The following is a 228,609-nucleotide window of genomic DNA, read 5'->3' on the forward strand; positions in this document are numbered from 1 at the left end:
GTCAGAGTGACTTTTATACAATGGAAATCTCTATCTGGTCTCCAATTTTCCATTCTGTCACTTTTGGTTGGTCATATTGCAAACACATCAGTCTTCAAGTTACATAAATTTGAATGATTCAACTGCATTTATTAATTCCCGTTGATCCAATAATCCCATTTCTAGGAATCTACTTTGAATAAATCATCTACTGTTTCAACTTTGAGGAAACTTATTTTAGTCATGCTTTTCCAGAGAAACAGAACCAACGGTATATAAATAGATGCTCAAGGAGAGATTTGAGACCAGTAATTTGTGCAATAATGGAGACTTGTAAGTTCCACCGTGTTGAAGCACGGGTCAGAAATTGGGGATCAACCTAAAGACCTAAAAAGCAACACAGCCAGCCACTAGCTCTTACCTCAACCTCAGTCTGAAATGGCGATCCTGCCTCGTGGAATCGCAGAATGAGACTGTGTCTGAGAGCTGCCTCACCCCATTTTATTTTCCTCTCTAGGGCTGGGATCAAAGGCATGCACTGCCCGATTTCTATGGCAACTAGTGTGGCTATTGGGATTAAAGATGCATGTCATTGTGGCTACTGAGATTATACGTATGTGTTACCGTAACCTGGTCTGTAAGGCTGACCAGTGGGACTGTTTTACTCTCAGAACTTCAGACAGTCTTTATTTATTAAAATACAATTGAAATGCTACTACACCATGAGTCATTAATAAGCCAGAGACCCAGGAAAGCTAATGATGAATCAACGGTTTTGTATTCAGTCTGATTCTAAAGACCAAAGAACCAAGACTTGACATTCTAGGGCAGAAGACAAGTGTCCTAGCTCCAGAAGGAAAAAAAACTCATACTCCCCCTGCCTTCTATACTGTCTGTACCTCCTTGGCATACCGGAACAAATGCTTTACATGGTGAGAATACAAATCTTTATTCATTAGGCAAAGACCAGTCCTCTTCAGATTCACCCAACAAACAAGCCCAAAAGGAAAGTATAACCCACTATCAGGGCAGCCCTCAGGCCAGGCAAGTTGATACACAATACCAACTTTCACAATGCTTATTACATCATTATTGCTAAAATTAGCAAATCATAAACAACCCAAATACATACCATTGATAATAGCAGAGTTACTAAAGCTAGTGTTTTCAAATTCCAATTAAATGATGAGAGAGATTGTAGCTGGGATTTTGGAATTTCTTGTTTCCTTTTACTCGTCTACTCTTTTGCTCTTTTGGGGGGCCCACCACCCAGCTCCCAAATAAATACATATGGAGACTTATACTTTCTTATGAATGCCTGGCCTTAGCTTGGCTTGATTCTAGCCAGCTTTTCTTAAATTATCCCATCTACCATTTGCCTCCAGGCTTTTGTCTTTTTCTGTATAACTTTCTTTACTTCTTACTCTGTGGCTTGCCGTGTGAGCGTGTAGTTGGCCCCTTCTTTCCTTACTCCTCGATCTTCTCCTCCCAGATCTCTCCTCCTATTTATACTCTCTGCCTGCTAGTCTTGCTTCTCCTTTTTTTCTACCTTGTTATTGGCAGTTCAACTTTTTACTAGACCAATCAGGTGTCATAGACAGGCAAAGTAACACAGCTTCACAGAGTTAAACAAATGCAACATAAAAGAATGCAACACATCCTTGCATCATTAAGCAAACACTCCACAGCATAAACCAATGTGACACATCTTAAATTAATATTCCACAACAGCAGATCTAAAGTTTTATATAGGCAGTACTCAATTTGTGTCAGCTCTAATTATGATCTTTTGACTTTACGGAGATGTGTAAATGATACACATTCAGGAGAAAATGTTTTCAAATCATGATATTTTCCTACCCTTGTGATATGGTCAGATACTCACTCGAGATATTGGGCAGCGGCAGTCAGTCACAGCTTCTACCTGCCCCATGCAATTATGAAGGAAAGCAAGGACTACTCTAGAGAATGCTATACTACTAAGCTTGGATGCTCAGTAAACTAGAGGCATTAAATATGTTTGTCTTACAAAATTTTCAACTTGGATAGGGGTGTGAGAACATAATTCTACTGCAAGTCAAAAAGAATCACAAAGAAAGGTCCGAGATTTATTTAAAATTCTTGCTTTATCCGAATGATACTTGCTTTATCCTAATGATACATATTCAAATATTAAGTCAATCAAGCTACCAACAGTATTATCTCTACATTATTAGTTTTTAAATGCTTTAAAACAACTAGATACTATTTTAATGGAAATGTATATTTTATAATTAACATATTTCCCTATTGCTATCAATTAGGTGTTACTTTTGCCTTAATAAAAATAAATAAATGCAAATATATTGATAGACAATGTGTAATTGTTAATTAAAATATATACGAATAAATACATTTATAATTCTGATTTTTCAGTGAGTCAGACTCCTACCCCATAGTATTGGTAAAGGTTTTGCCATATTGGCCATAGAATATGCAGACAATGGAACCAGTAAACTAGGAAGTTCTTTTCTGCTCTGTTCTGAGCAGACGCATGTATTGCCTGCCACCACCGCATTTCTACCCCAAAGAAGACGGCCTCCAGATCCAAATGACCTCCATCTAAAAGTCTTCATTTTTTTCTTTTTTTCTATTTTTTTGGGGGGAGGGGTGTTTTTGAACCTCACTGTTTAGCCCTGTACCTTAATGTTCTTGCCTCTGCCTTCTGAGTATTGAGATTGTAGGTAAGAGCCACCATAATTAGCTTTGTTGAAAATTACCCAAACCTCCAAAAGCCCATTTTTATGTGGAAAGTAAATAAAAACAGAGATGATAGATAGCTAATTTTAAGAAGTAAAAATTTGTATTTGTTAATTGAACAATTAAAAATAAACATAATATGCCCAATTACATATATATACAACACATTTAAAAAACAACCCTATTTTTAAAAACAGAATGAAAAAGACTTCCTTGCAGGCCACATTTTTCAAACCTACTTGCTAGATCCTGGAATGCGTATGCTCCTAAAACAGCCACTGACTTCAAATGCTCTGACCATAAATCTTGTGTGTTTATTCTGGGTTCCTGAGGGCGAAGGTCAGGCCTATTTATATGCCAGGGCATTGTAGTGACAGAATAAATCTTTACCCATAAAGGTAGTGACTTCTACAGAGCCCAACTCCACTCAGACTCCTTTCAGCTTTTTCTGAGTTTAAAATGCACACAGCACAGTGCGGGGAATTTTCAACTCCAAAAGTGAGAGAGATGCTCACACTTGCCAAACGTGACCGAGTCCTTCAGTGACCACACAGCTCCCTGTGCACAACTGTTACCACATACTTGTAGGATAGGCTAAGCTTGTCTTCACCTTCCCACCTCTTGGAAGGGCTGGATCTTATTCTGGAAAGGAGAAAGTCTGGAAGGGACAGGCTGGCTTGAATTCAAATTCCAGTCCTTCCACTGATGAACTAACTGTACAAGCAGAAGGAATGAATGTGGCCTCAGCCTCCAGTTCCCTATAGAACATGGAAACATGGTGGTAACTGGGGAGATACTGATGATGTCACAGTCCCCAGGGTCCCTCTGTCTTACACAACTGTCCTTCCACTGTCCAGCCTCACTTTCTGGGATAGTCCTTCGCTCTCTGTTACTTTAAAAATTATCTAATAAGTAAATGAAAGCAGAAAACAAGACATCTCATAGATAAAGCCTTGTGCTTAACACCCACAAGGATTTTGAAAAAGCTTCCAAATTGCTAAACATCTTGATGGATCCCTAGTCAACGTGATTCTGAGAAACACTACTGATTAAATCCTCCCTGGGTAACACAGTTTAGCTGAAGAGATTTCAGTGAGAAAGAAACCAGCTTAATAAACCACCCAGACAAACTTGGGTTCTCCAGGATTCTGCTTTATGAAAAAATACTCCCCTTGGACTATTTTGAGAAGAATTTCCTCATTCCCAAAGGTCTGATTCTTAAGTGAAGACCTCTTTGTCACAGTCTTCACACAGCCTAAGGCACAGTGGGCCCCTCTCAGGGATTCTGTGGACTCTAAGTCTGGCACAGGCTGAAAATCATACTGACTTATGGAGAAACTGAATCTAGTTTTATTGTATGTTGAATATGTTTCTTTAAAGTTCTGTCTATTGGAACTTTGATGTCCAGGTTCATATGCTACTTGTACTTGGCAGCATTTGTAAGTAGGGTTCCTTGACGTCATAAGCCTGGGTGCTCTGGCGGCTTTATAAGAAAGAGTCCTACCCTATGACCTTGTTCTGTCTCGCCATGTAAGGTCCCCTACCTTCTTAGGATTTATCGGAACAGGCCTCAGCAAATATCAGCATCATGCCGTTTGACTTCCCAGCCACCAGAACAATGGCCTAAAGAAACGGTTTTGTACCTGTGTTGCTTAGCTAGAGTGACAGAAAAATGCATCAAGTCAAATGCCCAAGCATGGGCAGCATCTTTCAGCTTACAAGACATCTTAAAACATAGCCATTTGTGCAGGGGCGTCAGTTCCAGGACCGCGAAGGATTCCAGTGTCTGTAGATGCTCAAGTCCTCCATAAATACGGTAAGCTACCTTCCTACTCAAACTGTTGCCATCTTGGTGACCTTCCTGTAGCCGAGTGCCAAACCCTTTACTTTTCTTCATGGCCTGATGAACAGAACATGGTGAAAATTTTGCATATAACCCATGAAATCTTCCAGGACACTTTAACTCATATTATTATTCATATGGTATAATAAATGAATGACCATACCGGCATCATGACTGGACATTGGTCACATTCAAAAGCTGCACAATCAAGCTACAGGAAATAGAGCCTACTAATGTTTTAAATAAACATGATTTTCTTGAGCCGCATTCACGGCTATCCTGGGATGCATACAGCTGGGCTATAACAGCAAGAAAAATAGTCTGTACATTTTCAGTACCGATAATTTTTCCCAAGTAATTTTTGAACTAGAATAATAACTTCCTTGACGAGAGCCATAAGGCATCTCAGCCACACAGTTTTAGACAAGGGAGCAGATTCATTCTTATTTGTGTTTTGCTTCCAGGACTCATTCCGTTTCTTGTACAAATGGGGCAAAAATCACCTTTGATCTCACAATTCAGTCCTTCGGGTCCTAGGAAAGCGGCACTCATAACTTAGTCCTGGTGGAAACAAGGGCAGTTTGTTTAACCTGAAGACTCCTGCATCAGGAAACTGCCACAGGAGGGCTTAAGGTCTTCAGTCTCCTTCATCCTTCCCTTCATCAGGCACCAGAGCAAGTTCAGATCGCCGTTTCCAGGGCAACTGTCAGAGCCATACAGGACAGGCCTGGGATGTGTTATATGGCCAGACCAAGCAAAGATGGAAAGACCCTGGGTGACAGTGACACCAACTGCTGTTAACGCCTCCCCTTGCTCTTGTATCCTTTCTTTCCCTCCAGGCCATCCACGCATCCTCCTGATTTCCTTTCTGGATGCTGCCCCTCCTAAATATCTTTGACCTGCACTTAGTCGACTCCACCTGTTTGTAGAGATGGATAGAGCGCCAACTGTATATCATTTCATTCAAACATTACTTGTTTCTCCCCTGAAGAAGAGATTTGCCCTTTCTAAGTCCTGACTTTTTCTTTTTCTTTTTTGCTGTCTCCTATTTTCAAATGTTGGCCAGAATCCAAGTGTACTTTTTCTGATGCTTTGGGCTTCCTCACTCTTTCTCTGAAGCCCAACCCCCTGCCATGCAGTTGCAGGTAACACTGACTGACCACAGGTTCTTTCTTCTGCCAGCTGTGCAGATTTACAACTTGCCCGCCCTGGCTTATTTCCTTTAAGCTCCAATAAAACTGTCCTTGAGCTTCAAAATAAAGAAACAACAGGCTTAGGTGACCGCCAAGCTGCTGACTCCTTTTATAGATTATGAGCGTTGGGCTCAGGGAAATGATCATCTTCTTTGAGTCCCTCAGGCAGGAAGTCCAGAGCTGAAACTCTGGGCAGACCAGAGAATGCTAAACGTCAAAGCCCGAAGGAAAAAAAGAGTCAAGGTGGGAAGAAGTAGAGACAGGAAAAGGAAAGGCTGGACATTCTGAGGTGAGTGGGCCATTTCACTAAGGCATTTCCTGTCTGCACGTCTGTCTACTTCAGGGTCTGTGTTTTACCGAAGACACCACTTTCCCAAAGAGACCAATAGAACCAAAAAGCAAAAGTTAGGACTTCAGAACTCAGGAGCTACCAAGGTCCTACCACATGTGAGGTCCAGAGGTAGTTTCTGGGGTCCTTGGGAGCAGGGGGTTCTACCTGCACAACCATCAACACTTCTAATCCACTACTAATGCCAAGCAATTCAAAGCCCTGCCCTCCCTCCCCTTACAGCCATTACCTCTAGCTCCTTTCAGCCTGTACCAGTGGATACCAAAGGTGCATGCACTATCAGCCAAGATACTATGGACCATGTTCAAGACCTAGTGTCAAAATGAAATGTTCTCAGGCCAGGTGATGGCTCAGTTTGTAAAACACTGGCCACGCACTTATGAGGATCTCTATTCAAATCCCCAGAGCCCACGTAAAAGTCTGGCATGGTAGCACGCTCATCTGAAATCCCAGCATTCCGGCAGAAGGATGGGAGGCAGAGACTGGAGAATCCCTGGGAGCACAAAGGTCAGCCATTGTGAGGTGGAAAGTAAGAACCAAAACTGGAGGCTGTCTTCTGACCACCACACATACATCATGGCACATGTATACTCTCGTGCTCATGCAGGAGAACATGCACACATGCATACACACACACACACACACATATAAAAATAAATGTCACAAGTCCTGCCTCCTCCTAAAAGCCAAGAGAAGAGGAGGAAAAAGAACGAGATGGTAGCCAACAAGCTGCGCCAACTTTGCAAGGTGGTGGTGCATGCCTTTAATCCCAGAACTCTGGATCAGAACCAGGTGGATCTCTGAATTTGAGGCCAATCTGGTTTACAGAGTGAGCGCTAGGGCAGCAAGGGCTACACAGAGAAGCCCCATCTCAAAAAAATCAAAAGAGAAAAAAAGAAAAGAAGAGAAAAAGGAGGAGAAAAGAAGCAACACTGATTTCTTGTGAGCTGGAATTACTTTTCCCTTTCAGGCTCAAGGACAGGTTCAGGATTCATTTCAGCTCTTCTTACTCACAGCTCAATGATGTCATCTTCTGGAGCTTTAAGTAAACAGGGCTCTGACAGTCAGGAGTCATAAATCTGAAGCTGCCTTGCCTGCCTTGCCTCTCTGGAGGACTCTCACCTGCTAGCATAAATGATAATAAATGTAATGAAGATAAAATGCATCGCATACATGGAAACCCTGACGAACGTGATGCCTCTGGAAACAAGATCGCGCTGCTTGCATTGCTGTTCTTGGGTGATTGCCTAGAAACTTTCCATTCCTGAGAGAAGAGATTTTCCAATAAATGTCTTCTTTCTCTTGATGTGAAAGCAGAACACTTTCATTTTCTCCTTGTTTTTTAAACAAGAAACTTTTGAATTTCTTTCCAAAGAAGTTGGGTTTGTTTAGGGCAGTTGGAAAAGTGTGTAGGTTATTGTTAGCATGGCTGAGGATTATATATTTAGGACGTGGGGAGCAATTCTTTGGCTTAACAAGGCAGTTTCCTACCTGATAATAAAGTGGTTTTTTTCACAAGAGAGGTAAGTGGATGTCTATATTAATCAAAACATATTCAAAGTTAACAATGAGGAAAAGTTATTAGATATGAGTTCCTCTTTTTCCACTAAATCTGAAGAAATCTACTATGTGAAATTTCTGTCACCTCCCCACATTCTAACTGTATTTGTTACTTTTCCCATGGCTATGACAAACCATTTGTCAAAAGCAAGTTAAGGAAGGAGAGACTTGTCATGCCTCATAAGCTGAAGGTGTTTTCCATCAAGAGGGGAAGGCATGTGGGAGGAGCATAAAGCAGTTGGACAGGCTGTGTTCAGAATCCAGAAGCAGAAAGAGAAGAAGGTTGGTGTTCAGCTTGTTTTTTCTTTCTAATCGATTTCAGGATTCAGCCCATGCAATACTTTTGCCCACACTCAACGTGGATCTGCCTTTCTAGAAACACCTTCATGAACCCAACCTCAACAGATACACCAGAATATTTGTTTCTATGGGGACTTAAACTAGTCAATCCATCAATGAAGATTAATCATTGCAATTCTACCCCTTGTTGGCTTGCCACCCAAACATGTCACTTTAAATCAAACATTCTATTCTCCAGCCCTCCAAGTCTCATTTTTATTATATGATATAAACTGAATTTAGTTGTACTTTAACATACTTATAATATGTAAAAGTTTCAACCCTGTTCTAAGACTCAAGAGAATCTGTTATGAGTCCTTATAAGTACAAAAGGCAGGTTGCATAGCTCCAAAATACAATGCCACAAAATAAGCAATACTATTCCAAATGGGAGGAAGAGATACATAGAGAAAAGACCAGAACAAAGTAAGATTCATACCCCAAAAGGCAAACATCAAACCCTGTAGCACCTGGGGCTTGTGATAGAATCACCTGGGTGACAGTGGCCTTGTGCCACCTTGACCCTCTACATATGTGACCTTTCTTCCATGCCTGCAGTGTTCCTCAACAGACTCCTCATGGTTCTGTCATCTTCAACATCCTGTAGTGTCCTCCATTTCAACTTAGGGATGCTCAGGGACTCGTTGCAGAGAATTGTACCCTGCAACATATTGCCTGACTTCGACAGGTTGACTCAAGCCTCCATAACCCCCACAACCCCCATACTCTTGTATGTTTTATGCAGAATCACAATTCTGCTGTTTCAGATTCTTCTGTCAGTCTGGGATGTAGGAACCTCAGTCCCAGCAGCCTCTTGGAGCTGACCATAGTGAAACCCTTTCCTCCAGTGGCATTCCACAGCAGGGCTTCTGCTTTCAGCTGAATTTGTATTTTCACAAGCCGGAGCCTTCGCTGTAGAGGGTTTTGCTTTCAAAGCACCTTTCCCATTATCTCCCCTTGTGATGCTGATCTGTCTACCAGTTGCAAGTGCTTTCTCCACATCCCCCCCCCCATCCACAACATTAAACTTGCTCACACTCTTCTCTTTGTCGCATTTCAAATTCCCAAATCTTTCTGTTCTCTCTCACTGTAAATCTCAATAAGAGCAGTGAGCAGTCATCATTCCACTGTTTAAATGCTATCCTGTCTTGACATTTCCCCCACTAAACAAATTAGCTCATTGCCTCCTTCTTATCCTCAGGACATGGGCAGAATGGAGCCTGATTTCTTGCCAGGTTATAACACATATGGCCTCTAGCTCCATTCCTGAGAGAGCCCTAGCTCCACACTCAAACCTCACGAGCCAGAATGTTAGAACTTCTCTCAGTATTCCCTCCCTCCAACCTGCCTCCAGAACTGTCCAATAAGCTCTACCTATAGCATTCCAAGAGTTGTGAATCCAGAGCCTCCAAATTCTCCCATATTTCTTCCACAAACATGTTCCCAAAAGCTGCTAAAACACTCAGTTTTACCACAGAAATAGCCCCTCCTTAGGACCTACCAATCTCCCATATGGTTACTTTTCCTGTAGCATTGACAAATATCTGATGGAAGCAACCCAAGGGAAGAAAGGCCTATTTGGCTCATAGATTGATGGTAGAGCCCATCACAGCTGGGAAGGTATGGGGCTGGAGTGGAAGGCTGATGGTAGCCCATCACAGCTGGGAAGGTATGGGGCCGGAGTGGAAGGCTGATGGTAGCCCATCACAGCTGGGAAGGTATGGGGCCGGAGTGGAAGGCTGATGGTAGCCCATCACAGCTGGGAAGGTATGGGGCCGGAGTGGAAGGCTGATGGTAGCCCATCACAGCTGGGAAGGTATGGGGCAGGAGTGGAAGGCTGATGGTAGAGCCCATCACAGCTGGGAAGGTATGGGGCCGGAGTGGAAGGCTGATGGTAGCCCATCACAGCTGGGAAGGTATGGGGCCGGAGTGGAAGGCTGATGGTAGCCCATCACAGCTGGGAAGGTATGGGGCCGGAATGGAAGGCTGATGGTAGAGCCCATCACAGCTGGGAAGGTATGGGGCCGGAGTGGAAGGCTGATTGATGGCAGCCCATCACAGCTGGGAAGGTATGGGGCCGGAGTGGAAGGCTGATGGTAGCCCATCACAGCTGGGAAGGTATGGGGCCGGAGTGGAAGGCTGATGGTAGCCCATCACAGCTGGGAAGGTATGGGGCCGGAGTGGAAGGCTGATGGTAGCCCATCACAGCTGGGAAGGTATGGGGCCGGAGTGGAAGGCTGATTGATGGCAGCCCATCACAGCTGGGAAGGTATGGGGCCGGAGTGGAAGGCTGATTGATGGCAGCCCATCACAGCTGGGAAGGTATGGGGCCGGAGTGGAAGGCTGATGGTAGCCCATCACAGCTGGGAAGGTATGGGGCCGGAGTGGAAGGCTGATGGTAGCCCATCACAGCTGGGAAGGTATGGGGCAGGAGTGGAAGGCTGATGGTAGCCCATCACAGCTGGGAAGGTATGGGGCCAGAGTGGAAGGCATCTGGCCATGCCGCATTTGTACTCGGGAAACACAAAGAGTGGAATGCCAGCACTCAGCTTGCTTACTACTTTTTGTTCATTCCCAGGACCCTTGTTCATAGGACAGCGCCGCCCGCTTTCTAGATGGATCTTCCCGCCATAATTAAACCTTTCTGTTTACTCACACTCTCGTGGATATTCCCAAAGGTGAGTTTTCATGAATACTTCCAATCTAGGCAAGTTGAGAATGCACATGCACACACACACACAGAAGCCCACAAGGATACAAATCTTTACAGTATTCCATGTTGTCAGTCTTGATACACAACAAAGTCTTGATACACAACAAAGTCTTAAAGACTTTGTCGGCTATTGTTGGGTGTTTGCACAGTAAATATCATACTAACCCACATTTCACATATAGAAGAAACTCAATATTGAATGAAAAATGAAATAAAAAGAAAGAACATGACTGGTCTCGGACTTTGGCACCAGATGAATGAAAAGAAGAGGAGGAGGAAGACCAACCCAATGTAGGCAGCGCCACCCCTGGGAAGATGGATGACCTTGGTTGGTATTAGAAACCAAGGTGGTGGGGGGCAAACCACAGAGCCCAAAACACCCAACAGCTTTCTCCCCTTGCTCCTGCCTCAGCTCCTGCTTGAGTTTTTTCCCTGATGTCCCTCCCTGATGGACTGTGATCAGGACCTGGAAGTCAGATAATACCTTTCTTCCCCAGGCTGCTTTTCGCTATGATTATCACTGCAACCAAGAAACAAATTTGGACATATACCTATTTCCTTTCTTTTTCAATCTGGCTCTGCCTTGAGCTGCCTTCCTCTCAAAGATTCCATTTCTTAGACTTCCTTGCCTAGTGGCTTTGTATTGACTGAGCCAGTAAGGGACCCAGAGGAGTTTGCAGAGTAATAGAGAAGTATAGGATACCCCTCCAACACACACACACACACACACACACACACACACACACACGGACCACAGCTTTTCCTGTGTCTGTGATGATCTACATCTTAGATGGCCTCCCTAGTGCGTAGAGCCTGAGACAAACACAAATCCTAGTCATGTATTTGGAAGGTGATCCCAAGGCAAGGGGACTTGGGATGGTCAGACAGGAGGGATGGAAATGCAAATAGAAGGATGAAATTGAGCCGCTGGAGAGTGGCTCAGAGGTTAAGTGCACTTGCTAGTCTTCCGGAAGCCTTGAGTTCAGTTCCCAGCATCCATATTACTCAACTCCCAGTGGTCTGTAACTCCAGCTTCAGAGGATCTAGGGTCTCTGGCCTCTTCAGTCACCTGCACTCAATGCACACATATATTCATACTTTAAAATCATAAAAGTTAACTTTAAAAAAATAAAATAATTGAGCTGTCATAGCGGTTCATACCTAAATCCTAGGACTTGGGAGGTGGAGGCAAGACAGTTGTCCGCGTTCAGGCCAGTCTACACTACATATCATAATTCTCTCTCAATGAAACAAACAAAAATGTCATTGTGATCCCAGCTGAGAGCAGCTAGCATTTACCAATGGGGAAATCTCTAAGGAATTATAGAGTGTCTCTCGAAGTTTCCACACGAAAGACCGAGGACAGCATTTTTTTCCACCCACTCCGACACCTAACCCTGGCCGCCTGGCTGCCTTGGGGGCACTGGCTCTCCCCACGTTCCTGGCTGTACTTCTGGCTGCCTTCCTGGCAGCGTTAGAAGCAGAGCAGGTGCGGCTTCTGAGGAGGCTGGAGAAATAAATCAGAAAGACACTTGTCTCCCTGTAGGTGGAAAGCTGTCAGGGTGAGGCTGCAGCTGCAGATGGAACCAGCGGGGGCACATGGGGAGGGGACAGAGACACAGCAGCCATCAGTGAGCATGGCAAGCCATGGTTCTCACTGGGTTCTCTCCCTCTTATAGCTTCTGGGCCGTCCAGAAGTCCATTTGGCCTTTAAGTTTAGATGTTTCCTTCTCTACTGCTCTCTGCCCAGTGGAGTCCCTGTGGGAGCCCTTGGCTCTGGCTGGGGAGAGAGCTCTTGACCTCTACAAAGAATTCCTTCATTAAACTTGATCCAGTCCAGCCAAGTAGCTGGAATTCTGTTTTCCCACTGTGACCTTGACAGATATTGATGGTTCTGGCTGCAAAATAAGCTTGCTGTGTTGTGCGGCAGTCTCAGTAAAGACTGGTAAAGGCGATAAAGGCACGACGTGCATCTGAGGCAGACACAAGCGAGCATTTAAGAGTACTTGCTCACAGAGCCCTGTTAGAGACACCAAGCCGTACTTACTGATCCTTAACACAAGATCTCCACTGGATACACGTCCTATCATGAGCCTCCAAAAACTTCGTGCCACACCCCCAAATCTCATCCACTCTGGCCTTGCATTCTCAGTAACGACAGAAACAGGAGCAGAAGGACTGTGGGCATGGCCCAATGCCATGTTCATCCTTGGGTCATATTTTTCTCAAATCTTGTCCTCTGCAAATGTAAACAGGCATTACGTTTACTGAGTAAATCTCCATTTCCAGTACTGCTATGGTTCTACAATTTATCAGTAATACCATATAAGTTACAGAAGCAGCAACCGGAAGGCAAGTTTGCAATACCTACAGATTTACCATTTTCTTGTTCTTTTATCAGATGCATTTAACTTTAAAATTATGTGTATGCGTATCTGTGTGAGGTCAGAAGACAATGTTGAATCTGTCAGGGTTACAGGCTGTTGTGGACTGCCTGACATGGATGCTGGGAACTGAACTCAGGTCCTCTGCCAAAGCAGAAAGTGTTCTTAACTTATGAGCCCCGTCTTCAGCCTGTCTTTGCATTTTATATAAAGCCAACTTGGGAGAATGGGAATCAGCCTACCTCCCATTCTTTTGTGGACATAATTGAGCGTTAGACCTTCTCTGATATCCTGAAATAAGTAAAATAGCAGTCCTATAGTCACAGAACAATAGACTAGTAGGTGCCAAATGAGCTCGTGGTGCCCTCTGTGCAGTCCAGGAGGGTGTGAGGCCACAGCTGACGGCATTCAACCACCATTTTCAGGTCATCAGCTAGAAGCTAAAGACATCCCTTGCAAGGGTCAGAAGAGCGATTGCTTTGCTGAGAAATGTTGACATACTTTACTTCCTGCCCCATGGAGAAAAATAAAGGGTGGGGGTTCCTCTTATATAGCTTTATAACCAGAGGGGAGGCGGGTGTGGGGAGGACGGAAGAGGGAGAGAAAGAAAGAGAGGGGAGAGAGGGAAAGGAAGGACAGGAGGGAGAAAGGGAGTGGCAGTTAGGGGAAGGGAAAGAAAAAAGATAGGTGGGGAGAGAGGAAGGAAGAGAGAGAGAGACTTTATAAAGCCTTGAACTCTGTCTCCAGATGATTACAGCATCCTGGTTTCTCATAAGTCAAGGGACATCAGTACTAAAATGTGATTCCACCTCAGTCCACTTGCTCCCTTTCTGGGTGTAATGGAATGCATGTGATCCATAAAAGACATTTTAATGCCATGACCCTCAGAAGCCATGAATGTGACCTTACTTGAAGAAAATGGTATTTGCAGAGATAGTGAAGTTAAGTGTGGTAACTTGTCTGGGTGGCCATAAATCTCACTATAATCATGTTTATAAGAGATACGCAGAGTAGACACCGGAAGGAGAGAAGCCATGTGCAGACAGAAACACAGACAGACTAAAGTTGATGCAGCAACAAACTCAGGCTGGAGCCAAGGGAAGCTGGAAAAAGCAGAGGAGAATTCTCCCCTAATTCCTTTTAAAGGATGAAAGCCCTGGTGGTGTCTTGACTTCAGAATCTCCCTTGGTGAAACATTCCCTTCTAGAGGGAAGGGTGAGGCAGATAAGACTCAAAAGGAAGATGACTTAGTGGTTAAAAGCCCGGCTTCTCTTTCAGAGGACCTAGATTCAATTCCCAGGACCCACATGATGGCTCCCAACCATCTCATCTGTAACTCCAGTTCCCGGGGCTCTGGTACCTTCTTTTGGCCTTCATGGGCACTTCATGTATGTGGTACATAGACATGCATGCAAGCAAACATAAAATAAAAAGAACCAATTCTAAAACAAACACACAAAACAGAGACTGAGCACAATCAGGGACTGGCTCTGAAACACAAATACTGGGTTTATTTAGGAGCCAACCAATGATATAGGGGGACAATTCCAAGTCTTGATTGCAGTAATGACCCAGGAAGAAACAGTAATCAGAAAGTGCTTCAAACATCTGGATTCAGGCAATCTCGTGGACGCCGTCCTCAGGCTGAGCACCTGTTCTCCTCTCGCTGCCATGGAGGACGGGGAAACAGAGCCATGGCCCTAAATGGGATCCCTTATGGCAGGCTTAGTTGTCCCTCCCCTGCCAGGTTTGAAAGCTCTTTGCTCTTTTCTGATTGGTCCTATTCTATACCTCTTTTTCTTGCACACACATAATCAGCCAATCACAGTCCACTGAACATTTGGATTTCAGAATATAAATGCTTTGCTTGTCAGTCTAGTTCTCTCCCAAAGGGAGTCCAGCCTCCTAAAGGCTCCTGACTCTGAACATAGCCTGGATCCCAGATGCTCAAACTTTCTTGAGAGGAAAAAGGTTGTAGATTTCAGAGTCTGTATCCTAAGGAGATCTGACTCTCAGTGGGCTTCAGGCTCTGGCCAGGGTCTTGGCCCCCAGATGTGTGTTGGAGAAAAAAAGACTGCTCCTGGGACTCACCAGGGATAGACCCCCACTGGTGAAAGACTGGTCCCCACTGCTCCTGCTCCAGAGAGCGCTTTCCTTGCATCAAGACCCGCCATTCCTGCCTTGGCTCTTGAGCTCATTAGAGACAGAAGACCCACCACCCCTGCTTCCCCTATCGATGACCTGTTATTTACAGGCTTAATCACTCCATTCTTTCAGGAATGACAAGATAAGAACCTGCTTGATGACGGGAGATTGACTATCTCAACGCATCTTCAGAATTGTAAGACAAAGTCTGAGCCAACAAATCTGTTGTAAGCTGTCATGGCTGCCACACGGTAGTAATATCATGGGGTAGGTAAAACTATTCTACGCTTAGTGAAATTTAAAGCTTGGATCCCAGGCTGGATTTTACCTTTTATCATCTAAACTTTCCTGGAGCACTTATGAGCAGAGTCTGAGATCTCCTCCTGGAGGGAAGAATGCACCAGCCATGTTTCTGTGAAGGCTAAGAAAGAATTCAGTTGTGTTTTGTTTTGTTTTTCTCTCTACCCTGTAAAGTTATGCTCAATGAATAAACTGCTTTCACTTACTTCAATGAACAAGAGAAAATGCCTTCATAAGATTGGCTTGTATGCAAATCAGTATGCCATTTTCTTAATTGATGATGATTGATGTGGGAGGGCCCAGCCCACTATGCATTAGGGTCACCGTTGAGAAGGTAGCCCTGGGTTGTGCTATAAAGCAAGCTGAGTGAGCCATGGAGAACAAACCAGCAAGCAACTGTGGAATATTCCTTTACACTGGGTGAATATATGTCACTATGATTGGTTTAATAAAGAAGCCCGCTGGCCAATAGCTGAACAGAATAGTGTTAGGTGGGAGAGTCAAACTGAGAATTCTGTGGGAAAGAAGGGCAGAGTCTGAGGAGTTGCAAGCAGATGAAGAGAGAAGCAAGATGGGCATACTGTACTGAGAAAAGGTACAAAATCAGGTGGCAAGGGGTGGATAATAAATATGGGCTGATTGAAATGTAAGAGCTAGCTAGTAATAAGTCTGAGCTATTGGCTGAGCATTTGTAATTAATATTAAGTCTCCATGTTGGTTATTTGGGAACTGATGGGCAGGAAAGAAAAGTCTGCCTACACACAGCATTTCTCTAGGGCCTCTGTTTCAGTTCCTGCCTCCAGGTTCCTGCCTGGGTTCCTGCCCTGACATCCTTTCATGATGAACTGTAAAGTTAAATAGGCCTTTTCTTCCCCAAGTTTGCTTTTGACTGTGGTGTTTATCACAAAACAAACTGGAATAGCACTCTTCCTCACGGAGCTGTGTGTGGTGCATAGTGAACACCAGGGAACTGAGCTTAATCGAGTAGTTTTTGACTCTGCCCAAACCTATAAGACCTGGAGATAAGAAACCCTGGCCAACCCTCTCTTCAGAATGGCTGGACCATCCGTGAAAGCTTTTGAGACCCCATCTACTCCAAGCAGTTTCAAAGCTGGGTAGCAGTCGCCTTCTCTTCCTACTCCACTATAATATCTCATCCTTAGGAAAACATAAAGGAAACACTGTGCTTATTCTTCCATCACTCTGCTCAAATAAAATAAGACCCGTCTGTGTGTCTCTCCAGGAACCATCTGGTGGTGGTGGGGGGGAAGATGTGCAAATAGACAGCTCCCTAAGAGAGTTGGAAAAGGACCTTCTAAATGAAGTGAGTTTTCATGTAGATGCTACCTCGGCAGTGGCTTGGAATGTCCAGTTGAGCAGGGAAGAGAATTCCAGCAATACAGAGAAGGAACAATATAGGGCTATATAATTACTGCATTCTGCCAAAAGGAGATGCCTGAGGGATTGGCTGCATGAGGATTGACCCTAGGCAATAAAGCCAGCCTGGAGACCACATCCTGGCCACAAAGCATCCCATACAGTCAAAACAAAACTTGATTCAAATTCTTCTTCTTTCCAAGAGGATGTTGGTCCTGGGTGTGTCATGCCATTGTATCCGATGTCCTTATGTTGGCTAAGAATCACCAAATTTCCAAAACCTTGCATGACTCTTCCCTAGACAAGCTTGGATACTGCATTGGGTGTTTCTGTCTAACGATGTCTCCTGTCCCACAACCGTAGTCTACTCTTTCAGGTGCTCCTCTGGAGTCCAGAGTAGGTAACCTTTACACGGTCTATATGTACCTCCTTGTCCTGCAGGACAGTGTTCCAGAACCTGAGGGGCTGGGTGGAGTGTGCAGGTAAGATTCCTCCTCCCAGCTGTTCTCCGCAGGTCCTGCTTGCTTCCCTAGACAGAGTTTGTACTTTGGAGTGTTTAGCCTCGAGGACCTCATCCTAAGCCAGAAGGGTTCCCCCAGAGGAAATGCAAGTGTTTCTCATGGCTGCCTGCCATCGTTTCCAGCAGGAAAAGGGAGCGGTTCTCCTTGGCAACGCCAGGGTAGCCGCCCAGCTGGCCCTTCAGGACCCGTGCTCTCATTTCCCAGCTGCAGGGGGTGTTAGCTGCTGACTGCTAATAGATGAGTCCCTCTTCAGGAATTACCTTCTGCCAAAGGCTACACCCTTTCCTCTGGTATCTTGTCTACAAAGATCAACCTATGCTGGGCACAGGCTTCAACATCTTTACCTCGACTGGGTCAACTCTGCTGAGCCTCCCCCACTCTGGAGCTCCCGTGAGAACAGCTGAGGCCCCTGCTGCAGCTATTTCATGTCTTACCTTCTCCCGTTGCTCAGTCTTCCAAAATTGGTCTGCAAAGCATTTTTCCAGTTACCTCGGGTGCAAAGCTTAGCCGCGGTATCTGTTTCTTCAGCTTCGGCCTCTGCCAATGGAGCCAGCACAGAATAACTAGGATGAGATCTGTCCTCGTGGCCACACCACGAGGAGATTTCATTACTCCCCAGTGAGCGCTTAGCTCCTCGGATGGGTGGAGCGTCTTTGGGCAGCTGAAGACAAAGGGCTAGACTCGGAGTTTGATGGAGTTAGCATGCATCTGGCTGCAGTGACAACTGCCATGTCCAGCTACCGGTAGCTTAAGAAACAAAGCGGTTGGGACAAAGGTGATGGTTTAGTAGGTAATGCGCTTGCTGTACACACATGAGAACATGATTTCAGGTCTCCAGCATCCACATAAAAGCTGGATGTGTGGGCACATGCGTATAATACCAGCGTTTAGAGAAAAGGCAGGGGAATCCAGGGGGGTTGGTCAGTCAGTTAAGCCAGTCAATGAACTGCAGGTTTAATGAGAAACCCCGTCACCAAAAATAAAGGTGAAGAGCATGAAGGAAGACTATGATGTCAACCTCTGACTTCCACATCTGCCCTCACACACACATGCATGCACAGAGGGTCTGGAGAGATAGAGCCACAGTTGAGTGTACTTGCTGTTCTTCCAGACTTGAGTTTGGTCCCCAGTACTCACTTTGGACAGTTCATAATCTCCTATAACTTCAGCCCCAGGAAATCTTATGCCCTTTCCCAGCCTCTGTGGGTACCTGCATTCACATACACACATACACACACACACACACATACGCGTGCGCGCACACACACACACACACACTCTCTCTCTCTAAAATAAGAAATTCTTTTTTTAAAAGAGCACATCCAAATATTGGTAATGAGGTGATCTAACACACCTAAGCAGGTATTGTAATGAGGTGACCTCACACACCTAAGCAGGTCTTGGTACTCAGGTTTGCTGAGGACCCCAGTATTGATCACAGATGCAGGCTGTAGACCACACAGTGGTGTGATGGCTGTTTTACTTTAAAGTAATCTTAATTTTATTTCTTTAAAACTAATCAAGCAACTAAGAAACAGGATTCCCTTTCTCCTTTTCTTTTGTGAGAAAGCAAAATCTTCACAAATTACTTCAAACTGACTTGGTCTACTTCTAATTGGCCACAGTTAGCCACATGGTTAACACTAAACCAACCATCGGTAAAGGGAATTAGAATGGTACACTAGACTAAGGCCAGTCTCCTCTAACCCTCCCTACCGTCTGAGCAGGAACCAGGACTTTCTTTGTGCTTGTACACCTAAAGAGAAGCTATGACCATCCATGGCTTCTCTTCAAGTAAGTTTTATGTAAACTTCACACCTTTCCAATATCAAAGCTCCAATGTTTAACCTAAACAGTTTCCAATGAACTATTAGAAAATTTATTCTTTTTTTAAATAATTACTTTTGTGCATTTGAGTGTTTTGCCTGCGTACATATCTGGGTAAGGTGTGGGTGCACTGCCCATGGAGGATGTAGATCTCTTGTAACTGACTTACTGCCACTTGGGTGCTAGAAATTGAGCCTGGGTCCTCTGGAAGAGCAGCCAGTGTTCATAACCACTGAACCAGAAAATGTATTCTTTATTCTCTCATTCCAAAGTAATGCTTGGGTCATACAGAAGAAGTAGACTTCCTTTACCAAAACAAAGCTATTCTAATCATTGAAAGAATTCTCTCCAAGTTAAAACATATGTACCAGAGTTCATCATCTGGCTTTGGAAATTTGTGCAGTATTAGTTATTCTCTTACTATTGTTTCTAGTTTTTGTGTCTATGGCCTATTTAAGTATAAGATTTTGCTACTACAAGATCAATAATGTAGACTCCAACTCTTGCTTCCCTTGTTTCAATTAGATATAGTTGATCTATATATACACTCATTTAAAAGTGTATATATGCACTATAAAATACATGCTATCCATTCTGGTAAGTTTGTTAAGATAATATAAGATCTTATCTTCCATCATATATATTCTTTCCCAGTCCACCCTGAGTCTATGCATATCCTCTATGGCCTCAAAGTCAAACTTCTTTAAAAAAAATCAATGTAAGAGAGTCACATATACGCTTAGCATCATTAATTGCAGTTTTAGGCATCCTTACCCCAAAGCAATGAATTTCAAAACTAACATAGACCTTAAAGAACGTTCTGGAAAATGTTAAATTTTTGTTGTTGCTGCTGTTGTATATTTATGGGTCTTTTTGGTGTGTGTGTGTGTGTGTGTGTGTGTGTGTGTGTGTGTGTGTGTGTTTGTGTTTGCATATAGTGGGGATGAGGTTATGTAGAATCCCTAGGCTAATGTTGGCATCTCCTTGAATCCTGTCTATCTTATTCACTGAGGCAGGGTGTCTCACTTGAATCCAGAACTCGCCAGTTTGGCTAGTCTAGCTAGCTTGCTTGCTCCCCAATCCCTGGATCTGGTATTAGAGATGGGCTACAATGAATCCCCAACAGGCATGGTTGTTGGGGATCTGAACTCTGGTCCTTACATTTGTATAGGAAGGACTGTCCTCTGGGAACCTGTTCTAAAATTTTTAACTATGCTGCAATCTGTCAGGCTTTCTCCTATGCCCCCTTTCTGGGCAACTTAACTCTTGATTTTACCTTAGTCTTCTCCATATTTTTTATAAGTATGCCTCATGCTCCTAAAGTCCACCAGTCTACTGTTCATTAACTTCACTGCTTTCACTGAGATTGGCCAGGCATGAACTCCTGGTAGCTGTCTCTTTACTAATCAGATGGGAACTCTGGCTACTTCTGGAAGGATAATCAACCACCCATGGTATAATTCCAAAGAGGACTATTCCCATTATCCTATATAAAAGTACTCTCTTTTGTTTGTTTAGAAGATAATGCTTACATGTGCCTGCCTACACACACAGCTTCTGTCTGCTATTTGTAACATTATCTTAAGTATTACATGTTTTATTCTTGATTGCTCTGACCACCAGGGCTCTTTTTCTTCCTTCTATTAAGTTTGTTTGTTCCTCGGTTAAGGTGGTCTTATCTGGTAATCTGCTTTTATTTTTCAGTTATTTGAGGAGAGTTTTGGTTATTTTAGACAGCTATAACAAGTTGTCATAGGCAGGGGGCTTAACCAACACATTTCCATTTATTTACACTGTGTGAATATATGTTGCTATACTTGGTTTAATCTATCTCTGCCCCTTGAAGTCACAGAGGTCAATCTACCTCTGCCTCCCAAGTGTTGGGATTAAATGCATGTGCCACCACCGCTCAAAAACAAATCAGAAAGCAGAAAACGTTGGAGGTAAGTGCCATAATAAGGCACTTGTGCCAGGCTCTTGGTTCAATCCTTAGGACTGTGAGGGGGACAAAAGAAAGAAAGAAATGTGCCTTAGAGGTGGTCAAGGGGCAGAGAGCGAGAGCAGTGCCGTGGGAGTTTGTTGTTGTTGTTGTTGTTGTTGATTTTTCGAGACAGGGTTTCTCCGTAGCTTTTTGGTTCCTGTCCTGAAACTAGCTCTTGTAGACCAGGCTGGCCTCGAACTCATAGAGATCTGCCTGCCTCTGCCTCCCAAGTGTTGGGATTAAAGGCGTGCGCCACCACCGCCCTGCGGGAGTTTGTTTTTGATGCAGTCTCATTAACTTGCTAGGTAGGCTTGAACTTGACATCCTTTTACATCCTCTAAAGTAGCTGGGGTTCCAGTGCTATGTCTCCAAAACAGACATCTGGGATTTTTTTCTCTCTTTCCCTCTCTCTCTCTCTCTCTCTCTCTCTCTCTCTCTCTATATATATATATATATATATATATATATATATATATATATATATAATTTTTTTTTCATTAAATTTCAGTAAGGCTAAGAAATTCAGAAACCTGTAGCCTCTTCTGCAACCTAGCACCTAACTAGTGTCAGGAAAACGCTTTCTTAAATGGTCATTTGATCCACGACTCTGCCCTTAAGCATGAAGCAATTTGAAATTATTCTCATTTGTTGTTCCAGGATTAAGTCAGATTCTTGAGGTGGAGTTGCCTTCTCTCCACTGCCTGACCGAGTAAAGAGAGGCCAAAGGCAGTGCATGGCTCCCCCTCACAGACTGCAAGATGGGCGGAGATGAGATGTTCAAATAGCAGTCCTCTGGAACTATTTTTACTTATCAAAAGATAATGGGCCCTGAGATGCTCAGTTCTCTTAATCTGAGTAGGTTGGCTTTCTATGCGGTCTAATCAGAAAAAAGGGAAATGAGCTAATGCAATACTAAGCCACCCAAAGCCTCAGATTCTTAGGTTTCTGACTCATCTCGTCATACTTTCCTTCACCTCACCAGAAGGCAACAAACAGAGAAAGAGAGGGCACCCTGGGTTCTTGGGGTTGCCACAGAAAAGTACCATGCACTTGGTATCTTATAAGAAACAGAAGGTGACTCACTTATACTTCTAGAGCATGAGTCAAGATGTCAGCAGGGCTGGCTCCCTCTGGGGAGCTGAGGGAGAATCGGTTCTCTTTTGTGGTTTGCCGGCAAGTCTCAGCTTTCCCAAACATCACTCCCAATCCCTGCCCCCATTTTTTTTATGGCCTTCTCTCTGTGTCCAAATTCCCATCCCATCACAATGCACGTCTGATTAGGGCTCACCCTAATACAGTAGGATCCGGTATGTCTCCATCTCAACCTATTACATCAGCCAGGGCCATTTCCCAATAGACCATATTTCTCTCCGATGTTCTGGGTGGGTATGAGCCAAAGAGTGCATTGCCCAGGCCAGTCCAGAAGAGGCAGTGTAGAGCACTCCAGAAGCCACCTTCGTCCTCACCTTCTGTGTATGTCTCGAATGTACAAGACAGCCCAGACTCACACCTCTGTGTGCCTGTCATGGCCCTGCTTCTCACCTGTGTGAGCTTCTTTCCTAGATTTGCTTCTGTTTTCCTGCTTACCAAACAAAGACAATGCTAGCTCTAACTTCAAAGACTTAGGACCATCATGGGCATTAATCAACACGGAGTTTTTGGAGCCGTTCCTGGCACATGATTTTGTGTTCAATAAATAATTACCAGCTGCTTGTATTTTCTAAATACCTTTTGTTCACAGGAGGCACCTGAGGCATTTGGGACAAAAATGGCATATTCAAAGTTCTGACTCCAAAGATCTAACTGGGGAGACTTTAACAAAGTAAGTGGCAATACAAACTTGCTGCTGTTCATGCTGCGGGGTGAGTGCCCTTCTGGTAATTTCATGGTGGTAATTAAAAAGGTTGACAGTTGGTGTACTGACAATCCTCTAGGGATAGATGAAGGTGTTTCCACAAGGAGCAATCATTTTGGCATTTGTATGGAAGTCACAATTTAATGACAGCCTGCCCACACAAACACACACAATACACACTCCTTAAATTGTCTCAATTTTCCAGGTGCCCTCAGGGAACAAGTAGTACCAGTATCATTTTCAAACTGTGGGGATATGAGACCCAAAGAGGAGAAAAAGAGATTATTCCTGAGTCATCCAACATATCCCAGATGCAAGTCTAGCTCTCTTTGTGACATGCTAAAACACTGGGAAGAAACACCATACGTTTCCAAGAGAGCTGTACCTCTTGACAGTGACAGCAAATGGATGAATATGGTTCTATGCCTCTGCTTTCATGACCTCTTGGGTTTTCAAAGCAGTTTGGAGGGCTGGGGAGATGGCTCAGTAGGTAAGGGCACTTGCTATGCACGCATGAATACCTGTGCTTGAAGCCCTAGAACCCAAGTGAGAATTCAGGCTGCTTGTGTCTGCAGCCTAGAACTAGGGAACAGAGAAAGACAGATCCTGGGAACTTGCTGACTCATTCTAACAAGCTTCCAGTTCAAGAAAAAACTTGTCTCAAAGAAATAAAGTAGAAAACCATAGGGGAATGTAGTAATATGAGTGGCGGGCCCAGCACCCCGGCCGCCTGGCTAGCTTATGCCCCGAAATAATTACATGGACACTGTATTCTTTTAATCACTGCTTGGCGCATTTCTGTCTAGCCTCTTCTTGGCTAACTCTCGCACCTGGACTAGCCCATTTCTAATATTCTATGTAGCACAGCTAGGTGCACTTACGGGGAAGATTCTAGCCTACGTCCATCCTGGGTCGGAGCTTCATCGCGTGTGTCCGCCCAGGAGCCGGGAGCATGGTGTCTCTGCTCCAGAGAGCAGGGCTGTCCGTCTGAACTCACTTCCTCTTCTTCCCAGCATTCTGTTCTGTTTACTCCACCCACCTATGTTCTAAGCTATGAGCCCAAGCAGTTTGTTTATTACTTAACCAATGAAATCAACAGATTGATATATGACACTCCCACATCAGGGGAAGACATCCAACATCTTCTCCTGGTATCTGTATGAGTGCATGTGCCATACACATAACACACACGCACACACACCACACACAGCATACCACACACACACACACGCCATACCACATACACACCATACCACACACACACACACACACATGCACACCACACCACACACCCACCACAGGATTGGTATCTGCCACCAAATGGCTCCCACAGACCATTTGGAAGAACAAAAAGCAGATGTTTTTGTAACAAGAGGTAGTTGCAGATATCTTGAAGTAAGATTTAGTCACATCACTACTTTAACATAATTGGTAGGCCTGTTTTTAGAATGTCACTGTTTAATTGTGAAAAATCACATGTATTGCTACATTATACATTCATTTGTAAGCAATTTGATAGTGCTCCTGGATATAATTGCAGTCTGATTTGTAACCATGTGCATTTACTTTATGGATCCCCAAACGTTATTCCAAGATAAAGTCTTTTGGAGCCACCAGGCTGGTAGAAATCATAGCATAAATCAGGACTCTGTCATATCACTTGAGGCAGGACTAAGGCCCTTCCTCCCTATCTAGGTTGAGCAAGCATCCCTCTATAGGTAATAAGCTCCAAAGAGATCATGGCTAATCTTTATCCACCTGATTGGATTAAGAGATGTGAGGGCATTAGCAAGGCATGCCTTGGGTTGCATTTGTGAGGTCATTTCCAGCAACTAAGAGAAGACCCCCCCTGGATGTGTGCAGCACCGTCTCATGGGCTGGGAACTTGATCTGGATAAAAAGGTTAAAAGTGGGGGAGGAGGGAGATGGAAGCAACAAAGGATGCCAGCATTCCCTGCTCTCTGCTTGTGTCTGCTGGGATGGGAGGAGTCTTCAGGCACATGCCCCTATAGCAGTGAGCTCCACTATGCCTCGGGCACTGTGCTGAGCTTTCCCTCTTAAACTAGAAGTCAGAAACAAATGCTTCTCTGAAGTTTCTTCTGTTAGTAATTTGTCATTGCAATGAGAAAAGTGACAAACACGTTTTCCTAAAATGTAAGTGAATGTGTATGCACTTTATGATGGTCCTTGGGAAATATGGCCGTTCACAGTGGTGTCTGAATCTTAACACGGGGTCCCAAAAGTACCAACACCACCAGCTAAGTACAAAAGAAAGATGCTCTGAGGGAGGGGCAGGAGCAGTGGGTTTATTTGAGGGCAGCAGTCAGCTCCTGCTCCCCAAGCCCTGTGAACCAGCCTCTGCTGTGCTGGGAAGCCTGCGTCCACTAAAACCAGCCACAGTTTTTTCCTCTCATTCCTTAATTCCTTAATTGGCCACATAAATGCATCATCCTGGAGCCTTTTCAATTAGCTTTCAGCATGAGTTCACTGGACCACAAGGTTTTCAAAATCACACCTTATCAAACCAAAGAGTTTAATGCAGCAGAAGAAAGAAAGAAAGAAAGAAAGAAAGAAAGAAAGAAAGAAAGAAAGAAAGAAAGAAAGGAAGGAAGGAAGGAAGGAAGGAAGGAAGGAAAACAGGCAAGAAAGGGAAGAGAGAGAGACAAGAAAGAAAGGAAGGAAGAAGAAAGAAAGAAAGAAAGAAAGAAAGAAAGAGAGAAAGAAAGAAAGAAAAATGGCCTTTGTGTTCAAAGAGCACTGGCTCATCAAGAGGGCATATTTGGCTCATAGGGCTGTAATTTAATTCCTTAAATCTTGCTTCCTGCTTTGTCTTTTGCTTTTCCCCTTCTCTCTTTTCTCTATACCCTTCACTGGCTCTCTCTGAAATCCCAATTTAGAGATTTTTCTGGTAAGAAATTCCATTGGTAGGGTTTATTCTCCACTTAAGAAAAGAACTGAACTTCTAAGGGAGGTCTAGAACCAGACTTGGGGGACTCTAATCATGACTTTTGCTATCTTAATCCTTAGTTTGACTCAGAATGAGACTCAAGAGATTGTTTTAGATATTGGAGGGGTCCATGAAGAAGACATCCTCAGTTACTCGCTAATACATAAACCACACAATCTCTCCCTAGAAATGGGCTCCAATATTCGGCTAACAGCAATCAAAAATATTTGGGAGGAAACACCTCTATACGGGATGTGAATAGACTTTCCATTTTCCCATAAGCAATGCTGTATAGTGTTTGTCTATGTTAGACATACTGTAAGTAAGCTAAAGGTGACTTGAAGTATGCATGCCCTGCATAAATCACGCGATTGTTATGCCATTTTATGTGAGAGTCATGAGGATCCATGGATTTTGTTATTCATAGTGGGTCCTGGAACCAACTCTTCATGGTTTCTGCCAGTTTACCAGTAGGTAGGGGCAGCCCCTAGTTTGTTAAAAAAAAAAAACAACAACAACAAACAAACAAACAAAAAACCCAGCAGCCTGTGGCTCCTATAAACCCAGAGAGCTGGCCCAGGGTGTGCTCTACAAAGACTGGGTTTCTTCTGCTTAGCCTGAGAAACTGACTGAAAACAGAGCAAGGCCTGAAGGAAATTGAGGACAGATGCTCCACTATCCAAGATCTGTCTGCTCAGCTGCCTCCTCCTCCGAGTCCCTGGACCAGAGAAACAGCCGCCAGGCATTCCCCGGAGATAACTTCAGACAATTTTCATCTCTTGGAAATGGGCCTGGTACTCTGGTTGGAATTTAGTGTAAACGGGATGGTGTGTCACGCATCTCTGAGCTCCCATAAAACAGATAGTCTTATTTCTCTTTTTTCAGGGACCCTTCTAGTCCCCACTCTTCCTCCCAAAGTTCCCAAACACATGAACCCCAGTGTTGCATGCTCATTTTTGAGATCATATTAGTGAAATATAGTAAATAAAAATTTGAAAGGTAAAACTCATAATATACTAAAAGTGATACATATAATTTGTGACCTAGATCCTCTACATACGTATTACAGTTCTGTAATTTGATTTTCATGGGGAACTCCTAGCTGTGAGAGCAAGGGCTGTCTCTCTGACTCTGTTGCCTGCTGGATTACTTCATCTAACCTTGGTGGAGGAAGGGGTGCCTGGTCTCACTGTAGCTTGATATTCTATGGCTGCTGATACTTATGGGATGCTGCCTGTATCTGAAGACAAACAGTGGAGGAGGCATGGATGGGGTCAGGGGATATAGGGGAAGACTAGGAGGAGGGGATGCTTTGGTATGTAATAACAAGAAAATAAAAAAAAAAAACAACTCAGAGGGAACAAGGTTTTGTAAAGGAGACAATACATGGCCTTGAAAGATGAGCCGATTTGACTCAAGGAGACAAGGGAGGATGCGGGAGGCTTTGAGGACTACGGGAAAGCTTGTTGAGAGAAGAACGGGAAGTACCCTTGCCCAGAACCTGAGCAGCTCTGGGAAACTTCTGAAATCACTGTAGTCTGACCTTGATCGTGAGGCAAAGTCTAAACCAAAGTGACTGGAATAAGAACACAGGGCAAAGACTATGGTGCTGTTTGTTAGTGTGGCCGGAGTGATATATCCATCTGCGACAATGTGTTCTCAGCCACAGCACCCCTGCCTGTGGCCCAGAGCCAACCTCCTTTCTATCTCAGAGCCCCATCACCATATAACAGTGTCCAAAGTCATGTCCAATTAATGCCCGTCACTGCCGCCTCTCTAGTTCAGGACCCAGTCTCTTCTGCGTCTCTGAACAGCCCATGCCTGCCCCACCTCCACACTTTTGTCTCATTACCGTGTATTCTGCACACAGCTGCACGAATCTGCATGAACTTTACACAGTTCACTTCCCTGCCTAAAGTCCTCCAAGGCTTCCCACAGCATCCGTTTAGTTCCTCCTCGACCAGAGCCAGAAGGTCCTCCTTGACCTGCCCCAGCCCTTTCCTCTACCCCAAGCCGTTCTAGAGATGATGAAAGCTCACAGTGAGTCTGGAAAGGACTCACTACGCACCACGGAGTCTGTCGGAATGTGGTCCTGGAATGAAGTCGTGTGAGATTTCTGAATGCTTGTGAGAAAACTCCAAGAAACCAAAATAAGAGAGTCTTGCGACCTCAGATTCTTAAAAAACAAAAGCAAACAAACAAAAAACCAAAAATCAAAAGCAACAAAAAATGGAATTATTCTAGTATTATGTTTGGGTTATGACTCTCCCAGGTATATTAACTAAGAGTGAGTGTCCTTCAGATTATTCTTTACAGCTGGCTCATTCTCCCCATGAGTAGCCCTACAACTTATAGACCCCTCCCACCGTGCTGAAGAAGCTGAGACAAAGAGGGCTGACGTCAGTGGCAGAACTGAGATGGGACCCCGGGTTCCCCCGTTGGGCTGTACCTCTAGCTTTCAGATATGGTTTGAGTGTCCCCCGATTGGCTCGTGTGTTGGAATCTAATTTTGAATGTGAAGCATTAGGATGTTGAATAATCTATCACAGACTTGTCTCTCCGATGGGTTAGCTAATCCCAAGGGACCAACCCTAAACACACACACATACACACACACATTTATATACATCACACTAATAATTAAAGTTAAGAAACTAACGGTAAGTTGTGAGGACACAGGAAGAGCTGGTTGGAGGGGAGAGAGTGAAGAGTAGAAATTACGTAAACAGAGTATTCGTGTATGAAATTCTAAAAAAAATTGAAAAAAGAAGTTGGAAACATTATTCATATTTAATGTTTACAGATGGGACTTTTGGGAGGTGATATGGATTAGATAGTGTTATCAGGGTGAGCTTACCATGTCTAAAGTATTGGTGATTTTATTAAAAAAGGAGAGCAGTTAACGTGTGTGTGTGTGTGTGTGTGTGTGTGTGTGTGTGTGTGTGTGTGTGCTGGAGAGAGAGAGAGAGAGAGAGAGAGAGAGAGAGAGAGAGAGAGAGAAAGAGAGAGAGAGAGAGAGAGAGAGAGAGAGAGAGAGAGAGATTCTCTGTCTTTTTCTCTTCTTCTTCATCTTTTTCAACGAATAAATCCAGCTTTAAGGATTCCATTACACAAATGAAAAACTAACTCTCCCAACTTCCTCGTCTTCTGCACCTGGGGCAGTGCTGGCCGAGATTCAGCAGATGATGCGGAAGCTGCTCGGGCTGGGCTGTCCATAGGAAAGCAGATGTTCATGCAGACCCATGCTGCACCACTGAGAACTGTTATAAATTCATACAGACACAGAGAACAATGTGAAAGTGGGCCAGCGAGTGGTTAACAGTAGTCTCTGTACAGAGAAGGGCAGTACTTTCTGCTGTACTTTTTCTTGCATGTGTGCAAGTAAACAGTCCATATATAATAGCAACAGAATAGTTCTTTGTCCAAATGCCACCTTTCATATGAAGCTCCTTCACTCCCACATCCACACACTCATCCTTACTTTTTAGTCCCACCTTGTTATCATCATGGATTATAGCTCTGTGGGCATCACCTAGTTATTTTAGTGACTTTTCTGCCTCCCGGGGCTGTGCTTCAGATAAAGTTTCAACACTCCCCGAAGGTTCATATGATGGAGGTTTAGCCTCTAGTGTGGCCTTGTTGAGGTGGGGAACGAGTAAGAAGTGGGTTCTAATGAGAGATAATTAGGGCCCAGATAATTAGGTGCACCCTCATAAATGGATGTGTGGTGTCTCAAGGGGTTGAGTCAGGTTTCCTGTGGCTAGATTAGCCCTCTGGAGAGTGGGCTGATGGGAGCCAGGCTACTCCGTGCCTTGTCCTCTTCTGCTTCCTATATTGTGACATAGTCAGGAAGCTCTGGCCAGAATTCCAGTGCCTTCTCGTCACCAGAATCATGAGCTAAATAATAATAATAAATCATGAGCTAAATAAACATCTTTGTAAGTTCTCTGCCTAGCCAGACGCAATGGAACATGCCTGTAATACTTGCATTGGTAAGGTTGAAGGGGGCGAGTCATTACTTCAAGGCAAACTTGAAGTCATTACTTCAAGGCAAACTTGGGCTACAGATCTCTAAAAGGAATCATCCAGAGTTGCTGTAGCAACACAAAGGACCAAGATAACTCTCTAAAGTATGAATATGAAGATTCTTGTCTGTTGTGCTCACTACTACGTTCCTAGACCCTAATAATGAATAAAAGAATGAATTGGAAGATTTTTTCTATAGTTCACCATAGGCCACTTCTTTACCTGACACAGGTCCAGACTGGAGGCCGGCACAGCTATGAGTCCCAGGTTCCTTCCAGTTCTTATCTCAGCCCCATGCCCTCCGTGCCAAAGGACTGTTGCCAGTGGGAAGACAGCCTTAGTCCAACACTCTGCACTGTTACCTGTTCTTGTCTTTGTGTGTATCGGTTTGCATTCTTGAGAAATTTCATTCATAACCAGTTTCATGTTAAATCTGCCCACTTCTGTCTGTCAACATGGTCCAGTTCTGTCTTCCTGGCCACACAGAACAGCCGTTTGGGCAGTGTAAAGAAAGCCAGGTGCTAACTCCTTTCAGACCAGTAGTTGACATTCAGAAATCTAATCCTTGGCCCCAAGCTTCCACTGTACAAATTCTATAGCTCTTCAACAGCCTTAGGAGGCAAAGGCAGTCCACACAGACTCAGAGGCAGACACAGCTGGGATTCCCTTATTGCAAAAGAACATGAGAGTATCTCTAATCCCAGCCTAGCAGACAACTGAATTCTGTGAAATAAAGGCGGGGGGGGGGGGGAACCTAGAGAAATCACACTCAAAACCATTTGGCAAAATGATATTATTGCTGTGTCTATGACTGTTTCTCATTTGACTTCTTAAACCATTAAAACATTGATATAAAAACATCAAAGAAAGCCCTGACATTTCAATTGTCATCACAGCCTCCTTCTAGTTCCTGAGTGTGAGTGCACAGCCTCTCAGATTTTACTGCCATTCTGCAAGCATGGACTTGCATTCTGTGATTAAAAACTCTTTTGAGGAAAAAGAGTGCTTTTGAAGCCTCCTCACTATAGTTTTAGAAGAATAGGTGGATAAAAGAGAATTTTGAAACTCAAGTGCTCAAATTCATCTTGACTTCATCATCAAATCATTGGAGGGTCTAAAAGAGTTTTTGTTTGGGTGAGTTCTATGTATCAGTATTTATTAACATACATTGAAATTGAAAATTTAAAAATATTTATGTATTCATTAAAATAAAAAGGGTATTGGGCTGGAGAGATGGTCCAGCTGTTAAGAGCACTGGCTACTCTTCCAGAGGACTTGGCTTCGATTCCCAGCACTGACCTAGCAACTCATAACCGTCTGTAACTCTACTTCCAGGGGACCTGACACGTTTTCAGGCATGCATGTGGTACACAGACGCACATGCGAGCAAAGCATCCAGACACATAAAATAAAACGAAAATATAAATAAATAAATGAAATGAAAGAGGTTCTGTAACAGGTTATCATAACAGTTTCATGAAGAAAGAACATATTTTCACAATGAAAGAACACTAAAGGACAGTACTGAAATTATTTTGCATTTTTGCAAGTTCTTTAAAGTTTAACCTAACAAAAGACATCTGGAATCTCATCTCTGCTTCTGCATTTAATTTGCTGTAAGATTTTGCTTTGGTTGAAGTATTTGAGGGAAATCTAGTCAAACACTATAATAGCAGTCAGGCTTCCATAGTCCCAACTCCCACATCTGCAGAGTCACCCAAGCAAAGAGTAAAAGGAGTTTTAAAAAAATGTGCCGGTATTAAACATGTGAGGACCTCCCCCATTCCTGTCATTATTCCTTAAACAGCACATGATAACGACCATTTATGTGATGCTTACATCACGTCAGGTATTGCGAACAATCCAGAGGTGATTTGAAGTACACGAGAGAATATATGTAAATTGCACAGCATTTTCCATGGAGCACTTAGGCATCTGCGCATTCTGCTATGCTCTGGGGATCCTCCATGAATAGGAGGTGGGGGTGGGGTGCTATCTGTAACCGAAAAAGGGAGGGATGCTTTCGTATACGTTTTCTCAGATGATTGACAACGGTCTCCTTTGTTACTCTCTAAAACATGACACCAGAGGGACTTTGGCTAAAGAGCAGTTACTGAGATGCAACTCTGCAGAAAGGCACACGCTTGTCATGCTCAGGACCTTCAGTTCATGCCCCTGCATCAAAAAATCCCCTTTTATTAATTATAGTTCCTAAATGACATCAATGAACTTCTTCGCTGGTACAATAAATGCTTCTAAACTACCTCACACTTGGAACAGATTCTTTTGGCACATTGTATATTGGTCATTTGGCACTGAATTGCAAACGCAGTTGATGATTTGTACTTCTTATTGTACAATATCAAAATATGCGTGCTTATAGCCTGGGCAAGTTAATCAGCAAAGTCTTTTTTTTTTTTCCGAGACAGGGTTTCTCTGTGGTTTTGGAGCATGTCCTGGAACTAGCTCTTGTAGACCAGGCTGGTCTCGAACTCACAGAAATCCGCCTGCCTCTGCCTCCCAAGTGCTGGGATTAAAGGCGTGCGCCACCACCGCCCAGCTTCAGCAAAGTCTTTTAAGTGTTGGGGAACTCATAGGTTCATAAGGAAAACACAGACTTTTTTTTTCCAAGAAATTATTTTTGTGCTAAGAAGTTTGAATCTTAGGCTGGTCTCCAGTTCAACAATAGAGCACTAGATAGCAAGTTTGAGGCTGGGATTTCATCTCCAGCACTGCAAAAAGACAGAAAAATACATTTTATCATGGCAACAAACATTACCACTTGTTTTCTTTCAATGCCATGTTCTTCACAGCTTGGTCCTGAAAACCTGACAAGCAGCGAAGAGAAAATAAAAGACAGATCCATGTTCACAGGAAAGCCAGGGTGAGGTGGTTACTGAAGGGCCACCAACTATCAGAGCACAGACCAAGGAGTTAGCTCATCTCAGTAGGGGGTCTCTGTGGGTGAGCAGGTTCAGGCTGCAAACACCAGGGAGGAAGAAGATGCAGCTGAGTTTTAGGGCACACAGGTCAATCATTCACAAACACTGCACTTGTGCCCAAAGAAGCCTTTGTCTTTCCAAACCTTAGGGAAGAAGCTTTGCCAATTGCCTATGGGCACTGGTTCTTGTCACGGCTGTATACATGTCAACAATACACACTCATTCTGGATTTCATCTGCTCCTTACACATTCACTGAGCACTTCCTGGGCACTCTATTCTGTGCTTGAAGTGACAGACTGATTTTATTCTGGTTTTGTAAGATCCCTGCCAAATATTTCAATCTGAATAACCATAGACAGTCAGTCACTTGTCAAACAAAAATAGGTTCTACGAAAAATGTGGTAGGTTCGGCTTGTTACTCAAATGAACATGATTTTGTTCCTTATAAGAGCCCATATACCTGGTTTGAAACACAAATGCTAAATGCTAACTTGCTAAGCTAGCTATGTGAACTTGACATAAACTATAGTCATGAGGGGAGGGAATCTCAGCTGAGAAATTGGTCCCATAAGATCTGTCTGTAGGCAAGCCCACAGGGAATTTTCTTAATTAGTGAAGTGAGAGGGATTAGCCCATCGTATTGTGGGTGGTGTCATTCCTGACCTTATGGTTTTGGTGCTGTAAGGAAGCAGGCTGCTCAAGACAAGAGAAGCAAGCCAATAAGCAGCACCCCTCCATGGCCCGTGCATCAGCTCCTGCCTAGGTAAGTTATATAAACCCTCTCATTCCCAAGCTGCTTTTTGTCATGGTGTTTCATCACAGCGATAGTAACCCTGACTAGGATATTCGCCATCTTATTACATGAACTGATAATCAAATGAGCTGGTAAACTAGCTTTTTAATAAAGCCATATGAACATGTTTAAACACCAAACTATATCAAAGCATAAAAAAACACTGCCTTGGTTACGTCAGTATGCCAGATTTTACCCACAGTTAATCTACACCACAGAGTAAGAAATGCAAATAACATCATAAGATTAAAACAATTTGACCTTGAAAAAAACCTTCCTAATGAGTCCTAGAAATCCCCCAAGGATTCCTGCAGATCACAGTTTGAAACCCAGAACTCTGGAGAAGTATGGAGATTGACTGCCTCGACAGATACTTGACTTGTGGCTTTAACCAATGGAGCCATGAACTGGACAGGTACGAGTCATAGGAGGTTGTACTGCTGTACCTGCTAACCATTTCTCTGCTAATCCTCCAAGGCCACTGTTTCCTGGATCACAGCTCTTCCCTAATCCTCAAAGACTTGCTAATCTGAGAGTGAGAAGATGCATATAAAAATACCCCAGGAAAAAATCTTCTTCAGGCTTGGCCAGAGCTGCCTAAACCACTTCCTCCTTCCCCTGGATTGAACTCTGCTTCTAGCTGGGCAGTTCCATGGCAGAGAATTCTCACACCTACTTGGAGCCAAAAAATATGGGCAAGAGGTGTTTACTCTTTTCTTTTTCCCTTGTATCACAATGCATCTTTGACGGCTTTGTCCAAAAATATACTCTAAACAAAAGTAGGTAAGCTTTTATCACTGTGTGGGGAGAGGCAGTCATAAGAGCGTGATGTGTTCTTGGATCCTTGTATGCTTCTAACAATCCGCAATTACGAGTAACGCAATAATACACGTCTGCAAATATGGAGGTTTACACCGCTGGAATTTCTTCTAAAGCCCAATGCCTCTACTTCTTGGATTCAGCCAGTTTACACCTGACCGCCGGCAGGAAACACATTTCTGCGGCATAGTTTGGTTGGGTACCAGAGAAACTCATGATCTGTAGGCACCACAACCTTCACTCTCACAGAGGGCTCCTCTGTCTTCACAGCAAATGTTAGGAATGAGAATGGTACTTAGGGGATGTGCGAGGAGAGCCAAGGTGATGTTGAAGGGGCAGGATCCAGAAAGCAGGAAGTAAATCACCAGATGTAAATGGTTCTGAGCATATGTGTGAATCTGATTCTATGATGATGAAGTGGGCAGAGTCTAAATACTTGATGTGAAGAAGGAATGTAGGAAATTATCCCACAAACAAAGAGTCTGGGATTGTGGTTAACAAATGTGGATTTTGGATCCGCTATATTTATTTTCCGGTTGTATAAGTACATGTATGGCCTTGGGAAAGTGACCAAGATTCTCTGAGCTTTGGTCTTGTCACAGAAACAGAAAGTATGCATGTTATCGTTAATAGAGGTGTGTGTGTGTTTAGCCAGCACAGAAGCCCAGCTGCTGCAAGAGAGGAAAGGAGAAGGCAAATACCTGTAACCTCAGCACTTGAGGAGTGGAGGCAAGATCAGGGCTTCAAAGCCAGCCTCGGCTACATAGTGAGGTCAAGGTCAAGGCTAGCTGGTACTACATGAGATTCTATACCACAATGACCCAAAAATCAAGGCGGGGGGGAGGGAGACAAATAATCAAGATACATATTTTTGTCCAATCCCTATCATTGCAATATTCCCCCAGCCCCCACACCATTGTGAGATTTTAGGTGTATCCCTTGACAAAAGAGAAAAAAAAAGAAAAAAATACCCTCACCATTTCTCTTCAGGTAGCATGCTCTACAAAAATCCCTCTCTTTCCGGGGTTCATTAACCTTTCCTTCCCTGCCCCTCTGGCTGCCTTCTGCCAACCACGCTGTTCTCTGCACAGTCCCTTACAACTGCTCTGCTCGTCCCCCACACTTGGATAAGTAAGCTCAGTAACCAAATCCTGCTCAAATCTCCCTGCCTTTAGTGTGTTACCTGATCCACAAGGGACTGCACAAATACAATGTCCTCTGCTTGAACTTTAGGGAAGTATGCTCCCCAAGCCCTGCAACTTCTAAGTGACTTCAGCCCATAAGGACTTGCTACTACACATACCCTTGCCCCAGGTGCCTCCTCTGGCTACACTTTCTACTTGCTAACTGGATCCTATGGGCTTCAATAGCCAACCCCTCCCAGTGTTTCTTCTGGGCCTGACCGTCAGTTACTCCCATCAAAGATGTCTGGGTTCTCATGGCCACCACCATCAGGATAACCAAAGCCTTCAATCACATTTCTTTTGGTGTAAATATTTAGAATAGCTTTCAAGTCCCAGTTGAATGTTGACTGATATTAAGCCTGAGTTTTTCCTACTGTAAAATAAAGCTAGTGAGCAATACCTATCTCCAACAAGTAGCATGAGAAAGAAATAATAGTGTTCTCCAATAGAGTATATAAGAATTAATGAATAAAATAAAAAAAAAACTGGTGGACTTGGCTTCTTGTAGCAGCTTATTTTTTTCTTTTTTGTTACCCACCAGCTCCCAAATCATTTGTACAGGGACTTGTTGTTACTTATGGAGCTCAGCCTTTTCTTGGCTCTCATTTTAATCTGTTTCTCATTATCCATATTTAACCTCGGGGCTTTTTTATTCCTTCCTCCATCCCTTCCTTCCTCCCTCTTTTTCTTCCTTCCTTCCTTCCTTCCTTCCTTTCTTTTCTTTTCTTTTCTTCTTTTTTTCTTTTTCTTTTTTTTTTTTTACTGTATCTCCTGTCTGTCTGTCTGGTGGCTCCCTGGCTTCTGGCTCTGGGTATGTCCCTCTCTTTCTCTTCTCTCTTTTTCCTAGATTTCTAGATTCCTCCAATATTTTTTCTCTGCCTGTCAGCACCTCCCCCCCCCCATCGATCTTCTGCCTCTTTGTTTAGGCAGACAAGGTGAAACAAATGCAACACATCTTTATGTCATCAAACAGGTGAAGCACAAACAAATGTAACACATTCTTACATCATTAACAAAGGCAGCAGAAACAAAAGTAACACACCTTTACACCGTTAAAGTAATGTTCCACAGCATAAGCAAATGTAACATCTTTTTACACAGTTAAATATTCCACAATAGCCCCTGCTTGTCTTTCAGCTTTATTTCTCACCTTTTTCTCATAGAGACACCTAGCACTACAGAATTTCCAGTTTCTTGAAGTCTTCCTAGGTTCCCCTACAAATTTTGGGATGATGTATTTTATTTTATAAAACTTCTCTGCAGCTGACATGACATACATGTTCAGTGTGTGTGTGCATATATATGGAAGAAGAGAATGCGGCAAGGGATGGGGGAAAGAAGTGAGAGAGTATTGGGGTGTGCATAGTAAGGAACATAACATTCAGGGATCCTGTGAAAATGTGAGCAGAGTGTAAAGGCACAGACAGCAGGCACCCAGGAGGCAGGGATAAGAGATCTATGTAGAAAACAATTCCAGGCTCTTCAATAGGAGGCTATAAGGGGGGGGGGGGCATGAGACTGAGATATGTCTCCAGTCTGACTTTGTAGTCGTGTCCTTCTGACATAGCAGGTGGCTCCACCACCCAGCACTCAAAGTAAGATAAGCCAGTGGTGGCATCAAGCTGGAGTGAGGAGCCAGGTGAGTCTAACAGAGACACGATGTCATGGAGCACAGGTGAGTCTAACAGAGACACGATGTCACGGAGCACAGGTGAGTCTAACAGAGACACGATGTCACGGAGCACAGGTGAGTCTAACAGAGACACGATGTCACGGAGCACAGGTGAGTCTAACAGAGACACGATGTCATGGAGCGAGCGCTGAGCAAGTTTCTCGAGTCAGTGCTGCTGAAGCTCAAAAGCCTTCAGTGCACATCGCAGTGTGTTTTGCGTTTTGCTGGCTATAATACCAACCCAATCCATCACCTAACTTCTCTCTCTTTGGTTCTGCATGGCATCTTAGCCCCAGGGAGCAGAACGCTCAGGCTGAGTGTCTCACGGGAGAGAGGCGGGTTCCTGCCCTACCCTGCAAATCTGGTAAGGACCAGTGGGAAAAGGCTCATGTTTCTGTTGTTGAAATGGAATGTACAAACAGGGGATGTGATTCATGTCTGTAGACACATAGTATTCCCGACAGCTGATCAGGAAATGCCATTTTGTGTCTGGTAAAGCCTCTTCAAAAGTTTGATGGAGACTTGATTGGAGCAGATGTTTTCAAGTTAGGGCTTAGTATCTCTTCAAGGACTCAGTCTATACTCCCACTATGTTCTGAGAAAACCTTCATGTCCTCCTCTCCCTCTGCTGTCTCTCTGTGTCTCTGTCTCACTCCTTTTCCTTTTACACACGGGGGGGGGGGAGAGAAGAGGGAGAGAGGGAGAGGGAGAGAGAGAGAGAGAGAGAGAGAGAGAGAGAGAGAGAGAGAGAGAGAGAGAGAGAATTTATTTGGAAAACAGCTTCAGACAGCATGAGGCATGCTTTAGACTGGAATATGCTGTTTGTTTGCCAGGCAGAATGAGCTTCTCTTAATTTATAGGCAATAAAGATAATTCAAAATATTTAAAAGGACAAATAAATCCAACTCTCAATTTGTGCTCAATAAATAGGGGAAGGCCAGGGAGGAGGGCAAACATCTACAAATTAAATATATTTACAGCCTGACTGTGGCCTCTCCCAAAGGAAATGAAAGCTGACCTGACGATCAGAGAGGGATTTTATTTATCTGATCATTTGTGTGCTTATTTGCTTTGCAGAGACGCACCTAAATTTTCTGTCTAGATGCCAGAGAGTTACTAGATCATAATAGGAACTATGTACCGCTTACGGATAACTGGTAATTGGAAGGTCTTCTGGAAATGATCCCTTAGACATTTTAACAGAAATTAAAGTGCATATTTGAATGAAAACCTGCCATTTCTTTGCCTAGAGCAACCGTAAGTGTAAACACTTCTGAGGGTCAGGGCAGAGCAGGACTTCTGCGCAGTGAGTAAATAGTGGCTGACGGGTTGATTAATACCGACGTATTTTACATTCCTCAAGATTTAACACGGTGATAAATTTGACTTGTTTAGACTTTTTCTTCAGTCTACCAATTTTGAGGCATGCCTCACACACACTTTGGGGATGCAAGGAGCCTCCCTTTGCCCTCCCTGACTCTTCTAACCATCAACCCTGAAGTCACACACAGCTAAGGAGTGGCAGAAGTGGGGTCTAAGGTTTGTCTGACAGACCAGAAAGGAATTCTAGAAGCTTTTTGTATTGGTAGACATCCCACTCCTCAGGAAGAAGAAGAAGAAGAAGAAGAAGAAGAAGAAGAAGAAGAAGAAGAAGAAGAAGAAGAAGAAGAAGAAGAAGAAGAAGAAGAAGAAGAAGAAGAAGAAGAAAAGTAGAAACAAACTTTGTTTCTCTAATCTGAAGGGTCATAGTCACATCATTTATCTACGTAGATCCAGAAACCCACGCACAGACAGCTTCTCCATCTGTCAGTCCTGCTTCCGGTACTGAGCACGATCAAGGTCGTGACTAGTGGGCTCATCTGGTCGCTTTCTTCTGTGACAGTGCTTGTTACTCAACGTTTGGGCATCTTAATAGCCATCTGGGGGGCTTCCCTTCCTCCTAAGGCAGAACTTGCCTCATACTCCCATTTGATCCCCATCACTACGAGTCTTTTAGCTACCGCACTGACTTCCGTCCCCTTGTGACTTTTATGAAGTCCTTGTTCTTGCTCGGCCCTCTTTGCTCTAGCTGCTAGGACACCCTCTGAAGTAAGCTCCTGTTCTCACTTACACTGGCTGGGCTTGCTACTGTTTTCCTTCTCCATTCACAGATATCCTAGTGTCTCCATGAACATCCCTCTCTTGGACAACCTCATTCTCACTGAAAACCTGCTTCTCTTTAAGCCTCTTCTTGTGACTTCCCAGTCTTGCTGTTTTCTAAGTTCCCCCAACACAGTCAACTGTGCCGCTCAGTTTTTAGCAACTGACTCAGTACAGTTGTGAATCGTCCCAAACGGGTCTATTTGTATGATTCATGTCTTCCACTGTAAGATAAGCCTTCTAAAGTCAGAAAGCTTATTTTTGGCTTCCATTTGTTCTGTAACTAGAGAAAAAGTCTAGGAGAGAATATATGATTCAAGGAGGATTTGGTGACACGGTTGTGAGTTACAGAGGCCTTTGGGGCCAGCCCAGCCCCTTATTGAGCTATGGTGATTAAATAAGTTACTTCATGAAAATCTCCAAGCAAAATAGGCACAAAGTAAGCCTCCTGCTACATACAGGGTGGGTCAAACTTTGGAGTCTCAGTCTTCTTGCCTGCCAAATGGAGGGGATTAATTTTGACAGAGTAGCTATAAAAATTAAATGCCAAAAATATGTAAAACCTCTTACATACTGTTTTTTTGGTTGGTTGGTTTGGATTTTTTTCTTTGTTTGTTTGTTTGTTTTGAGACAGGGTTTCTCTATGTAGCTTTGGTGCCTGTCCTGGAACTAGTTCTTATAGACCAGTCTGGCTTCGAACTCACAGAGATCTGCTTGCCTCTCCCTCCCGAGTTCTGGGATTAAAGGCATGTGCCACCACTGCCCAGCTCTTATATACTGTTTTACTAATGACTAGATCCAATAGATTGCAACATTTTTCTTATTAATGAACTCTGGCAAAAGAATGAGGCAGGATTCAATTCTGTAAATGCAGAGAGGAAGAACAGACCTATCATCTGCTCAGCTTGAGTGGTGTGGTGTTGAGCTATCTGGAGGAAGTTTACTTTATCAGGGGAAGAAAGCCTGAATAGATAGAAGCAGCATATAATGGCTCAACTCTGGGTCCAACAGAGACCCTATTGTGAAGGTTGTTGTCACCTGAGAACAATGGCCCAGAAATGGGAGTCAGGCCTGTCTCCTCAGTATGATCGTCCAAGTAAAAGCATAAGGAATGGACCTGCCAATCCTGTGGCAGCCAGCATATGAAGAGGCTCAGAGAACTCTAGGTAACATATTGCTAACAGACTTGCTTTCTTACCACATGATTGTTTGCCTTGTTCTGAGAGAGTCACAGAGTAATTGCCCTATGGGGCAACTACCATTATCAAGTGGTCCAGTCTCTGCCTGATCCTCCAGACCCATCCTCTGCCCTTCTGTGGTCTACTTCACACCATGGCTGTTAGGGATGGCTGCAGCTCTCCTTCCTTATACTGGATTCCAGAAGGATTAAGCCATGGGTAAGGGAGGGCTACCAGCAGGAAATACCAGCTTCCTAGAATAGGAAGACCAGCATCCGGGCTGGGAAAGAGCAGTAGTATTGTGCCCCCCACAGAAAGACACAGATAGCTATCTCTGGCACTCCCACTCCTTCACAGACAAATCCATCATTATCCTCCATTCTAGAAATGTCCCGTGAGCCTGGGAGCAGTACTGGCTGTTTTAAGTCACAGTTCTGGTGTGTGCTGGTGCTCGTTGGTGTCCCCTGTTCTGCCCATAGCGGTCACAGTTTCTTTATTAGAGCCTCTTTAACCTAAAGATACAACTGCTGGGATCTGTACTGTTGTGATTTTACAGACAACAGCCCTGGACCCCAGCAGAGGCGGCTCACCAAGAAAATGGAGTGGGGCTGGGTCTCAAAGCAGACGTGCAAGCATTCTGGGGGTGCTGAGCTTTGCTTTTATTCTGCCAATGCAGATTTTAGGGATAACCAAGATGGGATCCAGAGAACTCCAGGAATGTAATTGTGTGCTTTCATACCTGCCTGGCGACCTCCACAGGCCCTTGTGGCTAATGCTCATTCCTGCAGGCCCAGGATGTAGTAACTCTGCCGATGTCTTCCTTCTGTGTAAGGAAAAGTGCAAACCCAGGCCAGTGAGAAGGCTCAGAAGGAGGCTCTTGCTGTGCCAACCTGATAAGCTGAGTTCTGGTCATCTCACACAGTAGAAAAGGAGAGAACTAGCTCCTGACAATTGTACTCTGATCTGTACACACACACACACACTCCTCCCTCCCTCCCTCTCTCCCTCCCTCTCTTCCTCCCTCTCTCTCTCTCTCTCTCTCTCAAATAATTTTAAAAACAAAAGCTATAGTGGATAAAGAGATGGTTCAGCAGGTAAGGCTGCTCTTCTGGAGTACCAAGGTCATTCCAAGTACCCACAGAGGAGCTCACAACCATCTTTAGCCCTAGTTCTATGGGGTCCTTCTTCTGGCCTCCATTGGCACCAGGCACACATGCACTGCACAGATATCCATGCAGACATAAGCCCAGGCATGTAATTAATAAATATTAATTCTTAAAAATTGTTTTCAAAAAGAAGAAAGTACAAAACCTTTCAAATAGCGTCCATGTGGAGTCACTTCTGCTTGGCACAGTTCAGACTCCCAGTCAGATCCCAGGAGCTTGAGAACAAATGGGAAAAGGAAGCACGCCAGACATTTTAGGCCTATTGCACCGAGATAGCGCATGTGGTCATTTCCTGTTTCTTGTGGTCTCTTTTTTTCTCCTTGTAAGGAAGAGGCTAAACCACAAAGTTCCTCATAAATTTAGGATGTGGAGGTATGAGTCTTTTGCTCTGTGTCTGGGGTAGCGTTCCTTGATTGGTAGAAAGAGCACATGAGTGTGAGTACACACGATTGTCCTTCACATACCTGCCATGTCTTTTTGATAGCCAAGAGGCTCTTCACATCATCACGTTTTCCTCCTCCAATCAGGAAAGCCACAGGCAGGTAGGCACCCACTGACTCTCCCACAGAGATTAATACTCAATTCAGAACTTGGCTGTAAACAAAACCAAACTTAAAAGAACAAAACCAACACTTGACCATAAGACTTTTACAGCTTGGAATGGTTTTTATTACTATTATTATTAACAGTCCCGATACATAGCCCAAGCTTGTCTCAAGCTTTCAATCCTTCTTCCTCAGCATCCTGAGTGCTGGGATTATCAGCAATGTTTCACCATTCAGTTTGGTGTTTGGATCCTTTTCCTTTGTGCCCATCAGAATTCCTTGTTCTTATGAGAGACTTCTTTCATTCCTATGCAATCCTTAAGGTCTGAGTTGTGCAGCCTGGGTTTATTCTGGTTTAATCACTCTCTGGGCTTGGGTTTTGCCATGAGCTGATCCTGGGAAAAGTCTTTGGGAACAAGCAGCTCATTTGAGAGGTTGTGGTAGGAAGAACCGATAAGGAGATGGGGACGTGATACAGTAGAGGTACCAGTCAGCATGGCATGCCCTGAGAAGCAGCCCAGCACATGGTGTTCAAGATTCTGCTCCTCAGCATCCACAGGAAAGCGATAGAAAACATTCATCCAAAGCCTGCCACCAAAGGAATGTGGAAGCCCTTGCTTATCTATCAGCTTTCTCTTTCCTTAGGCTGATGGCTGCTCCCTAGTGTGGGAATGCTCTAGAGTTGGAGTACTTTCTCCTTGCACACAAATGTCCTCCGGCGACTGTCGCTAAGGAAAGGAAAGTAAGGACTAGTGCCTGCACGAGACTGGAGGGAGCCGAGAGGATACAGGAAGAACTGTCACTACGGTCTGCCCTTTGCACACTTGGATGCACTCCTGCAATGTCCCATCACCTTCTTTACCATCTAGTCAGGTTTTCAAAAGAAAATAAATATTTATAAAAGGCAGGTGTAATCTAAATGTGCCTCCCACGAAGAAAAAATGAAACAAAAAACACATGCTGGAAGCATTCTTTCGAGAGAAATGTGATTAGGGGTGGGGCCAATGTATTGTGAGACTTCTTAGCCTCATGCTGTGTGAGCTGATTCTCATCACAAATTTCCTTTGACACCTCTATCTCTATCTATACCTGTATCTATTCCTATATATCTAGATATGTCTTTGTCTTTGGAGAACTCTAGTTCTTAAATTGCCAAAGACAACTCTATGCGTGTTCTTTTCTAGAGACAATGGTGAAAGGCTCCCAATCCAACGCTTACAGATTGACAAAACTTTTGCTTTTAAATTAAATTAGATTGAATTTTTGAAGAGTCATTTTTCCCATTCTCAGACTGATGATCCTTTTGTTCCAGCCTCCTGGGTAGCTAATATTATAGGCATGTACCTCAGTGACTGGGTAATAATTTCTTCTAATATAAACTTATCAGCATTAAAACCCCATTTACCTAGAATTCACAACTGGAGGGTCAGTGATACAGTTCACTGTAAAACTGGAGGAAAGACAAGGAAGAATCAGGGAGTGGGATAGAAGTGCTGGGGCCTCAGTTTTGATGTCCTCCAAAGACAAACACGATTATATAGCTCAAGAAGAGAGGACAGGTGGACTTTTCCTTCACTTCTGTGTTCTTTTTATTCCAAGACAATTCCCACACACACTACCATGGACAGTCGCCTTAACTAAGCCTGCTGATTCTAGCACTGTCTTCTTCTGGAAGCACCCTTGGAGAGACATACAGAAACGGGCTTTCCAATTGACTGCCACTTAGCCCAGTCAGGCTTGCATGCAACATGAACCATCACAGAACCAATTTCTTGCTGCCATTCTGATCCCTAACCAAGTCTTGCAAACCTCTTGTCTCTTCTTCAGTCACATACTCCTGTCTCTATCCAAATGCCCATCTCCTTGCTCTGGTAGCTGACTCTGATCTATATACATACTCTGTGCTTGGTGTGGTACCTGGAAACCTCTTGTGTCACCTTCTATTGCCAGTTCTCTCTGGAGACACCAACTTTGCCCTATGATTTGGACTTGAATATTCTGGTTCCTTTCATGCCCAAGTTCTTCTACTTTTGCCCAATAAACTCTTCTTCTTTTGCCTGATCCCCAACAGTTGAACAAGAATTTTTCTGTTACATAAAAAAAGAAAACTGTGTCCACACATTGAGACAATGGGGATGTTCTATTGGGAACTCACCAAGGCCAGCTGGCCTGGGTCTGAAAAAGCCTGGGATAAAACCGGACTCTCTGAACGTAGCGGACAATGAGGACTACTGAGAACTCAAGAACAATGGCAATGGGTTTCTGATCCTACTGCACGCACTGGCTTTGTGGGAGCCTAGGCAGTTTGGATGCTCAACTTACTAGACCTGGATGGAGGTGGGGGTTCCTTGGACTTCCCACAGGCCAGGGAACCCTGATTGCTTTTCGGGCTGGGGGGAGACTTAATTGGGGGAGGGGGAGGGAAATGGGAGGCGGTGGCGGGGAAGAGACAGAAATCTTTAATAAATAAATAAATTAAAAAAAAAGAAAACTGTGTAATTTCACCAGTAAACATTGACTACAGAGCAATTTCTAAGAAGAAGGGGGAGGAGGAGGAGGTGGTGGAGGAAGAGGAGGGAAGAAGAAGAGGAAGAGGAAGAGAAAGAAGAAGAAGAAGAAGAAGAAGAAGAAGAAGAAGAAGAAGAAGAAGAAGAAGAAGAAGAAAAAGAAGAAGAAGAAGAAGAAGAAGTCAACAATTAAAAGAAGAGAATGGGGATAGGGTAGTTGGTAATGTCACAAACAGCTGTAACCACAACCACCAAGATTTGGTTCATCACTTACCATATTAACATACCACACAAAGGGAAACCATACCTCAGGCTAACTAAAATATAAAATCGCAGTAAAAACTCATTAGCTTGAAATCTATTATGAATCAAGAAACCATAGAATTCAATGCAGAGAGCATGAGCCTAGGCTAGTGGCACATACTACTGGCAAAGCAATATTTGTTGAACTAAAGGGGAGTGCTTATTTAACATCTTCAATCAAGATTTATTGATAACATATTCTTAACAGGATAACTTCCTAGGACTCACTTTCTCTATTAAAGAATGCAGCACCTCTGTGGGGTCCCTTTCAGGTCTATAAAGTTCTCTTCCATGAACTGGGTTAAAGTTCATTTTTGCACTATCCATGGAAAAGATAGCTCCTTCAGTCACGTGCTCAAAATGTCTCTCTGCTAGAGACTGCTTTCTTGACAGTTCTATATAAAATAACGTCTCTGGCCCTCTCCTGTGGCTTTCTGTCCCCATCTACTATAGCACTCTGGTGGATTTATTCCTTATCTGTCTTCATTGGCCTCCTAATCCAAGGGTCCTGGTACCTGAAGGTAGGAGCTGCCACAGCTGTGTCTCTTAGCATCTCACACAACACTGGCCTCGCAGGAGAGGCTCAGTGTGTAGCTGCTGACTAACACGTGACTTAAACAACCTATAAGGAATGCAAACTTGAAAAGAATGTGGATGCTGTTTACAAAAGTAAGCTTTTACATCTCTGGACCTCATTTCAGAGCTCATTGCTCTAAAAGTAATACAGCTGACTCTATCCCTCCCCCCATTTCCCCTCTTAAACCCAACTCCCCTGGGCAATGCTTTGCCATCCTGGTCCTAATTATTCTTCATTGTGTAGGTAATCCTACAACACACATTTCTAATAAGTTGTGTTTGTAAAATTCAGTTTTGTTTGCTCAGGCTGGCTTTCTCTAATTACAGTGCTGCAGACAATGGCCACTTGGTAGTAGAAGGTTTATTGTCGCCTGCCACGCTGCTACCCCACAGGAAGACTTGGTTTTTTTTTTCTGCACTATTTTATTTTATTATTATTTTTTTAATTTATTTATTTATTAAGGATTTCTGCCTCCTCCCCGCAACCGCCTCCCATTTCCCTCCCCCTCCCCCGATCAAGTCACCCTCCCTCATCTGCTCAAAGAGCAATCAGGGTTCCCTGACCTGTGGGAAGTCCAAGGACCGCCCACCTCTATCCAGGTCTCCTAAGGTGAGCATCCAAACTGCCTAGGCTCCCCCAAAGCCAGTACGTGCAGTAGGATCAAAAACCCACTGCGATTGTTCTTGAGTTCTCAGTATTCCTCATTGTCCTCTATGTTCAGCTAGTCCGGATTTATCCCATGCTTTTTCAGACCCAGGCCAGCTGGCCTTGGTGAGTTCCCGATAGAACATCCCCATTGTCTCAGTGTGTGGGTGCGCCCCTCGCGGTCCTGAGTTCCTTGCTCGTGCTCCGTCTCCTTCTGCTCCTGATTTGGACCTTGAGATTTCTGTCCCGTGTTCCTCTGTCTCTGTCTCCTTTCATCGCCTGATGAAGGTTAATATTCATGAGGATACCTATGTGTTTGTCTTTGGATTCACCTTCTTACTTAGCTTCTCTAGGAACATGCATTATAAGCCCAATGTCCTTTATTTATGGCTAGAAACCAAATATGAGTGAGTACATCCCATGTTCCTCTTTTTGGGTCTGGCTTACCTCACTCAGGATAGTGTTTTCTATTTCCATCCATTTGTATGCAAAATTCAAGAAGTCCTTGTTTTTTACTGCTGAGTAATACTCTAATATGTATATATTCCATACTTTCTTCATCCATTCTTCCGTTGAAGGGCATCTAGGTTGTTTCCAGGTTCTGGCTATTACAAACAATGCTGCCATGAACATAGTTGAGCATATACTTTTGTTGTATGATAGGGTCTCTCTTGGGTATATTCCCAAGAGTGGTATTGCTGGGTCCAGGGGTAGGTTGATCCCGAATTTCCTGAGAAACCGAAACACTGCTTTCCAGAGTGGTTGCACAAGTTTGCATTCCCACCAGCAATGAAGACTTGTTTTAGAACACAGCACTGTCTTCTGTTCTGTAATGCGACATTCCAAGTTTGAGTCCTGGCTTTGCAACGTTAGTTGTCTGGTTTGGGGCATGTTATTTAATCTCTCCATGCTGCCATTTCAGCACCTGTAAAATATAGATCATGATTATTAAAGTTGTTTTCCTCCTCCTACTCCCTGTCATCTTCCATGCAGCTCTGTGTTGGAAGTTGACTCAGACCTCAGAGCCTTGGAAACCATGCAAATGGTGGAATTAGAAAACAATCTCCTGAGTGAGGTGACCCAAATCCAAAAGGATGACTATGGTTTGTACTCACTCATAAGTGGATACTAGCTATAAACAAAGGATATTGAGCCTATAGTTCATGATCCTAGAGAATATAGATCCAACTGGAAAGTCGAAATAGACAAGATTGCCTGACAAAATTAAGAGCATGGGGGTGGAGAGAGAAGGAAGGGTGGAAGGGAAAAAGGAGGGGAGAAGGGGGTGGTGAGGAAAATGTGAGGGAACAGGATAGTGGATATGGAGGAAGGACAGAGATGAGAACAAGAAAAGAGATATCTTGATTGAGGGCACCATTATAGGGTAGCAAGAAACCTGGCTCTAGAGAAATTCCCAGGAATCTACAAGGATGACCCCAGCTAAGACCTTAAGCAATAGAGGAGAGGGGGCCTGATCTTGACTTGCCCTATAGTCAGACTGATGAATATCTTAAATATCACTATAGAACCTTCATCCGGCAATTGATGAAAACAGAGGCAGAGACTTAGCAGAGCACTGGACTGAGCTCCCAAAGTCCAGTTAAAGAGCAGGAGGAATGAGAATATGAAAAAGTCAAGACCACGATGTATTCACCCACTGAAACAGTCTACCTGAGCTAATGGGAACTCACCAACTCTAGCCGGACTGGGAAGGAACAAGCATAGGACCAAACTAGTCCCTCTGAATGTGGTTGACAGTTGTATGGCAGGGGCAGACTGAGGAGCCACTGGTAGTGGCACCAGGATTTATCTCTACTGCATGTACTGGCTTTTGGGGAACATATTCTCTTTGGATGGATACCTTGCTCAGCCTAGATATAGTAGGAAGGGCCTTGGACCTTCCCCCAAAGTAATGTGCCTTACCCTCTCTGAGGATTGGATGAAGGTAGGGTGGGAGGGTGTGTGGAGGGAATGGGAAAACGAGAGGGAGTGGGAACTTGGATTGGTATGTATAATGAAAAAAGATAGATTGTTCTCTTTTAAAAATAATAAATATAATAAAGTAAAAAAGAAAGGGAAACTCCTGAGAAGAAGTTAAGTCTGCAGAGACTAATGAGAACTGTAGTTCTATGGAGAAGTTGGAACATTGCAGCATCACAACCTGTTGTCTTATCTTGGGCTAGCTCTAGCCCTCCGGAGCAGCCATTCCTCTGTGTCAAAGCCAGCATCCTATGACTAATAAATAGATGAAGAAGACCTTTTAGAATCTACTAATTTAGCAGACTCCACATTCCGCAACCCCGAAGCGAAGACTGTCGACACGCAGCGTCTGGGGTCTGTAGAAAAGCTGCCCCATCTCGTTGTAACCACCTCTCTGATGCGCCCACCAGTGTATTTTCAACTTGCCTGGATTTTATGACCTTCTTTGCTCTGTAAAACTATAAAAACTTAGGAAAGCTGTTTCCACACCGGAATGTGGAACTTAGGATCACCTAAATCTATGTTTCTGGGCCACGGTCGTCCCTCAAAATGGCTGCAGAATAGACCCTCTCTTACTCACATTAAGATGAGAGCTGTGACAAGAGCCACAGCCTGCTGCCTGGGGTCTGGTGATGCTAAACAACCACCACTACCGCTGGCTTTTGTGTTCTTTAGTCAACCGTCTCAAAATCTTCAGTTTTGAACCCAGAAATCTGGCAGCCCAGTCTGTACTGAGCTCCACAAATGGTACAGCCTGCCCAGCAGAAAATCTTCAGTTTCTTTTCCAAATCCCAGATAATACTCCTTACTCTATAAACAGACGATGTCTTATTGCATCCTTCTGATTAGTCCTTATTATGTGAAGGAACCCGAGGTCGCTAAAAGACAGCAGGCAGTGTGGCAACTCATTTAGGCAGCAGTTATCTGGTGACGGCTCCTGTGTGTGAGGAGCAGGGCCAATAACTCCTTGAACCCAAATGTCCTGGTTTGCCGCTCCCAAATGAGCTGATCAGCATGTGACAGAGTTGGAGTTGACCTTGCTGTGAACTGTTCGGTCTCATCTGTGGTATCTGAGTCTTGGGGGGAAAATGAGTTTCATATTTCATCACAGCACTGTGACTTGGATTTGGACGGTGAATCACCCGAATTCGACTGGGTGAACAAGCGATGAATGTTCTCCAATTTGGATTTCAAAGTCAAGGAACAGCACGCCAGTTTTCATCTGACTGGAAGAACAATGCTTCAGCTTTCCAGCGCCCCAGGTCTGCACTCCGGAAAACGCAAAGTGCCCGGCTCTGTGGCCTCGTCAGGGTAGAGTTTAACACCCACGGAGTGCTTTGCCCGTAGTGTGTGGAAAGAGTGAAAACAACACAGATTAGAGATTCGGCCATTTAAGGAAAAAAAGGAGTTGGCCAAGGATGAAGGAAAGCAGAAGTGCTTCCCTTCCCTCACAGCCTGATTTTAGCCCAGAAGAAGATGTCTCCCAGACAGCAGGAAGGAAGAGCATCAAGCCATGTGTGCTTGTATATCCGTCTGGAACTCTCCCATGTTTCTCTGAAATCAATTGTGAACAAGTGGGGCAGAATTTAGGAGCCTGGTTACTTCTTGTGACTCATCAAATCGGGGGCTTCTCTCACACACATTAACAGACATACACACAGAAAAGCCAATAAACTCACCATTGTAAAGCTAAGATATTTCTAAGACTCAGGGAAGAAAGAGAAGTAGGGCAGATGTGGGGGCAGAGAAGGAGGTAACAAAGGTAGTGATTTGTACAAATAGTTGTAAAAATAAAAAGGCTAGTGTTTGTGCTTGTTGATTACAGGGCTCCAGGGTTGCTTTGGCATCTGCTTTTGGTCACTGCTTGACTCGGGGTTAGACTCATTATGAGTCTAGGCTGGAGCAAAAACAAGGGAAACGTGGTAATCTTTGTAAGTTCCAGGAAGCTGAGCTGAAACTGGTAGGCATCACCTTTTCTACTTGACTCTCACTGTGTAGACCAGGCTGGCCTTGAACTCCCAGAGATCTGGCTGCTTCTGCCTTCTAAGTGCTGGAATTAAAGGTGTCAGCCACCACACATAGCTTCCCATTCATGCTGCTTTTGATGTTTTCATAAAACTGAACAAACAACTTGTTTGAGGAAAGGAAACAGACACAGAATGTGCTCTGTTCTGCACTTCAAATCTCTTAGAGCGTAAAAAACAAACACACAAATCATTTAGAGTGTTCTGTCTATGGGGTAGGCCGAGGATATCCTGAAGCAAACTCATAACATTGCTTAACATAACTTTGGGGTCTAGATGGTAGGAGAAAAATAAATGACCCAAACACAAGTCATAGGGCATAGCCTTGGGAAACCCCAGAGACAGACAGGGTGGAGTGTTCACATGAACCAAAGGTCAATGGCGAGTCATACGCAGCCTCTTCAACCAAGGAGATAGCCAAGTGATGTTTCTTAGAATTTTCTGACTTCGGTCTTGGGTTTCTAAGATCTACAATGCAAGGTAGGTGTGGCTACCTTATATGACAATGAACCACATGATAATAAAAAGTGCTGTGCAAATCTGTGGAGTGGGTATTGGCCTATTAGGATTCATGTGTCTGTTATTTAAAAACATCCATTTGTTACTATTGATTCAGATTTGTCGTACAGACTAGAGTACTCCACACAGACTAGAGTGCTCCACATGAAGACCGGAGTGCTCCACCCTGGGTCAGAGGCCATGGATACCAAGTCTCCATTGCTGTAGGAGGCGCTTGCCCTTGTGATCTCCGTGTTTGTTTTCAATGGTCCTCACCTTTACAGTTTTTCCTTTTCCCTCCGAAGAGCAGAGATCCTGTGAGAATCCAGGTTAGTGTTCGGCCCATTTGGAAGGCAGGGAAAAGGAAGGCTTTGCCAGCATGCCACCCCTTTCTCGTCTTCTCTCTCTCTCATCACCTTCCTTTCTAATGATATCTACCCTCTTTAGACTCTTTTCTGTTTTCCAGGTTCTCCTTCCAGTCTCTTCTCTATTTGGTATTGTTATCACATTCCATGCAGATGCTATAGATTAAACTGAATACTAATGTCAGGTAAATATTTATATTTTGTATTTTCTGATAAATTTCATGTTTTAACAATGTGAATATTTCTGTGTATTTTGGAGCCACTTCCCTTTGTTGACATTCTGTGGTATATATCTTGATTTTTCTAATTATTTCTGAATTGCAGGGTGCTAGAGCATTAAGCTTCTAGGTATACCGGAAGGAACTTACATTCCCTATCACCACCATCACAGCCACAGCATCTATTACATTTTTAAGAATTGTAAGAGAAACAATTGGAACAATTGGAAGTTTAAAGAAGTGAAGTTGTGTTGAAAAGTCTGTAAAAGCTTTTACCTAGAACAGCAGTTCTCTGCTTGTAGGTCGTGACCCCTTTGGGGTTAAATGGCCCTTTTCCAATGGTTGCCTAAGACCATCAGAAGACACAGTTGTTTACATTACAATTCAAAACAGTAGTAAAATCACAGTTATGAAGTAGCAATGAAAATAATTTTGTGATTGGGTATCATCATAACTTGAGGAACTATATTAAGGGTTACAGCATTAGGAAGAGAACCACTGACCTAGACCAAACTCAAATGGATCTTTAAAAATATGTGGAATCCTATTAGGACAAGAAGAAAGAGGATTTCAGCTAAAAAAATTTTTTTTAAGTTAGGGAAGAGCTGGAAATGTGTGAAGAGTAATAAAAGATCAGAAAGCAGGCTGGAGTAGTGATGTCTACCGAAGCTAATGGAGGGAAGAGGATGCCTTCTGTGATGCCCACGTGTCCTTTTACATTCCCTTGGTCTAGACAATTTTGAACAAAGTTTCAAAAGCATCACACTCCTATAAGCCAAAGGAAGTGAGGTAAGTTAAAAACACAGAGATCCAAGGTCCTGGAGGGGAAGATTGACATCAGATCTCTCAAGCCCTGGACCAAGGCATGAAAAGTTTCGCTGGTCTTGATCCCTCCATTCCTTACCAACCATAGGTTTTTTCTCCTTGGCTTCTCTTCGCCTGCCTCATCCTTTCCTCTCTATAAAACAGATTTTATTGTGTGTGTAACCACACAAAGCAACACACCCTTCATTGCACACACCCCTTTCTTCAGTTCAAATGGCCAACAGAAGCCACCAGCACTTTGGCTTCTATGAGCATCAAATAACAAGTCTACCTTAGAGGAAATAGCATATTCTAAGCCAAATATGAATGACTATATCCAAGAATCTGGTTTCAAGTCACCACCAAGGCCATGCTCCACCGTGGAAAAGATAACCTGAACTAAAGAAACACCCTAGTTAATGTCCACGGGGATATCACATGCATGGGCTGCAATAAACAGAGGAAGTGTCTAATGTAGGAGTCACACATTCTCAGCTTTAGGGTTGGTAGAGGTTAGAAACACATGAAGCTTAGTCACCCATTCCAGCTTTTAACTAGAAGTCCAGTGGAGGTTAGGTCAGATGCAGAGGTTGATTGAAACTGTCTATGAAAGGGAACCAAAGATACCACTAGATGACTCTCATTTTGGTGTTAATATCCCCCTTCCATAATCTCGGTGCTCAACTCACCTTAGTCTTTAGGCTCTAAGACATAGATATGGCTTCCTTAGAAACCTTAGTTCACACTTTTAATGCCAGTCCCCCCCCCCAATAATCTGACAGCCTAGTACATTGACTGATGTGCTATGGCATGGAGCAAAACAACTTCTGGGCCCACCTCCCAGACGTCATACTTCTCTGAGGAAGAATACAGAATTGCAGGCGTGTCAAGCACTAAACTTTTGTAGCTTCAAAGCCAAACAAATGTTTAGGGGTTGGGGAGAAGATAATGAAAGTTTATGATCTTAGTATCAATAAGATGCAAAATAAGCCAGAATGGACGATCTTAGAGACAAGAAGACCAAAAGCAGCTTTTTGAGTATAAGCTTTGAAAGCTAGAAATGATGTGGCCATGGTTAACCTGACCACTGGTTTGTAAAAAAAAATAAAAAAATTAAAAAATTGGCTTAAGGCGGGGCGGGAGGCGAGTTGCGCTGGTCTCCCCCGGCGTCTGGAAGCGGGCACCAGGAGGGAAGATGGTTTACATCTCGAATGGACAAGTGTTGGACAGCCGGAATCAGTCCCCCTGGAGGTTGTCTTTTATAACAGATTTCTTCTGGGGAATAGCAGAATTTGTGGGTTTGTTTTTTTTTTCAAAACTCTGCTTCAGCAAGATGTGAAGAAGAGAGGAGGCTATGGAAGCTCGTCTGGCTCCAGATACGATGATGGAAGGGGGCCACCAGGAAACCCTCCACGAAGAAGAATGGGTCGAATCAATCATCTTCAAGGCCCCAGCCCTCCTCCAATGGGTGGTGGATGAGGAAGGTAAACGTCTGCTCTAAGAAGCAGACAACTAGACACACGTGTGTGTAGAAGGAAGCCACCACGAGAAGAGCAGCTCATGCAGGACAAGATGGTGTGTGTCTAAAACAAGGACTGTTCTGTGTCCTCACAGATGAATGAGGTCATGCTGGGAATTCCCTCTGCAGGATCTGGCCTGACTGATATGCAGTTCTATAAATGTACATGTTTGTCTCCGTATCTTTTTGTATAGTTTACTAAAGTGTTAATATAGTTTTAATAAGTAAATATTTTTAGGTTGCTAAACTTGATTCCTCATCTTTATATGATTAAACCCAGAATCTCTGATCTGGAAGAAAAAAAAATTGGCTTAAGAAAAATCACTGTTAATCAGAAACATTTCTTAATTGTAGTTCAGAACCAAGCCTGAGTTGTTTCATACTATGTGCTACTTATATTTTGCTAGCCTATCCCTTTTTGCCCAGTGGCTGCCCAACTCCCTGATTTGAAGTTAGAGTTTGGATAACCTAAATTAGTACCAGAAAATCCATACAACTAGGTAGATGTCATGCGAGCTTACTCTGATTACTACACAGGGCATTATAAATTCTCATTCCCTGAAGCTAGGCAAAATTTATTTTCTCATCTGTTGTTAATAAATTTGATTGGTTAGCTGAGGTCGGGGATGTTGTCTAAATTTATGAATTGGACTGTCAGATTCGCTCTGTCCCTTGATCACAGACCATACCCTCGAAAGACTCTGTCCTTAGGACCAAGTATGTGACCTACCCTGGTCTGAGAGCAAAATGCAAATTCTGCCACTTTTCCAACACCTCCTGCTCCCTCCTGTTTCTAAGAAGACCTGCCTCTCACCAAGCATGTGATCCTCCAGAGTCCTCTGTGAGGGTATAGTCATCCCAGTACTCAAGCAGCTGATGCAGGAGGATCGAAAGTTGACTCAGCCTGGGATACCAAATAAAAACAAAAGGCACAGGAAACTACAATGAAGTGAATTATGCCGTTGTGAATATCACAAAGGTCAAAGATAAGACAGTGAATCACTTTTCTAGGGCCGTCGTAGCCAAATATTACAGACTGGGTAGCTTACCCAACAGAAATTTATTCTCCCAGCCCTGGAGATCAAAAATCATGGTTTTTGACAGGCTTAGATGCTTCCTCCTCCTCCTCCTCCTCTTTCTTCTTCTCCGTCTTCTCAACCTTCCTTTTCCTTCTCCTTCTGAGTGCTTTGTCCACATGTACATTTGCATTCCAGAAGAGGGCATCAGATCCTGTTACAGATGGTCATGAGCCACCCTGTAGGTGCTGGAAATTGAACTCAGGGCCTCTGGGAGAGCAGCAGAGCAGTGAGTGCTCTTAACCTTTGAGCCATCTCTCCATCCCCAGGCTTAGTTTCTTTGAGACTTGACTCCTACTGTGTGTACCTGCAACTTTTTTTTGTATGATGACTGTGTGTGTGTGTGTGTGTTAACACGCATGCAATAACATTTTCCTCTCATTAAAAGAATCAATGTAGATTAGCATTCACTCATGAGACTCATGATGAGTCACATGACCTTATCATTAAGTTAATGACCTCCTTTTAGGCATTATCTCCAAATAAAACCATCTTTCAAAGATATTCTGGCTTAGAATTTCAACATGTGAGTGAAGAGAGAGACACAACTAAGTACTTAGAGGGAGCTCTCTAATACAAAGGCTAAATATATACCCTATTGCTTTGTACAACAAATACAAGCTAACAAAAAAAAAATTCAGCTTAACTCAAAACCACATGCATGAATGACTTTAAATTTCCCTTGGTTATAAGTTTCCCAAGTTCTAAACCTGTTATTTGTTCCTAAAAATTATGAGACTCCTAAAATATTCAAGACACTATGCTAAATTTGCTAGAAAATTACTCTTGAACCAAATACGATTTTCTTTTGGCATCTGTTAGTCCAGACCTCTGATGCTGTGCCAGTTCTCTCGCTCCCAGACTTAAAGGCAGGGCTCATGCCTCTCCAGAGAGCACCTCCGGGGGCAAGGAAGACAAATGGACCCTAAACTTCAGCCTGCACTGTTGAACTCGGTTTCTCCTGGAGTGGGAAGACTTTTGAAGTCCCACAATCCATCACATCCACTCACATCACAGTGAGGAAATGAGAGCTCAGAAACAAACCCAAGTGAGAGCGGAGAAGCTTGAACAAGACATACCTGGCCTAGAGAACTGCTAGCGTTTGTCAAATTATTGTTTTGTACCTCAGTTTCCTCCTTTGTAAAATAGTAATAGGAATTCTCCATCTCACAGAGCTTCCTAAGAATTACGTAGCTTGTCTTTGTTAGGGTTTTTATTGCTGTGAAGAGACACTATAATCACAGCAATTCTTATGAAGGAAAACATTTAATTGAGGGCAGCTCGCTTATAATTTCAAAGGTTCAGTCCATTATCATCATGGTGGAGAGCATGGCAGCGTGCATGCAGGCGTGGTGCTGGGACTAAGAGTTCTACATCTTGATCAGAAGGCAACAGGATGATAACTGAGACACTGGGCAGTATCCTGAGCATAGGAAATCTCCAAGTTTGCCCCACAGTGACACACTTCCTCCAACAAGGTCATACCTACTCTAACAAGGCCATACCTCCTAATAGTGTCATTTTCGCTGAGATTATGGGGACCAATTACATTCAAACCACTACATAGCTATTTCTACTGAGTGGAAACATTTCCTCCTAGATGAAAAAGGGAGGCTTAGAAGACTTCGAAGTAAATGAAATGCCAGCTTCAGGAAGCTCATGAAACTTACAAGACTCAAAAGGCTCTCCCCAATGTGATATAAGTGGTACCAATTGCTGAGAGAGGACACTGGCAGTCTCAACTGCCTAAAAGTTAGGCAAGGGAGCCAGGGATACAGCTTTCATGGGTCCTCACACATGCCGGGGTTGACTTTTTAGTGAGCTAGCTGCCTTTGAGCTAATCATGCATCTATAAGTAGCCCCTTCTCTGTAGTCCTATAAATAACTCCAATAAACCCATTGGCTCTCGAAGCTAAGCATGGCTGGAATACTTTCTTTGGTCTGTCTTTGGTACCCTGTCTGGAATGAAAGGTTATAAAACAGGAGGGTGAAAAATGAAAATAGATACACGGTAGAGTACATTGTGAATCCCAGACACTAGATAAAGGTCAAGTATATTTATGACCGTATTGGGGGTGATAAAAGAGACTCCCTATTGAGTTGATTCTCCCTCTGGCTCTTGGGGATTCAGATGCAAGCCAGACCCTCATTTGTCAATAAAGCCCTAGAAAGACCTTTTCACTTGAAGTGGGATTTGAGCTAGATGGCTTATAAAATTCTTTCTTCATGCTGTCTATGATCCCTTAAGAGCCAAGAAAACCATTTGATTTATGGCACTTTCTTAGATAGCATTTAATCTATTTTGCCTTACAATATGCCCTCAAGAGCAACTCTGGAGGTATTGTTTCTGCTTTGGCATGCTAAAATTGCACCTCTTCATTCACCCATTCACTCATTCATTCATTAGTTCACTCTGTATAATTGCAATGAGCTTATAAAGTATGTTTGGTTATGCGGTAGGCAAAATAAAAAACAAATATAAATGAACACAAGCTTCATCCTCAGGGAGCTTGTGGTTCATCAGCAGAGGCACACGGAGACATCAAGTAAACGTGTACACAGGAGTGCTTTGGTAAAGAAAAGAATGGAAGCATGGAGCAAGTAGTGGGGCAGTTATGGCTCCACCTTTGTGTTCAGTGACAACATTCTGAAGATAACAAAAGCAAACCTGAGTTTTAAAAGCTAGATCTACTGTTCCATATGGATAAGGGGATAAGGTATTGTGGACAGAGGTAACAGAACAGTCAAGGAATCAGGGCCAAAACAAACCCTGCATGCTAATGACCAGTTTTGCTATACTGAGAGATTGAGATTTGAGGATTATATTGCATGAAATGAAAGGCCACAATCAGACTTTACTTTCAGACTTTGTGCTTACTTAATCCACAGAGCTGCCTACTTTGTTCAATCAGCCTAGCCTGGAGCTCTTCCCTGCCTCCTTCTAGTCTTTAGAGAGAGGGGGGGTGGAGAAAGAGGGGGGGGCAGCTGTGATCCATCAGATGTGAACATCTTTCTTACAGCTCAAGCGATATCTAGATCAGGTCACTCTCATGAGAAACTTTGACTCCACAAGACGGTGACAAGATCACACATAAAACATAACGCCCTTAGCATTCCTGATTTATAAATCAGCCTTCATACTCAATGTGACTTCATCCCAGGACATGACCAGCTTTCTTGGTGACACGTTCTGCAGGTTTACATGTTGGTAAAAATAGAAATTTGATAAATCATCAATCATGCTAATTTTATGCCTGATAATTTCTAAACCAGTTGGACAAACGTACCCCCTCCCCAAGACTCTTAGCTAAGCCTAAACTAGCTCACTTGGGATGATTTCATGGGCTAGTCCACGTCTAATTTCTAGATTAAGGGATGAGTTCAACAAGGATGGTCCTGGGCAATGGCTGAGTCAGCTACACACCTTCTCAGCTTTCCTAGTTAGGGGAAGAGGAGAGCTACATACATGTTATCACATCACAGTGGTGGGAAGAGGAGAGCTACATACATGTTATCACATCACAGTGGTGGGAAGAGGAGAGCTACATACATGTTATCACATCACAGTTACGGGAAGAGGAGAGCTACATACATGTTATCACATCATAGTTACAGGAAGAGGAGAGCTACATGTTATTACCTCAGATTTGCCTGTGATTGAGCTTTAAGCCATCCTGCCACAAAATGCCAACCACTAAGAGAGGATTACTTAATGAAGCCACAGTAGATGAAAAAAACACAAGACTATTACTCTCTATATCTAAGCAGCATACATCTCCAAATATACTTATCTACGAGTGCTTTAAAAAGGCATAATTTAAAAAGTAAAGTGGGTTTCAAAATTGGAAATGCCCCTAGCCTAATTTAACAGAATGTAGCAAGATATTTTTTTTCCTCTTCTTCAAATTGGCAGGTTAGATGTATTAAATTTTGCGTGAAATTTCTCAGTTTGCAAACAAAAGCATTAAAATAGTGTTTCTGCGAGAGTTGAATCTAAGCCAATTAATGAAAAGTGAGGAAATGACTCATCGGAGAGCATGAGATACTCCACATTTTAGAATTTATATTATCCTCTCCCACACTTGCTCAAGAATGGACTTGAGCAAAATCTCTAACGGCACACACTGCTTCCCTCCCATGCACACGCCTGAGCCAACAGGATGAAACAGAGCAGCGCTGAAGACGCAGGAGCAGAATTAATTCATCCCGTGCAAGCCACATTTTAGAACCAACCATTCCCTGCACTAGAGCCTTTATTTATTTATTTTTTTATTTATTTTCAAATTCTTGTGCCCCGCTAGTAAGAGAGGCTCTTGGAGTCTGAGCTTAATAAGGTCTAACATGTTTTGGGTTTTGATTAGCAAGCTGAGGGCTAGTAATTTCCCCTTGAACAAGGAACGTGGATTTCAGTTCGGAACATCGTAAGAAACAGAAGCAGGGAGGGAGGAAGGGAGGCGAGGCCAGTGATAAAAGTTTCTCCATTGCATTTACCAAAGAAATGCTGCGAACTCAGAGCACCAAATCCCAAGCCTACATGTCCTGCTTGTGCTCCAGACAGGCCATAAAGCTGCTCGTTAAGCAGCCTTTCCAATGAAAAGGCTGGGAATTCTATCAAGATAGGCAGTGTTCTGGGATAGGCTATTCGCAGAGAGAGAGCAGGTCCTTTCTTAATCATGAGAAGGAAAGGCTTCTTTTCACCTTGATCATGCATCAAACCTCGATTGAATGTGACAGGCATGGAGAGAAACTAGATTATTGGGAGGAAAATGAAAGTAATGATGACTTGGACGGAAAATAAAAAGGCAGAGGAAAAACTAAACAAAAAATCACAAATGTGGAAGGGAATGTGTTGGAGTTGTTACAAAAACAAAAACAAAAAAAAAAACCCAACAACCAAAAAATTCTGAGCAAGTTCAGGCAACTAAGTTTATAGTCAGGGTGTTGAACAAGAAAACGGGCAAGTGGGAGCGAAAGGAAAAGAAGGGGTAGGCACAGGAGTCTAGCATATGGCATGTACTATTTATGCATGAGAGATGGCTCATCAATCTTTAATGCATTTTTAAAAGAATGAGCCATTGTACCAGGGGAATTCTAAGGCTGCCCACTGGAGAGATTGTATAATCCGTTGCATTTTTATGTAGGAAAATAAACAAACCGCAGACCCAACCACTAGTCACCAAACACGACTGCCTGCTGCTCACTGGGGAAGAGCTCTTCTTGACATTAGACTGTGTTCCTGGAACATTGCCTCTCAGCCACAGGGGAAATCTATCTGCAAAGGTTGCCCTAGGTCACACATCCACTCACAAGAAAGCCTGTCTGAGGTGGACAGCAATTCATTAAGATTTTGATATTGCTCTGTTTGTAGTACTTCCATCGCCCAGTACAGATCTTTGCTTACTGCAAACACAAATCTGAAAACTCCTTTGCTTGACAGGGCCTCTAAATTCCAGCTACACTTTGGGAGGATGTGTCTCTCGTTCTCTCTATTGATTTTTGTCCAGAAGCACAGATGCTTGCCTGCCTTATGGAGGATTACACATGGATTCCCCAAAGAGAAAACTGATATGCAGATGGACTTGAAGATTCTGAGGCTCGGGGTCTGGGAGATGGAAGAGATTTGAGCTGAGATTTTTTTTTATATTATTGAAGTTAAAAGCTAAGAGCTCATTTTTGTTGTCAGACATAGTATTCAGCCTCTGCTTGTCTAGGTGATAAGAATGAAGACTCTCAAGGACTGGTGAGCAGGGTGGGTACAGAATGCATATAAGCCAATAATTATAACTCATTGAGTAAGGAGCAGAAAGAGGTCTTGTTTTTCTTTTTCAAATTACAGGATGTGGTTTTAGTGTAATTTTTATAAATGCTGATTCAGCACCATGTGAACTTGCTGTTCTATGTAACCATAAGATGCAATTATAGGCAAATAGAATGTTTAGACAACTTGGTGGTGATCTCTCTAGGGTAATTTGCACTCTCACGGTGCTTGCCCAGACTCCAAATCCGGAGAAAGAAACATCATTTATACCCTCATCCTGGTGACCCTTTGCACTTGTGCAAATTCCATGGAAGTCGGGGAAGAGCTACCTTTAGGCATGAGCGAACTCCGACCTCTCACCCATCTACAAGCTCAGACTGGCTCTCACTCTAAGGATGCTACCCAACCCCTGAGAGCCTCCTGACGGGAACGGAACTTGAAACAGCAGCTCTGGGAGGTGACTGAACAAGTACCTCCCAGTGTTTCAGATCCTTAACTCAGAAAACCTCCTTCTGGGGCTGCAGACATGGTTCCATGAGTAGAATGCTTGCTTACTATGGACAAAACTCTGGGTTCAGCCCCTAGCACCACATAGACCAAGAACGGGAATATAAGTCCATAATGCTGTATAAGCTGCCTGAGAAGTTGAGGCAGGAGGATGGGACGTTCATGTTCAAGACCTGCTGTGATACATATAACCCTGTCCAAATGTTTTTTAAATAAAAAAAATCTCACTTCTATGAAATCCTTCAAAAGCAGTTATCACGGGCAGATAGAAGCAGAAGTGGGTTCCTGGGCGTATTTATCATAGCAATTGTTTGCCAGGGACTAGAGATGAGAATCATCCTAGCTATCAAACCACAAAGGTTAGTTTATCTACTATAAATGTGGTTCCAGTTGTGTGGTACATTTTGTGTGGTACAATAGAGATTGGAGTTAGGTAGGGTAGGACGTGCCTATGATCTCTACCCTCAGAAAGCTGAGGAAGGACTCAGGAGGTTGAGGCTAGCCTGTCTGAAAACAGACGAATAAATTAAAATAAAAAGAGAGAATAGAAAATATAGTCTCATTTTATTTCCTTTATGGGGAATGGGTTGTGCATGTGGGGGGCGGCGGGGGTAAATGTGTGCATGCAATATGAACATGAAAATAGGTACAATATTAATTATGAACTTCTCTAGTGATTTGGACTATGAGTGATGTTTTTAAATTTTCCATTTTTCACTAATAAAATTTGGAGGTTTGTTTGTTGTTTGTTTTGGTTTTGGTTGTTTGATTTTTCAAGACAGGATTTCATTAATGTAGTCCTGGCTGTCCTGGAACTCACTCTGTAGACCAGGCTGGCCTTGAACTCACAGAGATCCACCTGCCTCAGCCTCCCAAGGCCTGGGATTAAAGGCATGCACTACCACCATCCAACCTGAGTTTTTAATTACTATAAATGTATAATAATTAAAAGGGCAAAAATCTGTAGACTAAGAATGATTTTTTTTTAAATGGGGGTGAGAAAATTTTTTTGAAAAATCCAAAGCTTGTATTTTGATGGTTGCATACAGAACCTGTTTCTTATCTGCGGCTGCTGGTACACTGCTAAGTAAGTAGGTGAGGTGGCTTTGTAGGGAACGAATCCCAGATGAAAGATTCGGATTACACTCCTGGGGACATTCCATATGGCCCTGGAATTGGGGTAGGGTAACAGGCCTGTGTCTCGCTGTCTTACAGCAAAATCCCTTTGCCAGCGAATGGACAACATGACTGTCCTTTCTGTAGACTGGGTCCCCTGTGCCCCACCTCCCATCATCCTTCAAGTCTCTTGGGTCCCAGCCTCATGGTCTGTAAGCTTGTGTCAACGCATCTGTTCCTAGCCATTTGGAGGAGACCCACAATCTGGCAGCTCTATTAGGCCAGCTCAGAGCTCTTAGGTTAATACCCAATCCCTCAGTCTAGTGTCCTAAGACTCTCTGCAGGACTAGCTGTAGAATGTTCCAGGCATAACTTTCCTCTTCAAACTTGCTGGATTTCAACACTGCAAAGACAGAGTATCAGGCCATCAAGGCTTCCCGATCACTACGCCCCTTGTGACTATGCGGGCTGCCCTCATGGAGCTGTGCAAGTCTCTAACTACCAAGTGAGAGCAAATCCATGTGCTCTGGACCTTGAGAAAGAAGTGGAGAAAGTTGCAGGACTTTATTTAAGGGCCCTAGAGATTATAATTCAGGAAACAGATTCATGTGTCTCTAAATCCGTGTTCCAAAGAAGGTGGGCACTTCTACTAAGGACACAGGATTGACTTGTTACCAGGCAGTGATTCCTTGTTGGAGAAACTTGTGTTAGAGAACAGGGCCATGCTGTTAGCTAGGTGTATACAGTGTAAGGCCCATAGCCTCACGTTCTTGATGGGCAACTCAAGTCTCCGGGTGCAGTGTAAACATATGTTCTAGATGCCATGGTCAAAGAGTAAAGGTCACCAAAGTTTGATTTCTCAGGCAGCAGCAGGCACAGTCCTGCTTCTAATACCGTCAGGCTCCCCTGGGAAAGGCCCTTCCAGTGGTATTTCCATCACGGTTTTTTTTTTTAACTTTTCACAAGAGGCCCTTTAAAGTAGAGCCAAGATGAGAGGCTTACAGAACTCTTCCTACCAGCCCATGAGCAAATTCTATATTACTGTGTTGTCAAGACAACCACATTATTCCATACTCTCTCTATGTCAGAGAGGAGAGGAAGGAAGGGAGAGAAAGAAAGGGGTGTGTGGTGTGTGTGTGTGGGGGGGGTAATAACCCAGACAAGGGGAAGAAGGATAACGCTACAGCTATTGCATCAGCCGCCTTTTCTCCTTGGCGAGGCCAACTGTGGGTTTCACACACCTTTGAAATAAAGCAGCTTCCCATGTTGAGCTGCTTTTTAATCCAAGGAAAGGATTTCATGGGGCGACCCATTAACAGAACAAATAGAAACCTGCTACCTAGAGTTGGGTGGCAAGGGGAGCTCCCACGTGATTGTGTAATTAGCACTTTCGCTTCCTTCCACTTCAACCATTCAGAAGCCGGTGGGAAAGGCTCTCCAAACAGAGGCAAAGACAAAGGGAGGCTGCAGTGGGAAACCTGGCCAGCAGCAGGTTTGGAGCCCATTGCTCCTGGGGCTGGGAGGTCTGGGACAAGTCTCCCAGTTGCTTGGTATTGCCAGCAGAGATAAGAAGAAAGTAAAATGGAAAACTCCGTAAGGTTTTATCCATGGAAGTATTAGTTAGCTATTGCCCTGAGTAATAATCCCTGGGATGGATCTGCGGCAGGGGAAGCAGCCAGTCACTAAATATACACTCTGCTTGTTTTGAAGGAAATAGCTCTCTTTCCTGTATGTAAGTGCGCACGGTACATTAGTACAAAATGTTTCTTAAAAGAAAAATGGAAAATGCCCAACCAAAGGTAAGGCTTTTTTCTCAGAATTTAGGCGAGTCTAGTAGTCCTAGAAAGATCATCATAGTAAACTAGGGGAAACGCTTCCTGTCTGTAGTTGTAACTCGTTTATTTCAAGTGGTGTTGTGTGTTTCAAACTGCTCTGAAACACAAGGTTCTGGACATGGCTTTGAAGTATGACTTAGTTTAAACTTTGTTCAATTTTCTCGAATGTCTTTTTCAACTTCACTCAATGTCTATGTAGAATATATTCGCGTGTCGTTATAGATCCTCAGGGGAAATACTAAAGAAGGGAGCTCAGTGCCATCGTCAACATTTTGAAACCCGGAAGGTGAACAGTCAAATCTGCCTGTGCTGAGGCTACCCAGGTCAATGGCAACATACAGAGCCTCTGCTTTGGCCAGAGCTGACGGCATCTGCAGTGAGATGTTGGTTATCCAACTGATTGCACATGCACCCTTAGATTAAGGGAACCCACAAGGGAACAATAGGATTTGTGTGAAGAAAACCTCAGAAACTATTATTCTAAACAAAAAAACAACCTGTCCACTAAAAGCATGTCCACGAAGAAGCCTTTTAATGACTGTGTCATAATGGGTTGTGAGACCTCGTTAGGAAGATGTGTGTGACCCTGATTCAGAATTGTTTTCATCTCTCAGGCCCGAATGTGGTCCAGTAGGACACAGGTTAGGACACTCTCTAAACTGGCTCCCTTCTCTGAAAAGTGAAGATCCCTTCTCTGAAAACTCCACAGCCTCAAATTGTACTCAAGGCCAGCAATTCAGATGAGCTTTGTAATGTTTAAACACTAGGTATATAGTGTTGGTGAGGAAGGAAAGGAGTCTTAACATTTAGTGCCTGACATAGCACCATATGAAAGAATTTTGAGCCAATATATGTGTATTGTTTCTAGCTGAGAAAATTTCATAAGACATTTAGAAAAATTAATTGGGTCATCCAGTCCTCCATTAAAAACATACTCCTGCCAGGAGAGAAAAACTGAGCTCTACCAGATGAAATCAATTTGAATTCCTCTCCTAGCAAACTATAGTGCTAGAACATTGTGTGTTTTAGAAGTAAATATTAGAGAAACATTTTTTGAAATTCTAAGTTAACCTAATAACCTGCTTTAAAGAAGGAAACGAGAAGCCATAGTGAGGGTATTGAACTTGATCCATACTTGGAGTCAGTCATCTGAAGAAAAAGAAAAAGGAGAAGAGAAGGAGGAAGACAAAGAGGAAGAGGACAAGAGAAGTAAAGAAAAAAGGGAAAAGAGAGCTCCAAAATAGCTGCCGCTGCTGGTGACTTGGCTAATCATGTCAGGCTCAGAGAAAGGCACTCAACCAGGGCGATGCGGTGTTCCATTGTTCTCCATTTCCGATTAACATTTGGGAGTCCTCGCAGTGTATCAGGCCCCACTGAGACCACACTCCTCCTGAGCCAACTGGAACATGCTTGCAAAGGGAGATTTTACAGAATGAAGCCTGAAATGGTGAGGAAGGAGGAGGCAGTACTGCTCCAAAGGCATGGGCTCAGATTGGATTCTAAAGCTGGGGGAACATGCTGTGAAAGACAGAACGGCAATATTATAGGACATTCAATCACTCAACAAATGCTTATTCAGTTCCCATTCTGTTCCCCTTTGAAACAGGACTGACCAAACACAAGTCCCCATTCTCTCACACTTAGGTTCTGTTAGAGGACACAGAACAGAAACACAAGGAAAATCAACCAGCAAATGGCTGGGAGAGCACCAACTGGCAGGGACCAGAGAATGTAGTTAGAGTGACCAGCAGGCATTTGTCACATACGATGGGGTGTGTAGTCTGGAAAGGATAGCCAAGGAGGCAGGTAACCCTGGAGCTGAGACCTAAGGATGAAATTGAAGGAGCCAGGGAATGAATGGTACTCCAGGCAGATAAAACAGCAAGTTCCCAAGGCTTTGATGGAGAGGAGGCGTAGAGCTTGGCATGTTCAGAAAAGATGGAGGATATGCTGCTAGCTGGGGCCCAGTGAGAAAGGAAGAGCTGATGGGCAATGACCTTGCAGCTGTTAGTTAGTGACCAGATCTTCTGGGAATTTGTATTTGATTTCTGAGCATAACTGTGAGCCACTTAAAAAGTCTGAAAATCCACTTTTGGTGTGCAAAGACTGCTGAGTTTTGATGATGATCTCAGAGAAGAGGGGAAATAGAGACTGGTTAGAAGTTTCCTAAAATAGAGCAGAAAATGAAAGGGAAGAGTTGAATTCTTTAGGCGTAGCCACAGAGCCCTGGAAATCCACTCTATATAGAAGCCGTCATTCTAACTAGACCCTCATGGACCGCACGCTGGCCTCAAACTTGATGTCGTTTTGGGCCACCTTGAATTTCTGATCCTTGTACCTCCACTTCTAGACCGCTGGGATTGTAGTATATCACAACACCCAGTTTTATGGGGGCCTGTGGATCCACAATTCTAGGTCCATATATTGTTGCCTTCTTACAGCAACAAAGTAACGTATGAAAAGCAGTATCTTTTTACAGAGACGGGTTGTATCAAGCCCCAGCATTGACAAGTGGTCACACAGAAGGAGTTGCAAGATAATGAGGATGGCTAAGGACCAGCTCTTCCCTGAACGTAGTTAACGAAATTTCTAGAAGCACTGCTCAGAAAGAGGCAGGCGCAACCTCCTCATTCTTGCAGCCATCCTCTTTGAAGTTATGGATGGAAACTATTAAAGCTAAGGAAATGACTGAAATAGTTTTCCCCGGTCATGAAACTGTATCAGCACAAAAGCTCCAAGAATGTCCAGCAGCCTCAAAGCTTACCAGGGTGGTTAGTGAGCCTGAGCCCGCTAGCTTTTCACACATCCGTGAGGATAACTCTTTAAATTGAACTTCTCACTGAGAACAGAAATGAAACATTCCGGCTTGTCACTGATCTCTTAAAAAATCTGGAGCCTGACTGCCTTTTGTAGTCTGGATTCATATAAAATAGTTCCACGGGGCCAGAGAGTCTTTGTTTGCTCCATGTCTGGTTGTAATTGTTTCGTTCTTGGGGTTTCTTAGCCACAAAGTCTCCCTGGACCAGAAAGTCACCAGAAACTTGGTTTTGCCTTTTGAAGTAGGGGAGCTGTCCCTCTGCCTACCTCCACCAAAACCACAGGGCAATAGACACAAGCAGCTGGACCAGACCCCAGTTTCTAACCTTTACTCTGTCTCCTGATATCCCAGCATGCACGACTTCAAACCCAGGAAATCTTGATTGTAATGGCTTGGATTTTTGCTGTCTGTTTATTTAATTGATAACAATAACTGGTATTTCCTACTTTAACTTTGCTATTTTAAACGCTGGAAGGTAGAGGACTGTGTGGAGATTTGATTTTTGTAAAAAATGAAAATGTCAGAGGTAACTTTTATTTATTTATTTTGAAGCTCTGAAAATAAACAGAGAGAAATAAGATCTCTCCACCCCGACCCCACGAAGTGCAGTAAGAACTACAATCTGGAAGAGAATGTTTTTCTCATTTAAGAAAAGCACGCACATTCTGGTGTTAACAGTGGCTGGTGTCAGATACCAGAAACTCGACTTCCTCTCTTGACCTCACAGGGTTCATGGACCACCTACAGCTTCAGGAAGTTGGCTCCTTGCCCAAAGCAATGCTGTGAAATGGGAAAGAAAGGAGCCCAAGTGGGGAGAGTGGAAGCCGGTGGTGACCCAGGCTCTCCTCACAATTTAACTAGCTCCCAAATTCCCAAAGCAGAGCCTTGAATAAAGTCAGGGAGCGACATAAATAGCACCATTCTAGAGACTCAAGAGACATTCACTCTCACACACACAGTCCTTGGCAAAACACCAGGATGCCACACACGCACAGGATGGGATGGGAACACGGGGAAGAGTATGTAGTCCAGCTCAGAGGAAGAGAGGGAAGAAGGTTACAAGAAATTTCTAGAAGGTGATAGCTCTCTGAGCCAAGTTCTTTTCTATAACCGTGACTCCTGCGGCTCCCTGCGTCGGAGAGGTACTTTCATGTTCACGTTGTAACAGCTCTGAAAGTTGGATTCAGCTATAAACCAGGGAGATTTGGGATGGGTCTGGGGTCAGGTGACTTCCCTAAAGAGGATGTCATTAAGAGTTATGGAACAATGTTGTGTATCCTGTCATCAGCTCATTGAAAGGCAAACATTACACCTGCGGCGTTTAATTGAAGTTTCAAATGTTTTAGGCAAAATTCCCTGTGGTTTGGTGTCAACAGCAAAAGGTTACTATCTACAGAGGAGAGCTTAAGAATGGAGTAAAAATATTTGCATTGGACACTAAGAAAAGAGCTACTTATCACTAGAGAAATGGCCTGAATGCTCCATGTTTTTCACAAAGTGTGTTTTTGCTGGACTCAAGATACCCACAACTCAATGAATCTGAGTTACATATAGTTACTAGGATACTCACAATAATCATAATCATTGCCTACCACACATTATTGCAGATCAATGAAAGAGAAGTTTACAGTAACAGAGGAATAGGTTCAGGAAGTATCAGACTAGACAAGGCTGGTCCTACCAACTGCCTGCGAGATCTGATATTGCCTTTACAAACCTGTATATCATTTTCTCTCTTTTCAGGTGGTAGTCAATGATGCCTTAACGTAATGGACATATTTGGTCACAAGGAACAGAACCCCCCTCACTTTAGCTTCAACTAAAGACAGTGGATTCTAGAGCCAGTGCCTGGAAACCCGCTCACAAAGGAGAATGCCAATGCATGGCTGCCTTCAGTGACATCACAGTCACGGAGACCCTCCTGTCATGGGAGCATTTTTACACTTTAGAAACTGGCAAATCCTACGAATCAGGATTTTATTTGCTTTTTGTGAACTGATTTAAGAGCACACTACTGCCGCAGGGGGATCCGTGGGTTGCACTGGACTCTCATGGAGATATGCTAAGGTTTGGAGCCAGGTAATGTACAGTTATGAGAATCAAAGCTACCTTCCTTCACGGCCTTTTCCCAGTCTCTCTGGGGCTGCACGCTCCCATATCTCTACTTGGATCCGCACATCTCATCATTCCCCTCGTTGTGGAGAATCAGAAGCATGGCTGAAACAAGTTTTTCCTAGGACTCCGGCTAGAGTGAGGTCTTGAGAAGGGAAGGATGGGGCTGAGGAGAAATGATGCGTGCCTGGAATTGATTCTTCAAAGGAAATGGCCGGGGCTAAAGAATAAGGTTGGAAGGGTGTTTAAAGCAATGAGTACTTGCAGGTACAGAGTCACTGATGGTTCCTAAAGTGGACACAGTTGGGAGATAAGAGGCCACAAAAAGAAGTAAGATGAGATGTGGAACCTTGCGCATCTTATTGGGACGCAGCTTCTATTCTGCACCCACAGGATTAAAAACCAGAAACATGAAAGCTGGTAGACTTGTGGTCTACATGGGCCTCAGTAAGATGTCCCAAGGCAGCCTGAAGCATTAGTTTATGGATGAGAACTGTCTGCTCCAGGGCTCGGGTGTATCCCATATCATCCCAAAGAAGAGGTAACTAACACTCATCCTCTCTCTACTCAAAGGGTAATAGGGGAGGCAGATGATATTATCAATGTGAAACATTTTAGGAACAACCCGTAGTTCCAGGATGAGAGACTTACTCATCTGTAAAATGAGGGGTTACATTAGATGGATCTAATGTCCTACAACTCTGTTATTATCCTCATTATCTGATGACCATGCTAAAATTGCAGGGTTTATGAACCCGAAGCACCCTCCCCTCCCCTCCCCTCATCGTGTAAAGCACTTAGGCTGGGTATGTCACCTCCAGAGTGACACCAATAACCAGAAAGTTATGCAGCGATGTGAACTGTTTGGATCTGAGTAAGAAAAGGAAATTGACTTTGTAAACTAGAAGTAGAAACAAACCCTTTAGAAAGAAGAAAGGCTTGCTTTCTGTGCATCACATGTAAATGTGTAACCAGACCCCTCAATTAGTAAATGCTCTGGTTTTTTTAATGTTGCATATTATGCTAAAACCAAAATACCAAATGATTTAACAGTGGTTTTCAAAACCCGAAGATAAAACAGGGAGGTTTCGAATCGTGAGGTTTAAACTCTCTTTTTTTTTCTTTTTTCATTCCTAAATTGCCCTTTAGCCACAGTATTTCATGTTTGGCAAGGCTCTCATGTTTTAGAAAGGGAAATAAGTAAAATAAAACACTCTTCATAGAAGTGGGTTCATCAAAGGTGGTATCGTTAATGGATGGTTATAGATTGAAGCTCTTGCTGGTACAAAAAGCTCTTCATAGATCAGGCACTCAGCCAAGGACCTGGCCAAGTGCCCTGGCCAGCTTTCTTGCTTACATTTAGATCTCAAAGAACTCCCAATGAGATGTTCCCCTTGGTCCAGGGTGGAGATGGTCCTCTAAGGCTCAGATGGATACGAGTTGGCTTGCTCAGGATCTCACAGCCAGCCAATGGCAGCTCTGGGATCCAAGGCACAGAGCTTGGCTCTAGTCTTCATCCTTGTTATTGCTTCATAGCGGCTTATCTCAGACTGCCGAATATGATTTCCTAAAGACTGCTTTTCCAGCGTTCAAGATAACCCTGTCACCCATATAAATGCGGAGGGAATGTTGGCAGAATTCGAAGCTCTGTGGTCTGAATTTGCAGCCGCTGAGGAGTGGTCACAACAAGCCTTGTCACTTATTCTGGGTGGAACTGGAGACAATCTTGTTGAGAGACGTGGGTCAGAACCAGGGGAGCACTTAGAAGCATTTCCCCATGTGCAGATTGTAAATGAGGAAAAAGGGAGGAGGAGAAAAAGGGGAAGGGACAAGGGTAGAGAGAGGAAGGAGAGGAAAACATACAGAACAGGAGGAGGGGGCTCCTAGAGAAAAGGGAGAGGGCTTCCGGGAGGGGTGAGAAGCCAGGAGGAGATAGCAATGGAGGGGGTGAGCTTGATCAGTGTTTTATAGGCATGAATAAACTGTCACAATGGAAGTCATTACTCCATCCAATTAACGGGTGTTGTTGTGGTTTGGGTGTGAAATGTCTCTTGTTGCCTTATGTGTTCTAAACACTTGGTCCCCAGATGGTGACTTTATTTCAGAAAGCTATAGAACCTTTAAGAAGTGGAGACTAGATGGAGGGGGTGGATCACTGGGGTCAGGCCTTGGGATTTTCCAGCCCAAGTTTCCTTCCAAGTCTAGCCTCTGCTACTTCAGTGTTACCTCTCCCACCCTCAAGACTGTGTCTTTTCCTCCTTTTCTTTTTTGTTATTCATTTATCATGTATGTGCTAATACATGTTACAGTATATATGTGTCTGCTATGTTATGTTGAGAACAGAGGTCAATTTTAGGTGTCTTCCTCAATCTCTCCCCATCTTACTCTTTGAGACCGTCTTTCACGGTGCCTGGAGCTCACTTATTTGGCTAGACTGGCTGGCTCACAAACCATAAAGATCTAGCTGCCTTGGCCTCCCCAGCAGTGGCATTGCTGCCATGCCCTGCTTTTCATGGGTGCTGAGGATATAAGCTAAGGCCCTCATTCTAGGCAGCAGGAACTTTAACACCTGGCTCATCCGTCTCCCTAGTCCAGATAGCAAAAAAAAAAAAAAAAAAAAAAAAAAAGGACTTTCTTAGGTTGCTTTATTTTGTCAAAGCCTTGACAAAAGTAGCTGATCCATGCTCTAATAAAATAAAGAATAAGTAAATGCCTTCTTCAACATTTGTAGCAGATACAAACACAGCAGCCATGTTTTCTGGAAGGCACTGCCAGAAACATCAAAGGCGTCGTGTCTCAGGAAGGGGCTGAGTTTCAAAAAGCCTTTTGCCCCATATCTAAATGGGAGGCTTCCTCACCCTTTTTAACAAGGACTTGAAAGAGGAAAGGAAGTCTCTGCCCAAACCTGGCTGCCTCCCTAACGGTTGAACAAAATCAAAATAGCAATTGCAGCTGTTTCTGCCTATATTTAAAATGATAAAACTCATGGGAAGACAGACGCTGGGGAAAAGATTCTAGCCACATTTCTGAGCAATGCTCCCCAGTTCAGCTCCCTGCCCCCCCCCCACAAGACTTTAAACAGACTTCCAAAAGACATGCAAAGAAAACCTTTCTTACACAGTATTAGATTCTTTCCTTTGGTTACTCATGAGTTTTAGTGAGGTACAAAAGATCGTGTGGGAGGAAGGCAACGGACCACCTCAGTTATGCACTCTATTTCAAGCATAGCAATCAAGCGGTGTGCATTTATTAAGCATTTACTAAATGCCTCGCTGTGTGGACTAAAAACTACCCAGGGGAGTGAGATATTAACAGCTATTTGGGGACTAAACTTGGGGGAGGGGGAGAAAAGGCAAGCAAGATGCCTAACTAAAATACAGCAAGTAACATTGCGTAAGAGTAAGAGAACACAAAATAGTCAGTGATTGTAAAGCTCTCCTGTCAGGCTCCTTTCTGGGGGTGCTTTAACCTGTAAGTGCAGAAACACCCTTTCTCCAGTCCTTTTCACCCATCTGATACAGTAGGCAGGCTCTCCTGCATTTCTGGCTAGGAACCGAGAACCCAAAAACTGGGCTCTCCCCTTCCGGTGACTACATAAGTACCCTCACAGCCCTGTATTCTTCGCCTCCCCAGGAACAGAACAGAGACTGGGGTGAGTAGCCGTCACACTGCTGAATGAATTGTCTCAGTGCACAGCAGCTGAACTTCACTCAGCCTATAATGTGGCTGCCACCATGTTGCTGCATTCAAAATCTGTTTCTTCCAAATGTGAGGAAAGACGTTCAGATGGTATCAATGGGGATTTGGGTGTACAAAGGAGTGTTGACAATTATCTCTGTCCTGTTAATCTAGGTGACCCTGGGAACCTCAGTTGAAAGGTCACTTGTGGGTGCCACTTAAAACTCTGTTCTCATTTCACCTCCCACAGCAAGACTTATTGTCACTCTTCAGCTAGGCAGGGTACGGATGGGCAATCCTCCCACAGTGTTCGAATGTTGTGGAAACTTTAAATGCATTGGTTAGGAAGGGGAAATACCAGGTAACTGGCTGTGGTGACACACAGGCTGAGACAGGAGAATCATGACTTCCAGGATGGTCTGGATAAATAGGGAAAAGTGCTGGGGAGATGGCTCAGTACGTGTCTTTGTCAGGGTTTCTATTGCTGTGGCCAAACACCATGGCCAAAAAGCATTGGGGAGAAAAGGGTTTACTTGGCTTACAGTTCAGCATTGCTGTTCATCCCTGACAGAAGTCAGGACAGGAACTCAAACAGGGCAGGAACCTGGGGGCAGGAGCTGATGCAGAGGCCATGGAGGAGTGCTGCTTATTGACTTGCTCCTCGTGGCTTGCTCAGCCTGCTTTCTTATAGAACCCAGGACCACCAGCCCAGGAATGGCACCACCCCCACAGAGGGCTGGGCCCTCCCCCATTGATCACTAGTTAAGAAAATACCTTACAGCCGGATCTTATTTTCCCAATGGAGGCTCCTTCCTCTCTGATGACTCTAGCTTGTGCCAAGTTGACATAAAATCAGCCAGGACAGTCAGAAAGTGCTTACCAGGGAAGTGAGAGGACCTGAGTCTGGATGCCCAGAACTAATGTAAAAAACCAGGTGCAGCACCCTAATCCTAGCCCCAGGGATGCAATGGATTCTTGGGGGTTTCTGGCCAGCCAAGACAGCTAAATCCACCAACTCCAGGCTCAGGCTAAGGTGGATAGTGATGTGCATCTGAGCATAGTCAAGCAAGAATGACTGGAGCTGGAGAGATAGCTCAGAGCTTAAGAGGCCTGGCTGTTTTTTTCTGAGGACCCAGTACCCACATGACACCAGCTGTAACTCAGGGGTCCAAAAATCTTTCATGGGCACTGCACACATGTGGTACAGAGACATACATGCAGACAAAATCCATACATACATATATGTATTGTATTGAAATATATATATATATATATATATATATATATATATATGCAAATCTTTAAAAAAGAATAAAGAGCTCTTTCCTGAATCCCATGACCTGAAGTATTTTGAGAATCCATGGTTCCAAGTACCATTCAGTTCCCTTTGTTTGGTTTAGAAGGAAAGCAGTGAAATTTGAGACCGGCTGTAATAGCCTACCAGCCACATTACAAAATTTAACTTTCAAATCCATCAATACCAAATAGTCTAGCAAGTCATACCAAAATAACACAAATCGTACTGAGTGCGACAGAACTTCCTACATTGCTCTGCCTTTGCCTAGAGCTCTCGAGGCCTCAGACAGCTTCTTCCTGTGTTTGCCTGTAGCAGAGATGTTCTGCCTTCCTTCATACAATGGCAGCATGCCTCTGGTGCACAGCCTAGGAAATAGTTTTCTCCTCAAGTTTTCCTATCTGGATTGCAGAACTGTCTGGCTTGGTCTTTCAACATCTTACCCAACACTCTTTTGGGAAAGAGTACAGATCCCAGAGCCAGAAGAGTCAACTTTTGGGTCATGAGTATTATAAAGAACAGAGTTGTGGTATAGCCAGGGGGAAATCCAGCTTCTGCTCGTGTGGAACGCTCGCCAGGGATACACGAGGAAGGAATTCTTTGGAAAGAAAGGTGGGAGGTACCACTTAATGGTTTCACTCCAGCCCAAGGCTGACCTTAGCTATGCTCAGGCAGTCAGCGTGACTGGCCATTTCTGGTGCCGTATAGCATGTGGGTTTCCTAGCAGTCAGAGTTTTTGGGTCTGCTTGACCATATGACATCAGTTCTATAGGAAGAAAAGATGAATTTGGTTGTTTGTTTTAAAACTAGGTTTTGCCATGTAGCCCAGGCTGGTCTCAATCTTGTCTCAGCTTTCTGAGCACTTCGATTTCCAGGCATGCAGCATCACACCCAATCAGAAACTGAATATCTAGTGCCCCCTCTCCCAAACGAACCTTTATATTGGTACTGGGGAGAAGGCATGTACAGAAGAAAGACTGTCTTAGCTACAGCAAACCAGAAACAACAAAATGCCACAGACTGGGAACCTAAACACCAGGTACCAATATTTGTACAGCTTTAAAGGCTGGAAATCGAAGAACAAGGTACAGCAAGATTGGTTTCCTTTGAGGTCCACCCATTTGACTTGCATACAGTTGCTATCTTGCCACCTCTTCACATAATCATGTTTTTGTACCTCTTATTAAAAACACCAGATTGGAATAAGGCATACTCAAATCGCCTCCTTTTACCTTATCGCTTTTAAGTCCCTAATCCCTGCAAATTTACATTCTGAAGTACCGAGGTACACAGAATTTGAGTTGGAGAAGAAGTATTCTATCCATAATATAAACTCCCCAGCACATCCTTAAGCAACTGAAACTCCTCATTCTGTTCCCAAATCAACAGAGTATCAGATATGACTACCCTCCAACAGATCCTTGCTAATACCGTTTATACACATAACTACATGTGACCTCGATGTGTTGTTCAAATAAACAGGAAAGAAAGAAAAGGAAAAGAGAGGTGGCAAAAGAATGACTGGAGTATAGGCATTAAGTCGATAGTGTCATCCAGCTCTTTCTTTCTAGGGACCGGAGCAATATAAAGAATTTTAATGCTGCTGTAGGCATCATACAGTGGTGGTTCAGAACAGTCTAATTTTTTACTGTGGAAATCTGTGTAACAGAGGCAGGTATAAAGGATTCTATGAAGAAACCAAAATGAATATTATTTCATCCTATATTCTTCTGAAAATATCTTTAAGTTGCTCTTAATCTTGGAAGATAGTTTAGCAGGGTATACAATTCTAGGGTAAATTATTTTCTCTCAATACTATGAGTCATACCTTTAGATTCTAGATTCTCTTACTTTTATTGCAAAGGTAAGTATTTGTTTTTTCTTTATTTGCCATCTTTTTCTCTGTGTCTTCTAATTAAGTCTATGAACTTAATCTTTTAAAGTTTCAGCAGAACATTAGAAACTCATTTAATTTTTGCTTGATTTCTAATGTATTTCTCTACCAATCTGAGAAATCATATTCTTGACAAATTCTGAATATTCATGTTTTTCATGATAACATTGAATATTGCCTTTACTTTCTTCTGTCTATTCTTCTAGAATTCCAATTTCAAGTGTTTTGAATATTTTTCATTCATGTCAATTAGCCTCAATTTCATGGCTTCCATACCTTCATCTCTGTGTAGAGCATTAGAAAACAAATCGGAAACCTTTCCTTGCAATTTGCCAAATGATTTGTCAGATTGTGTGCTATAATAGAATACCAGGGATGCGCAATTAGCGTGGATTTTAGTTTTCATAGTTTTGGATGCTGGGAAGTTCACAATCAAGGTGAGCATTATCTGAAAAAAGCAATCGTTTCGTGTGCTCAGGTCACAGAAGACAGAGGACCCCTGAAGAGGGCAAACTCTGAACCCTCGTATGGTAGGAGAGGTAGATGCCACTTCTGTATTTCCTTTTCATAGCAGTACTGTGGCCAGTTCATAAGGGTGGAGCCGTCATCACCTGTGTACCTTCCATTCTGCTTGAACATCACCATTTTAGGATTTAAGTTTCCATTTTAAGAAGTTTGGAGAATATGTTGCGACATATTAGTTCTCTCATTATCTATGAAAATCAGTTGTTTAATTCATACATTATGGTTTATACTTTAATTGCTATATTCAACATTTATAGAAATTAACTCTAGTTCTTTTAAAAATAATTTTTTATTCTTGATGGTCCTTTGTTCGTTTCTTATGTTTTTCTGACAGTCCACAAATATTTTATTGATATTCCCTTTAAAGTCTATATCAATAGAAGACACTGTGCCCAGATCCGAATGCTGCCCTCCAGTGTTTCCGCTGATCCTAATTTAGGGCAGTGTGTTTTCTCATGCACTTAAAGTTTTATGTTGATTGTTTCTGAAAGATTCCTCTTAAGGAAAGGATCAGAATTCCCAAAGCCTGGCTGAAGAATATCCTCACACATGCTAAAGACTGTGGTGTACTTTGAATAAAATTTACTTTTTTATAAGATATTTTTTCTACCCAAGGCTTCCAAGACCACAGAAGTATCTGCACTAGATCCTGCCAAGGTCAGGTTTAGGATTACAAACTGTCAGAAAACTCCCGTATTTTTGTTTTCATTCCTTTCACCAGTACCCGAGAAAATCACATTTCTTTCTTGACTTCATTTTGGCAGAGAATGATTTTTTTTTCCTTAACCCGTTTTTGTCTGAGGATGTGGGTGGGTGTTTGAGGTCCTGGGTTTTCTCCTTTGCCGAGAATGAAGCTCCGAAGATCCACAGGGGACCACAGGCTGCCCATATTTCAGGACCCGGCGTCACTTTGGGTGCTGTGTTTTCACCTTGTGAGTCTCACTTAAGATCTGACTACCAAAAACATTAACAAAGGCAAAGACAGAAGTGTAAACTTGTCAAAAGGGAATATCTCGGCTCAGGGGAAAAACACACGGGTGTGATCACCTGTGAACCATGAATTTTTTTTGTTTTAGAATTTTACATACTTTATTTAACGAGAGTGAGAGTGAGATACGCCAGAGACAGCAAATGGTTTTTAGGAGATGGAGGGTAAGATGGTTCAAAAGACCGCTGGACTGTCTGCGTAGATAACAGATTGTTAGTGATTCTCTGTGGAGCCAGAATAAAGGGCACTGGTGGGATGTAGGTCTGTCCAGAGGTACCAGCAGACCTCAGTGCTTCCTGTGATACAAGTTTAACCCACAGAAATTGGGGGAAGGAAACAGGGGTCATTGTTTTCTTCCTTGGGGTTGAGACACAGACTTTAAGAAAACAAGAGACTTCAGAGAAAGTCTCTTGCAACATCTACTGCCCTCCACATTCCTTCAATTTAAAATAATCCACATTCCAGGATGTCGTATTTGGGAATGATGGTCCTGGAATCCCTCACTTTATAGTAACAGATAAGTCAATATCCAGTCTTCTTGTTTTCCTATTAATGGAATTCCAAGTTTCTATAGTGTGTGATATTCCAAAGTAAAAACTCTTTATTTTCATTCTTTCCTTTTAGTGGTGTGTGTTCATAGGTTGCTGTTCACCCAACAAAAGATAACTGGTGAAGCTTCACCCCCTTTCTTTTTTAAAAGTTAATTTCAGAATAATTATTCTTTGAAAATTTCATGACACATACAAGGAATCTTGATTATATTGACCCCTTGATTATATTTAAAGCCACTTCTCACTTTCCATAATATCATCCAACATGTGCCCTTCCCACTTTAATGACCTTCTTTTAAAAATTTATGTGGATGAATGTTTTGCCTACATGTATAGATGTACATCACATGGCATGTACCCTAGGAGGCCAAAAGCAGGCATTGGGTTCCATAGAACTGGAGGTAGAAAAGGTGATAGGCTACCCTGAAGGTACCAGAAATTGAACCCAAGTCCTCTGAGAGAGCAGCCAGTGCTCCTAACTGCAAAGCAATCTCTCTTACCCCACATCCCCATTTGTCCCCTCAATAACTCACTAAGTCAGTCCAGTTAGTGCTACCTCTATGAGTCCCATAGGCTCATATATCTGAATGCTTAACTATCAGGGAGTGGTATTGATTAGAAGGATTAGGGGGTGTGGCCTTGTTGGAAGACATGACATATGTCACTGGGGTGGGCTTACTCCCTTCCTGTTGCCTGAAGATATGAATGTAGAACTCTCAGCTACTTCTCCAGCACCATGTCTACCTGCATGGTTCCATACTCCCAACCATGATAATAGATTAAACTTCTGAAACTGCAAGCAAATCCCAATTAAATGCTTTCTTCTATAAACGTTGCCATGGTCGTAGTGTCTTTTCACAGAAATAGAACACTGACTAAGACAGGTATTAAAGATGTATTCAGCTGGAGGGTCATATGTCGCTTTTGCTAGGAGTAAGGGAAATGACTCCTTTTGGCAGGCAGAAACTGGCTTCATACATTCCTGAGGAATGCTGCTTTTTAATCTAACCATGAAGAATCAATCTGTAGTCCAGGTTGAACTTATTCCTGGGTATTTGAGCTGCCTTTTGGAGTCCGGAGACCTGGAGTTTCCTTGGGACCTGACAATAACTAGCTTGGAAGCTGTATCGCTTGGTGGGCAGTTCTCAGTGCTGGCTGCACAGAGGAATAAAGGAAGTTGAGGAAGAGTTTAGTGACACTCTACAGTGCTGTAAGACTTCAGTGGAACAACATGCATGCCTTTCAACAGCATGACTGGCCAGTCCTGTGACCTTGCAAAGCCATAGAATGCCATTGAAGAACTAGAGAGCAATACGAAGTCACTAGCTGCCTTCTTTTGTTGACTTTTTAAACCTTAGAGATGCCTAATATTTAGTCATCTAGCCTTCATAGCTTAACATTAGTCTCCAGATAAACTAGGCATAGATACAGTAACAGGAGAAAAGAACAGGGCTCATTAGCATGGAGAAACAGATGGCAGGAGACATGCAAGATACAAAGGGTTGCTTGACAGACCCTTGAAGCTTACTTATAAAGACAAATGGTTAAGGGCTTGGCCACCCGGAAAAGGTTGTGGAGGAGCTGTACAGAGAGAGAGCTTGCAGTGCAGAGGAAGTGTTGAAGTGTCCCAGGAAAGGGGGGGGGGAGCTTGTCACCTCTGACTAGACCAGGTGTCAGGGTCCAGCTCTCTTCTTTCTGTGAAATGATGGTTCTTAGAAAGGAGGGCACCAGGGGAGAGCCAGTACCCACTGGTTATTACTAACAGAGATTTCCTTTATAGATGTGAATTTCTTATATGAAGAGGGTAGCTTCTTGGGATAATTGCTGTGTTTTGAGAGGTCTGTAAATTTTCTGAATTAATAACCAACTGGAAGAATTCCAGAGACATACATTAGGATGAGGTAGTTGACTCTCCCACAGTACGATTGATTATCTTCATGCTATCGCTCCACGTGGGATGGAGTTCCTTAAGGACCAAAAATTATCTCATATTTCCTTGTGAATTTAATGTTGTAGCTTACATTTAGTGGATAAACTTTCTTTATAAGATCTAGTGAATAGTATCCTAAAAGCTGCAGCCTAGTGACAGCAGATTCTCTATATGCTCTATATGTGCTCTCTCCTCTCCCCTAACTTTTATGACTCTTTGATGCTTCTCTATATCACTGATAATGGTATCATTTCACTTTCATTCTGTACCAGGCAGAGAACACTTGCTTCCTTTGAGTTAACTGTTTTCTGTCCAAAATGAACAATGGGAAGCCAAGAAAGATGAAGCGATTTAACATAGATTTTAAGCATAGATGTCACTTAGTAAGTCTTAAATTTACTGCCTGAGCATATCAGCTTTGTGTGCTTAAGAAATATTCATTTTCCAATTTTATTTCATGTTTCAAAGCAAAAAGACGGCGAAGCTTAGTGCCCACCATGATTCTGACAGCAGCTCTGAGATGGGAGAGCATCCTCCTTCCGTCACCTTCAAAGGACTTTTAGGACCGGGTGTCTGCATACGGCCTCCCTGCTTTTCCTGGCCTTCCACAGAACTCACCTCACACACTCAATAGCTTCTCCCAAGCACCCTTCTAGTTTTTAGTCAGTTTCTATCTGGAGCAAGCATTCAGGAGAGAATACCCAGACTCTGGGTGGGACAGATTCTAGGCCCGGGAGGGAGAACCAGGAAGGGGAGGAATGTTCCCATAATTTATATTTGCTCATTATGAGCACATCAACTTGGAAGTAAGTGGAGAGCCCTCTTAAGACACACAGTTTAAATAAAAATGTTTAAAATACTTCCCAGAAGGCCACAAAGCAAACATGAAACCCCCTCAGAGCTCCACCTCCCTCCCTGTCCCTGAGCCCTGGGTCTCTGGGTGAGAGGTTCCTGGCCTTACTCGGTGCCAGCTTCCTTTGTTTTGCCATTCTTTTCAGAGGGCCTCCCAAATTCTCTTCCTTGTTACACAATTCAAGGGACCTACTACCCCCTGGTGACCAATAACTACCCAGATATCTTTGCCCCAGAACCTTCCCTGTCCCCACTTACTGTTTTACTATTGTTGACAATTCATCTTCTTGCCTTTTGTGTTCTTGAGGTTCTAGGAATCTGGGGGAGTCTTGCTTCCCCCTTCCTGCTTTGCTGGTTTCCACTGGCCTTCCTTTTGCCAACTCTTTTTAGCTCTGTTGCAGGAACATTGGCGACAGACCTCTCTGGTCTGTCTTCCACCCCTCTTTCCTCTTCTGGAATGACAAAGACACCCAGAACATGTTGCCAGCCATCTTCATATTCTGCAACTGAAACCAGAAGTCTAGAATGAGAAATTACAGGGGTCTTGCACGAGAGGCCAGGACAAGCTTTAACTTAGAGAATTCCCATCCTGACTCTGACAACCCTCTTCCAGGTGTATGGGTGGAGAGCTGAGGAATTTGCACGAAGGCAAAGTAAACAGAGAGTGTGGAATTGGGTTGAATATTTTCCCAGCAGGGCAGCCAAGTGCCCTAAGCAGGAACAGTCTGCCATGTCTGTTCACCCACAGCAGGAAGGTGAGTTTCAAAAACACGGAGGAGCGTCTGCTGCATGAGATTACTGAGCATTTTGGAGAGGACAGAGACAGGGAAAAGTGCGGGATCAGAAGCCAAATGGCTACAGGGTGTTTGAAAAACACAACATCAGCAGATAAAAAAAAACTTATCAGTAAAAATAGTATTCAGATGAACTCCCTGGACGAAGAAGGAGTCTGAACTAAAACAGCTTCCAAGCAGAACTTGATATATCTCAAATAGAAAGCATGAGGTTCTCAAAGCTCAGGGAAAGCATCATAACAGAAAACAAGAGTATAGCAGAAATAGCAGCTGGGCTTGGAATCACCCTTTCTGGAGCAAGAACTTGGAACTTTTGCAAGGCTTGATACAGGAACTGCACTCTACCTGTGTTACAGGGCTTGCTCAATTTGCAGGCTGAGAGATAGCTCAGTTCAATCCAGTGAGGATAGCCAACCCTGCAGAGGGCCCTGTGGGGCGATGATCTAAGACAGTGAAAGATGCTGCTGTCACAATCCATATCAGGCCATTTTAACCAGCATCCAAGGACATGGGCGTGAAACACTGTTGTGGGAGACCATCCCTCATGCATAACTGATGGTATCAACATGTGCGTGCGTGTGTGTGTGTGTGTGTGTGTGTGTGTGGTGTGGTGTGGTGAACATATGTGAGTGTGTGGACATAGAGGTAGAGATCAGGGCAAGCTATTGGGTGTCTTTGTCTATCTGTCACTCTCGACCTCGTCGCCTTGGTTGGCTCTCATTGAACTGAAATGCCCGGCTCTTCTGTGGGTGCTGGGGATTCACTCCCACTTAGGTCTTCCCGCTGCATTGCAAACTCTCTTACCCACTGAGTCGTCTCCCTGTTACTGTCTTAATTAGAGCAACACGAGAACCTCTACTACATTAAACCTGTTGGTGTTCAGAATGAGGGAGTGGGAAGTCATTAGCTCCTCTCCTCAGGACCCAGTTACTCTCTCCTTTTCTTTTTGGTTCTATTTTAGTTTTTTCAAGACAGGGTTTCTCTAAGTAGCCCTAGCGGACCTGGAACTCTATTTCTAGACCAGGCTGCCCTCAGACTCAGAGATCTTCCTGCCTCTGTTTCCCAAGTGCTGGGATTAAAGGTGTTTAAAACCTTTAATTAAAGGGATTAAAACCACTGCCTGGCTATTCCCTTTCTCTTGTGCCCTCCGCATTCAGTTGCGCCAACTACAAATGGGTCTCAGAAGGTGCTAGTGTATAGACAGAAGGTTAACTGAAGGGGATTCCACCTATGCAATTCTCAGGAGGTTGTCACTTATGCTGAGATGTGACTTTGGGATGATGCCGATGCTTTGGGGTCACCTAGGTCCTATAAACTCATCAGTACATCAAGCTGGACTTGGGTGGTATTGTTACTTTGGTTGGCTCTGGTGTCTTACTTGGGATGGGTAAGTGTTTGTTCACATCTCCCCTGGAAACTTAACTCAGTAGACATTCAGTAGTCAGTTTGTTCTGTTTTCATTTCTCCCAAAGGTGACTTTAAAGGGCTCTTGAGATTGTGACCTTCAACAGAGGAAGCCAGAGAAGCCAAGCATGATGCACATATGAACTCACATGCCAAGGTACCTCTTCTGACTCTGGAGCTCGGTGAGAGCTGTTTCTGGATGTCTGTGAACCCTTCAGAACATCTTTTGTAGCCTGAATGGGGGGGATATTTTTTGGCTTTTCTGATGACCACAGTAAAAGAACCAACTTGGCAATTGAGTACCCATAAAATTTAGCTTTAAATGTTCTGAGAAAGCCTATCAAGGTCAAATTTTACATGCCTTTGTTTGCTTGTACCTAGGGTGATGCTGGGTGGGGCTTTATCCTCCCAAAATCAGTCCTCCGCAGAGCTGAAAAAAAGAGGAAGAAATTTATTGTCATGTGTTAGTCGAGATGGCCTGATGGCCAGTAGAATAATGGCTAAAAGCACCATTCTAGACTTGGATAACCAGGCTTAAGTTCTTACCTCTATTCTTTCTAGTTCTGTGATTTGTACAAATTTCTGCATCTATGTGAAACCCATTCTCCCCATTTATAAATTATAGGATAACATAATGCCTGAGTTGGGCTGGATATTAGGAGAAACAACACTTAGGAAATCCATGTTAGGTCTCGTGTAGCTAGGACTGCAGTACAGTTAACAAAGGCTCTACAGCCAGATCATCCTAAGCTAAATCATAACCCCTACTACCTGATCAGAACCTGGTGACTTTGGGCAAGTTGCTTACTCTTTCTGCGTCCCAGGTCCTTCTGATCCATCAAACTGACATAAGGATTAGTTGACCTAACACTTGCATGAGCTTAAGATGTAGCCAGTTTTTGCTTTTTGTCCTTTATTCAAACCTGCCCAGAATTTGCAACTCCCCCTGAATATCGAAAAGTGCGGAAGATCAGACACTTCACCACACTTAAGCTGTGGCTAATCACTTAGAAAAGGCCTTGCTAGGTCGCTGTAGCTGACCGCTTAGAAAAGGTCCAGATATGTAGCACCTGCTGAAGTGTGTTCACTCATAACATCAGCCCTTAAAGCATCGCCACCAAAGAGAAATATAATGCAAATTGAATGATAACCTCTTCGTTTTCTATTAACCATCTGTTTCGGTGTATGGTGCTGGAGACTGAACCCAGGACCTCGTGGCTGAACGAGGCAAGCAGTCCACCACTTAAACTAAATACTAGTCCCTACATTTTTTTTTTTGATCAAGAAAGAAATAGGTAAAATAATGTTGACATAGAAAATACTAACATTTCTATTCATAATCAATATAAAAAGGTTATGGAGACTCTCATTTTTTTCCTTTTTACTAGCATGTGTAATTGGGTAGATTTTGCATTTTATATTCTGTAGTAGATCGGGTACCCAGCAGACCTGTAGCATCTGCCACCTCTAGACTCTACAGGATAGCACTGGGGATCAGCACTCCTGTGTGATCACCAGAGACTTAAGGACTTCTCAGGTGTGTAGTGCCAAGGCCAAGATGCTCAGCCCATCTGCGAGCAGGTAACTGAGGCAGGGCTTCCTGTAGCCTCCTCTCCTGAGTAGAGCTGCAACCTCGCTAGACACAAAGTAGAATGACCTACCTTTAGAAAGGTGTCTGCCAGCTTTCTGGTTAGCTCAAAAACCACAAGCCAATTAATGTTTGAAGCCGCTTTACCACGACGGACTTGCTAAATTTCACAATCTAAAGTTACTTTATGAATGTGTTCCTGTGTTAGTGGCTCCTTACTGGGAAATGTGAAAAGAATGTTTTTTCTATGAATATTTGAGCGTGTGTGTGTATGTGTAGATTATTTCCTCCCAGCCTTCTGACTGTATTATGTTTCCCCCCTCTTCTCTGGACTGCCTCCAGAGCCCCACATCTCTCGCAGTCTGGCTGCTTTTTGCTAGACAGAGTGGGGGTCAGATGCTGACTGTGAGGCAGTGTCCCCTCACAGTAACAGAATACGAGAGATAACCAAACTATTAAAAGATAAGCTTTAATTAATTAATTTGGACATTTGAGATGAGGTCTCATGTAGCCTGATCTGGCCTTGAATTCATCACGGAGATAAAGATGACTTTGTACTCCTGATTCTCCTGCCAAGAGCTGAGATTACTGGCACGTGCAATGGCTCTTGGCTGAAAGTCTCATTTCAGTTCACAGGTTAAGAGACTGCAGGCCACAATGCATGGCGCTCGTGGGCTTGTGGCAAAGCATGGCACAATGGCCAGTGCTCATGGCACAGCCACTCTGCTTGCCTCATGGCCAGGAAGCAAAGATAAAGATGGAGATACTTGGGTAGACAAATACCTGCAAGGGCACATCCATTGGGGCTGAAATGAACGCCTCTCAGAAACCTACTAAAAGTTTCAGCATTTCCCAATAACACAGTCCTGGGGGACAAGTCTTGAGCACACAACCAATAACACAGTCTTGGGGGACAAGCCTTGAATACACACACACACACACACACACACACACACACACTCACACACACACGAACATCTCAGACCCAAACCACAGCACTCACCACACACTAAGGAAAGTGGATGGTACTTTGGTAATGAAATGATATCTATTTTCTTAAGCAGTGACGGGTAATTTTTTCCTAATCTGAGGAGAACCATCACTGATGAGAGATTGAGCAAGGAAGAAGAGATGTGATATTATTTAGCTTCAAACACAAAAACCGTGCCTTACCAGTCATGGCAATTTCATTCATGAAGTTCTACTAGGTGCTAGATGACTACACGCTGGAGTTTGCAATGTGTTGGCGTGACAAGAGAAGGATTCTTTACCCTAAAAACAAGAAGGTGGTTTTCTTATAAAAGGCCTGCAAATTAAGAATAGGTTTAGGAACTGGAATTGAAAGGATTCTGAGAGGCCATGTAATTTGATGTATGTTCTTTTGTTGATTAGGAAATTAAGATCAGGAGAGGTTAGAACACTTCAAGTTCAAAAGTAAGCAAAATAAATGGGTCTGAAGCCATGGGTGGCACACACCTTTAATTCCAGCCCTTGGGAGGCAGACGCAGGTGGATCTCTTTGAGTTCAAGGTGGCCCTGGTCAACAGAACGAGTTCTAGGACAACCAAGAATACACAGAGATACCCTGTCTGGATAAATCAAAACAAAGAAACAGATGATCACCTGGTCTCCTTACTCTTAGTGTTCATTGCAATATACCTTGTGCCACTGTTACCTGGCTGGGGATAAAGGAAAGCAACTTGCTTATCCCATCAAATTTTAACAGACTTTAGATAGCAGATGCTCACTTCATTCTTGCTGCCCATTGACAGTACCAGACATATCCAAATATTCTGAGCTCAGCATTTCTAAAACTTCTGGGCCAAACAAAAACAGATCGATGAGATGTTACTTAACCCCAAACTTAAACGTTAATTTCCATGCAGGAGGGAGAATTTTACCTGTTGTCTGAGACAAGTGGAGACTCGAGCTAGAGTATATTGGCTGCCAATTTTGACATTGGAGAGTGAATCTAGAAATGGGTTTGGCACAATCTTCCTGCCCAACGGTGCCTCACATGCACTGGACCTGCTGCTGAGGACTGGGCTGTAAAGGAAAGAGAGCAGCACCCGTGACACCTAGGGGAGCCTGGCAGCTTGACAGAGACTCCTCCTTACAGGTGACTGGGAAGGGTTAGCAGAGGCCAGGACCTGGGCGAAGGAAAGGCTGGCTAGACACTTGTTTAATAGTGTAACTACGACTCATCACCGGTCCCTAAACAATATGTACACACTGCCATTTCCAAAGTAGCACTTTATACTTTGCTGCCATTGTCCCGACTGCTTTTAATGCAACAAAATGCAGAGGTGAAAAAAAAATCCACGGGTGGCTATGCTCAATACTGTAGGTTCAGTCTTCTATGGCACTCAAACATTCTGGGGTAACTGATTAAATGAAACAAGATAAAAACCTGGGTTCTAGAAATTGTCAGGATTAAACAAAGTGCTCACCAGTTGAGTTTCTTTTAGTATGGTCTGAGTTCTCCACCTGTAGAGTGGGCAGCATCTCCACTCACCCCCCCCCCCCACTCCCTGCAAATCTTTTTGATGCACACGGCGTGAGGAAGCAGAGACTATTGAGCTAAGGATGAAGCTTTTGTTTTCTAGTTGCAAGTTGGCTTGTGAAGGTTGAGGCAGGGTGTTCTCTTGGGGCAAGAAGCTGTGCAGGGGTGGGGAAAAACAGACGGGGATCTGATGTTAACGCGCCGCCAAGATACTGTTCACTGTTAGAGTGAATCTCACTTCTCTTGGAGTTGGCGGTTTTTCCTCCCAACTTCAGGGGACTTACAGCAGATCCTAGCAAGAACAACTACCCCCACTTAGTTACAAAGCCTTCTCTCTGTGCCAAAGACACGGGAGATCATGGAGCTTTGGTGAGTCAAACTTTCTACGATCTAGTTGGCTGGCTGGACTAAAATACGTGGGAAAGGTTGCTTAAATTCAGGGTGTAAGTGGAGAGGTTTGAAATCCTAAAATTAATGGAGGAGTCATTTAGGTTCTGAGATCCGGTCTTGGTGGGCTGGGGGAGGGACGCTTCCAGAAATCTAAGGACTTCGAACTCAGACACCCCTCTGAGGGCGCTCCTGTCCCTATCTAGCCTGTCAGTCCAGGCTGGAGATGTGTCCCCCAACTCCTGAGCAAAGCACAAAAGTTTTGTCTTACCACCTGAGGAGTGGTAAGGAACAGTCGCTCCAATCTACTGGTTCAGCCCAGAAAACGTGAGTTTTCCAGTTTACTTTCTGTTGGATAACTTTGGAAATGGAACAGATTCGACTCTGGTTCAGAGGGGCTTGGGTCAGTGACTTCTGCCCCTGACTTGCTTTTTCCAAGACCACAGATAACTTTGAGAATTGACCAGAAACGAGTACTTTTCGGGGGCTCATCCCTTCCCCAGCGGAGGGACACGCATACCGTGGTTCCCACTAACTTCAAGTTAAGGTGTGAGACAGATCCACGCAGAAGGATCCTACGATCCGCAGAAATCAAAACTGAACGTGGACGTCCTGGACTCGCCCCGGGACCGGGCGTGGGCGGTCCTAGAGCACCTCCCGCAGGTCCGGGGAGCAGCGCCCGGGCCAGGTCACCTGACTCCGGGAATTTGGGGCCGCTCAGGGTGGGAGTGGCTAGCACCTCCTTCCTCTAGCCCACGGGATTCAGGTCGGCGGGGGCCGGCACCCGGTGGCCACGTGGTGGTGCTGCCGCTACCCCCGCCCTGCCGGCGGAGCCCGGGAGCTGAGCGCCCACTGACCCCCGCGTCGGGAGGAGGAGAAGGAGGAGGAGGAGGAGGAGGGACCCAGCGCAGGAAGCAGAGCAGGAAGCGAGCCCGGCGGCCGCGCTTTCCTGGAGAAGCGGCGGGCGGGACGGCCAGCAGAGCCGGGAGCTGAGGCAGCCGCTTGGATGGGGTGAGTGGCGGCGCCGAGCAGGGAGACTGGGATGTGGGGTGTGGGCTTGGTCCCCGCTTTTGTGTCTGGGGCTGCGGAGGGCGAGAGCGCGGGGCAGGAGTTACGGTCTGGACACACAGCCTTGGCCGCCCACTGTCCGCGGAAGACAGTTTGGTGGGGGGGTGGGGGTGGGAGAAGGAACTGGAGAGATGGTGGGGATCTGGCAGAAACAGAGGACCGACCAAGTTAGGAAAGGGGGCTCGCCTCCTCCGGCGGTCTGGTGCGCGGGCTGTCTGCGGAGGGAGCGCGGGTGGGAATGAATGACCGGACCTGGGAGGACTATGTGGCTGCACCCCTGGGCAGCTCGTCCCACCTGCATGCCCTGCCAAGCGTCCCGCTGCGGAATCCTTGCTCTCAGGCTCGACCCGCCTCTTCTCTGAACTTGGAAAAGGCGGAGAAGGAGGTGCGAGCGGGAGACGCCGGGAGGGCGGCTCTGGGGACCCACAGTCCGCTATTGTTCCTTTCCGGACTCAAGGGAGCCGGTGAGCCGGCTGGAGGACGTAGACGAGACCACCTCGGGCCTGTCCCGGCCGCCTGCTCCCCGCCCTTCTTGTCATTTCCCCCCACCACAGCTCCTAGGAAGGTGGGGAGGAGGATGCTGGAGTTGGGGCACAGTCCAGGCAGCTGGGCTTAGGTCGGCATCCATTGAGACCCGTTTGGGAGGGCGGGTATCCTCCTTTCAACTCTCTCATCACTGCCAGTTTGTGTCTTCAATTTAGGCTCTGTAGTTTGCTGCGGTTTTTCTTTTTGGATTTCGCATCTCATTTTTGGGATGACCGGGTGGGGTGGGTGGTTTGAGTCTGGAAAGGCAACAGATGGGGTATTAAACCAGATGGAACCTACTGTGACTTGAAGAGGCAGGGTGACCTCTCAGAGGCCTGAGCTTTACATTATAAAGCCAGGCTTTCTTTTACCAGGGAGCCCAGCTCAGCGCAACTTTTACTCCCAGTGACCAAGTGTGCAGATGCGAGGCCACTCACTTGGTACCTGCCTCTTCTCTTCTCTGGGATCACAGGTGATTTGACTGGGGTCCCCGTAGGAAGAATAGCGCAGAATAGCGTGGAGCTGCCAGGGACAGTTCATTGCTCATTGTCTGGGGTATTTAAATTCAAGGCTATAAAGGCCGGCCTGGGGAGGAACTAGTTTTGCCTGTTAGTGGGACTTTAGTTATCTTTTCTAGCGCGAGCTTGCATCTCTTATGGGTTTGAACATAGTTGAAAAAAAACACCAGTGAGTCCCAGGGAGGTTGGACTTTGATTACTTTGTCCCACAAGTGCTGGGTCCTTGTTTACACGTGTGACAGCAAGCTTTTTTTAAACTGATAGATTTAATTTTATCCTTTGTCAGTAATAACTTACTAGCAGGGCCTTTTCTCCTTTATGCTTATATGGCAGCCAGTTTTGTCAGAAGAAATCCAATTCTTGTATACTGTGGACCTGGGAGAGACCTCTGGTGTTGGGCGGTCAGTTTTAGCTTCATTCACCGGTGAGATAGGTTTCGCATGGGCACCACCGTATGCTTGCGGAGTCGAAGGACAACTTTCAAATCAGTTCTCTCCTATGCGGGTTTGGGGAACCGAACTCAGGTCTTGAGGCTTGGCAGAAAGCGCCTCTATCTGTTGGGAGAGCCGGCCCCTTTGTTTCTTTTTAATGTTACTGGCTATCAGACTCGGGGCCTGCGGTGTGCTGAGAAGGGCTCTAACCGCCATGTTAACCCCTCCTTCCACTGCCACCCAACTCTATAGGTCAGAAACTGAGATCTGCTGTTAAGACGAGTGGGCCTCGGATATAACAGGGTGAAATGCTGTCTCTCCTCACTTCCTGTCTTAGCTTGCTTGTCTTCCAAAATGTAAATAAATATGAAATATTTCAAACATAAGCAGAAATTGTGCACAATAAGGCATCAATCTTTCCACTTTGTAGATATGATAACAAATAATAGCAAATAGTTTTCTGTCCTTTCCTCTCTACTTCTGGCCTCAGGTGAGCAGGAATGACTGGGTACATACATAGGTCCAAGCATGCTCTATCTTTCTGTATGTAATTAAAAATCATGAGCATTTGAGTGTACAGTTTTACATTAATGGCATAACTCTATATACTTACAGTGTGCGTCCTTAAGATTTTTTTTTTTTTTGCTTTGAGATCCATGTAGGCCTTTATTCACATCGGCTATTACAGGCATTCCAACATGTGAATAATACAGTATATTCATCCCCCTGTCAATTGAAAGCTGGTTCCCAGGACACCCTTTTAGCAGAGGGAGAGCCCACCACATTTTATTTATTTGTTTGTCTATCTATTTATATAATTTTTTTTTCTGTATCATGTTGTAGCAGTTCGCATCCTGAGATAAGCTTCCTTACCCGCAGATTATCTGTTCAGCTAGTTGCTGGGATAGTGAGCTCTTGGAAGGCTGCTTTCATGATGTCATTCATTCGTTAGGGAGCATTTAGGTTCTGTCTCGGCCATCTGTTAGACGACAAAGTGAACACGGGTCACTGTTAAACTCTAAACGTTTTGGTCAGATTAGTTGACTGGATCCTTTAGTTTGAATTTCCTTTTCTTCTTTCTATTAATAATAAGAATAGTTCTCTATCACATTGCTGAGTCTGGTCTAGTTGTGCTAAGGGCTCATTGGTCCTCTGATCTGCGATTGCTCACTCAGGTTCCCTTCCTCGTTTCTTCCTTTTTTAGGCCTGTGGGTCTAAGTACTCATGAGCAGAGGCGGATCTCCACAGTATGAGTAGCTGTATTAATGACATGACTTGTCCCAGCTCCACAAAGGAGAGCCAGGCAGTCAACACATTGGCCTCCTTGTTATTCCTTCAGATTTTGAGGCACATTCTGGCCCCTGAATTCTTGTCTTTGATGTTCCTCCTCCCTGGAGCTCACCTTCCTTACATGGGCTGTGGCCTTTTCCCCTGAGGTCCTTTCGCAGACACTCCCACCCAGTATATCCTGCAACCTTTTCCCTACTTTCTTTCCCTGTGTGGTCCCTGTCAATTTCTACCTTGCCATATATGTAAATTTCTGTTAGTGCCGTCTTCCTGTAGTAGGGTACAGACCTATGAGGGCCAGAGTTTTGCATCTTTTAAATTTGCTGTCCCTTGAGTATCATGAACAGTGTTGACACATAGTAGTTACTCATACTGGATAAATTTAAATGAATATAAGATGCTTTTTATTGAATCAGGATGTAACTGCCATCCTGGCTGGCCTGGAACTTGTTATGTGGGATAGATTGGTCCCTAGCTCACTCCTACCTCTGCTCAAGGTATAGAATTACAGACACAGGCCACCAAGCCCAACTATCAATATTATGCTTGTTGTTTAACTTTACTACTTGGTATTTTCCACCTCTGCTTTCTTCTGCACGTGTTAGGCATCCCGGGGATGTTAGATGTTCTCTGTCGTACCCCAGTCAGTGTCACGCACAGGTTCTAATGGCATAAAACAAACAAACAAACAAAACAACAGAAACAGTCTTACAAAGAATCCACCCTGTAACTTAGCCCACAGAGTACCCAAGTCTTCGGGTATTTGTCACCCAGTGTTTTTACCTGAATCTAAAGTCAAGGGAAAACAAGGAGCGTGATGATTGGCCACACGCTCATCTTGCTTTTTCTTGACAACCTTGTCTTCCCAGTGTTACTGATGTTAAAGAGGCTGACCTTTCCCTTTCACAGCATCTCTCAGAACACACCTTCACAGTCCCCAGTGACACCAGACATAAGGAACTTCTGAGAAAAGAAAGTATCTCCCTGACTTGCTACAGAGGGGGTGTTCATAAACTCTCAAACACCTTCATCTAGGAAGATTGTGGGATGGGGTCCTTTTTATGGTGGTGGGAAAATGACCTTCCTCTGAAGGTCTAAGAGAAGCCAGTGTGCAGCAGGGACCTAAAAATTCTCTGGATTTGAACAGTCACGTGAGAAAGCCCTTAACGCATGGTACAGACAACATTGCCGGGAGCCAACTGAACTCTCTCTTCCATGGGTGATGAGTATGGGAGTCGACAGAACAAAGCTAGATGGCTTTTGTGCATTTTGAAAGTGGGGTAGGGAAAGGAATCTAATTTTTTACATATATAGGTAAGTGGTACTGACAAGCATCCTTAAAATACGACTAGAATGTTGGATTACAACCATTTTGTCCTCTAAGTAAAGTGACGTGAACCGATCAGTATGGTGTGATTCCAGATGGGCTTGGTTAACCACAACAGTGGGTCATTAGTGAGGTGCTAAATGAAGAGATTCCATCTTCTGGCTTAGAGTTGCAAGCAATTCAGCAAGAGTTTGAGAAGGATTGCTTGCTACATCTTCCATTTTCTAGCTCCAGCCTTCTGTAGTAGGGAAGCAAAAAACTGACTTGCTTGTGGATGATCATTGAATTTAGCCAACGTTCTAAAGGGTGGCTCTGCTGACTTCATAGTACATTTACAAACAAAGCCTTCGCTGAAGTAAGTGTGCCTCTTCAGCTGTATGCTCAGGGAGTCCCATATACAGCTACCACAAGGTCCATGATTAGTATTTATTGAACAACACATATGGGCATGCCATTAAGCCCCTAACAGTAGCCATGAGATATGAAGCCATCTAAGTTAGAGATGCGTTTAAGTGATAGTCACAAAACAATGTAGGCTCCAGCAAAATACATGCTGGAGTGGAGAAGATGTGCAGGAAATCTCCCCCCCCCCCCCCCCCCCCCCGTTCCTTGGAGAAGTTTGCGCTTTGTGTCTCCACTGCTCCGCTACTCAGGTCATCTTGTCAGCCTTTACCTGTGATCTGCTCTATTCCTTTTGGTAGTAAATGGATTTCATTGAATATTATTACCTTGTTTTGTCATATAATTCCATGTCCTTTGTTCACTCTGGGCATGTTTATCATGATTAGTTCACCCTGTTATTAAGGAGGCAATCTAAATATTTATTTCATGTGTGTGGGTGTTTTGCCTGCATGTATGTCTGTACACTACATGCATGCAGTGCCTCTAGAGGCCAGAAGAGGGTGTTGCATCCCCCTTGAATTGGAGTTACAGGCAGTTTGGACACTCATCCCACGCAGTGAGTGCTGGGAACCCAACTCAGGTCTTCTGGAAGAGCAGCAGGTTCACTTAACCACTGGGCCATCTTTCTAGCCCAATTACTCTTTTCTCGAATTCCTATTTGTGAATACCCAAGTTTGTAATAAAGCGGCATATATACTACATAAGTTTTCTTTACTGTCAAAAACCCAATTAAAGAACACTGAAGTACCAATGTTGCTATTGTTAGAAATAAGAGCAAAATAAATTCCAATTCTCCTCCCTCGGCCATCAGAGTGCTGAGATTAGGCAACCAGATCCAACCCTACTTTTTCTTTATGATTTCTAGATGAATTCAGCTTGTTTAATCAGGAATTTCTGTTTTATTTTTAAGCTTTTATCCCTCCCCCCGCTTAAACTTCCACTGCATCTTTCCAGTTGCTGGATCTGGCTGAAGGGCTGGCATCTTAGCCAGGAAAGGAAGCTCTGGCAGAGCTTGCTGGAAGGGTGGAAAGCACCAAGAAAAGCTCTCTTTACATATGGGCAGCAAAGAGCTCTTTTCCTCCAAAGGAATCCATCCCTCAGACCAAGGAAGGCCTTGCTGCAGTAATCCTGGAGAACCCTGGCACTGTGGGCCGGCACGTCTGCACATCAAATGCAGCATTTGGACCATTTTTCCATGGAGGAAATTGGCTTCTTTTCAGTGACGCTGTCTGCTCAGAAATATTTTTTAAATCAGATTTAAGAGGTTTGTGGACCTTGGTGCTCTAAAGCAATTTCTGAGCCTCTTTGGAATACTCAGATTTTTTGAGAATTCCAAATCCATGGAATGTACCTGGAAATCCTTGTTGCATTTATGCCCCTTCTCAAGGGAGTCTCTCTTCTGTCATGTGCCTCCACCCCTCAGGAAGGGTTGCTAACCTTCCATGTATGCCAGGAAGAACTAATTGTGGGCTTTACAACCACACTCGGAAAACTAGTCACTGGTTGCTACGCTAGCCAGTGAGATGGCTTGGTGGATAAAGGTGCTTGCTGCCAGGCCTGACCATCTGGTGTAAGTCGTCCTCTGACCCATGCATAGCATGGCATGCATCCCCTTTTCCCACCCCCAGCCCCCCAAAGTTTTATAAAATTATTACAGAGAAGCAGAAAAACTGAGCTTTAAGTCCTTATCCAAGGGTAACATTCCTTGGACTGGAATGGGGCCTGTGCTGTCTTTTGTTCATTAAATGGCAGCCAGTCCCTGTTTCTCTCTGAGGTGACATTGGGGACAACCTGAAGTTTATCTCACAACACTTAGCCCATTGCAGGAACATCCCAACTTGCTCCCCTCCCCCCCCCCCCCTCTGGTCCAGTTAGTCCTGGCTTCCTCACCAGCAGGAACTGTCTCAGCAACCCCTGTGGAATACAGGGTCACATTTCCTCACTGGTAGGCTGGCTCTCAGAGGCCTGCTCTTGCAGAGGAAAACCTCCCTCCCGTGAAACCTCCTGTGAAACAGGAGGAGAGCACTGCCGTTGTGACCCGCACTCCATAGGAGAAGTATGCCCATGGTGGCATCAAACCAGCATGTTCAAAACTTGCACCAACACAGAGACTAGCCTACGTGTAATATATGTAGCCACACAGGTGAGTTCACCTGAGCACTTTCTCAGTGGCAGGCACCTTGCTGCTGGCCTCATAGTGAATAAGGTCAAGGCTGGTCTTAGTCTGATCTTAGGGTGTGGTCGGCTTTCTCGTAAGGGGCAAAGATTGATGGGAGAGTCAATGTTTCAAGGTCCTGGAATGACAAGCCCTGCCCTCCTGGACTCCGAATTTCAGGGTTCAGTGTGTCCACAGTCTGACCCAGTCTGTGGTGGATTTTTGGTGGTTGGACCAAGGTAGTGGTGAGAACTGATTTTGTCAAGGATACTGAGACCAGAGAAATAAAAATAAGTATTTGGGCGGTATGTGGCAGAACGAGACATGACCTTAGTTCTGACCTCACACAACACTGGCCTCCTAAAACAGTGTGTGTGTGCGTGTGTGTGTCCACCCTAGACACAAATTATGACTTGGGATCCTATATACCACTAATTATTATTGTGACAAACGCAGGCAAACCTGGGCAAGTCAATTTAAAGAATACATGAAAATGAGGAGTCTCAGGTGATGCAAATTATTGAACGTGAAGGACATAAACGGTGTGGAACCCAAGCCCTTAGCAGCCCGCTGGCTGAGCGGGGGACACATAAATCTCTCACACATTCTCAGGGGTTTAGCAGGTTCTGTTGGGAGTCTTAATTTGACAGGAATGTTCAGATGAATCTGAATCATGGAGAATATGAACATCTCCTCCCATTGTTGACCTACTGATGATTGAAGACCTCTCAAAAGTGAGGGCGTGCTGATGTGCTGCTGGGAGAGGCAGCCACGTCGCAGGGGCCCCTTGCAACCAGCAGCTAGGCAGTCACAGGAGAACTAAGACTGAGCTCCTCTGCACGTGGGCCAGGGTCCCGGGAAGGGCTCGGCGACCCTCATGATCCCTGTCAAAAGGTTGTAGCATTGGACATGGTGCTGACCAGTCTCTCCTTTCAGTGGACAATCTGCAGGCTCCCACAGGTATACTGGGAGGAAGTTGTTTCATATGCTCTCAGAACCCTTTTGGATCTTTGTTTATAGATGTAACCAAATCCTTAGATTTTCCTTTGGGGGCTAGTAGGATTTTCTCTTGAAATTCACCTTTTTACTCCTCATGAACTTTTTGTTGTTAAATTGAAAAAAAAATCTATTCAATCTAGGATAGGAACAGTAAGTAACTAATGTCCATTATCAACTTTTCTACAGTGCAGGATTTTCTTAGAGTTTCTCTCTCTTTTTAAAACTCATCTCAACACCACCTCGTGTGCATGTGTAGTCAGTGATCTTGAAGAACCCTCATCTTTTAGATGTCATGCAACTGCGTTCAGTGTTTGTGTGAAGTTCTACCTTCTCTTTTGCTCTTTTCCTGTTTCTCAAAGCCAGCAATAGGCACAGTTGGAGGATTCCCTCCAAATGACAGGGAGCTCAAGCTTGTGCTCGGCCAGTCTGTCGATGGCAGGGACTGTTCCAGTCTCTTGTTTGGCGGGAAGCCTGCTTTCTTTCTCTGCCCTCATCCCCTCACCATTACTTTGAGTGCATCCCCCCTAGACAAAGGGTGTTTGATTCCCCTGACTGTCAAAGTGAGTGTTAATATCTACCCTGGCAAAAGAAACAGAAGATGTGGCCCTTATAATGTCACTGTCTGCTTCGGGCTGAGGTGGAGGCTGTGGGCACTTCTGTATGTGGCCGCAGGGCAGGTGTCACCAGATGTCCCCTGCCATGCCCTTGTCTTGTTGGGCAGCTTTTCTAGAATTACCCTTAAAAGAATAATATCAGTGCTTTTCATTGTCCTGGAAAATGACAGTATCTTTACAGCACTGAAATTATACATATGTTGAAGAGAATTGTACGAGACAGTATAATTTCCCAAGGCCTAACAAACGAAGTACCTTAAGTATCAGACATTTCAGTTTTCTGAGCTGGGCCCTTCCACCTTAGTCTGTCCTGTCTGCTGAACTGAGTTATGAAATGCGCCCTTCTCTCCCCTATATTTTCTCTGACAGTCAATTGGTATCCTCAGCAAAGCTAAGTGGAGAAGGATTTTATTTGCAGTCTTAATAAAAGTATTGGCTAAGCTTATAGTTCACTTACGAGAGAAAGGGATGTGTGAGGGAGGGAGTGGCCAGAGGGAGGGCGCTTTACAAATTGGTCCATGCAGGCTCCTAAGGGGGAACTCACTCCTGCCAGCAGTCATTCTGGGATTGTTTCAACTTTCAAGGCAACTCGGTTTTTTTCTGTTTGTTTGTTTGTACTAAGAAGGTGGATCTGGCCAAGCTTTATTTTTAGTGCCGTCTAATAAGAAACCCAGAGTCACGTTGGGCGCAAAAATTGAACTGTGTTATTGTTGTTGTTGGTAATGGAACCACTTTGTTCAGATAAAAGTTTCTATACTATAGTTTTTTAATCTGGTAGCTGAACATGATAATGCCATTTAATTCAGAAGTGGTTGTGTTAAATAACGTGGTCCTCACTTGTAACACAATTTAAAGAGGGAGAAAAATATTTTAAAGCAGTCCTTTAAATCCCAGCTCCCCAAACTGTGGCGTCCAATCCCACAGCAGCTAGATGTGAGGTCTGTGGAAAATGGAGCAACAGCGAAGAACTTCTGAATGCACGGTGACCAAAAATTCGTTAAAAGCAAACACAAAGTGACTGAGGTGGCTTGGGCAACACTCACCCACAATGCACTGCAAGAGTTCACTGTGGCCTTGGTTCTGAACACTGCCCAGATTTGCACCGTGCGTGCTGTCCCGCCAACCAGCCCCATCGATCAGCGCCGGAAACAGCTCGGCCTAGACTCAAGGCTATTACATGTTATGAATCGCAGTGTTAGACTGCACACACACACACTTTTCTGCTCTCACAGAAACATGCCAGCTTAATTACAAAAACTAAATCATTCTTCCGCATCTATCAAATCCATGTTTCTTTGCATTATCTCGGATTAGAATGTTTGGTCTTAAAAATGAGTTAATTGCTGTTTTCGTTTCATTTAAAGAAAATTGCTAAATGACTTTTGGCTTGGGATTAGGACAGTTTCCAACACTTACCAAGTGACCCTAAACATGTTTCTGCCATTTTATGCTGTGTGTTTATGCAAGGTGATGTTCTCAACACCTAAGAACTATAAAATTGAAATATCAGTCAACTCTACAAACCACTGAAGATGCTCTAGAGTCCTCCAGTGTGTCAAATGCTCAGCCAAGATTTAATCCTTTATATAAAAATGAATAAGCACACCCATATCATTAGTATGCAATTTTTTATTAACAATGGTAAAATTATATGAATACATAAGAATTAAAAATTTTTTCTGCTAATTTGTCAGCATATACCCTTTTTATATACCTATTCTGTCACCATGGTCACAAAAGTTTTCCTTGTGGAAAAAGTGTTATAATGTAAAAAGTCGAAGCCCTGATTTAGATAAACAACACTTATTTTGGCTGTTAGGGCACACTATGGCTCTCTGCCAACCTCCTCAAGAACTGTGACTATTGACAAAATTAATTATTCTTGCCATTAATAATCTATAGCGATAAAGAAAGGTTGTCCCATACGCCGATGTGGCACAGCATAGGTTATAGATCTGTTTCTCTGTTTTCTTTTTACTTGTCTATTTCTATTACATTGTATATATTTGAATAGCATAAAGGTGGCTGATCTTTCAGTTGCCTTAACAAGTTCCTCAGAGAATTTGCCTTGCTTCAACCACCATGTAAACGTAGCAGTAAAATTCTGTTTAAATTAAACATGGCCGTGCTCCGGATGGAGTGGATGCAAGGTTACATTACATATCGAATAATTTTAAAAAAAAAAACCTGTCCAGCTCTTAACAGAGAAAAAAAGAGACGTAGGTTTTGAATAGTAAAGTATTGGAGGTTATGGTTGATCATGCAAAGATGGGATGCTGTGAGTCTTAAGTAGAATAAAATTATTAGTCAGTTATTCCTTCTGTCTGTGAGAAAGCCATTAAAACTACAACTTAAGTTCTTTTATCACTAACTTGGAATATTTAGTAAATTAATAAAATTAAGGTACTGAGGTAATGCTAAAGCTGGCAGCATGTACATTTTTGTTAGCTCTTTATCCTGCCTCACTAATAAATAATAAAGTGAAATGCTTTTATATGTAGTCCTTGGGAAAAAAAGTAAATTGTCACTCACAGAGACTCATGTCACAAATACAGGCTACATGGGCAATTTTAGATTTTCAGTAGCCACAGCAGGAATGTTATAAAACGAATAACACATTCAAATGCCATCCTTTCTAATACATAATTAGTGTAACATTTATTAGTAATAACAGCAGGCGAGTGTTTCTTTTTCCATAAAACCTGTGTGTTTTCCACTTACAGTATATCTTGGTTTATCTCAGACGTTCAGTAGCAGTGTGTGGCTGGTGGCCACTGGGCAGCGTTGGTGAAGGGAGATTCCTTCATCCAGATGTGGTAACTTGCACCTGCTGCCACCCCCACCCAGCACACTGTCAGTAGAGCCACTGGGGATGTGACTCAGTGGTAGAGCTTTTACTTAGAATGCACCGAGTCCTGGTTCCATGCCTGGGGCACAGAGGGCAGAAAGACAAGGGATGTATGGTGATTTTGCTAAGTTCATGTCTGACTATGATTCCCCGCTTATCTTGGATTTTTCACCCCAACTTTGAGCATTTTTATTCAGAAGCTACGTGGTATAATGGGTATAATGGACAAGTGGGTTCTGACCATGCAGGTCTGTGTTCCTGTGCAAGTGCACCAGTCCGCCGCGTGGTGCGGTCTTCTTCTTCTTCTTCTTCTTCTTCTTCTTCTTCTTCTTCTTCTTCTTCTTCTTCTTCTTCTTCTTCTTCTTCTTCTTCTTCTTCTTCTTCCTCTTCCTCTTCCTCCTTCTCCTCCTCCTCTTCTTCTTCTTTCTTATTTTGTAAGCAGTTTTTTTTTGTGACTCCCCATTTCTAGACAAGCCATGCGTGTCCTTGGTAATTCAGTATATAAAATATGAGTATGGCATCAGTGATTTCTTCTTCCCATTTCTGTCTGTCCCTTTAAATAGCCATCAAACCCTTGTAGCGTGAGGCCATGTAATCAATTGGGGGAACATATTAAATCTTAGTTCCATTATGGAAGTGTTCTGTGCCCTTCATATTAAAAACTGTTTGCCTTTGATGGTGGAGCACATAGAACTGCTAGCTAGGGGCCCTGCTGCTCAGTTGGGCTGACATGAGAGCTGTTTGAACTCGGTGGTCTATACCTAGGTATAATAGTCAGGGTACCAGAAATCGTTTAGGGATTCTTCATCCATTCCCTTTCTCCTGCTCACAGTTTTTGTCATGCACAGAAATAATTTATAATATGTATGTGCCCCTTAGTCTGCCAAGTACTTAAGATACCCCATGACTGGGTAAAGAGATTTCACAGGCCAGCTGGAGCCACTGTGATCACTGTAGGTGACATTGCCAACATTTCTACTCCTGAAGTGAGTCAAAGAACTGGTGAAATATGCAGTTTGGCAGCAAAATCCTTTTTAAAAACTAAAATCAAGGGACTAAATATGCTCGTGAGTAGAGCTGTCTTCTCACTCACTGTGGAGTTTCCACAACCAAACCCTTTGCACATGGAACTCCGTTTTTTACTTTCTGCCATTTGATACTCTTAGAAGCAGCTTTCCTGAGTTGTTTATGTTCTATCACGATAGAGCCCAACTTTAGTATGCAAGCCAGGGACGTAATAAATTGACAAAGATGTATAAGCTGCCTGCCATTTGCAGTCACTCCCTGTTACCAGCCAGCCCCGGAAGACCACTACTCCACTTTTGTCTATTACATCGTCTTTCTCATACATGTCATAGACGTATACTCATGTGCTGTGTGGTCGTAAGTGTCTGCCTTCACGTCATGCTTCTGAGCCTCACCCATGCCGGATCCCGCAGGCAGCTGTGCTCACCACTGTACCCACACACCACTAGACCGCACCACAGGAGGCAACTGTGCTCAGCACCACACTGTCAGTCCCGTACTACACTGTGCCTGTACTACACCATGCGTGTGCTACACTGAGCCTGTACTACACCATGCGTGTGCTACACCATGCGTGTGCTACACTGTGCCTGTACTACACCATGCGTGTGCTACACCATGCGTGTGCTACACCGTGCCTGTACTACACCATGCGTGTGCTACACCATGCGTGTGCTACACCATGCATGTGCTACACTGTGCCTGTACTACACCATGCATGTGCTACACTGTGCCTGTACTACACCATGCATGTGCTACACTGTGCCTGTACTACACCATGCGTGTGCTACAACATGCATGTGCTACACTGTGCCTGTACTACACCATGCGTGTGCTACACTGTGCCTGTACTACACCATGCGTGTGCTACACTGTGCCTGTACTACACCATGCGTGTGCTACACTGTGCCTGTACTACACCATGCATGTGCTACACTGTGCCTGTACTACACCATGCGTGTGCTACACCATGCGTGTGCTACACCATGCATGTGCTACACCATGCGTGTGCTACACCATGCGTGTGCTACACTGTGCCTGTACTACACCATGCGTGTGCTACACCATGCATGTGCTACACCATGCGTGTGCTACACCATGCATGTGCTACACCATGCGTGTACTACACCATGCGTGTGCTACACTGAGCCTGTACTACACCATGCGTGTGCTACACCATGCGTGTGCTACACTGTGCCTGTACTACACCATGCGTGTGCTACACCATGCGTGTGCTACACCGTGCCTGTACTACACCATGCGTGTGCTACACCATGCGTGTGCTACACCATGCATGTGCTACACTGTGCCTGTACTACACCATGCATGTGCTACACTGTGCCTGTACTACACCATGCATGTGCTACACTGTGCCTGTACTACACCATGCGTGTGCTACAACATGCATGTGCTACACTGTGCCTGTACTACACCATGCGTGTGCTACACTGTGCCTGTACTACACCATGCGTGTGCTACACTGTGCCTGTACTACACCATGCGTGTGCTACACTGTGCCTGTACTACACCATGCATGTGCTACACTGTGCCTGTACTACACCATGCGTGTGCTACACCATGCGTGTGCTACACCATGCATGTGCTACACCATGCGTGTGCTACACCATGCGTGTGCTACACTGTGCCTGTACTACACCATGCGTGTGCTACACCATGCATGTGCTACACCATGCGTGTGCTACACCATGCATGTGCTACACCATGCGTGTACTACACCATGCGTGTGCTACACTGTGCCTGTACTACACCATGCGTGTGCTACACCATGCATGTGCTACACCATGCGTGTACTACACCGTGCGTGTGCTACACTGTGCCTGTACTACACCATGCGTGTGCTACACCATGCATGTGCTACACCGTGCGTGTGCTACACCGTGCGTGTGCTACACCGTGCGTGTGCTACACCATGCGTGTGCGTGTGCTACACCATGCGTGTGCTACACCATGCGTGTGCTATGCCATGCGTGTGCTACGCCATGCGTGTGCTACGCCATGCGTGTGCTACACTGTGCCTGTACTACACCATGCGTGTGCTACACTGTGCCTGTACTACACCATGCTTGTGCTACACTGTGCCTGTACTACACCATGCGTGTGCTACACCATGCATGTGCTACACCATGCGTGTGCTACACTGTGCCTGTACTACACCATGCGTGTGCTACACCATGCGTGTGCTACACCGTGCGTGTGCTACACCATGCGTGTGCTATGCCATGCGTGTGCTACACCATGTGTGTGCTACACCATGCGTGTGCTACACCATGCGTGTGCTACGCCATGCGTGTGCTACACCGTGCGTGTGCTACACCGTGCCTGTGCTACACCATGTGTGTGCTACACCATGCGTGTGCTACGCCATGCGTGTGCTACACCATGTGTGCTACACTGCGTGTCGTACACCTTGCGTGTAGTACACCATGCGTGTGCTACACTGTGCGTGTGCTACACCGTGCGTGTGCTACACCATGCGTGTGCTACACCATGCGTGTGCTACGCCATGCGTGTGCTACACCATGTGTGCTACACTGCGTGTCGTACACCTTGCGTGTAGTACACCATGCGTGTGCTACACCGTGCGTGTGCTACACCGTGCGTGTGCTACACCGTGCGTGTGCTACACCGTGCGTGTGCTACACCGTGCGTGTGCTACACCATGCCTGTGCTACACCGTGCCTGTGCTACACTGCGTGTCGTACACCTTGCGTGTGCTACACCATGGTTCCACAGTACACTCCAGCTTACTGCTGACAGTGTTTCAAAACGTCAAGCTTTGTTGACTTGAGTTTTACTTTTGTGCAGTCTTGAATCTGTCTCTAAATATTCATGTACAACTCTCTGTGTGGATGTGTTTCCTTTTCTCTCAGATACATGGGACTAGACCTTCTGGGTCAACTGGTAAGGTTACATTTAACTCTGAAGGCACCCACTGTGCTTGCCACAGTCACTGTGCATTTTGCTTTTATTTTTTTCCTTGTCACTACCAATTGTTAAGATCACACGTGAAGATATTATCAATATAATTTATTTTTCAGTCATTCTCACTAGGGAGCCCCACTTGGTCTTGACCTCCTGATCCTCCTGCTTCATCCTCTTTGGGGCTAGGAGTCCAGGTATGTCCCATCCCATCATACCTAGCAGACCTACATCCTTTTTAACGTGATATGTAAGATGAAGAAAATTTAAGGAATGGACACAAGGGTGCCTGTGCCTTCAGACACCTGGACATTGAGGGGTTCTAGATCTGTGCAGACAGTTACTCCATTAAGAGGGGAACATGGCGATGTACTTAGGAGGTGATATTGAAGTGAGCATCAAAAGATAAACAGTCTATTGAGAGAGAGCATTTGAGAGACCTGAAAACGAGCCTTCCTCTAAGGGTTACTCACAGCACGTTCCTTAGTCCTAGAAAGTTTTTTTTTTCATTGTAGAAGATAGCTTGCTTTGTTAAGTCTGTGTCTTTGAACTCCGATGGATTTAGGGCAGGAGGTAACGTTGGGACTTCTGGGTCAGGCTCAACTGGAGCAGGAGTAGCTGCTTTGCCAGAGCCCCGGGCAGTTTCACAGCAGTGCCTATGGTTCTGGCTGAGTCATGAGCTGAGATCAGCCCCAGTGCATGTTGGAATTTATGTCCAAAGAAGAAAGATGTATTTGGTTCTTAAGGAAAATGTCATCTCCTGGATAGATGTGAGTTGTGAATATAAGATTGATGTTCTCCAGAGAGCTTTTGTGCACGGTTGTTTTGATGTAATATCACAATGACATTTATGATGCTAAAAGAATGTGCTCATTTATTTTCTGTGGGAAAAAATGTGAGCTATTACAGTATCTTAGGAAGATCTCAATGCCAAAATGAAACGCCTTTTGAAAAATCACTTAAAACATTCAAAAATTTTAACTGATATACTTTATTGACTGCTGTGTGATGTTCAATGGGATGTGTCAGTGGGAATGGCCAAGTCATAGTTACTGGCCTGTTCATGAACTCAAACATTTCTTAACTTATTTATCATTTGGATAATATTTTTAAAACCTGTACTTTAGTTTATTCATAAATGAGATAGCACATATGAAAGCACTTAGCCTATATAATTAGTGCTCAGGCACATTTGCTCATTTATATATTCATATGAGTCTATCTGATTTGGTGAATAAATACGATTTGTGAAATATCATCATAAAACTTCATGTTGTGCCCAACTGCCTGAAAGTAGTTAGTATATTGTTTATTCTCACATTTCTCATTATTACAGATTTAAAAATGTTCCAGACTCCATTTCAGTGGCTAAATACTTTGAATTCAGAACTTAGAATGTCCCATTCCTTTTTTCTTTGCTTTGCTTTTTCTTGTACAATCTACCACTAATCACACTCCTGACTCAGAATGTCCATTTCCAGAAAATTAAAAAAAAATAAAATGTTAAAGTTACTCCTCCCCCCCCCCTTTTGTCTCCGTACTTCTCCCCATCTCCTGCAGTGATTAATGATCTCTTTGATGGTCTTGCTTTGAAGGTGGGTGGTGGTGGTCGTTTAATCCCAGCACTCGGGAGGCAGAGGCAGGCAGATCTCTTTGAGTTCAAGGCTAGCCTGGTCCACAGAGTGAGTTCCTGGAATGCCAGGACTGTTATACAGAGAAACCCTGTCTTTAAAAAGAAAACACAAAGAGTCCTGTTTTGATACAGCTGCAGCTGTTTAGGAATGGGATAAGGAAGTCTCAAGTTCTGTACCACAGCTCCACAGCACTGTATTCTCTGAGCCCGGCAGATGTTTAGGGCCTGAATCTTGTTCTTGGGATTTTTCTAGGGGTGTTAAGGGCCAAACTGTGTGCCCCCAAATTCATATGCTGATGTCCAAGTCTCAAGTACTTGAGAATATGACTGTACTTAGAGATGCAGTTAACAGACATGATTGAAGCTAAACAAGTTATATGGTCAGGTCTCTTTCAAGAACAGTGGTGCCCTCCGAAGAGGCAATTTAGAACATGGACACAAAGGAGGACCAAATGAGAACAAAAGAGAACATAGATGGCCTTCTGCAAGCCCAAGGGAGGGGGCCTCAGGATGGAACCAGCCTGCCTGCACCTTCCCACCATGCTTGTAGAGCTGTGAGGACTACATTTCCCTTAAGCCATCTGTGGTCCTCTGCTGCTTTGTTATGGCGGTCCCTGCAGAGCTGCCAAAGGGGCTGTTGGCAACTCCTCTTTTCTCTTGTGGGTTCTCCGGAGGAGCCGGGCATCGCTGGTCTCTGGTTCTTGCTTCTCTGCTAGGCTGTCAGCTTTTCTCCACTCCTTATTTGCTCATCTAATCTGCCCTTTTAACAGAGATCTGAGACAACGTGCTACTCTCTGTGGCTAGTTATCTGCATGTAACACATGGGAAAAGCATCTACACACAAACACAGTCTAGCACTCAAACTGACTGCAACACGGAGACAGCTTCTTCATTCTCAAAGGGTAGGGCAGCTTCTCTCACACCTTTTAGATGCTCCAGGTATGACTCAAACATCTAATTTTTCCAGATACCATTCTAGTCTTTTGCATGAGGCCAGGTAGGCATGGTAAGAATTGCTGCCTGGTTTTGTTTTTCTTTCCTTCTTTTTTTTTCCCAAAGGAAGATCCCTTTCTGGTCTCCACCTTCTAACCATTTACTCCACTTGTAAAGAGGGAGTCCAAGGTCACTGCTACCAATTTTTTTTGTTGTTAAATCCTTAAATCCTTGGGAAACTTGCATTTGGCCTGGCCTCACCAGACAAAATGACTTGCATTTTTGTGCTTCTGGTTCTCATTTCACATTCGTTTGTTTATAAGGTGTTTGCTCAGCTATAAGTAGGGCTCCGAAGAGGACGTGGCTGAGCTGAAGGTGAAACCTTGGCCCTGTCTAGGATGGATATGTAACATTTAAGTCTTAACATTTTTGTATTCATGATAATGCTTTATAGGCAATATCAAGGTATTTTGATTAAGGATATAATTACGGGAGGTTTAGCTCTTGTTAAGAATTACATGACTTTTTATTTTATTTTTTTATTTTCTTTCTTTCTTTTTTTGTTTTTATTTATTTATTAAAGATTCTGTCTCTTCCCCGCCACCGCCTCTCATTTCCCTCCCCCGCCTCTCATTTCCCTCCCCCTCCCCCAATCAAGTCCTCCTCCCTCATCAGCCCAAAGAGCAATCAGGGTTCCCTGCCCTGTGGGAAGTCCAAGGACCACCCACCTCCATCCAGGTCTAGTAAGGTGAGCATCCAAACTGCCTAGGCTCCCACAAAGCCAGTACGTGCAGTAGGATCAAAAACCCATTGCCAATGTTCTTGAGTTCTCAGTAGTTCTCATTGTCCGCTATGTTCGGTTACATGACTTTTTTAAAAAAGAGAAATTACTAAAGAAACCTGCTTGTTGTATCTGATCCTTCATATGATAAGACAACAAAGATAGAGCTTTTTGCCTTGTTTGTTCCTCATTGATTAAAGCCCTGCACGCGATGACTGGAGATAAGTGATGGAGAAAATGATTCACTGACTTCTTTTGAGTTGAGCAGGGGAAATGCCCATGCTAAATAAGGCCAATGGTAGAATCCTGTGGAAATCCTGAAACTGGCAAATTGCCTTGCAGGGAATTACTGGGCTTGCCCACAGCTGTCGGCATAATCGGGCTGAGAACAATCTCTCTGTTCTGAGAACTTGTTTCCAAGGTTCTGTTTGATGATTCTCAGTCTCTGCTGAGCCTAACAATGCATTATTCAGAGTCTGCCCCTTGGCTGGGGTTGGCATGTGGTTGTGGAAGATGCTGGGGGAGGGTGGGGAGGCAGCAATGAAGGAGACAGGGAGGCAGGAAAGGGAGGCAGCTTGTGGAGACTTCAGAGGCCAAGGGAGCTCAAGCCTTTAAATTCTCAGTACTTTGATCAGTATGTGGCGAAACCTAATCATTATGTTGCCTTCCCACAAATCCCAGCCAGGCTCACTGTTTAGTGCTGGAGATCACAGAGAATTCCGCTGAGGTGAAAGGTGAGCCTATGCAGGCCTCTAATTGGTATCTTTGTCCTATATGATCGTTCACATTGACTGATGGTGGTCAGGGCCGGGAATATGTAAGCAGAACGAAAACTCCTCTCTGAAAAAAAAAAAATTCCCTATTCCAAAGTTAGTGGGCAGCCTAATATGGAAAGTTTCAAATTTTCTGGAAAATGGTAACAAGGCTCCTGAACTATTTCTTGTGGTAGGATCTAAAGTGGTCCATGACAGGGAGGACCTTAGAGAGAATTCTGCAATGATTCCTGGTAGGAGCACTCAGCATCATGGGACTGCACAGACGTCTGACCCAGGCTTGGAGGGACACCATGTCCCCCTGTCGCCCAGCCTGAATCCTGTGATTAAGGCCAGCTGGAATCCTGCCCCGTTTATAAACTAGTCTTTGCTTTTTGATGTTGCCATCAATGATTCCCAGTGAGTGTGCAGTAGTTAACACCTAATTGTAAGAGTCTTTTCCAGAATCCTTCTCTGCTTGTACCTTGCATCAGTTGTGAGTCTTCTTTCCATTATCTGCATGTCCAAATGTCTTTAAAACTCAGTGCTGTAGACTAGACCAGTCTTCTGTAGGAATACTGAACAGGATAGGGGACGTAGCCACTGGGCCCTGACCCCCAATTTATTTTCTTTGTTTCAGAAGCAGAAGTGTAATTCCTAGGGAGTCCCCAGCTGGGAGGGGGGTATGTTAAAGCAGCTTCTATCAGGTTGGAGAGATGGTCATGAGGGCCATCTTTCTGGAAGAGTTGTAGTTGGCCTAGAGAGGCCTTTGGGGGGAGTGGTTTAGTCCTGCCAGATTGAGAGAAGCACACGTTTGTATAGATCATGGTAAGAATCCATTTTTTTTTTTTTTGCTGCCCCAAAAGTTATTGTCTGAAGAAACAAGTATTTCGGTTTCTCCCGTTTGACACTTTTGTGGGTGTAGATTTTATGTCTAAAAATGTTCTTTTTAACTTTGAAGAGGAAAGTTTATCTAAGTACACATTAGTGTTGTATTGCTACTTAGGATTCCATGCAATAATCCCCACATTCCAGTATGCGAGAGTTAGAGGACTTTATTCTCCTAATTCTGTGGTAATTCAGAGAATTTGGGTCATGTGGTGTGATTTGTCAGGTGCTAATGTATTCTTACGATTCAAACACTGTGTGTGTGTAACCACTCTCTACTTTTATGAATTAATATTCCTAGTGGTCACGCATGACCAATTGCTCATGTCGAATTGGGGTATAGGAATCCCCCTGTCACGTCTGCTCTCATAGGAGATGCTCAGAAATAGTCATAATTAACCATTTGTCCAGTGTCTAGGTTCCTTTACACTGAGTTTACAGTGTAGGTAGGGTATCATGGAGTCCAGAGATTCTGGGGGCAGGGGGAAAATGGGGAGTAGCATGAGCTTAAACCTACTTTAATCAGTGATGAGGTATAATAGAGAAATAGCTAAATAAATCTCTCGGGGATAATCACCTTTTAGCGGTTCAGAACATTGCTTGTTGGCATTTTTCCTACTGAAATTCTTTTCAAATCACTCTAAGGGTTTCTAACTTAGAATTTTCCTGATTCTAAGTCTTAGAGAGGAAGTGAAGACTTTTGTTTCAATAACAGCTTGGTGGAGAACCCTGTAACATTCAGTTTTGCCCCGATGCATAGTCAAATTGTGTTTCATATATTCACAGGTTGTGCAGCCATCATGACAATAAATTAAAAACATTGTGTCACCCCGAAGAAAACCCCGACCCACTGTACACATTTTAAATGAGCAAGTCTAATTTTTTTGTTTATGGTCACACTTTCTAGGCTAGTAGCTTCCTATTTTGATTGAAGATTTCAGTTTATCAGATAAGGGTCTGACTGAGAGCTATGGTACTATTTTTAAAGGGAAAATGAATTTAAAAACTCCTGTGTGTTTCATACGCGAGGACACGGATATGTTTCATGCTGTGCTGTCCCATCCCTGCTACTTAACATCATGCACATCCTGTGATGATTAGTACCTCATGACAGGTGATCGTTGAGCAGGTAGCAATTTCAGCGCAGAGGGCAAGTGTTCCTATCTGCTTACAATGAGAAAGTCAGTTCAGTTGTTTTTCTGTAGGCATGTCATCTTCCTGCCCATGGTCAGTGTGTCATCTTTCTGTGCACAGGCTGCTGTGCAGCTCTTTAGCTCCTGTGAGACACATCCAGTAACATGTGCATTGCTAAGCCAGTCGGTGGTGGCGCACACCTTTAATCCCAGCTGTCAGGAGGCAGAGCAGGCAGAGCTCTGTGAGTTCCAGGTCAACACCTGGTCTACAAAGCAAGTTCTAGAATAGCCAGGACTGTTACACAGAGAAACCTTGTCTCCAAAAAACAAAACAGAATTTATAAAAAGAAAAAGGAAAAGAAAAAGAAAAAAAAGGTGTGCCTGGCTGGTCTGAAATAGCCACCTCAAGTGCCTTTTCCAAGGACTGCCACTGGTGTCCCCTTGCTGCATTTGGATGTCACGTTATACAAAACAGACTGTAGTTCATGCTGTGCATTGGAATTGGGACCGTAAAATCCCAGTTGAGCGGAGGAAGGCAAGCTGTGATTTGCTCTCACATCATCTTCCAGAAAAGAAGATGCTGGCGCAGAGAAAACTTGGTATCAACCATGGGCCGGTGACCTAGCACTAGCCCTGGCTCCCGGTGTTAGCTCCATTTACGAAGACCAGGATTAATACCTCTAATTACACCCAGTGGGGGGCCTTGTTTCTAGGGTTACTAATCTGTTTCCAGCCCTTGCCCCTTAGCACAGGCCCCTCTCATCGGCAGTCCATACCCATGGACCACCCAGCTATCACACAGTCAAATCCTGAGCTCCGGGAAAATGTTCATTTAGTTGTTTATACCTTCCCTTGAGAACTTTTGGAATTTGCTACTTTATTTATTTATTTAATTCTCCCCAAGCAGTCCACATACTTCTCACTGCCAGGCTTTAAGAAAAAAAGAAAGGAAGAAAGCTGAAGGTAAACACACACTCACACACACACTCATACACACACTCATACACACACACATTCACATACACACACTCGTACACACACTCACACACTCATACACATACAGACACACTCACATACACACTCACACACACAGACACACACACACTCCCAGCTCCCTTATAACCACTATGACCTCAAACAGAAAACTTACCCACTGTTGCCTGAGACCTTTTTTTCTGTGGATGAAGGAATGCTGGGTGGTTCTGCCTTGGTGGGCCACACAATTTGTGTTTTTTTTTTTCCAGCTGTGGCTTGTCTTTTCTCCCTTCCCATCGCACTGGTTTCATCTATTTCCTTGGCTATTTTGAGACTGTGGAAGGAATTGAATTTGAAGGATGGTTTCCATGGTAAAATAGTCGGTCCGGAAGCCCTAGGCTGGTGATGGTTTGGTAGTATTTGATGATCGTTATCTTTTTGCTATCATCTCTTCCAAAAGTCATCTGTTTTCACATGGAAAAAAAAAAACAAAAAACCAGCTCACTTTTGTTTGATCAGTGAGGCCTACTTGGACAAGTGTGTTCCTTGCTCGTTGTATGCCTATTCTAGGTACTCTGTGATTTAGTCCTCAGCAACTAACAGTGCATCATTACAGTCTATACACTTTCCAAGGCAAGATAGAAAGGGCCATGGGAGATCTCACTATATCTCAAATGAATGCCACCGGAATGCTTTACGATGACCTTGTTCGCATGCCCTTCATCTGAGGCTTCTGCTCAACGGCATGAGCAAGGCTGGAAGCGAGCTCATCAGAGGGTAACTTGGGGGTGACTTCTGGAGGCAGCCATGAGGTCATTGGGAGAGGGCCGAGTCGGGCCATTCACTTCCTGTGTCTACCCCACTTCTGACCTCATAAAACGCGTTTAGTTCAAATAAGAATGTGGAGAACACAGGTGGTGGTGTGGGAGGTTCTTCTGTATGTGCATTGCTGCTTTTGGCCAATGGCTCAACAGAACACAGCCAGGCAGGGAAAGACATATAGGGAGAGTAGGAAAGTCAGGGAGACGCCATGTGGCTCCGCCAGAGACAGACACCAGGGACAGAACTTTACCTGGTAAGCCACAGCCACATGGTGATACTCAGACTAATGGAAATGGGTTAGTTTAGGATATAAGAAGTTTGCCAGAAATACGCTTAAGCTATTGGCCAAACAGTATTGCAATTGATACAGATTTCTGTGTGATTATTTTAGGAGTCTGTACAGTTGGGAAATGAACAAGCAGCCTCCCCCAACAAGGTGGGATTGAAAGATTTTTAAAAAATAAGAGCTAGGAGTGTTAAACATTTACCCACTATTCCAAGCTAGAGCCGTACACACTTACCTACTATGCCATAGCTCTCATCTGGAGCCTTGCACACTCACACACTATGCCATAGCTCTCAGCTGGAGCCTTGCACACTTACACACTATACCATAGCTCTCATCTGGAGCCTTGCACACTCACACACTATGCCATAGCTCTCATCTGGAGCCTTGCACACTTACACACTATGCCATATCTCTCAGCTGGAGCCTTGCACACTTACACACTATGCCATAGCTCTCATCTGGAGCCTTGTACACTCACCCACTATGTCATATCTCTCAGCTGGAGCCTTGCACACTCACCCACTATGCCATAGCTCTCATCTGGAGCCTTGCACACTCACACACTATGCCATAGCTCTCAGCTGGAGCCTTGCACACTTACACACTATACCATAGCTCTCATCTGGAGCCTTGCACACTCACCCACTATGCCATAGCTCTCATCTGGAGCCTTGCACACTTACACACTATGCCATATCTCTCAGCTGGAGCCTTGCACACTTACACACTATGCCATAGCTCTCATCTGGAGCCTTGTACACTCACCCACTATGTCATATCTCTCAGCTGGAGCCTTGCACACTCACCCACTATGCCATAGCTCTCATCTGGAGCCTTGCACACTCACCCACTATGCCATAGCTCTCATCTGGAGCCTTGCACACACACCCACTATGCCATAGCTCTCAGCTGGAGCCATGCTGCTAGTTGGAAGCCCACCCATTACTACTTCAGTGAACAAAACTGACGTTTATTGAGCACTCACCATGGTGGGAACTTTCACATGAATTATTTTGCCTTTCTGACCTAGGTGCACTTTGATTTTTTTTCTTAGTCTAAGTTAATGAAAACGATAAATTCTGTACTGTATTTTAACACAGGCTTTGGATTTGGGGTTTCGATTGTGAAACTGTATAGGGCAATGAGGAAAGCATGCTTCACGATGGCAGACAAGCATCTTAGGTTCTCTTTGTGTGTATAACATATAATATATAAAATACATATTAATATGTAATATATATATATTCTTGAAAACCTTGTATCCAGTTTCTAGTGGGCAGAAATGTCATCCGTCTCCTAAGTGTGGTGATGGCTGAAGACTTCCAGCACTAACTAAGAGTTGCTGGATCTCAAAGAGGAAAAAGAACTGGGAGAGTCTTAGCATTGTTTAGAGTGGGTCCCCTGAGGAATGTGGTATTTACGAGGGTGATTATGTTGTTCCTGGCATTTTCTACCAACTGCACTGTGCATTTAAGAGGAGCAGGGGAGGGAAGCAAACACTGGAAAAATAAGCAAGGATTGAAAGCATGTGCAATAGGAGCTGTGGTTTCTATCGCCTTCTATTATTCCTGCCTTCAAGAGGAGGTTCATTGTTTCATTGCAAAATGAAGGATATATAAAGACATTACTTCAAGTCATGTATTGGTTTGGTGTTATTTCTATAATGAATACAAGTGGCTGGGTAACACTATCAGGAACCAAAGATTACTGGTTTACAGTTGTGGAGGTTCACAGGCATGTTTCATTAGAGACGGCCTTGTAGCAAAGGCCAATGTAGGGAGGTCCTGTAAAAGTCAAAGCTCATATTGCTGGAAAGGCAGAGATTTGAGGGTCAGTTGACTCTCAACCCAAGAGACCAGCGTTCTCTCTCTTCCAAAGACCTAAAGACCTCCCACCAGGCCTTACCTCTGAATAATTCCATCACCTCCCCTATCACCAAGCTTCCAACACTGGAATCCCTTGGGCAAACCCCACCCCGACCACAGCTGTCCAGATGGTTAAGGTGTGACTCACACGCCTTCTTCTTTTAATGCTTGGTTACTTAACGTTTGGAATCCAAACGGCTAAGTCCCTGAAGCAGAGACCAGCGTGGTCCTTGACAGGGATTGATGGTGAAGAGATTGAGTAAATGCTAATCACAAGATAACGTTTCTGCGGGACAGGAGGAATGGACTTCGGAGCTCTGTGGTAGCCTGTTGACTCCTATAAATTCTGGTTTGTGTACTTGAAATTGCTCGAAGGTAAAGATTCTCACTGTTCCAGGGCGAGGAACGTGTGAAGTGCTGTGCAGGCTGGCTGGCTCATTTACTCTTCTACGATGTATACGTATTTCTAAAAACCACATTTTCTGTGGCAAGAATATGTAATCCTTATATGCCAGTTAAAATAAACGAGGAAGATAAAAGCTTTTCTCTTCTAATTTATTCGTGTCAGGTCAGTTGGCGGGAGGGTGCATATCGTGAGTGGGAGAGCGAGCGTATGGTCTTCGCTGCTTCCCAGCTGCTCACTGACAGTCATCCCAACCCAACCCTGCCTCCTCCTCACGCCCAGTGTCGTAATCCAATCAGGGAAGAAAATCTGGAGTGTTTATTTGGCAATCTACATTCATTCATTATTTTTCTTTCTCTCTCTGCTTAGGTGTTGACAAATCTCCTAGGACTTTGGAAGGCTGAATGGATTAAACATGAAGAGCCTGAAAGCGAAGTTTAGAAAGAGTGATGTAAGTACACTGTGACTCATGGTCTGGCGGCTCCGCCGTGCTCCCCAGGCCTACAGAAACAGCCCTGCTCCTGCCCTGATAAGGTGCTGGGTTAATAAACTACAGATTCCTGAAGCACTAGGCGCCAGCTCAACGTGACGTCGGTGAATGAGCACGCTTTAGGTTTGCTATTTGTGTGTGTGGCTTTCAGAACAGCCTGTAAGAAATTCCTCAAGTCTGTGTCATGTAGAGAAAGGAACAGTCGAATTAAAGAATCAGTAAAAGCTGCCAAGATTCTGATTAACAATGCCATTTTCATAATTTTCATTTATATTTTTTGTTAATTAATTTTAGGGTTTTTTGAGAAAAATTTCTTATTTTGTTTATGAGTCATTTTTTTTTTCTGAGAATCTTATTCTGTTCAAATGGCTAGCCTTGAACTCATGGCCATCCTCCGGCCTTGTTAAGTGTTCCCTTGCCACACTTGGCCAGGATGGGGTGATTAAGGAATTGTATTATCAACATTGCTCCTCTTAGTCTTTAAGAAACTTGAATCAATAAACTTGAATCAATATTGTTCACTGCTACTGCATGCCCCCCAAATTCCTGAGGTTCTCTCTCCCTTGATGCCTATCAGAGATTGGGAGGACTGGGTCGAGTGTCAGAATTCTCCATCAGAGCAAATAGCAAGGGGCTGCACAGTGATATTTTCACAGACTCCTACCTCCTAAACTGCTGGGATCTGAGTCCTGTAACAGACTACATTCCCGCAAAGCCGTTGCATGAGAGAAATTTGTGGACGAGCATTAGGTGGAAGCCCAGATAAGTCATCTTCAAAATGTGCATGCTCTACTACTGTTTAAGATTACATAACTAAAGATGAGCCTGGATCTTTGTGCTCTGCTGTGAGTTTTATTTGGGCAGGTTGGCACAGTTCTGTGTTTTTGGTAAATGAGGCTGTATCATATGGCTAGTGCGCCCCACGCATCCATACCTACCTACCTCTTAGATGACACTGTGATATGTTCCTATGTACTTACTGCTCTGATAAGAGGCCAGGCAAGAGGCTTTGGGGATAACTACAAAATTCCTTCTCACAAAAATATAATTTAAAAAAAAGTAAGAAGAAATTTTAGAAAAGTTTACTTCACTCCTAAGGTATTAACTCAGAGGATGTGAGGTGACTTGACAAGAGCAGGTAGCTCAACCATTTGCCCCAGAGAGCTCCAGTCATGTCACTTCCTCAGATGCCCTTCCCCCAAGAAAACCTTACCCTGCTCACCCACTGGCCAGTGGTACCAAGCCTGCATCTCACCTTTGGCTTCCTTAAAGAGGAAAGGCAAGCGGTACACAGCCTTGCCCAGTTCCGGAGATACTGGTCTATGATTTACCAAATAAGGGAATTTGGGGTGGAAATGTAGCTCAGTGGTAGAGCATTTGCCCGACATTCATAAGGCCCGTGTTCAATTTCCAGGACTGCCAAGGGGGAAGAAATTGTTCCAAGAGAATTTGGACTGCTTCCATCTATCCACATTGAGATTATTGTAGCCAGATCTCATCATGTAGGGGGTGTGATCTCTGAACCAGGGCAGGAGGGCAATAGGCTCATATAGTACTGGTTGAAAAAATTTTAAACTGGTGGCCAGAGAGAGGGTGTTATTGGAATCTAAGTTTTACATAAAATTTGAAACATTTCCATGAATTAAAAAAAAATCACAATAATAACACTAGTAAAGGCTTCTGAGATTTGGCAGCAACAAGGTCTTGATTTTGGCAGTGAGTACGAAGAAGGAATGTCCGAGGAGCAGCCTTGGGGGAGGAGAGCAAAGGAAGTTGCTTGAATAGAGCCAGCCTGATCTACAGGGCTTCCCAGATTTATCCCCAGTTGTTTTCTCAAGCTCTGTCACTAGACAGGCAAATGGAGGGAATAAAGACCCACAAAGAAACCCCTTTCAAGACAAAGTCCCTTTTGTTAACCAGCCGTATGGCGGCCCTGATTCTAGCAGATTTTTATGAAAGGTACTCCATATTCCACTAGGCGCTTGATGGGAATTCTTGCCACTAACCTCATGTGGTTTTCTAATTAAGCAGCTTTGTCAGATTAAGGAATTGAAGCCTAGAGAGAGGCAGCAACTTCTATAGATTCCTGCAGCTCTGAGTTGTAGAAACAGTTTTTTTTTTTGCAGCCAAGTATTGGAGGTCCAACTTTCCTGAATGTCGGAGCTTGCGCTGGAGATTGCAGTTTGTGAACCGGTGTGATCCAGGGTGCAACTTTGAACTTGGATTGAGGTTCATGGCCTTGAACAGCTCTCTTACTCTTCTGATTTTAGGTCTTCATTCAAAAAGTTCAGTGTGCTGTTGGGGGTCAGATACACATCTCAGGGTCTGATGTTTAGAAGACAAATAGTTGGCCAGTACTTCTTCATCCTACTGAGGAACTTAAAGATTATAAAAATGAGAGATCTTATCATTTATGGGCTACAGAGAGCCTTGAGAGCTGGGAGTGAATTGACCTGGGAGGCTTGCTTTTTAAGGGCATGCCTTTCCCTTTGAGGTGTTCGGTAGATGTCTATATGTATTACTAGTTACATAGTCACACGATGTTGCGTTTACAAATGATCTTCAATTAAATGAGCCAAACTATAATCTTTACTGAAGTGCGTGGTGTGTCTTGAGTGTTCCAAGCTATCAACCATCCTAGTGAAGTGGGTGGTATCTCCTGAGTGTCCTGAGCCATCAGCCAGCCCATGTTTCTGCAGTCTTTGTGCGAGAAAGAAAGGGAAGAAAGAGTTCTTTGTGTTTCTAAGGGTAGGCAGCCAAGGATGGCAGATCAAGTTCGTGATTACGTAAAGAGGAGACAGGTGACCCACTAGTGTGATCACGTTTCAGCCAGGTAACTTTGTGGCCATTGAGAAGAAAATTCAGGAGTAAGCAATAAGGATAAGAGCAGCTTCAAGGACTTGCCCGTGGGTGGCCTTCAAGTCTCTCTGCTACCCCCGGACCACTGTAAAGATACAGATTCAATTGGGGTGTACTCTCTGGAAAACTCCTCCGCTTGACTTCCTTATATGTATATAAGGAAGTTTATATGTATGTCATGGGAGATTCAGAGTGATGCTGTGAGCCATGGTTAGACAGACCCCTAAATATATTTGGGACCCACAGTTAATCTACAGGGGCTAGAGAGGTGTTTCCATAGTGGATGACTGTCTTAGTTAGGGTTTCTGTGGCTGTGAAGAGACACCATGACCACAGCAACTCTTTTTTTTTTTGGTTTTCTGTAGCTTTGGTGCCTGTCCCGGAACTAGCTCTTGTAGACAGGCTGGCCTCGAACTCCCAGAGATCCGCCTGCCTCTGCCTCCCCAGTGCTGGGATTAAAGGCGTGCACCACCACCGCCCGGCCCACAGCAACTCTTATAAAGGAAAGCATTTCATTGAGGGAGCTCTCTTCCAGTTGCAGAGATTCAGTTCATGGTGGGGAGTATGGCGGCTTGCAGGAGACATGATGCTGGAGGAGTAGCTGGGACTCCTCCATCTTGCAGGCAGACATGATGCTGGAGGAGTAGCTGAGACTCCTCCATCTTGCAGGAGACATGATGCTGGAGGAGTAGCTGAGACTCCTCCATCTTGCAGGCAGACATGATGCTGGAGGAGTAGCTGAGACTCCTCCATCTTGCAGGCAGACATGATGCTGGAGGAGTAGCTGAGACTCCTCCATCTTGCAGGCAGACATGATGCTGGAGGAGTAGCTGAGACTCCTCCATCTTGCAGGAGACATGATGCTGGAGGAGTAGCTGAGACTCCTCCATCTTGCAGGCAGACATGATGCTGGAGGAGTAGCTGAGACTCCTCCATCTTGCAGGCAGACATGATGCTGGAGGAGTAGCTGAGACTCCTCCATCTTGCAGGAGACATGATGCTGGAGGAGTAGCTGAGACTCCTCCATCTTGCAGGCAGACATGATGCTGGAGGAGTAGCTGAGACTCCTCCATCTTGCAGGCAGACATGATGCTGGAGGAGTAGCTGAGACTCCTTCATCTTGCAGGCAGACATGATGCTGGAGGAGTAGCTGAGACTCCTCCATCTTGCAGGCAGACATGATGCTGGAGGAGTAGCTGAGACTCCTCCATCTTGCAGGCAGACATGATGCTGGAGGAGTAGCTGGGACTCCTACATCTTGCAGGCAGACATGATGCTGGAGGAGTAGCTGGGACTCCTCCATCTTGCAGGCAGACATGATGCTGGAGGAGTAGCTGGGACTCCTCCATCTTGCAGGCAGACATGATGCTGGAGGAGTAGCTGAGACTCCTTCATCTTGCAGGCAGACATGATGCTGGAGGAGTAGCTGAGACTCCTTCATCTTGCAGGCAGACATGATGCTGGAGGAGTAGCTGAGACTCCTCCATCTTGCAGGCAGACATGATGCTGGAGGAGTAGCTGGGACTCCTACATCTTGCAGGCAGACATGATGCTGGAGGAGTAGCTGGGACTCCTACATCTTGCAGGCAGACATGATGCTGGAGGAGTAGCTGGGACTCCTCCATCTTGCAGGCAGACATGATGCTGGAGGAGTAGCTGAGACTCCTTCATCTTGCAGGCAGACATGATGCTGGAGGAGTAGCTGAGACTCCTCCATCTTGCAGGCAGACATGATGCTGGAGGAGTAGCTGGGACTCCTACATCTTGCAGGCAACAGGAAGCCCACTGAGACACTGGGAGTTATCCTGAGCATAGAAACCACAAAGCCTGCCCCCACAGTGACACACTTCCTCCCACAAGGCCACACCTACTCCAACAAAGCCATACCTCCTAAAAGTGCCACTCGCTGAGATGGGGGACCAGTTACATTCAAACTACCATGATGCCACGTTTTTTTTAAGTTTCCTTTAAAAACTTGATTTGTGGCATCCTTCTAGTTGAGTTAGGCACAGATAGGAAGACATAAAAGAAATGCAGAATGGGGGGGGGCAGGGTTGTCTGAAAATAGGGTTGTGGTGATGCAAACCTGATCAACACATGGGAAGTGAAGGCAGGAGAATTGGGAGTTCAAGGCTAGCCTTAGCCATGCAGTGAATCTGTCTCTCTACTCCTCCACCTCACGCTAAGAAGCTGATAAACCAGAGTATGAGGGGCGAAGTCGTCGTGTGCCTCAGACACTCAAGACAAAACACAGATAGAATGTGGATACTAAATGGACCTTTAAGGTGAGCCCAGCTGTGTCCAGAAACCAAAGCCAGATGTGGGGACTACCAGACCGTGAAGCCTGGTGACAAATGCTCTTGGCTTTGACAGTAGGAGAATTTGGGGAGCTCTGTGAAGGCAGAACTTCAACCCAGGGGATTGGTGTGTGGGGAAAGGATGAAGCTGGGGTGGTGGAGGAGCAACGACTTAGCACGTCAAATCTCAACATTTGTCCTTGGCCATATAAAATAGTAATACTTGGTGAATTCAGACCAGGGCCTCAGTTTGGGGTGTGGCTGTGAGAATTTTAGCAAGCACAGCCCAAAGTGTGCATTCTGTTTTCCAGATGCTGACACTCACGCTTATGAAACAAGTTAAGCCCCAATCTTGGTTCTTTATCTCCTTTCTGACTATATACACCCCCATCCTTTATGTTCTAATTTCATGTGGCTCCTTTACCTCCTGAAATATTTGCAGCAGCTATCATGTCGTTCCGTGTGGAAAAGTCAGCTGTCATCATGAGAAATGAGGCCAGAAAGGTTGGGGTTTCCTTGTGCAAGCTAAAGCACTTTGGCTTTTGGAATTTCCTTGCAAATGACACTTTTTAATGCCAGAGTGAAATGGGTGGACATTTGAGGGATGGGAAATGGGAGTGAAAGGTCTTTGTAACAAACCTTGAGAAGTGCCGTTTCGGTGTGGCAGAGGGAGTCAGAGTTTACTTTGTGGGTGTGTGTTTGCTTTGATGAAAGATTTATTCCCAGTTATGTGTTCCATTATAATAAGGAAGCGGCAGACCTGCGTGAAGAAAATCAGAGCAGCCCCATTAAAGTGACTGCATTCAGAAAAGACTCAATTGATGGTATACCATGATGGAGCAGCTCCTGTCAGCTGCAGACGTAAGCCAAGGAAATGCTCACACTCCCTGAATCTTGAGGAACCAGACACATCCTGCCCAGTCAGGTTCTGAATCTGTTGCCTGTTGAGATTTATACTTCTCATGAAGGTCGAGAACCGTTGTTGCTGCCAAGGTATTTTTTTTCTTTTCCCAAGGAATTTTTAGTCATTTATTATAAGTTCTTAAAGATGTCTGAGTCTCACACACACACACACACACACACACTATTTAAAATTGTGGTCTCTCTGTAGACATGCTAGCTTTGACCAGTTTCAAGCTAAGCTCTTTTTGCAGAGACATGCCTTAGTAATGTATGAGAGATAACCAACCCCATTGGGTGGGTGGAGACAGGAGACTCGGTAACGACCGACCGACCAGGAGAGAACTTTGGTAAGGTTGTTGTCGGACTGCATACTTTCCAGGTCTTGTCAGACCTTTTGAAACAGAGAATCTTCTTGCTGCCTAGTCTCTCTCACCTTGTGTTAATTGGCCAGGTGCCATAACAAGGTGCTACAGGCTGGGTGGCCTAAACAACAGGAATTTATTGTCTGTTGGGTCTGGAGGCTGAAACTGAGGAAGGGCTGCTGTGGAGAAGGCTGTATGGGAGCGCCTGTTGGTGCCACTCCTGGACTCCAGGCGTAGACCAGGAACCTTTGGCTTGTGGGCGGATTCTTTCAATTCTAGGCTTCATCTTTGCCATTCTCGCTGTGTGCGTGTGTGTGTCCACATTCCTAGTTACGGTAAGGACACTAATTACATTGGATTAGAGCCCGCTCTCTTGACCTCATTTCAAACTAGATTATTATGTAGGCTTTTTTTTAAATGTAAAAACTACTTCTTAATCTAAGTAAGGTAGCATTCTGATGTGGAGGCTTTAGGACTTCAACATAAATATTCTGGCCATGACACAATTCATTCTATAATACATTTCTATTCTAGAAGAGTTTTAAAGCTCTCACCTCAAATTTTTTTAGGGGGGGTGCTGTGGGTTTTTTGTTTGTTTGTTTTTATTGACAGATATTGTATGTATCCCTGACTATTCTAGAACTTGCTCTGTAGACCAGGCTTGGTCTCAAACTTAGAAATCCACTTCCACTGTCTCCCAAGTACCGGGCTTAAAGGTGTTCGACATCACCACCTGGCAGTTCCCACCTCTTTCCGCTGAGTACTCATAATTAGAGACCTTACCCTTTATCTTGGGTGTGATTTTCAGTGTCTTCAAAAGGAAGTAGGAATGTTACAATATTAAAGTGAGTGTTCTAACCTGATGCATAGAAATCAGAGAAAACATTTCTGTCTTTTTTAAAGATTTAGTGTGTGTGTGTGTGTGTGTGTGTGTGTGTGTGTGTGTGTACGTGCGCGCGCTCACATCCCACCCCACCCCCGCCCCCGTGTTTGTCGTGTCAGAGGTTAGAAAAGAGAGTTGAATCCCTTCAGACTGGAATTGCAGGTAGTTGGAAGCTACCTGATGCCGATGCTGGGAATTGAACTTGGGTCTTCTGGAACAGCAGGAAGCATTCTTAGTCTCCTAGCCATCACTCCAATCCCCACATTTTAAAACTTTTATCTACTCTCTTTCTCTCTCTCCCCTCCCCCATGCATGTGTATATCATACGTCTGTTTGTGCATGTGTGTGCAGGTGCCTGTTAGCACACACAGGGAGACCAGAGGCCAATGGCATTAACTGTTAATACCTTATTTATTTTTTCTTTTTTTCTTTCTTTCCTTCTTCTTCTTCTTCTTTTTTTTTTTTCTGGTGGCAGGGTTCCTCACTGAACCCAGAGCTTGCCAATTTGATGAGGTTGATTGACTAGCAAGCTCCCAGGATCCTCCCGTGCTCCCCACCTTCTCCAGTGCTGGGGTTACACATGTGTCCCACTGTGCAGGACTTTTAAGCAGTGCTACAGACCCAGACTTGGTTCCTCACAGTTGTGCAGCAAGTACTTATCTCCATGAGGCCAGAGTGCAGACTTCCTAATCATTCCTGTGCTAACAAAGACAGTGAGGCATCTGCTCATGTATTGCCTGCTCACCGCCAGGGGCAGGGACTGTGCCGAGTCCTTTGCACACTGCTTGTCATTTTATCCTCAGACCCTGTCAGGGCAATGATAGCATTTTACAGAGGAACTAAAACTGAAAGTCGCTTTTATAGTGTGGGTCTCATGGTGGATAATGTCAGGCTGGGAACTGGGTTTTACTTACAAGGTAGTTTCCACTGCACACTCAGGACATCAGCGTTTGTAAATCTTGAATCTCCAAATTCTCCTGAAATTAAGTCTTTCCTGTCCTAAGCTGAAATAAGTCTGCACAGTGGGCTAGGGTAGAGCACTTGCCTAACATATATACAAGTCCTGGGTTCAATTCCCAGCCATACCCCTTCCTCCAAAGGAAAAATATGCATGGTGATTTTGTACAGTGGCTTTATTTACTTGTTTGTTTGTTTATTTTTCGAGACAGGGTTTCTCTGTAGCTTTGGAGCCTTTCCTGGAACTAGCTCTTGTAGACCAGGCTGGCCTCGAACTCACAGGAATCCACCTACCTCTGCCTCCCGAGTGCTGAGATTGAAGGTGTGCGCCACCACCGCCCGGCTGTACAATCTTTTTATATTATCTAAGTTGCTCACAGCAGTCATGTTCACCATTGTCAGTGCCCTTTCTTCCCCCGGTGGTAGGGAGAGATCTTGAAAAATTCTGGGTGGTTTGCTTGCTGAGAGTCACATCTATCTCAGATCAGTGTTGAAGGGGAGGCCAAGACCCTGCTTCTGCTGTTTCCTGAGCCAGAGATGATTCTCCATGGCAGGCTAACCGAATCACAGCTTCATCCGTTACCCCAAACTGATTCTTCGGTAAACCTGATACCATCCAGCTGGAGACCAAAGTGCAAGGCAGACCCTGACCCCCTGAACTCAGGAAACACCCGACAGTCCACAGAGCAAATGAGTCACCGTGCCATTGTTTCTTATCTCTTTATCACGAATGGATTACACGATCTTTTTCAGTGAGGGCTGTTGTCGACCTACATCTTTCCTGGCTTGACGAACTCATTGTATGATTTCTCCTTGGTGATGACACACCAAGAACTGTTTCTGAATCATACTGTGGAGGTTCTGAGCGGAGTGTCTGCACAAAGATCTTTGCTGTGTAAAGGTGGACAGATTCGTTTATTTGACAAAGGGAGAACATTAGCCAAATGTTCAGCGCTGTCTTTAAAAACTGATGGCCAGGGTTTGATTTCTGCTTGTATTCCTACCTCCGTAGAAAGGAAGAAGGGCCTTGTGTCTGACTCCCAGGATATGTCCGTTTCTATCATTGCTGAGAATGCATTGCCTGTTTTGGAAATCACTGCCTGAAAATGTTTTTATTTTGCTTTCTCCTCTTAGGAGCCCACTGAGCTGATTTCTCCAGCTCTTCACTGGGCTACCCAGTGGGTTGCTCTGCTCGGAGGTGTACAGAGAGAGAGCAAGAAAAAGGCCAAGGACCTGCACATTCTCCTTGGATATCTTTCCTTTGAAATGTGTTTTCCGGTGCTCATTTTTTTCTGGTGGTGGGGAGGCAACATTTATACTCAGCCTTTGTTTGTGGCATGAGTTAAATGCCAACTCATGAACCTATCCTTTGAAAATTCCTTTATAACCAGGGAGCTGCAAGGACCTTCTAGAACCCACTGGGATAATAAACTAAAATGCCAAAATACAGTGGTTCTGTTTTCCTCTGAAGTGAAATTGTCAAGCATCCGAAAGATCTGCAGCACAGTTCCCTGCAAGGATTGCACCGGGCTCCAAGCTATGTTGTTTTTTTATTTCCTCTTAGGCTACCCTGGGCCCCAAGCTATACTACCCTTTTCCTCTAGGGCTACCCTGGGCCCCAAGGTATACTGCCCCTCTCTTTTCTCTAGGGCTGCCTGATGCCTGGCAGTAGCCACAGCCACTTGTGGCTCCTGAGCATATGAAGCGGTACTGATTTAAGTTGAGATGAACTAAAAGCATAAAGCATGTAGCAGATTTCAAAGACATTGAGCACTGCCCCACCGTAATATGTTAAGTATTTTTAAGGCATCTTGTGTCATTTTAAAATAGTTGCTCAGCAGAGTGCTGATGGTCTAGACTGCTGGATTTTATGAACCAGTGAACTCTATGTCACCTGCTTCTGTTTACGTATTTTAACGTGACTATCACAAGTTTGTTTATTTGTTTGTTTGTGTATTTTTTTATTTATTGTGTGTGGGAGAGAGAGAGACAGAGACAGAGAGACAGAGGAGAGATGAGAAAGGGGTAGGCGCAGAGACAGAGATGGGAGTACACAGTTAGACCCATGCCATGGTCTATGTATGGAGGAGTGAAAGCCAGCCCCACCTTCCACCTTGTTGTAGACTCTCACTGTTCCTGTCACTGCTCGGTATACTCCAGGCTAACTGGCTAGCATTTAGGCCATTCCCCTGTCCCTGCTTTCTGGTTTTATCATATAAGTGCTGGGACTACAGCTGTATACCACTGCATCTGGCTTTTTATGTTAGTTTCTGCAATGGAACTTGGCTCTTCAGGCTTTGTGTAGCTAGTGCTCTTTGACACCAAACCATCACCCTGACCCCAGAGCCTTTTTAAAATGTAAGACTTCAACCCCAAGGTCCAAATTGGGAGCAGAAGGAGAGAGAGCACGAGCAAGGAACTCAGGGCCATGAGGGGTGCACCCACACACTGAGACAATGGGGATGTTCTATCGGGAACTCACCAAGGCCAGCTGGACTGGGTCTGAAAAAGCATGGGATAAAACGGGACTAGCTGAACATAGCGGACAATGAGGACTACTGAGAACTCAAGAACAATGGCACTGGGTTTTGATCCTACTGCACATACTGGCTTTGTGGAAGCCTAGGCTGTTTGGATGTTCACTTACTAGACCTGGAAGGAGGTGGGAGGTCCTTGGACTCCCCACAGGGCTGATGAGAGAGGGAGAGTTGATTGGGGGAGGGGGAGGGATATGGGAGGCGGTGACGGGGAAGAGACAAAAATCTTTAATAAATAAAAATAAGTAAAATGTAAGACTTCCATTGTAAGACTTCCAACTTCCATGTTGGATAGTTGGGCTTGCTGGCTGTTGTCTTGCATAGTCAATATTTAAGTTTTAAAGAAAGTGAAGTATAACATTTTCCTTTTTAAAAGATGTGCCCAAGGGCCTACAAGGCATTATCCTCTTGTGAAAGTTAAGGGGAGGCAAGTGATCATATTCTCTGTCATCCATGAGACCAGCTGAACCTCAAGGGGCAAAGGAGAATGGATATTAGAGACAATTGTCATCTCCATAGGCAATTTCCACACTCTCATTTGAAACTTGAATAATAAAGGTGTTCCAGAATGTTCTCAATCTTTAATGACTTCAGTTTTGAGTGGTTTTGCAACTCAGACATAGCTGTGGTTGCTACTTGCCTAATAGTGTTACGTTCGCAGAAGCCTATTGTAGCAGGCTGTTTCCCATGAAGGTAAATGCCTTTCCCAGGCTAGGAATGGAAACTCTTCATGGATCAGCTGGAGACACTGGGTCTCCAGTCAAGATTTTTTTTCAGGGGTAGTAATCTTGTGCTTTAATTGATCTGAGAAGGTGTGGGTCTGCTCAAGTAATATTTACTTTCACAATTTTGAGGTTTCTTATACAGACGAGAAGTGCCATAATCTGACCTCACACCTCCATTGAAAAGACAGGAGCCATCCCTCCTAATGACATATAATATTTACATATTATAAACTTAGTTTTACATGATCATGAGTCTATGTATTCTGTCAATGTTCTGATGCCGTGAAGAGGCATGATGACCACGGCAACTCTTGCAAAGGAAAACATTTCACCGGGGCTGGGTTATGGGTTCAGGGATTTAGTCCATTATTATAGAGAGAAACATGGAGGCTCACAGGCAGACATGGTGCTGGAGAAGGAGCTGAGAAGTCTACATCTGGATCCGCAGGCCACAGAGAGCGAGAGACACAGTGGGCCTGGCTTGAGCTTCTGAAACTTCAGAGCCCAGCCCCCAGAAACACCCCTCCTCCAACAAAGCCATCCCTCCTAAGGACATTCCCTAAGCACCCAAATACATGTGCATGGTGGCCATTCTTATTCAAACCACTACAACATGCAATTTATGAAGTTGTGAAATCTGAGTGTTTTTAATTAGGCCAGCAAGTTCCATCTGAACCTAGGTGACAGCTTACGTCTCAAGCTGTGGCACAGCATTCTAAGCAGAACTCTAGATTTGTTCCAAAATAACAATAAAAATAATCCTCACTTCCCAGGCTTGTTCTGCGTTTGGCATATGCTGAAATTTAATTAGCTGTTCTGGTAGTCGCATTGCCTTCTTCATTCAAACTGGGGTTATAATTAATTCCCCCCACCCCCACCAGAGATTCTTGCTGCTTCTTTTTGTATATCTGTGCAGTAAAATATTTGAACTCAAAACCAAGACATTATATTTATCCCACTTAAGTTTTACTGTAGTGATTACGCTTGTTGAGTTTGGTTTTACATTAGATGAACTTTTTCACTTGTGTGTGTAGCTCTGGCATCATTTTAGATTCTAGTTCTTATTATAACATTGGCATTGAGTCATCCGCAGTCCTTGTAGATTTGCTCATCTAATTTAAATGTAAGTCATAAAAGTTATTGAGCAGCTGAAAGCTCAATCTTTGTGTGTGTGTGTGTGTGTGTGTGTGTGTGCGCGCGCGCGCGCGTGCTAGGTAAGATCTTTGCTACTGAGCCACATCTCCAGCCCCTGACATCATTTATTCTCCATACTCTTTGGAGGCTGGCTACTCATCTTGTCCCCTTGTTTTCTGTCCACGTCACTTTCATCCCCTGGTATCTCTATGATATCAGTAATTTCCATAATTGCTCTGGCCTTTAATTTTCTCATCTTTAATTCAGGTGAGACCTGTATCTCTTTTAAAACAATGTGAAGATTAAGATGAAACCTGGCATGTAATAAATTCAAGTAAATCCTAGCTCCTGGTACCTAATACAATGCCTGGTTTTTGTAGTTTCTCTATAGTCAGTAAGGGATGAATGGTCCAAAGATGAGGCCATACATGACTTCGGCCGTTTGAGATGAGCTCTGGTGTGTGGACAGCCAGCAATATAGAAGTTTAGGGAAAGCTTCATGGGAATGAGAGCTAAACCTGCGGCTGGACCGACTTGATTAGGCAGGTTACGATTAATAGAGGAATCCAGTAATGATGAGGTCCAGATGCCAGAAGCGGAAGCAGAGTGAGGAGATTTGACTGAAGAGTGAGGCCTGCATGGGCAGCTAGTAGGAAATGAAGTTGCAGTCTTTGATGGGTGGCTCCGAGCAGCGTTGAAAGCCCAGGGTAGGGTGAGTTGAAGAATGAGGTTTTGACATGATTATATTCTGGCAGTAGAATGATTGGGGGTTTTGAGAAGCTGTAACCAGAGAAAGGGGCCAGGCCTAGGGCCAAGGCTAGGGTGGTGCCTGCTGCTGGAAAGGAAAGGATGGGATTTGAGTGGGCGTGGAGTGAAGAGCAGGGAGGGAGCCAGATTCCGCCTGATACGGCGGAAGGAAGGTCTCTCGGTGTGACCACACCCTGCCAGTCCCGGGCTGAGTGCCCCTCATCACCTGAGAAATCTAGTGTGGGATTATTTTGGCCCTGCCTGTCACAGTTTGGTGGGGCACCCATTAGGAAACAGCAGCTGAAGCTGACACGGTTCCACCTGAATGAGGGACGATTTAGCAGCGCAAGACACCTTCCTGCCAAGTGTTAATCAAACAATTTCACTTTCAGTTTGTTGACTCCAGAATATCTCTCCTTGTCAGAGAACTGGTGTGGTAATTGATAGTGCTGATGTAACCAACTCTTCAGAGTGGCTTAAACCTAGGGGAGATTTACCACATCTCAGAGTTCCTCTGAAGGGGACTGAATTAATATTGTTCCTGAGGCCTGTGGAGGAGAATCTCTGCTTGTGGCTCCAGTGTCTGGCAGTTTGTCTCTGCTCTGTTATTTACCTCCGTTCCCAGGTGTGCACATTGTGCACCTGTCTGTGCGCAAATCTCCCTTCCATAGGGAGTACACTGTGCCGATTCAGGCCCACCTTGTGAATAATGGGTTTCTTCTTCTCCTGGAGAGGGCTTCAGGGAGTGAATTCAATTCCATTAAGAGTTTATACCAATCACCAAAGTCAAGTAGGAATGAGGATTTGTCCCTGGGGTCTTGGCTTCAGGAGCCCCAGATGAAGCAAAGCTGTGACTGCACAGCCCCTGTCTGCTGTCAGGAGGCCTACAGACCACAGTGATTCCAGCCAACTGAGAGAAGGCCTAGGATTGAATTTCAAATTCCTCATTTCTGCTGCCAGTGGCAACTGAAAGTTGATAATCTTGGGTAAACTTTAACCAAAACATGCTTCAAGGAGGCCCGCAGGGCCAGCCCAGGATTATCAGTCTATAAAGGAGGGTTGCCAGAGATAAGAGTGGGGTGGGGAATATGGAAATCAAAGTGGTCAGACCTGTTTGGGGAGGGGTGGAGCAAAAAGAGGGCCCGAGAGCACAGTGGGACCTGAGGCTTAGGAGTGTGGGGTAGCTTTCTGGTTGTAACATGACAAGGGGTATGATTTCACCCTCTCGGGCGGTAGTCCTGGTTTGGGGGTCTTGGGGGAATGTCTGTATGCTAGGACATGGATTGTATATTGAGCCCTGCATGTGGTATTAAGACCCACCCTCATGGGAGTCACAGGGGTCTCCTACTGTGGATTCCTGATTTATGTGTGTTTAGGAAGCTAACCAAGCTGTTCAACATGGCAGGCGGGTGGGTTGAAGACTATGGTAGGCCATAGTCTTGGGTTTGTGCGAGTATCTCCCAGAAGTCCTAGCAGCAGTCAATGTGTTGGATGATGTAATGACCAAGGTGTAGACTGAGGTTACTGACAGTTCACGAATGCCGGGCTCTCTGGGTGTTGAAGTTTCTTGTAAAAAGAAAACCCACATAGTATTCTCATGTAACTCGTTGAATCCCTTTTTATATATTACATTGTTCCTGGGTTTCTTAAAATACCGAATACAGCGCAAATGCCAGGCAAGCAGTTGTTCTGAATTGCTTAGGAATTGAACCAAGAAGACATACATAAACATATCTGTATATTTTCTGAATAGACAAGTTTCCTAAATGTGTTCAATTGAATCGGTAGAACTCAAGAATAGAAAGGACTAACTATTTTATCATTATTATTATCCATTCCAGTGATTGGAGATCCACAATACGTTGGTTTTTAACTTAGACCTCATGTATATGAATTAGGTAGCCAGTTTTCTAGAGGCAGAGAATCACCTACATTTGAAGACCTGGAGTATTATCTGGCATTTTTGTCTTACTCGCCATAAAAAAAAAAAAATCTGCCTGTCATTAATCCCAAACCCTGCTTCATTGCTAGAAACTCATTGAACAGTGCTCAGGTTCTTCTGGTTTGGACTGGACAGTTGTCTAATTTATCTTGAATCTCATCTAAAAATTGAAGAAATATTTATGTGTTTTGTATGCATGTATGTCTGTTCACCATGTGCATGCCTGGCGCCCGAGAAGGTCAGAAGAGGGCTTTGGGTCTCTGATATTGGAATTACAGATAGTTGTGAGCCACCATGTGGGTACTAGGTCTTCTGCAAGAGCAGCAAGTGCTCCTAACTACTGAGCCAACCTTCCAGCCCCTTCAACTCCATTGAAAGAATATTGTAATATTCAGCTCTTCTACTTGTGAGTTGGACAGCCACAGTTTGTCAGAAGATTCTGGACCACTTGTTCCTAGTGGGGAAAGAGCCCCCAGGGTGGTCAAGTAAGTGCGGAAGGCATATGCAGACTTCAGTTAACGGGGCTTGTGTGTCTCCTAAAAGCTCTGCTTTTTCAGGCTTCCATCTTCCACAACCTTGTGTTTCCAAATACACTGTTGGCTTGGCCACTTTCCTGACACTTGGCCCTTTAATGAACACCCTGTTAACCAAATCCTGGAAAAAAGGGAGAGCTTGTTCTTGTTTATTTATTGTGCTGAAGAATTAAGAGTGACCCAGATATGGGAGGAGTAGGCAGATTGCTACAATCCTGGAGAACAATGTTCTAGTCATTCTAAGCAAGCTTACAAAATGCAGCAGCCAGGAACGTACCTATGAAGTGGAGAGAATTGCAATGACAAGGTTGCCTGTTATATAATGAGAACATGCATGAAATACATGTGGTACTTGCTACTTTTTGTTCATAGAGAAATCTGTGGAAATAAGGATGGTCACAACCGTTTCTACTGGAGAGTCACCATGGTGATACTTCAAAATACATAAAAAAATAGAAGGTACTAGAGTATTTGAAGTGAAAAATAGGCCAAGTATATTTTGGCTCTGCATAGTACAGTCATTTAAAATGTTGCTGAAATCTACAAAGCTGTTCCATGTGTTATTACTGAAAATAAAGACAGGTTTTAAATGTGTTTGCAATGGCTGGAAAACTAGTATCTTTTTCTTCCTAGAAACCATATATATATATATATATATATATATATATATACACACACACACATACATACACATACATATACATACACACATATATACTTGCGATGTCTTCAAGGGTGGATCTAGGGTTTGTGAAGATTCACGTTGCTTTAAGATATGTTTGTTTGAGGCCTTTTTTCACACGTTACAGGCCTTGGCTGTGAGGCCTGTAACTCAAGACTTGATAGTGTCATGGGAAGTCAGCCCAGGAGAGTCAGCTGTCTGTTGCCTCTGCACATTGAAGCAGCTAGTCTCTGAGTACCCTAGGCAAGCCTAGTAAGTTGTGCTGATGTCATGGTGGCTGTTTTCCTGTCTTAGTCAAGCGCATCTGTCCCCAAGGGTGATGCCTGGACATCAGCACAGCTGGGGAATTTGTTGGCAGTGCAAATTCCTGATCTCTAACTCATATTTATCGAATGGAAATTTGGGAGGAGCCTAGTTAATGCTCTGTGTTTCAGCTGTGACCCTTGGGTGATTTAGAAGCAATTGAAGTTTTGGGTTTTTACCTGGCCCAGTACTTGCTAATCGTTATATTTCCTACCCACCAAGAAAACTTTTCAAACAACTGCTTACTAAGCCCCACCCCCTAGAGATCCTACATCTGCCAAGACTGATCAGTCACCCAGACTAGAGAATTGAGTCTTTTGGGGAGAAGAGGGGTACATGGGCAGGTGTGGTGATGAGCAAATCCACTGATGTCTTTCTTGAAACTCTTTTTCCTAAACTCAGCCAAGAAGTAAAGAATAACTTCCTGTTTGAATGGTTGTCCATTGTTTCATGGACAGAACCAAAAGAAGTTTTATCCAGGAGTTGGTTCAGTTCGTCACTTCAGCTCAAGCTATAAACCCTCACTAACTTGAGCCTCTGGTTCTTCACGGGAAGTCAGGGCTTGAAAAAGAAAGCCCCTCTGGTGGGTTGGGGAGTTGGGCTCAGTGGATAACACCTTTCCATGCAAGCATGAGACCCTGAGTTTGGATTCCCATTGTCCACCTAAGAGTTGGACGTGGCAACTCGCATCTGTAACTGTGGCACTGGAAGGGGCAGAGAGGAGCAGAAGCTGGAGTACTTTGGCTACATAAGGTCATAAAAGTGATATTCAAGTTTAATTTCATTAGTTTCTTTGCTAAAGTGAGCTATCGAGAAATATAAGCTATGACTTACAATGCAGTTCTCTCGGGCAGTGGTACGTGAGAGTCTGAGAAGCAATACGCAGGTTCACATAGCAGGACTCAGTACTGAGAGTGAAACACGGCGGGGCATGGGGCTGTCTTTCTATCAGAGATGTGAATCTTCACACTGCACGGCTCACTTGCATTTCCACTGAGGGATCCACGGCCACTTTCCTGCCTTTTCATGCGTGAGCACTTTCTCACCTTCCTTTGGTGTGTGCAAGCAACCACGTGTTTGAGGATGTTGTCTACCATTTACTCGCTGTGGTTTGATACCGCTGTGGTTGAATACCTCAACAAAACACATTTTTTCTTTTCAAAGGTGATTTTGGCTTCTGTGGCGTGTGTATGCTTGTGGTGTGTTTGAGTGTTGGCGTTTGATTCTCTGTGTCCTTCAGCATGGGAATGTGATTGTTCTGTCCTGGTGTTTTCCTCGTCCATACGAGGGAGTTGCCGTTCTTGGAACTCAAACTTAAAACCACTTCCTTATTTTTGTAATACCTCCTAATATGCTTTTTAAAAAGGGACTTGACCTTCCCGTCATCCAGTTTTCCTTGAAGGGTTAGATCATCCACTTAAGTAGCCGTGGCTTTCTGTGTCCTATGGAATGTGACTGTCTCTCCATTATTGAAAGCCACCTGAGCACGATGAAGTTTTCCTGTAAGGTAAACAGGAGTATAATAGCAGTTAAATATTTTCATTGACTTGCTTCCCCTCCTACTTGAAATGCCTTTATTCAAAATATACATGTCTCAGGCTGAACAGTAGATTGGAGGTTTGTTAGACACTTACATTTAACTTTTAATGGCTTTTCAGTTTGAGCACTAGGTATTGGAAGTTCCCATCCCTTTTGGTGGCGACAGCGCTGGGGATGAAACCGAGGGCCTTGAAATGTTAGGCGATTGCTGTATCACTCAATTACAGTTGTAACCTTCAGGTTTGTTTTCTTTTGTTTTCTTGAGACATGGTCTCACCCACATAACACAAGCTGACCTGAAACTCGGTTTCTACCTGACTCCCTCTCCCAAGTGCACAAGCCACCAAACCCAGCCTCTGTTTATATCCTTAAGATGATGCGCCCACAATGGATTTCATGTTAGGACTCTGTTACATTGGTGTTGGACCCGTGATGTGATTGGTTGTGCTATTTAATAGTATTTTTAAAAATCCTGATTGGTCTTATTTACTCTTTGTTGCTGTCTCCTGTTACTGCAACAGTGTTTTTCTCTGCTCGAAGTGTTAGCTTCAAGTGATGCTCAGTGGATTCAGAAGTAATATTCTTGACCCATCTGATAAATCAACCTTGAGTTTTGTACTATGGATTGTATTTTCTAAGAAATATTTTGCAAGAGATTTTTACCTTAAGAGCCACTAACAGCCCAGTCAAGAGCATCAGAACCTCCATCTCTTATATCAGATATTCAATTATCGACTATTAAGTTATGACAAATATAAGCCATGAGGGCAGAGAGGCTCCACATGTCCTGCTGGATTGCATCAGAACTTGGCACGTACCCTTGACAGACTGTCAGCTGTATTTGTCGACCGAAGCCCTGCCAGCTACTCATTCCCAACTCCTGCTGGTCGCTTTGCCTCCCTGGGTTTCCACAGGAGTAAAATAAGATGCTCTCAGAAGTCTCGTTAAGCTTTTAGGACCATGTATTTCCTGTTCAATTCTCTTTTCGACTCCCCCGGCTCCCGTCCACCTCTGCGCTCACTGGTAATTGCTTCATGAAGAAGGTACGGAAGTAGTGTATTTATCTTTACTAGAGCTTCGCAGAGTCCCAGCAGCATCTGGAAAAGGAAAACATACATCTTAAATGAAGCATGTTCAAGTCACTCCAGCACCTAGCTAGTCGTCTTTTAGTCCATGGCTGTTCGTGGAGTTGTTGCTAGTTAAGAACAGGGAAAGAAAGCCTCTGGCCCTGTGGTAAGAATGGTTATCATAACTCGCCTCTGAAATAGGCATGTCTTCTTTCCCACAAGGGCAAAGCAGAACTGTAGACAGGAAATCCTGAAGGTCTGACCTTTTCTAGAATACTCATCCTTCCTCCCTCCCTCCCTCCCTCCCTCCCTCCCTCCCTCCCTCCCTCCCTCCCTTCCTTTTTCTCTTTCTCCCTTCCCATTTATTTTTATATTTATTTTATTTTCAGTGCGGTAGATTAAATTCAGAACCTGGGGTCTTGCAATTGCTGGCAAGTGTACTAATGCCTTGTCATTCTCTAAGAAAAAATAAACTAAAAACGTCCAAAGAGAGATTGATGGGAAAGACAGAGAATGGGGTGGGGACTCTTCATCTCTATATATGCGTTATAAGCATGTGTTGTGTCCAAGGTAAAGAAAAGTTGTTAGGTAGGATAAAAGCTAAGTACCTTCTGGATTTTTTCTATTTATAATTGAAGATTTAATTTAATATACTCTTTGGAGCCACATTTGAAGTGATGGAATTGCTAAGTAGGAAGAAATTCAATGGATTTAAGAAATCTGCAGGGGCTGGAGAGCTGGCTCAATAGTTGAGAGCACTTGCTGCTCTTCCCAAGTCATTCATTCTCAGCACCCACATCAGGCTGCTGGTAACTGTTTCCAACACGGGCTTTAGGTGGTCCATCGCCTCTGACCGCCTCGTGTGTCTGCACTTACGTGTACACCCCTTGTGCAGACACACATACCTACACATAATGACAAGAAATAAAAATAAATCTTAAAAGAAACCTACAGGTCCATTATTAGCCTACCCTTTTCTACAAGGGAAAAGAGGAGAAAACATTCTTCTCTTAAATTTATGTAGATCATGTAAATCAGAACTCAGAGGCTGTGGATCTCTTTAAACTTCAATACTTGGATATTTGCCAAGTTATAGCAGCTGGAGTGTCAATTGGTATTATTATTATTATTATACTGTATTTTTCCAAACTACTGGGGGTGAAGAGAAAAACTTTTTTTAAAAGATATTTTAAAACATCACCTCAGGAGAGCATTAGTACATATTTCTCTTTGTGTATGTGCGTGTGTGCACACATGTGCACATGCCAGTGTATGGGATGACAATTTTGTGGAGCCCATTCTCCCCTCCCCTTCCTGGCTTCTAGATTTTAGACCCAGAATGCCAGGTTTGTGTGCTTTTAACTCCCGGGTTGTATTGCTGGTCTTAAAAGACCCACGTGCACAGGTGCAGTCAGGTGCGTGAGAATTCTCTGGGATTATTTAGTTGCAAACTGTCAATCAAACAAAAATAGAATACTAATTCGTTCTGAAATTCCAGTTCTAGAGTGTTATTGTAGCCTATTGCTGAATTTCATATAGGATGAGTTTCCTCATATTTCTGAATTTGGGGTTCTTTCTTTTCTTTCTCCCTCCCTCCCTGCCCCTCTTTCCTTTCCACTCTGTTGATGTTTGAGGACAAGTTAGCCACATAATCTCAGGCAGTGAAAAACACAGTGAAGCCATCATTTTGTATGTTAATGGAAAATTTAATAGTAAGTTAAAAACTGAGTTGGTCTTACTTGAGAGGAGGAGGGCTAACATTTTAAGTCCATTTGGGCATGTTCTGGTCTAAACTGCTTAGATCTTTCCTTCTTGTTCGGGCTGCTGGTAGTTTGCCCATTGGCCTTGGCGTTCTTGGACTTGGCGATGTTTTACTCCAGTCTTCCATCTTGTAGAGTCGTTTTCCCTCTGGATCTGTCGCTGTGCTCAAATTTCCCCCCTTAACGGGGTATCCGTCCCATTGAATTGATGTGTCCTGGTTGTTATTTTAACCTGATTACCTCTGTAAAGACTCTACTCGCAAATGAGGTCATATTCCACACACACACACACACACACACACACACACACACACACACACACACACAGAGAGAGAGAGAGAGAGAGAGAGAGAGAGAGAGAGAGAGAGAGAGAGAGAGTATGTGCATATGTAGAGAGTAGGGGAATATAGAGTATGTATATGTATATATATATATATATATATATATATATATATATATATAGAGAGAGAGAGAGAGAGAGAGAGAGAGAGAGTAGAGGAATTAAAACTTCAGCATATGATTTATGGAGGGCATAATTTATCCCCTGTCATCAGTACATGCACAGAATCCCCTTTGATATGGATATCTTATTCCCTTACTCATCACACTCTAGAATTATCTTGTCTGGTAAAGAAACATCAGACAAGATGGTAATTAGACATTCATCATTTTCTCTCTGGAAAGTTCATGCCAAAGGTTAGCTGTCTGTGGAACAGTTGAAGCTGCTTTCCCCTCCCCATCTCTCCTCCACATCTTCTCACTCTTCTCTTGTGACAGATGACAGATGAAATCAGAATCTTCCATCAGTCCTAGGGTTCATTCATTATGATGGGGTTGTCCTGAGATCCTCTTGGACCTAATGAACACAAGTAGCTAACATGATCTTCCGTGTGTTCATTTAGAGAGGATGTATTTAAAAGTGGTTAGGAAAACTTGGAGGGTAAATCAGTAAAGATGAACCTCTAAATGTGGCAAGGTGGTTATATCTTTCAGTTCTTAGCTTTTATATTCCAGGAGCAACATGTCCACTTACTACATAACTAAGGGTCCAGAGTCCAGCAACTCATTCAGCATCCATGGAGTTCTCACTGATGCTGGGTGTGGTGCTAAGGAGCCCAGGGGATGAAGGACATGCGCAGCCTTGGCTGCTAAACAAACATTTATGTTCTCCACTTCTGATTACTCTATCTCTGAGTATCTCAGTACTCTCTCAGAATATATGAGCACTCCACTTCTGATTACTCTCTCTGAGTATCTCAGTACTCTTTTGGAATATCTGAGTATTCCACTTCTGGTTACTCTGTCTCTGAGTATCTCAGTAGTCTCAGAATATCTGAGTACTCTACCTGAGCATCTCTGAGAGTTCTATTTCTGAGTACTCGGGTGATCGATCCCTGAGTACCCCGAGTGCTCTATCCCTGAATGCTCTATCCCTAAGTACCCTGAGTACTCGATCCCTGAGTACCCCGAGTGCTCTATCCCTGAATATTCTATCCCTAAGTACCCTGAATACTCCATCCTTAAGTACCCTGAGTACACCATCCCCGAGTGCCCCGAGTGCTCTAGCCCTGACTTCCCTGAGTGTTCTCTCTCTTAAGTGCTTTCTCCGTGAGCACTCTATTCCTGAGTACTGAGTATCTCTGAGGCATGAAAGAAATGCATGTCTTAAAGGGTTAGCAGAAAATGCAGTCTTTGTGAGGTGGGATTTAAGATAAATGAAGAAAACATTTCTGAGTATTCTCCTTGAAGGTGGACAGTGCTAGTCCCTCCTTCAGTCCTGTACTTGGGGATTGGTAATGGTCAGGATTGGGGGAGGGGTGGAACTGGGGGAAGAACAGACACCGAGCTGAGTGGAAGTTGACGGAAGAAAACTGCTACATCCGAGAAGAAGAGTGAGGAGGAACAGATGTGTTAAAAGATCTTGTAAGAAGAGCAGGCTATCAAAAGATGAGCTCTGGCTCTTCTTGATGGTGTTAGCTCTAGGTCCCCAGAGGTACGGAGGTGAGATGCAGACAGCCAGAGAGGTCTGTCCACACCGGCTCTTATAGCAAACTTGCACTTGAGAGGTAGCCCATTCATCTAGTAGTCACGTGGGCTGTTTAGTCTGCTCACGAGGCAGAGCACTTGTCAGTTCTCAGAATTCTCTCCCGTTTTCACAGTGTATTGCTTTATGATAGGGAATTCTAGCGTGAGTTTCTGAGGAGACCAGCTGTGGGTAGGCTCTAGCATACTTGTATTCAGTAGGATAGCCTGGAGAGTCATTAAAGACTTGAGGAAGCCACCAGCCTGGCCACTTGACTTAGGCGATTGCATGTGACTAATGGCTTGCGGTGTATCAGATTTGGCAGTATGGGGTGTGGTGAGCTATTTAGGTGAAATGGAACGAACGGCCCCAGGAAAAGTCAGACCCTGACAGGAAGGAGGTAGCTTCAAGAGGCGTGCTGGAAGTGGGATTCAGAGCCCTTTAGATGTCCCCATGGGAGAGAAATAAGAGATGGCTGATAGACTAATGGTGATAAAAGAAAATTGATTTATTCGTTGAGCGTGGGCTAGCAGAGAGGGGCGTGGACCGAGTTTATGGTTTAGGAGACTGAAGTGCGGCTCTTGAGTTTGGGAGTCAGAGAACAGGGATTAGGATCACACGCTGTGCAGGAAGCTGTCTTCTGACAGGCCTTGGTCTGCTCTCTGTGTGTCACGAGGGTGAAGTGAACTGATGCGCAGTTTTTGTTGTCAGCAGTCTCTCCCAGCTGACTAGCACTTTGCGATTATCTCAGTGCTAAGAGGATTATTGAAATGCACGCTATTTGAAAATAACGATTAACATGCTACTCTCTCCGTTGCTGTCTTATAATTCTGGAGCCTTGAAATTTGAGGGGTGGGGGTTCCTGCATGGCTAGGGCCTTTACTGTGCTTTGTCCCTCCCCACTGAACCTCATTTTGAAGCTTTTGAAATGCCTGTTTTGGGGTGTGGGGCCCTTTAAGAGGGTTGTTCTGTCACAAGTGGATCACTCAGTCCCCTCGCTGGTGGATAACGGGTTAGCAGACCATCTCTAGAGTGTATCTAGTAAAAGCCAGTCTTACTAGCTATCTCTTGCAGTGTTCCAGTCTCTCCACGGGATGCCGTCTGCTGCCTTGGTTTGCTCCAGTCACATGGCTACCAGCAGGTATCATCCCTTGGCTTTGGACTAGAACCCAGAGCCCAGATATACCTTTTTTCTTCATAATTTCTCCAGTCTGGTATTACGATGGAAGCAACAGAAGAGGGACTAAGTAGGCTGTGCCTCTTCTTGGTTGATTACCGCTGGCTTCTTGTTGCTTCCTCACAAGGTGGAAAAATGAACGCCCAGTAGTCCCTTTTATAAAAGGGCACTACCGTAATTCCTGAAGGTTCTTTCCTCATGACCCAGTTATCTCTCAAGGTCATAAGGTTGAGATATTGATTGTATGTCAACATAAGGAAGAAATATTGGACTAGATGTAGTTACTGGGCAGGAAAAGGGGCAAGCTGTAGCTTGCAGAATACAAAGCCAGGAGAGCTTAGTATGAACTCTGTGATGTTCTGATGCTGCCCGTTGCCTTGCCTGAAATCTCTAGCCCCAGGGTGCCATCTTTGATTTGCTGTGAGTGCCCATCTCTCTGATAAAGGAAGAGTTGGTTTGCTGATTCTGTTGAGATTAGAACTGCAGTGTAACTCAACCTAGGAAACAACAGCTGACGGGGTAAAATGGAATGAACATCAGCTGGGGCTATTGCGAGCCGTGGAGCAAGGGCGAGTCTGTTAGCTCTCTAATGAGACCTTTGTTGGGCGTAGATTGGGGCGTTTAGGTTAGCCACAGAAATACAAATTATTAATATTTTCATTTTCCTTTTAAAAAATAACACCTAGGTATTGCAATTTGTTGTCTAAATATAGTTATTTTTCTTTGCAGGGTGGATAGTTTTGTCTCCACTTTACAGAGGAAAACAAGAATAGAGACTTGGAGAATTTAGAACATTTATTGTCCCAGGAGTCCACAGCTTGTAGGTGACCAAGCTAGGATTAGAGTTTTATGGGGAAGGCAAAACAGAAAAAGACATTTAAAGTGAGTATTTAAAAAGAGGTACCCTTTAGTATCACAAGAGAATAAATAAAATTAATTTTTTGACAAAAATAAATTGTTATTCTTTTTTAAAAAATGCTGGAAGATCCCCGGTGCAGTAGGCAGCAGAAATGCTGTAGGTCCCAAATGGTGGCGGAGGGCCATGTGGTGGCAGACAGTGGGCCCTGGGAGCAGCCAGTCCCAGGCAGAGACAGCTGCTGGTCCCAGAACAGTGGTGGCAGGCCATGTGGCAGTAGGCAGTGGGCCCCAGGCAGAGACGGCTGCTGGTCCCAGAGCAATAGCTGGTTCCAGGCAGGGAGACACATGGCGGGTGGGCAGAAGACAGAAACATGGATAGACGCGACATGCAGGGTGAGGTTGAATATTTATTCAGGGGGTTATGGAGGAGGAAGAGTTAAGGGGGGGACAGAGAGAGAGGGGGAGAGAGAGAGAGAGAGAGAGAGAGAGAGAGAGAGAGAGAGAGAAGAGGAGAAAGAGACAGAGAAGGGGGGAGCAGAGAAGTGGGGAGAGAGGCAGAAGCAAAGCTGCCTCTCCAAGAGGAAGATGGAAAAGAGAGCAAGCTCAGGCCTGAAGCTGAAGATCAGCCTGCCTCAGCGGATGGGGAGGGGAATGGGTGTGGCTTGTCTCTTAAAGGGACCAAAACCATAACATAAATAAATAAATCCAAGCTCATTTACTTATTATTACTTACTTACTTCTAGCAAATCAGCAAAACATACTAGTGTTATTCTGAAACTGCGTTCACACATGAACAGTCGTGCATGATGCCCACAGCAAACCCTGCAGTCCCAGAAATTCTCCTGTCCAACTGCTCCACCCTTGCCCTCCATCTCCCACCCCTAGTAACCAGCCCAGCGGACCCATTTCCTCAGTCCTGTGCTCACCACACTTCAGTGGCTTGCCATCCCCCTCGTAGAGCCAAGTCCTGCTGAGGTGTCCAGCCCCTGACAGGCAGGGCTCACACTGTCCACTGTATGCATGCTCAGTCCGCTCAAGACTTCTTCACATCTTTCCAGTGTACTCAACTTTTGAGTCTCTGGGCCTTCCACAGCATTCTCTAGTAACAAATACCCCTTCTGGTTTCCTATCCTTTCACATTAACTTTTAAGTACATCCCCTCCCCGATATGCTGGTTGTTTGTTTGTGGCACACTTGATTGTTTAGGTCCTGTACCCTTGTGAGGAATGTGCTCCGGGTGTCTCCTTGCAAACGCACTAGCCTGGCCCTCAAGGATCGCTCAGCAAATCCTCACTGCATGAATGGATAAATGAATGAATCACAGCTACCTCGGCTGTAAATTTAGAATGCTACTGTTCATCTTCCCAGAATTCTTACCAGACCAGACACTTGAAAGGAAATGAGCCTTGGAAAAAATAAAATAAAAATAAAAATACAAAAAGAATTTCCTGGCAGGAGTATCTGTACTCAGTACTTGGGCAGTTATAGTACAGCCCAAGAAAAACAAGCGCATTTCTTGTTGTGTAGGAATGTGAAGGCCAAAGAGCCCTGACCCTGAGAATGCCTGATAGCACACATCTGGAGCTCTTTGTGCCCACAGACAGGGCAGACAGTCTGCATGATGGGAGTGGCACAGTGAGGAACAGGCTGACTTACGTGCTCATGTTTTGAGATACACAGACATTTGGATATGCCCCGGTAAATGTGAGACTCCCCAGCTTGGAGCAGTTCCATTGGGGCCCGTTGTCCTCTATCTCTGGATTTTGCCTTTCCACCTGCATCTAGAAAGAACACAGTGGAGTTAAGATGCTGAATAGCTTTGGCTAGCTTATAATAATCTTCTGTTAACTTTCTATGATACTGCTTTCTATGGAGAACATGGATACATTCTCATGTTCTCCTGCTTCTCAGAACCGTCTTTGAGAGCAAACAGAGAGCATGTGGTTAGATTAGATCCCTGGCTGAGATGATTCTCCCCTTCCATATTCTACTCTGGCTGGGAAATGGGCTATATCCTGGGGGAGAAAATTTAAAATATGCTGCAGGCTTTGGCCTCACCCTTTCCTCCTGTAAGCAGCAAGATAATTTTGGTAATGAATGAAATTTTTCTTCTGTATGATCAGTATTTCTTATGACATTATGTAACTCTAAAATCATAGTTTTTTTCATTTTCATGTATGCACATGTGTGTTGTGAATGCGTATGTGTGGTTGCACATGTGAATATGTTGGGGGATTGACTCTTCGTGTCTGTTCACCTCTCATTTGTCCACTTTATTCTTTGAGGCAGAGTCTCTCAGTCAAACCGAAAGCTTGATGATACAGTATTGTGGCTAGGTTTTATAGTTTGCTTGCTTTGTGGATTTTCTGTTTGTGCCTTCCAAGGCAGGAATTTCAGGCAGGCTACCATGCTCATTTGGCCTTTACTTGGATTCTGGGGGCTGAAGCCCCTCCAGTTAGAAACGTGACTCTTGCCTTGAACCCCTGAGCCGTCTCCCCACACTGCCCCTACTCCTTTTTTAAGTTAGGATCTCTGTAATTAGTTTTTTTTGTCCTGCCAACTACTAAATAATGACTCAGAGACTTCTTATTAATCGCAAAAGCTTGGTCTATGGCTTAGGCTTGTTTCTAACTAGTTCTTATAACTTAAACTAACCACTTATTCAAATCTACATTATGATTCATGGGTCGTGGCTGTTATCTCTCCTCCCGCACATCTTGCTGGCTCTGCAACTCCTAGCACCTCTGCCTTTCTTCTTCCCAGTCTTCTCTGTCCCTGGAATTCCTACGTATAACTCCTGCCTGGCTATTGGACATTCAACTCTTTATTGCGCCAATCACAGCAACACATCTTCACACAGTATACAAATATTTCATAGCAGATCTCATTCATGTATCCAGGGTTGGCCTAAAATTTCTCTATCTAGCCGAGGATGACTGGGTCACTGTGAATTTCTCATCTACCTGCCTCTGTATCATCAGTGGTGTAATTAAAGATGTGTACCACCGTGCCTGGTGTACACAATATTGGAGACCAAACTAAGGGCTCTCTACATAATAGATAATCCCTGTACCAACTGAGTGACATCCCCAGTCCCTGTGAATTTCTTTTTATGTATTCAGCCCTGGAGAGAGACGTGGGGGAGGCTGGATTCCAGTTAGGTTCTTCATTTGCGGATTAAACGGTGCATAGCCGTAGCTGGCTTTCCGACCGTGTTTGTTTTAAAGAGTCACCACAGGGAATGCCTTTGAATTGTTCACATGCCTGAAGTTAATGATAATAAGAAGCAAGATTTATGAAGTACATTTCTTCTCTTTCTCTCACCGTTCAGCCAGAGATGAATAGCTCACAGGTAGATAATCCGACTCTTGGGACACGGGTAGACAGTTTTCAGAAAAACTGTAGTGCAGGCCCAGTAAAATGCACCTTCGTGAGTCGGGGTTTCTCAGTTGTGCAACACAAATTGATCTCATTCAGCATTATAGTCTGTCCTGTCCTCTTTCTCTCCCACTTAGTCAACTATCCTCATGGAAATTGGCGATTTAAGTACTTAAGGAGACTCAAGGGGTGGGGCTAGGGACACTCACAAATTAGACCCTGAAGTCCTGAAGCAAGACTTAGAGTGTGAGTTCTGACTGCTGTAGCTGAAGGAACAGCCCTAGGAAGAGGAAGTGTAACTAGAACCATCCCACCTGACAGGTGGGAGGTTTCCCGAGTCGTTTGCTCAGTATCCCCTTGTGAACGAAGGTGAGTTGCCACGCTGGGGGTCTGTTGTGGGAAGAAAGCTTTTCTGGAAAACACTGGGTGCTGACATTCCTGCCTCATTAACACAGATCTGAAAGGAGCTGGCTACCCTTTCTCAGGGGCAGCGGACTCACTTCACATCCCTGATGGTAGTGAAGTTGTTCCCAGACCTATCTAGGCCATCCTCTCCAGCCCTAACCTTAGGTTCTTGGGAGAGGGAGCTGAATGTTGGCCCAACAGGACATCCTCGAAAGATATAGGCCCAAGACTAAGAGAGGCCAAAGCTCTGAGCTTACTCCCTTCTGCCTGCCTGCCCCAACTACGGGTATGGGGGTGGGAATCCGGTGCATGGTAGATCCTCAGTTGGCCAGCCCTCAAGGGGAAGCACAGATAAGCAAGGTAATGGATGTGGCTTAGGGGGCCTGCTCTCAAAGACTGCACTTCAAGAGGAAATGCTAGTTAACCATATTTATACCATCTTAGTGGATGGAATGGCGTTCATTTGGGACACCTGTGTTTTCCTGTGGCGGCAGCTGTCCAAGTCCAGTATACCTGAGCGTTAATTATACATAAGACAGTGTAGTGTGGAGAGTTCCCAACAGTTTCAGTAATGAAACAAACCCCTTGGTTTTACTGTACTTCAGGTAGTGCCTGGCACAGGAAGATGGCACTTAAATATTTGTGTTTCTCTCTCCTGCTTATTCTTCCTACTTTCAATACAGATTCCAGGCCCCAAATGACAAAATCAAAATTAACTAGAGCTGGGAGTGTAGCTCAGTGGTGGTGTCCTTGCCTGGCAAGTGCAAGGCTAAGGCCATTTGATTCCAGCATCCCTTCTCCCCCACTGAAATCCTTTCTGTCTTTTGGTGTTAACTTGAGCTGAAACAGATTTCAATGAGGGGGACTGCTTGACGAATGGTTAGTCCTACATTTAGAGGCGTATACTATTTATAGATTTTCTGGACAAAGGGGGTGGGGCCAGTTTGATTCTGATCACTGATGCAGACCTTTTTCTGGGACAGTTGAATTGAAGACTTTGGTTGGAATCACATCGCCGCTTGGTTACTCGGGTAGCAGAGGCTAGCTGTCACCTGTGTTCTTGGCGGAGGCTTCTGAAGGGAACCCTTGTGGCTGTGGCATGGCCTGAGTTTCCTCATGGTAGTAGCAGGTTCCAGAACCATGTATCCCAAGAGACAGCCACGTAGAAGCCTCTGTCTTCCTTCATAGCTTTGCCTTGGGAGTCATCACTCCTGCCACAGGCCACTGATTGAGGATGTCACAGAGCCCATCCCAGGGAATAAACATACTCACTGCCTCTGGGTGTAGGGTGCTGGTCCTGGAAGAGTGTATCGGGACACTAAGGTGACTTGGCAGCTGAGAGGTCAAGGCCTTAACACAGAAGCATGGAGTAGAACACTGGATTCTGCCCCAGTTTGGAGCAGGAGCTTGGGTTTTCATCTGGAACCAGACTGTTATGTGTAATGGCTAACCATATGTTGGTAGCTACACTCTGGGCTGTGTGTGTTGGTAATGGCAGCAGTGCAGGACATGCCGTGATCTCCACGACCTGACCCCGCCCCTTTCCCCTTCTAATGCTTTGCCTTGATTTTTGCTTCATGCTAAGAATGATATTCCCTGTTCCCTGATTTGCCCCACCACTAAAAGTTCGATTACTTTGTACCCTGAGATTAGGGAAAATGCATTCGAATAAATACAGGAAAGTTGTAGTATTTGCTAGATTGTCTTCCCTGTGAGGCTGAGGCAGGGGACTGACAGTGACCTCAGAGGGACACAGATTGACTTCTCAAAAGGAATCAAGCTTCTTGCAGTGTGATCATGGACGTTTTCTCCAGAAAATAATCATTTGTCATTCCCTTCTAGGCTTGTTTGAAAGGGACAAATCTTCTTGGCTAAACAGTTTATAAACTCTTAGGTGTGTGAAGCCAAAAAGAGCTTTTACTGAAAAAGATCTAGACACAAGAGTTTTTACAATACATATGCATCCTGTAGGGTTTTTTTTTTTTAAATAATACATATACATCCTATAGCTTAAACCAGAAATTTAAAGGTAAGGTGGGTAATGTTTGTTTGTTTATTTCTAAAAACAATGCAACCAAGCTGTGATTGGGTACCACTGATAGGGGCAGAGTCGGCCTATGAAATGTTCAATTGCTTCCAGGCTCTGAAGACCATTTTGATGGATCTGCGTCGGGTTTTTCTGTCAAATAGAAGCACTAGCACTTCCATGCAGCTCCCTAGGCTCTGTGAGGGACTCAAGGGAGATGGAGGTGGAAAGTCTTGGAAAATGCACCTGTGTTTCAATATATATAGTTCTGGCATTTTATTTTTTAATTATTTTATTGAGCTATACATTTTCTCTGTTTTCCTCCCTGCCTCTTTACGGACCTCAAACATTCTCCTAAAGAAAATTTTTAGAACATTTTCTTCTGCTTCATCTGTATTTGGTTGTTCAAGTCCTGCTGTTGTAGGGTCACTAGTTTTTACTGGTGTCATGTTGTTCGTTGTGGTGTTGTGTGTTCTTACCTTGTCTACCCATCTTTTCCTCTGATTGGCTGTCTGTGACTCTGGTGATCAATCTTCTAGGTGCCAGTGGATACAAGGTTCAGATGGTTGCTCCTTGTGGTGCAGTCAGGGCCAAAATTCCAGTCAACCTGTTGGTTACTCCATGTTTCTGGAGGTCACTAGGCACTCCCAGGGTTTGCTCTGCCATTCCAGGAGTCGTTTGAGCCTGCACCCACAGAGATTGCTTGCTTGGTGCTCTTTCTGCTGAGGTTGCTGTCTTGGGCCTGTTCTGGCAGAGGTTCTGGCTCAGGCCTACTCCTTAGGCTGTTCCGGATTTGTGCCTCAGACCCACAGAGTTCTCTGGTTCCTGCCTATTCCCTTGGAGGTCCCAGACTTGCATCTGGTCTCTGGTTCCTGCTTTCTCCCTTGGAGGTCCCAGATGTGTCCGAACCCCGTAGAGGTCCTGGCTCAGGCCAACTCCCTCAGTGGTCCCAAACTCATGAGGGGATCCGTAGAAGTCTCTGATTCTGGCCTACTCCCTTGGAGGTCCTAGACTCATGCCCGGATCCACAGAGGTCCTGATTCAGGCCTACTCCCTCAGAGGTCCCAGACTGCCTGGACCCACAGAGGTCTCTGGTTCCGGTCTACTCCCTCAGCAGTTGCTCCCATGTACCTGCTTCTGTAGAATTCACTGTCTCAGGCCTGCTTCGTCCTAAGCTCAAGGGTCATAGATTTACACCATGGATCCTAGCTTTTACCTGGGTGCTGGTGATCCTTACTCAGGTCCTCTGGTGCTGCAGTCATGGTACTGATTGAGCCAGCCTGTCTCAGTCCTCACCCTGCATGCTCTTGGAGGGACACTTGGCTGGAGGAAAGCTTCTCCTTAGGTTACCTCCATAGGAAGTTCCACATAAGTAGCATGGTCTGTGTGTTCAATCAGATATTTCTAAATAGACTGTCAGGAGCCCACTTGAGTCTCACCACAATGTATGCACGCACTGAGCTCAAAACCCAACTCTCAGTATCTCAAAATATGGTTATATTTGGAGACGGGGCTTTTCTAGGGGAAATTAAGTTAACATGAGGTCTTTAAGAGGACCCTTATCCAATTAGACGAATGTGCTTACATGAGGGAGAAATTTGGCTATTAGAAAAAAACCTCAGGGGTTTGCACGCACAGAGGCAAAAGTGTGTGAAGGCACAGTGGGCCACTGTCTGCAAGCCTCAGAGCGAGGGCTCAGGAAAAATTTGCTGACGCTTCGCTTGGATTGCCAGACCCTCCGAGATGATCCCTCTCTGCTGATGAGGCCGCCCAGGGTGCAGCATGCTGTTCCGGAGGCGCTAACAACTGACACTCTCCAATGTAGAGGAAATCTGTAAAGACATGTTGTGTCATACGCTAACAAGTAGATAACTGTGAAGCTAACTTAGCTTTCATGAATCAGCGGTGGACTTGGCTGACTTTGCAGCTCAAAATTGACTGCATTCTGGAAGCAGAGTTGTGTGGTCTTTGGCTCTCGGAATGAAACCAATCTGTATTACGGAAGGTAGTCATCTTTTCTCAGTCTCCTGTTCTAAATGTTAATCTTGTTTACAAGTCTTTAAACAATTTTCCTCCACAGCAATGTCTAGACTAGCATTTGAGCAAGCAGCTGGTCCCCAGGGCTTATCCTTGTAATGTGGACCCAATGCTTCAAAAGTCACGGTATGGGTATATTTTCTAGAAAATCAGAATTTCTGAAGCTGACTCATAAAAGCTAAACTTAAATGTTGTTCCTATTAACGACGTATTCACATGCATCCTCTGACTTGATTCTTTGTGCCTGTCTTGTTTCGATATATGGATGAGTTGATCGCATATTAAAATGTAGCATGCTCATTGCCCCTAAATGTCTGTGCAAGCATTAAGTGTGCTATCAAGTGTTAACTGTTATTTCCACATGACTCAGAAACCTGACATTCTTTAAGGCTGGTTGCATCAGTTGCTTAGTCTGTGCTTTTTCCTTCCTGTCTTGGGACTTTGCATCGGAATTCTGCTTTGCTACCGTGGGAATTTCTGCTTTAAAAGCAGCCCTAGGGCTACCGTTTAGGGGATATTGGAGTGCCACTTCTCTTCTCTTCCTCCTTCCATCATCTGATGGAGGTTTAGAAAACTGGCCGTCTGTTAAGTCGAAGTGCTTTTCTGAGGTGACAGGCTCTGGGAGACGGAGAAGAGGGTCTCCTAGGTTACCAAACTTAGGCTCAACCAATGTGTTCCTTTAAAAGGGCTCAGGTCTGTTTGAATTGTGATGGTTACAGTTAAAGAAGATGCCATTAAGAAAAAAAAAAGCACCCACCTCATTGTGATTTAAACGAACACCCGTTTTTCATTCTTGCATATAACTAGTAAATGCCCTCATTGCTTAGAAAGCTCTACAGGGCCAAGGTGGGAATTTCCCTTTCTCTAAAAGACTTTGGATTTCTTTTCCCTTTAGGACCATATGGAAATGTATCTGAAGATAGCCTGCAAAATAATTCAAATTGTTTAGATATGTGCCACTATAATGAAACACTCTTTTCTCTCAGTGGATGCAACCTACTGGTAGTTAAAATAAATCTTGTGATTTGTATAATTCAAATAGCGTGTACATATGTAAGACCCGAGTAAAGCATTGTGGGTTACTTTGAGGAACTAGAAAAAAATGGGTGTGAATATTCATTATAACCCTGAAGGAAGGAAGTCATTCTGAACTTAGCCACAGCAGGAGCCAAAGTACACTTGTAGGAGAAAGCCTGAACTTATTATCGGATAGTAGGAAGTTGTGATGTCTGCTTGAGGACTGTCGCCAACGTGACTATACCTGGAATGAACTAAAACCGGTCAGGGTTTGTTTTCCTTAACTAAATAATTCAAAGTGGGAAGCCCGCTCCTTGGGCTTCCCACAGGTCAGGGAACCCTGATTGCTCTTCGAGCAGATGAGGGAGGGTGACTTAATCGGGGGAGGGGGAGGGAAATGGGAGGCGGTGGCGGGGAGGAGGCAGAAATCCTTAATAAATAAATAAATTAAAAAAAATAATTCAAAGTGGGAAGACCCATTTTATTCTGGATCTTTCGAGGCGAGAAGATCCACCTTTAATCTGGGCAGCCTCTATAAAGGACATGGAAGACAGAAGTTTTCATTTTGCCTGCTTGCCCTCAGTCTCACTGGCAAGTCCATTCCTTCAGTGGCATTAGAGCCTACTTCTTTGGAATTCTTTCTAGCATCTACTGAAGACCAGCTGAGACATCCAGCCTCACAGACTGAACGACACTGGACCACATATAAACTGAACAACTACTGGGCCACACATAGCTGGACCACAGCCTATAAACCACACTAGGAAATCTCTTATATGTGTGTGTGTGTGTGTGTATTATATACATAATACATAATAAATAAATTCTAATAAATCAGGCATGTGTATATGTATAATGTGTATATACCAATAAAATAGGTATATATACTGATAAAACATATATTTGCATATGTATATATATATACACATATGCATTTTATTCTGTTCCTAGACAAAAGTCAGGAGAGTCCATTTTCTGTCCCACCACATTCATAGACTAACACCAGTCAAATAAGCCACCTTTATTTGTTATTATAAACTCACCACCTCAGAAGCAAAATAAGTAAGTAGAAGACATGAGATAGCAGACCATAGCCAGTATCCATGCAGAAGATTTTTACCAATAACCAAATGCAGAGGCTGTAAAAATGCAGTGAGTGTGTGTGCATGTGTGCATGCATTTGTGTGTGTACATGGAGGCCAAAGATGGGCCTTGGTGAAGTGTGGTATTCCTCAGAATGATGGCCATTCACCTTTGTTTTCTGAGACTGGTCTCTCTCTGGGACCTGGGCTTGCTAAGTAGGCTATGCTAACTAGCCAGAGATCCCCGGGATCCACTGCCTTTACCTCCCCAAGGCTGGCAGTGTACATGTGTGCCGTCACACCCAGTTTTTTAACCGGGTCTGAGGATTGAACTCAGGTCCTTGTTCTTGCATAGCGGGTAACTTATGGGCTGAGCCATTCCCTTAGCCTCCCAAATAATATAGTTAAAAACAAAAACAAATGACATGAGAGGATGTCCAGCCTTTACATTTTATTAAAGAACTCTATAACTTTATAAGACTGTTTGGTGCAAAGACTTGATGTCTCAGCTGGTCTTCAGTGTACTGGAGGAACCAGGCTCTAATGCCGGTGAAGAAAGGTGATAACAAGTACAAGAGGGAGCTTCCTTTTTCCATGTCCTTTATATAGACTACCAGCAGAAGATGTACCCACCTTCCTACCCAGATAATTAAGAAAAATCCCTCACAGATGTACCCAGCTGCTTGGGTACAATTTAGTCAATTCCAGATGTAGTTAAGTTGACAACCAAGAGCAGCCACCAAGATGGCACCTTGTTCTTGGTTATTTTTAACTGTTTCCATAAGAACACAGGTAACTTGTTTGTCCAGCGTTACATAAAAACAAGCATTTTTTTTTCAGTAATGCAGTCCAGTACCCTTATATTTTGTTGAGGTTCAATATGGCCAGAATTTTAGCTAAGATGTTTTTGTTTAAAACTTTAGGGACCCAGGTATAGTGCAGCAGCACACTTATATACTGTGCACAAGGCCCCGAGTTCAATCCCAACCTTCTACTGCAGTAGGACAAAATGAAAACAATATATTGGCAGGTTTCTGGCCAGGTTCTTCATATTCCTTTGTTGATAATAACCTAAATTTTAAGCAGAAAAAGAATGTCAAATTAATTAAGGTCTTAAATTCACTTTATGGAATGTTATGTGTCCTATAAAATAACAGTTTATGGCCTCATAAAAAGCACTTTTAATGTATTAGAGGGGAAGCAAAAAAGGACAAAGTGGTTATGATGGAGAGGGAAATTAATGGGAAATAAAACAAAACATTAACTTTAAGTATGGGATTCATTTATGGATGTGCATGGTAGCATATTTTATCATGTGATCATATTTAGTTTTGAAAACATTACAGATAAAGATTGTGCTATTGCCAAGCATGGTGTACACTTGTAATTCTACGTGCTTTGATGGCAGAGATGGGAAGAATTCAAGTTCCAGGCTGGCTCGGGCTAAATGGGGAGCTGCTGGCCGGGTAGAGCACAGGCTGGTGCAGTGTTATACACAGAAAAATGAGCACACATACATATATGTCAACTATGTTATCTTCGCCCAATGAAAAATACTTTTTCTAACAAAGCAATGTGTTAGGGATCTGCTTTATATTTTATGGAAATGGTACATTTTTATAATTATGTGTTTTACATAAACTATGGTATAAAATATGTATTTATACACATACATACTCTTTTTGAGTAAGCAATAGAAGATAGCTTTCATACTGTGAGGTCAGGAAGGTTTGCATTTTCTAGTCTATACAGGCAATTTGAGCTTCTCCCATACTGCCTGCCTTTCTGTTCCTGGTATTGTTACCCCACCAACCAAACAAACAAGCAACCAACTGCAGATCCCTCGCTAGTTTTGAAAACAGTGGTGAAAAGAACTAGAAATTAGTTTTCTAATACTGATCATCAGGCTTTCTCTGTATTTGTGGGCCTCTCAAGAGAGGACAGTTGCAAGGCTGTGGTTGTACTGGATGAGTGAACTTGACATTGATTAATTAGAGAAGGACCTGGAGCCAGACGGGACCCAGGAGGCTTGTGGTATGTAAGGGGACCCCACTGTCCAGCCATCATGCCTGGCCTGTGGGGAAGAAGGCTGTCTTCCTGTTGTCTACTGTCAGTCTCTTGGAGCCTCGACAGAGAGATAATCCCAGGCCCTAGGAGTGGACTCGACCCTGGAGGTGATTAGGAAAGAAAGCCGAGGAATGAATGTATCAGGGGTTCACCAGCCATCCAGGAACTGCTCAGGAGGCTGGACCGCTGGGGTGGCCTTGCCTACTGCCAGGGAAGATGCTGTCTTCTTGCTGAGTTCTGTCTCTTCTGTCACGTTGCTAAGTTAGACTGCACAGCTCAGTGCCCTGGAGAAGGCTGCCTCTCTGTACAGGGTTGAAAAAGTAAGATAGGTTTAATAGTGTCCAGTTATGAGAATACTGTGGACCTGTTCGAGTCACCACCAGAAATCTACCAGGACAACTTCTTCTGAATCTTTAAAAAAGGAAGGAAGGTCTGTATTTATTGTTTGTGTCACGAAACTCCTTAGTAGACCAGAGACTGTCTTGTGGGAATCTATTCTCTTCTTCTACCATGTGAGTCATGGGATTCGAATTTAGGTTGTCAGGATTAGCTGCAAGTTCCTTCCTATCTCTTTGGTCTGTGAGTCCTTCCTACATCTAAATGTGGCAGCCAGGCTCGGTTGTCCATGCGTGTCATCGTCATCGCAGCCCAGTGGAGGCAGAGGTCAGGACTTTGGCAGTTCAAAGCCCTTTTCAGCCACAACCTGCCTGATGCCCCATCTCAAAAAGTTTGAGTTATTACTGATAATTATATGGAATACTTATTGTTGATATTTTAAAGTAATGATGAATGCAGGTGTGTGTGTGTGTGTGTGTGTGTGTGTGTGTGTGTAACCAGGTTTCCCCACTTTTTATTTGAAAATAATATTGACAAAGCAAGCTCTTCCCGGCTCTCTCTCCCTCACAGCCCTCTGCCTTAGCTCTGGTTCCAGCAGTTGGGGTATATATTGTCTCTGGTTTAGAAGCACCCATATGGATTGTGTTTATGTTTCTGAAATATAAGCTGTTCAACTTTATTTCCTGAAGTGTATGCTGCTTAAAAAAGAAGGAGGAGGAGGAGGAGGAGGAGGAGAGGAGGAGGAGGAGGAGGAGGAGGAGGAGGAGGAGGAGGAGGAGGAGGAGGAGGAGGAGGAGGAGGAGGAGGAGGAGGAAGAGAAAGAAGGGAAAAGACCCAGATGGTTTTACAATATTTCATTTCCATGCTTTTTACAAATTAATTGGAGGATGAATATCAGAACATGACTGGGGAGCTGAAGGAGCCAGGGTACTGGCGAAGTCTTCCAGGATCCCTCCCACCCTTGGAATCTAACTTCCCAGAGCCCTGGGCTGTTCTGGGCTGTTCTTCCACAGGCACTCAAAAAAAAATTCTGCTGGATGAATGGATGGCCCAGCGAGGACCTCATGCCCTATTTATTGAGCACAGACATTTAACTGTATTTGAGAGGGAGCTGATTTCCTGAGTTCTCTCCAGCCCGTTGGGGTGTGCATTCAGTATGTTATAGGTCTCTCCTTCCCTTTGCCTTTTACAGCAGGCAACATTCAAAACTTTCAGAGACCAATCCAAAAACTCATTCTCCAAATTCATTCAAATCTCTTTTCTCCAGTATGACTTCAGCCAGCACTAAAACACTGAACAGACAGAAGAGGTATTGTACCCTTGCTCACCTTCTGTTCTGCTTGGGATCAAAGGACAAAACCCTTGGAATCTGGAGGTAGAAAGGAATTTGGGGGTATATATTAGAACTGTAGACATTGTGAGCATCTCTAATTAGCTAAGCATAGATATGGTCCTCTGCCTTGTTGGTTCATACTGGTTGTTTTTCTGACCAAATGCTGGTTCAATGGGTGTGTGCTAGTCTCAGCTCCCTGACTTGGGGTTCTGCTGTCCAGGTAAAGCCTTTATTAACCCTCCTGCTCTATATAACAGGGGTCATCTACCCAACCACAGACAACCATTCTGGTGAGGCTGTTGGCAGACTGGCTCTAGTCTGGCTACATAATGCTATCAGATTCATCCCATCCAAGGCTGCTTATCCTTGTCTCTCAACCTGGTGGCTTCTCCAGTGCTGCTTCCTCATACTGGGCTTTCTTTTCTGTTCTTGTCAGTAGCTCAGAGACATGGCAGGAAGCAGCCAAAGAACAGACTACATATACGGCAGCCAATGAGAGAGATACTCATCTTCCCTTATTGCTGTGCCCTAATCTCTGTGATTGTGTTGATGGCCTCGTAGTTGGAAGCAAAGAGCTTGGAAGCTGGAGTGCCTAGACAAACGAACTCTTCGTCTTTCCCCTGGGGAATTTTAACATGCCCTGCTCCTCCAGTGTTGTTGATGCAGAAGCTGCTTCCCGCAAGGGCTAGCTCTGCCACTGCTGTCATTGGCTCTGAAGAAGACTCGTATTAAAGGAGTGGTACCCAGTGTAGCCATGTTCAGAAAAGTGTTTGGGGCTTTTGAAAGGTAATTGGACCACAAGGCCTGTCACCCTGTGACTGAATTAGCCCATTGATGGATTCATATTTGATGGTGTTATTTGAAGGTGATGGAAACTTGAGGAAGTCGGACCAAGTGGGAGGAAGCAAGTTCCTTCTCTGCAAGGGTAGATTTTGTTTGGGGGGCCAGCATTGGATGAGGAAGATGGGGCAACCTTGCTGTAGCTGTTTTTCTACCATGCCATTCTGTCTACCACTGTCTGGAAACAACAGAGCCAGGGGACCATGGGCCAAAGCCTGAAACCATGAGTCCAGATATATTTGTCCAGCTTTGCTGACCTTTTCAGATGTTTTGCCAAATGATGGATTGCTGACTAACAGTTACCTTCAGGTAACCTCTTGAGGAGATAAGTGGCCTCGATGTTTTTGGAGGTATTTTTGTTCTCAGCAATGACATTGGTATTTTAATGCTGATATCATAGGGAAGTCATACTAAGATTTATTACAGTGCCAAGGGAATCTTAATAGAAGAGAAAGCACTTAACGTTATGTGATGTTGGTGATCCCAGGTATTAAAAAAATAAATCTTTAAACTTGGAAACTGAGGTATTAAGTGACAGGTTGGGAAGACAGAGTTCAGGAGCATTTGTTTTTGCTGCAGTCACTGTAAGCATGGCAGGACGCAGCCATGCATGTACAACTGTGTGAATGTCAACACTGCTTCAATAATGCAAGCCTGGTAGCACCCGGGAACTCATCACCTCTGTGCTGCCTAACAGATCTCGACACAAATCTAAACGTATCTGAGAGGAGGAAATCTCAGTAGAGGAATTGTTTTCCTTACATTGTCTTACGGACATGTTTGTGGGGGTCTTTTCCTGATTGCTGATTGATGTGGGATGACCCAGCTCACTGTGGGTGGTGCCAGCCCCTGGCAGGGTGGTCTGGGGTTGTATATGAATGCAAACAGAGCTGGCCATGGAGCCTAAGCAGCATTCTGGCGTGCTCTCTGCTTCAGCTCCTGCCTCTGGGTGCCTGCCTTGAGCTCCAGCCCTGGCTTCCCTTGATTACAGACAGCAACTTGTAAGCTGATGTGAGCCCCTTCCTTCCCAGAGTTGCTTTTGGTCAGGTACTTAGCGGCAAAATGCAATCTTGGACAGCCACTTATCTGTAGACTTCAATGTCAGGCTGTAGAGTTGTACTGCTAGGAGACATTTGATCGATAACAAAACCTTTAAAGAGATTTTTATTTTATTTTTTTAAAGTATGAAAATCAGTTTTATTCTCTATGACTAGCAAGCATTACAAATTGGGCAAAAGGTTTTAAAGAGCCAAACGTGGTGGAGCACACCGGTAATCCCAACCCCTGGGAGGCAGAGGCCGATGGAGCTCTGTGAGTCAAGTCCAGCCTGGTCTGCAGAGTTCCAAATCTGTCAAAATTGTATAGTGATACTGTGTGTGTGTGTGTGTGTGTGTGTGTGTGAGAGAGAGAGAGAGAGAGAGAGAGAGAGAGAGAGAGAGAGAGAGAGAGAGAGTGAGAGTGAGTGTGTGTGTGTGTGTGTGTCTATCTATCTATCTGGGGGGGGGAAGGGGAATAGATAGATAGATAGATAGATAGATAGATAGATAGATAGATAGATAGATAGATAGATAGATATTTTAAAGCAAATTAGCATCATGCCCCTTCACTTAGCCTGTTGGCACAAAGGAAAGGGTATGTATCCCTAGCTCGTGTGTAAAACACTAAAAACAGACAGCGTATGAAACCAGTCTTTCCTAGTTTCCTCTTGTCCTGGTGGATCATACAATTAAGAACACCATGAAGAATTCTTGTCCTTGAGTGACAGAACTAAAAGTGATACTATTATTTTATTTTTTTTATTCTGTGTGATTTTTTTCAATTAATCTAGTTTCCATATGTAAGTCGAGGTTGGAAAAATGGCTCAGTGGTTAAGAGTGCTTGCTGCTCCTAGAGGACCCAGCTTCAGTTCCCAGCACCCACAGCAGGCAGCTCACAACTGCCTGTTACTCCAGCTGCAAGGGTTAGGGGCCTCTGGCTCCCACGGGTGCTTGCACACACACAACATAACTAACAATAAAACTCAGGACCTACACTGTTAAATGTAATAAAGGCTGGATTACATGCCCGGATCAGGTGTCTATTATTTTAGGTGATCTCTGTGCTTAGCTTCTGAAGATTTCTGACATTTCCCCAAATCTCTGAGTTTTAAAATCTCTTCACGGAAAGCTTTTAGTCAATTTATTTTTCCTTCTGTCTTAGTTGGCCTAATAACTTAGTTACCTCATTCCACAATCTGGCTTCCATTTCAACAACTGACTGTCCTGAAATCCTATTTGGCAGTTGTAAATGTATGTGCTAATTTGGAAAATTGCCTTTATTGCGGAATGAAATCTTCCAAGTGACTTCTAGAATTATGTTGTAGGCCTCATTTTGAAGACCAGAAAACGAGAACCCACTTAATTTGTAAAAAGGAGCCTCCAAATGCTGTTCATCTTCTCTCATAACCATTTTGTAATTTATTAAGAAAGTATTTCAGGGAAAGTAATTTTCCAGGGTTTATTTAAGTGGCTCAAGTGTAATAAATCGGTGGAATCTGAACATACAGAGACACTGGCATGAGAGGGTTATATTTTCTTGTCTAGACAGACTCAGCCGGTATCGGCCTCTGACCCTGAGTGGAGAACCGGTTGTGGGTCTAATTTCCTATGATGCCACCAGGCCCTAGTGCTGCTGCAGCGACCATGACACCAGTGGTCGGCATGACAGCAAATGCTGTTCAGCTCCTCATGTGTGCAAGGAGCATCACCAAGTGTTTTACCACAAAATGTAAAATAGATTTAACTCCCCAGTGGCTTAACATTCCATAGCTATAAACATACCTTGGCAAGTTTTTGCTTATGTAGACTGAAGTGTCGGTTAAATTCGAACATTCTCATAGAAATCTCATAGATGCATTTTTTTTTAACAAATTGTGGCGGACAGTGAAAAAAATTAGGAAATTCTTTATTGTTTCATAAAACTAAGAATAATAGTTTTAATGTTTGCTGCCCTTGGCTGTCTAAATTGTTACACTCCCAGATCCAGATAGAGTGCATGCCGGACATTCAACTTGCTAAATGGAATAGCCTAGAAGTGTGGTCAAGGTAAAGATAGTTGTCCTGCAGGATAGAAATGGGAAGTTGGTAGCCCTGGAATCGGGCTGGAAGGTATCGTGAGCACAAAATCATTATGAAATTCTTGAGAACAGTTGAATCTTAAAAATTCCAGGGTTCATGATGAAGAGGGCTTGCTGCTTTGGTGAGGACTCAAGTTTGGTTCCCAGGCCCCGATGTAGGGCAAGTTACAACTGCCTGCAATTCCAGCTCCAGGGGACCCATCCCTTTTTGAGGACTGTGGACATCTGCATTCACAGGCACATATCCAAACATATATATATATGTTTTATATATATATTTATATATATAAATTAAGACATAAAATCTTTTTTAAAAATCCTATTGGGACTCCCGGGTTTTCCTAATTAAGATCTATCATCCATTCCATGTAGATACCATCTGTCAGCAGCATGATACTGAGTCAAGAACAGTGGATTGCAAGAAATCACGGTGTGGTAAACCTGTAACCCCCCGTCTGTTTACTGTAGACCCATGGCAATCAATGCCACATTTTGTTTTTAAGCTCCATGTTTATTTTATAATTTGGTTATTTTTTTATAACTATAGTAGCTAATTTTGCTTCCTGACATTCATATCAGTTTCCACATTCATGTTTCCTTATTTTGATTTGCTTCCTAATCAACTGGCCCAATTTCTTTAAAAAAAAAAAAATTGTACAGTTGCGTTTGGCTAGAAGCAGGCTCTGTCTGTGGTGTCTTCTGTTGTCCTCATGTCCGCAGGACTGCCAAGGAGAGGACAGCGGGGTAATGCCTGGTTCCTCTAACTTCTGCTTAAAACAGCCTTCTGTTGTTTAGTGTGTAGTGTTCTGGGAAGATTCGAGCCAGCCTGAATTAGAGAAACCTTTGCAAATAACTTGTTCTCCCCCAGGGCAGCATTCGAGTTTTTCTTTGCCCTTTAAATAAATAAAATTCCACTAAGTTTGGTACCTCAGAGTGCCAGTCTGTTTGTAGACATGCCTTTTTAAAAACTCAGGATAATTTGCTTTGTAGAGCTATCTTTTCTTTCTTAATTTTGCTTCCATTCCTTCATAATTTGTTTCCTGGGTCTTCTGTTAGTATCTTTCAACGATAATTTGCTTTGTTGTTTTCTATCTTTTCTTTCTTAATTTTGTTTCGGTTCCTTTATACTTTGTTTCCTGGGTCTTCTGTTAGCATCTTTCATCTTTCCTCCTTTTTTTGCTTCCCTTTGTTTCCTTTCCCTTTCAGCCTGAGTGCAGACTGTCTGAATTGCTCAGCCTGCTCCTCGCTGCTGCCAGTGCATCTCCCATGTGGCCTCTCCATACGCCAGTCTCAGAACTCCAGATTGATGTTCCTCAGAGCGGCGTGACAGACACTTTTGTTTTTCTGGTTGAACGTCACTTGGTTCTCTAGAAGAGTGTCATTTTATTTTGTAGGAACCAAAACAAGTTTTCCGATTACTTGCCTTCTTTTTAGATGGCCTGGAACTTTCCATAGGAACTGTACTATTTCTTGCGGCACACCTTTATGCAGGAAAGGGAATGTTCATGTGGATTTGAGTGGACAGGGTCTGCTGGATGCCGTGGATCATCTCTTCAGTTCTCTCCGTCCACTGAGGAGAAACAAGCAGAAAAGAAAATCCTTCCCATCCTTCTGTGTTGCCATGTTAGAAGTCCAGGTGCCTGAGGAATGAGTGGTTTGGAGACAGTGGCAGTAGGAGGCTCTGACAATGAAAGCGACTAGATGGTAGTGTTGGCCTGGAACTCATGGAATGGTGACCTATCCTATGTGATGTCCTTCCATGTTATTGTCGTGTAATTAAGGACAGGTAGTGCTCCTCATGACGACCAAGCGGAAATCAGGAAGGCACGAATCGTGTGCCACCACTCATCCCTCGGACTTAGGCTCTATGAGTGAGTTTTTGTTGGGCTTTCTTCCAGGGATTTTCCTGGCAGACAAGAATGCAATTTATTAACTAGCATTCATGGTCTAGTGGGTTTTTCCAAATTTGTCCCACTTGACCTAAAACTGTGAGATATATCCCACAGTTTCTAGGTTGGGCATCTCCTTCCGTTATTTTCTGTGGAGATGCAAAACGTCCCTTCATTTGTACTGTGCAGTTCATTTCACTGGGAAAGTGATGTATCATTTCACACTGTTAAGACTTTTAATGAGTTCCCCCCAAGTTCATACAGCTTCAGTAGCTTAGAAGGCAGCGATTTCTCTGGGCCAGCAGAGTTGCAGATGCTTCTGGACTTGCGCGTGCCGTCAGCAGTATCTCTTCTCTGCCAGAGCCAGTCAGCAGATCTGAATCTAGTTGTGGGTGGATGTTGTGGACGTGAATACCCACTAAGCCTAGAGAAAAAGGACCATTATTTAAAATAACAATGGGATGTCCCGTGTGACTATGAGTAATAACTGAATTAGCTCGCACTTGCTAAATGCCTTTCTCTCCACCAGATACTATTTTAGAAATATCAGACCCGTTCGGTTCTCCCAACCCCCCAAATAGAGATTACTCTTGCTATCTTCTACTCCATGACTGAAGCCCAGAAGGATGACAAAACTTGCCCAAGTCACAGAATGGAGCCAGCAGTCTGTGACCCCAGAGAGGCTGATTTCTGGGTCCATGCCTTAGCGTTATATGACATAGCTTTTCAGAAGTTGGAAGAGCTGTTAGAACTCGGTGGCTTTCTCCTACTAGTATCCAGAGTTTGAGTTCGCTTTGGCAGAAGGGAGCCAGTTTTCTGCCTACTATGAGGGAGCAGTCGGGATGAACACATCACGATAATAACACTCAAATAGTTGGAATGGGCAAGAGGAGGACTTGAGGGTGGATTTCTTTCGATGTTTTTAGTGCCTGTGTTGTGTGTGATGCTCAGTGGACTGCTGAGTTCTTTTTTATTCATCTACTGAATAAGACTGTTCATTTCTGGCTGTGCACCCTTGTTCTAGGTACCCGAGATAAGATAGAAAAGCCGCAATGCCTGTCCCTGAGCTCACAGTCAATGAACCAGCTGAACACAGGAAGAGTTTCTGTAGAAGTTGTTTCTATAATAAGAGATAATACATTGCCTGCCCTGGGACATAGAGTTCCAGAATGTCAAAATCATTATTATTTTAAATGATGTCATTGTTTTTGGTGGTCCGCAAACTCGCTGGTTTTTAAAGGAGTAGTCACGTGACAGATACCAGACATTCACATTAGAGTAGGGTCAAAATCCATATCCTAAGGCATATAGCAAAGCCCTGGAATTGCATGATTAGAGTTTTCTCCCTTTTAGTGATTTTTGTTCATGTCCCTTTATCACTCAGAATCTAGCTGAGTCATAAAACCCTAAGGCAAGGCTGCCCTTTGGGCTCTGAAGGGTAACGAATACAGCTTCGTATGTAGGAACTTCTGTGAGGTTTTCAGAGCTCTCCGCATCTGCCAGCATCTTTAGCTTTGGCTTCTCCACTGGTCTCAGAACTGTTCTGTGGAGGAGTTGGGTCTTCCTGGGCCTTCCTGGGAGGCCCTGTGTTCCCTGGGGCCAGGGGTGGTGGTGCTGTCGGAGGGTCACCTATACAGAGGCTTTTATGAAGCCTGGGACACATCAGACTGATAGTGAACTCTTAGCCATTTTCTATGCTCTTAAAAAGCACTGACCTCTGCCTTTAACATGAGGCAGAAGTAATTTCTTGGAACTAAATTTTTTCCCTTGTGGGTGGATATTGGAGTTTATTCTGAGTTTGCTATTATTGGAGTATAGAAAGGCTACAACAAATATGCCCTTTCTCTAGCACTGTAAGTGTTCTGTTATAAATAAATCAATGGTGTCTTTTGCCTTAAATCCATTAAAATATCCAGACTACTTAAAATTAACCTTGGGTACTGGGGATACAGCTGAACCAGGGAGCGCTTGCCTAGCCTATAAAAATCCTGTGTTCAGTCCCCAACACTACAGAAATAATAAACAAATAACATCTGAGAACATGAACCATGGGGTTTATATATATAGTATTTTGACTACTTAAATCTCTTAGTGAAATAAGGCTTCTAGCCTCTGTTGCAAAATACATAAAAAATTAGAATGGTGACCTGAAGCTTTGGAATGTTGTCCAGAGTCCAAATATCATTGGCTCTGTTTTAACAGAGTGGTTCATTGCAAAGTGTCCTCATAGATCTGCTGAGTGGCACTGAGGAATCATCCATCACTATGGAAGTGTGTTCTTAGCAACTGTGTTTTACACTTTAGTAAACTGAAGTGCACAAAGTTAAACGACTTTAGGGCCAGGCTTTGAACCCAGCTAAGTACAGTGCTTAGCCCAGGGACTGAGAACTAACATGGAACAGACCAGAGAAGTGTGTGGTTGCTGCAGAGGTTATGGTGGGCCTCCAGTCAGCTGTGATGGAGGATTGAGGGCCATCTGGTGGGAAATGAACAGCCTTCTCTCTGTCTGTCACTGTGTTGGTATCCCAGGGCTGACCACAAACTGTGAAGCTTAAAGAACAGAAATGTGTCCTCTTAACAGTTCAGGAGGCCAGAAACTCTGAAGGCAAAGCAGCATTGGGCTCACATCTTCTGAAGGCCCTGAAGGAAATGCTATCCCGTCCTTGTCCTAGCTTCTGGTGGATGCTGGTCGCCCTGTATTGTTGGCTTTTCCGTCACCACAGTCTAACCTCTGCCTCCATCACTAATGTTGCTTTCTTCCCCATGTCCCATCCCTTGTCTTCTCTTATTGTGATAAAGTAAGATCCAGGGCAGACTCCAAAACTACAGAGAAACTGTCTTGCAAAAGAGTTCACACTGAACATGTTTCTTGAAGAGCCGCTTTCATGGCTAGTGCGTTTCTTTTGCCCTTATTTTATCCCTTGTTATATTTTTAGCATCTGTGATGGAAATGGGGCTGCATATAATCAGGCTGGAACGACCCCTCACCCCTGACTTTGACTGTGTAGACCCTAAAACACGTGTCGGCAGGTTTTGTGGATAAGCCCATTGTGGGGCTGCTTCATGGGAAGTCTGTGCAATGCCACTTACACAAAGAGCACAACTTAGAAGCTATAGCTGTTTAAATACATCTTTAAAAAATTCCTCAGACCATAGGCTATTCTGTTAAACAAGGAGTTTTAAAAATAAATCATATCTTTTATGTACCTTCATAAAATTTTTAAGAGTGTGCTGTTACTCACAGAGGTCTTACTGTGAACGTGTTTGCAAAGTAAATAATCATACTTTAATTGCTTTTGTATAGCTACTAACTTCATGGGTGATGCTGAGTTTCCTTTAATCATGGTTCCTGTATTTAGAGGGATATTCAGGGGTATAACTCAGTGTGCAAGGCTCTGGTCTCTGCTGGGGAAGGTGGAAAGGGGGGAGGGGAGAAAAGAGAGAATGTTAGAGTTCTCTTTCCAGCCTTATTGCCAACCAGACCTAGGTCTCTTCCTCTGCCCTCCGTAGGTGCCTCCTGGCTCAGTCAACTTGTTCACCACCTGTGGTGGTTTGACTAGAAATGGCCCCTATGGGCTCGTATATTTGGATGCTCGGTCACTTAAAAGTGGCAACACTTGGCAGGGACTAGAAGATGTGGCCTTGTTGGAGTAGGTGTCGCCTTACTGGGGGAAGGGTAACACCTGGAGTAAGCTTTGGGCTTTCAAAAGCTCAAGCCAGACCCAGTGGCTTGCTGTCTCCCTTCCTGCTGCCTGCTGATCCAGATGTAGACCTCTCAGCTCCTTCTCCAGCACCATATCTGCCTGTGTGTGGTCATGCTTCTCACCATGACAACAATGGACTGAACCTCTGAACCTATAAGCTTGCCCCAGTTAAATGCTTTCCTTTGTAAAATTTGCCGTGGTCAGGGTGCCTCTTCACAGCCATAGTAACCCTAAGACACCACCTCCTGTCCCTGAAGTGTCCCTCAGAATCAAGAGCTCCTGAAGTCTAGGGTTTGGCTTTCCAGGTCTCCGCATTCTGACACTGGAACTTAGTGCGCGATCTCTATTCTGAGGAGCACAGTGCTCGCCTGCCTCTTCCGTTGCTTTCCGAGGCTTCAGTGATAGATTGCCACAGCTGGGTGAGTTTAAGGCCACAGAAATGCATTCTGCCAAACTCTGAAACTCAGATGTCCCAAATCACAGTGCTGCCAGAGACATGCTTTCTACAGAGGCTCAAGGGGAGGCCACCTCTCTACCTCATCTAATCCGTGGTGGCTCCGTCAGGCTTGGTGTGCCTCACCTGGCAACATAGCTCCAGCCTCCGCTGCCATCATTGCCCAGTCACCTTTCCCACGTCTCTTTTATTATAAGGGCACCATTCACTGGACATAAGACTCACCAGACACCTGGAAAGCCTCATTGTAAAGACATCTGTAAAAATGGTTTCCAAATAAGATCATATTCTGAGGTTGTAGAACAGTGGCTCTCAACATGTGGGTTGTGACCCCTTCAGGTGACCCTTTCATGGGGGGTGGCCAAGACCATCGTAAAACACAGATATTTACATTTTGATTAATAACATTAGCATAATTTCAGTTATGAAGTTGCAGCTAAAATAATTTTATGTTTGGGGGTCACTACAACATAGGGAACTATATTAACTGGTTGCACCGCATTAGGAAGGTTGAGAACAGGTTCTAGGAAGATGTGACACCGTCTACCGAATGCATCCTTCACCCATGCCTACACTGTCTGCCGAATGCATCTGTATCCTTCACCCATGTCTACACCATCTGCCAAATGCATCTGCATTCTTCACCCATGCCTATACAGACTTCCGAATGCATCTGCATCCTTCACCCATGCCTATACAGACTGCCGAATGCATCTGCATCCTTCACCCATGCCTGTACCATCTGCCGAATGCATCTGCATCCTTCATGCATATCTACATCATCTGCCGAATGCATCTGCATCCTTCACCCATGCCTATACAGACTGCCGAATGCATCTGCATCCTTCATGCATATCTACACCATCTGCCGAATGCATGCGTCCTTCACCCATGACTCCTCTCCATTGACCTGAGTATCACTCACTGCACAGTGTGGTTCATGATCTGGTACAAAAATGTACTTGCCCAGCTGAGAATTCTCCCTCTTTTCAATGGGGTTGGCTCTCTGTTAGAGTGACACTAGCTCTTATTGTTGGCATACTTCTGGAAATGTTATAATTTATCTTTGCAGTTTTATAGACAGTCAGTAAATGGTATGGTGCTCATGTAAAAGAAGCTAAATAAATACTTGTTGAATGAATGAACAAATAGGGCTTGTCTCTTTTCTATGTAACAAACATCTGTAGCCTCTTCATTACTTTTATATCTAGTAGGTAGACGTTTTTAACTACTGGCTGTTAACAACAGTGACAGAGAAAGCTAGTTAGGGCCATGAAGTTTGTCTGTTTATTGTCCCCCTTTAAAGTTTTGAAGTACAAGCTTTTTTTTTTTATGTCTGTGTAGCATGAATCTGAAACATTCCCGGTACATATACAATTGCCTTCTACCTTTGCCTTGCTGATTGTATTGGCAAAACAGTGCATTCTTCTCCATAAACTAGAGGGGAAAATAAAACATTTCTAAGCATAATCTCTCAAATAGATTCACCCTGATGACTGCTCCAGGATACCCCATACAACAAGTGCTATTTCAGTTTGCAGCGGTTGGGGATTTAGGATCTTTCTCAATAACTCCAAGAAGCTTTTTTCTTCCTGGCTCTCTTCTATGCCTCTGGACCACTTTGCTTCGATTGGACAGATCTGTTTCAAAACTCAAGCCTGCCCGTTGGCCAGATGTCTGTGACCACTGAATTTCCACTGGGTTTTTTTTTTTTTTTAGTTTTCCACTATTGAACCAAAATACAAGAAGATGATGCCATGTCTGACCAAGGGCAGATGTTACGAGTTGCCAAAGCCCCAGCATCCATCACCATGACATGCCATTTGCTCCCCTGGATGGAGACAGTCAGGGCTTTCAGGGGCCAAGCTTCAAGGGAAGAGTAGTGAGCAAGTAGGTGTCATTTGGAAGTGATTTGATGGCTGGGAGACGTACCGGCTAGCCACTGAAAATTTCACTTGTGATATATTAGCAGGAATGTCGGGAGCCCACATTGAGGGTGAGGTCTGCCTTTCCCACAGGCAGCCCTTCATAGCTGACACATTACACATGTCTCTGGAGTGTAACATATGGCTTCCTGAACTTGCAAATGTGGCCTCCTGCTCTGTTGAAATAATGTCTGTTTGAACAGTCTCCTAGAATAGTGAAGCTGCATTCAATAAAATAATTTCCTGTCCAGGAAGTTTTCTCTAGGGTCCTTTAAAATGTGATTTCTAAGGAACAGAGTAGAAATTTTGCATTAAAGTGTTACCTGCCTCTATGCCCATAATGCACTGTCAGGTTGTAGCTGTAGAAGCCGTTGCTTATTGTGAATGTTAAAAGATTCGTGGAGTGTTAGTCAGTCGGGAATGGGACAGGTTGTCTAGTTCAAGAATAATAAGCTCAGTTTGATGGTATAGACCCTGTGTCCCAGCCAGTCCATAGACTGGGGGAGGGGCCAACCCAAGGTTAAGGCTGCCCTTGGCTACAGATCAAGTTCAAGGCCAGCCAGGGCAGCTCAGTGAGACCCTTTGAAACTACATGCGTGTTTTGTGTGTATGTACATGAATCTAACAGCAGCTTCATCATCGAGTGGGTTTATGAATTTTCCAGATGATTAAGAACCAGGTTTTAGGAACAGACTTGTCTTCAATAAATGGTATGGTAAACAGGTGGGAGTGTGTTCATCCGTTCACCTTTGACCCAATGTCAGCTTAGCCAGAAGCAGACCCCAACGATGTTTTCCTTCTATATATGGGGGAGGGAAGGGAGAGGAGAAATATGATTTATTAGAGAAAACATAAACAAATATATGGTTTGGTGAATACTTAACCAAGTGAGTGTCTATGGTGCCACTGACCAGATAGCAAAGCCGACCAGGGCCACTGTGTAGGCCCATGCGTCCCTTTCTCACCAGCCACAGCCCCCCAACTCCTAACTTACATCCTGGCTTTTACTACAGCCTTGTCCTTGGTTTTATTGTATCCACTTCTACACGGTGTAGTTCTATTTCTTCTGGATTTTTCTTTATATGCGTACGGCATATAAAGTGGGGCTTTGCAGGTCGGTCTTGTTCTCTGATCATAATGATCGTCTGTGCTCTTGAACCCCGTTGTGTTCATTTGGTTGCCTTGCAGATTCCCCGTCTTTGTACTATCATCTCCTTTGTGGATTTGGTCTCTTCTGAGCGGGGCTGTTAACCCTGCACACATCCCACGGACACATTGAAGATGCATCCCTGAGCAAAGGCCTAATGTTCGCTGAGTAGTGTTGGAACAGAGGATTTCTTTCTCTTTTTCCCATCCTATTCTTATTAAAGCCTTGTGGAGGACAGAATTGGTTTACATAAATTCCCTAGCCGGCCTTGGCAGAGACCGAATGTCTCTGAATGGGATCAGGGAGAATAGTTGCTGGACCTAACAGACTCCTGGGAATCATCTCAAACCATTGGGTCAGAATCTTTAGAATGAGACCGAGAGTCTGCACACTCACCCGCCATCTGGGTGGTTCTTGGGAGGGAGAGACAGGCTCACCCGGTTGAATTTATGAGGTTTGGCATCTTAGTCATGAAGAAATTTGCAGAAAGTATCCATGCTTAAAAATCATGGAAAACTGACTTTTATGTGTGTGTGTGTGTGTGTGTGTGTGTGTGTGTGTGTGTGTGTGTGTATAAGAGCTAAGAAAGTTGGACTCATTTAGCCTGTAAATGTATTTTTAAAAGACTGAAACATGATTTAATTGTTTAAAAGAGAATGAATTTTATTATGACAGTGCAAATATTTGCTAAGTCAAGAGAGATTTAGATTAGTCAAGAGGGAGCACATACTGCGCATTCTCCAGGCACCGGGGATGTAAGAGAGAAAAGCTGCAGTCCACTGCCTTCAGGGAACTGAGGTTTGGGATAAAACGAACAAACCAGAACCCTCGAGCAAAAGCCAGGATGCCATATTTCATCTCGTCTAGACAGTAGGCTTCAGTGGAGCTGAGTAGGTGGCCCCCGAGGACACAGCAGAGCAAAATAGCAGAGGGGTCACCAGGAAGGCCCTAGGCTCGTCCAGGGCCTGTCAGCTTTAGGCGTTGTCCTGTGTGTAGGTGGTGGATGGCAGAGTGCTCTAAGCCACGGCTTCCATTGCTGTATTGTGACTCTAATAAAAAGTACTTGCTCTCTCTGCCTGGTGGGCACGTCTTTATGTGAGCCAGATGTTTCATAAGGTGTTCGGTCTTATTAAACCTGAGCACCTGGTGTATCGTTTTTTGTTTTGCTTTTAATTTTGTTAGCTTAACCCAAAACTGGGCCGAAAACTCTTAAAGTGACCAGTGTGGGGCCTGTCTTATAGCCAGAAGAGAGGATTTTCACAGAAGAGTCGAGGAAGAGACATTCTCCATGCATGGTGATCTCTGGAAACCTTTCTTGATTCTGGAGTGCAAATGACCTTGGAATGTTAGGAGAGAACGTCCCTTTTCATCTTTTTATCTGGCTGATCCCATCTTTTAACTGCAGATTAACCGAGATAACTTTTAAGGTTTCTTCTGGTGCTTGATTTCAATGTTGTGCCTCTTGGCGAAGGGGTAGGGGAAACAGGGATAAGGGTGGAAAAGAGGAATTTACTTCTAGATGCCTAAGAGAGGTGGCATCAGAATGCTTCTCAACCGTGCCCCCATGCTGTGCCAGACTCAGGAGGTAATATATCAGGTGGCAGTGTGTGGAGCGGTGTCTGAGGAAGATGAAGTTTAGAAGAAAGTAGGGGTCACCTTTCCGGCTCTCCCTTTCTTAGTTTGCTCTGAAGTCTTCCTCCATTCACACCCTGAAGGTCCCTGCTATGAATGAGCACCTATTCTTGTCCCCCTACCAATCATGAGCCACTGGGCAGCACTTACAGACTGAATGGCGATGCCAGTTCCTGAGCATCCACATAGGAGACGCCAGCTTCTCTCCTCATCTGCCTAGAGAGGCTCAGGTCCTGCAGCCTGATTCAGAGTTGGTTCAGACCTCAGGCAAGTGCTGTTGCCCTGCCAGGCTGCATGGGAGGGAGCCCTTCTTTGCCGCGGCCTCTCCAGAGATCCACCTGGAACTCATTTAGGGAACCCTCCTCATGGGATTTTTCTCTGAAGAGTGGAGTGCCTTAGAGGCAGCAGGCAGAAAAGCCTCTCATGTGACCGCGCCTCGCTTAAACGCTTTCAGTGTCATCCACCAAGATGTCACATTCTTCTGATAGGCCCCATCCAGTCTTAATTTAGTCAGTGCACATGAGGGGAAGACTTTACAGGGGACCAATCTGTTCCCTTTCGGGGAAGTGTAGTCAGAAATCATTGGCCCTAATACACTTCAGCAAGGCTTTATTTTGTTTGTTTGTTTGTTTGTTTGTTTGTTTGTTTATAAAGCACACTCTGGGGGACGTCACCTGCAATCTGTTTCTTCGTGTGTGCTACAGTTAGACTGTGCACTTCTTAGACTGGTATTAAGAGCGGGTGCCCTGGCCATGCACTTCTGTCTTCCCTTCAATGGGACGCTTGGTTTGTCGTCAAGATAATGCCAAATTTTTCTGAGTACACCATTGGGGTAGGAATGTGGAGGACGGTGGCCCAGACAGACTTTGATAAAAATCCAATTTGAGGTAATCACACAGAGCTGTGCTATTTCATATAGCACTCACTAGCAGTTTCTCGGAGTTTTAAGAATTCAGTCCCTCGGTGGCACTGGCTGTTTGGCGTGTAATAACTTGAGCAGAAGCCGGGCGATGGTGGCACACGCCTTTAATCCCAGCACTCGGGAGGCAGAGGCAGGCGGATCTCTGTGAGTTCGAGGCCAGCCTGGTCTACAGAGCTAGTTCCAGGACAGGCTCCAAAACCACCGAGAAACCCTGTCTCAAAAAACCAAAAAAATAATAATAATAATAACTTGAGCAGAGACAACTTCTGTCCTGAGCAATACTTCATTGAGTTGGCAGTCTGGACAGCTACTTAAAACCTGCAGACAGCTCAGAGAATCAAGGACTGGTAAGCAGGCCAGAAGGAAGAGCTTGTGTTTAAAGCTTTGGTAAACTTGACCTGCTTGCCGGTTTGGTAGCTCAGTGCTCTCGAGTGAATTGGGCACTGGGTCAAAGGCCTGCATTCTCAGGCCCCAGCTGTCAAGGTTAGCAAGCACTTAGCTAATGAGTAAACTGGCCCGTCGTCCACATCGCTTCACCTTCTGAAGGGGAGCTGAAGGGAGTGACCATACCTCAGAGTTTGCCGAGGCCTGGTAGCTCATTAAGCGGTTGGTTCTTTCTTTGAAGAAACCAGCCTTCTGGGGGTGTTCCCACGGTGAAGCTGAAGGCATTTGTGGAGCTGCTGGTTGGGAGTAGGGCTTGATTTGACAGCGATGTGGCTGAAGTCACTCACCCCTCTTCCTCAACCTTTTGCTCCACAGACCAATGAGTGGAACAAGAATGATGACCGCCTGCTGCAGGCTGTGGAGAATGGAGATGCTGAGAAGGTGGCCTCACTGCTGGGCAAGAAGGGGACCAGTGCCACCAAGCATGACACCGAGGGCAGGACCGCGTAAGAGAAAAGACTGGTTTTTACATATGTGTGTTACGAGTAGGGGAGCATTTCAGTGGTAGAGTGTCTGCGAAGCATGTCCAAAGCTCAGGGCTCTGTCTCCAACACTGTAAGAAACAAACAAAGAAACCCCTAAACATTGGCTCATTTAGGGCTTTCAACAAGGGCTCCAGAATCCCTAGCATATCAAAGGGAGTTTGATCAATGTTTTGGGGGACTTGGAAAAATTATTGTTGACCCCTTCCTGACCCTATGCTAAAACATTTATGGGTTTGTTTCCTTTTCCATCCAAGTCCAAATTATACATTGGACTTTCCCTAGTGGCTGTGTTTGTTCCTGGACACAACCAACCAACGATTGCACCAGAGAACTAACAGTGCCAGGATTGTGAGCCCATGGTAGATGGGAAATCGGTTCTCCCCTGGATGGGAAACAGCACAGCCTTCAAAGCTTACTTTGTGATTTGTTAAGCCACTCTTTAGCATAGGTAGTGACTGCATGAGCATTCTAGTAAGATTTTGCTTTCTCTTGGTATGCATCAAATTCCTGCTTGCCATAATTAAAACCTTGTTGGGGGAAGGGAGGAGCTTAGAGCTGTCTTTACTTTGGTAGTGGTATTGAAAACAGTGACTTTCAGACCACACAGGGTCATGTGGACTCTGTTATATATGCATGACCTCCTTATCCTTGAGCCTCACTCTTATTGTTCATAGTGAGACGGTATCCCTAGATATTCTGGAACTCACTATGTTGACCAGGCTGTCCTTGAACTCATAAATACACGACTGCCTCCGTCTCCCAAGTGCTAGGATTAAAGGTGTGTGCCACCATGTCCAGCCGAGCCTTACTTTGGTGTCCTCAGAAGCAGCTGCAAGACAAGGCCTTGTTTGCCAATTGCTTCTGTCACTGGAGATCCCAGCAGCATGGGAAAGGAACTGTAGGTGTGGGCTTGTTATTGGCAGGTTTCTCCGGTTGGTGACTGGGGCGCTTGTCTGAGGATGTCTAGAAGTATTAGACTTATAGCAGAGTTGGCAGGCATGGCTTTCTGTCTGCTGTTGATTAAGTCCTGGTCCATTGCTGCCCCTGAGCTACAAAGGCAGAACTGCATAATTATAGCAGAGCCCATATGGCTCACAGAGCCCCAAGTACTCCTAGCCTGGCTCTTCGCATAAAACGTCCATTTTCCTTTGTGTTTAGGTAGAGCAAATGGGGTATTTGTCCTTGCTCTCCTGTTCCTCAGAGGCGGAGTCTCTCCCTAGGGACCATGATGTGTTCACGGTTAGGTAATAAAGGTCCATCAGAGTATGAATGGCCCAGAGTTGTAGGTACCGTGTGTACAGAGAGAGCACAATTCTCACTAGCAGGAGACACTCGAGAAACGTCTTTTCTTCCTCACTCCAGACCTGTGATTCTTAGTGCAGGGAGCTTGTGCCCTGGAATTGCCTGAGGTACTTGAAGAGGGTGTTCTGAGTCATGGCACCTTGGGAAGCCCGGGGAGCGAGTCTGTGCTTTTGTGCTGAGGTTTCTGGCGACAGACAGTGCTTTTTGTACTAGTCTACCACAGCCTCCTTGCAATTATTCCTTGGGTCCCGGTGTCTGCATAAGACAGCCTTTTATAGTTATCCCTGGGGAAGGCAAGATAAGTGCTTATGACACTTTTGATTATGGTACTACTCACTAAAAAGATGACAGAAAATTTAGATTAACAGCTTAGACACAGGCATGAAGAGTGTGAATTTGCCCTGTGATCTGCGAACTCCTGGAAAATGTGGTTCTCTCTGGTCTTTCTAGGTACATTTGGTTGGGTAAACCCACGAACCGCCGTGTCCTAAGAATAATTCAGAGTCTGTGGCAGACCACGGCTGGTCTTGTCCCCTTTACTGCTGCTCGTGGAAAGTCTGTGGAAATGATTGGTGATCATTTGGTGACATGTCTGGGATGCTTCACTTTTCCTTCGAAAGGATAAGGCCATATTGAACTTGAAAGTTATATCCCTGGCCATACTCAGTCTCATTTCCTGCCTTTTTCCTTCCTTTCCTTGTACACGGGTCCATGCAAAATTGGGCTGCAGGATCCCTTTCTCGAGCACTCTTTAGGGAAGAAAATTTGCCTGTGAGTGCCGAGGTTGGACTTGGTGACTCAACGCCATCTCTCAGCCATGCCCCCACGTAAACTTTCTCTCCTTATGTACCCCCTTTTCCTGTATGTTCCTACCTTCTCTTAACTAAAACTGCACCACTGCCCAAGTTCTGTGTCCAGTTACATTCTGTAGGGCTGACAGAACAGGGGCAGTAGTAATACTTCCACCATGAAAGGCCTTGCTTTCCAAAGGACCTGAATCTCATGTGTGGTTCAGCTCCAGGAAGACAAGGGTCATATCATTTTTGTTGTTTAGCCTTTCCCTGTCATCTGGGCACAAAAGAACCCTTTGCTGTGGATGCTGTGGATGCTGTGGAGAAAAAAAAATAACCTCTTTTTGGCTGATAATGCTTCAGAGGTAAATTACTGAGGGGCGAATTAATGTGGGGCCCAGAGGAAATGGCAATTCCGAGGAAGTGTTACCACCCGCATCCCTGTCAATAGGAAGGCATTCAGCTTGTACTATCCTGAGGGCCAGCAAGCCCAGGAGTCCCAAGAATGTGCTGGTCCAGGTAGTCATTGCTCAGTCATTCTCCAGAAACTGCCATAGCCCAGGACCCGATGGGTCGCTTGGAAATACCCAAGACTTTTTAGTTTCTTCCTGAAGATCCCCTGCCATGGTAAAAGAAGAAGCCGTCAGAAAATGTCTTCTTCCTCCACTGTTTACAAAGGGGATTTTAAAAAGTCAAAGCAGTTGAATGATGAGTTCATTTAGGGAAGATTGGGAGCAGGGTGGTGGCTCGGTCAGAGAGCGGAACGGAGCAGGGCCGGCAGTTGCGGCGGCGGGCTGTGTTTATGGAGGTAGGCTTGAGTTTCCTCGGCCCCATCTGCTCCCTTTCCATGGGGGAGGTGAGGAAGTGGGAGGATTCCATACCCCGAAACCTTACCGTGGAAGAGTCTAATTGTTTCAAGATGGTTTCCCCTGTGTTGAATATGCCTTTAATTAAAGTGCTGTGTGTTTGTCTTGGGAACAACCAGACTAAATAAAATCACGGCTGGGACCATAGTATTTGAACCAGTACTCACCAGTGCGTATGTGTATAGACCTCAGAAAGGGCATTGAGAGAGAGAGAAAGAGAGAGGAGAGAGAGAGAGAAGAAAGAGACTATGTGTGGGTAGTCCGCATTTCAGAAACCTTATCTCTTTGGCCTTGAAAGCAGAAACCCCTGGAAGTATTTTTAGATGTCTGTGGAACTGAAGTGTAGAGAAGTAGCTTTTGATCTCTGCAAGCCAGTACAAGAAGGCACTTCTCTGGCCCTTGGCCTTTTACCCTCTGCCTTGCCGTTTGCTCAGAACAGGGATGCCTTAGGTAGTTGGTACCAGCAGTTCCATCTTAGAAATCAAGCCACACCATGTGACCAGCCATCTCTAGCTCTTCTCACAAAGGACTTCTAAATTATGTAATGGCAACCATTATATACTGGGAGTGATGGCGGCCTCCGTTCCTCTCTGCATCGTACAGCTTCCCTTTGAAGGTTGGTCTTAGGTAGTGGTAGGTACTTGAGCTCTGGATTGTATGGACTAAGTCTTTCTCTCTTGAAACTGCTCTGGAAATTGGAGCCCGGATTTTGATGTCCTTTATCCCCTCGCTCATACCTTTCTGCTTTCTGCTGATACTTGCTAGGTCTTAAACTATACACATATACAATACATATATTGAGTCTTGCGGTATTTTACTTATTTTTTGTGTGTATGAGTGTGTAGGTGGAGTTTTGTCCTGCCAGCCTACTCCCAAAGAACCGCACAGAGACTTAAATATTAATTATAAATGCTCAGCCAGTATCTTAGGTTTATTTTTAGCTAGCTCGTATAACTTAAATTAACCCATTTCTTTTAATCTACGTACTGTCCTGAGGCTCCTTTACCTTGTCTGTGAACTTCCCACTTTGCTTCTCTACATCTGGCTGGCAACTCCTCATGACTCCCTTGAATGCTGCCTTTCTTCCCGGCGTTCTCTCTGCCCCAAAAAACCTGCCTAGCTCTCGGCCGATCAGACTTTTTATTAACCGTGAGAGCACCACATCTTCACAGTGTTCAGAAGGATCATTCCACAGCGTGAGTGTTTTACTTCATGTGTGTCTGTGTACCCTGCACATGCTTTGTGCCCATGGAGGTCAGAACAGGGCATCAGACCCCTGGAACTGGGGTTATAGCTGGTGTGAGCCACCACGTGGATGCTGGGAATGGAACCCGGGGTCCTCTGCAAGAGCAGTGAGTGCTCTTCACCTCTGCGTCATAACTCCAGTCCCTGCATCAATTTTTAGAGGTGAATGAATTCTTTTGGGGCCTCACTGACCCCGGGCCAATGGTTATCCCCTTAATTTTCATTAGATGGTGAAAAGCATTGGATGGTAGAAAGTGTGTCACTGCGGGTGGGCTTTGGGATTTCAGAAGATGCACACCATCTATTTTAACGTGCTTTCTGTGTTTGGCTCAAGATGTGAGCTCTCAGCTGCTGTTCCAGGTGCCATATCTGTCGGCTGACCTCTTCCTGCCCTCCACTGTCATGTCTGAGACCCTGGAGATGTAGACCCAGATTAACTCTTTCTTCTACGGTTGCCTTGGTCATGATGTTTTATCACAATAGAAGAGTAACTAGGGCAGAAATCAGAAATTAGTCCCAGGAAGTAGACTGTGTGACAGACCTGATGACCATGCAGGTTTATGGTTTTGTTTTTTTGTTTGTTTTTATTTATTTATCTATTTTGGGGTTGTTTTTTTTTTGGAAGAATGTGAAAAAAAATTGGGATTTTAGACTAGAAAAGCAGTTGAACACTAAACAGAGCTCAGTGAGCCATCCAAGTAGGAGTCTTGATGTCAGGAGGCTGGGGCTTACATGACTGTGGAGGCCCAGGCCAAGGGGTTTGAGAGGGGAGCAGTGTTAACCACTGAGCTCGAGACTATTCTTGTGAACTTCAGCAAAGAATCTGGCTGCTTTCCACCCTCATCCTAAGAACTTGCCTGAGGCTGAATGAAAATGGAATAGACTAATTTCTTTGAAAGAGGGTGTTTCAAGGCAGCCTCATATTGACTCTATTAACTGGCTGTTAGTGACACTGGTGTGCCGCAGGTCTACAATGGAAAAGAGCAAAAGAAGTGGAAAATACACAGGGCACAGAGGAAAAGGAGACGACCAAGCTGGATGTCACTGCCAACTCTTGTTCTATGACAGAAGCTGTAATTGCTAAAAATTAGCACCGTTAAGGAGAGGCCAACTCTGCGTTGGCATAGTGGGAAGATTGCTAAGCTAAGCTTCCAGTGCATAAAAGGAAAAGGAACTTTCTGCCCCTAGAAAAGAACAGCAACAAATGCCGCAGCGAATGTGATTCAAGGGGGCCTGGGTTCCCCACATTGGTGGTCGAACTTGGCAGTATCATCAAAAAAAAAAATGCTTAGTGTATGTCACAAGACCTTGTCCCAAAACAGAAGTAAGTGGATTAAGTATGCCAAGTGAAGAATTTTAAAGATGGCAGTGTGTGATTGTTGCTGGCTGACCTCCTCCTCCTCCTCCTGGTTGGCTAGGACCGAAGCTACCACCAATGCGGGGTCACAGAGATCCTGGGAAACTTGGTCACTCTGGTAGAGAGCGGAGCAGGGAGGCTGGGGGTGGAGCTGTCGAGCACACAAGTCAATGACCTGCCCTCAGTCACTCACAAGAGAGAGGGCATCTGGAGCGGTAGGTTCTCACGCTGAGCAGCAACCAGGCAGTTCAAGGGTCAGTGGGATCAGTGAGGAGCGCCTATCCTTCACACACGCGCATCCTCCTGCCAGCCTCCAGGAAAACCCATCCCACCGAGTTAGTGTCTCAAGACTCTCGGGCATCCCCTCTCGCTTGTAAGCTCCGCAAAGTCCCAAAGTGGCTGCATTTATCTTGTTTCATTACCAAACTGCCAGGGTCAGAGTCGACTAAGGGATTATTTGTTGAGCTGCTGGACACAAGGTTTTCCCCTTTGTCACTCATTTATCCCAGTTCATTTGTCAACCCCGTCCAGTGTTCCTCACATCCCTCTCTTCTGAGGTCTCACTTATCCCGGAACATCAAAGAATTAACTCAGAAGCCCAGAAATTCTGGAATCAATACACATCACCTGCTCTCCTTTCTAGCACAGAATCTGAGATGTGTTACGTTCGGAGTGTGGATTTCTTCTCACCCCTTTCTCAGACCCCAGGGCCTGACACGTGCCAAGCAAAGGTTGTGTCCTTGAGCTGCACCCCAGGTCTGTTGGGGTTCTTAGCTTTAGAAAAGTAATCTTCCATTTCTGTCACCACCACCACCCCTAACCCCTTCCCCAGGAGATATTAGTGCTGACTGCATTTGATGTCAATCCTGGGCACGTAGGACCGCTTATCACCAGGCAGTGGTGATGTTGCCTTCAATCTCAGCACTTGGGAGTCAGAGGCAGGCAGATCTCTGTGAGTTTGAAGCCAGCCCGGTCTACAAGTTCTAGGACAGCTAAAGTTCAGCGACCACCATGTATCAATAAAATGAATGTCAGTGTGCTACTCAGACCTCTAGCTCCTCACCAGGCCACCCTCCCCTCCTGTGCCACCCCCACTGTCCAGTACTCAGGCTGCCCAGTGCTGCTTGAGGCTAGGGACATCACCCATGAGGTGACTTTCTCTTCAGGGGATGGGGACGGGGGTGGGGGTGAGAAAGAAAATGTCTTAAGAGAGAAGTAGAACTGGTGGGGACTACAAGCTTGGGATTGGTCCAAGGGTCAAAAGCAGAAACATCCCAAGAATCAAAACGCGTCTCAGGATGAAAGCGGCTCCATGGAAATCGTGCGGCTGCTTGTTTGTGTCTTTTGGTTACATCTCTGTTGAGGGCTGGCCCGAGCCTTATAGCAGAGCTAAACATGCCCTGTGACAACAAAACATGACACCGGAGGATCCCTTTTTTGTGGGACATAGCTATAAAATGGGTTTTAAGGTTAAGAGAGTATGTTTTTAAAGAATAGTGAAACAGTGGGTATTGTGGCAGAACGTAACGATGTGGGCTTTTCAGTTTGTCCTCCATTTAGGCCAGTGCGTTTTTTACTGTAGGTATATGGGAGTTGTTCTGGGGATCTAGTGCAGGAAGCTTTGAACTCAGTGGAATGTGGGGTCTTGGCTGTAGAGCTTCCCCTTCCTTCTTTCCTTCTTTCCTTCTTTTCTTCTTTCGTCCCTCCCTCCCTCCCTCCCTCCCTCCCTCCCTCCCTCCCTCCCTCCCTCCCTCCCTTCCTTCCTTTCTCGATTCCTTCCTCCCTTCTTTGAGATTTTTTTGTGTGTGAGTGTTGCTGTCTGACTGTATGTGCACCACATATTGCAATGCTAAGAGAGGCCACAAGAGGGCATCAGCTCCCTGGGATGGAGTTATAGATGGGCTTTAACCTGTCATGTGGGTGCTGGGAGTTGAACCTGGTCCTCTTTAAGAGCAGCTGATGCTCTTAATTGCTGAGCCTTCTCTCCAGTTCCCAGAACTTGCATTTCTAGGACATCTCGGTCCATGAACCATGCTGTGAGTAAGCAAGACTTAGGTTACTAAGGTGCTGCCACTTCCACTCTAGGGAGCCATTCTGTGTAACCCTGAGCTTTGTCCGGGGACCTTGTATTAGAGAAGTAGATAAAAGGTTCTTCAAGCCTTCCTGCCACCACCGAATTCTTGAACTACCTAAATAAAACTGTAAGGAAACAGTCTTTCTCCAACTGTGTAGACTTTTTAATGGCAGTTCTAGTTTTTAGAAGTCAGCAGCTTAGATAAAGACAGAACCGAAGGGCGTTCTTGTTTGGATTCAGTCTCTTCTAGTCCTCAAAGGGGAGAGGAGTTCAGCTATTAGAAAACTGAGCTACTTCAAAGGGCTCATCAAGAAAGACCAACATGCAAGGCTGGAAATCAGTTCCTAACACTGATACTGGACAGCCTGCAACTCCATCTCTGGGGACCCCGATGCCCTCTTCTGCACTGTGTGGGCACCCTATCCTCATGGCATGTACACACAGACATGTACACATACATAAAGATTTTTTTAAATAAATATAACTTTTGCCTCTGTAAGTTTTGCACTGTAATAAAAATTCTGTTTAAATAAAAAAAGTGGGACTCCCTGCATTTCTGTCAGAAATACGTAATAGGGAGTAGCTTTAGAAGACTTAGAAGTGTCTCAGAGAGGTAAATACATCTGTCTGAGCAATCCCATCGCTGTGTAAACTTGCAGGCTTGTGAGCATATACCCACACATATATATACCCACATGTATACACTACATATATATTGTAGCATTAGCAGTACTTTAAAAGTAGAAACAACCAACATAGGCATCAAGTTATAAGTGAAAAAGCAAAGCACTATGTTCATGAACTTAAATAGCCATGATATACTGATAATCCATGCGTGTGTCTTGACAACATGCTAAATGAAGTCAGATCCAGTGGACCACATGGTATATGGTCCCGTCTCTAGGAAATGTTCACACAGTGGGGTGAATTAGTAGAAGGTGGAAATTACTCTGGTGATTATTTTATTTTATTATTTTTAAGGACTGGGAGAACAGGACAATGAGCGCCTCTTCATCTGGAGATTTTGTCGACAATGTGGAATTCAAGAGTGGGCGTTATTACTTGAATATAGAGCCTTACACATTAGTGTTTGATCCCCAGCTAGCGGGGCTGTTTGGGAGAGGGTGGGGTCTGGCTGAAGGAAGTAGGGCGCTGGCAGTGGACTTTTGAAGGGTCTCCCTCATCCCTGTCCCTTCTCTCCACTTCTGACCACCATGGTGGTAGCTCTCTGCCCCACTGTACCCTCCTCACCACGATGAACCGAAACATCTTTCCCAGGTCAGGGATTTTAGTCGTAGTGACAGTAAGTCTGACTGGCACAGTGAAGGTAGTCTCACACACACACACACACACACACACACACACACACACACACACACACCTTTGTGAACAGGCTAAAAACAAGCATCTTATAATGACTTTATAGTATGTAGATTGTATTTCAGTAAAATGTAAAAATATGCTTATTTTATTTCTTCAGTCTTTGATAGAGCGTATGTTGATCTAAAGGCTTAGGACAGCACTTTTAAACCCAGGAATGACTTGTATTTTGAGATAGGAGCTGTCTTGTGATGTCTGGGATTCTTAGCAGTTATCTCTGTCTTCTGCACGTTAGCTGGGGTCCCTCTTCTCCCCCTTCCCTATTAGTAACCACAACTGTCTCTGAATGTTGTAAAATTCCCACTCCACTCCCGTGTCTGTCTGTCTCTCTCTCTCTGTGTGTGTGTGTGTGTGTGTGTGTGTGTGTGTGTGTATGTGATAGGTACAGAATGTTCCTTTAATCTGGGTAACCTTTAGAGTCCATACTAAAAGCTGCATTTCATAAGAAGGGAGTTTGTTTTATTCTCTATTTCTCGGGGCTCAGAACAGTATCTGACATATGGATACTATATATTGTAGTAAATATGTCAATGGGTGAATTTAACTATAGTAGCACCAGTATTTAAAAACTATACAAGTATAGTAGTGTTAAAAGTATCTCATTCTCGAGGTAATACATGTTGTCAAGACACATGCATCAGTATCGTCAGGAGAGCATGTTTAAAAGAGAGTTTGTGTGCAGGTTTTAGGTAATTTACTGCTTTGGTTCGCACTCATCCCAATCTGCGAAACTTTAATTACAGGTAGATGCTTTACGTTATAGCCAGGATTCTATAACGTAGGCCAATAGGGACATCAGTGATTAGGTGGGGACCTGCACCACTCTCCATTCTTGTTCCTATGGTTACTGCACAGGTTCCCGCCTGCGGCTGTCTATACAGGAGCTGGTCCCTGTCCACCCTAGACCTCCCCCCTCTGAAAGTGCCCACACAGGAGTGGAAACGTGCTCCTTCTCGGCTACAGATCAAAGCTTTGTCACCTATGAGTCTTGCTTTTCCGCCCAGTGGAACCCAGTGTTCCCCGCTTGAGGGGCTTGTTCAAGTCGGCTCTGCTTCTGGTTCACAGAGGCTACAGTTAATGTCTCGCTGCTGCCAAGGGCTGCTCTGGGGATTGTCACTTTGCTGAAAGGTGCCAGAACATAAGTAGCTCAAGTGTGAGCCTTCGACAAGGCCGATGTTGAGCGGGTCTCTGGGGCCTGAGAATGTCTGCTACTTTGTTCCGAGCTTCCAATCTGGAAATGCATGCGGCTTTTTATCTCCTGTCCCCTCCGCCTTCCCTGGTAAAGCAGTGGTAGCAGATAAAGATTCTGAGCGCTGCATTTCTTTCATGAAGCGATAGGTCACATTCTCTGCCCTGTCTTGTGTCGATGAGGCTGGAATAACTGGTGGCGTTTGTGGGGGCGTACTTACTCCTTATCAGTGCTTTCACATAGAAATTCTGTTATTTCTGACAAGACAGCTAACAGGTGGGCAAATTGGATGCAGGCCATGATAGCTCTCCTCCGTGCCACAGGCCCCAGACCACGAGCCCAGGGCAGACCTAGAGGGACAGAGGGGCTCAGCACTGTGTACGTCCCCTGGGAGCAGGGTTACGTACTGGTTTGTTCAGGTTTGCTCCAAGCTCTCCAGGATGCACGCTCTGTGGGTGAGAACGAAGATGCTGAGGGAGCACCTTCCCTTTCGGATTAAATGAGTTAAAAAACTTGGGGCAAAGACACCTGGCTCATCCCTTTCCTGTCAGTATGTGGGCCTGTCTGTATGTGCCAGCTCTGACTTAAAAATTAAAGCAGCAGCTTCTGTATGGCTGTAAGATACAGAAACACCCAGAAATGAGTCTTTTTGAGATGTGCCTTGAAATGACGGCTTGCTTGCTTTTCAATCGCACGGACTAAGAATGGCTTTACTAGCTAAAAGTGTGATTCTGTGGTGAAGTGTAACATTGCAGGTATGAGTATCTGTCCTTGCAGTGAGCTGCTTCTAATTATTTGTAATTTTGGTATTCTGTTAAGAGCAGTAAATATTGAAGCTTTTTGTAAAATACAGAGTGAATTGGAAATGGGGGGGGGCATGTCTATTATTCTCTTTTACTAAGCAGGGTGCAAACGTTCTGCAGGAGAATTGTTAGAAAGTCCCCAAACTACAGGGGAAAGCAACCTCTGTAACTCCAAGTTATGATCCGAAGTCTGATGAGTGTAGTAGAGCCCAACAAATCCGTAGTCATAAGCAAGCTGTATTAAAATGTAGTCCGTGAGTCCTTTACTGATTAGCTCTGCCAGCCGTCAAAGATGTCAGTTTAGGTTCGCATCAGGAGTTCTCCTGTAAAACCAATGTCTGAGGAGTTTCTGTTGTGGAATTGGAAGCCGAGCCCATCTTCTCAACACTTTATTTCTTCCTTATAATGATCATGATCTTCCAAGTAACAGTTTGAGGTTCTGTGGTCTAAGTCATCCAGTGACTTTCATGCCAGGTTTATGTGGCTGTATGCATCAGTGAAATAGCACTGATTTCAGATGAGTCTGCAGTTTAAATCCCCATGATACCATGTGCAGTCCTGCCACACATGGAGAGCCCAAAGGACAGCTTCAGAGGCCTATAGAAGTGGCTGACTCTGTTGTGTTTCTTGTTGTATAAAGTAAAATAGGGCATCTTCTCTTCACAAAAGTTCAGCTAACTGTGTAATGATATGCCGTTGTCATTACACGTGTTATCCTTTAACCAAAAGTTCGTGTACAAACCCTGGGTGTTGCAACACAAATGCACCACCAGCTCTCGAAAAGCCGAGCCAACAAGATCATGAGTGAGGCCAGCGTATGCTGTGTAGCATGCCTCTGCCTCAAACAAACAAACCAACAATAAACACATCAGCATGCGTGTGTGTGTGTGTGTGTGTGTGTGTGTGTGTGTGTGAGAGAGAGAGAGAGAGAGAGAGAGAGAGAGAGAGAGAGAGAGAGAGAGAGAGAGAGAGGAGAGAGAGGAGAGGAGAGGAGAGAGAGAAACACTGTTCCTAGTTTGGGTATAATTAGAGTGACTTCCAGTCTCAACACTTGAAACTTTGATGTTCTCTGGTCATAGAAGATACAGCAAAGTGAACATCCCATAGCCATAGAAAAAAAGGCAGTTATTAAACAGATTATTAATCATGTCTCAGCAATCTAGCAATGTAGGGACATAGTTGTCAGTGGCTCTGAAAGTAGAGTTCAGTACTAAGGACTCCATATCCTCAAGGCTAGTTATCTTACACATACCAGTTCTGTGTCTGGGGCACATTCAGCAGACTCTACCAAGGATAGTTTAAATAGAAGGCTTCCATTTCGGGGTAAATTGATGGAATTAAGCACCCTAGGCAGTCCTGAGCAACTGAGGGAGGCACTTACATAGGCAGAATCACCAAGAGTCTGCTTATGTGGCTACCACATTTCCAAATTAGTAAATTTTCTTAAGATTTCATAACTTACAGAGTGAATTCTGATGGCCAAGAGATTGTACACAGGTCATGTTATTGGAACAATGTGACTGGGACTAGGTGGGCTTTGACCTTTGCAGTGGTTGGAATTGAGGCTCAAGGGAAGCTGAATGCACCTTGTCCAAGCACAGATAATCAGCTGTTGTTTTCAGCTGGTGATTTACTGTCAGACCCGATGTATCCCCCTTTGATGGATCTGCCCTTTAGCTGCACTTCGCTGTAAGGAAAGGTCTGCAGCCACACGATTGGGTTCAAATTATCCAGATCTTGGGTTTACCCCCTGACTGTGACTCCAGGCTCTGATGGCTGTGCAAACCGTACAAGCGATACATGGGCACTAACCCAGAGGCAGTCCTGCATAGGACGCATCCCAAGGACACGCCTCTCAAACAGCTGAGGCTGCGGAGGAGTAAGTGCTTTGCCTGTCCCTCTCTGTAAGAGTGGGCCTGAGAGGAAGACATGCCATTACCCCATGTTGGAAACCATCTCTGCTTTTGGTCCTGACTGCATAAGGAAGTTATCCATCACCTCTTTCAGCCTGCAGAAGTGCCTCTTTCTGGGAACTGCAGAAATGGGTAGAATTTTTTTAATTTAGTCCTTTTAATGGCATTCTAAAGATGGTGAACATAGCATTTAGTCTCGAGTGTCCCTGAGTTCTAGAGCCCAGTTGGGGACTTTGTTGCTGTTGGCACCTGTTATTCCTGCCATCAGCTACAAATATAAGCCTCACCTTAAAAGGGTATTATAGGGATGGACAGAGATGATGAAAGTGGATACATAGATATGAAGATCTAAAAGTGGAAGTTGTTGGACACATACTAGACACTCAGCAAATGTTCCCTTTGACTTTTGTTACTCACCTATGAAACAGCAGCGTACTTGGCTTGTTCAAGAGCCAACCACTGTGTGACTTAGTAGAATGTATTATTTAAGAAAGTTTCTTTCATTGCGAGCAGTGGATAGAAGGAAAAAAGGCAATGACTTCCTACTTAAAATCTCGGCCCGGGGTGGAGAAAGAGACAGATAAGTGGTGAATCCCACTTTTCAAAGAGCCTTGTCTTTGAGTTGAAAGGCCCAGGTGAGTTCCTGCTCCATCAACTTATAAAAGATGACAGTGATTGACAGGGGGTGTGTAGCTCAGTGGTAATATGTCATTCTAGATTCAAGCTTCAGCACTGAGGAAAAGTGTAAATGAGCAAACAATAAGACCCTCCCGAGTGTCTGGTCTTCACCGTAAGGTTGATAGTGATGCCTGCTTAGTCTTGGAGGGTTGCCATGGAGCTCAGATGAGAGACCTAGTCTTCACCGTGAGGTTGATAACGATGCCCGCTTGTGATGCCCACTTGGGTCTTGGAGGGTTGCCATGGAGCTCAGATGAGAGACTGTGTGCATGGCGAAGTATAGCTTTGCTGGAGATGAACCCTGAGATGATGACCCCTAAGGATTTGTGTTTCCTGCTCTCTTTGCAGTTTCCACCTTGCTGCTGCGAAAGGACACGTGGAATGTCTCAAGGTCATGGTTACACACGGTGTGGACGTGACTGCCCAAGATACTTCCGGTATGTGGTTTTGAAGCTCTTAAATCAACAACCAGTGTGAGGATAGGTATCACAAAGGTGAAACATATTCACTGTGAAATATGGAGCGTGCAGACAAACCAGGAGCAGAAAAACAAAATTCAGTACCAAAACTTCATTATTCGCCTCTGTTAGTATGTTCATCTTCAGTGTGTCTAGCCAGCTGAACACTGTATGCTTCTCTTCCTCTAATTCGGCTCTTTATATTATTTTCTAGGACTGTATGTATAGATTAATGTCTCCTAATTCTTGATGTTGTGTAAACTGATAAGTGTGGTGAATTATTGGTAATGTATTTCATAGCTAGCTTAGAGTACGGGCAAAAGGATGACTTCCTCTTGACCCTGGCTGTACTGCAGTGCCTCCAGGGTCATCTGGGACTGGGAAGAGATGAAGGAAGGAGGGGAAAGAAAGAATAAACAGTACAAAGAGAGGGGGGAGGGAGAGAGAATATTACTTGTTGTGATAGTTAATGTTGTCGGCGTGGCAGAATTTAGAATTGATTGCCTGAAAGACTGAAACTAGGCATGTGTATGATGCTTAGTCTTAACATGTTAAGGAGGAAGAACCAACCAGTGTACCATTCCCTAGACGGGATCATGGACCGAGTAAGAGTGGAGAGAGCGGGCTGGGCACTGGCGTACATGCTTCCATTGCTATGTGGGCATATGCAGACAGCTACGTCAGGCTCCTGTCGCTGTGGCTCTCCTTCCAGCAGAGACTGGAACTTGGAACTGGGAGCCAGATGAACCTTTCTCTCTTAAGCTGCTTTTGCTGGGTTGTTTTATCGTTGTTAACACAGGGGTGTTTCCTAAAAGCCTCTCGGGTGATTCTAACGTGAAGCCTGTGCTGGCAAAGTATTAGCAAGGCGAATGCAAGGAACAGCAGGATAGAGTTTGCAGCCCTGTTCTCCAGCAGCGCGCCCCTGGGTCTTTGGCCTAGGATTTGTTCTCTGCTCGCCATGTGGAAAGGTTCAAGCTGATGACTTCATTTGTCTGATGCATGTGAAAATCTTTGGCCCCTAAAAGGTTTACATTAGTTTTTACTGGGATATAAAATTGGTATAATGGCAGTCTTCATCTAGGCCGCTCACAAAGCTATACTGAGTTCCTTCTACTCCTCCCCTAATGGCCTCTTCAGAGCAGCCATCTCGGGGATCAGCCCGGTGTCATACGGCTATTCTTACCCACGGCAAAGTTGAAACGTAATGTTTCAGGATGATTTTCAAAGTCCGAGGCATGTTTGACTTTTCTTTTTCCTATTTTTGAAGTAATTTAGTAGTTGGAAATCTTGATACTTTGAGAATAGTTGCGGGTATTTGTTTTCTGAGTAAGTAAATGGGGATTAAGTCAGGCTAATGTTTCAAACTGATATAACTATTTTGGAGAAAATTCGAAGTCTCAATGATTTTTCACATAGAATTAAAAAAAAACATGAGGAAGGTCAGTTAGTAGAAGGATAAATGACTTCCTTCACATGACTGTTTTGAGGAGAAAATGGCATCTTTAATCTCAGGACCCAGCTCTTTTGTTTATTTTAAAGCACGCTGTCAGTATTCTTAAAGTTATGCCACATCATCTAGTGCAAATGTGATTGACCGGCATCCCCTCAGTAACGTCAGCGAGGGGGTTTGCTCTCCGAGAAAACTGCAGTGTCGAGAACTAGGCTAGAGTGAGTGGACCCGCTGTCCTGTGGTTCTGTTATTCCATCATGACCAAACATCACCCGTCATCTCTCCTCACATTAAAGAGAAAAATAGGCTTCTTTTGATAAATGTTCATGATAGGAGGGTACAAAAATATGGGAAGTGAATAACCATTGCTTCTACTCCTACAAGAAGGAAGAAATAGTGTGTTCCTTCAAACAAACAACAACAGCAAAAACATGCTGTCCCTAACACTTCTAATTAGGTCAAATTGCATTAGAGAATTCTGTCCTGCCTTTTGTGGGTGTGGGGTGTGTATTCCTATTCATGTTCGCAAGTGTACTTGTGTGCGTGTGTATGTATTCATGTTCATAAGTTGTAGGTGCACTTGTGTGTGTGTGTTGTGTATATGTGTGTTCATGTTCATATGTTTGCAGGTATACTTTGTGTGTGCATGGTGTGTGTGTGTGTATGTGTGCATGTTCATGTTTGTGGGTGCGTGTGTGTGTGTGTGTGTGTGCGTGTGGAAACCACAGGCCAACCTCTGATATCATTCCCCAGGTGTTATTCACTGTGTTTTGAGGCACGGTTTCTCCTTGGCCCAAAGCCTGTTGAATGGGCTGTTCTGGCTAGCCTAGCCTTCAGCCCCAAAGATAACCCACCTCTGTGCCTCTAACTTTGACACGATATTTTCAGTAAACTCACCTTAAATATCACTCAGTGTTACTGAGATGTTTTAGCCTCCAGTATGGAAACCTAATGAGACTCGATATAAAAACCTCTTACTCAAATTCCTACACTGCTATATTATATATATATGGATTATATCACCATCATCTTCATATCATTATCATTGTCATCATATCCTCACCATTGTCACTATCTCAGCTGGCCTGGAATTCACCACGTAGACAGTCGTACATAAACTTTCGGTATTCCTCCAGCCTCTGCCTCTTGAACTCTAAGTTTACAGGCGTGAGCCCCTGCCTGGCCCCTGGGGGGCTTTTTCAGAAGTGGGAGGGTCCTCCTTTCAGAATGTATCCCACTGGAGCGCTCTGTTCTTTTTATTCACACGATCTTACAATGGTCAAATTGTAATTTTTTTTCCTACTTTTTAAACTATTGAGTAGACAACCTTTAAAGGCAAGGAATATTTTAATCTATCTTTTTAAAATATGATTCTATATGAGATGCTTGGAATTCACAAAATTCTTCTGGACGTCTCACAGGGAATCTTCTAGACACTGTCAGCAGGCGACTGCATACTTTAGATAGCTTAGCTGGCTTCAGTGAGAGCTTCACCCTTGGTGGCTCAGCAGCAGCAGCAGCAGCAGCAGGAGAATGCTCATGGTATAAAATCATAGAAAGCTCACTGTAGCTAGCTACTGTTTCATGGTGACTCGTGGGACTTGACTTTTTGTTCTACTAGTATGCTGTTAACGAGCTTCAAATCTTTTTTTTAAAAATTTATTTATTTATTATGTGTACAGTATTCCTTCCATGTGTGCCCACAGGCCAGAAGGGGGTGCCAGGTCTCACTTTAAATGGCTGTGAGCCATCATGTGGTTGCTGGGAATTGAACTCAGGACCTCTGGAAGAGCAGTCAGTGCTCTTAACCACTGAGCCATTTCTCCAGCCCCCGAGCTTCAAATCTTAAAGACAAAAACAAAACAAACAGGAAAACCAAAACAGAAGGAAACGGTTTGGGGCAGGTGTGGTGGCACTACCTGCTAAGGTAGAAGGGTGGGCAAATGTGAGGCTAGCCTGGGCTACTACTGGTAAGATTCTGACTCAAACGACAAGGATAAAGAACTAAAAAGGTTTAGCAGTGTCTACACCAAGTGGTTGTGCTTAAAAATTAGAACAAGCAACCCAAACCCCTTGGACATAGAGAAGACCCGTGTCTTTGTTTTTGCTTGCCCCCCACCCCATCTTTAATTGCTGTTTGCCAAGCAGTGTATAGCACTTAGGTAAGGAGTCCAGCCTTCTCTGACTGTGCCCACGGTACCCATCCTGATGTGGTCTTGTTCTTCCCTCATGGGATATCTGGGCATTCTCTCTGTGTATATAACACATTCTCTCTGGGAATATAACAAAGGCAATGCCTATGGTTTTGGGGTTTTGTTTTGTTTTGCTGATTCTTTGTGATTGTTGTTGTTATTACCTGTATGCCAAAGTAGGAAACAGAAGGAAATGAAAACATATACTAGAAGACTGGAGAGAAAAAATGGATGTTATTCTAGATATCTGGAATATGTGCCTTCAGACTCTCCCTATTAACATGCATAAACACAGGGACAGTGTGGCACAATTCAAAACAAAAGTGGCTAATGCACCGGAAGTCCATCTTTCTTAGTTGACAGTGCTAGACCAATGTGGCGGCCTTCCCCTACACCATGAGGACCAGAGCTCTCCATTCCTTATTCCAGCACCATCGGGAGCTTTTCTTCTTTTTTACTGAGAATTTTATATCCATATACAATGAAATATGAGCATATGCACCCATGCCCCTCCCCCAACTTCCCAGCATGGCTTTTTCCAACTTCATGTCTTTCTTTTTGTGATGATCCACCGAGTCCAGTTGTGGCTCCAGTCACCCTGGTTTGAGGTTACTGCATCTCAGGGAACCGCATCCCAGGAACAGCATGGGAAAGGGAGGTGCAGCTCACATACCATGCATCGGATGCCCTCAGACCTCACTGGGTACCACTTGGACTGTGACCACAACCTGCCTTCATCATGCAGATTCTAGACGGTTATGTGCTTAGTTGAAACCCAGAGGTTTTGCAAGAGGCAGAAGCAGAGGCTAAAGGGTGATTTGTGTGTCTTGGAGCACTAATAACCCTAAATACTGGCTAATCTCTTGGGGTGCTTTTCCTTGTGAAACTTCTTTAGTCAGGAAGGATATTTCGAAGAGTGGGAATCAGAGCTATGAAAACGTAAAACACAGGGCGTCCTTGGAGGGCTCCAATTTGTGAGTCCTCCTACTTCGCTAGCATCTACGGTTGCCAGGATACTTGTTTTAGTTTTGTTGGCTTGCTTGTGTTTGTTTTTAAATTTATGAGTGACCTTTCATTATATTAGACACACTAATCCCACTCACAGTTGACACCTTATGAAAGTAGAAAAGATAATGCTGGATGTATTGGTGCAGGCTTTTAATGCCAGCATTTGGGGAGCAGAGGCAGGCACATCTCTGTGAGATCAAGGCCACCCTGTTCACATTTTAGAGGATGGTTCATCCTGACAGCTGCACATCAGAATCAATCCATGTCGTTCAGGCTTTAGCTTCAGATAAAGAAAAGCAAACACGGTATGACTTGTGATGTTTGACTTTCTGCTAATGCATGCGTGTGGGAGGCCATGAGAGGTCACGAGACAAGGATCGGCATACCTGGCCCTGAAAACATTCCAGAAGGTAACCCTCAGAAGTGGCCTTGGATATATATTGCACTTTAAAGATGGGGCACAGGGACAGTCTCATAATTCTAATAACAGCATTACCGTAAACAAATATTTTCTGGTCTGCTCTCTTTCTGGGAGTGTATCGAGGTGACCGCACTTGTGTTTCAGCGGTAAAAATTCACCTGAAGACAAGGACTTCTTAAAAATATCATTTATACATATGTAAAATTGTAACTAATAACCCATTAAAGTTGTGACTTTATTGTAGAAATATATCCTACATTTTGAAACTGACCTTTAAGGAAATACTTTAAGGCATATCTAGTTGAATATCATGTAGTCTTATTTCTTCAATATTTATATAAGTGTTTCCAGGTGTTGAAGAAATGACACAGGCACTTGTGCCTTGTGACCACACATCACAGGACCCTGCTAATTAGGTGTCCCCCCTCCATTTCCTCTAGTAATGATCTAGTAAGGCATGATCATGTAGGTCGGCAGATACTTAGAGTCACTTTCAATATTGGATCACTTAGTCATCTGGGGCTCTTGGTTTTTAATTAATACTAGTCTTTGTGTTTGTGAGCAAAGATCTGCTAGAGTGAACATGAATTATGGTTGTCCTTGATAATTGTCTAAAGGGAAGTTGTTCCCTGACAGCCAGACAGATCCATAGCTGTCTGGGAGCCAAGAGTATGCATCGTCTCCTTCCAGTGGGCTTCCGTCATAAATAATATATTCCGTCTAGGAGAATTTATATTTGGAGAGAGAAATTTGTTTTAGTGTTAGCAGTGAGAGACATCTTGCTGTCAGTAGGGTGGTGTCTGGGAATGATTTGCGATTTGGATATTGAGACCAAATATTGTGAAAAGTACTCTTCTACGGGCACACATCAAAGGGGAGTAGATGAATTTTGCTTTTCCAGACATCAGTCACTCACTTCTAGGTATGACCCGAACACGGAGAGAAAGGAAAGCCTGATACTTAGTCATGGTATGTTGCCTGAGTGTTCCTACCGTGTTGTCTTTGGACAAATGCGACTTTGTCACATGAGTGCTGTTTGTGTAGAATGGCTTCTCTTCCCAGGGTAGACAGCAGTTACTGCCTTACATGCGCAGTATAAACAGCCCATCGTTTACAATCAGGATGTGTTCCAAAAGTTCATTTGTAAGGCATTTGTTTAAAATTAAAAATGTGCTTGTCCTTAGCAACAGTGGTATGAATGATGTCTGCAGAGGCCAAGCTGACCACCAAAGCCTGTTAAATGCACAGTATAATGAACTCTGGTTCTTGGGCATCCTTTAATTCTGAAACACAGGGTCATCCTGTACATGAAACAGAAGAGGAAAAGGGAAATCTTACTTTCCCACTTTCAAGGGTCTCTCCACCCTCATCTTTTCAAGAGAGGGTTGAGGGATTTCTGTCTCATTATCCCACACCAACTAAAATGTCCTCCACACATGCCCTTAACATCCCAGGGTATTTTTTGCAGAACAGAGAGGTCTGTTCTTTTGAGATTGGGATGCATTTTGTGTGGCTCCCATGATCTCCTGACCCTCTGATCTTTAAGGTGTTCCCTAGCCGTGTGATTCTCCAGTAAATTCTAGGCAGTGCTAACTGAAGACTAATCAAAAGGAAAAACATGGCATTGTGGAACTGGGCCATCATGTAAAAGAAATTGCTCTTCCTAAAATCTTAGGTCTCGATGCTAGGGGACATTTTGCAATGCCTGGTGATTGTTTTGATTGTCATAAGTAGACTTCTCCTGGGTGGGGACCAGGGAGGCAGAGTGACAGGTTAGTAGAGTTAACAGAATGATCACCTACTGCTGTTATCCAGCAAAAAACATGCATAGTGCTGAGGTTGAAACTGGCTTTGAAGCAAGTCCCAAAATAAAGGTTTCTTGTGAATGTTACCTTGGGGATATGTTGGCCAATCAAGTTGGGAAAGACAAGATTTAAGGCTTTCTTAGGCATTTTGAGTTACTTAGGCATATTGAGCCACTCGTTACAGACATTGAAATTAGCATAGCCTTTAATTCAAAATGACTGGACTCTGTTGAGAACCAGCTGTTCACCAGCAGTGTTGTAGGAGCAAGGAATTCAGTAGGGAGTGAGATAGAACTGCAGGGCCAGAGGTCCAGTTAACCAGCAGGTAGGCGTGTGTGTGTGTGTGTGTGTGTGTGTGTGTGTGTGTGTGTGTGTGCTGTCAGTAGTATGTGTCTTGACTAGAGCTGAGAACAGAGTGCTGTAAGATATGAGGCATCATGAAGAATGAAGAAATGATGCAGAAAACCAGTGTAAAAGGAGTTAAAGAGGAAATGGGATATGTAATGTGTAGGACAAAAAAAGAAAAAAAAAGGCCTCTTTTTTATGATAAGGTCTCGTGTATCCCAAGGCAGTCTCCAACCGTTTAACCAGGTATGACCTTGAACGTCTGATCTGGGTGCTGTTATCACAATACCACATTTGTGCTATGATAGGTGTTGAACCTGGGGCATCGTGCGCACTTAGGCAAGTATTCTAACTGAGCTACATCCTTAGCCCAGGAAAGACCTCATTTAAGAGGCAGCCTTTAAGTTGAACCTGAAGGCGAGAGAACAAACCGTGTGGCTGTTGCAGAGGAAGAGATTTGGGCTAAACATAACAGCAGTTGTAGAGTCCCTGGCGGGGAGGTTCATTTGGCACTGGGGAGTTGGGTGCACCTTAGGGGTTACCTGTCTATGAATTCCTGAACAAGGGTTTGTAAACATCTGAAAACCCCGGGTAGCATTCATTCAGGGTTGAATGCATTTTGTAGAGAGGGAAATGAGGGGCCAAACATAGGATGTAAGTGTTGGGTTTCTGGACTGTTGTCTGCTAGCTTGTGGATTGTCTTTTCTGGTTTCTAGGCCTGAGGTATTCTAGCTTGAAGTGACAGTTGTGGACATGGGCATTTTGTGCACACACATGCCAGCTAAATGCAACCCTGTGCAGTCCTGACCAGAGCTGAACGGAACCTGCAGGAAACAGTGGTTGGAACCTCTAAATGTTATCTGTGGTCACTAAAGAATGTGGGACCTTAATCTCTAGAGGAACGGTCCTGCTGTGCTGGAGACTTTGTTCCTCCTGTCTTTGGCACAGCAATTAGATACTATGTGGGAAGTGTGTGCTATTCACAAAGTTCTTGTCTGTACTTTTAGCTTTGTGTTTATCCCTGTGCTCCATTGGAGCAATGTCAGCTGTTCATGTTTTAAATTAAAGTCTTTGATCCACTTTGAATTATAAAGGACAACGAAAGCTAGGGGAAGAGGAACTCATTGACTGCTAGGGGGAGCGTAGACTTGTGCAACTACTATGGAAATCAGTGTAGAGACTTCCAAACAAGAAATAAGTACAATGTCACCTACCATACCTACTGCTCCTGAGCATAGACCCAGAGACTTACCACAGAGAAACTTACCGCATCCCTGCCTGTTGCTTCTCTAGTCACGATAGCAAAGAAGCTGAATCAGCCTAAAGCATCCATCAACAGAGGAAAGGATAATGAAACTGTTCTGCATATACACAATGGAATTCTATGAAACTATGAAGTGTGCAGGAAAATGAGTAGATTGGAAAATACTGTATCGAGGTAGCCCAGGTTCAAAAAGGCAAACCCTGCGTGGTCTCACGTGCTCATTCCGGCTGCTAATGGTCATGAAACCAGAGAGGGCATCTTGAGAAAGGGGAGAAAATCAGCCGTAAGGAAGGGGATTAGAAGGGAGCTAGAACACAGGACATGAAAGTAAAATGGGGAAAACTAGGGTGAGGGCCTAAGAACGGAGTGGGGTGGAGAGATGGGGAGCAGAGCAGGCCTGGGGGGGATCAGCCAAAATTAACATGCGTGGAGATGCTCACAGGAAACCAGTTTATTTGCATGCTAACATAAAAGAAAATAAAAGTTGTTTTGGTTTTGTTTTGTTTTGTTTGAATGTTTCCCCATTTTAATCCATTTAGGTCACAGTGCGTTACATATCGCAGCCAAGAACAGTCACCCAGAGTACGTCAAGAAGCTCCTTCAGGTAAGCAGGTAACTCATAGGTGTATCACTTTATTTATTTATTACTAATTTAAAGGTAACCCTATCTGTAAAAGGAGAAACCCCTCTTCTCAGTACATACCTGTTAATACGGTCCTGCAGCCCATTTGTAAAAAACAGCCAATAATAAGATTGTTTCCATGGCTACTTAGAAAAGTGGCTCGTCACGAGAAATTGGAATGTCTCCCTGGGGTCGGCCTTATTACCCCCTTGTTCAGTTCCTCTTTTCCAAACTGTGGTGACCTCTGGCTCGCAGACTCTGTGGTGTCCTGTGCTCTCTGGAAATTGCTCATGGCATGCAGTCCCTTCTGGATTAACAGTTTCAGCCATTATCCTTTGGTCCGTAACTTGATGAGCTTTTAGTCAGTTCTCGGTCCTTGCTTAAGTGCTCGGTTTTATTCTTATTTATAATTTTTATCCAACTTCCTGGTTTGCTGACTTTGCCAGGAAGTTGATAATGACCCCTCTGAGGTGATGACCTCTATAAATCTATAAAAGTACGTATTTCATGGAACCCCCCCCACCTCAATAGCAGCCGTACAGTAATGTCCAGCTGTTGCCAGTCAAAATGCAAGCTGGCTGTTTTCAGGAACCGCATGGAGCAATAAAATAAGTGTTTGGAGAACTGTCTGTCCTATCAAGCTGTTGTCCTGCCTTCACAAGCACTCTTGGAGCCCCAGCATCTTGCTTTCATTTGGCTTTGAAATTCTTGAGTCAGACCGTGGTCGCATTCATCAACTTGCAGCATTGGTTGCGCAGTTCCTTGTCTCGCCCTGCGTGATGCCCCTACTGCCCATCCCGGGAATATTTAACCTTCACGGGTCTTTAAAGCAAAACTCAAGAAAAATCTATCTGGTTTGTGTTGTTGACTTAAGAGAGTTGCCCTTGACCAGTTAACATGGAACTTTTCTTCCTTGCCTTCTGCAGGACCAGGTCCTCAGGATAAAGGCGGAATATGACTCACTTGGCTAGGGTACCCTTCCTCTCTCCCCCCTGGGCCCTACTTCACTTTTTAAAAATATGTTTTAAATTCCCATTCCACCCTGGCCCGTGCATCTGGCTCTGATTTTAAGGAAGATTTAACCTGACAGGCTCAGAGTCCTTGTGGGCTAGGACCAGATATTCTAGCCTCTAATGTCATTTTATATCTGGTTATGCAAATGCTTTGGTTTTTCTCTGAAATCTTTGAAGCCTTTAAACAGTTCCTTGTGCTGTTCTAAAATTAGGCCAAAGCCTTGGTAAGTAGTAACTGGATCTCCTTTCTCCTAACCACAGCAGAGGAAGCGTTTCACTCTAAGGGAGCCTGTTCTTACCTCCCCTGGCCTGCACTTCATCCGACCGGGGTTGTTCTTTCTAGATTACTGTCAAGAATTCTGCTTTCCATGGCCTCCTGCTGGACTTGCATGGCAGCCCTCTCCAGCACTTGTTCACCCCTTTGCGAATCAGGCTGTGTACAGATGAGACCCCTTGTCTCCTGCTCTCCTCATCCCAGCAAGCCCCACTGCCTTTAGTGTTCTCTCTGACCCCTTGCTCTTGTACCCTGTGCATTGGTCTCTTAGCCCTGTCTGTTTGTTGAAGATATTTCTGCCTCCGGCTGCTACCATTTTCAACTCCTAGCTTCTTAAGGTGGTTAGCACAAAATGAAAGCTGTGGAGTCCTGCAATTTCAAATGACTTCTCTTCTCTGTGTAAGTCCTCCTGATCTCCTTTATATCAAGTGTTCTCAGGGGACGATGCATGGTGCTAAGCAATAAGTATCTACCAGCAAGCAGTGCAGTTGCTGACTTCGTGCAGTGCACAGTCTGGTTCATAAGGAAAAAGAAACGTGTGTTACAAATTCCAGGGCACTAAGACGGAAAGCGGTGGTTTCTAGGGAAGCCCTCAAGAGAAGGCGATGTTTAAACTGAGATCTCCAGTGTGCAGAGAACCAGTGGAACACATTCCAAACAGAACAGGAAGACACAGGGCGTGGGTAGGCAAGGGATTGGCCAGGGTGGGGAGAAAGCCAGTTAGTGAGTCTGAGGCAAAGGCTTGAGAAAGTGTGGCACAAAATGCAGGGCCCTGTATGTCGAGATGTGCAAGCTAAGTAATCCTAGATCCTCTGTGGAATTGTGAAGACAGTAACATACAGTTTTATAGGATGATTCTTGGGGGTAGAGAAGTGGATTAAGATGGGAAGAAACAAATCAAGAAGACCCATTGGAGGCTAGACTAACTGTTCATGAGAGAAAACACTGCCTGGGCTAGGATGGAGATAATGAGAGAGAGAAAAAGGTGTCTCTCATTTGTGATTTGGAGAAAGGATCTACAGGGTAAGAGCTTAGAGGAGGAAGAGGGGGAGGCGAAATCAAAGCTAATTTAGTTTCTATTTCATTGGGTAAATAGCCAATGGTGGTTGGTGGTCACGGAGATCTTTTTTTACGATCAGGGAGGAACAAGCTGGGCATGGAGGAGTGGAAAACTTGCCTTTCGGGTGCTTATGAGGGATCACACCAGAGGTGTCGAGCAGGTGCAGTGGGGTCTCAAGCCTGGGCACTCACAGGTGATACTTGTATATGAATGAGTATCCAGGCTCCAGCAGGTCCACATTCTGGCTTCACCACTGCCATAATTCAAGCAATTCATTAATTTACTTGTACCTCAGTTTCCACTTGTTGTAGGAGGCTGCTTGTTTGTTCCAGGCTGCTCAGCCCTGAAATAATCACACAGAAACCATATTATTTGTAATACTGTTTAGTCAATAGCTTAAGCATATTTCTGGCTAACTCTTATATCCTAAACTTACCCATCTCCATTAATCTGTGTATTGCACAAGGCTGTGGATTCCTGAATAAAGTTCTGGCATCTGTCTCCAGCGGTGCTACATGGCTTCTCACTGACTCCGCCTTTTTTTCTCCCAGCATTCAGTTTAGTTTTCCCTGCCTACCTATATTCTGCCCTGAGCAGTCTTAGGACAGTTTCTTATTAACCAATGGTGTTCACAGCATACAGAGGGGAATCCCACATCACCCACTGAAGATGACTGCAGGGATAGTCATCCAGCTTGGGTTGTGAGCAGACTTAAAGCAAGTTTTGATTCAATACCTGTGTAACCCTGTTGTTGGGTCACTGACATCTGAATGTAGGTGCAGATGGAATTACCAGGAAGACAGCTTTGGGGAACGGCAACGACGAGTGTAAGGCTGTGTATTTGTTAGAGGAGGGGACTGGTCAGATAGTGGGGGGAAGCTACAAGAGGCTGAACCACACAGATAGCCTCAGGAGGAAGAAGGGGAAGTCTGGGGAGAGAGTAGGCTGCTGCTCAAAGAGCCGTCAGAGGACAGATGTGTGGGAACTACAAGACTCCTGGTGACTTGACTTGGGCCATGACTGTGGAATCCTGAGGGCAGATTACCTGCCGTCTGTGGGTTCAGGAGTGAAAGGGAGGCAAGGAAACAGAGACTGTGTAGGTGACTCGGAGAAAGCTGGTTTTGGAAGAGGAGACAGAGGAAATGGGAAAAAACAAGATCTACACAGGAGCTCATAGAGCATGTGTGTTAGCCAATGGGGCTGAAGAGATGACGTCAGGGAGGGGTGAATGGCTGTATCTGCAATGGGGTGACCATAGCTGCTATCCTGATTGTTTGGTATGTGTCTTCTTCTTCATCAAGGACTGTAGGGCCAAGGAGCTCAGAAGGTAGGATTTACACACGTGTATACCCTTCCAAATAAGTGAAGGGAAAGGCTGGACTTGATGGTATTTGTGCAGTTACTTTAAGACACTTATCTTTCTCTCGCAGTACAAAAGTCCAGCTGACAGTACTGACAACTCTGGGAAGACAGCTTTGCACTACGCAGGTACCGTGCTTCCTCTTATTTGTCTGTTTTACTCTAGGAGACTTCCGTTGTCACTCGCCTTGCTGTTCTATTCATGGGGCTGAATTCTGTAGCTCCCAGAGGGTCCCGTTTCACTCTGTTTGTAAGTCACACACAGATTTACTAAGGAGCTCCCCTACCATTGATTTGCTGCCATGCAGCCAGTACCGTGGCGAATATATTCAACTCAGGCTGCAAGTAAGCTCAGTAATGAAGGGCGTGCTTAGCATGTGTAAGGCTCTGGTTTTAAGCTCTAGTACTAAGTACACATGCACATGTGTGCTTACATACGTGTATAGATTTTTAAATCAACTTAAAGTTCCTTTTTAAAGTAGTAATGAGAGTTGTGGATTTCAGGACTAGAAGACGCTGCTTTTTGTCTGGTTGTTTGTTTGTTTGTTTGGGGATCACAATGAAGAGCAGTTATATTTATTTACCTTTAGTTTTACTGTTTGTCACAGCTTCAAGTGACAAATGTTAATACTAAAAATTCACGGCGGTGATCACATATATAATTAATTTTATTTATTAATTTTATTTCTAGTTGTAGAAAACCCAAGTCCTGTGAGAAGCTAAATCAAATGCTTGCCTCCAGGTACTGGGAGTCGGTGGCTGTAGCTTTGGCTAACGCTGAAATTAAGCGAGTGTTTTCACACCCCTGTGGCATAGCCTCTCTCTTCTGTGCTATTCATAAGCTGGCCAGAGAGTGAAAACTTCCTTCCTGGAAGTGGTTGTCTGGGTTGTCTGTGACGGCTTGTGTTTTTCCTTCCTCAGCGGCACAGGGATGCCTTCAAGCTGTGCAGGTCCTCTGCGAACACAAGGGCCCCATAAACCTTAAGGACGCGGTATGTATCATGTGGACGCTGAGGGAATGGGGTGCGGGTTTCTAGCGAGACCTTAAAGATCTTAGTATTTGCTAAAATTATATTTCTTTACAACCAGAATTTTTTACTTTTTGGCAAAATAGTCTTATATGTCAATCCTAACCCAAATGTGAATAAAACTTCATGTCTCAGTTTATAAAGATAGAACATTTTGTATGTTACTTGTCTTGTTGCCGCAACAAAGTATGGGACAACAGCAGTTTAAGAAAGGAGGGGTTCATTTCGGCTCTCACCTTGAAGGTGCAGACCATCATGGCGGGGAAGTCAGGATAGCAGGGACTTGAGGGAGCTAGTTCCACCACCGCCAGAGTCAAGAAGCTAAGGGGGACAGATGCTGTTTCTCAACTTGCTTTCTTCCATTCTGGCTGTTACGGTGGGTCTTCCTAACACAGCTCACCTCATTTAGAAAGTCCCTCCCACAGATGTCTGTAGATTTGTCACCAAAGTGAGTCCACATCTTCTCAAGTTGACAATCCATGTGAACTTCAGAGATACCTAATTAGAAATTCTGTTGTGTTTTTTTTTCATAGTATCACCTTTGATGATTCTTAGTAGAATTTTCCAAGTTCTCTGAAGAGAACTTTTAGTCTTTGTAACTCCACTGGCCTATCACAAGAATACATATATGTGCCTGTAGCATGTTGTTCCAGGGTTTAATGACTTGCTATAGCATGAAAATTGACTTGTATGTACTTGCCCCCCATCAAGCAAATACACGTACACTTTCTGAACCTCAGTATAGGGTTAAACATCTCTATTCCAAAAGTCCCCAATACGCCACAGCCTGAAACTTGTATTTCATATACATGGCTGAAATGTGTAAACTGCAAGGTCTTTTATATGAAAAAAACTACACAAATGAATTTCATATGTAGCCTTGGGTCCTGGCCCCAGGATACTTTCTTATGTAACTGGTCCCAAATCCCCATATTCTAAAGTCTGGAATACTTCTGTCATTGCTTTGTTTTGGCTTGGGGTGATTTATTTATTTATTTATTTATTTATTTATTTATTTATTTAATGCATGAAAGTGTTTTGCCCACACGTATGTGTGGGCACCACATGTGTGCCTGGTGCCTGCAGAGGTCAGAGAGCATCAGGTCCCAGGAACTGGATTTGTAGGTGGTTGGTTATGAGCTGGGTACTCTGGAACAGCAGCAAGCGTTCTTATCCTGAGCCGTCTCTCCACCTCAGTAATTTTACTTTAACCTTTAAAGGTTTTTTAACATATATTTTTATTGGGGGGGGTGCAGCATGCATGAAATTAGAGGACATATGAGCAAGTCAGGTCTTTCTTTCCTACACGTTGGTGCAGGGGATCATACTCAGGGCTTCAGCCTGAGCAGCACTTGCCCTTAACCGCTGAGCCATTTCTCCAGCCCCCAGTTACTTTCATCTGAACACACTTAGTGTGTATTCTCTCTTACGTTACCAGGCAGAGCTAGTGATAGGTAATGGAGCAGGCAACCCAAATAGCTGTGCTTCTAGAGAAAAGAAAAAGTCGGTGAAATTGCCTAAGACAGCTAAAGTCGGTGACATTGTCTACGACTTGCGGTGAAGCGCGAGGGTGGCCCTAAGAGGGCGTGGAGTCTCACCGCAGATGAAAGGGTAGCCTAGTGGTACAAGTCATGAGAACAGTGGGGGACGGGCAAGGTATTGCAGTCCTGGTATTGGAATTGGAGTTACAGTCTGAGTTTTTCTCCTAGGATGGGAACATACCCCTGCTTGTTGCAGTACAAAATGGCCACAGTGAGGTCTGTCACTTTCTCTTGGATCATGGAGCAGATGTCAATTCCAGGGACAAAAATGGAAGGTACAACAAGTTAAGGCAGAAGTCATAACTTCAGAGATACCCATTTTTTAATGTTGTAAAGTGGTTTCCTTTTTTAACTTTCTTCCTGATAATTGAGAATCTGTTTTGACTAAGACTCTGCAATGAAACTAATTAAATATTGAACTGAATAAGCCATTTCCTGTGATTTTATTTTTCCTCCTAAACAAAACAAAAGTAAATACATTGAGTGTATTTAAAAATAATTTTAACCTGGGTGGTGGTGGCACACACTTTTAATCCCAGCAACTCAGGAGGTAAAGGCAAGTGAATCTCTGAGTTTGAAGCAGCCTGGACTACATAGTGAGTTCCAGGACAGCCACAGCTACACAGGGAAACTCTATTTAAAAAAAAAACAATAATCATAATAACAACAATAATTTTAAAGCCAGATGTGGTGGCACATGCCTTTAATGTTAGCACTCAGGAGGCAGAGGCAGGAGAATTGCTGAGTTCAGGACCATCCTGGTCTACAGAGTAAATTTCAAGACAACCAGGGATATACAGAGAAACCCTGTTTTAAAACAGCAATAATTTTAATAATGTATATCCTTTAAAATACTAGAGGTGGAAGAATCGGCCTCTAAAACAAGCTTGGTATTTACACCAATCATGGGACATTCTGTCATTGTAGACCAAGTGTGGAAGACTGTCTGTGCTGTTTGGTTAGTTATAGTTTAACGTTTTGATTTAGTCCGAAGTTTTAAAAACACCACCGTATTTCATCTTGACGGTTTTCCACTTCGTTCCCCAGAGGACTGAAGGTTTAACTGTATTTAATCCCCTCTCCTTATTTTCATGACAAACGTGTCTCAGGAAAGCATTCCAACTGTACGTCTCTTCTTCTCTAGAACCGCTCTCATGCTCGCTTGTGAAGCAGGCAGCCCTAGTACTGTGGAAGCCTTAATTAAAAAAGGTGCCGACCTGAACCTTGTAGACTCTCTTGGACACAATGCCTTATATTATTCCAAACTCTCAGAAAACGCAGGAATTCAAAGCCTTCTATTATCAAAAATCTCTCAGGATGCTGGTATGTAAAAGAAAACAGCCAATGCTGTTTTAAGTTTATCCACTCATTTTCCCCAAAAGGATCAAGGAATTCATGCAATCTGATGTGTTCTGTTATTCTTCTAAATACATGCTTGAAGGTGAAGTGTTGAATGTTGTGTGTGGGTTGTTTGTGTGTGTGTGTGTGTGTGTGTGTGTGTGTGTGTGTGTGTGTGTGTCCATCCACCCAAAATTTATAAAAGATATGAATCATTATGGTTCTCATAGTCTTTTTTTTTCTTTACTCTTTCTCTTTAGATTTAAAGACCCCAACAAAACCAAAGCAGGTATTTATCTTGGGAATGAGATGCTATCTATATTTTTTTAATTTTTGCTTGTGACAATATGAAAATGTTGAAAATAAATGCTGTGGTTCCTTAGGGCAGTGATTAAAAACTGGGTTGAAAAATTCTTAAGAAAAGACTGACGTAATTTTGAGTGAATGATCCATTGTTACATGGTGGCAAATATTTTTTAACCATTTTATTATATTGTCTCAAAAGTATGTACTTTATACTTTTTTTAATGAAGTGCAATAATAACAGACCTGTGATGCAACTAAATCTTGAAACTAAATAAAAATATTTTAAATATTACATCCTATGGGTGAATATATATACCCATAAAATTGTTAACGAATTTGTGAAAAATGAGAGATTCGGCCTTTTAATTTTAGTTGCAGCATTTGAAACTGTCATTGGTGTTACACAGGGTAGCAAGAGAGACATTTTCTTCCTGGAATTTTTTCCTCAAAGCCTGCGGGCTCTCTGTACGTCTGGCTCTTTTGTTTATTTATACACCGCGGTTTCTAAGTCATAGAAAGCAGATATTTTACAGCGGATTTATTATGTGCTAACTGTTGCTTGTGAGAAACCTTTGCATATGAAGCTCTCCTTTCCTCTCGTTCCTTCAAAGCGGGGTGGTGGGTGGTGGGTGAATGGGAGCCCGCAGAGGTGCAGAGTGCTCTCTGCATTAAGAGGGAAAGCTGACTCGGAATGCATTCTGGGTGCTGCTTTGTGACTGATAGGCATGTCGTCATTCAGTTCTGCACACCGCCTTAATCCGTTTGGTTTGGTTTGGTTTTTAAACCTTCTTGCCGTCGAAGCATGGGTTGCTGGGAAGAAAACGTAGCGAATGCATGTTCCTTATTGTCCTGCGGGCAGTGTATTTCAGACCTTGATGCAGCTAGGAATGTGTGACTGCCAGCAGGTTGTTCTCGTGTTTGCTGCAGCTACTCGCTCCAACTTTACTAACATAACTAACCCACCTCCATTCTGTGGACTGTGATAACTTTCAGCATGATCAAGTCTCTAAAATAAGCTCAGAAAGAAGTGGAACTCCAAAAAAACGCAAAGCTCCACCACCTCCTATCAGTCCTACCCAGGTAAAATCAAGAGTGAATGAACCATAAGCAAAACCAACAGCCATCCTTCTGTGTCTGGGCCTAGAGGGAGGCTGCGATACTGACGCCTAAGTGCACATTCCAAATCTCCCTTAGTAGTTTTCAGTTTCAATCTGTGGGGCTGGTTGTGTAGCATAGTATAAATACTTATCTAGTATGTCTGAGCCCCTGGGTTGGAGCTCCAGAAGAACACACGCATGCATGCACGCACGTGCACACACATGTCCACACACGCACACACTGTAAATGGCAGTGTCCGTTATTAAGCTGGAATATTGTGGGTTTCACCTATCTTAAAATTAGAATTTAGCATTATCCTTTTTTTAAAATCTCAAGGAAATTTCTTAAAGTCTTAGGACTGGAGCTTTTCCTTAAGATGGTCTCAGGTTGTCATTAGCTCGTATGAATAGCTCTAGAGAGTGCAGAAAGGATGACTAGCTAGCAAGGACTAGAGGGTGACGGGTTTTAGTTAGTTTCTTAAGATATTAATATTTGCTTTTTTACTACATTTATGGGTGGCTAATATTAAAAGTTTTTTCTGAGTATGCAATAGCAACTTTAGAGGAGCAAGTACAAAAATACGAAATATCAAATAAAAACAGGATAGCTTTTATTGCTAAGACAAGCACAGGACATGAAAAAAGATAAGATAGTGGGAGGACTGTTGAATCTGTCAGACACTTAACAAATATGTTAGCACATCCATTACTAGTGTTCTCAACCCACAGTAGAAATCTATAGATTTTAAAGGCTGATGCAGTTAGTATTGTAGCATTAAGTTGAAGTTATACTCTGAGAGCGTTCAGAAATACTCGAAGCAGCTGGACTGCCTTGAGGATTTTACTCCTGAGTTGAATGAACCTCTCCATACCTACTGCTAGATCTAACCACAGGGATTAAGCCATAGATTGTTCAGCACCTCGGAAGACAGGCTTTGAAAACACGTCCCTTATTCGTGGCTTTCTTTTTCTCTTTCAGTTGAGTGATGTGTCTTCTCCAAGATCAATAACTTCCACACCACTTTCGGGAAAGGAATCAGTATTTTTTGCTGAAGCACCCTTCAAGGTATTCCTTTTCTATGTTCCACTTTCATAGCTGATGGCCCTGCTTTAATTTATACAATACTGTGCAAAACAGATTACACTTTTTGAGTCACTATTTTATGACATTTCACCACGAAGAGCCCCTTGATTATTTTTTCTGGCATGGACAACATAAATAAATCACATTTACTAATAAAATCGTTAATTCATCGAAGCAAGAGAGTAGAACGGTGGTTCTTAGAGTTGAAAAGACTGAAGAATTTGGGGAGATGTTGCGGGGGGAATTAAAGAGCTCTGACTTGAGTTCACAATGTGTTTTAGTCTTTAAAGTTGCTGAGGGCTAAAGAGATGACTCAGTGGATAAGATACTTGTGAATGAAGAGCTGAGATCAGATCCCCAGAATGCACTGAAGGCTGGGTGCAGTAACGTGGGTCTGTTATCCTAGAATTCTCAGGGGTTCCCCTGGAACTAAAGTTGTAGACACTGATACAACCTGTGGGTACTGGGAATTGAACCCAGGTCCTCTGGTAGAGCAGCAGCTGCCCTTAACTACGGAGCCATCTCTCCAGTTAAAACCAAACTGACAGTGGTATAAATTACCTCCTTCTGGTTGGTAGCACTCATCTCACGTAATTCTCTATATGAAATAAAGCATCCTGTATTAGACACTAAGTTAGAAAAAATACATTAATTGAGACAAATGTGGTGGTACCTGAAGTACCCAGCTAAAGAGGTGGAGGCACAGAGATCAGAAGTTCAGTGCCAACCCAGTATATGGAGAGTTCATGCCTAGCCTGAGCTTTGGACTTGGCTCAGTGATCGTGTTTGCCTAGTGTGTTAAGACTCAGATCATCCTCCTCGTGTAAAGACAAAAAGGATACCGGTGGGAAAATGCTGTACCCTAATACAGAACTGCTGCAGTTTAGCTAACAGTGGTTTATTGTGCTAATATCTCCATTTTGGCAAATGTATTATGAACACAGTCAAAAAGTAGTATCTTTACCCTGATTCTGTTAATGTTAACTTTTGTGTAACTGCCTTACAAATCCAAAATTTTCCAGGTATGAAGTATATTACAAAAAATGGGAAAAGGAAGAGTAAGGGTCTGAAGAAATGGCTCGGTAGTTCAGAGCAGGTGCTGCCTTGCAGGGACCCGAGTTCCACTCCCGGCACCCATGTCAGGCCGCTCCAGGGGATCTGGTCCATAAGTGAGCTGCCACATAAACTATAATTTAAAATGTAACTAGATTAAGTTCCTTTAAAGTTACTCTGAGAGTTGTTATTTTCAAAATTACACTCCGCAGTTGCTGATATTTTCAGAATTAAACTTTATCAATTCACTGTGTCTGTTATTTGCCTAGATTTTTAGCTGTTTTTCTGTGAGATTTTTCTGCAGCAGAGCAGCACAGCTCTTCTCTCAGCAGCTCACCGAGGGAAGGCGATTTGATTCTTAACGCATAATGAGCACATTTAGGGGAATTCTTTCAGTGTCGTTTTGTGTTTCTGCACACAGGCTGAGATCAGTTCTATCCAAGAAAACAAAGACAGACTGAGCGACAGCACGACAGGTGAGGACGGGAGAACTGGTTTTCCTTCCTTTGACCACATTTAGGTTTTACATGTTTCTACACAGAGAGCAGAGGCCAGTCACGCACTCTGTGTCAGGTCGTGAGAACCAGCCCATGCCCCTACTCTGCACAGGACTGCCAGCAATGCATAGGCTATGCTGTCTGCACTGCAAGGGGCCTTAACTTACATGTTAAAGAATTAAGTTTGGATGTAAAAAAAATCATTTGTCACTATCAATGAGTAGTCTCTATAATTATGAATAGCACTAGCGGAATAGTGACATTGCCTAGAGGACTCACGGTTTCCTGTCACCTTACTGTTGGAGACATGTTCAAATACCACGTCTAGTGCCTCCCATAGGAAGAATGGAGTTATTAGACCTACTTTCCATCTTAATATTTAGTGGGTTACAAATCCGCTTTCATATTACTTTAGTCTGTGTATTTATCTTATACATTTACACTGCTTTGAGATGCAGGACCATAGGTTTTAAGCTCTCAGCTTACAGCACCACATTCTCATTCCAGAGAAACAGCAAGTTCTGTCTCCAAGACAGTTGGAACCATGCTATGACCACAACCTAACTTTAACACCACAGGCTCCAAGTATACTCAAAGAGAGCACCTGCCAGTAAAACAATACAGTCCCAGTGGCTTCACCAAGGCAGGCTTCAACCAATGTGCCTTTTAAAAGTCTCTCCTAGGACCATAATTCTGAGGTTACTCTGTTCTGTGTAGTAAAACCCTCTCTCAAAAAGGAAAAAGAAAATTAGTTCTTTTTAAAGAAGATGCTAATATTTAGACTCATCGTGTCTCAAAGAATATAGTATCTTTAGAATTATATTTCAATGATTGTACATGATTTCAAATGTCCCCTTTGCTCAACATTCAGTTCCTTAGAATATTGTACATTTTATATGTAGATGGATTTTTAAACTTTAGAAATGAAATTTTCCAATTCCTGGTAAAAATCAATTGATATAACTGAATAAATGTTACATTGGATACTTCTAAAAACATCTATTTCAGCGATTCTCAGCTTGTGGGTCACAACCCCTTTGGGGGTTGAACAACAGTCAGATATCCCACATCACATAAACCTGAAAACAAAGATTTGGGACAGACATAGAGGTGTTGCTCCACCTACAGATAGTTTTTGGAGACAGAATAATTGAAACATGTTAATTGAACCAAAGAAATGACCCAACCTCTGTATGTTTGGATGGCTATATGTGTTCCCATGCAGGCTCCATTTCACCAGGAAGGACGGGGATAGGAGGAGGGGGTGGGGGAGGAAGAGACTTGTTGGGGAGTCATTTGCAGCGTTTCCAAGCATGGTGATGACGCCTGAAGTAATCAGGGTAAGAGACAAACCAGATGCAGAGAGATCTTTGAAAGGATTCACACCTGGGACATGGGGACAAAGAGAAGTGAAAATCACTATTGGTGTGGTACTTGGGGTGAATGGCAGGTACCCAGAGCTGCCAACTGCCACAGCCTGCTGTGCAGCTGTGTCCTGAAGCACTGTGCCAGCGATTTCACAGCAGGGACACACACTGGCAGCTCACAGCCGCCATCCCTCTGCCCAGCTGCGGAGGAATTAGAGGAAAAGCACTTGGGATTTTCAAACACAGCTTTACATTTCCTTTCTTTTCTTCCAAGGTGCAGACAGCTTGTTGGATGGAAGTTCTGAGGCCGACCAACAAGATCTTCTTGTCCTATTGCAAGCAAAAGTCGCTTCCCTTACCTTACACAACAAGGAGTTACAAGATAAATTGCAGGTTGGTAAACATATCGCTGACAGGCTATCCTGTAAAGTATTGGTGTGTTCAAGGGTAGTTGGGTACATTTAGTTTTAAATAGCTACACATTTCTTCTTTTCCTGTATAGTGTTTCTTTTTTCCAATATAGTTAACTGTAAAACTCTTAATGGTTTCAGGTTATTTAACAGTGTTCACTAATTCTATTTTTGGAAATTGCTAAATTATGTATAATTATATATAGTTTAATAAGTATAGCGACATAAAACTTAAATATAGAATATAGATACAGTTTATATAAATTAAGTTAGTATATATATGTGGTATACACAGAATGTTATATGAAAAATTTCATCTATAAATTTTATATTTCCATGCTTCTATATACTATATCTTGCTTTTTTGTTGTTTGATAGTTTCACATATTTATATAGTTGGTCACTTTCACCCTCCCATTCCTCTCTCAAGCCCCTCCCCCCCTGCTGAAGCCCCACTTCCACCAAATCGCCCTCCTGCTTTCATGTCTTCTGTGAAAACCCACAGATTTTAATTATAGGTTCCTGCAGAAGCTTAGGTAGGAGGTTATTTACTGGATCAAGAGCAACTTTACCAGTGGTTATACCACTGAAGTAAAAAATGGCACCTCCTCCTCCAACAATTCTTAACAGCTAGAAGTCCCTCGGGAAGGGGTGGGGCCTCATGGGCCCTATCTGCCCAGAATGAAATGCTGAAGGGCCCAACCTTGTGTGGGTCTTGTGCAGATAATCACATCTGCAGCGCATTCCCAAATGCAGTGGCTGTTTCACGTCTTTTTGCTGCATGTCTGCCAATCAGATTCAAGGGTTTGTTTGTTTGTCTTTTTGCTGCACACTTCCCAGTCTAATTCAAGGGTTTGTTTGTTTTGTTTGTCCCCCACCCCACCCCGTTTTCCCCACTCCCAGCCCCCAGGGTTTCTCTCTGTAGCCCTAGCTGTCCTGGAAAACTAGCTCTGTAGATTAAAGGCATGCGCTACCAGCACACAGCCTGGCTCAGGTTTTCCTCTCTCTTCCATGGTGTTCTCCGAGCTTTAGAAGGAGGTGATATAGGTGTCCACCGTTCCTTATCCCTTGTACTTTGTCTAGTTATGGATTCTGTATTAACTGTCACCCACCCATCCTAAGAAGCTCCCCTGATGAAGACGGGGAATAGCACTAACCTGTGATGAATCTATGCGTATAGACATGAGCATTGAGACTGTGATTATTTAGCAAGACTCAACAATAGTAGTAGGTTCCCTCTAACCCTGGGGCCTATGTTCACAGACCAAGTGTGAGTTTCTTACTGAAAGTGGGCTTCAAATCCAGCTAGGAGCATCGTGCCTGGCATGTCAATAGCCAGGAGAAAGGAAACTTCCACCTCCTCTCCAACTTGGTTTCTCCTTATCATGTAACCAAAGGATTTTTGGCAACTGGTTCTTACCACCAAGGTCTTGTGGGTAACCAGGAGCCATGTCAATAACCTGTAATGTTTTGGGGGCTTGGGGCTTCTCTGATCAAGAACTCATAGGGAGGTATTCCATACAGCTGGCTCTGGGATTTTCATTTAATAACCTCTTGTTTCTGGCAGGAGCATTTTCCATTCATGGAGGGCACTTGTATTCAAACCTTTATTTTTTAGATTATAATTTTTAATAAGCTTATTAAATAAATATGACTTTTTCATGTGTCCTTAGTTTTGTCTACTGATTCGTCCTTTTCCCCCCTTGTCCATATCCTCCTGCCCGCCTCCTCATTCAGAAGACCTTTACACATTGAGATTTTATACTTACATTTTTTAATGTATATAGTAATAGCCATTGATTAGTAAAATTGATCTCTAATCATCTTAAGAACCTGGTGGAAAATAACTATACAGTGCCTTGGGCAATTGAAATGATAAAACAAAAACAAAAATTTGAAATGATATAAAAAAAACAAAGAAAAATTTGAATTGGAGGTTCTACAGATGAAACAGTTAAAATGTTTTAAAATTACAGAAATGATCTGTGCTCATAGAACACGGAGTTCTTGCACCGTCGGTCTGCCTCCAGTGCCACAGACCATGTGTTTGCATGATCCAGGAGAACACATGCAGAATGATCACCCTGCTCATCCATACCTAAACCTCAGGTTGTCCCTCGCATTCCAGTGTGCACACCTAGCCACTCCTCAGTGTAACTGTCATTCCTTGTTTCTTTGCCAGGCCAAGTCACCCAAGGAAGCTGAAGCAGACCTGAGCTTTGAGTCTTTCCATTCCACTCAGACTGACCTGGCCCCCTCCCTGGGCAAGTCTAGTGAAGCCCCTTCCTCAGATGCCAAATCATCACCACCTGTCGAGCATGTTGATGTCAGAATCCAGCAGCTACAAGACAGTCTGCAAGCTTTGCAGAGGCAATTGGAGAGTTCTGAAGCAGAGAAGCAGCAGCTCCAGGCCGAACTCCAGTCCCAGAGGACAGACCTGAGGTGCCTGAACAGCGCAGAGATTTCAGAGAACGGCTCTGACCTCAGCCAGAAACTCAAAGACACTCAGATCAAGTATGAGGAGGCCATGAAAGAAGTCCTGAGTGCGCAGAAGCAGATGAAACTGGGCCTCCTCTCCCATGAGAGTGCAGATGGCTATTTGCAACTCCGAGAGCCGGGGGTTGCTGATGGCGAAGTTGGCATTCTAAAGCAGAACCTGCAGAACGCGCTGGAAGAAAGTGAAAGGAATAAAGAGAGGGTGAGAGAGTTAGAAACAAAGCTGGCGGAGAAAGAGAAGGCTGGGGCCGCTAAGCCACCTGCAGAAGAGTGTGAGGAGATGAAAAGCTCATACTGCGCTGTCATCGAGAATATGAATAAGGAGAAGGCGTTTTTGTTTGAGAAGTACCAGCAGGCCCAAGAAGAAATCATGAAACTAAAAAATACACTCAAAAGTCAGATGCCACAGGAAGCCCCTGATGACGCTGGGGACATGAAAGAGGCCATGAACAGGATGATAGATGAACTCAATAAACAGGTGAGCGAGCTGTCGCAGCTGTACAAAGAAGCCCAGGCAGAGCTAGAGGATTATAGGAAGAGGAAATCTCTAGAAGATGCAGCTGAATATATCCACAAAGCCGAGCATGAGCGGCTGATGCACGAGAAAAACCTGTCCAGGGCGAAAGCGGAAGAAGCACTGTCCGAAATGAAGTCACAGTATTCCAAGGTGTTGCACGAGTTGACGCAGCTCAAACAGCTGGTAGATGCTCACAAGGAGAACTCTGTGTCCATCACAGAACATCTGCAGGTGATAACCACGCTGCGGACAACGGCCAAAGAGATGGAAGAGAGAATAAGCAACCTCAAAGAGCACCTTGCGAGCAAGGAAGCCGAAGTCACAAAGCTGGAGAAGCAGCTCCTGGAAGAGAAAGCTGCCATGACCGACGCCATGGTCCCCAAGGCTTCCTATGAGAAGCTCCAGGCATCCTTAGAGAGTGAAGTCAATGCGCTAGCAACGAAATTAAAGGATTCGGTGAAAGAGAAAGAGAAAGCCCACTCCGAGGTCGCCCAGGTTCGAAGTGAGGTCTCACAGGTGAAGAGGGAAAAGGAAAACATCCAGACCCTCTTGAAATCCAAAGAGCAGGAAGTGACTGAACTTGTGCAGAAATTCCAGCGTGCTCAGGAAGAACTTGAAGGGATGAAAAGATGTTCTGAGACCTCTTCAAAGCTGGAGGAGGATAAAGATGAAAAGGTCGGTGAAGGTTCCTTGCTGTTAGGTTTCTGGCACTGAGTCCTCATAAGGCCCTTCCGATTTTCCTGTTCTAAACCTTTACAGAATGTGTTGGTAACAACCTGCATGAATACTCAGCCATCACCAAAACCACATTCATAGCAGGAAGAGCCAAGTATGGCAATAGACACCTGTAAACCCAGCACTTATAAATTGAAGGCTACCCTGGGCTATATAGTAAGACTCTTATCTTTCAAGTAAAAAGGATTTAGGATTTTTTTTAAAGATTGATCTGAAAACGCAACAGTACAGGTGCACTCATACACACAAATTAGAAACAGTAATGATTTACTACAAGCTTTGCTATTGTCTTCAGGTTGCTACTGTTGTGATCCTTCTCAAAACGCCCCACAGGCTTGCCTGATCCTATGGAGGCGTTTTCTCAGCTGAGGCTCCCTCCTCTCTGATGACTCTAGCCGGTGTCAAGTTGACAGAGAGCTAGCCAGTACAGCTAGTATTAGGGATCCAGGACAAGTGTGACGGGTCTCCTCGCCACCCGAATCACCCACCGCAAACACTGTTTTCCCCATCCCAGTTTTCGGAGGTATACAGATATAGAGTGATTGGTTGGAGGGAGCCAGCAATTTAGAGGTGCTTCTGGGTGTGATACAGAGGATGGAAGGAAGCAAAAAGAAGAGAGTTCAGGATCATCCTGTACCTGGATTTTCTCCCTTATGCTCTGAATGGCGTTAGAACCCGATTCGTCTTTCACCTGGGACTGCTGGGGCGACGTGAGAAATTGAGTTTACTCTATAGCGAGATGTCTAGAGGGGTTAGGGCTCCTTAGACTGACTGGTTGTCCATTTCGTTGGGAGAGCATGCAGAGCTTTAAGGAGCAGTCTAGGAGTTAAGCCCTCTGAGTATTTGGCTTTGTAGATGATGAAGAGTCACTTCTGGATTCAGAAGGAGCTAACGTTCCCTGTGTTACAAGGCAGATGTGGCAGATCTGTATTTGAACAAACAGTGTACTATATTTCTACTGCACCCCTTTCAAAGTAAGAAAAGAACTTTGGTGTTGTAGCTTTTCCTACCCTCGTACACTTAAAACACAATGGGCCTTATCTGAATGCACAGACTCCAAGGTCTTAACTGGTTTGTCTGAATTTGTTATGCTTTATTTTACAAATTTCCTTGAGCCGGGCGGTGGTGGTACATGCCTTTAATCCCAGCACTTGGGAGGCAGAGGCAGGCGGATCTCTGTGAGTTCGAGACCAGCCTGGTCTACAAGAGCTAGTTCCAGGACAGGCTCCAAAACCACAGAGAAACCCTGTCTCGAAAAACTAAAAAAAAAAAAAAAAAAGCGAATTGGACCAGCTATTCAAAGAAATGACTAATGTTGGAGGCCTAGAAATCTCTAGAATCTCGCTTCTGCAGATAGATTATTAGCCTACTAATTTAATTTTTCTTTCTCCCCAGATAAATGAGATGTCGAAGGAAGTCTTGAAGTTGAAGGAGGCCCTCAACAGCCTCTCACAGCTCTCCTACTCCACAAGCTCATCCAAGAGGCAGAGCCAGCAGCTGGAAGTGCTCCAACAGCAGGTGAAACAGCTCCAGAACCAGCTAACGGTGAGCGTGCTTCTTTTCTTGGCCTCTCGAGTTGCATACCAGCTCAGCTGGCCATGGCAAAAGAGATAGTCCAGCGAGCAGTGGACTCCAGACTCTATCAGTAGAGTCAATGTGATGGGTAGATGTATCTGTCACTGAGAAGGGAAAGTCAGGAGAGCGAGCAGATACTCACGTCCCTCATCCACTGCTTTTTCGCTCCCATCTTTCTGTGATGGCCATGCCTCAGCTCTGGCAGTGCTAAGAGCATCTTGTTGTAGGGGGTCAAGTTCTTAGGTAGTTGTGTATCTACATATTTGAAGACACTTCCTGCTTTTTCTGCTTATTTTACTACCCAGAAGGCCCACTTATATTTTTGTTTCCTTTGGCTATTTCAACAAATTCCAGCCTTGTTTACAAACAAAGTAGTTGTAGAGACCAGAATGCTAAGAATCGGTTCCATTGGACTACCATCAGAGCACAGCAGGGCTGCTCCTTCATGGGACTAGATAGGTGTCCAGTAGGGCTGAAATACCACATCGGGGGATCAGGCGGAACCCAGGACACGCCAGAGAGAGGGGTGTGGTGAAAGGATGTGCTTTCTGCTCAAAGTCAGAGGTGGGAACGAGAGACAGGACTGGGACCATGAAAATGAGGAGCAGCATTGCAGGGCATGTTAGGAAGCTGATGAAAACTGGAGAGGCTGGGCTGTTACGTGGATCCTTCACTCAGATATTAAAGACAACCAGGGGATGACAGAGGAGGATTAGAAAGGAAGCTACTGGCGGAGATTACGCAGAGCAGATGTAGTGGCGCACACTTGTAATCCTGGCATCCTAACACTCAGGAGGCTCAGGCAGATCACCGTGAAGGTGAAGCCAGTGTGGGATGCGTAGTGAGTCCAGGCTAGCCTGAGCTACATGGGACGACTGTCTCAAACCAGCCTTGTAGCATGAACATCAAAGCTTCAGGCATGGCAATGGACAAGCTAGCTCAGATGCTGACACTGGTGAGGAGAAGAGAAAAGGTATTGATGAGCAGGTGTAGGTTTGTTTAGGTAATTCATATTTTATGGTTTTCATTTGCTTAATAGAGAGAAGGGACTCATTCTCTTCGATTAGGTGAGAGGTGGCTGTTGACCATAGGAACAGTCATTGGGGGAAACTGTAGTTCTAACTTAGCAAGGAACAATGAATGCAGCAGCAGCAGTCATGAAGACCCTTGAGACTGAGACCATTCCTTGTTTGTGTCCTTGGTACAGATAACTAAATAGCTGAACTTCTTGGAGACTACAAGGCATTATCTGTGTACAGTACCTCCATTAAAAATGAATAGATTTTATCTTCAACTAAGTGAATGCCAATTTAGTAATTATAAATTTGCAAATTAAACACAAATAAACAACTTAAGATCTCTTAAAATGAAGTATACCCATAGCTCAACAACTCTGAAATACTTTCATTTTGCCTTTCATCTATTTTCTTACAGCATTCGCTTACAGTGACTCTCTCTCTCTCTCTCTCTCTCTCTCTCTCTCTCTCTCTCTCTGTGTGTGTGTGTGTGTGTGTTAAATTGGGATGGTAATAAGTACTTTTTCCACGGCTGTTCTTCTAGTATTGGCATACTAAGATATCTAGAATAGTGACAAGCATTTAGAAACACAAACCAGTGAATTTAACAAATCTAGAAGCTTTCTGTGCTAACATACGGATGCAGATGTGTACCGCCTGAGTGGTCCACCTGAGTGACAGATGTGTAGCACCTGAGTGACAGCTTTTCATACGTAATATCTGCATCTTCAAAGACCCCTAAGCTCATTAGTAATGTCAGGTTGTCTCTTTCAGGAATGTAAGAAACAACATCAGGAGGTCATATCGGTTTATAGAATGCATCTTCTGTATGCTGTTCAGGTATGGTAACACCAGAGGCATCCTGAAGAAATCTGTCATCCTAGCCAAGCAATGTCACACACCTGTCATCCCTGAAATTTAGAGATAGAGGCAGAAGGACCAGGAGTTCATTGCCATCCTTTGCTACGTAGTGAGTTTGAGACCAGCCTGGGCTACATGCAACCCTGTCTCAATAGTAACAGTAATAAATGGGGCAGCAGGTGTTGCCCAGAGTGCCACCGTCAGATTAGCAGGATGAACTAGAATTAGAGGAGTCTCCTTTTGGGGAAACCTCAAATGCCTTTTGCGTAAGATTTTGTGTCAAGCCTATGCCTTGCCTACTGGTGGTGGGTTCATTATTTACTAAGGGGGAATTATCACTAAGAAAGATGTATCTGTCTTTCCCTATCAGGAAGACCCAGGCTTTATTTAATAAGGATGCCAGTGTCTTCAGATACCCTTCAGCCCTGCCTTGCCATTGTGTTTGCTTCTGGCTAGCTGGGCTCACACAACTAAGACCACAGGTACCCTTTACTGAGGATTTGGGTAGATTTAGTCACCTCCCAGAGGAGAAGCAGGGAGCTCTCTTTGATTCAACTCCTCATGGAAATGTGAGAATTGATAGCACTGATATTCTTCTGAACACTGTGGGGAGTTAGGAAAAGGCTGAGTCTCAGCCATCTCGCTCCCCAGGGAAGAAGGTGCCAAGATCTAAGGAAGTTCTAATGCGTATTGTCTGTGTGAATTTTCTAGGGCCAAATGGATGAAGATGTCCAGAGAGTCCTGAAGCAGATTCTCACCATGTGTAAAAACCAGTCCCAGAAGAAGTAAACCGGACGCATTGGCAGGACTCCGCCCCTTTTGTCGCCTGTTTTTGTGTTAGATCTGGAGTTGTCGCCGACCACTGCCATTGTTCTTATCCATGGTGTGCACTGTGACCTAGCGCAGCTTCTTTTCCAGAGGTTTCTGGGGACTAGCCCCAGGAGAAGATGCTCTCCTCAGAACTGCGTGGGTACTTCAGACCAGCAGAGGTGATGGTCCCTGTCATCTCTTCAGAATCTACAGCTGGGATCAGCTATGCCCCAAACTCTGCCCTGCCTTCCTTGGTACCTGGCTATCTGAGTGATGTCCCTGAGTTAAAGGGTGCATAGTCCTTGCTCTCTGCCCTTGGGCCATGCCATTCAGCATGGGGGAACATCTTTGCCCTTCCCCAACCACGATTTAATTTCTAACCAAATTAGAATAACATTAGAAGTGAGTATTTAAGATCCTTTATCCTGTGGATTTAAAAATGCAGATTCCATCTTTCTCCCTCCAGCTGCCTTACACGTCCTTGCCCTCTTTGTTGGTCTCACAGTTTGGTGAGAACTGCTAACTGAACTACAAGTTTCAATCCGAGGGTGAACGGTTCTTAAAGGTTTCTAAGTAAATCAACATATTGCAAATTTCCTATGCAAACTTGACTCCTGCTGTTATCCACAAAGCTCAGGAAATCCAAATATTTGTGTTTCAGCAAAGGACAGTAAACCATGTGTTTACAGCCAAAAGAAATGCCTCATGGTTCCTAACCTCAACTTTTTTAAAAGGTTTTTTTTTCTCTATGATATTTTTATTGGCATTTAAAGATGTTTTCATAGCTAAACCCCGAAGTGAGATTAGATTATATTAACAATATTTTTAGATAACCATGCTTAAGATTTCTTAAAAATGTCACTTTTTCCTCAAAAATTTTCAGCTATAGCAGAGGGCCAGTTATATATTCCAAACTCAACATGAGCTGCCAACAGTACCCCTAGAATTTTCTAGTCTACTTATGAAGTCCTTCTTTTGCCAGTTGACTATCTGTAAACACCCCAAACTCTAGCTCCCCATAAATGATTCCTGGAACGACTATTAGTTCCAGCCAGTGTCTTCATGTTGAAAGTAAATGCCCGGCATGGTAACATGGTGCACAGCAAAAGTCTTGAGGGAAAATATGTCTGTTGACTTTCAGGTTAAAGTAACGTTTGACTTGCTTGCAGCTTCTCCTATGGCCCCGATCATGAGGGAGCTAAGTGGGATGCAGAACTTTTAGTACGTTGCTAAGGGTAGAGGCCCACTCTGACAGGTTCAGTGGACGGCGGGGCTGCCTAGGCTCTGAGGCGCATGGCTGAACTGCCTGTGTTCATCTGTATTAGGTAAAGACCAAAGCCAGCCAAACAAAAGTGGCTTCAGGTTGGTGGTGTTCCTTTTCTTGAGTTGTCTAATTACAGTTCAGCATTTCTCAAAAGTGCTCCAAAGAAATGTGAAAGGATTTGTCTCAGAACTTAAGGAGTTACAAAGCCACCTCCCCTGGTGCCCACCCCACAGGATTGCTGCAGAATGTAAAACTTGAGACATTTTGTAGGATGCCTGACAACATGTAGCCTTTTTCTTGTTTCAGGATGCATATTTATTACAAGTATTCTGGTTAAATATTGAAAAGATATATGCTGTAGTTTAGCATTTTTATCTTTGTAATTTTCAGAAACTCTTGCAGAAAATAAACCTGGTTCATTTTTTCATCCCTTTTGTCAATTTGCGGTGTATTTGTGAGCAGATCTGTAGCTCCAGTTGATTGGCTTAATAGCGCCTGGGTGTGATGGTTTTTACATCCCGCTCCATCCTTGACCAGTGGGAGCTGTCCCCGCCATACCACATAAGATGACATCATCCTGCCTACAGGCTCCTGGGTTCATCCTGAACTCTGTTCCATTCAGGCCAGTTTGGGGCATTTTGTGTCATATTTCTTTAATTCAAAAGTACTTGTTATATATACTAGATATTTTCCTGCTTCTATCTCCTTTATTTTTTTCTCTTATTTTATTTTTAATTTATTTATTTATTTATTAAAGATTTCTGCCTTCTACCCGCCACCGCCTCCCATTTCCCTCCCCCTCCCCCGATCAAGTCCCCCTCCCTCATCAGCTCAAAGAGCAATCAAGGTTCCCTGCCCTGTGGGAAGTCCAAGGACCACCCACCTCCATCCAGGTCTAGTAAGGTGAGCATCCAAACTGCCTAGGCTCCCCCAAAGCCAGTACATGCAGTAGGATCAAAAACCCATTGCCATTGTTCTTGAGTTCTCAGTAGTCCTCACTGTCTGCTATGTTCAGCAATGAACATGCTTTTTCAGACCCAGGCCAGCTGGTCTTAGTGGGTTCCCAATAGAACATCCCCATTGTCTCAGTGTGTGGGTGCACCCCTCGTGGTCCTGAGTTCCTTGTTCGTGCTCTCTCTCCTTCTGCTCCTGATTTGGACCTTGAGATTTCAGTCCGGTGCTCCAATGTGGGTCTCTGTCTCTGTCTCCTTTCATCGCCTGATGAAGGTTAATATTCAGGAGGATGCCTATATGTTTTTCCTTGGATTCACCTTCTTATTTAGCTTCTCTAGGATCGCGAATTATAGGCTCAATGTCCTTTATTTATGGCTAGAAACCAAATATGAGTGAGTACATCCCATGTTCCTCTTTTTGGTTCTCCTTTATTTTTTTAAGTTTTTTAAAATGTAAATACATCCTCCTATTTTATTAATAAGAATAATTCAATTCTAGGGGATTTGGAGACTATTTTGGTGGTCGGGAAGTAGAGGCAGAAGAATCAGGAATTCAAGGAATACCTTCTTTAGTTGCATAATGAGAGATTCTGTCTCTAGAAGCAAAGAAAACAAAATATCAAACCTCTTGTAGGACCTTAAAATCAAAATATCCAATGAGAAATAATTCAAGTAGTGGTGTTATTTATCATACTATAACATCATCAATTCCCTCTACTCATAGTTGGAGTCTTCCTTCTCTGCCACAGCTGTTAATGATGCAATATATTATACATTGAAACTTGATTTCAAGAGAAGCATGTGTGTGATACTCAGTTTGCTTACTTGAACCTTTAATGTTCCCCTCCCTCCACCACCACTATCTCCTAAAAAAGTAAAAAAAAAAAAAGAAAAAAAGAAAAAAGAAAGAAAGAAAAGGTAAAGGCAATTGGAGTTATTTCTATTTTAGGTTATCAAATACATGTTCCCCAAGAGAACAGTTGACATCACTGGAACCAATCCACCAACTCAGACGATGATGTCATGTGGACAGATTACTGGGCAGGGGATATATCCCTCCATGGTTAGGTGTCAGGCTACAACTTGGATAATTAAGTAAACTAAAAACAGACCTTTCTCTTCTGGCTCCCAGCCCTCAGCTAACCTCTCCAGAAACCACAACTATTAAATGGGTGACCTGAGACAGTCTTATGTAGGAATGTATTTTAATATGGAGATTCTTTCTAACTGCAGGACAATATTTCCTAGTGCTGTGATTTGGTTAACTGCAGGCTCGATGATGAGTCTTTAGTCTGTTAAACACCTTGTGGCTGTAAAAAGTGGTCCATCTTATGCACTTACAAGTGAGGACTTTGCAGGTAATTTTCAAGTAGACCATTTTTACTCTACCTTCCCATTATAATCCTGGCAATATGGAGAATAAAGTATTGTTGACATCATCATATTAGTGAGAAAGAATAGTCTTATCCTTCATAGTGGATGAATCATAGAATATTTGTTCTTCTATAAACTGTTAAGACAGGCTCCAGAGCCCTCAATAACTAAATCCACTCGTCCTAAGATAAACATATGATACACTGTGGGGAGAACCTCCCAAACATGTTGAAGCACAACTTTTTGCACTCTGACAGCTCTGGACTGCTGGGTGCTGACAGCAGCAGAAACGCTGCCCAACAGTGATGGAGGTGATGCTCTTTGAGCAAAGTTAAAAAGCCGACTGCAAGACAAAGAGCCGGAAAGGGCAGCAGACTCGGGAAGAAGTGGGAGATTTCCGCCAGCAGTTCAGGGCTGAGAGCTGTTGAACATTACAAAAGGGCATGGGAGACTGGAGAAATCAAAGACCAAAATGAGCTATCATGATGGCCACCACAAATAGTATTTGAAAGCAAATAGGGAATGAGTTCTGACCTATGGAGAGGCTTCCAGAAGGACTTATGTCCCAGGAGATGGGAGTGAGTAAGAATGAAGAGAATCCTTCATTTTTATTATAAGACAGGCCCTAAAAGAGGAAGAAAACACGGTTAAGAGTTTACTGTCTACCGGATTGTACAAGATGTATGGGAAAGAGAAAAGAAAAGGCCATAGCCAGAAAAGATAGGTAGTAAAAGCTCCCAATGTGTTACCTCTAGAAGTTTTGGAAGCTGTGCGTTTAAGTCATGTCAATTCTGGTAGGAAGAATAAGTTTTCTCCAAGAGGTCTATTTATACAAACAAACTTTGAAATCTGTGGTGTTTTGAAAGAAGATGGCTCCCATAAGGAGTAGCACTCTTAGGGGGTGTGGCTTTTTTGGAGTAGGTGTGGCCTTGTTGGAGTAAATGTGTCACTGAAAAGTAAATGTGGACTTTGAGGACTCCTATGCTCAAGCTATGCCCAATGTGGCACACAGTTCACTTCCTGTTGCCTGTGGATCAGGAGGTAGGATTCTCAGCTACCTCTCCATGCATGCTGCCCTACTTCCTACCATGATGACAATGGACTAAACCTCTGAAACTGTAAGCCAGGCCCAATAAATGTATTCCTTTAAAAAAGGTGCTGTGATCATGCTGTCTCTTCACAACAATAGAAACCCTACCTAAGACAGAATCTATATGAATAAGTTGTTCTGTACAGGGAAGAGGATAATTTAAATGGCTTATTAGTTGACCATCAGATTGTCCTGGATGATCATTAGGATGGGCCTACTCTAACTCCAGAACTCCTAGAAGTATTCTGATAGCATATATTTATTTGTGTTTGAGTTTGTGAATATATATGTGTGTGTGTGTGTGTGTGTGAACCTGTGTGCCATAGTGCAACATGTGGAAGCCAGTGAACACTTTGTGCTCTCTGGCTTCTGTTCTCTCCTTTGATCGTGTGGGTCCTTAGGAGTAACTCAGGTCGTCAGGTTTGGCAGCTCGCACCTTTACCCACTGAGCTCCATCATGCCAGCTCACCAGGCATCCTTTAAAGTGGAGGAAAGAACAGGAACTCAAGGGAACTTTGAACATACTGCCTCAATAGCTTTGAAAGCAGAAGGAAAAAAAACATAGCTAAAATGGCTGTCTTCTGTGCATTCTTGCCCAGTTACACAAAATTTGGTCTCCAAAATTGTAGGTGTTTTTTTTTTAAGCCAGTAAGTTTGTTACAGAAATGAGAGGGAACTGATAACAGTCCTTACACTTGACTGCATATATTAAATGCTATTGATAACATACTGTTCACAAGGTGCGTCAAACTGATCCTGCCACCTTGTAGGTATTGAGGAATCACCAGGTAGGTGGGAAAATTGCCTACAAGGCCTTGTTGCCCTGTTTCTTTCCCCATCCAGTGTTGCAGAATGTTATTTTATGTGTGTTGCTTTTGTTTACACTGCATTTGTTTAACTCTGTCACACTGTGATTCTTTGCCTGACTAAAACACCTAATGGTCTAATAAAGAGCTAGACAACCAATACTGAGGCAGGAGCAAGGATTGGTTCAGAGTGAAATAAGGTGTGGTGGTTTGAATAAGAATTGTAGTAATAAGGGGCGGCGGGGCTGCGTCCCCAACACCCCAAGCCGCCTGCCCTGCCCGGCTAGCTTATGCCCCGAAATAATTACACAGACACTGTATTCTTTTAAACACTGCTTGACCCATCTCTATCTAGCCTCTTCTAGGCTAACTCTCGCACCTGGACTAGCCCATTTCTTATCATCTGTGTAGCACCGGTCTTACCAGGAAGATTCTAGCCTAAGTCCATCTTGGGTCGGAGCTTCAGAGCTTCATCGCGTGTGTCTGCCCAGGAGCCGGGAGCATGGCGGACGTCTGCTCCCGAGAAGAGCGCTGTGGAGTCTGAGCTCACTTCCTCTTCCTCCCAGCGTTCTGTTCTGTCTACTCCTCCCACCTATCTTCTAACCAATGAGATGGGCCAAGGCAGTTCCTTTATTGCTTAGCCAATGAAATCAACAGATTGACATATGACACTCCCACATCACTTCCCCTTTTTCTGTTTAAACAAAAAAGGCTTTAACTTCAACCTAGCAAAATTACATATAACAAAACAGTTATCAAGTAAAAGTTACATCAGAAACATTTATACATATAACAAAATTGACCTTAAATCTCTATCAATGCAAATTATTCATACCTATATCATTTCCCCCTTTAAATGTAAAAGAACATTTATAAATAATATTTTGGGAACATGGGCGCAGTTTTTTCTCTCCAAACTGCTTCCTGCTGAATGGGGGCGCTGTTAATCAGATCATTTAGGGTGTAACCTGTGTGCCAGGTTTATCTCAGTTGGCAGTTGAGTGACGTAATTTTTTGAGGGCGTTCACAGGAACATTTCAGGAGGTCGTGGTCTATCATACCAAATCGGGATAGAAGAAATCCAAAGGGTCTGGTCCTCTGTGAAAACAAAAGAAGACTCTCTCCAAAGCATCATATCCTTAGACCCAAATTCTGATATCATACCCTCATGATATCCGTTCTGGTTCCACTGGGCAGCCCATATAATGAAATGTCTCTCTGTACTTAGCTCCTTCACAGTCAAAAATTTTAAAGAAAACACAATGTACATAATCCAGACTTTCTGTGAATTTTTCATTTTTACGCGGCTTATTTTTCTTTATTTTAATCTCTTAACTATCTGTACTCTGTCTCTTTAAAGACTTTACTTTTACTTTTTTCTTTTTAAACCATTAACTTTATTCTCTATATTCTTTTTCTTCTCTCTCCCAAGCCTACGTACATTCATCCAACAGTGTGACTCATTTAGTGGTCTGAATCTGTCCTATTGTGAATCTGCAATTTTTTACTATCCAGGAGCACTTTTGATTTGTGCCTTTAAATCACTAGACGCTTAAGAATCTAAGCTGTGACATTCCTAGGTTAACTTTTTGCTTTTTGAGCATATATCTGTAGACCAGTAGACCAGGCTGTCTTTGAACTCTCAGAGATCCGCCTGTCTCTGCCTCCCAGGCATTGGGATTAAAGGTGTTTGGTACTACACCTTGAACTCACAGAGATCTGTTCGTCTCTGCCTTTTAGGCACTGGGATTAAAGGCGTGTGCTACCACACCTTGAAGTCACAGAGGTCTATCTCCCTCTGCCTCCCAAGTGTTGGGATTAAAGGTGTGTACACACAACAACTCTCTTCCTTTTTTTTTTTTGTTTTTTGCTTTAAGAACTTCAACTTTCAGCTTGCATATATTTTAACACACTTTAAACCATTCAGAAGTTTTCTCTGTCTTTGAATCTCTCTTTACTGTATATCTCTCTTTTTCTGACCACGTGAGTCTTTAATTTACCGAGCAATATCAGTAGGACTAAAGGCGTGGCTTTGCCAGCTAGATCCAGTCCATTCCTTAGCTTTCCAGCCTCATGGCTGGTATACAGGCTGCAGCCATGTTTATAGCCACACCTGACGTTTCAAGGTCCCTGCCCGCCAGCGAGCTACAACAGACAACACTCAAGTCCTCTCTTGGTAGCCGGCCCTCCTGCCTCAAACAGTCAGAGTTTGCCCTGGCAGGACAGCCCAGAAAGCCGGCATTTTTAAACAGCGCAGCTTTTTTCCTGCTACGGCTGAAAACTGAAAAGCATGTGTTCAGCTTTTCGTCAACACCGTTTAAGTGTTTCGTGGCAGGACCTCTTAATGAGCTGCAGGGTTTTGCAGCTGAAGCTGAGTCAGGAAGCCTCTCTTATATGAGAGCGCTTGCTTGCCTCTAGCAAGCAGAGCAGACCCAAGAAATTGCCATAAGAAACAGGCTTTACTCTATTCTTTTCCAAGCTTTCTCAGGCTTTCTGTGGACTCAGTAAGCCACACGTCTGGGCGTCATTTGTAGTAATAAGGGGCGGCGGGGCTGCGTCCCCAACACCCCAAGCCGCCTGCCCTGCCCGGCTAGCTTATGCCCCGAAATAATTACACAGACACTGTATTCTTTTAAACACTGCTTGACCCATCTCTATCTAGCCTCTTCTAGGCTAACTCTCGCACCTGGACTAGCCCATTTCTTATCATCTGTGTAGCACCGGTCTTACCAGGAAGATTCTAGCCTAAGTCCATCTTGGGTCGGAGCTTCAGAGCTTCATCGCGTGTGTCTGCCCAGGAGCCGGGAGCATGGCGGACGTCTGCTCCCGAGAAGAGCGCTGTGGAGTCTGAGCTCACTTCCTCTTCCTCCCAGCGTTCTGTTCTGTCTACTCCTCCCACCTATCTTCTAACCAATGAGATGGGCCAAGGCAGTTCCTTTATTGCTTAGCCAATGAAATCAACAGATTGACATATGACACTCCCACATCACTTCCCCTTTTTCTGTTTAAACAAAAAAGGCTTTAACTTCAACCTAGCAAAATTACATATAACAAAACAGTTATCAAGTAAAAGTTACATCAGAAACATTTATACATATAACAAAATTGACCTTAAATCTCTATCAATGCAAATTATTCATACCTATATCATTTCCCCCTTTAAATGTAAAAGAACATTTATAAATAATATTTTGGGAACATGGGCGCAGTTTTTTCTCTCCAAACTGCTTCCTGCTGAATGGGGGCGCTGTTAATCAGATCATTTAGGGTGTAACCTGTGTGCCAGGTTTATCTCAGTTGGCAGTTGAGTGACGTAATTTTTTGAGGGCGTTCACAGGAACATTTCAGGAGGTCGTGGTCTATCATACCAAATCGGGATAGAAGAAATCCAAAGGGTCTGGTCCTCTGTGAAAACAAAAGAAGACTCTCTCCAAAGCATCATATCCTTAGACCCAAATTCTGATATCATACCCTCATGATATCCGTTCTGGTTCCACTGGGCAGCCCATATAATGAAATGTCTCTCTGTACTTAGCTCCTTCACAGTCAAAAATTTTAAAGAAAACACAATGTACATAATCCAGACTTTCTGTGAATTTTTCATTTTTACGCGGCTTATTTTTCTTTATTTTAATCTCTTAACTATCTGTACTCTGTCTCTTTAAAGACTTTACTTTTACTTTTTTCTTTTTAAACCATTAACTTTATTCTCTATATTCTTTTTCTTCTCTCTCCCAAGCCTACGTACATTCATCCAACAGTGTGACTCATTTAGTGGTCTGAATCTGTCCTATTGTGAATCTGCAATTTTTTACTATCCAGGAGCACTTTTGATTTGTGCCTTTAAATCACTAGACGCTTAAGAATCTAAGCTGTGACATTCCTAGGTTAACTTTTTGCTTTTTGAGCATATATCTGTAGACCAGTAGACCAGGCTGTCTTTGAACTCTCAGAGATCCGCCTGTCTCTGCCTCCCAGGCATTGGGATTAAAGGTGTTTGGTACTACACCTTGAACTCACAGAGATCTGTTCGTCTCTGCCTTTTAGGCACTGGGATTAAAGGCGTGTGCTACCACACCTTGAAGTCACAGAGGTCTATCTCCCTCTGCCTCCCAAGTGTTGGGATTAAAGGTGTGTACACACAACAACTCTCTTCCTTTTTTTTTTGTTTTTTGCTTTAAGAACTTCAACTTTCAGCTTGCATATATTTTAACACACTTTAAACCATTCAGAAGTTTTCTCTGTCTTTGAATCTCTCTTTACTGTATATCTCTCTTTTTCTGACCACGTGAGTCTTTAATTTACCGAGCAATATCAGTAGGACTAAAGGCGTGGCTTTGCCAGCTAGATCCAGTCCATTCCTTAGCTTTCCAGCCTCATGGCTGGTATACAGGCTGCAGCCATGTTTATAGCCACACCTGACGTTTCAAGGTCCCTGCCCGCCAGCGAGCTACAACAGACAACACTCAAGTCCTCTCTTGGTAGCCGGCCCTCCTGCCTCAAACAGTCAGAGTTTGCCCTGGCAGGACAGCCCAGAAAGCCGGCATTTTTAAACAGCGCAGCTTTTTTCCTGCTACGGCTGAAAACTGAAAAGCATGTGTTCAGCTTTTCGTCAACACCGTTTAAGTGTTTCGTGGCAGGACCTCTTAATGAGCTGCAGGGTTTTGCAGCTGAAGCTGAGTCAGGAAGCCTCTCTTATATGAGAGCGCTTGCTTGCCTCTAGCAAGCAGAGCAGACCCAAGAAATTGCCATAAGAAACAGGCTTTACTCTATTCTTTTCCAAGCTTTCTCAGGCTTTCTGTGGACTCAGTAAGCCACACGTCTGGGCGTCATTTGTAGTAATAAGGGGCGGCGGGGCTGCGTCCCCAACACCCCAAGCCGCCTGCCCTGCCCGGCTAGCTTATGCCCCGAAATAATTACACAGACACTGTATTCTTTTAAACACTGCTTGACCCATCTCTATCTAGCCTCTTCTAGGCTAACTCTCGCACCTGGACTAGCCCATTTCTTATCATCTGTGTAGCACCGGTCTTACCAGGAAGATTCTAGCCTAAGTCCATCTTGGGTCGGAGCTTCAGAGCTTCATCGCGTGTGTCTGCCCAGGAGCCGGGAGCATGGCGGACGTCTGCTCCCGAGAAGAGCGCTGTGGAGTCTGAGCTCACTTCCTCTTCCTCCCAGCGTTCTGTTCTGTCTACTCCTCCCACCTATCTTCTAACCAATGAGATGGGCCAAGGCAGTTCCTTTATTGCTTAGCCAATGAAATCAACAGATTGACATATGACACTCCCACATCAAAGAATGACTACCATGGACTCATATATTTGAATGCTTAGACAGCAGGGGGTGGTACTAATTGAAAGGATTAAGAGCTGTGGCCTTGGAGTAGGTGAGGACTTATTGGAGGAAGTCTGTCACTGAGAGGTGGGCTTTGAAGTTTCAAGGGCCTAAGGCAGGCCCAGTGTCTCTTTTCCTGCTGCCTGAGGATCCAGATGTAGAACTCTCAGCTACTTCACATCTGCCTGCATGCCACTATGCTCCCTGCCATGATAACAATGAACTAAATCTCTGTAAGTGTAAACAAGCCCCAATTAAATGTTTTCCTTTATAAGAATTGCCATGGTCACGGTATCTCTTCACAGTGATAGAGCCCTGACCAAGACCTTAAGACGTCTGTACTATCTGTACTAGTTTGTTTTTTTTTTTTTTTCCAAGACAGGATTTCTCTATGTAACAGTCCTGGCTGTCCTGGAACTCTGTAGGCCAGGCTGGCCTCGAACTCACAGATCTCTGCCTCCTCTGCCTCTGGGTTTAAAGGCATGTGCCACCACCACCTGGCCCTAGTTTGCTTTTTTTGTTGGTATAATAAATATCATAACCAAAGCAACTTGGGGAGGAAAGGGTTTGTTTTATCTGACAGCATACAGCACATTGCTGAGAAAGTCATGACAGGAACTCAACCAGGGCAGGACATTGCAGAGACCGTGGAGGAATGTTGCTTATTGACCTGTTCCCAAGCTCATGTCTGACTACATTTCTTAGGAAGCCCAGGCCCACCTGCCTAAAGATGGTACCGCCCACACTTGGTTAGGTCCTCCTACATCAAGTAGCACCTGAGAAAGCCCGACAACCTGATGAAGACAATCCCTGGACTGGAACTCCTTGACATAACTGAGCAGTGGCAAACTAACAGCTGGAGCTAACTAAGAGAACATCTAATTCTGTCCAGAGAGACCAAAAACAACAACAACAACAAAAAAGTTCCAAAACATACTTATTTAGATTTTCTTGTTCTTAAATTTCATAGTTCGTAGGTTTAGAATCTTTTGAAGGTAATCACATTAGATTTGGGTCTCAAAGAGCTCTCTGCATTCGCTTTTACTTCCCTGCTAAGTCTCTACATTTGTGCTCTCTCGAGTGTTCTTTCTTTATTTGAGACAAGGTCTCACAATGTATCCCTGGCTAATGTGGTACTTGCTGTATAGCCCAAGCAGTCCCCAAATTTGCTTCAATCCTGCCTCTACCTCTGGAAGTTTGTTTGCTTCTCCCTTGGGATTAAGGGAGACAATGTGAGTGTACATACTAGAACTAACTATGGAGACAAACGGTGTTCCATTCCAGAGTTAGCAAAGAAACCTAAGTCATACATTGTTACTAAAAAACACATTTGAGGGACAGGGTTAAGATGGCAATGGAAGAAAAAGTCTCAGTCTGACCATTGCTTCAACTGAAGGTTCTCTTAGGAGCCAGAGAACAGGCATAGTGGGATCTTTCTAAATTTTTGGCTCAGGAGGTTGTGGGGACAGATTTAAACCTCGTGTTTACAAACCATCTAGCTTTTATCATATATGAAAGACCACTCATTTAAATCCCCCAACTTTGAAAGGCTTTCTTGGCATTCTAATGTCAATGATAAATTTCTACCCCAGATATGTAAGAATGCAAAACGTACCAAATCTTTCCTTTGAAAACAGGAGGGGCTTACCTGCCCGATTGTCAAGGGACCAGTGCATAGTAGGGCTCATTACATCACTTTGAAATGCCACAACTAGTATTTCCTTCAGATCTTCGTAGCACTACTGTGTGCTCGTGACCTGGTGGGACAAAGCTGTATGATTTAGGGCTTTGTGGTGTTTGCCAAATGTGCCTTTCCCTCTGAAATGGTAAACCATTTGACAGCTCCTGGCCCTGAGTCTTTATTTCCAGTACTGTTTTCTTCACCAAGCCTGATTCCAACTTTATTCAGAGAGTTAACGCCAACGATGCAAACACTGCTAGTAGCTACGGGAGTTCCAGAAGACCAGGACTGCTGAAGTGCAGGGTACTTCTGGAACGAGCTGGACTGCATAGGCAAGGATCATTCCCGTAGACACCCACAGACGGAGCAGTTTTAAAACTACCAGGCTCCTGAGGCCGCCTTCCTTTCTTCCACGGGATTTATCCTCTCTTCCTTCATCTTTGAGAGGTAATGTCCCTGTGAGACAGGCACCACGGGACTATTCACAGCAGCAAGGCATCAATCACTCCAGAGCGGCCCTGGAGAGCCCGCCTTGGGCCCTCTGTGGAGCCGGAAGTGCCCTGCGTTGCCATGGCTCACTGGAGTTCTTGCTAAACCGGCGTCCGTCCCCATGGCAACGCATTGTCTCCAAGTTCTGAAGCCTAGCTTCTGTGCTTCAGGACAGGGCCCTGGCCAGCAGGCTGACCAGAGGCAGCAGAGGTCCTAACTGCCCAGCCCAGCCGGGTGAGAGATCCGGGAAGGCATTTAGGGGTCAGGGAGCCAAAGGTGCTTACCTTTTAGTGCAGGGAAGATGGGGCCTAGCACTCAGGAGAGTCCATGTTTAGGAAGCAACAGTAGAAAAACTGTGGAGAAATAGCAAGAGATTTGTCCTAGAGGGGGGCCCGAGGGCTGGGTCCTAATCCAGGGCCCTGTATAACTGTACTGGAACCGGGCACCGTGTGAAGTACTGCTTCAGAAGGCAGGTTAATCCTTCTGCCCATCCTGTGTTTGTATAACTGGTATTTGGAGCCTGGGTCAAGGAAAGCTGCCACAGTAATCTTCAGGGAGGGCCTAAGAGGTTGTAAACGTTCAGGAAGTGTGTGTGCACTCAAGAGTTAACAGAAATGCATTTTACAAATTATTATCAACTCCTCTCCCATCCCACGTGGTTCACTTTTGTCAACAGCTAACAGCAGCCTAAGTAGGCACAAAAGTTTTAGACTCTTAACTAGAACTTTCTATTAAATAGTGGTGTGGTTCCTGGAAAAGGGAAGATTTACTAAAACACTTCAGGTTATACGAAAAATTGATTGCTTTTTGGTTCTGCTTTCC

The 228,609-nt window shown here is 44.1% G+C and overlaps 1 protein-coding gene and 1 pseudogene across 2 annotated transcripts; both read left to right on the forward strand.

The window, feature by feature from the left end:
• Nucleotides 1-53,574: 53,574 nt before the first annotated feature.
• Nucleotides 53,575-54,257, forward strand: LOC142852781 (selenoprotein K pseudogene; annotated as a pseudogene).
• Nucleotides 54,258-88,323: 34,066 nt separating this feature from the next.
• On the forward strand, nucleotides 88,324-216,487 carry Rai14 (retinoic acid induced 14). Of its 2 annotated transcripts, XM_075975885.1 has the most exons (18): nucleotides 88,324-88,577; nucleotides 114,550-114,631; nucleotides 170,027-170,157; nucleotides 184,143-184,231; nucleotides 193,277-193,341; nucleotides 197,137-197,194; nucleotides 197,987-198,057; nucleotides 199,803-199,909; nucleotides 200,779-200,957; nucleotides 201,233-201,261; nucleotides 202,272-202,358; nucleotides 203,355-203,441; nucleotides 204,934-204,988; nucleotides 206,651-206,769; nucleotides 208,969-210,474; nucleotides 211,930-212,079; nucleotides 213,900-213,965; nucleotides 214,698-216,487. In XM_075975885.1, the coding sequence occupies exons 2-18, from the start codon at nucleotides 114,596-114,598 to the stop codon at nucleotides 214,773-214,775; spliced, it is 2,913 nt and encodes a 970-aa protein (XP_075832000.1). In that variant the 5' UTR covers nucleotides 88,324-88,577; nucleotides 114,550-114,595; the 3' UTR covers nucleotides 214,776-216,487. The 2 variants fall into 2 exon arrangements, with proteins under 2 accessions (XP_075832000.1, XP_075832001.1); XM_075975886.1 differs by lacking the exon at nucleotides 202,272-202,358.
• The last annotated feature ends 12,122 nt before the right edge of the window (nucleotides 216,488-228,609 follow it).

The sequence above is a fragment of the Microtus pennsylvanicus genome, chromosome 6 (assembly GCF_037038515.1).
Source record: "Microtus pennsylvanicus isolate mMicPen1 chromosome 6, mMicPen1.hap1, whole genome shotgun sequence".
Classification (NCBI taxonomy): Eukaryota; Metazoa; Chordata; class Mammalia; order Rodentia; family Cricetidae; genus Microtus; species Microtus pennsylvanicus.

Excerpts from the sequence above, each read along its gene's own strand:
- Rai14 (XM_075975885.1), top strand. The coding sequence starts at position 114,596 with ATGAAGAGCCTGAAAGCGAAGTTTAGAAAGAGTGAT. Across the intron at positions 202,359-203,354 it reads CTCCTATCAGTCCTACCCAG|TTGAGTGATGTGTCTTCTCC; the intron begins GTAAAATCAAGA and ends TTTCTCTTTCAG. Across the intron at positions 212,080-213,899 it reads AGCTCCAGAACCAGCTAACG|GAATGTAAGAAACAACATCA; the intron begins GTGAGCGTGCTT and ends TGTCTCTTTCAG.